Source organism: Eschscholzia californica, unplaced genomic scaffold (assembly GCF_041429995.1).
Source record: "Eschscholzia californica isolate CP2 unplaced genomic scaffold, dmEscCali1.0.p SCAF_5, whole genome shotgun sequence".
Lineage (NCBI taxonomy): Eukaryota > Viridiplantae > Streptophyta > Magnoliopsida > Ranunculales > Papaveraceae > Eschscholzia > Eschscholzia californica.
The window spans coordinates 11952414-12177252 of NW_028238472.1; the positions used below are offsets into that span (position 1 = coordinate 11952414).

The window sequence follows — 224839 nt, forward strand, 5'->3', positions numbered from 1 at the left end:
TATTATTTTGTTGAAAATAGTTATTAATTAATAAAATCAATACTTTATAATATTATTAAGTAATAAAATAAACATAGATTCTAAAGTTTAAATAAAGATCAAAACGTTTGACTTGAAAATTATTTAGTGGTTATTTTGTTACGTTTGGAAACAACTTACCCATTAGCCACGACCCGACACAGCAACGGCCGGAACCACCACGAAAACGGCACGGCAACGGCTGGGCCGTTGCCATGGGGCGTTTTTGTGCCCCGATTTTGTGGTCTGGGAACGACACGACACGGCACGGCTTAAAACCGTGTCTAGCGTGCCTGTGGCGTGTCTAACACGCCACGACTGTCGAACGGGTCGTGCCGCCACGACACGACCCATTGGCCACCACTAAGCAGAAGTCACAATTTTGTGGCTTTTTTATAGCTGCTTTTTAAAAGCTACCTATGAAATAAAATAAAATGTTTATCTTTTTTGTCAAACCATCAATAAACATCCACCGCCATCACAACCACTTCACTACCTCCATCACAACCACCCCACCACCATCACCAACACTTCACCACTTCTATACTACCTCCGGGCAACTCCATCACCACCACTCTACCACTTTCGGCGCAACTCCACCACCACCACCACCACAACTATTCTACAACTATCAATTTTTTTGTACAACCACTCCACCACCTTCGCCACCACTCTACCACCATCATCGATGCTTCACCAACTCCCTTGCAACTCCACGACCTCCGACGCAACTTCACCTTCGGCGCAACTCCATCACCACCATTCCAGTTTCACCCTAACTCCACCACCAACTACCACAACCATTTCACAACCACTTCACCATTATCGCCATAAATTGACCACTCCGCCTCCACCAACACCATTTCACTACCGTCGTTGCAACTTTGCTCCCTAACCATCAACACCCCCTCAATTCTACCACAACCATTCCACAACCACTTCACCATTATCGCCACAAATCGACCAATCCGCCTCCACCAACACCATTTCACTACCGTCGTTGCAACTTTGCTCCCTAACCACCAACACCCCCTCAATTCTACCATCGCCATCACTGCCACAACTACGCACCATTAAGCACCACTACAACCGCCACAACACGTCCACCACCATCGAGCACCATCACCACTACATAAGATTCAAATTTCTCTAATTTTTATCTTTATGTGTTTATGAAAAACTTAAAAAAAATATATTATTTTATTTTAGTTTTTAAAATTTATATATTTTTTTATTAATATAATGATATAAACATATTGTCTAATAACTACAATTGAAGATTACATTTTTTTTACCAAATGTCATGTCCTAGCTTTTTAAGATATAAAACACTTTTTATGTAGCGTACCAAATGACTCAGACAGATTTTTTAAAAAGCGCTTTTATTTATGGACTTATACAAAAGCTCATAATATAAGCTATCCGCTCCCTAACATTTCAGATCTCACCTTCATTTCCACTCAATTACTCGATTTAGGGCTCACCGGTGACCAGCCACCGCGACTAGACGAGAAGACGACTACTGCTCGTCTGCTTCAAGAGACTAACAATCTATTTTTTGGTTGAGTCTCTTCATCATTTGTTATTTTGCTTCATCTCCTTCTCTCTTTAAAATAATACTCCTCCATCTTCAAGTTCTTATCATACAAACTACTCTTATTTTTTTCCCCATTTTAGTTGCATTTAATTTGGTATGTCTCTTGTGGGTTTCTCTTGTGGGATTTTATGTTGAATGAAAACAAATACAATATAGAAACTTACTGGCCATCATTAACTTGTGATTTTTTTCTGCTTCTTCTTCTTGTTCTTCGTTATCGGGTATATTCTTCCAACATAAAAATCAGTAACTTTGATAGAAGGCCGAGAAAAAGAACCTCATTCACTGATTGACTTTGATGCATGATATGGACAAGAAACAATTGTACGTAACTAACTTACCAATATGGTTAGATACCCATTTGGTTATCCAACCAAACCAAACCGGTCCAGGAGAGTTCAGTTGGATAACCGAACCGAACCATGGCCGGTTTGGCTCGACTTGAGATTTTCGCTAACCGAAACTTGTGATTCGGTATATGGATAGGGCTGAAAAATCGGTTATCCAACCGATGTTCAGTCCTATTAGTTCAAGTGTAAAGACCAAACAACCTATTTGATAAATAAACCACATGTGTCTGAATCGATGTTTCCCTGAAAGGGCGCCTTCAACAGAAACGGGAGGCGTTTCTAACGGCATCAAATGGGAGAACTAACCCTAGTTTTAAGAATTCCCCCAAATTCTAACAGAACCTATCTCTTGACCTTCTCTCTTTCGAGTTTTCTTTCTAAAGTACTAACTAGGGGTGGGATTTTGGCCCGGAAACCCGAAATCCGCCCACGACCGCCCGAGTCCGAAGAGTCCGTGACCGGCCGATGACCGAAGCAGACCGTACCCGCCCGCCAGGAAGATCCTAACCGGACGGACGCGGGCAAAAGTCCCTGCCCGGTGGTCCGACCGAGTATGCCCGTTTCTTTTGTCCGCCCTATCATACACGCCCAATTACCCTACCCGTTATACCCGCCCGGTGATATAATTGATTTTAAGCCGTTAGATATGTAGGGTTAATTACAACCTTTAGATTTGAAGGCAGAAATATTTAACCTAGAAATTCTATTTTCTTTGCCTTTCCCTCTCTCAATCTCAGCCGACTGCCGACCTCACTAAACTCCCTCTCGTAGTCTCGTCCCTCTCCTTTGAAGAATGAAACTTGAAACCCTAGAATCTGAAAAACCTAGAATCAATAAACCCTAGAATCAGTAACCTCTCAGCCTCCTTCGTCTCTCCTCTGTTGATTCGACAACCTCTTGAGTTGAAGCTTTCTCAGTAACCCTAGAATCAGTAACCTCTTGAGTCGAAGCTTTCTTCATATCTTCTCTTTGTCGAAGCTTTCACTCTTTGAATCTCTATTTGTAAGTATGTTTAAACGCTTAACCCTAAGTCCCTAAGTGATTTTTTCTTTATCTCTCTTTGAATCGAGAGGTTTTTTTAGTATTAAATTTGATTAAACTTATCCTTCACTCTTTGTATCTGATTTCTGTTGGTCAAATGTTTGAGCTATTCCTCAAATTAAGCCTTCGTCTCCGAATCAATCTCTTAGGGTAATACTGTATGATATTTGTTTTGTGTTAGGTTTCTAACTTATTTCATATTTTGCAGGTGAAGTGGTGAACCCACTATTTCATATTATCCACTTGGTTTCTGTCTTTCTTGGCTTAGTTCTTCTTTATCTTTCATCTAAGAATTGCAAGCTCTGTAAGTATGTCTATATTTCTTGCAGTTTATATGATATCTGTGTGATGGTCAGTAGAATCTGATGGTTAGAGTTAAATCAGAATAATGAAGGTTAACTCTGATTCTGGCTGTTTCTTAGTCAAGTTGAGTTCAGCAACATGTCTGATTTATTTTTTTGACCAAATGATGACAAATTTTGTAGCTTTATTGATATGTATGTCGAATGGTTTGATGTTTCATGATTTTATATGATATATGTGTGATGGTTAGTAGAATCTGATGGTTAGAGTTAAATCAGAATAATGAAGGTTAACTCTGATTCTGCCTGTTTCTTAGTCAAGTTGAGTTCAGCAACATGTCTGATTTATTTTTTAGACCAAATGATGACAAATTTTGTAGCTTTATTGATATGTATGTCGAATGGTTTGATGTTTCATGATTTTATATGATATATGTGTGATGGTTAGTAGAATCTGATGGTTAGAGTTAAATCAGAATAATGAAGGTTAACTCTGATTCTGGCTATTTCTTGGTCAAGTTGAGTTCAGCAACATGTCTGATTTATTTTGTAGACCAAATGATGACAAATGTTTTAGAGTTTTCAATGAAAGATTGTACCACGTATGAAGCCATGAAGGTAAACTCTTGGATTAGCCTAATAACTTGATATGATTCCTTAGGCCAATTTATTGGTCAAGTTGAGTCGCTTCCTGTTTATGATGGCTGATCTAGAGTTAGCAACTTGGTTTGATATGTATGCTGATTGCTTACTTTGGTTGTTGTATTACTACAACTGAAATAGTAGTAATTGTTGTAGGTCATGGACCTTGGAGCTTCATCAGCTTCTGGTCCGAGTACCGCAAATCTGGTTTCATCTGGACCGGGTGTTGGTACAAGTACCTCAGCAGATACTGCTGTTCCAGTTATTGTGCCTTCTTCTACTGTTGATACTACAGTTCAAGATGGCTCAAAGAAAGGAAAAAAGAAAAAGAGAACATCTAATGTATGGGTTCATTGGGATCTTTTTGATGTTCCGATCCCAAATGACCCTGAGAACAAAAAAAAGAGAATGGCTAAATGCAAATATTGCGGAGACATTAAAGATGCCAAAACTGACAATGGAACAACTCACTTTCGCAGGCACAATGATAGGTGTGCTTTGCTTAAGGTTGATTTAAAACAGTCAACCTTGTCCTCTGGCCAATCGGGCCAAATGACTACTTTTAAGTATAGCCAGTCTCGAGCTCGAGACAATATGATAAAGATGACTGTAATGAATGAACTTGCATTCTCATTTGTTGAAGATAGATTTGTTGAGTACACTATCAATGACAGTTTTTGTCCAACATATGCGAGGTTCTCTCGTGGCACCCTTAGAAATAGATTGCAAGTATTTTACAAGGAAGAGAAAGAAGATCTGAAACAGATCTTAAAGGAAACCTATGAAGGTCGATGTTTCGGCAACTTACTGGCATGTCAAGATTTTAAATCTAATTATCGACACCATGTCTTTGTAATCATCGAAGTATCGGCCAAATGATGATCTTTAAAGTCCGTATTCATTTACTTTTGGGGATTATAAAGTGGGTGTTTGATCTTTAAAGTCTGTATTCATTTACTTTTTGGGATTATAAAGTGGATGCTTAGAAAGTAGTATTTAAGCTATTAAACAGATTTAGTTGGGAACAAAATTTTATTCATTTTTTCATTAGTGACCGGTGCCCGATCGACCGTTACCCGAACTGCCCGAGTTTGAAAACGGTCACGGACGGGCACTTTGTCGAGAAAAATCCGAAATGCCCGTCCGTTTTTGTCCGGATGTCCGAGTGGACACTTGATACTTGTGCCCGTTCCGCCCGGGACCGATTAAGTTAGTGTCCGTTTCCGCCCGCCCGGACCGATTCCCAACCCTAGTACTAACCCCTGAATATCTTTCTCTAACTGGTAATCTGTATCAAAAATAACTCTTAGATCTGTCGAAACTAAGAAGTATTTGGGAGAGCAATTTCAGACTTCATCTTCAAGTGAGTTTCATTTATCGAATCAACTTTGAATCACAAAACCCTAGCAAAACCCTTTGTGCTTTTTCTTACTGAGTTTCTCTAAACGATCTAGTCTAGTTTTAGCTCCAATTTTTTTGTTTTTGATTCCTCTTTGTTCAGGTATAATTGTTTTTCCTGGTAGGTTTTGGGTTGTAAATGTAATTTATTTTTTGTTTGATTTGTTCTTTGTGAGGTCATTTAGGTAAAAACAGCTAAAGGTTCTTCTGGTCTTTGTGAAATAAAATGATGTTCAAAATTCAATTATGAGTTAGGGTTTTCTTCTAAAAACTTTAGCTTTTGCAGGATCTAAAATTTCTTCTCCGACTTGACAATGACTAAGTTTCGAAAGCTCGGACGGCCCGCTGGTCATCGTATGTCTATGCTGAGGTCTTCATCATCTTCATACCTTTGATATTTTCTTGCCCAAATTATATAATCTTCTTAGTGCTTTGATTTTGCTATTTTGGGGTTATAACTTTTTTAGGGTTTTGGTTATTTGGTTAGAACAATGGTTTCTCAGCTGGTGAAGCATGAGCGAATAGAAACTACAGTAGCAAAGGTAACTGTCATTGTTTTCTTAGCTCCTCCTCAGTCAGTATATTAAGGTTTCACAAGTAGACCTAAAAATTTGGTTATTTTCAGTCAGCCATGTCACTTTAGTGTGTTCTTACTTCTAGCTAGATAAATGAAAAGGTTTTTACTTCATTTGCAGGCAAAAGAAATTCGGCGTCTTGCTGATAACATGGTGCAGCTAGGGAAAGAGGTAAACTAGATTTTATTAGTCGATATATATGTATATGATTGTGTGTGTATATATATGTTTAAATGGACACAGACACACACAAGCAAACACCCACCCACACATATATACATGCGCTCCAACACTTTAGTGATAAATGTAGAGATTGGTATAATTTCCCAACTTCCCTCCAATTCTGCATTTAATTGTTTATTGAGGGTGTTTTCTTGTTCTTGACATTTTATTTCATATGTACCATAACTATAGATATGCAATGGCGTGTTTATTTACTTGTCTTTGAGAATGCTTTTGAATATCTCTATGTTCAATTGTTATCTGACATTAATAGATGCATCAATCTCTCATCCAACTATAATGGTATATAAGATCTTGTAGAAAACAGAATTATATCTCCATTTTGTGGGTATTTTAGTTTACATGCAAGCATTGATCCAGAGTTGGGCTTCTAGTGAGCTATTAGGCACACATTAGTATGGATATTATGAAATAGACAAATCTATCAAATTTGTGATGTCTGTGTTTGTTGTCGTATTTGTATTTTGCTATACAGTTTTCATGTTTTACCATACCAGGGTACTCTCTCTGCTGCCAGACAAGCCGCTGCTTTTGTTCGAGGAGATGATGTTATTCACAAGTTATTCACAGAGTTGGCCTATCGCTACAAGTAAGATTTTGAATAATTGCCGAATGCTGCACTTAATTCGTTCATCTCCATAAACTTACATGGAGCTTATTATGTAATCAGAGATAGGGCAGGAGGATACACTAGATTGCTTAGAACTCGTATTCGAGTAGGAGATGCTGCATCCATGGCCTATATTGAGTAAGTGCCGTTTTCATTACATTGTCTTTGAATCTTATTCCCTACCTTAATGCAAATAGTTTTCCGAGCAACCTTTATAACCCCCCAAAAAATCGTGTTGTTTTTGTCCTATGGGAGGTCTAATTAGAAAATCCAGATTGGAGTTCAGTAGACTATCCCATGGCACTTGAAATTTTTTGCCATTTTTACCTTTTCACTCTTCCATTTGTGAAGTGAAGGCTGAACTCTACTTGGCTGCAGCTTTTCGCAGACTTAGTTTCCTGCCTTGTAATTGTCCAAATATCTTGTGTGTGGGTCTGTGTTAAACATTACGCGTTGTTTCTGGGCAGGTTTGTTGACCGAGAGAACGAGCTTAGGCAGGCAAAACTTCCGGCCCCTCAACCACCTCAGAGACCAGCTATGGATCCATGGACAAGGTCCCGCCTTACCAAGCAATTCGCTCCCCCTAAAGAGGATGAAAACACCCGTTCAGATATTTGAAGATACTCGAGTTTTGCCAGCAGTACTTGAACAATTTCAATATTCTGTTTGTAACCGGCTTTCAGAAGGTTTTCTTTCATTTCTCTGAACTGGTCTGACAACATATTTAGAAAATTTTGGTTTTATCAGTTTTAATAGAATAAACTTCACAGCGGTTTGTTGTGTTTGATCAGAACAATCAACCACGGGGATTATGATGACCATAAGTTATTTACAAATATGTTTCCGTTATTCTTTCCGCAAAGGCTAGTATATTGCTTTTACAGAAGATCCACAGTTAGCCAAGAACTAACCCCTTTCTTTTCAATCGAAAAGACCGTCCCAAATTGTTCAAAACTAATTCCCCTCACATTGGGGGAAATTTAAAATGTGAACATCCATTTCCACCCTACTATTGGATTATTATGACACTAGGAGAATGAAAGTTTTGAGCAGGAATAGGCGGGACTGGGCTCGAGGCCGTAGCAAGCACTAGGGTGAAACACGTATGTAGGAATCCCGACTGCGTCCCTTTTTTTTAGTAAGAACTGCAATTCTATTAATTGGAACAATTGTTGCACAAAAGCACATAGCAGGTGGAAACTAGATCTATTTGACACCAACTCTTTGAAGAGTTATGGCGTCTAGACCGTTTAGCTAAGTTCTTGGTTAGTTTGGTCTCTTTGCGATTCGCCCTTGTAACTTTGCTATGATATTCTGGGAGTCCCCCAAAACCCTACTTGCTTGATGTTTTGGGCAAGACACATCTAACAGCCATTGCCTCCCTTCATCTACTGATCAACATATGGTGGTATAAGATTTGCTGAGGATACACCTACTTCTACCATCATAGACCACAAAAATAAACAAGTATCTCCAATGATGTTTGGAAAGCGGTATTAAAATAAATCTTACTTTTTTTTTTTTTGTTGAAAAATAAATCTTAGTCGTCTTTGGAGGATATGTTTGGTTGTTTTAGTTGATTGGAACAGTTCCATATTGCTTTGCATTTGTATACTAAGACCTTCTATATCATGTTGTAACAAAAAGAAAAAGAAAAAGAAAGACCTTCTATATCATGTATAAGATGGTGTAATGAAGGTTTTAAATTTCCAAACATCTTGTTGCACCTCTTCTTCCAACTAGTCTACGTCGACTCACCATTTTCTTCAGTCAATTTACTATAAGAGCAAATGTAAGAGGACTCGGGTTGGGCTCCCAAATTCAGATATGTAGGAGCCCAACCCCATTAGTCGTTGGACAATCTACTAGTATCAGATTATTCATAGAAGTTTATCTTTTAATCATTTTAAAATCTTGTCGGAATCTTTTCAAAGTTCATTTTTCTTTTTCTCTGCTTGCAAAAATTCTAGTAGGAAAATGATTTTCGAGTTTCTACTATTTGGTTCGACAGAAAAGTGTGAAAATCACTTCTCGTGGGGAAAAAATAGGAAAAGCTAGCAAAGTTTTACCCGCAAGACTGTAAAATCATTTTCTCACTCTCTCTCATGTATCCATCCCGTACTCTCTCTCTCTCTCTCTCTCATATATCCATCGCGCACTCTGTTTCTCTCTCGAAAATGCTCTATCCCTTGCTCTCCTCACTCAGAAGTTTCTCTCTTTCTTCCATGTCTAAACCTATATGCTTCTGTTTAGGAAGGCAGATGGAAGCATGCAGGAATACAAATCTAGAAAAAAAAGAAGGTAAATCAATTTGCTCCATATGAGAAAATTTTCCTTCATTTCTCGAACACTAATAAGAACTTTTCTAGAAACAAGAGTTCGAATATAACAAAATATATGCCAGTATTAGTTCAGTCATGATACCTTAGAGGAACCAAATCTTCTAGAGAACCCCTTCAATCATGATTAAATTTGGGATCACTACTAGAACCATAATCTGGGCAAGCATAATTTTGAAAGGTGATCAGTTTACTTTATATAAACCCTCATTGCAAGATCTGAGTGAGAATTTCCCTAAAATTTTGCCTCAAACCGATCGCTAAAAAGTAAATTTCCAGTAAGAAAAACCTAGGTTTCTTTTCACAGAAAAAGATGATTTTCATACCCAAATATTTTCACACTATCAAACTTATCCTTGAGATTTTCTCCCTTGAAAGTTAGATCAAAATTTAAATTTAGAACTAATCATTCATAGTTGAAAAATGCCATTAAGTTCTCACTGCTTAGTCTCAAGTAGGTCGATAGCATATTTTGGTGTCAATTTCTAAGCCGATTATCTACCATAGCGATAGCAAGTGCACTTGGTCTCAAGTAGGTCGATAGCATATTTTCACATCAATCTACCACACCAATAGCAAGTACCCATGGTTTCAAGTAGGTTAATAGCATTTTTCGCGTCAATTTCTCAGACTAAAACTCTACCAATCCTTGTAATAAGACACTTCGCCAGTTAATGACCCCCCTATATACATAACTCTTACCCTATCTAGATTCATTTGACAACAGAAAGCTAATATCACAATGACCAATTCATCTTCTCCATCAAAAGAACTCAATTAACATAGATTAAACGAACTCAATTTGCATGAAAATTTGGATGATTAAGTAGAGAGATATCAAAGACCAGAGTTCTAACTTTCAGCATCATTAACCAAAGCCTATGGTGGAACTTCATTCATGTCCTCATCCACAAACTCAATCCATTTAAAGAAGACCAAATTACATGCAATGCCTTATTCTCCTAATTTTTTGGCATTCATTAGAAACAATCTTATATTAGAAAGTTAGCTTCACAAAATCAACTAAAAGCAAATGATAAGATTTATAGCCTCAAGAGAGAAGAATCAATAATATATTATATGCTATCACAAAAACAATGGACATGCCGATAATATAAATTAGACAGTTGGAGGGAAGATCAGCCAGCCCCGGTAACCGAATCGGCTTTGATCAGTCACCTTGCAACTTGGGTGGATCGGGCGATCTCAAGGTACCTGCCACCCGAATCTTATAAAAAGTTAATCGGGTGGTCGGGCAATATCAATTGCATATGTAACTAGTGTATCAAAAAGTTACACGGGTGGTCGGGCAATATCAATAGCATATGTTAGAACTAGTGTATCGAAAAGTCGAGCAATATCAATTGCATATGTTAGAACTACTGTGAATATTATTAACAACTCGATTAGATCCCATTAGCAAGCTACTTAAACCCCAAAACACAAAGTAATGAACTTATAGCTAAAAACCCTTACAGGATACATGAAGAAAGTTCATCCAAATCACAAGTTTCTAAGCATAGTAGATGAACTAAATCATGTCTATTGCAGTCTACTTAGCACAAGTTCATCCAAAACCCTAGTTTTCATGCATTACTTAGCACAACTATGCAGTACAATAACACAACTAGGTTTCATAATAATATCTTCCCTGCAAATTAGGGCAATACAATAACACATTCAAAAACTACCCATTCATTAAACAAGAAATAAGTTTCAAACTTGAAGTTACTTAAATAAGATTCAATCTTAACAAAACATAATCCCAAAACTAAATTCAAGATGTTCAAAAATTCAAACTTTCTCTTTCTAAAATTCAAAATGAAGATGATAAAGAAGAAGAAGAAGAAACTCATCTAATTAATCAACATTTTGCATGATATCTTCAGTAGTGAACTTAGTTCCCTTATCTTTATCAGCAGCTGCTCGTCCCTTTGCCTTTCGTTCAAGAAGATCTTTCCGATCTTTATCAAGTCTGAGTTTCGTAACGACGACTTTCGATGGATTGATTCCGACGTTAACAGTTGATCCATTAACTTTTTCTCTGGTGATTCTTTCAATATGAATCACCCATTTTCTCCGGTAAACTTGAACAACTTTGCCTTCTCTACCTTTAAAAGTTCCTCTTACGACTTGAACTTCATCGTCTTTACGAACTGGAACAGATCTGACATTGTATTTTGTTCGAAGATCAGAGGAGAGAGGTGCGCTCATAAGAACTCGACGAACGCTTGATGGTGCTGTGAAATGAGCTTTTCTGCTCTTCCTTCTGGAACTTGAAACCCTAGGATTGAACTTCATCGTCTCTAGCTTCTCTGTAAATCCACTCTCTCTCTCTCTCTCTATATGAAGAAAATGCTGCGGGCAGAGAAGTTTATAAGTGTTTAGGGTTTAGTTTTTTATAGTTTGGATTGGATTTGCATCTCTGCCTTTGGTTCTAGGGTTTGTTATTGTATGATTTTGAACCGTTGGATTGACTATATTAGTAGGGTTTTTTGGGTTTCGTTGGCGGGTTAGAATGCTCACACTAACCCTGGATACTCTTCTGCTCAATAAACCCTAGCTAACAAACAAAACCCTAGTTGTGTCTTTCGGTAACACCCCATAAGGAAATGAAGATAAAGGCACTACATTATCCATACTCCATAAGGAAGTGATATAAAGGCACCAACCAACCCGTTCTCCCCACCTCCTACTAGTCATTGAGAATATCTCCTATGGTCAATTATGTTGTCAACCACACATTATATTACAAAACTTTCCTTTGGATGGTCATTGCAGTCTCGGTAAGTTCAAATAGCCCTAAACTTCTGTGTGGGGACAGAAACCGTGAGATTCGGCCACGTTAGCTTGGACTCTAGTGTGAAGAGCGTGATTAACCCGACGGTTCCGATTAAAATTAATAATCTAGGAGTACTTTGTAGGGTTTAGTATTGGTTTTTCTGGTTCGGACATTGAAAACAAGACAGAGAAGACGAACCCTTAAACCCTAAACCTCCGATTCTCAGCAGCCGAACTCTATACTATTCTGCTCGCAGAGCTCCCGGATCCTGGTAAGTTTTCATCTTCCTTTAACCAGAAAAGGGTTTTCTTTTTCCAAATTTTCAACTTTGGATTTCAACCTCAAACCCGCAAACTTCGATTCAAATATCAGTTTCTTTTATCAGATTTTATTGTTCTACAAGTTAGATGATTTGGTTATTGTAGTTGAAACTTTGATATAATTCTCTTATAATAAAGAAAAACGTTGTCTTTTAGGGTTTAGTAACCTTCCATTACCTCCAGCCTTCATTATCTTCTTCGACGGAGTCCACCTCATTTCACTTCAATCTGTCCATCAGGTAATTATTCTTCTCCTTCAGTTTTCCCTATTCTTCTTCACTGTTCGGTTCACTATATATTGTTTGTTGTAATCATATCACATATCACTACTAATGATATGTTTATTGGTGTTTGATAATGTAAAATAAAATTTTGTGGCTTTTTTATAGCTTCTTTTTAAAAGCTACCTATGAAATAAAATAAAATGTTTATCTTTTTTGTCAAACCATCAATAAACATCCACCGCCATCACAACCACTTCACTACCTCCATCACAACCACCCCACCACCATCACCAACACTTCACCACTTCTATACTACCTCCGGGCAACTCCATCACCACCACTCTACCACTTTCGGCGCAACTCCACCACCACCACCACCACAACTATTCTACAACTATCAATTTTTTTGTACAACCACTCCACCACCTTCGCCACCACTCTACCACCATCATCGATGCTTCACCAACTCCCTTGCAACTCCACGACCTCCGACGCAACTTCACCTTCGGCGCAACTCCATCACCACCATTCCAGTTTCACCCTAACTCCACCACCAACTACCACAACCATTTCACAACCACTTCACCATTATCGCCACAAATTGACCACTCCGCCTCCACCAACACCATTTTACTACCGTCGTTGCAACTTTGCTCCCTAACCATCAACACCCCCTCAATTCTACCACAACCATTCCACAACCACTTCACCATTATCGCCACAAATCGACCAATCCGCCTCCACCAACACCATTTCACTACCGTCGTTGCAACTTTGCTCCCTAACCACCAACACCCCCTCAATTCTACCATCGCCATCACTGCCACAACTACGCACCATTAAGCACCACCACAACCGCCACAACACGTCCACCACCATCGAGCACCATCACCACTACATAAGATTCAAATTTCTCTAATTTTTATCTTTATGTGTTTATGAAAAACTTAAAAAAAATATATTATTTTATTTTAGTTTTTAAAATTTATATATATTTTTTTATTAATATAATGATATAAACATATTGTCTAATAACTACAATTGAAGATTACATTTTTTTTACCAAATGTCATGTCCTAGCTTTTTAAGATATAAAACACTTTTTATGTAGCGTACCAAATGACTCAGACAGATTTTTAAAAAGCGCTTTTATTTATGGACTTATACAAAAGCTCATAATATAAGCTATCCGCTCCCTAACATTTCAGATCTCACCTTCATTTCCACTCAATTACTCGATTTAGGGCTCACCGGTGACCAGCCACCGCGACTAGACGAGAAGACGACTACTGCTCGTCTGCTTCAAGAGACTAACAATCTATTTTTTGGTTGAGTCTCTTCATCATTTGTTATTTTGCTTCATCTCCTTCTCTCTTTAAAATAATACTCCTCCATCTTCAAGTTCTTATCATACAAACTACTCTTATTTTTTTCCCCATTTTAGTTGCATTTAATTTGGTATGTCTCTTGTGGGTTTCTCTTGTGGGATTTTATGTTGAATGAAAACAAATACAATATAGAAACTTACTGGCCATCATTAACTTGTGATTTTTTTCTGCTTCTTCTTCTTGTTCTTCGTTATCGGGTATATTCTTCCAACATAAAAATCAGTAACTTTGATAGAAGGCCGAGAAAAAGAACCTCATTCACTGATTGACTTTGATGCATGATATGGACAAGAAACAATTGTACGTAACTAACTTACCAATATGGTTAGATACCCATTTGGTTATCCAACCGAACCAAACCGGTCCAGGAGAGTTCAGTTGGATAACCGAACCGAACCATGGCCGGTTTGGCTCGACTTGAGATTTTCGCTAACCGAAACTTGTGATTCGGTATATGGATAGGGCTGAAAAATCGGTTATCCAACCGATGTTCAGTCCTATTAGTTCAAGTGTAAAGACCAAACAACCTATTTGATAAATAAACCACATGTGTCTGAATCGATGTTTCCCTGAAAGGGCGCCTTCAACAGAAACGGGAGGCGTTTCTAACGGCATCAAATGGGAGAACTAACCCTAGTTTTAAGAATTCCCCCAAATTCTAACAGAACCTATCTCTTGACCTTCTCTCTTTCGAGTTTTCTTTCTAAAGTACTAACCCCTGAATATCTTTCTCTAACTGGTAATCTGTATCAAAAATAACTCTTAGATCGGTCGAAACTAAGAAGTATTTGGGAGAGCAATTTCAGACTTCATCTTCAAGTGAGTTTCATTTATCGAATCAACTTTGAATCACAAAACCCTAGCAAAACCCTTTGTGCTTTTTCTTACTGAGTTTCTCTAAACGATCTAGTCTAGTTTTAGCTCCAATTTTTTTGTTTTTGATTCCACTTTGTTCAGGTATAATTGTTTTTCCTGGTAGGTTTTGGGTTGTAAATGTAATTTATTTTTTGTTTGATTTGTTCTTTGTGAGGTCATTTAGGTAAAAACAGCTAAAGGTTCTTCTGGTCTTTGTGAAATAAAATGATGTTCAAAATTCAATTATGAGTTAGGGTTTTCTTCTAAAAACTTTAGCTTTTGCAGGATCTAAAATTTCTTCTCCGACTTGACAATGACTAAGTTTCGAAAGCTCGGACGGCCCGCTGGTCATCGTATGTCTATGCTGAGGTCTTCATCATCTTCATACCTTTGATATTTTCTTGCCCAAATTATATAATCTTCTTAGTGCTTTGATTTTGCTATTTTGGGGTTATAACTTTTTTAGGGTTTTGGTTATTTGGTTAGAACAATGGTTTCTCAGCTGGTGAAGCATGAGCGAATAGAAACTACAGTAGCAAAGGTAACTGTCATTGTTTTCTTAGCTCCTCCTCAGTCAGTATATTAAGGTTTCACAAGTAGACCTAAAAATTTGGTTATTTTCAGTCAGCCATGTCACTTTAGTGTGTTCTTACTTCTAGCTAGATAAATGAAAAGGTTTTTACTTCATTTGCAGGCAAAAGAAATTCGGCGTCTTGCTGATAACATGGTGCAGCTAGGGAAAGAGGTAAACTAGATTTTATTAGTCGATATATATGTATATGATTGTGTGTGTATATATATGTTTAAATGGACACAGACACACACAAGCAAACACCCACCCACACATATATACATGCGCTCCAACACTTTAGTGATAAATGTAGAGATTGGTATAATTTCCCAACTTCCCTCCAATTCTGCATTTAATTGTTTATTGAGGGTGTTTTCTTGTTCTTGACATTTTATTTCATATGTACCATAACTATAGATATGCAATGGCGTGTTTATTTACTTGTCTTTGAGAATGCTTTTGAATATCTCTATGTTCAATTGTTATCTGACATTAATAGATGCATCAATCTCTCATCCAACTATAATGGTATATAAGATCTTGTAGAAAACAGAATTATATCTCCATTTTGTGGGTATTTTAGTTTACATGCAAGCATTGATCCAGAGTTGGGCTTCTAGTGAGCTATTAGGCACACATTAGTATGGATATTATGAAATAGACAAATCTATCAAATTTGTGATGTCTGTGTTTGTTGTCGTATTTGTATTTTGCTATACAGTTTTCATGTTTTACCATACCAGGGTACTCTCTCTGCTGCCAGACAAGCCGCTGCTTTTGTTCGAGGAGATGATGTTATTCACAAGTTATTCACAGAGTTGGCCTATCGCTACAAGTAAGATTTTGAATAATTGCCGAATGCTGCACTTAATTCGTTCATCTCCATAAACTTACATGGAGCTTATTATGTAATCAGAGATAGGGCAGGAGGATACACTAGATTGCTTAGAACTCGTATTCGAGTAGGAGATGCTGCATCCATGGCCTATATTGAGTAAGTGCCGTTTTCATTACATTGTCTTTGAATCTTATTCCCTACCTTAATGCAAATAGTTTTCCGAGCAACCTTTATAACCCCCCAAAAAATCGTGTTGTTTTTGTCCTATGGGAGGTCTAATTAGAAAATCCAGATTGGAGTTCAGTAGACTATCCCATGGCACTTGAAATTTTTTGCCATTTTTACCTTTTCACTCTTCCATTTGTGAAGTGAAGGCTGAACTCTACTTGGCTGCAGCTTTTCGCAGACTTAGTTTCCTGCCTTGTAATTGTCCAAATATCTTGTGTGTGGGTCTGTGTTAAACATTACGCGTTGTTTCTGGGCAGGTTTGTTGACCGAGAGAACGAGCTTAGGCAGGCAAAACTTCCGGCCCCTCAACCACCTCAGAGACCAGCTATGGATCCATGGACAAGGTCCCGCCTTACCAGGCAATTCGCTCCCCCTAAAGAGGATGAAAACACCCGTTCAGATATTTGAAGATACTCGAGTTTTGCCAGCAGTACTTGAACAATTTCAATATTCTGTTTGTAACCGGCTTTCAGAAGGTTTTCTTTCATTTCTCTGAACTGGTCTGACAACATATTTAGAAAATTTTGGTTTTATCAGTTTTAATAGAATAAACTTCACAGCGGTTTGTTGTGTTGGATCAGAACAATCAACCACAGGGATTATGATGACCATAAGTTATTTACAAATATGTTTCCGTTATTCTTTCCGCAAAGGCTAGTATATTGCTTTTACAGAAGATCCACAGTTAGCTAAGAACTAACCCCTTTCTTTTGCAATCGAAAAGACCAACCAAAATTGTTCAACACTATTGCCCCTCACATTGGGGGAAATTTAAAATGTCAACATCCATTGCCACCCTACTATTGGATTATTATGACACTAGGAGAATGGAAGTTTTGAGCAGCAATAGGCGGGCAAGCACTAGGGCGAAACACGTCTCCAGGAATCCCGACTGCGTCCCTTTTTTTAATAAGAACTGCAATTCTATTAATTGGAACAATTGTTGCACAAAAGCACATAGCAGGTGGAAACTAGACCTATTTGACACCAACTCTTTGAAGAGTTATGGCGTCAAGATGGTTTAGCTAACTTCTTGGTTAGTTTGGTCTCTTTGCGATTCGCGCTTGTAACTTTGTTATGATATTCTCGGAGTCCACCAAAGACACTACTTGCTTGATGTTTTTCTCATTTGTACACTAAGGCCTTCTATATCATGTTGTAACAAAAAAAAAGACCTATATCATGTATAAGATGGTGTAATGAAGGTTTTATATTTCCAAACATCTTGTTGCACCTCTCCTAGTCGTTGGACAATCTACTAGTATCAAATTATTTATAGAAGTTTATCTTTTAATCATTTTAAAATCTTGTCGGAATCTTTTCAAAGTTCATTTTTCTTTTTCTCTGCTTGCAAAAATTCTAGTAGGAAAACGATTTTCGAGTTTCTACTATTTGGTTCGACAGAAAAGTGTGAAAATAACTTCTCGTGGGGAAAAAATAGGAAAAGATAGCAACGTTTTATCCGCAAGACGGTAAAATCATTTTCTCACTCTCTCTCTCATGTATCCATCCCGTACTCTCTCTCTCTCTCTCTCATGTATCCCTCGCGCACTCTGTTTCTCTCTCAAAAATGCTCAATCCCTTGCTCTCCTCACTAAGAAGTTTCTCTCTTTCTTCCATGTCTAAACCTATATGCATCTGTTTAGGAAGGCAGATGGAAGCATGCAGGAATACAAATCTAGAGAAAAAAGAAGGTAAATCAATTTGCTCCATATGAGAAAATTTTCCTTCATTTCTCAAACACTAATATGAACTTTTCTAGAAACAAGAGTTCGAATAGTTCAACTATAACAAAAGATGATTTTCACACCCAAATATTTTCACAAGTATCAAACTTATCCTTGAGAATTTCTCCCTTGGAAGTTAGATCAAAATTTAAATTTATAACTAATAATTCATAGTTGAAAAATGCCATTAAGTTCTCACTGCTTAGTCTCAAGTAGGTCGATAGCATATTTTGGTGTCAATTTCTCAGCCGTTTATCTACCATAGCGATAGCAAGTACACTTGGTCTCAAGTATGTCGATAGCATATTTTCACATCAATCTACCACACCAATAGCAAGTACCCATGGTTTCAAGTAGGTTAATAGCATTTTTCGCGTCAATTTCTCAGCCTAGAACTCTACCAATCCTTGTAATAAGACACTTCGCCAGTTAATGACCCCCCTGTATACATAACTCTTACCCTATCTAGATTCATTTGAGAACAGAAAGCTGATATCACAATGACCAATTCATCTCCTCCATCAAAAGAACTCCATTAACATAGATTAAATGAACTCAATTTGCATGAAAATTGGGATGATTAAGTAGAGAGATATCAAAGAACAGAGTTCTAACTTTCAGCATCATTAACCAAAGCCTATGGTGGGGGACTTCATTCATGTCCTCATCCACAAACTCAATCCATTTAAAGAAGACCAAATCACATGCAATACCCTATTCTCCTAATTCTTTGCCATTCATTAGAAACAATCTTATATTAGAAAGTTAGCTTCACAAAATCAACTAACAAGCAAATGATAAGATTTATAGACTCAAGAGAGAAAAATCAATAATATATCATCTACCATCACAAAAACAATGGGCATGTCGATAATATAAATTAGACAGTTGGAGGGAAGATCAGCCAGCCCCGGTAACCGAATCGGCTTTGATCAGTCACCTTGCAACTTGGGTGGATCGGGCGATCTCAAGGTACCTGCCACCCGAATCTTATCGAAAAGTTACTCGGGTGGTCGGGCAATATCAATTGAGCTAAGTATGATAATGCACCAATAACACTTAGATATGGTACTTCTTGACCAAGAATATTTTGTCTTCTTCCTAAAGATGAAATTGATCTTTTAGAGTGTCTAGAGACCTAACAACTAGGGGTGGGAATCGGGACGGGCTGCCCGCGGGTATTAAAGGAGATGGTCGGGTGGGTACAGGCAACATAGCTTGATGACCGTTGGATTTTTCGGGCGGGTCGGACAGACAAAACATCACTCTTGGTCTGCCATTACCCGCCCGTGCCCGCTAATTTGTGTGGGCACATTAAACATCCTTGGAAAGAGGAAGCGTTAGCCCAATTTTAATGCTAGCCATTAAGCACAATACGAACCATTAAGCCCAGTGTTAGGCGCTAGGCCAATACTTTAGGCACCGAGCTCATACTAGTCGTTACTTGAAAGAACAATGATTGAGGTCTTTGATGGTACTTATAGAAGCTAAAGCTTCTTCAATTCCTAACAAATTTCTATATGGGGCTATACTCTTCATCTTCCAACTATGAGTGTTGCGACTTTTAATTTAGTCCCACATAGAAAGTTTGCTAGAGAATACAGGGATTTGAGCATCATATAACTCTCACGTGAACTTATGAAGGTTGCAAGGTTTTGGTCATTGTACTCGACCGATGAACAAAAACTACCACTTCATTCACCATCACCACAATCTCATGAAGCTCTTCAAACCCCATCCTTTGAACATCTAAACTAAATGTTAACTTCCATAATTTAACAACTTGGACACCACTTTATTTACCACCAATACCAATGTGAAGTGAATATATAATTATTTGACGTTTTTATGCAAGAACTATTGAATTGCTGGTTACTCGTGTTTGACATTTTGACTTTCCATTTGCTCTTAAACCATCAAATGGACTTTCAATTTCACTACTTCAACACTTATTTTGGTACATGTGCGTACTTTTGTTTAAACAAGACATGGTATAACTAAAACATGATATGATTCACTAATTCAAACCTATATATTATATATTATTATTGTCTATAATACGTTATATATGATACAATGCTTGAACCTCCGGCGAAGGAAACCCCTTCGCCGGAATGTTTCGAGAGAGAGAGAGAGGAAAGAAGTCAAAAAAAATATTTTTTTAGAGAGAGGAGAGAGAAAAAAAATGAAGTTTGAAGGTCGTCGACCAGAAATTTGGCCGGCGGGCGACCTTCGTCGGTGAAGACGAAGAGGTGGCGAGAAGATGAGTTGGCAGATAGAGGTGATGAGATGGAGGAGAGAGAGGTGATGATTGGTTAGCGGTGTAATAACGGTAAATCATAAAGGGGGTCATCTGGGTATTTTTAATAAAGTATGGGGCTAGGCAGGAAGCTGGTCACAAAGTTGGGGGCTATTTGAGAAATATCCCTTTAGTTAAATACGTAAATTTTCTCATTTACACAAATCTCATTACATAAAACTCTTTGTTATATGGTATGTGGTTGCCCATATAATCATTAGTTGTGCAAAGGGATGTGGATGCCCATAAGATTATTGGTTCAGTATATGTTTTGGGTGCCTTTAAGATTATCTTCCTCTTGCCAAACTCATATCTATTGCAGCCCACCATTCCTATAATGCCACCTTGATGTGGTGTCATCTTGTGGTAGTTCCATATGCAAAGTGTCATCTTGGTTATGACAACACATCATGCAAGTGACAACACATGAGGTTATGTGCCACCATTCTACAACTCCATATGCAAAGTGTCATCTTGGTGGTGACAACACACCATGCAAGTGACAACACATAGGGTATGTGTCAACTTCCTATTACTTCTCCCACCCTATAAATAGATGTACATGGTGTAGTTTTGGTATGAGTTTGTAAGAGATAAGTTGGTAAGAGATGGAAAAGATTAAAGCAAATAGACCGACAATTTACAACACTCTTTAAGTTTTCTTAATACTTATATTCGTTATTTAGTTACTTTTGTTTTCATCACACAACTTTTTGCATGTGTTAGTTGTCTTTCATCTTTTGTTCATATAAGAACAAATGACAAGTACTAACAAAGGTTTGTGATATGGAGACAGAGAGAGAGACCCTATCAACATTCCTTATCGCAATTCCACCTCTTACATGTGACCAATATTATAAAGTATAATATAGATAGGAAACTAAATTGGGTGTTAGTAGATGGTGGTAACTGTTTAGGTATGGTATTGTAATCTTGTATGGTGGTAGTTAATTGGTAAAAAAAATGAACACAATTATGTCCTAGGACATAACTATATGTACAGTACATGACATTTGATTATGTACTGTGCACAACCAATATCCTATACTTTCTTTCCAAAAATGTTAGAAATTTAAAAAAGTGTATACGACATAATCATACGTACAGTACAAAACGTTTGTTTATGAACCATACATAACCAAGGATCTTATACTTTCTCCCTAGAAAGTGTAATAAATTTTGAAAGTGTACAGGACATAATCATATGTGCAGTACATTTAATTATGTACAATCTATTATATAAAACAGGTTAAAAATTGCTGACTGGGACAAACATAAGAGATAAATCCAGCCGTTTGTGCTAGATCATCACTAATATCAACCGTTGGATCATTCCCATTATAATAAACGCTATAATTAGTATTAAATATCAACTTTCAAATCAATCGTTGGATCATTCGCATTATAATGAACGTTATAATTAATATTAATATATCAACCTTGAAATCAAACATTTGTTCGTTTAATATTGAATCTTAATCGTTTGATCTCTCACCTTCTTATAAAAAAATTAATTTGTTCACTCTCTACGATGATTAACACAACCTTTGCATTTACTCTAATAAAATACTATTAACTGCCCATCAGTTTTTTCAACAACAAAAAAAAATCTCCATCAGGTTTCAATTCTTTTCATCTTCCTCCCATCTATATCTTCAATTTTCATTAATTCTCATTAATCTTCTAAAGAGAACCGTTTTATTACTCTTCTTATGTTCAAATTACTCTTTTATTTTCATTACTTTTTCATCATCCTATAACTTTTTAATCTTTGGTATTTAAATTTGGATGTTTTGGCTTTCTAGATTTTCATCTTCATATACTGTGTTTGGGTTGAAATTTTGTTTTAAGTTACTTCTTAAATTAATTTTTCCTTATACATCTTTGTCTTCCAACCTAATGTTTATTTTGACTTTAATTGATAATGGACTGCTCTAAACATTAATCTTTTCTAATGCATTAATCCCTACACTGAGGCTATTGATATTGTATCGTATGGATGGTTGTTCTGAATCATGCTGGTTTTAGGTTGAATTGTTGCTTATTTTATTGGTATCAATCATTGGACTAAACGTAAAGGAAAACCAACTCCAAGAGAGAATGCACTAATTGTTGCATTGAGAGTTGAGACTTCATGATTTTCAACTGGTCAGTGGTAAAATTATCAGATTCATGCAGGTAATTTATTTATGTTTTCATGATTGTGAAATTTTGATTTTATTTTGAGATTAGGTTATAAAATTTGTTTATTTAAGTGATTTATGTGAATAGATTTGTTGCAGCATCAAGGAAGAATTTTTTTAGTGAAATAATTGTATAAAATCTCTATAATTGTGAACTAATCCTTCAATATTTGTTTAATTTGAATTGATTTTGTATCGACTATCTGATGAGTTTTTCCATAGTTGTCCGTTAATACTTGATTTAGTGGTAGCAGATATACCCAATACCCCATAGGTATTTTTGTTTATCGTTTTCATATTCAAAAGTGCGTTTACATTGATGTGGTTTATTATGCTTATATCAATCTATTTTGAGTTTTTTTTTTCTTTATACTTAGATCTTTTCTTTCCATCTTTCTCGCAACATAAATTTAAGTTCGATGAGCTAATCCATAACTGCAAGTTGTTTTTCTTAACAGTGTCAATAATTGGTATGTTTAGTAGGTACCTCAGTTCTTCTTTACTTCATTCTCCATGGTGCAAAGGTAATATTTTTTCAAGTTATTAATATTAAATCGAATTAGTGAAGTTTATACTTCTAAAGGTTGTTAAACTATTATAGTTTGGTTTTTTAATCAAATCAAATTCTTTTGTGTGTCAAATTAGTTTTCGTTGCACTTAATAAATAATTATGTTTCACAGATAAATGATGGATTAGTCTATTATAGAATATGGTTAATGACAGGGAACTTATTTTCTTTTTATTTATTTTTTAAGATGACTCGAAAAAGGTAGTTAGTTAGGGCCTCAATCTCCCATTTGGTAAGAAAGGTTTATGGTTGCACAATCAAGTTCTTACTAAAACTATGTGTCCTTGACTTCTCATATTTGATGAATTCCCTCAGGAAAGACTACTGGAAAATTTCGACTAACTAACTTGGTACCGTTCGGTTTACGAGTAAAGTCTTGCATCAATTTCAAAGGTCTCAAGGGAGTACGGAAAGAGTATAACACTATTTAAAGCATTGTTGGTGAGGCAATTTTCAAGCAAGATCTCTTATTAGCTTCGGAATTTGTCAATAATTGTTTTCATTAAAGATGCCATTAAATGAATTTTCTTATTTTATTATATTTTCGCTTGACTATCTATCACGGTTTAGTGAAATAGGTTACCAATCCAAGGTCTTTGTTATGTTCTCAATGACAAACAATCATGAATATCATATCTCATAGGTATAGTTTGTTTGTTACCTTCACTTCATTTTCGTAGACGAGGGTGGGAAACTAACTTGCATGGACTCACATAACGGGTAATTAGCATTTATCATTATTCATCCGTCTAAACTTTTGTGTTGTTCTAATGTGTAGTTTTATTCTTATTTATTTGTTTATGTAACGTTGAACACTGATTTTTAAACTTTAAAATGCTAAGAATTTGACCCAATACGACACATTCAATGTTCACGCTTTCTTACAATATCTTAGTAAATTTTAACTTTTGGTAAGAAAGGTTGTCACTTTATTGGATCGAATTCTGAGTGAACACTTACAAAAGTAAAATTAACATTAACAACAATACTAGATATCCAAAATTATGACAGTTTATAGATGTTTGATGTTATCCATTTGGAGAGGTAAAAAGTTGTCGTTGATTCTGTAAAAAAATTTCTTCGTTAGTTTTATTTTAGTTTCTAATTGTCTTTGTATTTCTAAAATATTGCAGGATAACATAGTACTGCAGACAAGAAGAACACGTTTCTAATATCCGAAGGAAATAGTACTTTTGAAAGCATTCGATTTCTATATCTGATTCGAAAGTGATGTTCATGTGTTCTAAAATTTTCAGTTTGTCTTATCACAAAAAGAATTGGTTCTCCTGCATCAAATTTTAAATTTTCTTATATCACTGTTAAAGGGCCCCTTGCGCATTAGTGTTTCTACTAATGATATCCGTGCATGAATCAACTCTTTTTTAAACTGTACCTCTTCGGTAGCTTAAAAAATTGTTTTGATTTTTGAATGTTTTTTTTATACTTACAATTTCAGATTAAGTATATGATAACAAATATCTGGGTTTTTTTCGTTGCAAGTAAATATCTGGTTATGAGTAATATACTGTTAATGAATATATCTTAAAATTTAGTTTATTTTACTCTAATGATTTGTCTCAAAACTAATTAATTTCATAAATAACTAATGTCTCTCGGATTTGCAGACAAGGTGTTAAATAATTTCAAAATTTTGGTGGTGGTTCATCAAAGTTGGATATTAGGGATCATTTGCTTCTGGATTTAAGGAGAATAAAACTTATTAATTGGGGTTTGCTCGGGGATTTCTTGCAATTGCGAGCATCTACAAATTACTTTTCCTTCAATTCATATTTCACTTCAATCCATAAGATGTACTAGTTTGTTTGCTTTTCATTTTTGTTTTTCTAAAAGTTATAGAGAAACACTACTTCTTTGTTATTGACTTCAAATTTTGTAAATGAATAATTTGATGTACAATTCTTAGTTATTACAATTTCTTTGTCATAAGTCACCATAAACAAGTTGGTGTAAAGTTGTAGGTTATGTCATCTGATTCTTCAAAAGATCAAAATGACTAGATATAGATAAATACCTTCGGTAATCCCGTAAAATACTGAAAGAATGTGACCGTGCCGAAGGCACGGATTATACCTAGTACGTAATAAAATGCCTTGCACTTTCTTCCTTGAAAGTGTAATAAATTTGAAAAGTGTATATGACATAATCATATGTACAAGGTGGGTGATTTGTATAAATAAAGAAATTATCTGGGGTACAAAGTTTTGGGTGGAAACAAAAAAAAATTTAGCTTTTTGTTTCCTCTAAACACTTAAACTAGCTTCTTCCCTCTTCTTCCTCTCCCACTTCCACCATGAACTCCGTCCACCTCCACCATAAAATCTGGCAACCTCCAAACAAATTCTGGCGACACTTTCAAGGCAATACTTTTTCCTCCTATCTTCCCTCTTTTTTTGTCTTCTCTCATTCTCTCTCTTTACTCTCTCTATATCTTTGGCAAAAAGGAGGAGCCCCTTTGCCCAGAGTTAAAGAGAGAAAAGAAAGTGAGTGCGATAAAAGAGAAAGATGGAAGGGAGTGAGAGAGGAGGGAGAAGATAGCATGATGAAAGAGGGGGGAAGAGAGAAGCAAGGAAGAGAGAGATGAGAATCTCCCACGAGTTTGTCGGTCGGTGACTATACCGGCGATATATGAAAGGGAATGTGTGTTCGGAGAATATTTTGAGTTTTACACCCTTTGATATATTATTCTCCGGAAAATTTTCTTATTTCTCCAAATCACCCACCATGTACAATATGTTTGGTTATGTACTACACATAAGGATAAAAAGTTTGAGAGAAAGAAAGTAGTTAAAAGAGGAAAAATATAGAAAGTGGAAAGAAATTATCAAATCGAATGAAAATACTTACCAAAACAAAATATAAATTTAAAAAGGTCGCGACTTTGGGGAATAAAGAAAAATCTCCGAGGAATAAGATTTAATCGATCAAGATTGACTTAAGGGACATATTTATTTGTTGGTCCAAAATTTGATTAAACTGTCTTTTACACCTTAATCTTCATCTTCACCCCACCTCATCTCAACCCCACAACTTTCGACCGACTACCACAAGTTTTCTTCTTCTTCCTTTGGCCGAAAGTCAGAAAGCAATGTTTTGATCTTCGTTTTTAGGGATTTCCGATCTGATTTCTGGGTGAACGATAAAACGCTTTTAGACGATTTGATCTTTTTCATCGAAAATTAGCAAAACTCCGACGTAATTTTCTGATAGAAAACTGAATTTCGTTGCTTCCCCTTCTTGAGGTCATTTTTATCTAACTGCATGCCCTTTTTCTCTCTCTGGTTATAACTCTGTATTGTCGTCTTCCATGGGTTTACTGCAATTAGTATTAGTTTTTCTTCCTTTGAATTGGTAGTTCTTTGCTGGATGAAAACTATACAGGGTTTTGAAATTCTTACTGATTAATCATCAAATGAATGAGTTTGATTTTGGGTAGATGATCTTTTGACCATCTATTCATGCTAAATACAAGCAAAAAAAATGATTTTAAGAGATGGGTTTGAATCATCTCTCTCTGTACCATCATGTATAATCTTGTTGTTGTTGTTGTTGTTATAGAAACCTATACACAGATCTCAGCGTGTACAGTCATGGTGACACGACATTCTTGTGCATAACTAGTGAAGAAGAGACCCTATTCTTTAGGGTTTGTGACGGGAAAAGTTTGATTGACTGCATAATTTTTTAGAGAGAGAAAGATAAAGAAGAGAAGAGAGAAGAAAAAAAGTGAGAGAGAAAGGATGAGAGAGAGATGAGGGATGAGAAATGGTGGTGGTGACAGGCGGCTGAAAGTCATGGTGGTCGGAAGTTATAGGGTTCTGGTGAAGATGAAGAATAGGGGGCAAGAAGGATAAACAATCGTAAGAAATAAACAAATTTGTTGAGATGTGGAGAAAAAATATGTGCAAAAGGATTTTAAAAAAAAAAAAAGAGAGACATAAGAGGAAGAGAGGAAAATAAGGAGAATAAAATAAAATTTAGAGAGAAAAATATCGAAAGAAATTATAAATTTGAAGAAAAACAAGAAATTGAGAAAAGGCAGGAATTTAAGAGAGGAAAAAATCAGAAATGTAATTTTAGAGAGAAAAATTATTTCTGTTTTGAGAAACAAAAACAAACAATAAAAAAAATTACGTGTCATTAGTGGATGACACATTATGTAATTTTGCTGAGAAACAATACAAATACGGGATTTTCTTCAACAGTAAATTTGTAAACATCATGTAAAGTAAACTCTAGTTTTGTAACTTCCATTAGTTTACTGCTAGGAAACTCGGTTATGGATCTGTAACTCATTCGTGTTCTATAGGGAATCCCTTCCTATTTCACTCCCACATTTTGGACGGTTGGGTCAATTTCCCAATATAAAAGGCAATATAGGAGTCAATATCTGAAGTTTCCCAAACTATGTTGATAGATGTGTATTGTGTCTTTGAGTTCAATTTATTACTTCCATTTCCTCACAATAAATATCTGATGTTTTTTAATGGGAATTTCAAATGTGAACGTATTTCCCTAAAATCAATCAAATGATAAGATTTAATTGATGATGATATTCAAATGAAGCAATAGTAGTGATTTAATCAATTGATAAGATTTGTTATCAAAAAATCAAAACGATGATTCTTACTAATGTTCTTTTTTTAGTACAAACGTTGCTATCAGATGAAAAAATAAGATACATAGAAACAAAACACGCTAACTAGAAACAATGTGACGAAATGAAAATCTTAGAGGAAAGGTAACAAAATAAACTAGAAACAAACCAACGAAATAAACATCAAAATCGCCAAAAAAGAAAGAAAAAAAAAAGAAAAAAAACTAACCATATTCAACTATATATACCAAGGGGTAGGTATAGTAATTTTAAATATAGTACAATGATGCTATTATTCTATGTAAAAAAGTGGGATGCAATATAGAAATAGTAGACATATCTTTTAGTATTTGTTTATCTTTATGTACTTTCTTCACAAACACACATTCTTTTCTCATTTCATCATCAAAATATCAAGAATTCTTCTAGTGATGATTCCAACAGGCCATAGCTCACATGGATGAGCTCTTTCTCTTTCTCTCTATCCTCTTTTTAAAAGGGGTTTTTAGAAATGAAATGTTATGACTCTCAAAGTGGGGCAATCATACATAATCAAAACATGTTCCCTTAGTTAATTTTTCCTCCCTTTTATCAAAAGCAACAATAATTATAAAGCTAATTGTTTAGAGGTAGTTGAGCTGGTCCAGACCCTTATTTACTCCTCATGTACATATCATGTAATTGGCTCTTCTACGCATTCTCGATGTCGTCGGGCAATATAGTGCTATATGCAATCTGATCGGAATTGTGACGCTAACGAAGGAATTACGATGGAACATCAATTGTCATCTAGTTCTTTTACTCATTGTTGTATAAACTATAATCTTGTTTGGGTGGGTCTCTTGATGAATGTGCGGCTGATGAACAATTAAATGTCAACTTAGTATCAGTTTTTTTCTAGAAAAAATGTTAATTTCGTCATCGTAGCACATTAATAGTTGTTTTCCAATCTGAAAGTGTTCCTCATACTCAACAAGTGTTTTTTTTTTGTTGAGGTATACAGACTAAGAGTTACTTACTAGATGATAAACGGAGCATATTCAAAATATTGAGTCCAAGAACAAAAACGTAAACATGAATGAAAGAGTACTTTCATTTTTTTCTAACAAATCGTCATAATAGCTTGTTGTAACATTTCTCTCTCTATTGAAAAGGACCCAACTTTGAAATCGTAGGTTATATAATGGCATCATTTGGCCATAATCTTTTGGGGTAGTGGTTGGACATTTCTTCTTAAATCCCTGAGATTGGTGGAAGCAATTTATCATCACAATTTATCTCATGTAATCTAAGTAATAAATAAAGGTAGGAATTGTTGGACTTTAAGACTCCATAGGGACGCTATTTATATGACCTTTAAAATCCAACATGTCTTAATTGACAGTTATAGTGTTTATCTAAACTCATGGTGTATTGGACAATATATTAATGATATATCGATGTCATTTAAATGTAAGGACTCTCCAGTCTAATCTCAAAAAAACATACTAAAACAATATAATGGTCTCATGTGAAACTCTATTCATCCCTTTATTTGGTCCCTCCCCAAGTGCTCTGTCTGATGTGGTGATATATTATTTGAGTATATATTTTCTCCGTTCTCTCTCCATTTGTTTACGCTCAAGTGATATATAGCTATATCATACGGAGAATGGGGTGAGGCGGTGAGTAGGGTTGGGAAAAAAGTTCATAAACTCGAAACCCGTCACGGGTACCCGAGTCCTTTAGAGCCCGCGAGTACCCGAAACCCGAAGGCGGGTTTGGCCTGACCGACCCGATGAAATCAACGGGTCGGGTACGGGTTTGTAAGTGCTACCCGGCATCCCGCCCGAACCCGCCTGATAATCTTTACCCGTCAAAATCCGCTTAATAATGTCCTCCATTAATAAGATAATACCTATGCACATTATATGTATGTTTGCTTGTATGTATTTATGTATGCATGTATAACATATATATAGATATATATATATATATATATATATATATATATATATAGATATATTTTTAAAGTATTTGAAGTGTATAATATAGTTACATATATTGTTGTCCAAGTGCGGAGTGCCTTTGACACAACATTGTTAAGAGAAACTTAATTAAATTTTAGTTTCGGTAGAAATTTCGGTACTATCGAAATAGAAATATTTGGTCTTCGAACGAGATATTTTGAAACTTTGGTGAAAATTCGATACTCGACCGCCGGATCCCAGAAACTCGAACAGTTTGACGGACTTGGACGGGTTTTGGACACTAAGATTTTTTAAATAACTCGCCCAATTAAACTCGAAAGTCCGGATGGACAGAGAGTTTAAAAACCCCACCGACCTGATCCGATGAATGACATGAGCCCGATCGACTCGACCGGGATCCATTCCCACCCGTAGCCGTGAGGTACCAAGTAGAGAGATGAACAAAATTTCTTGTCATGGAACATGTAAAATAGAAGAGGGTAATAGTGTGCCGTCTGCGTATGATTAGCCCCATCTCCACAAATCACGGCCTATCTTGCCCTAGTTGTCGGTCCCACACTTCTAACTTTGTCTCTAAACTATCCCAAGGCCAGCCCATATTGCGCAACATAATCGGTTGCCACCTGGCTTATATTTGATGGACCCACCATCCTTACACGTTTCTGTGACTTTCTACCTCTTATCTCCCCCGTTGGAATTCGAATTCTAATGGGCTTATATTGGACTCCTGGACCATACTATCAAGCCCAAAATCAAATTAAATTGGAAAAGCTAAGAGCGTCTCTAAGGTTAAAAAAAAGAAAAAAACAAATTGTCATCTGAGTTTCCAAAATCAAATTAAATTAGAAGAGTTTTTTTTTTTTTTTTTTTTTTTTGAACGGAAACATACCATTAAACGGAGTTACAAAGTTGTGTCCTGTAACAAACGGACTATTACAAAGGTCACAAAAGTAACCGAATTAACAATGGCAGGGGTGAAAGTCTAAAGCATCATAAACGAGGGACTAAACAGGAGGCCGCCAGATTATGTGCTACTTCGTTTTGAATTCTCGGGCAATGAGTGACTTCCACCTGTCTTCCCGCGATTGAAGCACGTAGCTCCATCATGACGGTACAGATGCGCCAGGGGATTAAGGGTTCAACGGTTGTGATCAAATCAACCAAAACCCTAGAATCTGATTCCAATATAAAAGAGGTTAGTCTGAGTTCATCTGCCAACTTTAAGCCAAGGAAAAACCCTAGCATTTCACTCTCAAGAGCTGATTTCGGCGATTCCCTCCTAGATTTTTGACCGATAATTATTCCGGTGTAGTCTCTAGCTACCGCCGCGCATGAGCCTTCTGTTCCTCTAAATGCTCCATCGCAATTTATTTTATTCTTACCAACTGGAGGTGGATTCCTATTAAATTAGAAGAGTTAAGAGCATCTCTAATACAAAAGAAAAAACTTATTGTTTTCTGCATCAAGTCTCAACTAAAATCTTCTTTCCTAGATGATACTGTTGAGATCCTCAACTCAAAAAACATCTCTAATGCAACACTTGAAAATTTAAAACTATTTAGTTGTCATTTCCTAGATGAGTAGTTTTACTTTTAATATTTTGGACAATTGAGATCTTCAAAAAAAATATCAAATATTAAATTTCTTGTCGAGACAACTTAAAATTAAATGATGACACATCATCATCTTAAGATTCAAATTGAGTTTTGCATTAGATCGAGAGAGGTTTTGTGTAAGAAACTTAAAAAATCCTAAGTCGCATTCACAGTGTTTTAATCGGAGTCTTGCATTGGAGATGCTCTAATGAGGCATTGAGGTCAGGTCAACCCATTGTCGTCCTTCTGATAATTATTGTAAAATTACTCATCTGGTGAAATCAATAGTCATTATTAAGGGCTATAGCTATTTGAGTTAAAATAGATAAAAAGAACATCAAACATTTCATATTTATTATCCAAGTTGAAATATTTATAAAGATTGAATTATTTCTTTGTGTACCTAATTCCTTAGTTGTCTCTTTAAATTTAAATTCATAACATTTTATTAGAGGCCGGATTTCGGTAAAATTTACATATTTAGAAATAATTTTTCATTTTCTTTCCCGCAAGATCCACTTATATAAGTTTTTCTACAAAAATATCTCAGATAAAACAACGTTTTTATTTCCTTTTTCATAAACTTGACTTGCAAATCTTGTAAGTTCGGTGTGTCGAAGGCAAACTCAATCTGCAAATGTTGCTACCTCGGTTTGTGGAATGCGAACCTGACATTCTGATCTTGCAAACTCTGTTTGCGTATCTCACAACCACGGTTTGCAAATGTGGAACAAAAAATAATTCTTTTTTCATTTTCTTTTTCTTCATCTACAAGTTTAACGAAGCTTCTTCCTCTTGTTTATGACCTGTGTTAATGGACAATGAAAACAGATCGAAGTCTTCATCCACAGTCAAACTATCAAATCTTCATCCATAATCAAACTGGAAAACTCAATAATAAAATCAAATTGAAGTAAGAACCTCAAAAATCCAAATATTTTTTCATCCATAATCAAAATCTAAGAGCAAACCCAATCGGGTTCCAAAATGAGGGGCTCCCAACCCAAATTTAATATTTTTTTTATACGTGTGTGGGATTTTTTTCTTCAATTTTCAACTGTGAAGTTATTGGCTCTAAATAAAAAGTTTTAATAACGAATTTTACCAAAAATTGGAGGAATTCGGAATTTTGTTGAATATCAATGATCGCAACGAATAGCTCATCTTTTACGTGTTTGAATTGGAAACTTGTTTAAGTTAAAAACGTACTAGGGTTTATTAAAAAGTGATTTTGGGAACCACTAAAATGTCAAATGATAATTAGAGAAAAACTAAAAAAAAAATTGAGAGCCCTGCCCTACCCATCCCTATTGGGTTTGTTCTAATCAAATCTACAAAGTTCAATACAATAAATAGAGAGAGGAGATGGTTCTTCATTCAAACTTTCTTTCTTTGTCTTCCTTTACTTCCATTTTCATCTTTTTATTAACTAGATTCTAACGAAGATTGGTGAAACTTCGTCTCCCTTTTCATTTTCTAAAAGATTGACGACTTCAGATTGTTGCCATCTCTAAATTCCAGAAAATTGAAACATAGAAGAAGATGAAGAAGGTCAAGAAGAGAGTAACCCAAAGAGATTCTAGAGAAAAAAAAAATCAGATTTAGTAGCAAGGGTATTTAAAATAGCCAATGATTGTTTTTGCTTATTGTGTCTAATATTTTGACCAATTAACCATTGTCTGTCATAATACAATAAGTTGTAGAGGTATCATAGAATGTCGTCGATTTGGGAAAGAAGAAAATGTTATAGAGTACATAATTTAAAGGGTTAGTTCCGTTTTGGCCCTCAATTTGTGACCAACTCACCATTTTGGCTCCCATAAGTGTGCGATAGTTCGATTTGGCCCCGAAGAGTACTCTTGCGTCAATTATTATGTTAGCAAACTATGACTTAATACTTTAGGTTCCTAATCTACCCCTCTTCCAAATCAAAACCAAATCCCAAGCTGTCAAATCAATTAACTCCATACCCTAATTATTACTCATATTTTCTTCTCCCGAGACACTTTCTTCTCCAGTCCAAATTATTTTCTGCTTCATTCATCTCTAACAAAATTTTTTGTTCAAAGAAAACAAGAACAGAAAATTATACCCAAACACAAAAATTGTTATTTCAAGTTGATTTGTATTGATTCTCATTTTTTTGATGGGAACGTGATGTAGAGGAATTGGCCGAGAAATACATGGATGAGATCGAAGCGGCCAAATACAAGGGTGACAGACTAAAACGACAAAATCGAAGCTACGGGTGTCGGAATTGGACGAAATTTTGAGGGCTGGTGTGAAATAGCGTTCCGGTCATTCGATGTTGCTTCGCCACAACGGGCCCACTTTGAGGGGCAAATTCCATCGTTTAGGGCCTCAAAACAGACTTTTACTATTTTTTTTCTATTTTTGGTAATTGTTTTCAGTTTAGGATTACTATTATTCTAGTATTTTATTTTTTAGGAGTTTCTATTGGAGTTTGACCAAGATTAGGAAAACCTAAGTCTATATAATGAGGGCTTAGAAGTTGTTTCAGTCATTCATTTAATCAATAAAATTCAGTATTTTAGTATTCTTGTTATCAATTTCGGTTCAATAGTCTTTAGACGGAGTTCTAAGGCTTTTATCAGTTTTTCCGCTGCGACAGAACGTTCAGCAGAGATAGTTAAATAACATTAATTTTGATGGATTGAATAGTCAAGGAGAGATGAACACAGAGGCAAAGGCAAAAAGGGGTTTCCCTCTCCAGTTTCTCTCTAGCATAGATCTAAAATTGAGAGAATCCGAGTCACGTCAAGGAAAGAAAAAAAGGGTTTTGAGTTTCCCCATCCTTCATTCTCTCCAATTAACCAGATGAATGATTAAAACAATAAAACTAGGTAATAGTTATGGATTTGTCCCACCCGCCCCTTTTCTCTCTAGTTAACCAGATCAATAGTTAAAACTGGGTAAAAAAATTGGGTTTGCTTATGGATTAAATAGGCAAGACGCCAGAATATCAGTAGGTTTTTTATTTTTCTCTCCTTCATTCTTCTCTGTCGTTTTGAGTTTCTTTATCTAGTTAACCATATGAGTGTAACAAATCTGAAAATAGAGAAAAAGGTGTCTTGGAGGAAGGAAATAGAGTTATTATTAGGGTGTAAAATTAGTTGATTTGATAACTCAAGATTTGTTTTTGATTTGGTCAGAAGGGTAGATTAGGAATATAAAATATTGAGACAGAGTTTGCTGACATAATGACAAACTTAAAAGTACTCTTGGGGGGCTAAATCGAACTCCTGGAGACTTATGAGGCTAAAACAGTGAGTTGGTCACAAATTGAGGGCGAAAACGGAATTAATCCAAATTTAAAAGAAAAACTGTGGGTTTTATCAAATTTTCCATGCGCGATAAAACTTCTTCTTCTTCCTCATTCCTCCCATATCAGACCACAAACTCCGACCAAAACCATCTCCTGCCACCACCATTATTTTTTGGCTTTAGGGCATCCTAAATAGCCTCAGAGGAATAAAAATTTAGTCAATTAAAATTGACTTTGAGAACATCTTGCTTTTTATTCAAAAGATTTATTTGATAGAATTGTTTCCCTGAATCTTCATCTTCACCTCACTTTCACCAACTTCCAACCACCACTCATAACCATATTTTCTTCTTTCTCTCGCCCCCAAACTACTAGTTGATCTGGTTTGAGGAAAATTCTCCAAACCAGATCGACAACTGGTGAATGGGATCCTCCCCTTCGTTTGAACAAATAAAGAAAGAAGGAGAAGGGAAGAGAGAAAAAAAAAAAGATAAATGGAGGTGGAGATGGTGGTGGTGGAAGAGAGATAGAGGAGGGAAAGAGAAGCAAGAAATTGCGGTGGTTGGAGGAAAAGAGAAGAGAGAAAGTATTCTGAAAAAAATATTTAAAATCAACAACAAGTGATAGTCTGTCGACGTAACGAAGACATAGTGGTGGTGAACGCGGTGAACAAAGGAGAAAAATTTTAGTTTAAAAGTTGTATAGCGAATTCTTTTTTCTTTTGTTGAGAGGCGAATTTTTTTATTGTTGCCTTAAAAGGATAATAATTGTGGAAGCAAAAAGAGGACATTTGTTTATAAGGACAAAAAGAGGATAGTATTTAGGGAACTTTTAAACAATTTTAAGTTCTCCTCTTAACTTAATTATAAATTTCAACCTTTATATTTTCATTTTTTTAGTATTTCAAGAACCAACTAGATGAATTAAATTGAAATCCTCCGAAAATATATGTTTGATTATTGGGACTAAGCATGTAAAAGGAATATCTAGTTTTTGACTTTTAGATTAGTCGAAAAGAATTATACTAGCTAGTAGTTCTAAGAGAGTGTTGCAGTTTTTCAAATCTCTATTCTCAAATGAGATCTGCCTAAATTGTATAGAATGTGACACGTCGTGAATGATTCACACAATATTGTGAATAATTTCTAGTTGTTTCTTGTTGATGTAAACACAACGAAAATTGAAAAGAAGAATAAAACTTGATTTAAGTAAAGGGGAAATGATAAATTCTGATTAATAATTCTCTGAAATCTCAATAACAAGGGCATACTTAGACTTCCTTTAATAGGAACTTAGACACTTCTAGATAGACTCTAACTAGGATTCCTACATATCAAAGATATTCAAACATAGAAACTTCTAAACTTAGTCTTAATAGGAAATACTCAAACATAAGAACTCCTAACTTCTAATCCTAATAGACTCAGTCGCGAGGCCCATCTTCTTGGCCGATTGGCCCAACATAATCTGCATCAGCCTCCCCTTATCTCAAGAGGTTTGCCCCGAACCATTTGTCAATGACAAGGTTGATGTACTCTTGTATGATGAATTGCGCCAAGGTGATCTTTAGTTTCCACTTTGAACGACCTTTGCATTGGAAGGAAGGATGCCAATTTGCAAGAAATCGCCAACCTCATGCTCAATCTCATATTGCAATGATTCTCGCAAAATTAACTTTAATGAATTAACAACATTCATCTCGCCATCTTCCCATGGTAGACTCAACCACTTAATAATCTTTAAGAAAGCGTGAAGTAATATGAGTAAGTGTGAAGTAAGAATAATTGTAGCTAATCCCCAAAATTCGTCATCAATAGCCACAGTATAAGCGCAACCAACTTCAATTAAGTTTTCGAGGTTGAAACGTGTAACGTTGATATGACACTCAAAAATTACTTTTCCACGTTCAACTTCATGTAGTTTATATACTCTAACTCGTCAATACTCAGAAATTGAGTTACCTTCCGAACCAATATATCACAAGAATTAATTTTGTCGGCCGAAGTTTTTCGTTTTGCAAAAGGTAATGTAGCAAAAATACCTAACTCAGTGATCTTTCTAAGGAGAATTTCATCGAACACGTCAGAGACATCAATGAACAAACTTATTAATTTGATTAATCAACATCAATATGCTCGTCAATACCGTCATTTCCAAAGCATACAAACTTGAGTAGTCCTGCTTCTTGCCCCCTTCCTTCTTTATTTAACTCAACTGATACAAATTCCGTCACTTCTGAACTCAAACCCAAACTCTCATCATCGAGCATAACACCAATCAACCTAAGTACCTCATCAAGCTTCGATGATTCACATAGAATCGTTAAGATAGCTTCATAACTAATAACTTCAAGTTTCAATCTCTCCACCATTTGATCGAACACCTTAGCTTCATCAGATTTTCCATTTTTGCTCAAAGCATCCAAAACAGAATTATAAGGTAAAACACACACTTTGACCCAAGAATTTGAACCAACAACTTCATCATAAGATTCCATTGCTTCCTTCTCCATTCCTTTTTGAAAATAGGCCTTCATCAAACTCCCAAAAACAATCCCATCAAAAACAAAACCTAATTTCTCCTTTAACTCATCATATAAACCTAAAACTCCATCTGAATCTTCCTTTTTCACAAGACCTAACATCAAATAGTTATAAACAACTGAATCAGGACCTAAACCTTTGTCAAACACTTCATCCTTTAGGGTTAAAGCTTGTTTAAATATGGAATTGTCAACTAACCTTTTAACAAGGATTTGATAAGAAGTAGATGAAGGATTAAAAGGAGTATTATTGATCAACTGTCGATAGATTTTAAGAGCATGATAAGTTTTTTTACAAGCATAGTAAGCACCAATGAGAAGTTTATAAGTAAGGATATTACGTACAACGCTAGCTTGAGTGATGAAACGATGTGGAGAGAGAAAATCTGCATAGTTAGATTGATGAGGAAGAGCAGTCGTAACACTATTACAGGTGAAAAAGATGGGGCGACGTTCAATGACTGCTTCTTGTGAGAGAAGACGAAGAGAGATGAATGAGTGAGGTTGACGACAACGAGTTTCTATATTTTCTTATTCGTCCTCTGTAATCGATTTTTTTTTTATGTTCATCGTGAACGTCTTCTTTGAAATCATCAGAATTTGGGTTATCAACATCAATATCATCGAACTCATCCTCTTCTATTTCACTGCCATGTATTTCTTGAACATGCATCTTCATTGTTGGGAGATATAATAGACGTTGAAGATGGTCGAAGTATTATTTCCTCAATCTTGTGACATATTTGTATAATCTTATTAAAAGTCAGACTTAATCAATTGAAGTGTTTCTGGAAAAGAAGACGATTGTGGTGGTGGTGGTAAAGATGGTATCAGAGGTGGTGAATACGGTGGTGGCGGTGTATAATAAGAGTACGAAGGTGGTGAAATTTCTCTTACGGGTTCTCCAGGATTCCAATGATAAACATACGAATCCCTATTCGCATAAAAACATGATGCGCATAAGCACTGATTCGTTATCCCTTGATGAGTATAATCCGATGGATTATAATTCTCTGGAGGAATATAATATGATTGATATTGATTGCACTGGTCTGGAAAAAATTTCCAGAATCATTCACCCAAAACTTTGGTGGCTCTGATACCAAATGATGTAGACGCCGCGGAAATTGAAAAGAAGAATAAAACTTGATTAAAGAACAAATAAAGTAAAGGGGGAAACGATAAACTTTGATTAATAATTCTCTAAAATCTCAATAACAAGGACAAACCTTACTTCCTTTTATAAGAAATTAGACACTTTTTTTTTTCAAAAAAAAAAAAAAAAACTTAGACACTTTTAGATAGACTCAAAATAAGATTCCTAAATATCAAAGATACTCAAACATGGAAACTTCTAAACCTAGACTTAATAGGAAAAGTCAAACATAGAAACTCCTAAATTCTAACCCTAATAGACTCATCCGCGAGGCCCATCTTCTTGGCCGTTCTGCCCAACATAATCTGCATCACCGATAATGGCATATAAGCAACTATTACTATCTTCTTGTTTTACCTCAAAAGATATCTATTCTTTTCAAAATGGTCACTAAAAGATAACAAATTCTGACCACCATATTTTAATGACAATCGACTAATAGTTTACATTCTTATATCAATATATAACTTACTCAGCTATTTTACGTTTTTTTGGTGAAGTTGGTAAGAATCTAGTCTTTACCACCAATCTACACTAAACTATTTAACTCAAACAAACTCTTTATTCTTCAACAAAAATTGAAAAACAAACTCTTCATTACCTATATTGTATCTAAACAATACATATAGTATGTAACTTGTCATTTAAATTTGAAAAAGCAATGATGCAACCATTTTTATCTACTAATTTCTTTTATTGCAAATTGCTAAGCAGTACAAAAGATAGGTCGATTTAACGTCGAAAATCGATAATAATGGCTCCCGCTATACATCTGGTGTTGAAGAAAAAACAACTCGTCTAATAGGAACCGATCACTTGAACTTTCGGAATGTGGTCGACCCATTATTCCCAACCATTTTAGCATCACATTTTTGTTCTACAAATTCTTGTTTTTAAGGGTTAGATTACTCACAAAATCTTTTTCTACTAGCTAGCTAGCTTTCACACCATTCTTATATTTTTTTTTTTTTTTTTTTGTTGAAGAGTTATAATATATTAATAGGAAATGAGAGTTCTATTACAATACATTTTACAAAGAAAATAAGGAACGTGTTTCCAAGCTTTCGATCTGTTTGACCCATTATTTCCAACCATTTTAGCATCACATTTTTGTTCTACAAATTCTTGTTTTTAAGGGTTAGATTACTCACAAAATCTTTTTCTACTAGCTAGCTAGCTTTCACACCATTCTTATATGCTATATCTCCAGCAAGGCTACTTCACTCTTTCAGGCTTTTTCTTTCACACACCCCTTTTTTATGCCTCGTGATACCTACAACTCATTCTCTCTCTCTCTAACCCACAACATTATTTTATCATCAGAACAGTGGAAACCAGAAACTAGAAGCTTTTCCCTTTCTCTCTCATGGCTTCTCGCCGTGAAACCATTTCCCTCCTCAAACCCACCAACTATACCATCTTCCTCTAACCTAAAAACCCTTTACCCATTTCCCCCCCTCTCTCTCTCTGTCTCTAATGGCATTATTTTCTCTCTCTAGATTCCTTCTTCTCTGGTTTTTTACTGTATTCTTATTATTGAAGTATGGGGAAGTAAATTCAGAGCCAACCCAAGATAAACAAGCTCTTTTAGATTTCATTAACAAAATCTCTCATGGAAATCGTCCTCAATGGAACAAATCAGATTCAGTCTGTAACTGGAGAGGAGTTGAATGTGATTCAACTCAATCTTATATTTATTCACTTCGTCTTCCTGGTAATGATCTTGTAGGTCAGATTCCACCCAATACTCTTGGTCGATTAACTCGGTTAAGAGTTCTTAGTCTCCGATCTAATCTTCTTTCTGGTCAAATTCCTTCTGATTTCTCTAACTTGACTTTTCTCAGAAGTCTTTACCTTCAAAACAATGATTTATCTGGTGATTTCCCAATGAGTTTTACTCATTTAAATCGATTAACTCGATTAGATCTTTCATTTAATAACTTCACCGGAAAAATCCCATTTTCCGTCAACAATCTTACCCGTTTAACTGGTATTTTTCTTGAAGGTAATCAATTTTCTGGGAACTTACCTAGTATTGATCTTCCTGGTTTATCAGGTTTTAATGTTTCTAATAACAATCTTAATGGTTCAATTCCTGAAACCCTAAGAAAATTCCCAGCTTCATCTTTCTCTGGTAATAAAAATCTATGTGGAGGTCCATTAAGTCAATGTTCATTATCATTCTTCCCATCCCCATCTCCTTCCCCAGATTCCCAAGAAACCCTAGTTCATCACAAGAAATCCAAAAAACTCTCAAAATCTGCAATCATTGCAATTTCTGTAATTGGGGGTTTAATTTTATTACTTCTATTAGTATGGGTTTTGATTCTTTGTTCAAAAAGAAGAAAACAAGATCCCAAACCACCAAAACCAGTATCAACAACAGTACAAAGATCTGTACCCACAGAAGCTGGAACTTCATCAGAAATTACAGGAGGTGGTGGATCAGTAGATACTGAAAGAAACAAATTAGTGTTTTTAGATGGTGGGATTTATAGTTTTGATTTAGAAGATTTGTTGAGAGCTTCAGCTGAAGTATTAGGGAAAGGAAGTGTGGGTACTTCATATAAAGCTGTATTAGAAGAAGGAACAACTGTTGTTGTTAAAAGATTGAAAGATGTTACTGTTACTAAGAAAGAATTTGAATCTCAGATGGAAATATTAGGGAAAATTAAACATGATAATGTTGTTCCATTAAGAGCTTTTTATTTCTCTAAAGATGAGAAATTGCTTGTTTCTGATTTCATGGCTGCTGGTAGCTTATCTTCACTTCTTCATGGTATGATTTCTTCTTCTTCTTCATTTTTTGGATACCCATTTTTGTTCTCAGTTTTTTGGGGGTGGAATTTCCTTAATTAATAAGGGTATAAAGGTCAATTTTGGAAAAATGAGCATGTTAGTGTTTAGGTAGCGTAAAATTCTAACATGCACACAGTGCGCTTGGTTATGAACTTAAACTACTTTATTAAATTTACGATTTTGCCACCCAACATGCCTTTTAGTCCTTTGACTCTTGTCTGTTTCTCTTATGCCCGTGGACCCACCATGAGGAAATGACATATTTACCCTCCTTCTAGTGGCACGTCTGTAATTTACCCGTAAGGGCCATAGTTGCTACAGGCGCCCCATTTTACTCGAAACCTCTCCAAATTTTGATTGTAAAGGAGCGCTTACAGGAGTTATGCTGGGTGCGTATAGAACTTCATTGATTATATCCAGTTAACCGTGGAAACCGGTGACCCGGTGATATTTTTACAGGAAGCAGAGGTTCAGGCCGTACACCATTAGACTGGGACAACCGGATGAAGATAGCATTAAGTACAGCAAGAGGATTAGCTCACCTACACGTGTCAGGAAAGATAGTCCACGGAAATATCAAATCATCAAACATTCTCCTCCGTCCAGATCTGGACGCTTCTATTTCGGATTACGGGTTGAACCCGTTATTCGGGTCAGCAAACCCGCCAAACCGGGTGGCAGGCTATCGTGCGCCGGAAGTGGTAGAAACAAGAAAAGTAACAATGAAGTCGGACGTGTACAGCTTCGGTGTTTTATTATTAGAATTATTAACAGGAAAAGCACCGAATCAAGCCTCATTAGGAGATGAAGGGATAGATTTACCTAGATGGGTTCAATCTGTAGTTAGAGAAGAATGGACGGCTGAGGTTTTTGATGTTGAATTGATGAGGTACAACAATATTGAAGAAGAAATGGTACAGCTTCTTCAGATTGCTATGGCTTGTGTATCAACAGTACCAGATCAACGGCCAGTAATTCAAGAAGTATTAAGAATGATGGAAGATATGAATAGAAATGAAACTGATGATGGTGGTGGTTTAAGACAATCTTCTGATGATCCATCTAAAGGATCTAACGGTCATACTCCTCCGGCTGAATCAAGAACTCCTCCTGCTGTTACACCTTAGTGTTTTTTCTTCTTCTCTTCTTTTATGTAAGTTTGTGTTGATTTGTTAGGTGGGTCCCTTAAAAGATTATTCCACTTGGCACAGATAATTGTTTTATAATTTTTATTGTTTGTTATTTTGGGTGGAGTGTGGTGGGCTCTCTTGGTTTAGGGCAAAAATTCCATGATCTTAATGGGAATGAACGGTTAGGATGGGATTTTTTTTAGCTTTGTTATTCTTATAATTTTATTGATTTGTGCTTCTACTTGAAAATTATTATATTTGACAAATCTCTAGTTGACCAATCAGTGCCGTTGGATTTATTATAATAATGTAAGTTTCTTTAGCTTTCATGGCCATTAGTTCATGTTTATCAAGTCGGATCCACGATGTAACAAGGCAGTCAGTGGAATTGTTTAGTGAAGTGAATTAGTGATAGCAGAAAAATAGGTTGAAATTGGAATTTACATTTGTATTGGTTAAAAACAGTACGTGAGCATTGTGTTGCTCGAAGATGATACATGAACATGTTGTCTAATTACCGGTTCGAGCAAGACATAAAAACCATCCAACTTGGGGCTATCTAGCAAACTCAGTGCGTCAAGTAAGCCTAATGCGTCTAGCAAGCCTAATATGCATAAGTCTAACGCACCTAACACGTTTACAGACCTACCGTATATAGATAGAGATGCGCTCTCCATTTGAAAGGGGTCAGAAATCTTATACGAATGTCTCCACTCTTATACGAAAGCTTAAGTACTCAATCTACAACTAACGTACCCAATTTTTTTTTTCTCCAATCACCTCACAAACAATCAAACCGAGTGGAAGAAGTCTAGCTAGAAGTTCTCTATTCAACCTAGAAGGATTTCTCTTGAAGCTCTTTTGTCCTTGTTCTTCTAACTAGTTTACTCTTTCGACGTTCCAGCGAGCTACTTCGTCGAACCTATAGACTTAAAGTAATCTCGTAGACCTACTCCTTCAATTTGATAGATTACAAGTCTATCCCGACGACCTACTCTGTATAACCGAGCTCTGGACACTCTATGAGCCGAGCCACATTCTAACGTCATTAGCATGTGATATCTTGGGTAGTCATCACCACAATGTCCAAGGACTTCTCGATTTTCCTTGTCTTCAGCAGGTCTAACCGTGCTCGTCTTCTACCTGGCTACTAGATTACCAATACCCTGCTTCTACCCCGACACACGTTTACCCAGCTACCCGTCCACCTGCCTGCTTAGAGGCCCATACCTAGGTTGCTAGTGTCCACTAAGGACTTTTTAACTGTGTAACTTGTTAGGAAAAAATAACTTAATTAACTTGTTCAAGAATATGAAGATAAAAGACGTGAATGTAAAAGCAGAGACCAAGATTATTTAACGTGGCACAAAACCCCTCTAAGATAGAAGGTAAAAAACTACGGGACCTAGTCCAGAAATCTTCCACTATAATTAAATAATGGCTTACACAATTCTTCACCAAACTTATGGTGGATAAACCAATTGTTCAATATGTGTGGAAACACTCTTGGATAACAATTCTTCCTTAAACAAATAAAGGATTAACCAATTGTTCAAGATGTGTAGAAACACTTATTCCCTAAACAAATAGAAGATTAACCAATTCTTCACCAAAACTATGGTGGATAAACCAAACAAGAAAGGGAATACAAAGATATCTTACAACCATTAGGATTTGAACAAATCCTAGATTACCGAAGGTTGAAGAAGTTCAACACAAACTAATATTCTTCTCTTTCAATCTCTCTTGAAAGAACCGCTTCAGAAATCTCTCTTTCTCTGACCTCTTTCTGTTCTCATCTCTCTGATCTCCATCTCTCTCTAATCCGAGAGGATATGATATGAAAGGATTCTCTGGTAACTCTCCCAACTGGGAGGATACTTTCTGATCTGAAAGTATGATACTCTCTAACCTGAAAGTATAATTAATTTCTTCCCTTTCATTTCCTTTTATAATGATAATCAGGGAGGTATTCTACTAGAAATAGGATTCCTTTTTAGGCTTGAAATAGAAACTTCTATTTCTCCTCAAATAAGGAATAAGGGAAATCCTATTTCAACTAGGAAACCTTTTTATATAAGGAGGGATCCCAAAAAACTCCTCCTCCCGACATATGAAAATGACCCACCATTCCAAAGTCAACAATACTATTATATAGCTCATGCTTCCCTTTGAGCAATGGTTTTGCCATCATATCTGAAGTATTGTCTTCTCTATGGATTTTCTTCATCTTCAACACTTATTTTTTCAATAACGTCTTGAAACCATTGATATCTCATATTCCAATTGCATTCAACTCTCATTCACGAATTCACTTGAATCATGTGTAAGGTACACTACTGTTTCCCTTATATATTTCTGAAGGATAAATCTAGCCTTAGCTCTATACCACTTGTTAGGAAAAAATAACCTAATTAACTTGTTCAGGAATATGAAGATAAAAGATGTGAATGTAAAAATAAAGACACCAAAATTATTTAACGTGGCAAAAAACCCCTCTAAGATAGAAGGTAAAAAACCACGGGACCTAGTCCAGAAATCTTCCACCATAATTAAATAATGGGTTACACAATTCTTCACCAAACCTATGGTGGATAAACCAATTGTTCAAAATGTGTGGAAACACTTTTGAATAACAATTCTTCCCTAAAGAAATAGAGAATTAACCAATTGTTCAAGATGTGTGGAAACACTCTTGGATAACAATTCTTCCCTAAACAAATAAAGGATTAACCAATTGTTCAAGATGTATAGAAACACTCTTTGATAACAACTCTTCCCTAAACAAATAGAGGATTAACAAATTCTTCACCAAAACTATGGTGGATAAACCAAACAAGAAAGGGGATACAAAGATTTCATACTACCATTAGGATTTAAACAAATCCTAGATTACCGAAGATTGAAGAAGTTCAACACAAACTTTCTAACTGTGTAACTTTCTAAAGTCAACAGTTTGGCGTTTATCATAGGGCTCGTTGGGCATCGTCTGATAACATCGATCCAAGACAAACTTGCACTGACAGAAGACATGATAGCCTACTGATCGATATTTCAACTTAGATAGCCATTCTCACTGCTCAAGTAAAAGAGAATACTCAAAAGTTTAAAGCCTTGGAAGAGGAAAACTCATTGGTCAAAGTAGAGAACCAACTAATCCAAGAAAAAAACACTGAGCTCTCTATACCAATTCCGTTACGGCCAAGGTTTCGAGTGCCAGTCAATGCATCCTTTAGTGACTCTTGAGCGTGGCATCTCTTCGAGCCAACCACCCATCCAATCTACTATAGTAAATGGTTCTACATACACAATAGTAGCAAGTTCCAGGGCACCCTTCTTGACGCCCATACCTTAATTCCAAAACTTAAATCGGCCTTCATCGTCCATTACTGTCCCATTTTTCTCATCCTCCATGTTTTTGTCCCACTTAACTCCACTGTACGAATTATGGTGGGAGGAATGCCTTCCGGTACACCAATTGAGATTTTTAACTTCCATTTCAATGAACCTCTTTAGAGCACGCCATGGCAAAAAATCTAGTGGAGATGAAAGTCATGAGCATTATTTCCCTTAGAGGCCCAAACTCCAATCATGAAAAGCCTATGTCAAAGCTACATTGATTCGCCTTGCGTCGAGGTTATCTTGGAAGAAATGTAAAAAGAAAAATTTCATTCCCAAACATGAACATGTATGATGATGCCACTAATAGATGACCATATATATCATCTCATTTAAACAAAGAATGTTCACTGTTGCCACAATGAGGAACCTTGGGGGGCATGCTCGTCCAAGTGTTCAGAGTAAAGCATTTTTGGCACAGAAGTAATAGGCTCTAAAAGAACTTTAAATAGTATGCCTACCCATATCACGACACCTATGAAGCCCTCGATCATTAATGGTGGGTCAGTCACCGTAGGGTGTCATTTTTTTATTATTATCTTGGACCAGTACGGGTAGACTCATGGCAAGGGTATACATGTCTAAATAGTTTATTCAACGAGATAATCAAAAAGCGCTTTAGATGTTGAGGAAAAAGGATAGCCTTCTTGATGACTTGGATTTGGGTCTACCTATTTATTTCTTGGTTGTTTTGTTGACTTCTTTACTTGGTTGACCATGACAGCAGAAAGTTCAAATAATACAGAGAGGAATTAAGGGTACTTACATTCAAAGATAATCATACCAAATAATAAGATGGTAACTAAAAAACTTTTGAATCGATTCAAAATGAATCGAAACCAGAGAAAACTGAGACGCTTTGAAGACTCAAGAGATAAAGCTTGGTTAAAGACTTGAATCGTAAATCAAAAGTTTGAATGCTTCAAGGGTTATGGTTTCGAAGTGAATAGAGATCAGAGAAATACGTACAAAAAAGGAAGTGAAAGCGAGTCAATTAGGAATTTCGAGTAAAATCTTAAAAAGGGCGCCGGTTGTTTTGATTTTGGGGGTTGTATATTATAACCTCCAAATCTTACAATTATCATTTACCTAGAGATCTAATGGACTATAGTGATTTGAAGTACGGGCGGATATGTCCGGGCGAGTATAGCTGACATGCCCTAAACACTAAACAAACGGGTACAACCAGACACCTAGGCAGAAGGGCTCGTCCGGTACCAGGTATGCACTTGTGCCCGATATATCAGACGTGCGGGTTTTGACCAACTCAATCACCTGACACCAGAAACCCTTTGAACATGGGCAGACGTGGGCCAAGTCTCGAGTGGTCGGACCACAGTCTCACACTTATACAAGGCCTAAAAGGCCTAACGTGAGACCACCCTTGAAAACACAAGCCTAAAAGTCTAACAAATTTTAATATACATCTTGTTATTTATGTCTTTGTTTCAATTTTTCATACTAGATGTGGTCATGAGGGTGAGCAACGGCCGGTTGTCGACCATTTAGTTTTAGGTTGAAGCCAAACCAATCAATGACAATTTGACTAAATCATCGCATAAGTCGAGTCGATCAAATCGTCAGTCGACTTCTTTCGACCGGGTTCGATTTGACTCGATTAAGTTCGGTTGGTTGGTCGGTCTGGCCGGCCGAACTCAATTAACGAAATCAAACATGAGAAAAAGTGAACTTATGTAAAAAGAATGAAAGTTAAAATTCAATCTCTCCTTATATTATTATAATTTGGATACCTAAGAAATCTATTTCTTAGTTTAAGATCCATATTTTCAAAAGTTGATTGTCGAAGTCAAACCAAACGATTTCAGTTGATTGTATTTTTAGTCGAGTCGAATTGTTCAATTCGGTCTAAAAACCATTCGATTCAGTCTAAAAATTATTCGATTCGGTTCGATTCGGTTCGATTCGATCGAGTTCGGTTTAGTCAGTTTAGCGGACCCTTACTCACCCCTAATACTAGATATCAGTTGTTCTCTTTCATCATTCATAAATATCATCAATTCTTAAAATTTCAAAGTTTAGATTTCAGATATTATAATTTAAATTTTTGTAAATAGTGAAAGATTTACCAATCATTTGTTGACAGGTGGTGTTAAAGGAAGGTGGTTCTTTTTGGTTTGTGGTGCTGCCCTTGGCCGGTTGTGAAAAGTGGTGGTGGTGGTGGACAGGCTGGGTGGCTGCTGGCAGCAATCTCGGGGAGGCCCCTAGGTCAGTCTATTCATTCTCTCTGACAAATAATAAGTTATTAATTTATTTATAAAACAATAAAATGTTTGAACATTTTTGACTGGTAGCTGAGGGTGTTGGAGACTTGGAGTAGACCCCACAGCAAATGGGTCCCAGCTAAAATTCATTATCTTTATAAGGGCAATCAAAATGAGTTAATAGGGGCAACCAATTCTCTTCCCTAGTCCCTACCATGGATTATTAAGTGGGAGTTAAACAAGGAGATAAAAGAGAGAAGGGAGTACCATTTTGCATTTCATTTATGGTTCCCTTTTTGAGATTTACAAAGTATTGCCATGGTACCATAACAAAAGAAAAGGTTGATAAGTCAAAAGAAGATTGATACGATGGCGAACCAATTAAAGAAACAATAGAATAGAGTTAAACACTATGATAAAAATTAAAAGTTCAAAAATTGATTGGCTAGTGGTTTCATCAACAACATAATGGTAAAGTATATCGCCTACTTCTGATCGAACAGAAAAAAATCTGAATGTGATAGTAACATGACAAAAGGTCTAATAAATCGTTTGTTACAAGTATTTTTAAGACCAAATCTTGAGACACGTAGACCTATAACTGGATTATGTTTCACTATATATAATTAATCATATTAGAAGAGAATTAAGTAATACAAACAAAAACATTTAGATAGGAGAACAAGAGAAATTGAGACAAAAGAAAAGCCCAAAGCACATGGTGAAAAGAAAGTGAGGAAGAGCCATGGGGGACCTTGTATGGGGTTCCTCCACCCAAAGTGGACTGTTTTTCTCACTTTTGGTCTGCCCCTTTAACTTGTCCACAAAATAAATAAATAATATTATCTTTTTATTATGAAATAATGACAATGAATAACGAAAATTAACTAGATTCTAAGTATAAATTCTATATGGTTTGACATAATTCTTTGCTAAGTCGTCGAAATCACTAGAACCATAAATCAGGGTATTCTACTCAGAAGTTGCCAGATTTTCTTTATTCTCTAGTATTTTTTTATTATTCAAGATTACATGCATATAAATATTATATAACTATTTTTTTTAAATTAACTTGATCGTTTGGTCAATGTAGCCTCGATATGTTGAGCGCTTCGTTGGGGTCGGTTTCATAGTTTTGAGCTTCGACACATTGGAGATGGAGACATGGATTAGGCCTCCGAATTTTCATATATTGTATTTGGCTCGAATAAAGGGTTTTCTCATTTTCAGAAACCCAGACCTTTCTTTCTAGGTTTTGTATGTGTATTTTAATCTGAATTTTATGTGACTTAACTTAAAATAACATTATTTTTGTGGTTGTGGGCATTAGAAATATTATATTTAAAAGTTCGTACACTAAAATTTATTAGTGAGATAGTTATATCAAGTACATAAATATGGATGAGTAGCACCAATTATTCCAACATGGGGAGACACTATTTCAAAGTTTTCATTATATTGAATTGAAAAAGAAACAGTGTGTGGTAGGACCTAATTTGATCATCTATCCAGCTGTTGCATATTATAAATTTCATATATTCTTATATTCTCATTCTTTTCCAAATCATTTTTATATTCTATTATTATTATCTCAGAAGAGATCCAACGGCTACAAGTCATCGAAAGGAATTGATTTCTATATTGATTATATATTTATTCTTTGTTTTCTGTCACTTGGCTAAGAAATCAAAAGAGAACCCGAAATATATAAGGGTGTTTCAAGAACAAAATATAAAAGGGTGGAGAAAGGAGATCACCCATACCTCCATACCTCCGATTATTATATAATCGTGAATTTAACACCACTGTAATTCAAAAGATTTTAAAAAATTAGAGGGGCATTGAAATTAACAAAGTTTGGTCGGAAACAAATGGAGAAGATTCAACCGTGAATTAAGAACTCTGCTGTTTGGCACGAAAAATTGGCTTGATTGGGGGGCAGGCACATCAGCTTTCGGTCTTAGATCTTATTTGCAATTTGCCTAAATTACTATTAAACTTGGTTGCAATTTGTTGATTATTTTTCAATTCATTGAGATCTTATTTTTTTATTTCTTAATATATCATTAATTGACAAATTCCATCTTAGTTATAATGTTATACATACACATAATTCCCATTTGCCCTCAAATTTTCAATAATATATGGTGGTTAAACAAGTTATGGAATTGTTGATTCATTATGGGCTTAGCAAATCTTTCTCTAGATTCTAAAACTTGTTTAATAGTTAATCAATTGCATTTGTCTATGAGTAAAAGAAAAACATAAAAATGAAGGCATGTCAAACTACTTCAAAATTTCAACAAAAAAAAAAAAAAAAAAAAAAAAACTACTTCAAAATATATTATATGGTTGGGTAAACATACTATTACAGTATAACCTTTCGATCGTAATATTTTATGAGCTAGCTCTAGTGAGTTGCGTGTAGAGTTCAAACATCAAAAAAACAAAAATATTCAGATAATCTATTACGTAGGTTTAAATTTTGATACTTCAGCATGGATATCTTACGTCTAAATTTAAATATTTTACACAAAAAGCGTTTTCTCGGTCCCAGAAAACAAATATCTTCATTCACCCAACAGAAGTTCATTGGGTTTTCTTAAACAAAGCTATGCATCCAATTTTAATCACCCTCATCACAAAATTTAGTCCATTATTTAGGGATATGGATTCAACAAGTATGGTGAGATTTTTTTTTTTTTGTTGAAAGAAGTATGGTGAGATTAGGTAGAGAAATTTATTTACAAACTTTGGTAAAGAGTCCGGCTAAAAGCAGCCGATAGAAAAGGTGTTAGCACCTGGTAGAGAAGAATGACCTTAGTCTATTTCTTATGGCCCCAAACACCTATTGGCACCATAATATAAAGGACACCGATCGACCCGTCCGAGAACCAAAGCAAGTGGTTCGGACTAGGACCCATCTGAGAGGTCTCAAACTGGCCTAGTACGAACTAGTGCTTTGGGTCTCAGACTGGCCCAGCTGGAGCCGGAGCCAGTGCTTTGGGTCTCGGATTGTCCATTCGAAGACGTTAAGCGAACCCCCGAACTAGCCAGTCCGAGGGTATTTTTTGTCAATCTTGCCTCTAACTTTGCTTTGCTATCAATCTTGCCCTAACTTTGCTTCAAGACCAACTAGTTGCTACACAGGTATAACGAATTCTAACCGAATTGAATGTTCAATATTAGATTTAAATATGATTAGTGTCGACCCTCAATGAACTGAAATTACTTGTTTTGGTTGAGATCTTCATCAATGTTTCATGGTGGTGAAGAAGGGCAGTCAAAGGGGAGGGGGTGTGCTCGGGTGCCTGGCTGGGTGCTTACCGGCACTGGGCGCTAACAACCTTTCAATTGGGTGCTTTTAGCCGGATAAAGACCTACTTAGATACTCCAACCTTTATCCTTCAGTTCTCAAATAAAATCATTACTTTTAAGACTTAAACATTACAAACCCTAACTTTACTATCTAAAAGCACTAAAGCAGTAAAGCTTTTGAAGTTTCACCAACTAAAGAATCTTTCATTGTTAATTACTTAAATAGGTTTTAGATTTGAAAACTACAACCACCAAAACCCAATTAAGTCAGACCGCATCCTTGGGAACTAGCTTGAATGAATACCCATTTCTACACACTTCGAAATTATTTTGACGTATACAAATCCAACTTCGGGCTATATAGACAGAATCGAATAACTTTCATGTTCTAGGTGTAGTGGACGATTTTCGCTGAGACCATGGGTATAGTTCACTGAGTAAGACATCCCAAAAGTCCAAAACTTCAAGAAAAGACTTCCGGTAGAGATTTTTTTTGGTTTTGGAAAGATTATCATACGTTCGTGTCCCGAACCTGAGAGTCTAAGGTGGAAATCAACTTATTAACTACTTCAGCCAAAGGTTGTTGTCTATTAAGGTATGTCCTCAGAGTCGCATATTCTCGAAGGTGGCCTTCTCGAACATCATTATCAAGCGACAATAATATTGCCGAGTTTACACACTCCACAAGTTATTTTATAAGATTAGGGGTATATCCAAGTATTTTCCATCTATGAAGATTTACTCCTTTTGTTTGTTGAAGAAGATTCACTCCTTGTTTTCTAGTTAAAGTTTCGTGTTTTACCGTTCTCGACCTAAGCCCATGTAGTGTCCCTACTAATATAAGGGGTGCCTTTAGTAAAACGAATTTATTCCCCCTAACCCTACCTCATCCTTTTCTTTTCTTTTCCTTTCTTTAGCAGTAGTAGTGAGTTGAAGAAGGGAAAGTGACTTAGAGAGAGAGAGTGATTTTTAGAGAGAAGAAGTGTGGGAAAGAGAAGAAGCTTCAAAGGGTTACTAAAGGGTTTTGATTTCTTCTTCTTTGTGCTCCATTATCAAGTAGGTTTCTTCTTCCCTAGGGTTTATATAGCCCTCTTTAATTTTTAACCTAGTTTTGGATAGTAGTACTATAATAGCTTTGAACCATTGTTGTTTACTAGGTTATCATCAACTTAGAACTAATTAGTGATACCATAGATATATATTATGATTAGGAACTAATTACAACAACAACATAGTAACCCTAGATCATTATAGTTATATTAATGGAGTATACATATACCCGGACAGCAACCTAGGTTATTTAGGTTATATAAATATGGTGTATATATACACCCGGACAGCAGCCTAGATATTAAGAATTGTTTGTGTTTATGTTATTTATGTTGATAATTGATTGTATGAGATGATGTGTATGATATTGGAGCATAAGTGCTATCAATAGTTGTGTGTGATATATTGCTTTAGGTTGTTAACCTAGAAAGCATAGGCTAGTCGGAACCAAGAATGGTTGGCTCGACATGTGGGTCGATTGCAAACACTAGTTACCATTACGATATTGGATAACTTGGTGGACCATGATCTTGAGTTTCGTTAATGGATTGAACTAAGACTGGTTGGCTCGACATGTGGGTCGATTGCAAACACGGGTTTGTCAATTTGATATTGGACAACCTAGTGGACCAGGGGCTTGGGTTCTAATATGGATTGACGGTTGTAATCCATAGGTGGTTGGCTCGACAGGATGATCGATGCAAACACAAGATCATTCTTGTGGACCACATACTTCTAGTGTGAGAAGTAATTACCAACTAGAGGTTGGCTCGCCTCCTGCTCATATGTAAAGTGCTCGTGTTGCACTGTGCTCGTGTTGCACGGATTCCCTTTTTGGGTGGTATCCTTTGTCTATTGAGAGGTTTAAGTCGATGCAAACACGAATGGTAAGTGACGCTATCTTGTGGACCTCAAAATTGGTTATGCCCCTCCAAAAGGGAAGTTGTATTGTATGAATCTCTTCAACCGTGTAACAGGTTGACTTCAATTGTGTTAGCACGAAAGGTGTAACATAATGGACTGTTATTATTGTTCTGTTGTTCGATACTTGGTTTTGTGTTGAATTGGTCTATTTAGACCTTAGGTAATTAGAAATCTACTAGCTGGGTTCTGACCCAACCTACTATTTTTCAGGTGATAGAGATCGGGGAGCGCCACCAGCTTGATCCCAGTTCGTCAGCTCAGAGCTTCTTTCTTAGTTTTCGCTTTCGAGATTAGGTAGTTATTTGGAGTTTCACTTTCTAGATAGTTATTTGTTTCATTCGTTATTGTCCGACCTACGTGTCGATGATTCAGAACCATTATTTGAGTTAAGACAGTTTAATGGATTTCTTTTAGATGATTTATTGATTCTTATGAGCTTCACATTTGATATTATTTGTCTCTTTTGATGGATATATCGACTATGTTTACTGTTCTGCGGAGAAATGCTTTGAGTTTAGGTTTTCATGGCGGCCGACGTGGAAATCTAGATTTGGGGCGTTACAGCCCAAGCCCAGGATCAAACCCAAAAATCCAATACCAAGCCCAAGACCATCGGCAAGCCCAACTTTTAATTTCTTTAGCCTTCACTGGCTTGGGTAAAAAACCATGGTGGGGAGGACTACAAAATATAAAGTAAAATACAAGATACAATAGAGTATCGATAAAAAACCATGAACACAATTGGATGAAACAATTCTTATATATAACAAATTATATTAATTCAATATCTCAACTATAACAAGTAGAAAGCAATAGTAAAAAAACAACAAAATTTTAATTATTTTAGTACAACTTGGGGAGAAGACTAATAATCTTTTTCGGCATCTCTAGAGCAAAATATTCTTATCTTCTCTGGAAGTTCAGTGTCTTAATAGAGAAAGCAAAAATGAACGCGAAGAAAACGTTGATACCAACAACAACAACAGCGACAACCGGAAGGAAAGAACTTTCGTACCCAAAATAGTCCTTAATGAATTGTTTTACTGATAGGCCCGGTTCGATTTCTTGTTCAATATCTCCAAATTGTGTTACTAACAATCCATACAAGGTCCAAGCAACAGGGCAGGCCCAATAATACCATCTCCACCATATTGGGATTCTCTGTAGTAAACCGAAAAATATATATTAATACCCACAAAGAAAAACACATGTATGAAAGGGAAGTATATTAACAATGTGTATTTTGAGATAAACTTACAGGTCTTGGGACGATAAAGCCCGAGAAGAGATTCCATAATCCATAGAAAGCAGAAGCGATAATGGCAGCGATGTTATGGTTAGGAGTAATGGCTACTGTCATCATTCCGTAGAATGTGAAGTAGCATAAAGAGAAGAACATGAAGAAGAAATACCAAAAGAACTTTGCGGCTGTCCATTCAAACCCGATCATCGAATACACAATAATCCCATAGATTGCAGATTGAATGAAGATATAGGGAATCTCAATGACAACCTGCACCAATAAGAAGGGAACTCAGTTAAGGCATACCCCAAAATCTCTTCACTTTTGTCTTTCAACTCTAAGTAGTTGGGCTTAAAACTTGGTCCTAGCCTATCTGGTTCCCCAAGCCTGAGCAGACTAAAAAATTGGGCCTAACTCATCTACTTCCCGAGCCCAAGCAAACTCAAGATTCGGGCCTCGCTCATTAAGTTCCCCAAGCCCAAGAAGACTCAAGACTCGGGCCTAGTTCACTCGAGCCCGAGCAGAATCAAGACTTGGGCCGAGGACAGCTAGTTCCCCGAACCCGAGCTAGCTCACAAGCCAACTACCGAGCTTTAACTTTCATGAATGAATCACATTCTCGAAAATAAGAAAAACGAAAATGTACCTGTCCGAAAGCATATGGCAAGGCAGAGTACATTCCAGCAGCTCTTTCTCTATAAAAGACTGTTCGTTCAACAGCGACAACTGGTTGGACGGAGGAAGTATTTTGAACACCAAGAAATAGTGTTGCAGCATACATGGAGCCCATAGCATTAAATAGATCTTGTCTCGACCTCCTGCGATTTTTTTCGAAATGATGAAAATTAGATCATGAAGATATATAGACAGGAAATGAAAAGTGGGTTATGGGTTTTTCGATACTTACATTTTGGTACCAAGATCCCAGAATATAGTTCCGAACATCAAGGCGATAAAAGTTGTGAACAAAAATCTAACTGCAGTGTAAGGAGGGTTTCGCCAATATGACCAATATTGCTTCCATAAACAAGCTATGCATTGTGTGAAGAATGATCTCGAGTACTTAGTAGGGAAGTAAAGATCTTTCGAATTAGGAGGAGGAATACTTAGTTCCTTGATAAGTTCTTTGTTTTTCCTGAAAATTTAACCATTTATCAAAATCAGTAAGAGTTAGAGGAAAAGGCTTCGTTTTACTTCAGTTAAATCCTATTGAGAGTCCAAAAGGAAAGGCAACCCACCTATATAATTCCGAGTTTCGGTATAGTTCAGTGAAGTCTACTCCTAAACCAGCTTCTTGTGCTGGTGAAGTAACTTCTAACATCCATGTTGCTGGATTATAACCATCTTTAATTTTACTTACTCCTTCAATTCCCTACACAAGATTTATACACCGTTTTGTTAGTATATGGGAGTAGATACCAAAGAGAACTTGTTTTAGTTTTCGACGTTTAAGTTTTACCTCAAAGTAGCTTATCAAATGGCATGAATGACGACCCAAAGGGCCAACGTAAATCTCTTCTCCTCCTCTCTTCATTAGGAATAGCTGCAATACAGAATAAACATTTTACAGATGTTATTGATCACATCCACAGTCCCACCCAAACCCATATATATGTAGTACAAAGTTGTTATTTCTTCGCTCTTTTATCTTTCTTACCTCGTCGAAGGCTTCAAATATGTCAATGCTGGGTTGATGAATGGTACAAACAACGGTTCTTCCTGTGTCGACAGTGTTTCTCACGGCTCTCATCACAATAGCGGCTGCTCTAGCATCAAGACCAGATGTTGGCTCGTCCATGAATATTATAGATGGGTTAGCAACAAGCTCAACAGCTATGGTTAGCCGCTTTCGTTGCTCTGTTGATAGACCATTCACTCCTGGTAGTCCAACTAGTGCTCCTCTTAATGAAGATAGCTCTACTAGCTCCATAACTTCCTCAATGAACATCTGCATTCATCAGTAACCAATTACATCAGTACTCCCTTTTTGGTTTTAAATCAATCTAGTAAACCTATTAAAGACAACCTTCTATAGCTCTAGGTAGTTGTACTCTAGCTCGGGCGGTCGAGCTTAAGTATCGAGATAGGGGAGCTGTCGTTCAGGGAACTAGTTCTTGGAGAATTTGGGGCTCGGAGAAGCCACACTTGGGGAACTTGGCTTTGGGAATTCGGGCTTGAGGATTTGGCTTGGGAAACTTACTCGAGATCCCCCACTATTTATTCGCGTACCCAGGTTTTTGGGCGTGTAACCCATGAGTCAGTCGGATGTCTCGAGGCCCAACCCTAAAACTTTAGCTCTACATGAACGAATTGTATTTCAAACAAACAAACCTTTCTTGTTGCAGCATCAACTTCACTAGGTAACCGAAGCCATGCAGAATATAATATGGACTCGTAGACAGTGACATGGGGAGAATGGATATCATTCTGTTCACAGTATCCTGCTATACGAGCGAATGTTTCTTGCTTCTTGTGGTACCCAGATATCATTATGTTTCCATCGATATATCCACCGGTTTTCCTTCCAGCCAAAACATCCATCAGAGTAGTCTTACCAGCACCACTAACACCCATTAGTGCTGTAAGAACTCCTGGCCTAAAGGCTCCACTAACACCTTTTAGAAGCTCTAATCGATCTTCGGTTACTCCTTCAACTTTCATTTCCTGAAAAAGGATTCATTGTTTAAGTTTCAAAACTTTGTGTCGTGTTCAGGAGTACTTAGATTATCAATCTTGAAGCTTGGAGTTACCTGTGGCATATCGACAGAGTACGTGATATCATCAAATGTAATAGAAAGAGGTTGAAACGGAAGAACCATTCCTCGCTTTTTGTTTTGATTAGCTTCGTTCATCGCTTCCATCCTCGTAGAAGCAGATGTCGATGAAATGCTTCTTCTAATTTCCTCTGCATTTATACCAACTTATTTCAGTTCCCACATCGAAAACAAAAAAACCAGCACAAAAGAAAGGAAGTTTTATAAACCATAAGCACCTGCAGATCTACGACTAGTGGAGGAGCTCTTTTTCCCAGACAATGACTTCATTTCTTCGCCAGTTTTCTTAGTGATTGATTCATCGGGTAAAACTGCTTGAGGTTTTCCAAATGCTGAAGAAATTTGATTAAAATATTAGACGATGTTCATATTCATTCATTTCCATAAGGAGTACTAAAAACGAATGAAAATACTCACGGTTTAGATAAGCAAGAGCCAAAGTGAAAAACAAGTTGAATAGGAGAACATATCCAAAGAGTGCTCCTATTCCAATCCAATACCAATTCGCTGTGGGAAAAAATCCACGAGATCTAATAACGGCCACTCCAAGTGAATCAAAACCCGGGAAAGGCTATAAAACAAGTAACAGTTCAAGTATTAGCTTATTTCAGTTAGAAAAGATCGTTCCTTTTTTCGGGTTTTTACTTGAAGTTGGAGGTAAGAAATACACTTACTTTGTCCCAATTCTTTCCAAGTAACTCATTTACTGCAATGGCATTCTGTCCGTACATTAAAGGTGATATCCAGTATCCCCATATCCACCATTTCTTCACATTATCTGCAGAAGAAAATGAGAGGTTTTCGAAAATCAAGAACAATGAAATCTAGCTCAAGAAAAGAAAGTATATGAGCAAATTGAGAATAAGTACCTCTTGACAAGATGAAACCACCCAAGGCCAAAAGAATGAGTAAAGCAAATGACCCAACTGTGTTAGCTACAATCATGTTTCTTCCAACAGCGGCAACGGTTCTAAACAGTGCCCCAGCCATTTGGTTGATGAATAGTAATAGAAAGTACTGTCTAAACAACCTGCAAAAGGATGGTTCAATAGTCAGTCTCATTTAGGGAAAATCTGAAAACGAAGAAGAGTACTAAACCGAAACTTCAACAAGATTTTTGTTGGTTGTCTTTACCTTTCGACGTTTGGATCGAATCCAATAACATAGTAAGTGATGAAAACCCAAACAGCAACTTCAACAAATGTGATGGGTATTTTGAGAATCCATGTTGGAATAGAGTAGGCCCATGAAGGATAAAATAGTAAGTCTCTTTGTTTATAAAATACGGGCAGTTTCATAACGGTCATAGCTAACTCCGAAAACCCATTAAACATGATCATCATAAGAGTGAAAAACATAGCACCAAGATATATTCCACCATCGACAATGTCATCTCGTTTCATTTTAGTACGAAGAAAGACTGTCATTGTTATAAGGGCCATAATTGTAAGTTGAACTAACTTAAAGATGTAAACGAACGAATTCCTTTTCATCAATAAGTATTCTCTTGAACTACAAGCTTTCAAGAGTTCCATCTTGCTAATTCCATATTGCTTAGTTGTTAAAGCAGCTGGGTGGCTCTTAGTCTTATCGAACGGAGTGGAAATTTCGTCTCCTAATCTTCGCCCAACGTGAAAGGATTGAAAAGACTCGGCAAAATCCTTGACAGTGACAAAAGAGTATGGCTCATCTTTACGAGCCCAATATTGTTTTTGGTCTTTTTTCGATGTCACCTATAACAAGATGCACAAATTCATAATAAGCTCTCAGTAAAACAACAAAATGACATGTAAACACATAAACAGCTAAAAGGTAAGATAGATAGTTACTTCTTGCAAGAAATCTGCAACTCCTTTTCTGTCAGGACATTTGAAACCCATGGACTCGAAAAACTCAAGAACGTTTTCTCGGGGACCTTGGTAAACGATTTGCCCGTCAGAGAGAAGAATAATATCATCAAATAGATCGTATGTTTCGGGTGCTGGTTGAAGAAGAGAAATCACAGCAGTTCCATTCATGATATGAATAGTCTGCCTTATTGAGTTCACTATCTGAAATGTCGTCGAACTATCTAGACCAGTAGAAATTTCATCCATGAACAATGCTTTTGCCGGTCCAACCAACATTTCACCTATAAATTTGAATCAAAAGCTTAAAATCATTATAGTTTTCGACAAAAACTATGATTCAATCTTCATTTCTAGACTTTCGATTCGAGTTATTTTATACCTGTTGTAACTCTCTTTTTTTGTCCACCAGAGATCCCCCTCAACATTTCATCACCCACCATAGTATCAGCACAGATCTCCAAACCCAAAATCTATAATTTTGAACCATAGAAAAGAACATTGGTTAGCATTTCATATCGATAAGTCTCGATGATTTCTTTCATACCCATATATAGTTTTTTTAGTGATGATACCTTCAAAACATAGTCTGTAACTACACTAGCTTCCTGCCCTTCTAATGCTGCTGCCTACACAAATCGAAAAACAGCAAGTTAAGTTCGATAAACTTCTCAAATATCTCAAAGATAGGTTTAGACTAGGGAGAAGTTTTCTACCTTCATATAGACATCGATATCGGGATCAGGCTTAACATTTGCCGCTTTTTCTCTTCTTGAGAGCTCTGACAACATATCTACAAATAACCCGAAAAAAAAAACAGTTCAAAATCATTATATGTAGAAGAAAACATCTAGTTTCAATAGACCAAAAAGGTATTCGAATCGAACATACCATAACCAGCACCAGCCCCTTGACATCTAGCCGAAAAAGCTAAAGTTTCTCTTACTGTCATTTCTCCAATATGAAGATCATATTGACTAATATATGCAGATGTTCTTTGTGGAACAAACTCTTCCATTCCATGTCCATTATAACTCACTCTACCCGAAACCTAAATTCGATTAACAAACAACCCATTTCAGTTTCCGACTCGAATTTATAATCTTTTTCAAAAACTATTTAACAAAAATTCCATCACCTTAAGATCCTTATCAAGCTTTCCAGCTAAAGCTAAAAGCAATGTAGTCTTTCCAGAGCTTGGAGGCCCTAAAAGAAGTGTTAATCTGCAAAACCCAAACAAGATGAATCTCTCCAACTACCCAAGAAAACTTCATGAATCAATAAAAAAAATGACAAAGATTTGAATAGTACTGAGTAAGGGTTTTTACCTTGAAGGTTTAATGATTCCACTAACATCATGAAGAATTGAAAATGGTTTTTTTCTACTTGGAAGAATATGAAGGTAACTCAAGAAACCCTGTAAAAATCAAAAAACAGAGTTTGGGTATTCTTATTAGTATGATTGAAGAAGATGAAGTTGATGATTTAAGGGTTTTTGAAAACTTTAGAGATTGAACTAAAAATTACCTCAATAATGTTAGCAGAAAAGTTGAAGATTGTTGGTAAAGCTCTTCCTCCTACATAAGCTTCTGCATCTATGCTTAGATGATCATATCTTACTTCAATGGTTGGTATATCAATACCCACTCTGTTTTTAGAGAGAGAAAGAGATTTGTTAGAGAGAGAAATAGATTTGTTAGAGAGAGAGAGAGAGATGAAGATAGATACCTATCAATACGATTCTTAAGCTTCAACAAGAACTTCTCATTATCTTCTTCAGCAACTCTTAATAATCTTTCAATCAATTGTTTTTTCTCTTGAATCCCAAGATTTTGAATATCAACTTCTTTAGATTCACCATCATGACTAGTAAGAATTCCTCTTCTTATACGATTATAAGTAGGAAGTTTTTCTAAAGCTGCCCATTTTAAAGCTTCTTCATCATCTTCATCTCTTGAAGATCTTGAAAATACTTCAACAGTACTATTCCTCCATATTGATGAAGAACCATTTTTTCTTAAACTAGAAACTCTATAAAGTTCTCCTTGATCCATTTTAAGATCAACAAACTGTAAAATTAAACAAAACCCAGATTGATTTCTTCCAAAGTTTCAATCTTTTAGAGAGATTAACTTAAAATGATTCAAAACCCAAGTTCTATTAATTTGCTCTGTTTCTTCTTCTTCTTCTTTCTCTCTCTAAGTGTATGAAATGGTATTGGAAGTTGAGAGAGAAAGAGATTTATAGAGATGATTTCACTGAAAAGGAGAAAAAGAGAGAGACGTGATGGTAGATTCAAAGAAACTAGATGAACCAATGCCGCCTTGGATTGACCATTGAATATGAAACTTTTGCCTCTTCAACTTTTCTTATATGGAGTATATATGATTTTAAAATGCCATCAGATGGACTTTAACTTTTATATTTTGCAAACAAGTCCATTTTTATTTGTTAATGAAAAAACAAGTCCTTTTTTTTGTAAAGTTGTTAAAGCATGGACTCCATCAGAAGAAAATTAATTTATACTATTGAATAACATAGGGTCATTTCTCAAATGGTCCCCAACTTTGTGACCAACTTCCTGCCTGGCCCCCTACTTTAGCAATAATTTCCGCATGATCCCCTTTTTTCGTTATCTTTAACATTCTGTTACTCTCTCTGCCACATCATTTGAGCACGCCACATCATCGTCTTCACCGGCAGGTCGCCGACCGGCGACCTTCAAAAGGTTTCCCTTCGCCAGAGTGTTTAGAGAGAGAGAAGAGAGAATTTAAAATTTTTTTTTAGAGAGAGAAGATAGAGAAAAAAAAAAGTTTGAAGGTCGCCGGCCGTAAATTTTGTCGGCCGTCTACCTACCGGTGAAGACGATGATGTGGCGTGCCCAAATGATGTGGCAGAGAGAGAAAATGGGATGGAGAGAGAGTAACGGAATGTTAAAGATAACGGGAAAAGGGGGCCATACGAGAATTATTGCTAAAGTAGGGGGTCAGGCAGGAAGCTGGTCACAAAGTTGGGGGCCATTTGAGAAACAACCCAATAACATATCACAACCAAATTAAAGCGGGGAAAAAAGTCTACAAACCCGACACCGTCACGGGTACCCTAGTCCGTTAGAGTCCGAGGGTACTCGAAACCCGAAGGCGGGTTTAGCCCGACCGACCCGATGAACAACGGGTCGGGTACGAGTTTTGAAGTGCTACCCGGCATCCCGCTCGATAATCTTTACCCGACATAACCCGCTTAATAATGTCATCCATTTATACGACAAAACTTATGCACATTATATGTATGCTTGCTTGTATATGTTTATGTATGCATGTATAACATATATATAGATATATTTTTGAAGTATTTGAAGTGTATAATATAGATATATACATATATTATTGTCCAAGTGCGGAGTGCCCTTGACACAACATTGTTGAGAGAAACTTAATTAAATTTTAATTTCGATAGAAATTTCGGTACCATCGAAATAGAAATATTTTGGTCATTTCGACTACGATATTTTGAAATTTTGGTGAAAACCCAATACCCGAGAAACCCGAAAAGTTTGACGGACTTGGACGGATTTTGGACACTATGATTTTTTAAATAACTCGCCGATTAAACCCGAAAGCCCGAATGGACATAGAGTTCTAAAGCCCGACCGGATCGACCCAATGAATAACATGAACCCGATCGACCCGATTCCCACCCCTGACCCAAATAAATGAGCCACAAACAAAACCTAATCGCCATGGAAGTTGATTATGTAATACGGTAATACAACCGATCCTTACCCAAGTGATAAGAAAAACATTTTAGAAAGAAAATATTTACATTTGAAATTCATAAACAACAAAATAGATATAAGATATACTGGGAAGAAGGTTCAACAAAAAAATCGAGGAAACCCTATAAACGAGTTTTAGAAAGAACTAAGTCAAGAGATATAGTTGTGTAAAAGAAAAATAAATGGGAGAAATATACGACAACTTCCAAAAGAGAAACCATTTGAGTGTTTAAATGTATTTTCAACTTTTTTTTCTACATAGGAAGTTAAACAAATGTCAAAGAGAGTTGAAAATTAAAAAAAATTAACTAATCATTTTTTGTTTTTCAGAGGGAGATTTTACGAAGGGTCCGTGGGTATATAGTCCAAAATAATGTTCAAAAAGGATTTAGGGTCCAATCTTCCCAAAAAATGGATTTTTAGTCCTTTTGCTCTTGGGACTAAAAACCCTTAATATATATTACATAATTCCTTTCATGTCCCAGTCGTTTTTCGCGGGATTTTAATATGTGGGGCCGGACAAAAATTTCAAACGGTTTAATGTACCTTGATTTTAGGATAAATTTAGGAAAAAACGGATAGATTCTCACGAAATTTTCTCTCTCTTCTATAATCTGTTTAGAAACAAAATCCAAACTTTTGCAAATCAATTTTCTCTCTCTTCTTTACAGATTTAATATGGAGATTTATTAGCCAAAAATATGGAGATTTATTAGAAACAAATGGATATAAAACAAATCATAATTTCTCTCTCCTCTAAACAGATTTGGAAATCAAATTTTCTCTTTCCTATTATCCGAATCAATCAGAAACTAAAATCCTAACCAAAACCAAAACGTCATCACCACGGATATTAATTCCAAATCAATTTTCTCTCTCTTCTTTACAGATTTGGAAACCAAATCAATTTTCTCTATCTTACTATGTAAATTTTTTTCGATTCAAAACAATTTTCTCTCACTTAACTTTCAGATTTGGAAATAGTATATAATCTAGGATCAATTTAGCGTGATTTGGGGGTTAATATACATATGTCACTTTCTCTCACTTAACTTTTAGTTTTGGAAATAATATATTTTTCTGGGAACATTAAAGCAGCATTTGTTTTCGTTTTTACTCATACATAAATACTCATCGAATACAAATTATGAAATAAATACGTAAATTATGTATTATTTATGACGAATAAACCATCATTTGTCAAGTATACAACGTAATTTATCAAATGTATTTGGGTCTTGTTCAGTAAATTACACATAATTTCTTTTACATTACACATAATTTCTTTTACATAACACATCGTTTACATTCTGTTACAAAAAAAACGTACAAAATCTTCTCTGGTTCAATAATGGTGCCCATCCATGTTGCCCTATTGCTTGGAATGCTAATGGAGGGGGCCGAATATGAGGCTTTTCCAAGGAATCATGATCAAGATCCATTCAAGTGTGCATTTGTTATGAAATATTTCGAGGAGCCAATCAAAAAGTCAAGTAACAAGAACAAGGGTATTTCAAGTTTGATTTGCTTATTTTGATTTGATGATTCTGCCTGGAACTCCATCTGTGATAACAAATGGAGAGAGATTAATACATATAAATTATATAAAAAAGTATATTATTTACAATAAATTACATGAACATTTACGTAAATTATATGTAATTTATTTCAAAGTACACGGGATTTACATATATAAGCGAAGTTGTTCTAATAATGAAACGAGTACTGTTTTTGAGATTAAAGCATAATTAATGTTCCATATAATATTCATGATATTCGTGATAAAGTATATATAATTTGTCAGAAAATACATATATCATGTTCTCATTTTGAAAAACATTGTACGGGAGATGTTTGCATAATTTACTATAAATTATGGTAATTTATGATAAAGTACATGTACTGTTAATTCTGTTATGAGGAACCGTACGAAAAAAACCACGTTTCATAAATCCGTACGGATTGAAAACCAGATCTGAAGAAAAAGTACGAATATCATTAGGTTTAAACTACATATCTAAAGATATCTGATATGATGATTGATTGCAACAATAAGTATACTCAATTTTTAGGAATTAGTAATGAAGGATTATCTCATCAATATCGAAATCATTAAAGAAACTTTTAGAGAGAGAAATACAATAATAACATACTCGATTTGAAACAGAATCATTAAAGAAGAATTTTGTTTACCTGATTAACAATTAAGAAACTGATTTTGAAAAACTCTACTGAATATGAAACAATTTCTTTGTTTTAATGGACGCTTTTTAGTAGATTAAGATGTGGAGAGAGAGAGAATCAACTACTATAAACTGAAATAGAATCACAAAAACTTATATTGATTTATGTTTTACCTGATTAACTTGATATGAAGAGACATAAATGGAAATGGAGTTCTGAGCTTGTGTATTGGATTAGAAGACGAATGTTTGAAAAACAATCTAATGAAGATGAAACAAGATTTCTGAGTTTAATGGAGGTTTTGTTATGTGAATCGGATTTAGAGAGAGAGAATAAAGAGATTTCGGTTACTGAAAATAATGAATCACGTTTTGGAGAGGGAATGTGGGAGATAAATACGGAAGAAGATCTTTATGGATTTTGAAGATAAATCAGTTATAATATATATTTCTTTGTTTAAAAACGTGATTGGAGAGAGAATGTGGGAGATAAAAATAGAAGAAGATCTTTATGGATTTTGAAGATAAATCAGTTATAATATATGAAGAAGGTTAGATTAGGAATTATGATTTATTTGGTATTATAGGGATTTGTGTTTTTTCTCTAGATGACACCAAATGGACTAGATATCCATTTATATTATTTTTTTGGTTTTGAAACCCTTTATAGGATTAGAGAGGACTAAATGTCTTATTATGGCCCGTTTTTGGACTATAAACCCAAAAATTCTTTTACGAAACTCCTCGTAATAACAATATTAAATTTCCACCAATTGTCTACAAATGTCCCTGAATGTTCGATAAAATATTTTTAAAATATCAGTAAAAGTATATTATTTCGTATAATAAGATAATAATAATAAATATCTATTAATTGTAGACCGATGTCCACACATGTCACAAATATACATAAAAGTTCAAAAAGATATTTGAAAATATTAACAAAAAAATATGTCATTTTATGTAATAATAATGATAATCTACAAACTATCCTCGAGAGTCCAACATGATAATATAATCTAATACACATCAATATGTCACAAACATTACTAGTAAAAATATGTTATGCAAAATTAAGTTATTTTATATAACAATAATATAATCTGATATACAAATTTTAAAAATAACAATAAATATCTTGAAAAATGTCTACTACATTTTGTCTATGTAACCAATGTCTTTTTATTGTCTTAAATAAATGTTTTGAAACGTCTAAATGTTTGGAAACCTTCTAGTATCTATAAAAAGTTTTATATATACTTTGTTCTTAGATGTCTACCAATGTCTTGATTTATTTTCCCTGGAATGTTTTATATATATTTTGTTGTTTAGAAACATTTTATTATTTGATGTCACTGCCTAAATCATCTTCAACCAAAATGATTGAAGGTTAGTTACAATAAATAATAAAATAATATTTCTGTGAAACAAATCTTTTGTAGGAAAGTTCTTTAGGTTAGTATTTAAATGGACAGAAAGAAGCTTTGATATTTCAATATAAGAACATACTTTGTCAAAATGTTAGAATTATAAATTTATTAAGGGACCCAGTTTTTGGACTTTTCTATTCTAATTAAAATTTAAAATATCTCCACAAAGATGATCTAACCCTTTAAAAATACAAATTTAGATATTTAGGAAACTTTATGAAATGAATGTTAATGTAAAAAAGATATATTTAGTAAAGCAATACTACTTAAATTAACTTTTGGAACAAAAGTTAATTCCTTAAAAACGACAAAAATTATTGTATTGAATAATCCACAAACTAATTTTTTGTTGAGAAGAAAATACAACAGTAAAAAACCACTAAATTATTTCGGATTGAGAAGAAAACCCGGTATAGTGTGCCATATGCGCTTTTGTTGGTGTTGTTTTTCCCATTTTGCAAGAGAGTCCGTTTGCTCATTGCTTTTCTTTGGGATGTAGGAGAAAATTATGCTGGTAAATCGCGGCTTAAGTTTTTGAATTTCTTCTATGTGACTGTTGGATTGCCATTGTATAGCTCTGCTCGGGTAATGAAGGTGATTGACAATATTGAGATTATCACTTTAAATATGAATATAGATGATTTGTAACTCCATCGCTCATCTACTTGCACACAGGATGGCTTTACGTTCACATTCTTCTGGGTTTTGCCCTCTGGTTGTATTCGTCAGAGCTGTTATGAAGTTTGTTTGATCATCATTCATTCTGCATCTTATCCCTGTTATTTTGTCAAACTTTGAAGGAAACATCTACATTGATTTGAGGACTCCATTTCTGTTGTTGTTTTTTGCCTGTTATGTTGCTTGTTGTTTATTGTCTGGTTGGCGTAGCTTTGATTCTATTTGTGACCTGAGTTGGCGACTGTAGCTGCCTATTAAAGCATTTATCACATCGTGCCTTCCATACAAACCAAATTATTTTAGCAATATTAACACCCCACTTCTGAAATTGCATATAAATGTTAAAATATTATTCATACATTAATATTGAACTAAAATTGCAACGGATACTAATCTCTAAAACAAATATTTGTCAGTTAGAAAACAATATTGCTTTAATTTTGTCGTAACATATATGTATCAAATGGTATCGTGTTTCTAGTGTTGGGTATGGAAATACAAAGTAGTTAAATCTAAGGACTACTTTCTAATTTGTAAAAGTAAATTAACAAAAGAATATGGACAAGATCTTAAATAATGTAATAAAGGGGGACAAACCAATAAATGATAATAAAATATATTAAAGCCAACTTAGATTCAATTTCAGCTTAGTTTCTAGAAGAAAAAGACACCGTTTTTACGAATTTATTGAACTCATCTTCCTTGATTTCTGGGCCTTTTAGTTCTCTCTCTCTCTCTAAAATTAAACAAATTAATTCTTTAGACTCAAAAAAAAGATGGGAGTTTCAATTTCTCTTCTTTCTCTTTAAAAAATAATGAATTGAGTGATGGAAAATGGAATTACGTGATTAGTGACATCCTTTGAACTATTTTTCTTCTAGAAGTTTGTCTTTTTATTAATCTGAGCTTTCTTTTTTATTGGTCTTTGACATCTGTGACATTCAGAGGTGAACCTTTCAACAAAGAAAAAGTTTGCATGAACCATTTCTAATGGAGTCCATTTTTGTGTGAGGGTACAGGGACTCTCAAAATTTGCCATAAGCCCGCCCCACTATTTTTTTTTGATTGAGAAAATAAACTAAAACCAAGAAACTTACAAAGCTATCCAAGTTACATTAGTAATAAAAGACGGAGCCGCATTCATATTTTCCTCTGACGATTAGTTCTTCTCCATTTTGCCAGTTTGTCAGCTTTAACATTACATTCTCTGGGAGTGTAGGTGAAGATCATTGCTGTAAAGTGTTCACAGAGATCCAATGACGATGAGATGATACGTTTCGATTGCCATAGCAGGCCATCACTCTGGTTGTTTGCAAAGTTTATCAGATTAAGATTATCACTTTCGATGTGGATGAATTTGATTTGAAGTTGTATCGCCCTTATGATACTAAAGTGGAAGGCTAAGCTTTCACATTCTTCTGCGTTTTGTCCACGAACTGTGTCTGCTGCTGCTATAACAAAGTTTGCATGCTCATCATGTATTATACATCCTAATCCCGCTGGTTCCGTAAGTTTCAGGAAAGAAGCATCTATGTTTATCTTGAGAAATGGTGTCGATGGAGGGCTCCATTGGTGTTGCTTTGGTTGTTTCCTGCATTTTTTTGTTAGTATAAACTCAATTTTTAATGGAGTGGTTGAAGTTTGCTTAATCCTTTCAATGATCTGAACAGGAGTTTGTTTAATGGTTTGAAAGCAATTTTCGCATCTAGCTTTTCAAATAAACCACAGAATTTTTGCATATAGATTCGTTTGATCCTCATCTAATAGTTTCCATTGTTGAATCCACTGAGCTATAGTGCTCAAGTTTTCTAAACGTATCTGGAAGTGAAACCAAATGGCCCTTGTGTAGTCACAGTGCAACATCACATGGTCTAAAGATACCTCAGCATTGCAATTAAGACAACTATAAATATTACCAATAAATTTTCTTATTTTCTCTCTAACTGGTAAGCTGTTGGTGCAACATTTTCATAGGAATAGTTTAATTCGAGGAATCGTGTTCATATTCCAAATGGAGAACCAGTCCGTTGCTTCATGGAATTAGTCTGGGTTTGAATTGTGCACACCCAGTACATATTAGGTTTTGTTTGAGTGGCTGCAGACTGTCCTGTTCGAGAGGTGCTAACAAAAGAGATTGCCTACAAAAAATTATGGGGGCGCCTATAGACTCTCCCTGTGTTTTTTTTTTTGGAAATTGACTACGATGTACATTACAATGGCGTTGATACATCAAAGATGTGATAAGCACGACACTGCCAAATTTAACAAGAACTTGCCTAAAGCCCAACTAAACTATGGCCTAAAGTCCAATTAATTATGACCTAAAGGCCTACTACATTGTTTATACCCTAATAATCCCAAATTCAATAACCCGAAAATTCCACCTTCTCCGGGAATCAAACCCGGGACCTCCACAGACTTTTTGGAATATATGTCAACACTTTAACCTCTTGGGCAATCAAGTGCTGACTATAGACCCTCCCTTTGAATAACATGTTTTGGAAATAGTATGATTATGCTAAACCATTAATATATGTTATACATTAAATGGTTTTGACTTTTGATATAACACAAAGATGAAATAAGTTTATAACCGTCATCCAAATGTCCTAAACATGTTTATACACTCTCAATGGCCGCATAAAACTATCCTAAAAACCAGTCGTTGTTAGCTGAGAATTTGGATGTCCAGTGCTAAATTTTTTTTAGTGCCCTTTCTCCAATAATGTAAAATTCTAAAGTAATAAATTATTACTTTTACACGTAATATAACAAAAGTCCAAAATGATCGCAGTTAGATAACTTTTTCGTTTTTAAATCTTAGAAATATGAAAATGACCTTCTTCGATTTTATTCTTTGCTCAAAGTATAAATTCATAGGCGACATTTTAGGGAGATAAAGGAATTTTTCAGGGTACAAAATTTTGGGTGGAAACAATTTTTTTTGTTTCCTCCAAACACTACCCTTTTATTTATATTTTATTTCATTTCTTCCATCTTTCCTTCCCACCACCATTAACTCTGACAACACCATTATCTCCGATGACATTCCAATACAATCTCTCTCTTCCCCTCTCTATCTCTCTTCCTACCTCTTTCCCTCTCTTTCTACTATCTTTTATTTTCAGCGAAGCGGAGGTCCCTTCGTCAGAACTCTCGTCTAGTAGAACCAGCCTGTCTTGTTTGGATCTAGAGCCGAGGTCCAGATGAAAAGAATAGTACCTTGGCTGAAACTTCGATAGAGAAAGATGGAGAAAGGGAGAGGGAAAGAGGAGAGAGATAAAACAGAGAGAGACGGGAGATAGTAGGGAAAAGAGAGAAGATGAAGCCGTTGCTCGTAATTTGTAATCGTTCGAGAAATGTAACAATCAAGGAACCAATCAGGAAAAATATTGGCAACAAAATGTTTTTGGGGGAACTCTATCCGTAAACCTCTCCCTCATAATCTTTCCATTAAACCAGTAAGGTTACGCATTCACCAATATATTTAATTGGTTGATCATCTATCTGAACCAATAATATCTTCATACATCTGTTGGTCCCACGTGGAGCCCTTAAGAGAGAGGTTTCGGTGCGACCACACCTCTTGCACTCCCTCTCCCACGCCCCTGAGTGTACATCTCGGGGTCACTCGACCACGAAGCATTTCGTAGCCGTCTGACCACGAGGCCTAAAACCTCGAGAAGGGATTCCAAAACCATCCTCGAGGTTTAGGAGTTAGCAAGGGAGAGAGAAAAGAGTGAGAGCACGACATAAAGCGAAGGCGTGCGAGAGAGAGAGAGAGAGAGAGAGGGGAGGGGGGGGAGAGAGGTGGTCGGTGGTCGATCGAAAATGGTGGCGATCGGCGGAAGTTGTGGTGGTGGAAGAGAGGTAAAGGAAGGAAGATTGAGAAAGACATGAGGAGATTGAATATTAAGAGGCAAACAACAATCAAGTTAATTTTTGACATAAAAATAAGTATCTCCACATTATTCTTGGTTGACTATCTTTACTCTCTTGAGCCTCTTTAGGATGGTTCAAAGAGAGAGTGAGAAGAGGTAAAATGAACGTCAGCAGGTGGCTTGAGACATGAGAGTGATAGCTACATATTGATGTTACATATGTTATTATGTCACAAGTACATGAACACAAGTCCTACTTGACATCTTATTCATTCTAGGAAGTTTCTCATTATATCTTACTTTAACTATCTAAATTACATATCCAACAACCTAATCAGGTTAAAATGATTAAGAATAGATATACAAATATTCTAACTCATGGATCACAAACCCTACTAGTCCACAATTATATTTTCAAAAGCTACTTGAAGGACTAAGCCTATGATTTTATATTGTTGTACTTCAACTTTGACACCCTAATTATAATGAAAATAAGATTTATATAGGTCTAATAAACCTCGAAGTTATGTAATATACTAAATTTATGTGGGATGATCTTATCGAAACGGTCAAGAACAAATGGACAACATTCTTCCAGTCGAGTAGATATAACATTTAAAAAATCTACAATAGGTAAGATACGTTACTAATGCCGATTTACCATGTGCCCTCAAGTTATTTTAAACTATACTTTTATACTATTAGTTATGAATATTTTGTGTCTAGTGTGCATTATTTTACGTGCAAAAAGGAGGATTTAAATATCAACACTTGCCACAAATTCTAATCGAATGAAACTGTTACTTTATATTAAAGAAATTAGCCTAACAAGAAAACTCACATGAAGTCACCCATTTGGCCATTTCAGCATGTTCTTTGTTTGTTCAAATAGAGTATCCATTCCTAGTAGAAGACAATTCCTTTTTTTTTTTTTTTTTTTGATGAGAAAGACAACTCCTATTGAGTAGGCAATTGTTGATTAAAATCAATAAGGAAATCAATTCTCATACTACTTTTTAGGGTATTCTCTGGCATCTTGTTGAATGTGGTGGCTGTTTTGTCTACCCTATTCCTTAATTATTTTGAGGGTTATTTCTTTTGTGGCCTTCTAGTTTGTGACCAGTTTTCTTTTTGAATTTTTGTCTCTTGTAAGTTAAAAATTGATCCCTTCCTATTTTAATCTCGTCAAGCTTGTGTCAGAGTCAATAGTTTTTTTTCCTAAAATGCCCTTGCGTACTGTAAATCTAAAAAACGGTGTTGGGTTTTGTATTGCCCAAAAACAGTGTTTGATTTTTCCTGAGTGGATATCTGTATTGGGCCTCCCTCCATGCGCCTGCCTTGATACAACAAGAGAGGCGTCCCACTTGCACCCAGCTAACCTATCATGGAAGCCCACTGAGAGCTCATCGCCTATCTGGCCCAGTAAGTCTAGTGTGCTTGCTCTAGCCCACGCTTTTGGTATGTCAATCCTAATCTGTCGTGTCAGCCTACTCGGACTCCAGCTAGTTGCATGTTCGCGTGGCAAGACCATTGAAGATTGGGTCAGACCAATCCCTAGTATTTTACTACACGTTGGGGTCATGGTAGAAGACCGAGTCTTGCACTACTTTACAGGGAGAAGTAGACTGTTTCTACTGGGAACGAGCAGACTAAGGTGACGCTTACCGTAGAGCTGAGATGCCCCCGAGAGATCAACGACCGCTAGGAATCCTAGTAGGTCCTACTATTGCGGATCTGATAATCCCACGCTCCAAGGTCAATTTCTCTCATCTAACTCTGTAAATAGAGGGAGTCTCACTGTTGGAAGGGGTTCAAAATCCCTCACTCGAAAATTACTTTCACTTACTATCTAATTATCACACAAGAAGTCACTTATTCGGATCTCCTCCTATCTAGCTACTTTCAACAGAAAGCTCCAACTAAAAGTCTCCTACTCCGACCATTTCTCCTCTAACTAGCCTAAGGAGGAGGTTCCGACTAGACGTGTTCTACTCCGCCTCATCGGATCTTACTAGAACCTCTCTGTTCCTCTTATCTATTGCTAGTCTATTGTTCCGCAACCCAAAATCTACCTCAGCGATTTACTCCTCCGACCAAGTAGGCTGGAAGCTACCCTGACTTATTACTCTGTAGAATCGAACTCCAGCCACTCTACGAGTTGCGCCACACTTCGACGCTAAAACCACACTGATATTATTTAGTAACCTTACCCTCGTTCTATTCATCTATCGCTGATATTTAACAAAGAAGAGTAAGATAGACTACCATCTCATCTCTACAATAGTAAGAGCCACTAGAGATTGGTTTTGCACACCAAATTTGTTCACTATCATATCCAACAATCTAATTGGGCTACAATTATTAAAATATAGGTATACAGATGTTCTAATCCATGGATCATGAGTAATGCATGAAAGCATTGTTAAATGTCTAGCATTATAAGGTGCCTTTGCTTTATAAAGCATGAACAAATCAACTTTTACAATGAAATGATTTATGCTTTGCAACTTATGAACGTACGCTTATTTACTCAGTTTTTCAGAACAATATAGTTATCGGATAATTGAATAATCAAATGAAATATGAGTTAAGATGGATATACGGTACCTCAATATAATCCAAATTAATTGAAAAGAGAGAAAACTATTCAAGAAATTATTTGACAAGTATGTATATTTTACATTTGTAACTGTAAAATTGTTGGTTCAAGAATAATGAGTTCTCTAATTTTTGTTTTACCTAGTATTTAGTTGTGGTGTATTATTGAAGATTTGTGATTGAACATACATACATACTAGAAGGAATAGGGTTCCAAGAAACCTCACCTACCTTTTGGAGCCACAGGACAAAGCAACTCAACCACTTGTACATGCATTCAGATTGAACTGTTTAATGATTTGTTCCCAATTTCCATCACTCTTTAATTATGTTTCTTTACAGGGTGTTTGAATTAAATACTCATAAAATCATACTACTATCCATAATTATACTGTCAAAATTAGTTGGTAATACAGTTTAATGTGGACAATCAATTCTTTTTATGTGGACAAAATAATTGGGTGTAAATATAATTAACTAGTTTTAATAGGGGATAATTTTTTTTTTTTTTGTGAACCTCATGTATTCTTCATCGACACCTTCTCCATAGTCCACCGCTCTTTCGTACACTCGTTGGACAAGTCTATAAAGTCGTAGGATTGAATCTCAGATGGGAGTAGTTTGCTATCAAAATTTATCTCATGCAATATAGACACTCAAAATATGTATTTGTGATTCGTTTAACACAATAAATTTTTTTGCTATTTGTTAATTATTAATTGAAAATGATAGATTAAATTCATTATTAATCAGTGAACACAATCAAAGATTTTACTGTAGAGAAAATTCACCAAAACTCAAATGTCCAAACCCTAAAAGAACCCATAAACCAAACATGGTAATGTATTTCATAAATAAAAGAAACAAGAAATTTGCAATTTTAATAGACATGACTGATAGTCCGATAGTAATGAAATTGGTGTTGGTGTAAAGGATGAAAAGCTTAGGATCTTTATGGTGATGGCGGTGAAGGTAAGACTTTTAGAGAGAGAAAGAGACATAGAATTGTCTTCGGCAACTGATAGATTATTTTTACACCCAAGAGGTTTGTGCCCACGTAAGAATTTCGTGTGTCCACATATTGGCAACCCAACATCAAGCTACTTTAAGGACTAAGAGCATCTCCAATGCAGAACTAAAAAAATTCTCTATTCATCCTATGTGTCAAGTTCCATTTGAGACTCTTAGAGCATCTCCAATGCAAAACTCAAAAAAATCTCTATTCGTCCTATTTGTCAAGTTCCAATAGAGATTCTCACTCCTAGGTGTCGAAAATAGAGATCCTCAATTCTTGTATGTCTCCAATGCAACACTCTAAACTCTTTTATTTTACTTACGTGTCATGGTTATTTTTGTAAAAAAAAAAATAATTAGTTATTTTGGAAATATACGAAGACTTGATTTCTATTGGTTGAAATTTAAATATTGATGAGTTGGACAATTAGAGATATCTCAAGAGGACACTCTGAAAATAGAGTGTCCTCTTGAGATATCTCTATTCCACTCTCGACACATCATCTTTGAGATCTTAGTTGAGTTTTGCATTGGAGATGATTTTTTAAGAAAAACTCAGAAAATCCTATGTGACACTCCGAGTTTCTAAGATTGAGTTTTGCATTGGAGATGCTCTTAGTCATAGGTGGCGTTAATAGAGATCCTCAATTTTTTTTGTCTCCAATGCAAAACTCTAAACTTATCTTATTTACTTATGTGGCATAATTATTTTTGTAAATAAGTAATTAGTTATTTTTAAAAATATAGAAGACTCGATTTTTATTGGTTGAAAATCAAATATTGATGAGTTGGACACTTAGAGATATCTCAAGAGGGCACTCTAGAAATAGAGTGTCCTCTTGAGATATCTCTATTCCACCCTCGGCACGTCATCTTAGAGATCCAAATAGAGTGTTGCATTGGAGAGGATTTTCAAGAAAAAACTCTAAAAATCCTAAGTGGCACTCGGAGTTTCTAGGATTGAGTGTTGCATTGGAGATGCTCTAAGCTTATGATTTTATATTGTTGTATTGCAACTTTAACACCCTAATTATAACAGAAATGAGATTTATGTCTTAATATATGCTTGATAACCCCATCTTCGAGTTTTATAATAAAAATATACTAAATTTGTGTTGAAGTCTATTATAGAAACTATTAAGAACAGACATACAATATTCTTCGGGTTAAGTAGATATAAACGAAACTAACTAGTTTAACAATGTAGGAAAAACAAAATAATTTCGAGTGCCAATTTACCATGTGTTCTCAATTTTTTTTAAACCATGCTCTTAGATTAGTCATGAATATTTCGTGTATTGTGTGCGTCATCCTACTGTGCAAAAAAAGCGATTTAAATATGAACACGTGAGTTACTGGCCTAAAGTATTTTTTTTTTGTTGAAAATACTGGCCTAAAGTTGGGAGCATATTTTCATCGAAGGAAACTAAACTGTTTCTTTATATTAAAGAAATGAGTGTAACAAGAGAACCCACGACTGTCAACAAAAAAAAAAAAAACTAGAGAACTCACGTGAGGTCGCCTATTTGGCCATTTAAGCATGTTCAATTGTTTGTTCAGATAGAGTAACCACTCTCCACTTCAACAAAAAAAAAAAAAAAAAGAGTAACCACTCTCCTAGTAGAACACAATTCTTGAGCAGGCAATTGTAGATTAATACCAATAAGAAAATCAATTCTCATACGTACTACTTTTTAGGGTATCCTCTCTCATCTTGTTGTATGTGGTGGCTGTTTTGTGTACCAAATCTTTAATTATTTTTGGGTTACTCAAATAGCACCAACTTTATGACCAGCTTCCTGTCTAATCCCCTACTTTATCAAAAATACTCAGATGACTTCTTTTTTCAGTTACCGTTATAAGTCCGCTAACTAGTCATCACCTCTCTCTCCTCCATCTCATCACATCTCTCTGCCACCTCATCTTCTCGCCACCTCATCGTCTTCACCAACGACCTTCATAATAGAGCTGAGGTTGTACCGAGGAGTTGTATAGGCTTGTGTTGTATAGGATTATGACTCATAGTGGTTGTTAAAGTTTGTTAGTCGGTTAGTTGTTATTTTGGTTAGTTACGGAGTTAGTTACTCTTTTATCTTTCCTATATAAAGCCTTGTATCAACTTAATCAATAACAAGAATCATTTGATAATTAATATGGTTTCAGAGCTTGATCCTCAAGCTTCCTCTCGTCTTCAAACCTAGAATTTTCTCTCTCTAAGATCACCATATCTTCATCATCTTCAAGCTTTAATTTTTTCTCTCTAAACTTCATGTTTCTTATTTTTCTTCTTCTAAACACGATGGATAATAGCAAAATCACGTCTCTTTCAATCAATTCCATGGGAAATGCAAATTAAGCTTCAATATAGTAATTATCTAGTCTGGAAGTCTCTATTTCATTCAATCTTGAAGAAGTATAAAGTTTTAGGTCTAATCGATGGATCAAGGTCTTGTCCTGACAAATTCATTGATCGAGATAGAGAAATCATCAATCCAGAGTATATTGAATGGATAGAAGAAGATCAAACACTGTTAATTTGGATCAATTCAACTCTTTCTGATTCTGAGGTTTCTTATGTGGTTGGAACAAATTCCCCAGCCGAGTTATGGAGAAATCTTGAAAAATCTTTTGTTGCTTCTTCTACTGCTCATGTTCTACAATTTCAGAGACAATTGAGAGATATCAAAAAGGATAATGATTCAATTCCTAATTTCCTTGCTAAGATAAAAAAGATCTGTGATAGTTTAGGTGCATCTGGAAGTCCAACTTCATCAAAAGAGATAATTGTGAAAATTTTCGGTGGTTTACCTTCTGAATTTGATTCCTTTGCTACTTCAATTCGAGTTTGAAATCCACCTGTGTTTGTTAATGAACTTCATAATCTTTTACTAAGTGAGGAGATTACTATCAATGATAAACTCAAGAAGACTTTATTTTCTTCAGACAGTAATGCATTTCTAGCTGCTCAAGCAAGCTCTAGTTTTAACTTCAGACCTAAATCTCAAGTCAATTTCTCTCAACAGTCCTTTCAAAATCATTCATATGCTAATTCCAATAAGAATTTTTCGAATTCAAGAGGTAGAGGTCGTATATACTCCAATTCTTATGGTAGAGGAGGTCAATCTATTCGATCTCCATATCCAAATTCTTCAAATCCTCCCTGTAATTTTTCTAATCGACCTACATGTCAAATTTGTGGTAAAATTGGGCATACAACCATGGAGTATTATCATCGACTTAACTTCTATTATCAAGGCAAAGCTCCACCATGTAATATACTAGCAATTATGCTTGCTTCAGCCAATATCTTTGGTCAAAATCCACGGTATGCTGATTCAGGTGCATCTCACCACATCACTCATGATCTCTCTCAACTGGCTTCTTCTTCTACCTTCAATGGTAATGAAAGGATCCCAGCTGTTAATGGTCAAGGTATGCTAATCACTCACTCTGGTAATTCATCTTTTACTAAGAATAATAGAAAGTTTCTGCTTCAAAATATGCTCAAAGTTCCTCAAGCTTCACATAACTTATTGTCTGTGCACAAATTTACCACTGACAACAATTGTTCCTTAACTTTTGATCCTTTTGGGTATTATGTGAAAGATCTCCACTCGACCAGGACTCCTTTTCAAGGGCCAACTAAGGCCGGTCTCTATCCAATATCTCTTTCCCATAATAAACCAACCCAAGCTCAAGCTCGTTCTGCTCCAAGCTCAGATGTGCATCTGTGGCATAAAAGACTTGGACATCCATCATTTCAGTCCATTCAGAGATTGAAACATGTTATTTTTCCTAATAATGTTTCTATGCAACCTATTTTCTGTAATGAGTGTCAAATGGGTTGAAGCAAGAAGCTTCCATTTAGTGTTTCTTCTTCTTTTGCTTCAAAACCTTTAGAATTGCTTCATATTGATCTATGGGGTCCATCTCCTGTTCCTTCTGTTAGTGGTTTTCGATATTATGCTAATATATATCATTGATGAATTTTCTAAGTATTGTTGGATTTTACCTCTTCATAATAAGTTTGACTTTAGAAAAGCCTTCTCTATATTCAAAACTAATGTTGAAAACCAATTTGATGTAAAGATTAAAACCTTAAGAACAGATGGAGAAGGTGAATTTCTTCATTCTTCCTTTGGAGAAATGCTCCAACTTGCAGGTATTTCGCATCAGTTGTCTTGTCCTCACACCCTTGAACAAAATGGGATAGTTGAGACCAAGCATAAACATCTTCTGAATATTAGCAGAACTCTTCTTATCCAATCTCATCTTCCTCATTCCTTTTGGTTAGAAGCTCTATTCACTGCTAATTTCCTTATCAATAGACTTCCCACACGATCAATTAGCTTTCTAAGTCCGTTTGAGAAACTTAATCATGTCTCTTTGATCTTATAAGAAAAAATCTGTTTATTATCAATAACAAGAATCATTTGATAATATGGTATCAGAGCATATTATCAAATGATTCTTGTTATTGAGTTTCCCTTTCTTGTTATTGGTTATTATCAGAGCTAATGTGCTTGAGAACCAGCCCCGATTCTTGGTATCAGGTCTGGTTCAAACATAAAAAAAAATATTCTCTTTCTAAATACTCCGATGAAGGGGTTTCCCTTTGCCGGAGGTCTGGCTCGAACAAAGCATTGAAGGTCTGTGAACAGACCAAGGTCTAGTTCACCAGATCTTCTATATCTAGTGAACCAGACCTCCGACGAATGGAAACCCCTTCGCCGAAGTGTTGAGAGAGGATTTTTTTTAGAGATAGAGAGGAGAGAGGAAATTTTTATTATTATTATTATTATTATTATTATTATTATTATTTATGTTTGAAGGTCGCCGACATTATTTATGTTTGAAGGTCGCCGACCGGAAATTGATCGGTCGACGACCTTCGCCGGTGAAGACGATGAGGTGGCAAGAAGATGAGGTGATGAGATGAAGGAGAGAGAGGTGATAACTAGTTAACGGACTTATAACGATAACTGAAAAGGGGGTCTTCTGGGCATTTTTGATAAAATAGGGAGCTAGGCAGGAAGCTGGTCATAAAGTTTGGGGCTATTTGGAAAATAACCCATTATTTTTATATTATACGTACCATACTATAGTAAATCATTATTTAACTTTTACCCGTTGTTTTGGCGCCCATAAATATCTGACAGTTTGATTTGGTCCCCACACTTAATATTTTTCTTTTATTTATTTATTTTTTCTTCTTATTTCTCTCTCTACTCTAGGGTTTGGAAAAATCCCAAATACGTGTGAAGTTCAAAAGACACCACGCATGAAGGAGTTAGCTAAAGTCGTTTGATTATAAAATAACTATTATTAATTGTAATTTTGATGTTTTAACATTTCCGAAAAGAATTTCCCGTTTAATGCTATTCCTCCAAATACTTGAACTATATGCAAATCGAGGCAAGATCAATCATGAAGTGAGACCGGTTACGGGGGATAATCTGGCGGCCCTATTATCTCTTGGGATATCTATCCTGGTTGTGGTTTGAATTTCACTATGATGTCTGCCCGAGTAAAATCTTCGAGATGACATATAACATCTGTATTCATTGACCCATAGGGTCGATATGACTATTAAAAGTCTCAATAGTATTATTCAAATAAAACATCGAAGTCTAACTTTCTTTTCTTTCAACAAAAAAAAAACTTTCTTTGATACAGTCCACTTCTATAAGTATTTTTAGTCTTCCAAAGAAAATAATCGTCCTCGCCGCCTATGAAATTTGATCTGGTCAATTGACTTGGGACAAGTTTTTTTGGTCCGCATTCACACATTCTCTATTTTGTTTCTTCGACCATCACAACTAACATTCTTTTATAAGGAATGGAGAAGAACAAAAATCATAATAAACGATAAATGTGAAATTCAACGGAGATGATATACCCTCCAAGTCTCCTAAATCATAAAAGAAGTATTCAAATTTTGACTAGTAAAACAATCAGTGTACATGGGTTCGTCTCTAATTTGTCTAATTCCATTCTCTAATAATCTGTGTTTTATGTATATCAAGACTAATCTATCTGTTTCAACAAAATAAAAGACTAATCTGTCTGACTATATTTTTCAAATGGATCGACGTAAATGTTATTAATTTGAAAAGAAAACTTGAATTTCTATTATTTTTCGAAAGTAAAACCTACCTCGCCAAGATAAAACAACCATTTCCATTAAAAGATAGAATTAGTAAGTCATTGTTAAAGGTCACTCAAGCTAGCAAAGTAGGGTTTATACGAAATGACATTTTAGATAAAACCAAAAGAGGATTCAATTCCCATGTGGTCTTTCTTGGGTGGCATGTTTGGTTTCCTTATTTTGTGGAAGATATTGTTTGGCGGCATTTTGTTCATCTTTTAGGGATTTTGTTGATGGCCGTTGTAGGGATGATAACTACTACTATTTACAAAATTATTGTGGGCACCCACGCGGTTCACGTTTCCTTCATGTACCCACCAACCGTATTGGATGACGAAAGGGATAGTTCCACATTTGGTCTCAAATTAAGGGGCAACACAAAACTAACCCTTGGAAAATTCTCTTTTCCTATACAATAGAAAAGTTCTTGTTTCACCACAATATTTTTGTTAAAGGTAGAACATTTTTGTTGCAAAGATAAACATTTGATTTGTGTTTGTTTGTTGTTAAATAATTTTTTCCATTTCCTTTAGAGAAAGAGATAAGTAGAACCTTTGTACTTTACCTATTTTTCTAACTCTCATTTTGGTATTTTACCATTTTTTAATTTTGCAGTTACAGACTTTGTGTAATATTTCAATAAACACATGTATAGTCAGAATATGATGTTGGGATTTTTCAAATGTCCATCTAAGATTGGGACCACTGTCAAACTTTATATTTTTATATGTAAAGCAAAACAGAATGAGAATACTTGTTTGAAATAACGTTTTCTTTTATACTTAAACAACTGATATCTTATCGATAAATGACAAATGTATGCATCTCTGGCAAGTTTAAAAATGTAATTATCCCAAGATGTATTAGTAAACTATATTATAGAAAATGACTTAACCAAAAATGGTTAGGGCTGTTGATAGATAAAATACAAAGTCTATCACTATTTTCGAGTTTTTTAGTTTTTTTGTATATTTATGAAAGTACACTTGGGTCTTTTCTTTTTGTTCCTCCCAACAACTGTGATTCAATGACACACCAAGATAATAAAATGAGTATTTTCTAATAACAAATTATAAAACATACAAAAAACAAAGCAATCTTGAGTACTTCAAAAAGTCGCTAGTTAATTTTCAAACGTTCCTCATAAATCTCGATTCAACGACACAACACGATAATAAAATGAGTTAATTGTTTGTTTAAAGGAAGAAAAGAAACACGAAGCAAATGTTTTATCTTTGATGCAGTCCACTTTTCTGAAATTACAAAAGAAACTAAATCAGGTGAACAAACAAACAGATATTGAAATAAGAAAGGATCTCTTTCATCTCTCGTAAAAAATTTGTCTGTAACAAAGATTTAGAGGTAATAGAGAAATTCTGACAAAAGAGAAAGAAGCAACAAAAATTATAAAAAAAATATGAAGAAAAATAGTGAGAAATTGGCAGGCTCCAAAAGGAGCATAAAGAAACAACCTCATGTGCAGAGAGAGAGAGGGGGTTCATAGAAGCCCACCCTGTGTCTGTTCTGGAAATAGAGCACGAAGATGAAGGACCTTCCTACCCTTATGGTGCAACGTCTTGCTTAAATGAAGCGAAAGATGATAAATACGCGATTGATAAAGTCACTCTGCGTTCGTTCAACATCTTGAGTGTTGAAAATTCCAAGGGAGTTCAAAGCCCTGTTTTTGAAATTTATGATTGGTCTGCCAACCCAAAAACATGAATTCATGACTATAACACTACCATGAGTCCGATAACCACAGACAAGCCTACCATGTGCCGAGTGCTCCCTACGAATTTAAAAGGAGCAAGAAGGTCTTGGATGCTAAAGAGCATCTCCAATGGGTCACTGTAACAAAAATTCTAAAATCTAGTTGTCAAGTGTCAAATAAAGATTCTCTTTCTTATGTGTCAATATTGAGACACTCTAAATTTTTTTGGTCTCCAATGGAGATCTCTAAAATCTCTCTACTTAGTATACATGTCACCCTTAAATTGGACATAGAAAAAGTAGTTGAAAAGAAAAGGTTTTTATTTGTTTAGATTTTAAAGTAACACTTAGAGAGTCTCGAAGAGACACTCTAGTTTTAGAGTTTCTCTCTCTAGACACTCTATAATAAATGTGTCCACCTCATAATAGGGTGTCTAACAAAGTGTCTCATTGGAGATGGTTTTTTAACAAAAACTCCAAAAAGTCATATGTGGCACTCTAAGTGTTAGAGATTGAGTGTCCCATTGGAGATGCTCTTATATGACGGAAGGATCTATCAAATCTTTCGAAAACTATCCATAACTTTCTGTACGATGATCTACAACAGTACTATAGGAGAAAAGGGTTTGAAAGATTAACTCGGGACTTTATGGGAGACGTTTGAAAATGCCGGAAAACTAATTCCCATGATACGGCGAACCTTTGTGAAATGGCCCAAGTAATTTCACTTGAGGTTTAAGAACATTTTGAAATTGGCAAAGTGATCTTGCTTGCAAACACCAAAAAAAAAAATATGAATTATGATTTTCTTTGTCTACAATTTCATCATATGAATCTACTTTAGAAAAACCTATGTTTATAAGAAACCAAAAGACACAATTCATGAAAAAATACGACCATTCAGTTTTAAATCTTTTCGTGAAGATGCATTTTATTCAAATAAATTTATCAAAAGATGTAACTATAAGATTTAAATTTAAAATAAAAATAAAACCTTAAAAATGTTCAAACAGACCGCCAAATTTTCAACCGAACATGAGAATCCTTTCATGGAGGACAACTGAAGTAAACAATCAAACAACTGAATTTCATGATCATGTTGTTGTCTTCGAGTTGTAAGATTTTGTTTCTCGAGGTGAGTTAGATCTCATTCCAGCATGTAATTGAATCGAAATCAGAGGATTCAAGCAAAATAGTTTGTAGAAAAATAACAATATTGTTGCTTCATGGTTAATTGTAAAACACAATTTAAAAGTTCTTCAAGTAGAAAATGGGTTTTTGAGAAAAGCGGCGGAGGAACTCCATTCAAAAATTGGGTCTGCCAAGTTCAGTTGAAAAACATGATAGAAAGAAATGTGTGATGATGAAGATTGAATTGAAGAAGATGAATATAAAATGAGAGACGAGAGAGAAAAATAATAGTAATAACTAAGAGATAAATTAAAGGGTTATTTCCCTAATGGCCCCCAACTTTGTGACCAGCTTCCCGTCTGGCCCCCTACTTTACGAAAAATATCTATATTTTTTTTATTTTTTTTTAGAGAGAGAGAAAAAAAATTTTGAAGGTCGTCGGCCAAAAATTTGGCCAGCCGGCGACCCATGTCGGAGAAGATGATGAGAGGTGGCGTAACAGATGATGTGGCGTGACTTGGCAGAGAGAGAAAACATGATGGAGGAGAGAGAGTGACGGTGTTATAACGGAAGGGGGCCATATGGGTATTTTTCGTAAAGTAGGGGGCCAGGCGGGAAGCTGGTCACAAAGTTGGGGGCCATTAGGGAAATAACCCTAAATTAAATTACTTAGAGAAAAAATGTCGAAGTCTAATAAATGTTGTTAGCTAATAGAAGGGTGAAATAAGAAAACTCGAAAACATCGAACTACAGAACTAAAGGTAACTAAAAAGGAATCAAAAGGAAAGGTTGGACGAAGCTGGAGACCAACTGGATGATTCGGTCACATTATGGGGGTCATTTAAGATTAACCCATAAATCCCATAGTCAATCCTAACCATTTAAATATCTATTGAATTATGCTCATATTTATGGCACAAATAGCTATATTTATTGCAAAAATAGCCAAAATCTTTATCATTTTTTTTATGGAAAGACATCTCCAATGCTATACTCAAATTGAAAAATTCTAATTATCACTTAAGTGTTGTAAATTGTCGGTCTATTTGCTTCAATGTCTGTATATATTTGCATGCAACTTAATGGAAATAAAGGAAGGGAATAGATAGAGGTAATGAGCTATACTAAAACAATGAGATGATCTTGAACCAAACTATATTAGAAGAATTCTTTCTAAACCTTTTCCATACACTTTCTCATTTCTCACAAACTTATCTAAACAATACACCAAGTACATCTATTTATAGGGTGGGAGAAGTAATAGGGAGTTGACACATACCCTATGTGTTGTCACTTGCATGGTGTGTTGTCACCACCAAGATGACACTTTGCATATGGAGTTGTAGAATGGTGACACATAACCTCATGTGTTGTCACTTGCATGATGTGGTGTCACTTAACCACAAACACTTGTCATATGGAGCTACCATAAGGTGACACCACATCAAGGTAGTATTGTAGAAATGGTGGGTGGCTATAGATATAAGTTGGATAAGAAAAAGGTATATTAAAGGCACCCAAGTCCCCTTGCATAGCCAATGATTATATGGGCAGCCACATACCATATAACACTCCCCCTTGGATGACCATCACTTGGAATAATTGTCTCATTAAAAACCTTGTCAGAAAAACCCAGTGGGACAAAAATCTGATGAAGGAAAAGAGTACAAATAATAGATTCCGAGTGACGCTGGATACGCTAAATACTGCCTCGTTAAAACCTTGCCATAAAAACCCATTGGGACAAAAACTGGACGAAGGAAAAAGAGTACAGAGCGTAGATAGCGATACATGAACCTGCACATGATAATAGACTCCCCCTGATGAATATCATATCTTGGAACGATGTAGTCTTACATCATCAGGCTATTCAAGCGTCGCATTCCGATGCCATCAACCAGTTTTCTGAACGTCGTAGTAGGCAGAGACTTGGTGAACAAGTCAGCATAATTCTCACACGATTGTATCTTCTGGATATCAATCTCATTATTCTTCTAGAGGTGATGTGAGTAAAACAATTTAGGGGATATGTGCTTAGTCCTATCGCCTTTGATGTATCCTTCTCTGATCTGAGAGATGCAAGCTGAATTATCTTCGTGAATGACTGTGGGAGAATTTGTGATTGAATCTAGACCACTTGAGCTTCTAATGTGTTCAATAATGGATCTAAGCCATACACATTCTCTTGTTGCTTCATGGAGAGCAATAATTTCTGCATGGTTAGATGAGGTAGCGGGCATACTTTGTTTACTAGATCGCCATGAGAAAGTTGTACCTCCACTTGTGAATACATAACCAGTCTGAGAAATCCCTTTGTGCGGATCAGAAATATAACCGGCATCTGTGTATTCTTTTACTTGAGAATCACCGGATAAGTTCTTTGAATAAAACAATCCCATGTCAGTTGTTCCTCTCAGATATCTTAGAATTTGCTTTACTCCAACCCAATGCCTTTTAGTTGGTGCAGAGCTATATCTGGCCAATAGATTTACTGCAAAAGCAATGTCCGGTCTAGTGCATTGAGCTAAGTATGATAATGCACCAATAACACTCATATATGGTACTTCTGGACCAAGGAGTGTTTCGTCTTCTTCTTTAGGTCGAAATGGATCTTTCTGCGCATCGAGAGACCTAACAACCATGGGAGTACTAAGCGGATAAGAATTCTCCATGTTAAAGCGCTTCAGGACTTTTTCAGTGTATAATGTTTGATGAACAAGTATGCCACTTGTGCTTCTTTCAATTTGTAAGCCAAGACAGAATTTTGTTTTCCCGAGATCTTTCATCTCGAATTCTTTCTTCAAATATTCTGCTGCTTTAGAGAGCTCTTCTGGAGTTCCTATAAGGTTGATATCATACACATATACTGCAAGAATCGCGAATCCAACGTCTCCTTTCTTGATAAATAAACATGGGCAAATGAGATCATTTACATAACCTTCTTTGATCAGATATTCACTAAGACGATTGTACCACATTCGTCCAGCTTGTTTCAATCCGTATAAAGCTCGATTAAGCTTTAGTGAATACATTGTACGTGGGTTGCCTCCAGGCAATTTAAATCCTTCAGGAACTTTCATATAAATGTCAGTATCTAATTTTCCATATAGATACGCAGTGACCACGTCCATTAAATTCATCTCGAGTTCTTATAGAGCTGCTAAACTGATCAAATATCGAAAGGTTATTCCATCCATAACTGGAGAGTATGTTTCCTCATAATCAATCCCTGGTTTCTGCAGGAAACCTTGTGCCACAAGTCTTGCTTTATAGCGAACAACTTCATCGTTCTCATTTCGTTTTCTAACGAATACCCATTTGAAACCTACAGGGTTTACATCATTGGGTGTCAGGACTACAGGTCCAAAAACATTACGTTTTGACAGTGAATTCAGCTCTGTCTGGATTGCTTCTTTCCATTTTACCCAATCAGTCCTTTTCCGACATTCCTCAATAGAATGTGGTTCATAATCATGATTTTCAGTGATAATATCAGTGGCTACTGAAAGCGCAAATATATCATCGATGATTATGTTATCTCGATTCAACACTTTACCATTACAAGCATAATTTATAGATATCTCTTCGTTTGGAGATAACTCATGTTCTTCAAGAGCTTCTGCCTCTTCTGGGGCTTTACCCACTTCTAGGGGTGTATTTGTCGTTTCTTCTGGAACATTACTTGCTTGTGGTAGGTTTTTCCTCTTCCGGGGAACTATATCTTTAGAACCGATTGGTCGTCCACGTTTCAGACGTGCTTTGGACGATTCATTTGCTGCAATATTTTTATCGTGTCCTTCAGGGACATCTATCCTTGCTGGAACATTTGCAGCAGGTATATGTGACTTTGTCACTCTCGCTGCGTCATTAAATGCGTCAGGCATTTTATTAGCAATCTCTTGTAGATGTATTATCCTTTGTACTTCAACTTCAGATTGATTAGTACGAGGATCAAAATGAGACAAATTTGGTGTAACCCAAGAAAGTTCCTTTTTGGTAACATTTGCTTCAGGCAAATTTACTCCCCCTAATGGCGGGAAAACTGTCTCATCAAAGTGACAATCGACGAAGCGTGCAGTGAAAGTCTCACCCGTCAGGGGTTCAAGATATCGAATAATAGATGGTGTATTAAAACCAATATATATTCCTAGTCGGCGTTGAGGCCCAAACTTTGTGCGTTGTGGGGCTGTAATAGGAACATATACAGCACATCCAAAAATACGCAAATGAGATATGTTTGGCTGCTGGCCTTGAACATATTGCAAAGGTGAGAATTGATTATTCGAAGTAGGACGTAACCTTATCAAAGTTGCAGCATGAAGAAGTGCAGGTCCCCATGCAGTAACCGGTAATTTAGTCCTCATCAACATTGGTCTCGCAATCAGTTGGATATGCTTAATGAATGATTCAGCTAGACCATTCTGAGTATGAACATGAGCTACAGGATGTTCAACATTAATTCCAACTGAGAGACAATAGGAATCAAAAGTACTCGATGTAAATTCTCCTGCTCCATCTAGACGAATTGACTTAATCGGATAATCAGGAAAGTGAGCTCGTAAACGAATTATTTGAGCTAATAACTTTGCAAACGCCTGATTCCGCGTCGAGAACAAATTTACATGAGACCATCTAGTTAATGCATCGATTAATACCATAAAATATTTAAATGGTCCACACTGCGGGTGTATAGGGCCACATATATCACCTTGAATTCTTTCCAAAAATTTGGGAGATTCGATATGTACTTTCGTCAGGGATGGGCGAGTAATAAACTTCCCCAGTGAGCAACCAGTGCAAGTAAAATCCCTATCTATCAGAAACTTCTGGTTCTGAAGAGGGTGTCCCTGAGAGTTTTGTATTATTCTACTCATCATGGTAGATCCTGGGTGTCCTAGTCGATCATGCCAAATTTTATAAGTATTTGGATTGTGCAACTTCGGGTTGACAACGACATATGATTCAACTGTTTTAATCTCTGTAAGATATAACCCAGAAGAAAGAGCTTCAAGTCTTTCAAGAACACGCTTCTGGCATGATATACTCGAGGTGATATATAAATATTCTTTATCATTCTCAGACCCAGTCTCGACGTGGTACCCATTCAGACGAATGTCTTTGAAACTCAATAGATTCTTCAGGGATCTAGTCGAGTACAAAACATCCTCAATAATTATTTTCGTACCACGGGGTAATATTATAGTAGCTCTTCCGGAGCCTTCTATAATGTTTGATGAGCCAGCGATAGTAATCGCATTTGCCTCACATAATTTTAAGGTCGAGAAATATTTTGTATTTCGAAGTATCGAATTTGTGGTCCCACTGTCTGCTAGACAGCTATCTTCATCACCTTTAGATATGTTTCTTCTGGAATCCATACCTTTCATAATATAATATAAGATTCAAACCACAACTATTTATAACATAAACAAAACTATTACAGATACATATAATATACTATCTAATATCTAACAGACAAAAGTTACTATAATATAGCATTATAATAGATTGAAAAATTAATACACTAAATATTAAACATATCATCAGTTTGATTTTCTCCTTCAGGGAGATAATCTCCAACACACAATGGTGGATCAAGTTCCATGTGGTTCATCTCTAGTGCAGCTTTAGATTTCAGAGATGCTTGGTATAGGTCCACCAAATGTCTCGCCGTACGACAGGTACGGGACCAATGACCTTCCATACCACAGCGGTAACAAGCTTCTTCACGAGATTTGGGAGGGGTATTATTTTTACCCTTTACTTTATCAGGCTTTCTCGCTGCATAATTCTTTGAATTTTCCCACTTCCGGTGGTAAGGGGTTTGCCTGTTTCTCTCCCATTTGTTCGTGCGGGATCCACGTTGGTGGTTTCTTCCGGAACCACGCTTCCCTTTGTAATTTTGTTTCCCTCCATGATCTTTTGACAATATTGCATGTGCTTCAGGCAATGGTACGGACCCAGTGGGTCGAGATTCATGGTTATGCAACAACAACTGGTTGTTCTGTTCATTGACCAAAAGACAAGTCAGTAACTGGGAGAATTTAGAGAAACGTCGCTCTCGGTATTGTGACTGCAAGACAATATCCGAGGCATGGAACGTACTCAATGTTTTATCTATCATCTGTTCATCAGTGATAATATCTCCTCCCACTTTTAGTCTGGAAACAATTTTACAAAGGCTGGAATTATAAGCAGAAATGGAAGAAAAATCTTGTAGTCGAAGATTTATAAAATCATTTCGAGCTTTTGGAAGTATGACCATCTTCAGGTGATCATATCTATCTTTTAAGATATTCCATAAAGCCAAGGGATCTTCCACATACAAATACTCTGACTTCAGGTCATCATGTATGTGACGTCTCAAAAAGCTTAAAGCATGAGCCCGTAACATTTCATCTGCATTATTCCCTTCAAGAATAGTGTTCAGGAGATTTTTGTATTTTAGAGTCAGTCTAGCTTCGACTGCCCATTCCATGTAATTCTTACCTGTTATATCTAGAGCTGCAAATTCAAGTCTAGCAAGGTTAGACATTATGAAATATGAATTAAAATATTATACCTTTCACCAGACGGAGTAGCGGCTTAGTTTGTTCGATATTTTACCGATGTTGACTTCGGCAAATGAGCAGAGTAACGACTTCTTTCAGCTGGCTAGAGACTCGTGCTGATAACGTGTTGTAAATTGTCGGTCTATTTGCTTCAATGTGTGTATATATTTGCATGCAACTTAATGGAAATAAAGGAAGGGAATAGATAGAGGTAATGAGCTATACTAAAACAATGAGATGATCTTGAACCAAACTATATTAGAAGAATTCTTTCCAAACCTTTTCCATACATTTTCTCATTTCTCACAAACTTATCTAAACAATACACCAAGTACATCTATTTATAGGGTGGGAGAAGTAATAGGGAGTTGACACATACCCTATGTGTTGTCACTTGCATGGTGTGTTGTCACCACCAAGATGACACTTTGCATATGGAGTTGTAGAATGGTGACACATAACCTCATGTGTTGTCACTTGCATGATGTGGTGTCACTTAACCACAAACACTTGTCATATGGAGCTACCATAAGGTGACACCACATCAAGGTAGTATTGTAGAAATGGTGGGTGGCTATAGATATAAGTTGGATGAGAAAAAGGTATATTAAAGACACCCAAGTCCCCTTGCATAGCCAATGATTATATAGGCAGCCACATACCATATAACATTAAGATTTTTCTTTACATTATCTCCCATGCAAAACTCAATTAGAACCAATGAATGACGTGACAACGTTTAATTCTAAAATTTCTAAAAAGAAACTTAATATTTGAAATTTCTGTTAAGGATCTAAATTTTCACGCAAAATGAAATACAAATAGATGTACCCATCTAGGAAATGATAACTACCTAATTTTTAAAATTTTAGAGTGTTACACTCTAGATGCATTTCGAAACGAGAATCTCAATAGTGTCATCTGAAAAAGACGACTTAAATAAAGGATTGACACACAAACTAATTTAAGTTTTTTTAGTTTTGTATAGAGATGCTCTAACTTTTTCTCATTTTTCAACCATACTGAGCCTTTCCTTTGGAGCTCCATTAGGAAGGAGATGCAAAAAAGGTATTCTTTTTTTCATCTTTATTTTGGGAGGAGAAAAAAAATCATTTGACACCCCAAAATCTCCCCTCACTCCCTAGAAACCTAGATATCTTGAACAAACAGCACATAAGAGTTATTATAAATGTCAAAAATGGTTTTTCCTAGCAGATAAACTTTGAACACTAAACCCTAAAATGAATCCATTAACAGAAGAAACACAACTATATCCTGTAACAATTTCCTTAAGAAACTATCATATATCAAATTTCTGTAACAAGAAATCATGAAAATGAAACCTTACATTTTTCATCGCTCTTTTAACTCGGTCTTTCATTCTTCGGTTTCTTGGCCTCTCACACGATGGCCAGTCTCGTTTGTCCCTGACACAAGTTCAGCTTCAAATGATTTAGAGGACAACCTCTCATAACCTCGAGTTGCCATCGGAATAAGTGTACCATTTCCCCTGTTAATTGTCTCTGCAATCTTCTGATAACTCCATCTCTGCTGAATATAGACAATAATAGCAAGCAAAATAGAAAAAACTGGTATAGCAATATCTCCAAACCTCGAATAGAAATCCAAACTCGGGTTAACAAACTCGTATTCCTCGGAGAAGTACGGATTGAAAACCGGAGTTCTTATATAGTCGTAAACATGAGGAAGAAGTCTCACTAGTGTTATTCCAACAAAGTAAAATTTCCTGAGTGGGTAACAGTTTATCTGCCATAAGAAGTTACCAATAACTTGAGGAAGCAAGAAGAAATCTTGAACAAGACCAACATATTCTTCGAGCTTAATTTCCCATTGTCGAAGAGGATGAGTATTTCCATTTGGATCCATATATTGGACAGTCTGAATCGGACTTTTTCCGACATTTACACTATGAAAGACAAGCACGATGATAAATCCAACTACGTGAATAGCTAAAGTAGCAAAAAAAACCCGTTTATCACTAGGGACACGACCGGGTTCTAGAGGTGTACGTGTAAGTAGTCGAATTCGAGATTTCCATACCTTCTGACAGAGTCTTAGAGTGAGAAGAAACGTTACCAATACAAGAAGCTTCACGACATAATCTAAAACGTGGTACCATTGATTCTTTTGAAGATTGAACGAACTTATTTCATTATGTTCGGTTTCATTCGCCATTTCGCCGAATAATGCCTCAGCACCCGTGATCAATGGAATACTATAACCAAGAGCTTGAACACCTAGCATGACAAGAGATATATACGAAACTTCATCGACCTTTTCTCTTATATAAAACAATTGGCTTAGTATGCAAGCAATTGCCAATGAAAGTGTCAAAATTCGAAGAATCCCCTCAACTCCTCGTCGAGACAGTATGTCTTCTCTTTGCTTTCGATACAAGATTGGAAGAGTTTGAATGTTAATTTGCTTAAAATAGAGAGGGTCATCTTCAGGTCTTCGGCTTGATATGGAGATCTTTGCTGTTGGATTTATAAGCCACCGAGCTGTTGTTGGTGGGTATTCTAGCTTGACTTCAATTAAGCAATCCAACCCATTTTCGAGGTCGGCGCTTGCGGATAATATCTTCCACGAGGCACGGACATCTCTACAACCAATTAGATACATCTTACCGACACGAGAATCATAATAACCCTCTAAAAACAACACGGAGATATTTCTGTCACGGTTTCCATCTAGGGTTAGCTGTGCAGAAACATTCACAAGGAGCTGTTTTTCCGTAGATTCAGCTTTAGCACGGAAAGGGACATCCCATGCCGAAGTAGAGATATTTCTCGATGGCCAGTAATGTCCAAACAGCGGACCAATTGATAGTATCTCCATTTCGACAGAAGTCCTCATTCGACGATAATTGGATCCTCTGTCCTCAATGGAATAAGCTTGGAGTGTTAGGTCTTCTGACAAAATAGAAAGACTTTCCATATATGTCGGTTCATCTTCTAGTGTTGGATAACTCAGAAACGATTTCTTGATAACAGTTCTAAAATCGAACGGCTCACTTCTCTCTAAAAATGCACCAGCTGACTCCAATTTTGAGTACTTATATGATAAATACGAAGTGGTAATCCTTTCCCAGAGTTCCGAAGGTCGCATTACCCTTTCTAATGATAAAGGGAAGTACGGGTTTGTACTGTTATTGATAATCGATATACTCCCAAAGACGACACTTCTCTGGCTAATAGAAAATTCGAGGGGAATGTACAAGCAAATACGAGAATTACAGCTCTCCGGGCCTTTACTCACGGGCCCAAGACAACCGATCATGCATAATTGTCCACTAGAAGAATTCCATATTCCTTCAGCACGAAGAGTCATGTTGTTAAGACCAGTCCTTTCTTGAGCTATAAATTGATACTCTAATGGAGGAACTGCTCTAAACACAGATGAAACCCTAGCAGAACTTCCATTGTTTTCCACATATTTTGGCTCACACCTCACATCCTGCATAATGAGCTTCACATTGTTAAACCCACCATCTGTGGCCTTGATTGCTCTACCAGACACAAATGGACCCAACTTACTACAATATTCATCCGTGCCACTGCATCTCCAGTTTGGCACGACCACGAACACTTCTGAGGATGCAAACCTCTCAAGAATACTGCAAAACTCAAACCCTTTAAAAAATTTGACCTCATTGTTCACCAACTTATCTCTAAATGGATATGGATTACATGCTTTCGATACAAGCTCTTTTGACCCATACTCGTAAATGACATTAGCACCAAACTGAGTAGAGATATGAAGATTATCAAAGTATTTTAGGTTTGATTTTTTGTTTAGACTTTTCATTTCCCCACGAATCTCTCGGGTAGTCAAAGTGAAGGTATTTGGGTAACGAAGAACGAGCAAAATTTGATCGTCTTGTAAAAGAGGTGGTTGGTAAGACATACTCTTCATCCATTCCCACGGATCACTTGAATCAGGTTCACGAGATGGCAACATCGTATTACCTAACAAACACATTATACGTTCTCCTCCATTTTCTTTTGACTCGACATAAAGCCCTTGGAAGAAAATAGTTAGCTCAGATTGCCCTAGCCACATCGAAAACTTAGGAGATCTATCTTGTGGTTTATAACCAAAAGAGCCATTTCTAGATATACCCAAATATAGAAGCCCACTAACACTAACCGAGTTCTTCGATTGATGTCCCGAATCAACGTCGGTAACCCAAAAAGATGCTAACTTTAATGGCAATGGGATATCTGAACCATTATTAGGCATGTCTCTATAATCAAATGGCAACAAGGGTGCCTTATCTGAATCTTGATCCCAATCCCCATTAATGAAAGAGAGTTCATTTTTAATTCTTTGAGCTCTATAATTATCAGGTTTGAATTCAGATGCTGAAGATAAAATAGACTTACATTCCTTTCTAACTTCATCAATTCTGTCATAATTATATGTCATAGAGATAGAAGGTTCATCAATGGATTGAACAGCTGGGACACTATTTGAGTATGGTAAGAATGAATAACTTGAGTTAAGGAAGAACATAAGAAACCCTAACAAAGTCCAAACATGATAAAGTAAAGGTAAAATCTTCATAGCTCTTTCTCTTTCCATAAATCTCTAGAAATACCAACTACCCACTAACTAAAATCAGAAATCCATAATACCCAGATTGATCTGATACAAATTTACACACTAAACATGAAGTTTGAAGAACTAGTTTACAACATATGAGCATAAATAAGAGAAATGGGCCTTAAAGAAACAGATTTTTGAGCTGAATAGTTCAGTAAGTAATATAGGTATGAAGTGACATCTGTGAAGAATTTGATCCTGGATTGACTAACCTGAAACTGGGGTTCTTTAGAAAAATTGATTACTTCTGAAGCTATCTTCAACTGGTTTGTGAATCAGAATTTCAGATCTTGAAGATGTTTGGTGAGGAGAAGTGAAGTTGAAGTCTTGAAGAAGTTAATGGGTCTCTTTCAAGTTTCAATTGGCAAAAGAAAAATAAATCTAAGTGACACTAGGCAATTGGTCAACTAAACCAGCTCAACAGCAACAATTTGCTAGGGGTGATTTTGGTATTTTGCTAGGAGAAACTTTGGGGAGGGGGTTTGTCTATTTGAGACATTTCAAAGTCCACTACTGTTGACATTCAATCACACATTTCAAAGTCTATGAATGTGTCTCAATAATTGAAAGAAACTACGAGAGAGGTGAGAGATAGAGTCGTAGAGATAAGACAAAAATAATTGAACAACCGAACATTCTTAGAAAAGAAATTACTTAACGGTCTGTATATGGAACTATTTGAAACATAAGTCGTGGGTTAGACAAACATAAGTCGTGGGTTAGACAAGTTAGGGGGTCATTCAAGAATTTTCCCTTGTATATTTTAACTTTAAATTTGAGTTACATACATCATGAGATACACTTGTTTATTTATCTTTCATCAATATTGTTGGAGATAAGTTGACGATAAGAGTTTCTTCACAAAGTTTGACAGCTTCATCTTGTGGAAGTGTAACAATGGCTATTCTACTTAATGGACCATCTTGATCACACTTTGATGAAGGAAGGATATATACTTGTCCTACTCCAATTACTGGTTCCAAATAATAAGAAACTCGAACAGGTTCAACCCTGGGCTCGAATTCTGTCGAATATGGTTCCAAATTCTCCCAAGTAGCACATATAAAATTAGAACCATTCAACGGAGTAAGCGATTTATCTCTTGAGTTCTCATCTAACCATTCAATTATATCCATGATCCCTTCATTGTTCATCTTACTAACAGCATTCTCCACAACATTAGCAGCATTTTGATGTAAACTCGTTAGAGATTCGTTCGCTAATCCAAACTCCTTTAGTTCTTTCCCAAACACCTTATTGAAAACCATACAATTTCCAAAGAACTCTTTACGAAGTCCTAAAACCTTTCTCATATCTAAACAAATTGACATGTCAATTAGTCCTTTCTTTCCTTTCACCTTACTCATGCATACCCAAAAAAGAGCGACAAGCACCGAAAATGGTGTAGATCTTGACACCTTTGACAATGCATCTAGTCACCATTTCATGTGAGAAAGTGAAGACAATCTTCGAATACTTTTTGTTGTTTGAGGCTGTTGTTGTTGGATTAGATTTCTCATTGAATGACTCATAGTGGTTGATCAAATCGGTAGAAAATTCATGATTTTCGGTCTTATTACCAATTTTACAAGGTGGTAAGGGGTGGAACAGTGAAGGGGGTTGTATTTTTCCAAAGAGGTTCGTATCAGCCCAAGCTTTGATCAACATGGTAGCTGATGTAGCATCTGCGAGTAAATGAGTGCAGCTTAATCCCGTTGCAAGATCACCTCCTTCAGATTCTGTGATCTGCTAGAAAAAACGAACTCGACGAGGGTTATGGCTTCGACTATGCTCTAACATGTTAATAGTTTAGGTCCGAGCAAACATAATTAATGAGCCCGAGATGGATTGGGCCCGGCTAATACCTGACACGAAACTAAGAGTACAAGAATAGACCAAGGTTACCAGATTCGTTGTACGTTCCGGTACGCGGCACGAATACGGGTACGCGGTACGTCTATTAGAGTGTATCCGGTTCGTGGGAGAGGGGGGGGGGGGGGGGGGGTATACCTCTTCGGTACGCTAATTCGGTACATAATTTGTCTAATATAAAATTTTGGTTCGTTAGTTTGATAAGATATTCCAAAGTTATTTCTTAACTAGAGACATAAATATTTCCAATGTAAGAATATCTTGTTTTTGGAAAGTCTTTAATGTAAAATTTAAAAACCCCTAAAGTATATCGATTGGAGATATTCTCTTAATGGTTGTTTAATATTTAAACCCTAAAAATCTAAATCCGACGGTTCAATTTATCAAGATTAAAATATTTAGGAAACCTAAAGTTAAACTTGCCTACAATTAGTCTTTCCATTTACCAAGAACTAAATATTTCGGAAAAATCGAGAGGCTTCAACAAATCAAATCTAAGGTATGTTATTGCTTCAGTCAACTGTTCTTCATGAGAATCGGTTCGCTAGATCTGGCGATCTACTTCGCGAACGTACCCTAAAAGGTTTCGCAACCAGATTGCCGGTTCGCAGGGAGTTCCAACTAATCTGGTAACCTTGGAATAGGACATACAAAAGTGAGAATGACTGTTGTAAGTTTGTTGTATTAATAAAATTACTCTACCTGAATATAAAAGGTAGGCCAAAAACAAGGCTTATAAAACATTTCTTCCCAATAAGTAAGACTGAGCTCTTTCTCTCTATCTAAACTCTGAAACCACTCAAGGGTTCCATTATCTCTTGCTTCAACCATTCTCACTCTTGCATCATTGAACTTGATCTTCCTAGGTCTTTCTGATGATGTATTATTCTCAGTACTCATCTTCAACCTACCAGTTACAACGGGAAACTTCGAAAGTGTTTCAGAGAGCGATATACGAAGTTTTTTTCTTAGTATCTCTAGTTTAGTCATAGAGGGAAATTGATGGTAGAAGACGATACGAAGGTTATAAGGCTCCATTATTCTGTCGAAAACAGAAGGTTCATAGAATTTTCCTTCTTGAACTTCTTGCCCTATAGAACTTACCACTGTTTTCTTGCATATAATAGAAATTTCAGACACCAATATTTTCTCTTTCTCCATCTCTCTCCCTCCTTCTTATCTCTCTATCTATTATATATAGACAGTGATTAGAGCAATCTTCCATGAAGTATTTTAAAAAGTAAGTGTTAAGGTGAGATGTAACAAATTCCTCAAATATTGGGACCCTATCAATCATGCTTCTAGTATTGAAAGCCTAGCTAGGTTAATGTTTATGTTCTCTTACATATATGTGAGACAATAAGACATGAGATAAATAAGTCTATTCAAGGATATCATTTGGTGTGTGAGCTACAAAGCTCACCATAGGCACAGAGAAGAAGGAAATCACAAAATATATACAGTGACATCCTTATCAAAATATAAACATAATTTATAGAGTGGTCTATATTCCTTAATGCAAGAGTTATCAGCAGCCATTAGTCAAAAAAAGCTTTAGATGACTCAAAAGGAGAGTATCCTAGACCATCTGCTTCGTTAACAGTCTAACAATATATATAGTTGCCATCAATTGGTGTCAACTTGAATTTGCGTCCCAGTTGCTGAAGTCACTTTAGTACATGTGCTAAAAGCCTAAAACTTGTCCAACAATATGTGAAAGCTGTGGTGATTCACTTACATGAAGAGTTGTGCCACAGTTCTTAATCGCGCGTAGTAAGACAGGCTCGAGGGGCCAAAATCTTGGTCGTGACTTGTGATTCGGATCCGTAACTAAGTAGCTCGGGTAGTTTTAACGTTGTTCTTAAACGGGTTGTGCCGTTTTCATGCCGCTCCGCTAGGCTGGAGATAATATTGTTCTTGAAGAGTTTGAAAAGTATTTTTTTTTTGTAATAGTGAGCAGGTTGAAGGGCCTGACCCTATACATAAGAGCAACAAGCTATTACACCTTCTCGGCAGGTAAATGCGTAGGGTCCAGCTCTACTTCACCTCTCGGTCTCAGCTTTGCAAGTTAGAGAGCAGTCTGGTTCACTTCCTTCACCACATGCCTGATAGAGCATTCTTCAAAAGTACCCCACAAGGTCTTTGTCCGTGTTGGCCATACTAGCCACGAGGACTGCTTTGCAGGGTCAGATAGCAGAGAAGTAGCTGTTAGGTTAATCCTACATTGGTTGTGGAAGGGGCAGGGGGTGCGTTATAATAAGTGTGGGAGAAGTCTTACCTCTTGAGCTAACTTTTGGGGTGAGAGAGACCCAAGACCACCCAACACTGGTATCAGAGCCCGGGTAATAACAAGTCTTGGCCCAATAACTATTGAAGTTAGAAGCCAATGTGTGAGGGGAAGATTGTTAGGTTAATCCCCACAATGGTTGTGGAAGGGGCAGGGGGTGCGTTAATAAGTTTGAGAGAAGCCTTACCTCTTGAGCTAGCTTTTGGGGTGAGAGAGGCCCAATACCACCCAACAGTAGCAGCCATGGAATCAGAATTTATAATATCTCGGCCACAATGGGTCTTGCCCGCAAGCCTAAGCCTGAGCTTCACTCCTTGCAACTCATGAGCCAAGGTAGAAACCTTCTATGCCGAACCAGCACCTAGTGCAAGTAAATTTCCTCCACTGCCTCTAATAATAGCACCATAGCCAACTCGAACATTAGTAAGGAGCCATCAAAGCCAATCTGTGTCCCTCCAACTCAAGGAGGCACCCATTTAAACCCCCTACGTTTTTGTTTGACAAATTTGATGCTCAAACTCTTACAAGATTTAGTAAATCATAAAATTTACATCTCCTCAGAATCGAATCTGGAACCTCCAAGATCTTAGAATTTATGTCAACATTCCAGTGAACCCACTTGTTAAAGTGGAAAAATCAAACACCTTCCAAGTGAACCCACCCCCATGGCACTAGCCGATTTATTGTTGGATAGTGGATACAGCATATCTAGCCGTTACCAATACCAACTCGCATGTCGCTGACGTGTCACCAAAATTTGAAAAGGTAGACTTTAAGATTTTCAAATGAATCGACCGTTACATCTCAACTCTTTCTTCTTCTAGTTCTTCTCCCAACTGAACTCAACTAGTATCATATTCTTTCTCTCTCTTAACTTCCTCACTGGTTTTGTTCTTTCCATCAAAGGAATCAAATTTCTGAGAAAACTGAAGACAATCATGGCAATCAAATTAACATTTACAGAAGAAGAGATGATGATAGATGAATGTCTTGGATACCCAAAAGCTTACCCTAAGCTCTGTCAAAATCCCCATCTCAATCCATACAAAAATGGCCCTCCTTTCAGTTTTACTCCCTATATTTTGCAACCTCAAGAGGTAAGATAAGCTTCAATCTTTCTACCCTTTCTTGTTTTCCTTATTTTTGTTTTAGATTGTGAAGAAATTAAAGTGTTCTTGCTGTAAAATTTGATTAATTTAGGGTTTTTCTTCAGATTTATATCTTGAGTTTTAGATGTGGGGGTTAGATGATTATTGATTTAGCTTGAAATTAGGTTTTGAGAAGTAAAGGTATTTGATTATGGTTCTGGGTTAGGTGAATTTCTTTGGGTGATCTTCATATTCTGCATTTATTACTTCAATTATCTGTTTTCTTTTGTGGGTTGATTGTATTTCCATTTTTTTGTTAGTTATCATTTTAGGGTTTGAGCAATTAGGGTTTTGGGTGGATTTCTTTTGTTTTGTAGGCTTCAAGAGCAGAAGAATTAGATCAGATTTTTCCTATTAAAGATCTGGAAGCTAAACCAACAACAAAGCCTAAAATTTATGCTAATCTTCTATGGAAGCAACTCAACCACCTAGGGTAAGAACTTCAAGTTGAATTTATGAAATCCCATAAAATGAAACTGTTAATTGAAGTGAGCTATAATTTTGAAAATTTTCAGGAATGCTGGATTTGATCCTGCGAAATTTCGGGTAGATCCATATGGAAATGTTCTATATTATCATGCTGATTCTGGTTCTCCTCTTGCTTGGGAGATTGATCATTGGTTTCCTTGCTCAAGTAATTGCTTCAAAAACCCTTAATTTGTTTAGATCACCTCAATTATACTATTTTGGGAGTTTTCTGATTTGGGTAATTAACAAAACTTGGGATTTTTTTTTTTTGTTTTGGGAAATGCAGGAGGAGGAAGAACAGTTCCTAGTAATCTAAGGTTGTTACAATGGCAAGTGTGTAAGAAGAAGCAAAACAAGCTTGAATTTCTTGTTCCATGGTGGGATTGCCAATTAGGTATCTCTGTAAATCAGTTCCTCTCTATATTCGCTTCTTCGAACTCCGATTTCAGGTGAATTTCTTTGGTTTTGTTAATTAGGAAGATAAAGAGAAATCACTAATTGTTGAAAAGTGTCTTGAATATGGGTCCATACCAAACCCCCCGAGACCAAGATTTTGGCTCAATCCGTTGACGTTATGTTTGCCCTAGTTTTGTAAAGAGGTGTAATTATGTAATTAGCTTTTGGGGGAAGGTTCGTGGAGGCGGAGAGTGCTAGGGTTATTTACAAACTCTCGAGAAATCTATATAACCTTGTTGTTCGCCCATAGTGAAAAATCATTGCGCCATTGTTAGTTGTGGAGTAGGTTTTACAAGGACCTCGTAAATCTTTATGTTCCTGTGCAATTGCTTCTTTTGGTTGTTGCTTTTCCGCTTTTATCGTTAATTTTTCATAAGACTGTTTTGGATTTTTCATAAATTTGCAGGAGTAGGGCATTCTCACTATTGTTCTCTGATGGTGAGAATGAAGAATTGAGTTCATCACAAACTGTAGAGTCCCATGTTTTCCCCCAACATTTTTTCGAGAAGAGAGAAAAAGAAGGTCTTGCTCCTGCTGCCATTGTTTCACTTCGAAAAGAATCTTCTGATTCGTTGTCGGTTTTAAGAAATGTCGATCTCAATAGATCATTGAGACCTAATTCTCCTGCAAATGGTAAGTAAAAGATCAGATTTCTCTTTTATTTTAGACCTTTTCTAGAGTTCTTTAACGATTCGTCTTTTTTTTTGTTTGATCATTACAGCTTCAAGAAAGTTCCTAGGTGACGAAAATGAGTCATATGGCAAGGCTATTCAGATTTCTAGGCCAAGTTTGTTAAAAGAAAATGAAAACCCGTATCTGACGATTGCCATGGCAAGAGATTCGTTAAGGCGAAAAGATGAGATTCAAACAGAGATTCGAAAATTGGATGACGAATTAGATGAACTGAAACAGAAGAATGAAGTCGAACGGGTTGCTCTTCAAGATTTAGAGTTGGTTCTAATTAAGCGAAGAAGAAGGACCGAGAAATGCAGGCGATTAGCAGAAGCTCAATCTTCATATAAATCATTACTCGAAAAGATGATCCGAGACTCTATGCACCAGTAAAGATCCATTAAAACTCTCTTAGAAGAAAACCCGTTAACTTCGTATTATCAATGAATCTAATTCATGAACTGTTCTTCTTTCAGGACTGTAATTTACAAGGAGCAAGCTAGACTGAACCAGGCAGCAACTAGTGCTCTAATGGCAAGGCTTGAAGCACAAAAAGCAATTTGTGATACTTCAGAGAAAGATCTTCACCAGAAGTTCAAACAAAGAGATGAGATTGAGACAAAAATTAGACCTCCCAATGAACAAGCAAGGAAAAGATCGAGGATAGACGATTTTCTTTCTGAAGATATGAACAATAACAACAATGTTTTATACTTGCCCGAAATAAAGACGAGGGGTCTACAGAAGGAACTAAGAGTGTTTTTGGAGGAAGAACAAAAGGCTTCGGAAGCTAGTTTAGCTCTCATTGAAGAGCGAGAAAGAGATGAAAACAAGGAACTAGAAAACGTTATTGCCTCAAAATATCTCGTCGAAAATAATAAGGCTCTAGTTTGTGTGGATGATTATACTCCAATTGAGGATAAACTGCAGGAGCTTGAGATTAAAGAGGAGAGAAAAATGAAGGGTATAGCGAGAGCTGTCGTCCCAAGTCTAGATAGAGAAGAAGATGAAGAATGCAGAAAGCAACGCGGGAAGGGAAATGTAGAGAAGTGGCTACAAATGCTCTTAAACAATACAAATGAAGAATATTCTATGGATTCGCCTCGTGAGAACACCGACGAAGATTATAGAACTAATGAAGTAATTGAAAAGTTGAATCTCAAGAACCCACAAGAGGATATCCAAGTGCTAAAATTTCCTGCAACAAAAGAAAAAATAATTTCTAATAAACGGGTAAGTGAGAAGATCGAGCCTGAGATAGAAGAAGAAGAAGAAGCAAGTGATGTATACAGATTTGGAACAGGAATCGGGAGAAGAAAGAGCTTTGATGGGAAGGAAAGAAGAGAAAGAAATGAAAAGGAGAGAAAAGAAGTTGCAAGGTGTGAGAGTGCAAGAGCATTTAGACCAGCTCCATATTCTCCTTCTGCAATTTTAAATATGAAAAAGCGAGTTGATTGTATGGGGAAGAAGCCCGTCGTAATTGGGTCTGACGAAGATCTCACTGACGATCGGTCTTCTGGTAACAACTTCATCAAATCATCTGTTAAATCAATCAAAAAAGCTGTGAAGAAATGAAGCTAGTAACTCATTCTATTTCTTATTTTTCTTTTCATTATGTGTCTACATGTTTGAAAAACACTTGAGAGGTGTTTTATTGATTTCAATTTGTATGTAAGATTGGTTTGATGTGAAATAAATATTTATATATATGGGTGTTCTTGGAAATGAGAGTGTCTGTGTACATTCTTCTCACAAGAGTGGGTTGTAAGCGTGCGCCTCTATTTACAAATGTACTAACAGGTTGCACGGTCTATGATTCTTTTTTGTCTTGGAAAAAATTCATACAGGGTAACCGATTCACGTGAATAGTCTCAAAATTTTAAAAATTTGTTCTCGTTGTAAAGCAATCTCATATCGGTGGTGAATCGGAGTGTGGTGCTCCTCTTAAGAAGTTAAATACCCTTCTCTAGTGAGGCTTTTTAAAACCGTGAGACCCAGATGCTCCGCACCATCCTATCTGTTCTTCTAGCCTGACAAGTACATGAAACATAGCCTGACAAGTTCAACTTAATCTTTAGATGTCATATATCCAATTCCACCCCAAATCAGTAATCAGAACCAGTAATATATGGCAACAAAACTATCAGAGCATAATCTACTTCATAGAAACCTGTTCAAAAATAGAACAATTGAGTCAAATCCATGGGTATTTGATAAAAACTTGTTTGATCCAAGATACTTTTTTGGTGAGTAGAATCATTGCATTTTTAACTGTTTCATCTACCCATTTCAACATCGATTATGGTCGTCGAGTTTTCGATCAATTAAACCATCCAAATCAGTTCATTTGGAACTCCATGATCAGAGGTTACACCCAAAATGATTCCTCAAAAGAAGCTCTTTTACTTTTCAAACAGATGATGCATAGGGGTTATCTTCCTGATAATTATACTTACCCAATCATAACTAAAGCTTGTTCTAATCTTCATAAAGTTAATAATGGTGAACTCATTCATGGGCAGATTGTGAAATGGGGGTTTGAATCAGATATGTATATAATGTCTGGTTTTGTTAATTTTTATGCTAGTTGTGGGAGAATTGAAGTTGCAAGAAAGATATTTGATGAAATGCCTGAAAGAGATGTGGTTGCATGGACAAGTATGATTTCAAGCTACGCTCAATCGAATCATTCCGAGGAATGTTTCAATTTGTTTGATCAGATGAAAATGGAAGGTATTGAGCCAAACAAAGTCACAATGGTTAGCTTACTTTCGGCTTGTGGATATCGACAAGATCATAATAGAGGGCAGAAGCTTCATTCTTATATAATGGAGAATAAGATGGAATTCGACACAACTATAAATAACGCACTCGTGAATATGTATTTTAAGTGTAAAAATATGTCAAGTGCATTAGAAGTTTTTCGTAAAATCCCCACGAAAGATGCAGTTTCTTGGAATGTATTGATTGGTGGGTTCACACAAAATGGTCACCCGGCGGAAGCCCTAAAGTGGTTTGGAGAAATGAAGAACGAAGAAGTTAGACCCAACGAAATTACAATGGTAAGCATATTATCTGCGTGTGCACAATTGGGTGATCTAGAGCAAGGGAAGCTTATGCACTTATATATAAAAGAAAACAACATAACTTATGATGTTTTTGTCGGAAATGCTCTGGTTAACATGTATTGTAAGTGTAGAGATATCGATGAAGCAATGCTTGTTTTCCGTCAGATGAAAGCCAGAGATATATTTTCATGGACGACAATGATTACCGGTTATGTTCAAGGAAGCAAGTTTATAGAAGCATTGAAACTCTCTCAAGAGATGGAGTTCTTAGGAATTGAACAAAATCAAGTTACTCTAGTTAGCTTATTATCAGCTTGTGCTCAATTAGGAGCACTAAATCAAGGCAAAATGCTTCATACTTATATAGAACAACATAATGTGAAAACTGATATTTACTTAGGAAATGCGTTAGTTGATATGTATGCTAAGTGTGGAAGTATAGCAATGGCATTAAAGATTTTCGAAGAAATGACTTGCAGAGATATATCTTCATGGAACGCTATAATTGGAGGACTTGCCATTAATGGTCACGGAAACGAAGCTATCAAACTCTTCAACCAAATGCTGATTTCTTCGACCGATTTACTACCCGATGGTGTAACTTTCATGGCTCTTCTTTGTTCATGTACCCATTCTGGCTTAGTTCATGAAGGTTATAGATACTTCTTGTCAATGTCTAGCAAATATGGAATCACACCGTGTATTGAACATTATGGTTGTGTTGTTGATATGTTTGGTAAGGCAGGTTTCTTAGAACAAGCTATTGATTTTATTGAACAAATGCCATTGAAACCAAACGAAATCATCTTAGGTTCGCTTCTTTCTGCTTGTCGATTATATCGGAACTTGAATCTCGGAGAGAAAGTAGCTCGAAAAGTTATCGAGTTGGAGGTGAATGACGAAGGTTTATATGTTCTTATCTCCAATATGTATGCTGAAGCAGGTAAGTTTGATGAAGTTAGAAGAGTGAGAGATATTATGACTTCCAGAGGAATTGAGAGGTCCCCGGGATGTAGTTCAATTGAAGTTGATGGTGTTGTTCAAGAATTCTTCGTTGGGGACATGACGTTTTCTGAATCAGATTCGATATGTATGATTCTTGATCACCTAATGCTTCAGGCAAACGAGGTTGATGTTGCATAGCAAATGGTGAATACAACGTCATTGAGGTGGTTACTTCTTGTAATTTTTTCTAACGTTTTGAATCTGACTCGTCTGACTGTAATTCTTCTTGACCCAACTCCCTCCGGGCAAGGGCAGCCCGGGCCCAAAGCAACCGCTTTGGGCCCAACGTAGTTTTTTTTTTCTTTGGAGAATTCGACTACGGTCTACGTTAGTCGTTACAAGGCATAGATGCATCATGGAAATGTAATGAGCACGATAACCGCCTAGTTTAAACTGAGAATGAAAGAGGCCTAAAGCCCGACAACGAAGAGGCCTCCCGACAAATTATTACATTATTCATAGCCTAAATTACATAGGATAAATCTTGATGGCAACTGCTTCCACCACCGAGACTCGATCTCACGACCTCATGGTGGTTGGTGGACTTGGGCCCAACGTAGTTAAGAGTCTCATATTTTGAATTTTGTATGTTTTTTTTTGTTGAAATTGAATTTTGCATGTTACTTTTAAAATAATAATTATATTTCAAATAGATTTAAGACATGAGTTATGTTACTTTCGAAATAATATTTCTTTCTAATGAGACATTAGTACATCCTTGAAAGGTCAAAATGGGGTCGCCTTCGGAAAGTGGTCCGGCCTCCCTTCTCTACTGACCATATTAAGACAAAAACAGATAGTCTCACAAACATCCATTCACAACGTTTTTCAAATTTATTTATCTCGAAACACCAAAACAGACAGTATCACTGACGGTATGAAAGATTGAACCTACACAATTGACTACAAGTTCCAAACCCTGCACAATTGACCACCAATTTACTCACAAATTCAAAGTTAAACACATTAATTATCAACAATTAGACTAAGAACAACAATGATCATAGAAAATGAAAAATCAAAATCACAATGTCAGACCAGTAGAGAGTGTAATCCCAGCCATGTTTACACCTTTCATACTTGTCTCAGGAAGTGGGACCCATTTCCATTCTTTGTTATCCAAATCATAAGATAACCAAATCAAATCCCAATTTCCTTCAAAATTAGATACCAAAATAACCCTAATTACTCTTTCTCTCTCTTCCAAACAACCCATCATCTTACTATAAACCTTTCTCACTCTACCCACAATTTCTTGGGGCACCCTTGAAATTAACTCCCATCTTCTACCATCCAAACTCATCCCCCAAATCTCTATAAATGTTATCATCATCATTCCTACACCCTCAGATCTTACGATCACCATGTATCCATCACCGTACACGTGTAATCTATCAACTACATCTCCTGTACTAAATGCAATCGCCAACCGTTCATCAATTCCACCACCATCAAATCTTGGCCGTAGGATTATTGGTTCGTCACTTCCACCTGGTCCGGCAGCAAGAACAATACTTTCAGTCCGACGGTGAACGACGTTCAAGAACACCACTTTCTGGTTGTTGCCACGTAGCTGAGTCAACTCACTCTCACTCGCTTGAATCGACCTCCACGTGTTAGTCTCTGATGTGTACTCAAATAAAGTCGGCCGGTTCTGAAACAATTCAGCGAATAAGAACTTGAATCGGTCTGAACCAGGTGGTCCAGCTAATAATTTAAAACCGGATCGTCGCCACGACGACGTCCCACGTGGACCCAACGGGCTTGGTGGAATCTTCTTAACGGAGTTTAAATTAATATTAACGGCGATTACTTCTCGACGATTATTCAAAGCGAAAAGCAAAAAATCGCCGGAAGCTACAAGAAAATAAAGATCTTCGCCGGGAGGAACAACCAGAGATAATAAATCGGTCACTGGAATTTTAAACCAACGATTAGACCGATCCGTAAACCCATGAAGAACTGAGTCACGAAGGGATCGTTTCTTATAAATGAAAAGCCAAGGATCTGATTTAGATTGAAGATTATAATAGCAGCGGAAATCATCACTGGAGATAAGGGAAGTTAGGGTTTTTGAAATGGATTTTAACCGTACGATTTCTGGTAAAGATAAACGGAAAAGGATATCGTGCATGAGTTCCGATGGAAGAAGATGAAGACCGACGGCGTTAGATGTCAAATTCCGGCTAACATCCATTTCTTGTTTGGTGTTAATAGTAGTAGTAGTAGTGGTGGTACTGTGAGGGAAGGGAGTTTTTATTGTGGGAGTTGTCTTTGTTTTTTTTTTTTTTTTCTTTAGAAGTAAACTAATTAATTGTTTATAGTTGGAGTTTATTTTAGAAAAAGATTCCAAAATTATTATTGTGGATGAGATATATATTGTATAGGTTGTTTCCAATGACATATTTGTGAATATATATATTTTTTATCAGATGTTACCTGATTTTCTCAATGATTTTAATAAGAGTACACGAATCGTGCCATCATATTTCAAAATTATATTACAAGCTCGAATTCAAATGAGTACAAATTTTATATCTTTCTCATAGGTGTCCGTGTTTAAAACTGCAAAATTTAGATTCGACATATAATATTTTTAAGTGGTGAAATGGTGGTAAAACAATGGTTATGGTCGTTATAGCACTGTTAATAAAGTAAACTAGAAAATGGTCACAAGAAATACACCAATAACAATAGCTATACAGTGTTATTTTAATTGTATGATACACCTCACTAAGAGGATATTATTATAATTGAGTCGTTTGGGAGCGTCTCTTGAGTACTTAGACCTTTGTCAAACACATTTGTCTTTGATTAACTTAGATAAAAATTTAGGTTTAAATCTATAATCCTTCCCGTATGTTTTCTTATATTTCAATTTCATCTTTACTTAGTACCATGTTCTCTGCCTTCACTTCCAGTTGTCATCGCAAAAGGAGAAGGTCTCCTCCGCCGAAATAAATCTTCTAGTTTAAGGGTTTTCCCAAACCAGAACATGGCCGAATTTGGGTATTTACCCTAAAATCAAATAATTTTTTCCTTCACTAGATTAGAGAGATAGGGCAGAGAAAATGAAGATTATGGTTGTGGCGTTCAGAGTTGGTGTTAGCTAGAGTTGGTGTTAGCTAGAGTTGGTGGCGTAGGTGAAGACGAATATTAGATAGTAGAAAACAAACAAATCAACTTCTGACTCAAAATTATATTGCTCTCTTGAAATCAAATGTGATTAACCAAAATCTACATACTCAAAATCGAAAATAGATTCCCTATAAAATTGACTTATAATCGTTATCAGAGTGGCGTATAAAAATAAAACCTTGATCACAATAATAACAAAATCATTTTTTAAACATTCTTAAGCTTAACTAAGCCAAACTAGTAATCCTAATATATCATTGCAATAATTGTAAAAGACGAATTTATTTAACAGTATTTTTGAAAGAAGTCATTCATAAACCACCCACTTGTTACACTAGCAATTTTAGAATGTTATTTTATTTCCCAAATTACTTTCCAACTTTATAGAATTATGTGAAAAAAATAGAATTATTTCTTTTTTTGGCTTCCTACAATTGTGACCAGCTTCTTTTAGGGCTCATGTTTTTCGTAAATTTAAATTTGATACTCTTTTGTAAACACTGTTAGTTAACTTTTATGGTCAATTTTTTTTTTTCATATTTGTCCTTTTTATAAAAATGATTATATAAATTCAAAATTGACTCCCTTTTAAATTTTGGGTTAATTTTCAAAATATTGTAACTACTTTAGAACAAATTAGGGGGTCAAAATGGATTACATTTAAAAAAAGGGTCCGTGGGTATATGGCCCAAAATAATATTCAAAAAGGGTTTAGGGTCCAATCTTCCCAAAAAATGGATTTTTAGTCCTTTTGATCTTGGGACTAAAAACCCTTAATATATATTACATAATTCCTTCCATGTCCCAGTCGTTTTTCACGGGATTTTAATGTGTGGGGCCGCACAAAAATTTCAAACGGTTTAATGTACCTTGATTTTAGGATAAATTTAGGAAAAAACGGTTAGATTCTCACGAAAATTTCTCTCTCTTCTATAATCTGTTTAGAAACAAAATCTAAACTTTCTCAAATCAATTTTCTCTCTCTTCTTTGCAAATTTAATATGGAGATTTATTAGCCAAAAATATGGAGATTTATTAGAAAAAAATAGATAGAAACAAATCATAATTTCTCTCTCCTCTAAACAGATTTGGAAATCAAATCTTCTCTTTCCTATTATCCGAATCAATCTAGGATCAATTTAGCGTGATTTGGGGGTTAATATACAAACCATATATATCACTTTCTCTCACTTAACTTTCAGTTTTGGAAATAGTATATTTTTCTGGGAACATTAAAGTAGCATTTGTTTTCGTTTTTACTCACACATAAATACACATCGAATACAAATTATGAAACAAATACGTAAATTATGTATTATTTATGACGAATAAACCATCATTAGTCAAGTATACAACGTAATTTATCAAATGTATTTGGGTCTTGTTCAGTAAATTACATATAATTTCTATTACATTACACATAATTTCTATTACATTACACATCGTTTACATTCTGTTACAAAAAAATCGTTTGCACTATATTGTCGAAGAGCATATGTAGTCTTGAGCAGGACAAACAACATTTACACTATATTGTCGAAAAGCATATCCAAATGATTTTGCACCACCAGGAAACAAATGACCAACTTCAGTAGGAAATTCCATAAGTAACAACAAAACTGCAAAAAGAAAACATATACATTTGTTAACAAAACATATAATTTACTAGAAACGACATGTATAATGGAATAAATTATGCATACTGTTTGTTAAACTTCATAATGTGTTAGGAGACAAACATAACGTTAATTCGAATCACAAGGTCACTGTTATGTGAAAAAATATGTATAATGTGCAATAAATTACATATAATTTTTGGAACATTTATTGTACTATAAACGGCAACTGTTTTGGGAAAAAAGTACGCGTAATGTTGAATAAATTATATTTAATTTATGCAGATTTATAAGATGTTTTTGATATTATTTATAAAGTATGATTAATTTGTAACAAAATAAATATATTTTACATTCTGTTATAAAAACATCGTACAAAAGACGTCTGCGTTATGTATGTGTTATGTTCTGTAAACATCATGTAATGTCGTGTAAATTATATATCGTTTACATTCTGTTACAACCAAATCGTACTAGATCTACTCTGGATAAAAAATGATTTGTAATTTATTGTAAACGATCCGTAATTTATGTTAAATTATATATCGTTTGCATTCAGTTATAACAAATCTTACGAGATCTTCACTGCATCAAAAATTGTACGGAAACCTTGATGAAGATTTGAAGAAATAATCTAAAAATCTGTAACCTAAAACTACTAAAAAGTAACAAAATACATAGATACAAACACTTCTTAATCGCATTATCTTCAGTAAAGACGGATTTAACATTAACATAATAAAATCGGTTATGAATCTTAGAGAGAGAAAATACTGAATAATGATGAAGATTTGATTAGATGATACAAAGAGAAATTCGATTATAATGAAATTCATGAACAAAGTTCAAGATGAAGATGAAAAATATTAAACAGAAAGGAAGAAATCAAAACCTTTAACATTACTTGAAAAGCAATATTAAATCTGATTCAGAATTTGTTCCAATGAAACGAAAAATGATTTCTGTAATGTGTCTTACCTGATAAACGATGAAGAAGATGATTTCAGCTGCTCTAATGAAGAAGAAACAAGATTTCTGAGATTAATGGATGATTATCAAACGATTCTGATTTAGAGAGAGAGAGAAGATAAACAGGTTTCGGTTACTGAAGATAATGAAGATCACGGTTACTATGTTTATAAACGTGATTGGAGAGAGAAAGGTGAGAGATAAAAATGAAAAAAGATATTTTGGATTTTAGAATGTAAATCAGATTTTATATATAAAGAAGGTTAGTATAGGTATTATAAATTAATATGTATTCTAGGGATTTGTGTTTTCTCTCTAGATGACACCAAATGGACTAGATATCCATTTGTATTATTTTTTTGGTTTTGAAACCCTTTATAGGATTAGAGAGGACTAAAATGTCCTATTAGGACCCATTTTTTGGACTATAAGCCCAAAAATTCTTAAAAAAATCAAAAACAGCTTATCTCTCCCTCTCTCTTCCATCTCATCGCCTCTCACCTCCACATCGTCTCTGCCCACATCATCATCTTCTCCGGCGAATGTCGCCGACCGGTCAAATTTTTCGGCGACCTTCAAACATTATTTTTTTTTAAATTCCTTCTTCTCCCTCTTATTTTTTGCTTAATCTCTCTCTAACCTTTTTCGATCTCTCTCTAACCTTTTTCTCTCTCTAATCCACCTCTCTCTTTAATTTCTCTATCTCTCTAACCTTTCTTTCTCTCTAACCTTTCTCTCTCTCTCTAACCTCTCTCTCTCTCTCTATACAACTCCGGCGAAGGGGAGGAGCCCCTTCGCCGGAGAAACCAGACTGAGAGTTGGCTTCAACAACCAGACCTTGAAGGTCTGGTTTTACTTTGAAACCAAGACCTTTGAGGTCTGGTTTCTCCGGCGAAGGGCTCCTCCCTTTCGTCGGAGTTGTATAAAGACAGGTTAGAGAGGGAGGTTAGAGAGAGAGAGGTTAGAGAGATTAGAGAGAGATGAAGCAAAAAAAAAAAAGAGAAGAGGAAGAGATTTGAAAAAAAAAATTATGTTGAAGGTCGCCTGAAAATTTGGTCGGTCGGCGAGATGATGATGATGTGTGCAGAGATAATGATGTTTTTAATTTTGTTTAAATGTGTTCAATTTTGGCTCCTTAGTTTTTTCTAAAATAGTTATAATATTTTAAAGATTAACCCAAATTTAAAAGGGGGTTAATTTTGTATTTATAAAACCATTTTTATAAGAAGGAAAAATATGGAAACAAAAATATTGACCGTAAAAGTTAACTGTCAGTGTTAACAAATGAGGATTAAATTTGAATTCACGAAAAACGTGAGCTTATAAGGGAAGTTGATCACAAAGTAGGGGGCCAATAAAGAAATAACTCAAAAAATATCACAAAAAAGCAAAATAAAGAAAAGAAAACAAGCAACAGATACACATACTATTATAACACAGAAAGAGTTTTATTTTCATTGTGGCTCACCTATTACAATATACATAAATAACAGGGGTGGCGCTGGCCCAAAGCGACCAAAGCAGTCGCCCCAACTTTGGGAAGGGCCCCGTAGCAATGAGCTGTTATATACAGTAGCAGGTCTAAATAAAACTCAAAGGAGCTACAGCCTAGTGGAGCGGTTTAGCACATGTCAAATGACCCTCAAGGCTCGCGTTCAAGTCTCACCTCCCACGTCTCAATTTTTCTAACACACAATCAAAGCTTTTCTTTCACACCACCTTTATGTTCTTGAAAGAGCATCCACTTAGTTTTTCCTTTTTGGTGAAAATGAACTAGTTGTCAATGGATTATTTTATCCCTGGAACGGGTTCAACTAGTATAAATTCATTGGATGTATGATTTTTTAATCTTTCCTATATATTAAGTAAATCATGCTTTGAACAATTCACTACAATGAATTGAGACTAATGATTGGGTTTTCCAACATTTACGAAATTGTTATTTTCTTACTACGATTTTCGATTGTGTTAAAATGAAACAGGATGTAAAAATTACATTAAATATATGTCAAGAAAGTACTATAATCTACTAAGTTTATTTTTTCGTCAAGTCTTAAGTAAGTCAGAGCAAAAAATGAATGAAATAAGTCTAAATCGAAGAGAACTTTCTAACTCCAAAATCCAAATGAAGGCTCGTTTTTTTTTATTTGACAGATATATTTTAATTAAATTACTGTTAGATGTTCATTTTGTAAATTTTACAATGTGAAAAAATTAGAGTTTTTTTTTTTTTTTCTAATAGGCCCCCAATTTGGCCCACCGCTTTGGGCCTCCTAACAACTAGGGCCGGCCCTGATAAATAAATACAAAATTTCAATTGTATAAGGTTTTTTTTTTCTCGAAAGTTCAATTGTATAACTTGGTAGTGCAAATACTTTTTCAAAAAACTGATTAATTTAAGTATATAGATTATCTCAGAACGGAGTCAATTTTTTAACCTTTCGAAAATGAATCTTAAAGAAATCATACCTAATCGGTATCTCAACTAGCACGATCCATTATTACAAACGTACTAGTTTAGTTTTAAGATATAGTGAATTACTAGAACTAGAAGCACACAAAGAAAATAAGAAATAAACACCAAGTAATAATATAATCAAGTTCAAGACCTTAAAGAAGTGGTTGTTGTGTATGAGGTAGTAAAGCACGCGAGCACTTATTTAATATTTCTTTAATCATATTTATTAAAGTATAGAGAGAAGTTGGGTCACGGATGGGGTAGATAAATGAAGTGGACTTGCATTAATATTTCATTTATTTTCCAATCATGAATTGCCACGTAGGCTTCTATGTGGGACATGTATAGTCCACCTCACTTGATTGAATAGCAAGGGCACATTGGCAAGGATTCATGACCTTTGTGCCAAACTAGGGGCCAATTCTAAATGGGTTAATTCCAATTTGCCCCCAATTTGTGACTAACTAGAAAATTTGGTCCACATATTTGTCTACTACCTCAATTTGGGCCAAATATCATGATATTGTTAATCAAAGTTAACAATCAACGATAATATTTTCCTTTCCCTTTCAATCATTTTCTGCATATTCTTTCTCAACGAAGGAAATTATTGTCGAAAAACATCGCGACAACGGTCAGACTGTCTTTACTAGACCTTTAAAAATTTTCTGCAATCTCTCTCTCTTCTTCATCTTGCCACCACCGCCATCACCTTCATCTCTTTTTCCCTTTCTACAGTTCTCGTTCTCTCATCACTCTCTTTGCCTCAAAATTCTCTCACTCTTTCTTTAAAGCTTTAAATTTGACGTTTCCACGGAAGGTCCTTTTGAAGTTTCAATAGATGGTTGAAGAGAGAGTATATTTCTCAAACATTTATCTCCATGAAACTTATATCTTAACTAGTTAACCAAATATTCCTTATAGTTAACTACCTCAGTAGTTAAATTTATACACATTTCAAAAAAATAATAATTTAGACTGCAAATTTCAGTACACCAAATTTAGTGTTTTGGATTGCGAAACCTCTTAAAAAAGCACAGAGAATTGGATACGAAGGAGAAGTAGAATATCATGTCACTTTGGTTCCGTACTGGCGAGCTAAGATATTTCCCAATTTCCATTTTGATTGGTAAGCTCAGATAATTTTACCTTTTTCCGCTTCCTAGTCTTTTTAGGTATCCTCGGAGTTTGAGAATAAATTTGAAAAATATAAAGCTTCAATCAAACAATTATTTATGTAGAAATATTTGATGCTAAGTATGTTTTATAGGAGTAGATTAAATGAATCAAGTTTTCTCAATAAATTTTCATTATTCAAAGTAATTCTCTTTTTCATTTTTGTTGTTGAAAAAAAAGTAAGTTTTCTGTAAGAGCTGTCTTTTCATAAGCTAATAATAATATTTTTTGAACTTTTTTAGTCATAACCCTTTAAAATTATAAATCAGATATATATTTATATTTCCGTTTGTCAAACTCAAACAACAGGAAGAGAACAACATGATGACAAAATGATTGAGGGTAGCTTGAATTGGAATTTGACAGACTTAATTATTGCTTTTGGTATTTCTTTTTTTTTTTTTTTTTTTTTTTGACATACATAAGTTGCAAGCCTTGCTTAGATATTTTCAAGTTTTGTTAGAATACACACCCTACTATATAATTAGGTCAATGTAGTTCAAGATATACAAAAACAAGGGACACCATACAACCATTGAAATATTATATTAGATGTTTATCTTTCAGTCGTAAATTGTTGTATATATCCGGAAATATCACTAGTAAACAACTTTTCGTAATTATATATTTAATAGTAAATGTGTTCCACATCTAATGTTGTTCCGTCTTATTCTTATATTACATATGCTAAAAGATTAAATACACTTTTTATATGGTATTAGAGTCGAAACAACTCATCTTTTGAACGTACAGATGTGGTGGTCCTGAATTGCTTAGGAAAACGCCTTGAACACGGGTTATATGCAATATGTGTGAGCTGAGACTTCGTAAAAATTTTGAGGTTATTTCGTGGAATTATAGTTCACTCATAACAAAATCTTACACCTATAAAACTTAGATCGCACGTATGTATATAGACATCATTATTCATTTATGTAAAAACTCACCAGTGTTTCTATTGGTGTCTATTAGATTCATCTCTGGATAAAAAAGGCATATAGCCATACAATGTATTTTATCTCCAATATGCTATCTAACAATTGAGTTCAAATATTGGTTTTTCTATCCTATTTCTCTAGCTTCCCTCAACAGAAAATATCTTTATTTCTATTCATTTCATTCACAGTTGATTATTTCATACAAATTCTATAAAAAAATATTTACTCTAATTTTCACTTTATCAATATGTGGATCACATCTATATAACAGGGGGAAGAGCAATTTTTTTTAGAATATACTTTCCTCTCCAATAGCTGAGATTACACGTCCTTAACTTATCTCTGTAACATCTCCCAAGTTTATTTTCAAAGGTAATTCCAAACTTATCTCTAATACTATCTCTAACGGATTGAGATTATAGAACTGTCTATGTCCATTGAACTCTGGTTTTACTGTCCTATATCGACAGAAAAGAAATAAAGAGTAGAACGGAAGGGGGCGGTGGAAGTTGAAAAAGAAAGATAACAGTTAGCTAACTGAAATAAGGAAAATGGCCAAATAAGTAATGGTTTAGTTGAAGGCCACCTTAGATATCCAACAACTCTCAACTTTTAGGGGACCATTTTTCATCTCCTTATCCAAACCATTCATACGTCAACCCCTTCCTTTCCATCACTTTTTTATACCTAAAAATCACATTCTTAGATTTTCCCCTTTTTCTCTCTTTTCTTTTTTTTTGGTGTGGTCGGCCTTTTGAGATGGATGGCTGCTAGGGTTTCTCTTAGCTGAACTCATCACTAGTTTTTGTCCCTACCGACATTCGCTCTACCCTCGTGCATATTTATCAACAGTTTTGACTCTTGGGTAGTTCCAAGAGAAACTAACTAGTATAACGAAACTGACTTCTATTCGAACATAATTTTGAACCTTTAATACCAATAAATCAAATAATGAAATTTCGATAGACATGAAAATGAAAATACTTCGGTCATCTCGACCAAAATATTTCGAAGTTTAATTCTTTGCAAGAAACCCATACACATTCTAAACTCAAGTAAGCAAAACCTTGAAAACATCTCCACTATGCCATGAAGTTGTTCTCCTCTCCCTACCAAGTAATATGGGGAGTTCTAGAATGAGAAACTGACTCCTCCGAATCTGAATTGCCCAACTCTAAACTCAAGTAAGCAAAACCTTGAAAACATCTCCACTATGCCATGAAGTTGTTCTCCTCTCCCTACCAAGTAATATGGGGAGTTCTAGAATGAGAAACTGACTCCTCCGAATCTGAATTGCCCAACTCAAATAGATCTCAAACCAACTACTCACACAAGTCAGACATCACAAATCAGACAAAAACAAACATTCTAAATCCTGACTCAACGACACCTAGACTAAGATTTGGATCTGAGTTAGAAATAAACAAACAATACTAGAGATTTGTTATCGGACTTTCTAATATGATTGATCAGTTAAGCAAGAACAGGTAATCTCCAAAACACTAAAATGTAAGGGAACCATGACTTTCATTACTTTTAAAACATCAAATTAAAGCAATAAAAACAAGCACATTTCAAGTTCTTTCCCTACCAAAAAGGAGTAAAGGATTTGTAAATAACCAGCTCTAACTAACCTGCTTCTACATCTGATTATTTGTATCGAAAATATCAAGTAATCAAAGAAATTTACTAGATCTTGTTGGGCTTGGAAGGTTCAGAAGAACTACTAGATACATCACCATCTGAGCTCAGCCCACTAGCAAGAGGCCCATTTCTGGCCCCATCCGAAAGATTTGTTCCTTCATGGGCCACTATTGGACTAGTCACATTTGATCTTTCCTCAATCTTCTCAAGTTCTTCCTCTTGACGTAATGCGGTGAACTGAGAGTCCAGAGACTTAGCTGCCGCTAACCAAGCAAGAACAATGACCAATAAAATTCCTCCAAGGTAAGGAGTCGAATTAGCAAGTGACCCAAATGTTAAGATCATAAATTGTTGGATCAGAGCTCCTCCCGATTTCCCCAAGGGGTTACAAACAACATCAATGGCTGCCTTCCCTTTAACCTGCAATCAAAGTCAAGTTTTAGGCAAAGGAGAGAAAAAGTTGCAGAAACCAATATATAAATGAAATATGAATTCGGGTTTTTCTTAAGTTCGGACCTTTGTGTCTTCGTCTAATGGGATGTATGCCATTTCTTTACAAGGATCGAATAAACTATATTTTGCACTCTTACTGAAAATATTCTGCAAAGCTCCAATGTAAACTGCGGCAAGAAGAGGAGTCATCCCTAGTTGCCCGATAAGAGGAGCTATTGGCCCACCAAACAAGAGCAGCGAGAAAAATCCAACTCCTGTGAGGAGAAGAACTGTGGGAGTAATCTTAGCTGCAACTCCCCATCCATATTTATTGAAAATCCATTGACTTAGCAACATCATTGAGAAAGTTGCAATCCCTGTCGCAGTTGAGAAATCGCCCATGAAAGCTGAATACTCATTCGGGCTCGGAAACTGAGGTAGTAAAGAAAAAACGAGAGAACTTTGTTAGCACAAGGCAAACTGAGATGATAGATGGAATTTGAAATCGATATATTTTATTTACCTGAGCCTTGAGCTTTGATTTCCATGTTACTTCGACAAGGTTGATGCTAATACCATAGGCAACCACCAAGGTTGCAAGGTCCCTAATATATCTTGACGATACTAGGAATTTCAGGCTCTCCATTGTGCCCATTTTCGGCTTTTCCTGCAAAACAATTAACAGCACATGAACAAAATGACTTAAGAGGGCACCAACTGGATGTGCTTCATGCTACGGCCCGTAGGGAACTTCTAGACACGTCAGCTGGAAGTCAAACCGAGATAAGAGATAAGCAATATGAGGTTTGCCGATTTACCTTCTTCTTGCTGCTACGGGCAGGAAGAGGCACGAAAGTATTGACCCACCAGTAGATAAAACAGATCGCAAGACCCATCAACACTACAATACTCATCATTCCTTTCAATGAGACAGCCCAACCATCAACTCCTGGGCCCAAGTTTTTTCTCAGGTTAGAGAAGTACTTGACAGTTCGACCCGAGAAAATGAGAGCCACATTTGCTCCGAGTCCAAATAACGGGTAGAACTTTTTCGCTTCTTCGACAGTAGTAATCTGCAACAAAGCGAACAAATAAGTTATTTACGGGCCTACGGCTCCGAAAAACTAATACTTATATATCGATGCCAGAAAAGGCTGCAATATCATAGGCTATTTGTATTTCTCAGAAACCCCGCTAAAATCACAGTTTTAGAGAAAAATACTCCGATCGTGTATCAGTAAAATCCTTATCAAGAGCAAAGGTGTTCCATATACGAGAATAAAGCTTCACAGAGAGGTAAATAAATCCAGACAAAATATTGTCTATACCTCTTTATGAAGCTTGGAATTCGGAAAAGAATAAAAACTTGTAAAAAAACATATGAAACTGTTCAATTAAGAAAGAAATGTTTCGAGGAAAATAGCTCAAAGGGGCGACCGGAGTTTCCTAGGCATGAGGATTAGTTGCACACTTTTGTGGTAGTTCGAGTGGATTCACATGTAAAAATGGATTGATCGATTTGCAAATTTATAAGTATTATGAATTCAAATGGAAATTTATCTCTAGTTTGTCATCTGACTGCATATTAGCATTGAATTGTTCCACTAATTCTCATTAAGCTTCCATAAAAGTTGACGCACTCCTTATGCAAAAAAATTAGCATAGTAAACAGAACAAGTAAAACCAACTTATCAGATAAAACATCGATATGCAAGATCCACAATCGATTCAATATCAGGGATCCGATTTGGTCGAAACTCTAGCTTCTATACCCCGAACCCAGACTCGATGCTTATGTAGCCTACAATCAAAGGGCCGACTGTTTACATCTTTCCGCATATCACGAGATGATGCTAACTATGCATGAGCCATTGGATCTTTACCCTGGTTAGATTGGTTATACTGAATGCCTTTTTTATCCAATATACAGTCTACCAAAAATCTCTCAATTCTTGGAGAACCTAAACAAGATTACTGAATGGTGATCTCTTTCATTAACTCATAGCATGTATAATAAATAATCATATTTCATCAAACCCATGACAAAATTTATTAGAAAAGCAAGAATTGTAATTGAAACAAAACATTTAAGATAGAAATGAATGGATAAGATCCCAAGTTCTAAAATCATTTTTACCTGATTAGCAAATCCCCAAAACAGAACTGAAACAACAACACTTCCCCAAAGCTCAGCCATGACATAGAACAAACAAAAGCTCCATATCCTCAAAATAGCAACTGGACCAAGAAAACTAGGACCAAGTGAAGCTAAAAGCTTATCTGCAAGTGCTGTTGGGTGAAATACATTGCTAAGAGGATAAAGAACGAAACCGAATGCCCCGAAAAAAGCTATAAAAGGAACCATAACTGTATAGAAAAGAGCTTGTTTTGATAACACATTTGAAAGCTTAGTATATAAGAGCATAAATCCAATTGCCATTGGCAAATTAACCCAAGTCTTCAAAAATGGTATAATCTCAGCACTACTTCCTTTAGCTGTCACAACTAAGACATCTTTTGTATCTCTAAGAATTGTATAGTTGAAGAGAATACAAAAAAACATCATCCCAAGTGGGATAATCTTCTTAAGAGTAGTTATCTCAATACCTAAAAACTTGGGTTTATCATCAAAATCATCAAGAAAAGCTGAACCATCAGAAGAAGCAACTGAGCAGGAAATCTGCAAGTTTCTATCTTTTTTGAAGAACCCATTGTTTTTTGGGATAAACCCTTGGAATTTTTTAAACCCATCAGTAGATTGAGAAAACCCATTGAGGGTATTATTTTTCTGGATGTTTAAGCGATTTCTTAACCCATTTTGTGGATTGAAAACTCTAGTTTTTGGGTTTGGAGGAAGAGAGAGAAGTCCTTTTGTATGTAGAACTGCTTTCATGTCTCTTCAAGAACACAAAATTCCTAACTTTTACTTCAGTAATGGAACATAGAAATGATAAAAAGAGAGATAAGGTAGTGGTGGTGGTGGAGTGGTGGTGGCGGCGGCCGGTGGTGAGAACAAAACTGTGCAAGATAAAGAAGAAGAAGAAGAAGAAGAAGAAGAAGAAAAGTGTAAAGATGGAATCTTTATCAGTTAGAGAAGGAATAGTCAATTGGAGAACACCTTGTTGGTAAACATCTGACTGTTGAAAAGTGTCAAAGAAAGAATCAAACTTTTGCTAATAGGATCCAAAATTTGATACCAAAATCAAATTCAAATTCAATTGCAACTTCTCTTCTGCAAAATCCCTAATTTTGGCCAGATAGATATTTTCTCAATTTCTTTACCCATTTGAAATATTGGTGGTGACCTTATGGCACATTTTATATGCCAAAGGGAATCTGTAAAGGCTCCACAGATTATTGGAGCAATTGGGCAACTCAAATTTTTAGTGTATCCATGTGTTAAAAACGCATATTTCAAAACAAGCACTCATTATTGTGTTTGATCCAAATCGATTTAACTCCATAGATTTCAAAGGGGCGTAAAATACTTTCTTCTTGCACACTCTCACTTTTGTGTTTGATATAAAATCGTTTCAACTGATTTCAAAGGGTCGTAAAACACTTCTCTATTTGTCTCGCTAAACTCGTCACCAAACGAATCCAGATCGAGTAATCTCGATGATTTTTCTTTAGATTTAGGTTGAAATCAGTTTATCACGATACGGTATTTTATTTTGTCAATTTTAATTTTAAAAATGATCGATCGGGACTAAAGGTAGGTTCAGACCTTTTTATTTTGGTTACCAAGTCGAACCCTTGCACCACTACTAAAGACGTGCCAATTTTGGTTTACAAAACTAGTTTAACTCCATTGGTTTCAACTCCAGAATATTATCGTTGAAATCAAATTGATTTTGAGTTCAAAGTCAAATTGACACCACCGGAGGGATGTTAATAAAGTGTCATGGTCCGAGTGAATTGTCGTAGTCATTTAGGTAGGGGAGGAATTATTAACACTATTGGGGCCGAGTAAAAGTTCCCTAAGATAAACGCAATCAAGCCTAGTATTCGTTATTTATATCGGCCCTAATCAAAGCTCATATACACTTTTACAAGGCTCGCCATTAGAAATTTAGGAATGAATTTTTTTTTTACCTGGACTCCAAGAGTCATACATGACATAGATACATCATGAATATTTCATCATTAACCTTAATAAACCTAGTTCATTAGATCATGGATTTTTTTTACTTTTGCTGGAAGCTGGAACCTCCACATTAGAGCAAATCCAATGGGGAGGAGTCCCGGGCCCTTAATTCAAATTAAGGGCCCGGGACACCCCTTCCTCCCCATTGGACTCAAGCCTGTCCCAGGAGGAGGGCGGAGGCAAATAAGGGGCGGCCCCTTATTAGGGGCCGGCCCTTTGCTCCCCAAGGGACCGTTGGGGCTCCCCAACGGTCACCTTGGGGAACAAATCTGGCCGTGGGATTTCCCCAACGGCCAGATTTTGGGTTCAACCCCTATAAATAGGGGTTGAACCCAAATCATCCTCTATCTCTCTCTCATTTCACTCTATTTCAACTCTTTCATTTTATCTCTCCAACTCTCTTAAATTTCTTCAATCTTTTTCGATGGATTCCTTCAATGATAATGAGTTATTTATGAATCTCCTTCAAAATCCCGGTTATCAATCTAGCCAATTTGAAAGTGATGAAATTTTTAATGATTCTTCACGAGTTCCCTCGGCGGTAGATGAAACTTTAGATGATTCTTGCGAGTTTGAAGGAACGACTTCAACCAAGAAATCTAATAAACGGGTTGCGTATACTACCAATGAAGATATAGTACTTACTAATTCTTATTTGAAATTCACATTTGATGCGGTTGTCGGAAATTGCCAAAAATCTACTATGTTTTGGCAAAAAGTAACTGATGAATTTAATGAACTTACAAACTCTCAACGCACGAAAAAGGGTTGTAAATCTCGTTTCGGTGACATAAATACCGAGTGTCAAAGTTTCATCTCTACTTTGAGGATAGTAAATAAAGTTCCAAAAAGCGGAGAGAACGACTATGATCGGGTAATTTTTCTTACTTGTAATCTATATATTTTTATCTTTTGATTTCATAATATCCTTTTAAATCAATTTTTATCTTTTTCAGATTCAAAGAGCACTTGATATTTATAAAAACAATTACAAAGGAAAAATGTTTAAATTCCAACATGTTTACAAAATTTTGATGTCGCATAACAAGTGGATGGCAGACATGCCAGGAGAGTCAACATCTGGGAAAAGAGATTCTAATACCAATCCATCGGAGGAAAGACCAATAGGTCGTAAACAAGCCAAAGCAAATGCAAGAGTCGGAGAAAATTCGACAAATTCTACCACTAAAGACAAAGTAGTAGTCGGTGATGCTCCGCCGGAATATTGGCAAAATATAATGGAGGAAGAGAAAGAAAAAATGGTACACATGAAAGAATCTTTAGAAATTCGAAAAAGGTTCCTTGAAAGCGATAAAAAAGCAAAAGACCGACAATATGGAATAGACTTAATGAAGATTGATGTTAATTCTCTTGACGAACATGGTGCACGGTTGCTTATGGAGGCGCGTAAAGCTTGGTTTAGCAGTAATCCACACCCCTTCTAGTTATTTTTAACTTTTTTATTGTTGTTTAGTCGTATTGTCGTAGATTTAAATTTCTAATCAAATGTTAAGTTTGTAATCGATATTGTTTAATCGAATTATTTAAGTAAATTAAGAAATTAAAACTTCAAATTTAAGGGCCCGGGACCGCTCCCCATTGGAGTCGATTTTGAGGGTCTGAGCCCGGACCCTTAAATTTGAATGAAAAGGTGAATTAAAGGCCCTGGGACCGGGACGCATTGGACTTGCTCTTAGGTGTCCTCCAACTCTTTTGTTCCAAGAGGTAGTAAACTATTGGAGTACGTATTACAAATTCACCAATACCTGAGGGGTATCTCCAAGATAACATGAAACTCGGAAGGACTGAAGTAGTTAATTTGCAAGTCTCCTTTGTTTTCTTTTAGTCCCACGTTGATAATTAGGGAGAAATCTCTCCCTCTCTCTAGACAACTAGACCTAACTCCATTTGCTGGATCCAAAAAAGAAACCCATTATTAATCTCGATCTAACAATGTCTGGGTCGATGATAGTTGGGGCATCAAGTTCATGGTCCCATGCTCTAGTTCAAATTTCACCTTACACTTTCGCTGCTGTGGGAATTGCAATCTCCATTGGTGTTTCTGTTTTGGGTGCTGCTTGGTAAGATCAAATCATCTTTATTTCTTACTGTAATTTTGTCACTTACCCTCAAATCTAATTCTCCTTTTGGTATTTGGGTTTTAATTTGTAGGGGAATTTATATAACTGGAAGTAGTTTAATTGGTGCTGCAATTAAAGCTCCTCGTATCACTTCTAAGAATCTCATCAGGTTTAAGAACCTCAATTTGACTTTAAATCAAACTGTTTTTTTTCTCTTTATCATATGAAATTTCACTTTGCTGTTTTGATTTTAGGGTTTTAAATTGTGTAAGATTACTTATCCTTTTATTGGTTAATTTATGAATAACTTGGAGATTTTGATCTTAGGAGTTATGAAGTTGACTTAGTAGTAATTTCGCACAACGTTACCCTTGAGAAAGTTTACTCCCCCCATGATTGAATTTCGATAAAATTGATGTGTTTCTTGGTATACCCTATTGGTGAGGTTTAATATAAAGCTAAAGTTGTCATTTTTTTCACAAGTTATGTTTTGAAATTTGAAGTGTAGTCTTTACTTCAATCTTATAATTTTTGTGTGTAATAGACTTATAAGTTTGGGGCTTACATTCCAAAATTATCGGTGTGAAGAGGTACTAGGATAACCGGCTAAAAGAGTATGAGTTAGAAGGAAGGACTAGCCAGAAGTACCAAACCTTTGCACAAAGACCATGAAGTTTGTAGATCGTACCCCAGTATGGGTCATGCACTTTAACACGGGGATATTGAAACGCTTATGATCAATCAGCCCTATAAAGGATTTTCTTGTGTGAGCGTACTTAAACGAGGATCTTGCATCGGCCTATGACAAAGAAGTTTGGATGGGGTAGCAGTGTACGACACACATTTGGTTCACCTTCGATGAACGATTTGTGGTAAGATGAACTGCTGATTGGTGTCACTTTCATATGGGGAAAATCCTTGGGAGGAGATTCAAATTGTTGTCGTGGATCGTGTATCTGGATTCTCGTTTTGGGACTTGAATGAAGTTCTTGACTTCTTTCTAGTTTCAAGTTAGCGTTGAAGAATAACTTATGATCTTTGTGTGGTGTTACAGAACTGTTATATTCACAATGCACATCATCTCCAAGACTCATTTTGGGTTGAGCTTCTATGCTATTACCTGATCCCAAGATTTCATTGTTGAGCATGTGCGTCAGATCCCATTACTTATTTACTTGCAAAATATAACTCTAACTAATCCTGAAGCAATGAATAAAAATTCTAGGTTTTGCACACCCTGAGTTTGATTTGGTCATAAATAGGACTACTATAGATTGATTTTGTCCATAGATTGTTTGATTGACAATTCCAAGAGAAAGGGAACCGCAGACCCACCCACCCTGAGTTTGAGATTTCTCCTTTAGGATTTCCAACGTACCAAACGTCTTTTTGGAATGCCATTCCTGGTAATCGTATACCATTCCTGCACGCCAAATTTGGCCTAAGAGGTACCTAGAAACTTCTACCTTGGTATATTTCTTTGTCTCTCTTGATGTAGTGATTCCCTGATACAGAAAAAACAAAGAAGCAAATATACCCCATTTTATCTCGGGTTCTTTAATTTCTGGCTCAAAGTTTCGTGGGATGTTGAGCTGTTTGTTCCAAATATATTCTTGATAAGCCTTATGATCGAGTTTGGGTTCTCAGATTTATAATGTTTTCTCTTGCAGTGTGATTTTCTGTGAGGCTGTTGCTATATACGGGGTCATTGTCGCCATTATCTTACAAACAAAGCTAGAAAGTGTGCCAAACTCCAAGATATATGCACCTGAATCTCTTAGAGCTGGATACGCCATCTTCGCCTCTGGCATCATTGTGGGTTTCGCGAACCTTGTGTGTGGGTAAGTACTTCCATATAATGACCTCAGATCATATACCCCTAACAAATTTTGACCACACCTGTGTTATACTTTTTTGTCGTTTTCTAGAATAACCTGTTTTCTTAGGAGAACCCCTTTAACTGTCGTTGTTTAAACTTCTTACTACAGTAACAAAAACATCAGTATGAGACTATTTTATCTTCATTCAAACATTGATTTATATTAGTTTTTTGTTCGGTGTGATACAGGCTATGTGTAGGAATAATCGGAAGCAGCTGCGCATTATCCGATGCTCAGAACTCATCTCTTTTCGTGAAGATTTTAGTGATTGAAATCTTTGGAAGTGCATTAGGATTATTCGGAGTTATAGTCGGTATAATCATGTCGGCTCAAGCGACATGGCCTTCGAAAACTGGGTAACTGATATTTGTTTAGTAGCTTATTATTAGAACAGTAATGTGCAGTATTTTGTTCAAGCCTATTGAGATGAAGAATTCTCATGTTAATCTTTTTTGTAAGATCTGTTTGTAGTTTGTACCCATCAATTGAAACACATAATAAGAGATGAACAAGTAATTGATATAAATGAATTGAAGTTGTCTGAAGAAGTTGTGTGTTTATAAAAAAAAAAAAAATGGGTTATTTCCTTTTCGACCCCTAGGTTGTGATCAACTTCATTTTTTGCCCCTTGTTTTTCGTAAATTCAAATTTGATGCATTTGTTTGAAAACCGCCGGTTATTTCTTCTTCTTCATTTTTGGCCAAAAGACGTTTTTTTAGAAACGTCAGGTAACACGACTTCACTCCCAGGACAATATGAATCAATTCCGACCATTCTGCAACAGATAGGGGAAAACTTCTGAACTCGCATCTCTCAGTGTTGCTTTAAAGATTACTTGTAAAGATCCGAATTTTTATATCGCTACAATCCTTCCTGTGAAGGAAGTCAATACTCTTGCTTCCATTCTATTATTATTAAGTGAGGCAAACATTTCCCTTCACCACTTCGAAAACTACTCTCTTTGTGAAGTTATGACGTTGGATTATGACATGGTTAATTGGAAAATTAACATTGCTTCGAATTTCTTTCTTGTGAAGTTATTCCTACTATTGATACATAAAGGTTTCATTCTTGTTATGTTTCAAAAATTCTATTTATCCCTCCATTTTGGTCTCTCCTCCAGCCCTCTGCTTATGTGGCGACATATCACTTGAGTATATTTTCTCACAATTCTCTGTCCAATTGCTCTACACTCAAGTGATATGTTGTCACATTGGCAGAAGGCTGGGAGAGGGACCAAAATGGAGGGATGAATAGAATTTCTCTTCTTGTTAACAGGGGTGTTTTCTGTCTTAATGACAAAGGATCGGCGGATCACACTTTCTTGAATTGCTTGTTTGCGAGAAACATCTATGAGGTAGTTCCAATAAAAACTACACCTCTGCGACCTCGATTGAAGAATTATTTTCTTCAGTCAAACTAGTGAAAGATATTGATAGGAAATCTTTCTTCATCAAGGTTTCCATTGGGGCTCAAATTCGGATTGGAAAAAAGACTAAAATTTTATTGAATATATGCTCAGCCATTCAACATCTTCACTACCTACACCAAAAGAACATAAACTCAAGTCCAAATAGCTCTTTTGCTAACTTGGAAACACAGATGAGAAATAATGCTCAATTGAGTAATGTTACTGGTCTCATACATAAAATCATAGACTTTTACTACCATCTTACACAAGAAGAAACATTATATGAGATAAGAGAAAGAGTATTCCACATCAATGGGAATCAGCGGCCTCCAACTTCTTTTATAAAAGGTAATTTTGGCGTTTCTTTTCAATCGATATAACAAAAAACCTGATTGGGTTTCTGTTTGTGATTCAACAGGAAAGTGTCTTGCATGAAAGGGCAAGCTCACCTAAGTAAGGTCTATAGACGACGGAGAAGCATTAGCCACATTATATGGGTTTGCAATGGGCTAATGACCAGTGATCGATACAAAAACAGAGATTCAAAGAGAGTTTTGGATATATACACTCAAGGAAAAAAAGTACTAAAGCTCAATGGTCGGCGACATCGCCTATACTAAACTACTTTAAAAAGCTTAGACCTTCTTTTGTTATATTAAGATATAATTCTATAAACAGGGATGCTAATAGTTTAGTCGAAAAACTTGTCAAACAATCGTGTGCATGATTATAATGGCTCCCATCCATATTTTATCATCATTTAAAATAGAATAGTGAGGGAGTGCTTGAACAAAATTCCATGATATCTTATCTTGGATAAACTAGTGAAGAACTTCACTTTATGGAAAGACAAGCATATTGTGTGTGCAAAATGAATAAGGATACAACAAACCACTTACCCTAAACATAGTATATTAGTATTGTATAATTGTATAAATTAGCATACAATATAGAGTAATATTTTTCTTTACTCATATCTCAATCATTGTTAATATCTACTTAATCACTTATAAACTAACACTATTCTTTCAATAACAAAAAACTTAAAAGCTATTCAATATCCCTCATATAGACAAACAAGACCTAATAGAACAACCATATATAATAACACATTAACATTAAATTACTATATTATTGATATCACCCAATCATATTCATAATGATTATATTAAACATATCCATGCTTAGGATATTCTACTCAAATAGTTGGCTTAACTTTACCTTATAGTCATTAGTTTGAATACTCTGACAGTCATTTTCGATTAGTCGAAGTATAGATAAACTAATCCTGATTAGCTAAATCATCAGAATAGAAGAAAAAATACAAAAAAAAAAAAAGGAATTGGAAACCCACTAGTTAATGCATTGCCTAATGTCTCATAACTGACTGCAAAATCTAGGGTTTATACCCCAAGGGTTAATTTGTAACCTCTTCTATAATGAATTGATATTAGACTTAGGATAGTGCCTTCCCAATATGCTCATGATTTCATGCAGCAGGAGCATAGTCATAACCACTATCATCATCATCACCATCCCCTTCCTCCATAGATGCAGCAGGTGCAACATCATAACCACCATCATCATCATCGTCATCATCATCTCCATCACTTTTCATAGATGCAGCTGGAGCATAGTCATAACCATGATCATTATCATCATCACCATCATGCACATGTCTTCTCAAGGTCACCATCCTCATCAACATTGACATGGGTATTCTAGCTTTCTTTGAATTTGTGATTAGGAGATTAGAGAGTACCAGAGAGAGTAGAGAGAGCAAAGAAAGAGAGTATGAGATAGTGAAGATAAGATGATATTTGATTTGAATGGAGAGAGGAGTAGTGTTTATATAGAAGGTAAGGAATCTAAGGATGGTGTTTAGTCACACTGTAGCACACTCTACGCACATGAGAAGTGTATGGAGTTTTGCTTAAAAGGTGTGCTTGCCACAATGTGGGCATACATGGCATGCCCACTTTTATGCCATGTGGAAAGGTAATGACACCTAAGCTTCCACATGACCTCATCACACTTTATTGGGTGAGGGTCCTTGGTGTACTGTACATAAGGGAAGATGTGATTTTAGAGAGAGGAGTGGAGAGGGCAAGTAGAAATGGATGCTACTTTTAGAATATAAGAGCATCTCCAATGCAACACTCAACAAAAACTCAATTAATCCAATGTGTCAAGTACGAATTGAGTTTCTCTTTCTTATGTGACACTATTGAGATACTCAATTCAAAATTCTTCTCCAATGCAACACTAAAAAAAACTCAACATTTACTTTAGATTTCCTCTTGTTTCTTATTTTAATATACAAAGTGATGATGTGGACCAATGGAGATACAACAATAAATGTTGAGATACTCAAAAGAAAACTCAACAATTGAGTTTTCTTTTGAGTATCTCAATATTTATTGTTGCCACATCATATTAAGATTCTAGTTGAGTGTTGCATTGGAAAGTGTTTTTTGTTAAAAACTCAAGTAATCCTATATGTCAAATTGAATTTTTCAAGTTGAGTGTTGCATTGGAGATGCTCTAAGGAAGACCAACCACCGTATTTTCAACTTTTAATTTGTTAGAACTAAAAGTCGCGGAAGCTATCGAACCTATCCTAGAAATTGATCCGATTATGAAGATTAATCGAAAAGCTAAGTCAAAATCAAATATGCGAACAGAATTTAACGAGGTTCGGCTTTAAAGCTTACGTCCTCGGGCGAACAAGAAATCTTTATTGAAGGATAGATGAAGACGACTCACACAACCCGCAAGTTCGTCCCAAGATGGTACCGTATAGAAAATTAACATTCTATACTAAATCTTCGACGACCGAGAAATTAAACACCGCTCAAAACTATGAACAAAAAATTCTCTCTTACTTGCTCTCTCTCTCTTTAGCTCTCTCTAAAGAAGAGTTGTTGTTGCTTGTGTTGGTGTGTTGATGGTACTCAAACCCCTTATTTATATATTATTATAAGCCGAAATTTAGAAACCAATTTGAAAACCGACTCCAAATTGAAACCGCCACAAGCATCTAAACTGCCAATTGCCAAAACCAATTTGAACCAAATTGCCATCTAAACCGCCTATACAATCTTTTGGAAACTGCCCATCTAAACCGCCTATACCATCTTTTGGAAACTGCCTCTTACAATTCTCCACCTCGTACACAATTTGATATACTTCAAATTTTGGACGAACACCAGGATACTCCTTGTAAGATATGTCTGCTTCTTGTAACATCATCCGACTGCACCATTTGACCATGGTTGCCTACGTACCCTTTTACAGGATCAAGCCTACCGTAGTTCTACCAACCCTTCACATAAAGATTACCTTGTCGCCATTACGCCCTTTCGGGCAACTTAACACGAGCCAATTTGTAGCAATTCCAGACAATGCTGAAACTTGCTACACGTCACCACTTTAGTCAACATGTCCGCGGGATTCTCATTTGTGTGTACCTTCATGAGAGAAACATCACCTTCCTCTATGACATCTCGTACAAAGTGATACCTGACATCGATATGCTTAGTACGAGCATGATGAACCTGATTCTTTGCCAAGTGGATCGCACTTTGACTATCACACCATACCTCTACGTACTCCTGCTTAATCCCTAGATCATCCAGAAGACCCCACAACCACAATGCTTCCTTCACACCCTCGGCCATAGCCATATACTCGGCCTCCGTGGTAGATAACGCAACTGTAGATTGTAACATCGATCGCCAACTATTTGGAGCACCATGTACCCTAAATACATAACCAGTAGTAGATCGTCTTCTATCTAGATCGCCAGCATAATCCGAGTCAACATAACCGCTTACCTGACATGTGTCTCCACCAAAGCACAAACCCGTATCAACAGTACCTTTCAAGTACCTCAAGACCCACTTCACAGCTTCCCAATGTGTCTTCCCCGGGTTTGCCATAAACCTACTAACCACACTGACTGCCTGTGAAATATCCGGACGAGTACACACCATAGCGTACATCAAACTGCCAACTGCACTAGCATACGGTACACGATCCATACGATCCTTCTCCACCGTAGTAGTAGGAGATTGTCTTCCCGAGAGCCTGAAGTGTGGTGCCAAAGGTGTTGACACCTCCTTCGCATTCTGCATCCCGAATCGAGAGACTACTCGTTCGATGTAACCTTTCTGATTCAAGTACAGTTTCTTACTTGACCGCTCTCTCTTGATCTCCATTCCCAGTATTTTCTTTGCAGCGCCCATGTCTTTCATCTCGAACTCTTGACTGAGTTGAGATTTCAACTTATCTATCTCCACCATGCTTCTAGAAGCAATAAGCATGTCATCCACATACAAAAGGAGATAAATAAAGTCACCTTCGCGAAGCTTCTTGATGTATACACAACAATCATAGTCACTTCTGCGAAAACCATGTTTTAGCATGAAAAAATCAAATCGTTTGTACCATTGGCGAGGGGATTATTTCAATCCGTAAAGAGACTTCCTCAAACGACATACTTGATTTTCTTTACCCTCAACCTTGTATCTCTCAGGTTGAGCCATATAAATTTCTTCTTCCAAATCACCGTGCAAGAAGGCAGTTTTAACATCGAGTTGTTCCAGCTCAAGATCACTGTGAGCAACAATACTCAATAGCACCCGAATAGAAGTATGTTTCACGACCGGTGAGAAAATCTCATTGTAGTCGACCCCTTCTTTCTGTGCATAACCCTTGGCCACTAGTCTTGCCTTATACCTTGTACCCTTGATTTCGGAAGAATCCTCTTTCTTCTTGTACACCCATTTACAACCAATAACAGACTTACCTTCGGGCAATGGGACAACCTCCCATGTCTTGTTCTTGTGAAGAGACTCCATCTCTTCTTGCATAGCAACCAACCAACTCTCTCTTTCCGCCGCGGTAATAGCTTGTTTGAAGGTGACCGGCTCGTCGTCTTCCACCGAGAGTGCATATTCAACCAGATTTGCCTGCTCGTAATGCCTAAGAGGTTTGTCTGACCCTAACCTCTGTACCGGCTTATATAACCGTTTCGGCCTAGTGTGTACTGAAACATCCTGCTGCTGTTGTTGTAAAACTTGTGTACCTTCCCCTTGAACCTCCTCATGATCGGGTTCATCAATTTTCTCATCCTGAGTATTATCCTGATGCTCCACCTGATCATGATTCCTAGAAACCCGTTGGTCTTCGGCTTCTACTTCCACTACTTGAGCTTTAGTAGACCCAACATCACCACAACTAGGCACCGTAGCTTTCGCCATAGCTACAATAGACGACTCATCAAACACCACATCTCTGCTGATTACAAACTTCTTGTCTTCCGTACACCATAGCCGATAACCCTTGACTCCTGTAGCATATCCTAAGAAAATTGCCTTCTTTGCTCTATTGTCAAGTTTGTTACCTTTAACATGATAATAGGTCGTACAACCGAAAACCCTAAGCCTCCCGTAATCTGCATGTTCACCTGACCACACCTCGTAAGGTATGCCGCCATCTAAAGAAGAATGTGGAGACCTGTTCACAATATAACAAGCTGTAGCAACAGATTCTGCCCACCATTCTACGCCTAATCCTGAATTGGAGCGCATACATCTAGCCTTCTCAAGTAGTGTACGGTTTAATCTCTCTACGACTCCATTCTGCTGAGGTGTGTTTACTATTGTCCAGTGCCTCAAAATGCCTTCCTGATTACAAAACTCCTTGAATGCCCCATCCGTGTATTCGGTCCCATTATCCGATCTTAACGTCTTCAGCTTTCGACCAGTTTTGTTCTCAACCATTGCTTTCCACACCAAGAATGTGTTGAATACCTCATTCTTATGCTTCAGAAAATAAAGCCAGACAAATCTCGAATGATCATCAACGAATGTAACAAAATATCTGGAACCACCCTTGGAAGCAAACTTTGCCGGTCCCCAGACATCGGTATGTACGTAGTCTAATACCTCTTTGCTCCTGTGCTTGCTTGATGAGAACGTCACCCTGTGTGCCTTCCCGAACACACTATGCTCACAAAATTCCATACCAGGCTTCTTCATGTCCTTCAACAAGCCTTTCCCGCACATCAAAGATAGACCCTTTTCTGACATATGCCCAAGGCGCATATGCCAAAGCCTCGTACTAGCCGTTGGATCCCTTCCACTGATTCCTAATGCTACATCTCCCGTAATTGTTGTCCCTAAAAGTTTGTATAAATTACCGTAACGAGTACCTCTCATTACCACCAAAGAACCCTTAACGACTTTTATGGAGCCATTCTCTATAATTATCTTACAGCCGTTCCGCTCCAACACACCAAGGGAAATTAGATTTTTCCGCAAATCGGGTATGTGTCTTACGTTCGTCAATGTTCTCACCACTCCATCGTGCATCTTGATCCGTATTGTTCCGAGTCCCACAGTTTTACATATACTATCATCACCAAGTATAACTGTACCACCATCTATACTCCTATAGGTAGTAAACCACTCCCTATTTGGGCACATATGGTGTGACGCCCCTGAATCAAGCATCCACTTATCGAAGATCTTCTCGGACACCTCTGTCACCGAGAAACATTCGTCCGCCTCTTCTGACACATATCCCGCCTCTTGCATCTCTTGTTTCTCCTTGTAGCCTTCGTTCTTTTGCTTCAACTTTCTCTTTGGACAAGCCGCTTTAAAGTGGCCAAACTCACCACAACTAAAACACGTTTTCTTGAAAGAGCCTCTAGATTTGGATCTAGATTTCCCGCCCTTTCCCTTTCCCCTTTCATTACTCCTCCCCCTCGTTACAAACAACCCTTGTGCTTGTTTCTTGTCTACTCAACCCGACGCCATACTGCTAGTAGCAACCTTACGAAGGTCATCCGCTAATAGCGAATTTCTCGTCTCTTCCATGCTTAGACTATCACCAACAAGCATCAAAGTTTAAACAAGGTTCTCATAGGATTTAGGCAATGAAAGTAACAATATGAGGGCTTGGTCCTCATCCTCAACCTTAACATCAATATCCTTCAAATCTGAGATAATCCTGTCAAACCTATTCACATATTCCTGAATAGAAGAACCCTCTTCCATTCTACATGTGAATAATTTGGATTTTAAGTAGACCCGATTCGTTAAAGTTTTCGTCATGAAACTGTTTTTTAGCTTTAACCACACACTCGCCGCCGTTGTTTCTCCGTCTACTAGGAACGCCACGTCCCTCTCAAGACACAACATAATGGTTGCCCGTGCTTCGAGATCTAACTCTTCCCAATCCTCATCTAACATATCTCCTGGTTTCTTTCCCGTTAACGTCTTGTGTAATTTCTGCGAGATTAACAGATTCTTCATCTGCATCCGCCAATAAGAAAAATCGTTTTTCCCATTGAACTTCTCTATCTCATATTTTCCTGATTTGACCGTACCACTTCTCGATCCCATCTTCTCTTCGTTCAATCTCAACAAGGCTCTGGTACCAATTGTTAGAACTAAAAGTCGCGGAAGCTATCGAACCTATCCTAGAAATTGATCCGATTATGAAGATTAATCGAAAAGCTAAGTCAAAATCAAATATGCGAACAGAATTTAACGAGGTTCGGCTTTAAAGCTTACGTCCTCGGGCGAACAAGAAATCTTTATTGAAGGATAGATGAAGACGACTCACACAACCCGCAAGTTCGTCCCAAGATGGTACCGTATAGAAAATTAACATTCTATACTAAATCTTCGACGACCGAGAAATTAAACACCGCTCAAAACTATGAACAAAAAATTCTCTCTTACTTGCTCTCTCTCTCTTTAGCTCTCTCTAAAGAAGAGTTGTTGTTGCTTGTGTTGGTGTGTTGATGGTACTCAAACCCCTTATTTATATATTATTATAAGCCGAAATTTAGAAACCAATTTGAAAACCGACTCCAAATTGAAACCGCCACAAGCATCTAAACTGCCAATTGCCAAAACCAATTTGAACCAAATTGCCATCTAAACCGCCTATACAATCTTTTGGAAACTGCCCATCTAAACCGCCTATACCATCTTTTGGAAACTGCCTCTTACATAATTATTTTGAGACCTCTATCATTGAGATGACTATGTATCAAATGCCAAATATGAGTCATATCCACTTTACTTATGAACGAGACATTCTCACATTTTGGCATGATAAAATAGAAAACATTATTTGAGGTTATTTGACAATAAAATTTGTTCTTTTATCAACAATCTCACATTCTTCGTTGTCAAAATGGAGAGAGTAATTTTTCCTCATCAGTTGCCAAACACTCAAGAGATTTTGACTTATACCAGGTACATAAAGAATATCATGAATAAATTTATTACCTTTATTTTTAGCTACCGCAATCATTCCTTTTCTTCCAGCTGGTTTTAATTTTCGCTCACCAAGCTTTACTTGAGTAGAAACATTTTTTTCAAGTTCTAGAAATAATTCTCTATTTCCTATCATGTGATGGTTGCATCCGCTATTCAAATACCAAATACCCGATGGGGATGTTTCAACATCCATGCAAGAAAATAATTGTGTTTCTTGTTTTTTTTTCAGAATGATTAAGAATTTTGCATTTTGTGCTTCTTGTTTTCTTCAGAATGAAAAACATCAAGAAAATTAGCTTCACTTTTTCCTTTTTGAAACCAATAATCTCTTCGAAAATGATTAAGAATTTTGCATTTTGTGCATTTAAACCGACACTCCTTAGATTCATGACTACTTTTTTTGCAACAGAAACGATAAGGAATGGAATTACCTTGAGAATTTATTTGTGTTGGCGAACTTCCCTTGATTGTGGTTTTTTTCTTCAGTTTGAAAAGATGTTTTTCAAAGGAACTTTTTTTTTGAAAAAATTTACTTCCTTTTCTTTGTTGTTTGAACACTTTGTTTTCTGAAATATTAATCTTGGACAAAGGGGGCCATCTGAGGTGGAGGAGAGAGAGATGATGACTAGTTAACGGTGTTATAACGGAATCTGAAAAAGGGGGACATCTGAGTAATTTTGATAAAGTAGGGGGTTATGCGGGAAGCTGTTCACAAAGTTGGGGGCTATTTGGGAAATAACGCTTAATTAAATCTTTCACTGTTTTGCCTTCTTCGGAACCTTCATCAACTAATCCTCATAAATCTTGTGATATGTAAATTGTTTTTATTTGAATGCCCCAATAATCATAGCGTTCTCCTTAAAAAAATTAGTATGAAATTAGGTGAAAGATTGAAGGTGGAATTTGGAGTAGATGTTGTCATTTCTTTATGAGATTGAAAAAGATAAAGAGGATTAGTGGTTCTAGATACCAAAATTGTTGGGTGCAAGGAGGATTTATGGATTTATATAACTTGAGAATGCTCTTTTAGTTGCTAGATAACTTAATATTTTTTTTCTAATTTTTTTAACTTCTTTTTGCTTGATCACACACATTAGAAAATAACTCTATTTATAGTAGAGGATTTAACCCAACTAGCAAAGCCTAGAGACTTCCCCATTGAAACTTACAAGCCAATCAATACATAGCCTAAGCGTGCCTCATTGTCTAAACTTATCTCTAGTTAAACTTTTCTAGACTTATCTACTTTGAAGGCTACTACAACTAATTAACTTTCATCTAGATTGTTCTAACCATTTAGCAATTACAAATTACATTTTTTTAACACAATCTTGTGGGTAACTTGGTTGGAAATAAATTCAACGAAAAGTCCAGATCAAGGGAAAACTAATCAATTTTATTAAAGGTTTTATCCTCTATTGGAGTTCAAATTGGCATTGGAAAAAAGACTACAATGTTTTTGAGTTTATTTTGTAATTGGAAAGCTTTAATCTATATGTAATATTTAATTTGTTTGGTGCTTGTAGTCCTCTTGGATGACCTTTGGTATCCTTTATCAATGAAATTGCCTTAAAAAACAGTTGAATCAAACTATTTTATGTGGAAAATAGCCCATGATACCCTTCCCTTTAGAAAGGTATTAGCTCATTATATTCCCTTAAGGCTTGAGAAATCTTAACTGTCCCCTTTGTGGTAAAGAAACTGAATCTCAAAAACATTTCCTTCAAATATGCTGAGCCATTCAACATGGGCTCTTTGCAATCCCTCTTACTTTGAGATCAACTTAACTTCCAACTAACTCCTTTTCTGAGTGGTATCAATGCTATATATATATATATATACTAGGGTATAGCCCGTGCCTCCGTCACGGCACAATTTCGTGTGAAAATAAGTAGGAAGTGGGGAGGAAAAGAATTTAGTGGGTGGTTTGTAACTAATTTTCTGAAAAAGTGGGAGGGAGAGTATAGTGGGTGAGCGGTTATTTTTTAGCAGTGAGAAACCGTGGTTTTTTGTGGTTGGTTATCAAAAAAGTGGGAGAGAATTAAGGAGGCTCTGATTTAGTGGGTTTGAAATTCAATTTTAGTCGTTAGATTAGATAATTCTTGATGAAAATCAGACGGATGTGAATATCCAAAAGATAAATCGACGGTCCACCCAGAAAAACACCATTGTGCTATATATAATATATATATATATATATATATATATATATATATATATAAATATAATATCTTCACTACCTATATCAAAAGAAGATAACCAATTACCCACATAATGGCCCTTGCCTTGCAACATAAGGCACCCCAAGGGTAAAGCTCGCCACGGAGGTGGATGGGAAGAGCCCAAATGGCTCTTTTGCTAACTTGGAAACACAAATGAGAAATAATGCTCCATTGAGTAATGTTACTGGTCTCATACATAAAATCATAGACTTTTACTAACATCTTACCCAAGAAGAAACATTATATGATATAAGAGAAGAATACTCCACTTCAATGGGAATCACCGGCCTCTAACTTCTTTTACAAAAGGTAATTTTGACGTTTCTTTTCAATCGATACAACAAACCGCTTACCCTAAACATAGTATATTAGTATTGTATAAGGACACAACAAAATGATATCTTGGATAAACTAATGAAGAACTTCACTTTATGGAAGAAAAGCATATTGTGTGTGCAAAATGAATAAGGACACAACAAACCACTTACCCTAAACATAGTATATTAGTATAATTGTATAAATTAACTTACAATATAATATTTTTCTTTACTCATATCTCAATCATTGTTAATATCTACTTAATCACTTATAAACTAACACTATTCTTTCATAAAAAAGAACATAAAAGCTATTCAATATCCCCCACATAGACAAAAAAAGACCTAATAGAAAAATCATATATAATAACACGTTAACATTAAATTACTATATTATTGATATCACCCAATCATATACATAATGCTCTTATATTAAACATATCCATGCTTAGGATATTCTACTCAAATAGTTGGCTTAACTTTACCTTGTAGTCATTAGTTTGAATACTCTCACAGTCATTTTCGATTAGTCGAAGTATCGATAATCTAATCCTGATTAGTTAAATCATCACGATAGAAGAAAAAATAGAAAAAAATTTGGAAACCCACTAGTTAATGCATTGCCTAATGTCTCATAACTGACTGCAAAATCTAGGGTTTATACCCCAAGGGTTAATTTCTAATATCTTCTATAATGAATTGATATTAGACTTAGGATAGTGCCCTCCCAATATGCCCATGATTTCATGCAGCAGGAGCATAATCATAACCACTATCATCATCATCACCATCCCCTTCCTCCATAGATGCAGCAGGAGCATAATCATAACCACCATCATCATCATCTCCATCACTTTCCATAGATGCTGCTGGAGCATAGTCATACCCATGATCATTATCATCATCACCATCACCATCATGCACATGTCTTCTCAAGCTCATCATCCTCATCAACATTGACATGGGCATCCTACGATTAGGAGATTGGAGAGTACTAGAGAGAGGGAGAAAAAGTAGAGAGTATGAGATAGTGAAGATTGGATGATATTTGATTTGAATGGGGAGAGAGAGAGAGGTAGTGTTTATATATAGAAGGTAAGGAATCTAAGGATGGTGTTTAGTCACACTGTAGCACACTCTACACACATGAGAAGTGTATGGAGTTTTGCTTAAAAGGTGTGCTTGCCACAATGTGGGCATACATGGCATGCCCACTTTTATGCCATGTGGAAAGGTCCTCACACCTAGGCTTCCACATCACCTCATCACATTTTGTTGGGGTGAGGGTCCTTGGTTTGTTTGGACTTTACCCAAGGGAAGATGTGATTGTAGTGAGAGAGGAGTGGAGGGGGCAAGTAGAAAGATTGGATGCCTTGAAAAAGCATTTTCAGGTTTAAATGCTAATATGCTGACCTTTTTTTTGGTGTGACACCATTTACTTGTGTGGTGGGATGTCTTTTTTTGGGGCTAGTGCACTCATGGGGACTAGTTTCAACAGGTGATGAGTAAACTAGTATCTTGCTGTATGGCTTAAGTTTTAAGGTTGAAATTATTGTATTTGTACAATCCGGATAAATAGTTCATTAAACATGGTAACTCTTAGTTGAATTAATAACGTAGTTGTTTCAACAAAAAAAAGAGTTGATAATGTAGTTTCTTTTTTGTTGTTGAAAAAGACGGTGTAAATGGAATGTAGCTAGGTGACAATATATGAAAATAGTATGGGTGCCCCAATTCTTGCTCAGGAAGCTTATCCACCCAATTTTGGGGGACTTGTCCACTCCCATTTGGCTTAGTGGTTGGATGTCCACTCTGTATACTGGAACTCTGAAGTAGTTTTAATTTATGTAGAAGTGGAAGTCCATTATTTATTAAATTTAGGTACAAACAAGATAGAAGTATGAATAAATTAGCTCTCACGCCCCATATGATGGTCTTAAGGGTCATATATGACCCTTAGGACCTACGATGTCTTTGAGATGATAGTTATTGAGTTTATCAAATTCATAATGTATTGTGTTCTTGATGTATCCATGTTATGTAATGATGCAATGACTCTTAACGCTATATCAAAAAATTTCATAAAAAAAAGGCTATATCAAAAAAATTTAAGGAGACCACTATGGAAAGGGGCGTCGTTGACCAGGACCAAGAATAAGAGACGCCTTAAAACTTCTCAACAAAGGAGGACGAGAACTATCACTTGTAAGTTTATGGGCACCCCCAAAAATCTTATGATTCATAAGATGTTATGAGAATATGGAACATTCATACACCGTCATGAACTTTCATACCTAACTAGAAATTTATAGAATAAGATTAAGGCAAAAATTAATCGAAAACCAACTTCAAAACAAATGATTTCATCAATATATGATGGGTGTTAATCGATTTTAGAAAGAAGATGACAAAAATGAAGGCTTAATGATCTTTTAGATCGAATACATTATAAACATTTCTAGATAAAGAAACGAGGTTCTTTACTCAAATAGAATGAAGAATATCTGATCGCGATTTCAAATGGATGATCTGGTTCAGAAATATGTGAATCAAGAAAGGGATGCAGATCAAACGTGAAAACGATGATTGATCGATCTAACGAAGAGAAGGAAATTCAATCGATATATATTAAGGCGAGAAATGCCAAAGCTTTTGTTTTTGAACTTTTAATTTTTGGCTTAAAGAGCAAAATTGATATTTTCAAAAGTATTTTGGACCGTCTAGTTAGATCAAATTTATTAAAATGGTTTGTCAACCAGAGGAATAAAGTTTTCATCAAAAAAAAACCAGAGGAATAAAGTGATTAATCACCAATTATGACGTCACTAACAAACTTTGGTCTTCGGTATACGGACGAGGCCAAATGGTATTGAGATATGGCAAAAGTATCATCTTTTTAGATTTTAAGTCTCTCGATTAGAAACAGGACATTGTTTTTCGAGATTACATTGAATAAATTAATTTTTATTGGTTTAAAAATTAAAATAATACGAGTAATGTAGTTTTTTATATTTTTACGTTCTTTTTCCTTAAATCCACAAATTCTAGCACAAAATTATACTTTTAACCTCTTATATAAAACAACCAACATTTATAAACACTATTGGTGTGTTTAATTTTTATAAACACTATTCCTGCGTTAAATTCTAGCACAACATTAAATTAATTTTTAAGTCTCTCGAGCAGATCTGGAAGGTCTGTTCCGGCAGAACTTCCAGATCTGTCGGAACAGACCATGAAGGTCTGCCGACCTCTGGCGAAGGGAAACCCCCTTCGCCCGAGTTTAGAGCGAGAGAGAGGAGATGAAAAAAAAAATTTTTTTTTTAGAGAGAGAGAGAGGAGAGATGAAATAAAAAAAATTAAATATTTTATTTTTTTTAAGTTTGAAGGTCGCCGGCCGGAAAATTGGTCGGCCGGCGACCTTCGCGCCGGAGAAGATGATGAGTTGGTTAGAAAATGAGGTGGCAGAGAGAGGTTATGAGATGTAAGAGAGAGAAATGTTGACTGGTTAACGGTGTTACAACGGAAACTCAAAAAGGGGGTCATATGGGTATTTTTGCTAATCTAGGGGGCTACGCAGGAAGCTGGTCACAAAAATTAATTCGACTCATGAATCCGTGGAATCAAGAATCCAAATGACTCGTGAATCCACGGATTCATGATTCTGTCATCCAAACGCATCATATATTATTTTGTACTCTTAAGTTCGTCCCTTCTCTTTCCTATGTAACACATTTATTATCCCTATTAATGAAAATGTTGGCGAAGATTTGTCTCAAAAAGTAGGAAATTTAGCCCACCGTGATACTGTACTTTCCTTGTCGCCAAAATTTCGCCACTTGTTATTAGTGAAGATAACTAGGCCACTGTGGTCGAAATCTTGGACATATTTCGGCTATATTGATCAAAATTTTGTGCATATTTTTATTACTTTGTCTGAAAATCTTATTTCATCATTTGTTCAGAATTTTTTGATTAGAGAGAGATATCTTCAACTATTCACAATGTTTTATCCTTTAGTGAGTTAATTTTAAATATTAACACATTTTCAACATAATCCCTTTAAAGCGAATATATAATGATTTATTTTATTTTTCATAAAAAATATCTTTTTTTTAAAAGACCGAAGTCTTTATTAATTGAGTGCCAGTACACCAGAGAAGTTTCTATAATGAAAAACTATACTTTTACCTCGCAAATTATAATGAGAATAAAAGAGACCATTACACAAGTGGCAAACATGCATAGTACATGGGTCATATCTTATGGACTTTGTTTTTGTCCACAAAATATTCCTCAAAATTTAGAATAACACTAAGGGTCCGTTTGATACGTGTGAAAATGTGAGTAAGAAAGTCGTTTTCTCGGGAAAATCAGTTTTCCGCTGTTTGGTTGGCCACTTTGGGTGAAAAAATCGATTTCCTACGAAAAAAAAAAATGTGCAAATGGTCAAATTTTTTTCCCACATTTTAGATGGGAAAGTTGATTTCTCACTCTATCCCTCCTCCCATAACTTTCTTTCACTATTTCTCTCCTACCGTAACTCTTTCTGTCCATCTCTGTCCAATTAATAAATAAAACCGAATTAATAAATAAGCTGAAATTCTAAAGACACCCCTTAAATGTGTAACATTTATATATTGGTTAAAGGCCCAATTAATAAATAAAACCTAATTAATGAACATTTATCTAAAGACACTCCTTAAATTCTAAAGGCGCCCCTTAAGTGCCTTACATTTATATATTGGTTAAAGGCCCAATTAATAAATAAAGGCCAGTGCTTTGGGGAAAGCTAAATAGTGTTCGGGGTGTAAAATTTTAAAGGGAATATGTAAAATTTTAGAAATTTTCCGGGGAAATAAAAAAAAACACTTCACCTCACCTCACTCTCTCCACCTCACCTCTCTCTCACCACCTCACCTCTCTCTCACCACCTCACCTCTCTCTCTTTTCCGACAAGGTCGCCGGCCGGAAAATTTTCCGGCCGGCGACCATGAAAAAAAAAAAAAAATATTCACTCTTTTTCCCTCCTCTCTCTCTAAAATATTTTATTTTTATTTTTTTCTTCCTTCTCTCTCTCTCTAGAACAAATCTAGAGAGAGAGATCTGGTTGAAGGTCCCGAACAGGACCTTCAACGGATCCGTTGAAGGTCCTGTACAGATCTTCAACGGATCCGTTGAAGGTCCTGTACAGATCTTCTCTCTCTAGATTTGTTCTAGAGAGAGAGAGAAGAAAAAAAAATTTAGAGAGAGAGAGAGAAGAAAAAAAAATTTTGAGAGAGAGAGAAGAAAAAAAAAAATTTAGAGAGAGAGAGAAGAAAAAAAAAATTTAGAGAGAGAGAGGAGGGAAAAAGAGTGAAATTTTTTTTTTTTTTTAATGGTCGCCGGTCGGAAAATTACCTGTCGGAGAAGAGAGAGAGTGGTGGGGAGAGAGAAGATGAGGTGGAGAAAGAGAAGTGAGGTGGAGAGAGAGGGAGCTGAGGTGGAGAAGCTATTTTGCTTTCCCCTTAAATAAAATTGTCAAACAAAATTGACCAATTTTTGACCAAGTCTTCACACCCCGGAAACTATTTTGCTTTCCCCAAAGCGCTGGCCTAAATAAAACCTAATTAATAAACATTTTTCTAAAGGCACCTCCTTAAATTCTAAAAGCACCCCTTAAATGCTTGACATTTATATATATTGGTTAAAGACTCAATTAATAAATAAAACATAATTAAGAGACATTTGTCTAAATGCACTCTTTTTCTCACTTTCTTATCAAACGCCTAAAATTTGACTTTGAGTAAGAAATCCCTTTTCTTTCTAATGGGAAAGAAAGTCACTTTCTTACCCATATATTTTATCGCGTATCAGACGAACCCTAAAAGTTATTTGCGTGAGAAAATGAATAAAAAAGCATGTAAAATTAGTAAAGTTCAATCATAATGCTCTAGCGAAATCATTACATAATTGGAACTGTATTATCGAAGGAGATGTAATGGTTGTGGCTAAAGTTTGTTCAAGATCAGATGAAGACTCTCCATGGAGGACTATGGTATCGGAGATTCAATCGAAAATTGCAATTTTAGAGAATGTACAATATAAATATCGTCTTTGCTCACTTATAAGCTAAGTTCGCTCTCAATGAGGATGTAACCCAAATTTGAGAAGTTTCTAATACCCCTAATTGTAAGTCCATTAGCGACAAATAAAACTAATATTTTGATTTAATAAATTCTAAGCGTATGTTTACTTTAATTAAAAAAAAATCCTTATTTAGTATGAAAAACAAGTCAGAATGGACAGGAAAGAAATGGCAAACATGGATTGTTTGTCACAATTTGGTGGGAAATCAATGTGTTTTTGTTTTCTCCTAGTAAACACGTATATGTGAACAGAATAAATGATGGGACCTTAGAATAAGAGAGACGTTTCAAAGTTTCTTAATTAAAATGAACACAGACTAGTTTAGATTTTTTTTCTTATTTTGAAAAGGCAAAAGGGAGGACCACTATGGCTTTCCATTTACTCATTGCTTACTAACATCTATATTTCTCCAATATGTTCTAACTCTAACAAATTGTAATCTCACACAATATTATGTCTGAAAGTTTTAAAGGTGTCTCCTTCACTTACTAAACACCTCTACAACTTCCCAATTTATAGAAGAAAGATTATTAATAAAAACAGCGAGCATACAAAAAAATAACCTAAAATAACAAATACATTTTCCTGTAAAATAAAACTAATTAGATTCATATATTAGAAAAATTATTAATATAAAATAATAAATTTTTTTAAAACAAATTTTTTTTTTCGAAACAAACAAAATAATACAGTGAAACCACACATGACACAAAGTAGTAAACAAATGTACATATTGTCAAGTTTGTACATCAAGAATTTTGTGATATATGAAATTTTGTTGAAGTTTCTCAAACATTGAAATAATATAAACTTACTAAAAATTTACCATATTGGTTGGATTTTACTAGTAAATAAACGACTGAAATATTTAGTCAAAGATTGCCGGCCCGGCCAGGCATCTCTATAAATTTCTATTTTATTGCCGGTTATATCTCTCTGGTTTTGCATAACAAAAAGAACAACTCTTTTTCTCTCTCTAAAATACAAAACGTTTTCTCTTTCTTATGGTCTCTATGGCTCTGGTTTTATCGGCTAGATTGGCGCTTACTTGAGTCATTGTGACCAGATTTGTGGATTAAGGTATGTTTATTAGTCTGCGTATCTTTTGAAATTTGATTCTTATCCAATTAATTAACTTTAATTACTTGAAATTTCTGTTTGAGTATTTGGGTTTAATCTGATTTTTTTTCCCTCTGTTTATAGCTTGGATCTCTTGATTCTAAAGAAAAAAGGGTTTTTTTTAGAGAGAGAAAGAGAGATTTGTTCTTGTTTAGTTTAGTTTAATGGTGTTTTTATGAATTTTTATTTTGTTTGCAGGGATTTCAGCTGTTTATAGAGCTGCATCTCTGAAACCCACATTGAAAAAAAACCCCTTTTTTTTCATCTCTTCAATTTCTGAAATCATACCCTTTTTGTTTATTTAATTACCCATTTCTAGAATATTGATTATGACCTAATATCTATTGAAAGATTTCATTATTTTGATCTCAAACATCATAAATCCCTAAAGTAAACCCTACCCATTTGTTTATCTCCCCTGGTCTTAAATATCTGCAAATATGACAGACCCAAAATCAGATACACCATTAATTACTCCTCAAAATTCTAGAAAGCTTCCTGATTTTAAACAATCTGTGAAACTGAAATATGTAAAACTTGGGTATCATTATGTTATCACTCATGGGATGTATTTGTTTCTCTCTCCACTTTTAGTACTTATTGCAGCTCAAATCTCTACTTTCTCCATTAATGACCTTCAAGATCTTTGGGATCATCTTAGATTCAATCTCATTTCTGTGATTCTTTGTTCAACCTTACTTGTTTTCTTATCAACCCTTTATTTCCTTACCCGACCTCGCCCCGTTTACCTTGTCGATTTTTCGTGTTATAAGCCTGAGGATGATAGAAAATGTACTAGACAGATATTCATGGAAAGATCAGGGTTAACAGGTTCATTCACTAAAGAGAATCTTGAATTTCAACGTAAAATTCTCGAAAGATCGGGGCTTGGCGAATCGACTTATCTTCCTCCAGCTGTTCTTCGAGTTCCTCCTAATCCTTCGATGGCAGAAGCTAGAAAAGAAGCTGAAATTGTTATGTTTGGTGCCCTTGATCAACTCTTTGAAAAAACATTGATTAAACCAAAAGATATTGGAATTCTTATAGTGAATTGTAGTTTGTTTAATCCAACTCCATCTTTATCAGCCATGGTTATTAACCATTACAAACTTAGAGGAAACATTATAAGTTATAATCTAGGTGGAATGGGTTGTAGTGCTGGTTTAATCTCCATTGATCTTGCCAAAGATCTTCTTCAAGTTCATCCAAATAGTTACGCTTTAGTGATTAGTATGGAGAATATCACATTGAATTGGTATTTCGGAAACGAAAGATCGATGCTTGTTTCAAATTGTTTATTCAGAATGGGAGGAGCTGCAATTTTGTTATCAAATAAGAGCTCTGAAAAGAGACGATCTAAGTATCGTTTAGTCCATACAGTTCGAACCCACAAAGGAGCAGATGATAAATGCTTCTCTTGTGTTACACAAGAAGAAGATCCAAACGGAAAGGTCGGTGTTTCTTTGTCGAAAGATTTAATGGCTGTAGCAGGAGATGCTTTAAAAACTAACATCACAACTTTGGGTCCTCTTGTTCTTCCAATGTCCGAACAATTACTTTTCTTTGCTACATTAGTTGGGAAGAAACTTTTGAAGATGAAGATCAAACCGTATATCCCAGACTTCAAATTAGCTTTCGAACATTTCTGTATTCATGCAGGAGGAAGAGCTGTTTTAGATGAATTAGAGAAGAATTTGCAGTTATCTGAATGGCATATGGAACCATCAAGAATGACGCTTTATCGATTTGGAAATACTTCAAGTAGTTCTCTTTGGTATGAGTTAGCTTATACAGAAGCTAAAGGAAGGATTAAGAAAGGAGATAGAACTTGGCAGATAGCTTTTGGGTCTGGTTTTAAGTGTAATAGTGCAGTTTGGAAAGCTTTAAGAACTATAAGTCCAGCCAAGGAGAAAAACCCATGGATGGATGAGATTGATCAATTCCCTGTCAACGTTCCAAGAATCGCGGCTATCTAATTTCACTGGTAATTGGTTCACTTGATTGAATTTTGGATCTTCTTTCTCTCTATTGATCCCAAACTAGTACTCAATATTTTTTGTTGTGAAAGATATGTAATCTGTGTAATTTTAGACCAGAATTGCTGATTATGTTGGGATTCATTGTTTAATGGTGTTTGTTTGTGGGTTTTTTTTCAAGAGAATTTCTGAGAATTTTGCGGATTAAGCAAAAACATCGATGATTTATTTTGATCTTGTTTGAATCAAGATTTAGCTCAAATGATTGAACTGGTGCTCAATATTTTGTTTGTTCAAAGATAACTTATATTACTGAAAGGTAAGAGTGCGATTACAATACATATTAGAAATAAGTTTTGGAATGTATTTCCAGAATTTACTGCCTTGAGTTTTCCTATTCCAGTTAGTTAGCTAGCTTATCAGAGGGGATATTGTGATTTCTTGCTATGTAGGAGAACTTGATACAACTTAGGAATGAGAGCTTTGACTTGCTGAATGTGAGCTGCAGAATGTCAATGTATCGTTTCCTGGAATCTTGTGGATGTTGGATTAGACTTTGGTTGTCGGGTTCAATAATGATGTGCTTGTAGTTATGAGTTGTCGCTCATCGGAATTCGGATAAAATGGCTTTGGCTTCACTTTCCTTGCTCGAACAATCTCGAAGAGTTTCTACTTTCGCTTCGATGAAGTTGGTATGGGAATCATGAACAATAAAACTAATTCCAATACAATTTTTAATGTCAGTAAACGAGACATCTGTATTAATTTCATAGTATGGGTAAACGGACGGGGTCCAACGTTGAGAACATTACCGTTTAGAGGTTTTATCTACACCAAGAGTGCGAGGGAATGATAGAACCTGATTAATAACTTGAAAGAGTCTACTAATGATATTCTCAAAACATTGACACATCGTACTTTCCAAATGCACCATAAGATAGTAGAAAAATAGATGTCATTCGAAGTACATAAGGTACTGTCTAAATCCTGCCAAGATAAAATCCAATCAGAAACCGACTTAATGTTAGTTGATATAATATTGAAATAGAACCAAATATTTTTAGCAAATTGACGATGAAGAAGTGCATGTTCAGTGGTTTCAATAATGATACAATTTGGGCAATTGAAACGACTGCGTTCGATTGCCTATATATTTTTCAATTCTTTAACGAACTGGGAACGCTCCGGAGCAACATTTCCAAAGAAAGATAGAAATACACGAAATAGTTTTTCTAGTCCATATGAATAACTAATTAATATCAGTTTGATGTTGAAAATGTTGAGCCAAGGTTAAATGATGATACATAGATCTTACGGTGAATTTTCAAGAATGAGTGAGGGTCCACCGAATTTTTTCTTGCCCGTCTTCTTTGATGCCCATGGATTTGGTGAGGTTATAATTGCGTTCGTCAAAAGTATTTTCCAGGATCTGATCATTCAACCGATTGTTATGAATAATGTTAATTTGAGAATTATTACAGTGCTTACGAATGACTTTTCAGATTCAAGAATGTCCTTGCTTCGCCGGGCTAGCTTTGTTATCTAAGTGAGGGTTGTGTATACCTAGAACTGGTGCTCAATATATCTGTCTGAAATTGCAATTACAGGAAAATATTTTAAGGAATGGACTGTCATTATGACAATGAGATAATCGAATCCATTTTGTTGAGACTAAGTGGTTTTTCCGAGACCCGTAAACCTCGAAAATGTAAGAGTCAAAACTCTGCTTTCAACAACAAAGAGATGTGAACATATTACCATCCGACTGTGTTCCACAGCACAAAAACTTTAAAGTTTTGTCTACCTACCCGTTCAAAGAAGTCTAAAGATGTATGTGTTTTGCTCATTGTTTAATTCTAATTTGTTTTAATTTGATTGTCCAAAATTAACCCAAATCAATCAAATTATACAAGTTAGACAAATCACACAGTCTCAAATCTAACATTGGTCCGATTCAGATTTCGAGAAACAATCAGGGCACCAGCTGGAAAGCGAATCTTTGGCGTTATCTGGTTTTTTTCCGTTATTGTCATTCTCTTGGATGGAGCGGAGCTTAAGGTATCGAACTTACTCTGCAGGTCAGAGCAGGGCTCAAGACCAGAGCTTGCTTGAATCCACCTCTCTACTTGCCTCTATGTTGCAGTAGAACTCAAGGTGCCGAGTAGACCTTTGCAGACCTCCCTACATTCTTTGCAGTTAAAGTAAGGTTCAAGTGCGAAGTTGATCCGAGTGCACCTCTCTGTCAAAACCTCATTCTTGTACATGCAGGTGAACTGACATGTGCCACTCAGGTCAACTCGTTGACATCTTGCCTTCGTGAAAACATACCACATATTGGCTCAGCAGGGCGTAAGCATCCTGAATCTAAGCTATAGGTGCAAACTCAAACTTATTAGGTGCGAGGCATTCGTTAATGCAGAAATTAAGAAGTTATTGAGATTAATCAAGTGTTTGTAAGGTGAAATAGTCATTACTGCATGTAACATAACTAACCACGAAAGAAAAAACAGACCGGGGGTTTGTTTAGTCTTCAAAATCTGATGAATATCAGGTTAGAACAAAAAAACGAAATGACGAACCCTAATATGCTTACAACCGAAGAAGAGAGAGAAACAGTCATTCTTGTTTTTGTGAGAAACCTAAGCATCGTGAGCATCTTCCTTCTCTTCGGGTGTCTTCTCCTTCGAAATGTTGAATCCTTCCATCTTTCTAGTTACCTCATCTGCTGTTACCTTTGTCTTTCCATTTCCTACGATTGACCCATTTGCCCCTAAGAATGGATCTTCCTCGTGGTAGATTGTCTGCCATATTCTGACTGTACCATCTTCAGATCCTGAAGCATAAGACTCTCCTCCAGGAGAGAAACGAACACAATGTACGGGACCATGATGACCCTTGTTGCAGGCTGTATCAAGTATAAACAGGATATTCGATGATGACAAAACTCAAACATGATAAATATTAATGTTCAAAAGAATGTCGACACAATTATAACAACGACGTTGGAAAAAATAGATGGTGACATTGAAGGACCCAATACTGAAAACGGTAGGTATTTCAGTTGTAACAGCCATTTTGCATAAACTACTTTTACGTCTAGAACAAGCTCAGACATGTTCAAAACCATATATATTTACAGCATCAAAGAATATTTCAGACCATGTAGTTGTGATCCAAGGTCTGATTCTGTGAAAATGGAACCCTCAATACAGGCATCGCCGCATCGTAATCAAGGAAAAAAGACCAACTCTTAACCCCTTCTGGAGTTGATTAACTTTTTAATCCTGTTGGCGTTAAAGTTCAACCAACTTTAGAAGTTGTAATTTTGGAGCAATGTTTTCTTCTGTGATATGTAAATGGAAGTCTCATGTGCAACACACTTAGTCCTACAATGCTAAGGAAGACCTTCCGGATCTGGGTTATAACATAACACCTTGTCTTACTAGGCCTTCGAATAGGTTTCGCGCCCTAGATTGGCCAACTAGGGTGGTCTAGGGTCGGCCCATGCCACGGAAAAATCTTATACCATGTGGAACTAGGCCAGTGGCTCTGAAATGAAGGACAATATGGTTGGTATTGAGACAGGTGTTGCATCAGGAGACCACCAAGAACACAAAACTTGGATCTTCATGTAAGCCGCAAAGAGTGGTGTAAGCATGTTGTAAACAAATACGAGGTACAAATGGATCCTAAGATTCCTAACTCAATTATATATGTACATAAGTCCATAACTACATAAATGTGTAAAAATGTGAAGGTGACTTGAGAATCACAACCGACGAATGATAAAAGAATAAGAATGCTTATAAGGGGAGAAATAAACTACGAGTTGTAGAATTTAGCCGTTGGTGTATATGAACTCACCAATCTCTTCACCAGTATGGAAATCAAATAGTCGAATCCACATATCTTCTCCTCCAGCGATGAATTTATTGCCAAGCTTTGGTTCGAGTGAAGCTGATTCAACAGCACATGGCATATCGAAGGTCCTTACTAGTCCAAAACTGGAAAGCAACAAAAGAAAGTTATTAGTATAGACTTGAAAGTCGAACTAATGGTATAATACTAGAATGAAAGGAAGGAGTTTGAATAAGACTTACTGATTTGCATCCCAAAACTTAACACTAGAACCATCTGCAGTTACGATGTAACGACCATCCTGAGTTACTTCGGCACTAGTCACAGATGACTTGGTCTCGAGAGTTTGTACAATATTCCCACTTCTAACATCCCATAATCTGTACAGTCACAAAAGAAGGAAACAACAAGAACCGAATGTAGAAAAGGGTTAAGGCGTTCACATAGTTAAGTGACACTCATGTAAGGCTCAATGCTCTTGTTAGAGTTATAGATGATTAAGCAACTAAAATCATCATTTAATCCAAAGCATAAAAACTTAAAAGCCCAGCACTTGAGCATCACAATTAAAATTAGACACAGTCAGAAAGAAAATGAAGAGTAAAAATGAGATAAATTTGGTGATACGAGCATACCTCACACCTCCCATGTCAGTGCATGTACTTAATATGGTCTGATCACTGTGAAGCCATGTTACAGCTCTAACAGAACCAGGTGACTTATCAACTTCTCTTGGAGCTGCATCAGGACGATTCAAATCGAATATACGAAGAACTTTTTCCATACCCCCAGTCAAAAGAAGATGTGTATCCTGTACCCAAATGACAATCTTAGGACTTCGGAAAACAACTACAAAGAAAATGTGGAAGCAAAACATAACTATTCAGATAAATGGTGCTGCAATTGTTCAGTAGTTCTGTAAATTAGTCCAGCGGATGGCACTGAAACAAGCACACCTACCACACCTCCACATATCCTCGGAAAGAAGCTTGATAACAAAGTAAAAAAAGAACCTGAAAAACTAACAGAAAAGATGGAAAGGAGAATGAAAACTGGAAAGAACGATCTCATTTGAATACGTGAAGGGTATATATTAGTTCTTCTTGATGCAAAAACATCACAAAAGATGAACCACTAGACTATTCATTATAACAACATGAGTTACCTCGGAAAAGGCACATGCGCGGACAATATGTTTGTGTTCAAACAAGTGCAGTTCATCGCCTGTCAAGGCATCCCATATTCTCCTGTAAATTAGTGGTGTTAAAAAATTGTCATTAAATTGACAAAAGTATAAATTACTAGAACTGATTAATCACCAAATTATGAAAATATAGTGTGCCCCTATTTACAGTAGATATTAAAATGCCTAGGGCAAATCTTCAGTACATTTACATGTGAAATGTTTATAGTTCTGACACTAAAACCCATGTCCGGGAGCTTACGTGTGATTCTTGGGCAAATCTCTCTCTCTCTCTCTCTCTCTCTCTCTCTCTCTCTCTCTCTCTCTCTCTCTCTACATGCTACATCTACCTTATCAGTAAATGCTAGGTTTTACCTCTTCTCTTCAGTGACAAAATTGTCCTCCTTCAAAGAATTCTAACCTATGAGCCACTGGGAGATACCAATGAGATTGCAAAGCTCCAACAATCTAACCGAAATGAAATTGTGAACCCATATATAATGGTAGTACTCTTAAGACCCTATGGTTGCATATCATAAGGGTATAGAGCTAAATGACAACATAGCCGATAATCTAACCGAACCAAAATTGCGAACCCATATATAATGATAGTACTCTTAATTAACATCCTATGATTGCATATCATAAGGGTATAGAACTAAATGACAACATAGCTCCCACAACCTAACCGAAACGAAATTGTGAACCCATATATAATGATAGTACTCTTAAGATCCGATAATCTAACCAAAACGAAATTTTGAACCGATATATAATGATTGTACTCTTAAAACCTATGGTTGCATAGCATAAGGGTATAGAGCAAAATGACAACATTTAAAATAGAGAATAACCTAAACAAGAAGGTATTACATACGCAGTAAAATCAGCCGAGCCTGATGCTGCACGTAAAGCATTTGTATCCAAGCAGCAACTCCAAACTGCACCTTTATGACCTTCAAAGGTTCCAATCCAATCTCCAGTCTCTCCATTTCTCAGCATAGGGCTAGAATCTGAGTCACCAATGATAATTGGAATTTCCAAACAAGGGATTTAGAGACTAGAAAGTATAATTCTGGATAAGTTGCATGATCATCAGCAAATCAAATTTGAACATCATAAACATTATAGCTTGAGTAAGAGAATGTGAAGATACAAATTCTAATTAAAGATGAACAATAAATAAAAAAAGACAAAACGGGGAAAAGAGGATCACTTTTCGCTCAAAAAGTAGGAAAAGGTAGGATATTTCATGTCCTTTAACATTCTAAAGTATTTCTTACCAAACATACTAAACTAATTTTGTTCATTGACACAAACATAAGCAATAGCTTTGTTTTCTAACCGATTTAAGCAATCCTACTAGAATTTACAAAAGACACCCACTGATAGCTTAGTAGGTTAGGTACCCCTCTAGAAACACCAAGAGATCATGGGTTCGATCCTTAGGGTGGTCAGTAGCTTACCGTCTTGAATAATCCAATGAAATTTACGGCGTAAATAAAGTGAAGGTAGTGCCTAGATGACCTTTAAGGTCCGTTATGTCGTAGTTAGATGCCCTTTAAGGGTCTTTCTATGGCCTCTAGGGGCCCAAATGCCAATGTCATGGCGTTGTATGTTATCATTCAATTCATGTTGTGTTCTCGTGATGTATCAATGTCATGTAATGACTATCAGAGTCCTTAGCGAAAAAAAAAATAATGTATACATCATAAAGTGATTAACAGAACAATAATGGCATAATCAATATTTTCAAGTAAAGAGAATGAAAAAATTACCCTTGCTTGCACTAATGAGAAAGAACCCATCTGGAGTAATTGGACTATAGAATAAATCAACAACAGGACGTGAATGTCCATGACAAACCAAAGGAACCGCTACCTTTTTCTTATCCATTTCTGCTTCAACAAACCCTCACTACCCCAATAACCCTAAATTTAGATCGAAATTCTTCAAATGAAAACAACTCCAAAAACCCTAACCCTAAAAAGAAAATGCAACCATTTCCCAAACCAATTCTCACAGCCTCAGTTAATGAAAGAGATGGAACCCAAGAGAGGAAGTAGTCGATCTATGTGTTTTCCCTTGATTTATACAAAAATGGCGGCAAATTGAACACAGATGAGAGACCCAATTTTCCAAAAACAATGAATTTGGATTGAATTAAAAAAACTTCTCACCTCCCAAACCTCTGTAATTGAGAATAGGTGAAAAATCTAAGGATCCATAATTAAAGAAGAAAGGAGAACAACTCTCAGAGGTAGAGGGCTTGGCGCAAGGAACTTGTGCTGGCACTGTGATACTTATATTTGGGAGCGTCTACAGCAACCTCTCCTTTTTTTACTCTTGGCCCGACCCAACGAACTGGGGCAGTCCGAGGGCACTCAGCCTATCCTTAATCTGTGCTGGATTTGAATAACACGGACACTCCAGTCCGAGGACCATGAACAATGCCAAGAGAGAGGCAGTCCAAGAGCAAAAGATGGGGACGCTTACAAAGATCCTCTCGTAATTCGATTGTGTACTGCGTCGTATGAAAATAAGATGCATACCTTTTTTCTTTTTTTCGGAGTGTGAAGAATAGGGGTGGGAAACGATGCGAGAATCCGATATCCGATCAAAAATGTTAGAGTCCGACCTATCATGGGTGCCTAACACTTGAAATTGGGTAATGCCTGCTGGGGGCCAAGGGAGGGGACAAAAATGCTCGGTTCGAAAAGAGGGACAACTTCACTTTGATGGTGGATGTGGACAACCTAGATTGGCGAAGTATCTTAAGGGAAAGATGTTTGGGCACTTTGGGCAACCATCATTTCTTGTTATATATCAACTATAAATATAAAAGTTGCAGATTTTTTGTCGCACAATAAGTGGACCTTTAATGTACGCTAGTATTAAAAATGACAGTGATAGATTTAGGAGTTTGTCACTATTAATAGGCAATACAACATTAAACTAGTAGAATAGAAAGCTAGCGAATGACATGCTCAGACAACCAAAGTAAGAGAATAAGAGGGTGTTTGATTTTTACACTTATTCAGTTATTAAGTTGAATGTTATGTATCGTTAAGTCTAACTAAATAAAAAGAGCTTCAAAGTGAAATTTACAAATCACAATAACCATTAGCTCGTCAGTAAAAAAGAGGGCACAAATACCATTAGTTCAACAACATTTCAAGAGTAGTATCTCGACACAAGAGCCAATAGATCAATGCGTGGGTCAAGTTGCGGTATGAATTCATAATGACATAACTTTTAGGCGTTGTATAGATGTAAATTTGTGGTTTCATTAGGTGGTGTCTTTTTATCAAATGTGGTCTCGCCAAAGTCTTTCAAAGTTAAAGTCATTTGAACAATTTGATTCGATTAAGAGCACAATAACCGTTTTCAAACTATTACAATTAAGGATAACAGTCAAGACACCATCAAATGGGCTTTAACTGACTCTGGAAAATTTACTGTTAAATCTATGTATCAATATTTAACTACATCACATATTAGTAACACCAAACTGAGGTTGATTGGAAGTTCATTTGGCACCTTAATACTATTCTTCGCATTAGGCTATTTTTCTGAAAATGTTGCACTGGAGTTTTAACTGTTCGAATGTGTATCGGCAAATATATTAGTAATCAATTTCGTTGTTCTTCGTGCCCACTCACTGAAACTATAGAACATGATTTGTTGCATTGCACGTTTGCCAAAAACATTTGGTTTTATTTTAACACCATTACAACTAATATTATTTCGCTCATAGATGGATACTAACTTGAAAAGATCACGAGGACTCTCAATGTACAAGTACAATATACACTTTTCTACAATTCTTGGTTTATTTAGAAAGCTAGATGCGATATATGTTTCTAATATTCTATTACAACCCGAACTGATGCTATAAAACAGATTCTCGCATTCCCTAGTTATATTAGTAAACATTTAGTTGCTAAAACTATTCCAATCAACTATAAATGGAGACCCCCTGTAGACTCGCAGCTGAAAATTAATAAGATGCGTCATTTATCAATATTAACATGACTATCGGCATAAGTTTCATCTGTCATGTCACTTGGCTCAATTTATTGTCGCAAAAACTTCTTCATCCAGAGCTCGAACCAATGAAGAAAGTGAAGCAAAAACAATTCTTATGGGCACTCAATGGGCAACAGACAATCAATACAACAACATCAATATTGAAAGTGACAACCAAAAGCTCATCTATCACCTTAATGATGAAAAAAGCAAAGTGCAATGGCAATCCCTCTATCACGTACAAAAGATAAGGAATTTACTTTCACAGTTTCATCACATTACCTTCACCTACATCAACCGATCACAAAACACTCCAGCAGACGCATTAACAAAATGAGCTAGATCTCAAGACGAAGATAGAATTTGGAATGACGTTCGATCTTTAATTTCTCAGTTTTGTTGTAATAAAACTCTGATTTATTAATGTTATTCCTAACTTTTCAACAAAAAAAAAAAAGCACAATAACATTTATAGATTATTTCAAACTAATTCACACTTAATTCTAATTTATTTCATATTTGATTCACTAACGAAAATTATACTCGAACAAACCATTCAGACAAGTCAAATACACAACGAAGTTAAAATTTGTAACATTCTAAAATCTGATTCATGTCGATTCAGATATTAGGAAGTGGGTAGAGTGAAAAAATAGAAAGAAAAGAAATTTAAAACCAAAAGCACCCACCAAGCTAACTTTATATTCAAGAAACCAAAGAAAAAGGGAGAAGAAGACTTCTTCTATCTGTCTCTGAAAACTCTATTCTCATTAACTCTCTCTCTCTCTAACTCTGTAATGGCGACAGCAGCAGTGGAGACGACGAAACAACCAGAAACAGGAAGCGACATATATAGCGCATCGAGAACGATGGTGAAACAAGGCGAAGGTCTAAAACAATACTATTCTCAACGTATTCATGATTATCAACTTCAAGTCCGTCAGAAAACTCATAACCTAAATCGTCTTGAAGCTCAACGTAACGATCTCAATTCTAGAGGTAAAAATTCCATCAGAAACTCTAAACCTAATTAGTTTTATTTGTTCATCTATGTTTTCATCCTCGTTCTTAACAATTATTAGGGGATTTGTTTGGTCTAGTGCTTTCTAGGGTTTCAATTAGAAGAATAATGTATCAGTGAGTTTCTTTTTTTTAGGTTAGTTGCATATATTGTTTGCTTGTTTTGGTTGGAATATGTCTAGTTTGGTTCCTAATTTCTTGTTTTCTTCAAATTCGATTCGAATGTTCATACATGTATCATGAATTTTGGCAGTGAGAATGCTCAGAGAAGAATTGCAGCTGCTTCAGGAGCCTGGATCTTATGTAGGAGAGGTGGTAAAAGTTATGGGGAAATCAAAGGTGTTGGTTAAGGTAAGTTTATGGAGGATTCGAGTTTCTTTTTATGCTTATGTTACTCTGAAGCAACTGTCTTTACTTGTGTTTATTTCGGTATTGTTTTAGCAAAATGCATACTTCTTAATAAAGTAGGGTCGTTGAACTTTTTCTTCCTAGAATCCAAGGTTTTCATCTATTAATCGGGTTTGGATATTTATTATATAGTGTGATTCATTGAGATATGTTGTTGAAAATGGCAGAATCAAATTTGACCTAACTTTTATATTTGCAGCTTGGTTAGTGATTTAGTATATCCAGCACCCTAATGAAAATTTGTGAATCTAACCTTCTTTTGCATATTATAGTATTTTACCATGCACATTGAGCATAATAACATTATGATAGAACGAGTATGTCTTTGTTTAGTAAGCATGGCAGTCTAGTTGAACTAATATCGGAGGAGTCATATCCATCAACGGTGAAAAACCTTATGTTCCCAACTTCGCCTCCTGCCCATTGTAGTGTAAGGCAGATGGATCAATAGATTCTTCAACCCACATCTATCCAATCTCTTTTTGGATGAATATTTCTTCCCCCATTTTTTATTCTTTATATCACTGGCAATGGGTGTTCTTCGATTCAATATGAGAGTCCACTATCGGCCCACCGGGCATGATTAAGAGTTTCGTTAGGTTGCATATCTTTTCTCACTGTTGTTGCCTTTTTCCTGGTCATGAAGTGACAGCTGTGCGGACTTCTGTATCGACATATCAATTCAATATGTATAATTGGGGTCGTTAAGTGGCCAGTTTTGATTATTCAAAAAAATGGCCAGTTTTAACAAAACTCTTATATGTTGAAATTAAGCAAATGTTATGACGGGTAGGTTATTTTTTTCATGCTTCTAGATGTCATCGCCATGGTTAATATTTAGTATCCTTTCCCGTGCAGGTTCATCCAGAAGGGAAGTATGTTGTTGATGTCGATAAAAGCATTGATATCACAAAGATTACGCCAACAACCAGAGTTGCTCTGCGTAATGATAGTTATATGCTTCACTTGATTTTGCCAAGCAAAGTAGATCCTCTGGTCAATCTCATGAAAGTTGAGAAAGTTCCTGACTCTACTTATGACATGATTGGTGGTCTTGATCAACAAATTAAAGAGATCAAAGAGGTCTGTAAATGACATTTTTGTACGTTATTTGGTTTTCCATTCAGGTTCTGATCGTAGAGCTATTTCACCAGTGTCCTTCAATTTCTTCAGTTTTATGTCAGTCTTTGAATGAGTTCACATGAGCTGGATATCTTCTAATATACAGGTTATTGAGCTGCCAATTAAACATCCCGAGTTGTTTGAGAGTCTTGGAATTGCTCAGCCAAAGGTAATTTCACAAAAGCCTGTTGTGATGTTAAATACTCATATTTGTTGATTTTCTGAAGTAACCTTGTTTCTTCTCTTTGCTTGAACTCAACTAGGGAGTTCTACTTTACGGACCACCTGGTACGGGGAAAACACTGCTTGCTAGGGCAGTAGCTCATCATACCGACTGCACCTTTATCAGAGTTTCTGGTTCTGAGTTGGTCCAGAAATACATTGGAGAAGGCTCTAGAATGGTCCGAGAACTTTTTGTTATGGCAAGGTATTTTCTAGTATTTCCTATCGTAGTACTAGTTGGAAGAAGTCATGTCTAGTGTCCACTTCGTCTAATTCTCCCCTCGATTTTAAGTTACGTTAGCTTTGGCCGTTGTGTTCTTCTTGTTCACCTTTATTGCGCAACTTGTGTGTCGATGTTTGGTGTTTCTTCAAATATATGGCTTATTGTTTATTGATCTATCACAGGGAACATGCTCCTTCAATCATTTTTATGGATGAAATTGATAGTATTGGATCTGCTAGAATGGAATCTGGATCTGGTAATGGTGACAGCGAAGTGCAAAGAACCATGCTTGAGCTTCTGAATCAGTTGGATGGGTTTGAAGCATCAAACAAGATCAAAGTATTTTCAATAGTTCTATAATGTTAAATTGGTATAGTCTAGGAAATAATAATGTGGAGACTATATAATCTTTGAAGGTTCTCACAACTCACTACTTTAAACATGTGATATATGCAGGTTCTCATGGCCACTAATCGGATTGATATTCTGGATCAAGCCCTCCTCAGGCCAGGCCGCATTGACAGGAAGATTGAGTTTCCAAACCCGAATGCAGACGTCTCTCTCTCTCTCTCTCTCTCTCTCTCCATATATATTTGTATTATTATTATATACATATATGTATTGTAGAGAAACCTAATGTGTTATCCTGATCTATCCACAATGTTTGCAGTCTCGCTGGGATATTTTGAAAATTCACTCGAGGAAAATGAACTTGATGCGTGGGATTGATTTGAAGAAGATAGCAGAGAAGATGAATGGTGCATCTGGTGCAGAACTCAAGGTTTGTCTTCCACTGCTCGAATATAACCCATTTCTTAATACCGAAAAATTGATCTCCAGTCCTAAATTCTCCTTCATTTTCAAACCTCATTAACATTTTCCCATTCATCGGTTCCAATCTGCAGGCTGTGTGCACAGAAGCAGGGATGTTTGCCTTAAGAGAGAGAAGAGTTCATGTAACTCAGGAAGATTTTGAAATGGCAGTGGGGAAAGTAATGAAGAAAGAAACAGAGAAGAACATGTCACTAAGGAAGTTATGGAAGTAGACTTCTTTTTTGCTTCTACTATTTCCTCGTTGATTTTCTACTTCGATTCAGACATCAAAGCGAAACCTAGGTCTTAGCAATCATGTTCTCGCTCTTTGTATGATTGTTATATTTGCTCGGATTGTTATTTATTATGTTGCTTTCCTCTGTTCCGTTCTGTTGATGTTATAGTTGAGAAAATCTGATTAGTTTGGTAACCTTAGTGGGATTTTAAAAGGTTTAGTTTTCCAACTACATCCTTCTGCTTCTCTTTTTTGTTTTTCCTTTCAGTCATCTTTTCTTCTTTTTCTAAGTCGGATCTTAAATCTGACTCGAGATCCGAGTTAATTTTAAAATATTTTCTGTTTTCTTGAATCGCTATGTTTGATTTCGGAATGATTGATTTGGTCGATTTAGAATGTTTGTTTTGGTTGAATCTTGATGTATAACTTGTCTGAATGATCGATTTGGATTGCTTTTAGGTCTATTTGGGTCATGATTCCAAATCAGATTCTCTACTTATGGGGCGATTTTTTTTTTGCATTATGGGGCCATCTTGCTCCAATTGAGGAATAGGCCTCTCTTTTGGTTTCTTGAGTCTTTTCTTCAACCCCCTATGACAACCTTTACCTTGCCAATCATATTTGCTGAAGTAGCAAGCTCTTCCTTCGCTATGCCATGAACCAGATGGTTGTTTCGAACTCCACTATTCGGAGTTGTTTTAGCAATGTCATCATTTAGGCAAGTGATCCGCACCTTCTTGTCTTTGAATCTCAGCTAGAAGTTTCCTTTTAGCGACTTTTCTTTGTTATAGACGAGATCCAACAGTTCTTCCGAGCTTTTCTCGGCCATTTTACTACTGTAAAAAGCTCTTCAAATGACCTTGTGATCTTTGGTACTGGAGTGTTGTAATCCAACATCTAGTTGCTTCACTTAGGATTCTGGGAAAACCCAACACATTGTTGAATTGACCGTTGCGAACCTCATGAGTGTCATGTAATGTCAGAACATTTATGGGTCTGCCAACAGCCGACTCATTATATGTTTATTGAGTTGGGTATTTATAAATCTTTTAGTCTCTCAGCATTCACCATTTTCATACTAAAAGGAGGCAGAGTGGTTTTACCTAACCCCGACAGTTCTTTCTTGAAATCTTGATTTTCATCTATGTCAGCTACTAGATCGTCAACGACCCAAATGAAAGCTTGTACTCTTCCTGGTTGAACTCTAGAACGGAGAATGGAGGAGCGTCCATGCCTTCTCTCTCTTTGCAACAGAGGCAACTTCCTCATGTTTGCTCTATAATCTTTCCATCTCTTTGTTTTGCCTCGCTTCCTTTTCTTAGCTTCCTCTTCTTCCTTATGTTGGAGCTTATCTATGGCTTCCAGATTTTATCACTGCCAATAAATAGGGTCCAAAAAACAATGTTTGACCGAAAATTGAAAATGTTAGTCAACTACAAACATATTTTCATTTTGGGAGTGCAGTCTTAAAATTGCTAAATAACTGAAGGTTAATGTCTCAGTAAACTAAAATATCCACTGAAGGATATTTTTTGTCATAAATCACACATGTGGTTGACACGTGAACTACTTAACTGATATGTAACGGGAAAATAGAGAATAGGGTGTAGTCCTAATATCACTGAATAGATTGGGGGTCTATGTCTAAACGAACTCATTCCATTCATGTTGCTGCTCTCTTCTTCAGTCGACATCGCCGATCGGTACAATCTCTTGGATACTTTCTATTAGCTACTCGACCAAGGTTAGTTATTGGGTACTGATTATTTTGGTTTTTGTTCAATGGGTATAGATTATTAGGGTTTAAGAAACATATTTCTCCTACTAGGGTTTAAGGAGTTGGCAGAAGTTTATTATCATTGGTTAGTGATGGAGGCTGAAACTTGGGAAAGTTCTGATGATGAAACACAAGATCAGAAAGTTGATTTACAAGAAATTGATGAAGACGATCACCTCTTTATGTCTGGTTCAATACCTAAATATCAGTTCAGGTTAAATTCCAATGAGAAAAAAAAATCTTTCAGCTTATTTTTCTCACAAGTCCTTTGTAGTTTCATTTGATTATTTGATTATTTGATTATTCAGGAAAGATGTGTCTAAGGCTCGCTGGAACGCGGAGATGGGGTTAGCGGAAGTTATAGAAAAAAAGGGCGGAATGTGGACTACGACTGGAATAGTTCGAAAAAGCAAGGTTTATTGCTCGATTGAGGAGACTCTGTAAGTAAATTGGAATCATTTCATTTGTTTTATAAACCCTTTATTCTTTTCGGGTTTAAAGCAAGAAATAACCCCTAAACAATGTACATAGTATTTTATACAAGTAAAATAACATTAAGACGAATGGTTAGGAAACACGAAAGATAAATTATTTTCAATTAAAAACAAGGAACTGGACTCGACGAGGTCCTGAGGCGAGCCAAGCAAAACACTCGCTTAAACGTGCTTAAGCAATCAAATTAGATAGTGGAAATCTCAACAAGCGAGGCGAGCCTCTTCTCAAAGCGAGGCGAGTGTTGCTGAAAGTATTTGTGGTTCTTGTTGTAGGTTTTTGGTTGAACGAGGGGCATTACTTCTGTATGACATGAATGATATTGTATTTCCCTTACAAGATATATACATGATGGTTGCTGAGGGCAAAAATGGATGTTCTTGGGATTCTTTTCAGGCTTATACAAATTTAAAGTCACTTGGATATATTGTTGGGAGACATGGTGTCCCTTGGACAGTGAAGAACGACAAGAGCGGCTCCACTTCTATGTGTACTCCAGCCACTAAAGAAAACAATGGAGTACTACCAACTGAAGTGAATGAGGTTTTAGCAGTTACTAATCTTATTCGAGATACATTTATTACCGACTTCAAAAATATCAGAGATTCACATAATAGTGGTGAAGTAAAGCCAGCTTTTGATGTATATCTTCCTAACAGCAAATTCAGGAAATCTTCTCCCGGCGACCCCAATTTCATGGTACATATAACCAGGTAAATCCCATATTTATTAAGATTTTTGGGGCGAAAAGTGGAGGTGGGCAGAGGAGCCTAAAATTACGGGGTCGAGGCGAGGAAGGGTAGACCCACATTATAGGTTTTACTAATTAATTTTTTTTAATGTGAAGGGGTAATCCTCCATCCAAAGAAGAAATCGAAGATGTTGAAAGAATATGCAATGGGTTTAAAGTCAAGTTTTGTCATGTAGAAGACGGCAGGGTCAGTTTCTTTGCCTTTGATAAGGTACAACTACCTATTTTACCTTAACCCTCCAGATTAATTTTATCTTAACTTCGACGATCGTGAATGAACCACACGAAGAGTAGTTTTGTGTTGCTGAAATTATCATGAACTTGCGAAAAATCATTGTTTTCTATTTTGTGAGTGAACTTGGGTTTTATAGGACTCAATAGAGGGCTCAAGTCATTGAATACAATAAAGATCCTGTATTCATTGTTGCTGTTTTGTAAAATTATGCAGTTAAGTGTGAGAGAGGGAGTGTTGTATTTTTTTTTTTTGAAATGACAAACATTCATTGGGAAGTTTTCAAGGCCCCTCCCTGTACTGTTATTAAGGCCTTGTGGTTATTGGTGTCCCCCATATTTCAGAAAATAGCTGAAAGTGCCCCTTCTCAAAACAGGTACTCTGGCATTTTTTTTTCAATTTACAACAGGTGGATTCAATCAGATTGTCTGCAAAATCTCAAAGGTGCCTAGAACTATTGAATACAATTCAAATCAGTAGACTCGGGACGAATTTTGTTATAAATTTCGGCTCAAGTCTACGGAATACAACTCTAGAACATTGGTGTTGAACTTGGGAGACCTTGAGCCGAATTTGTAATAAAATTCGGTCCGAGTCCACTGATTTCAACCCAAAACATTGGAGTTGAATTTGGTGCACCATAAGCCAAATTTTATATCAAAATTCGACCCAAGACCACCACATTAGGGCTTTCATAATCAAACAGTCAACCTATATTTATTCTAAGTCGAGGGGAATGTGGGGGCTTCATAAACCTTAAGTCATTGAGTTTTCCTTTGAGATTGTTATTTCTCTAAGCTATTAGGAGTTAGAGAGTGTTGTGGTTGACGCGGAGATTTGAGAAGAAAGCAAAAACAGATGAATATCGAAAATGACCTAAGTCATAGTCCACGATTTCAGTCCAGGTAAACCTTTATGTATCAGATTCATTTGGCTCGCTTGAATCTTATTGTTAACTCAAATGAACCTAAAGTCAATGCAAATCAGTCATTCAAACGAGTCAATTCTTACCTGCGCCCAAAATCGACTATTAGTTTAAGAGAAATATTACCACTCTAAGAGATATAATAAAAGATGGAGGGGAGAAGCAACATAGCCGTGGGCTCAAGTGAAGCCATCGTTCATAATCTTTTTTGTGAAGTTATTTCTAATATATAACGAATAAGATTTTAAATGTTCTCTGACACATTTGGTCCCTGTTAGAGCAAACATAGAATGCTTACATAGGCTTGGGTGAGCAATGACAGTGCACCGCCAAGATGATAGAGTGGTTGCGTACCGGTTTTGATGTTGGTCGCATGTTGTTTGGAGGACAATATCTGATAAGCGAGTATTTTCTGACACTGACAGATCCTCTAAAACATACCGGTTTGTGTATGTAAAGTAGATCTTTGGATCCATCTGGACTTTTATGTCACTGTTGTTCTCTTCAATCAGTTATGAACTTGGCGTATGTAAAGGGGGCCGGATTTACTTTGGCCGACCTCTTTGCTTCGGGTCCTCGACCACGGTAAAGCTTAGGCTACGAAGTTAGTTCGGATCCACTTTCCCTTTTGCCTCAAGGCTGAGGGGGCTCAAGCTGCTGAGGTCACTTTTGTAGACCTCTCTCTACTATTTCGAGGCCAAATCAAGGTTCTTGCCGGAACCAACTCGGATTCACGCCTTTACTTGCCTCTAAGTCAGTGCAATATTCTAAGACGCTCGTGCTGACCTCCTATATCAGGGTTCAAGTGGCAGAGTTGTGTTGGCTCCACCTCTGATGATCCTTATGGAACTTTGCCTCTGTTCTCAGTCAATTTGTTGATTTCTTGACTTGGTCAAAGCTTACTGATATTTGACACAACCCTATCGCCAACGATTGTGTTGGAAACATAATTACTTTGTGTGTCGTGTGAACCAATTAGTTTGGAAACTGAATCAAAACCTCACCCTCACCCTCACCGAAGTCTGAGGACTAATTCGGGTAACGCCACACAAGTAGATAAGGTTTGTTTGTTCTTCCCATTGGTTGGAATTGCTGATGCAAAAAATGACATTTCGTTATATCAGCATGAAACAGGGAGTTGATGCATGACAACCTCCGTTATGATTGTATATTCTGTTATGTTAGATGAGATTCCGTTGGGTGTTCCTGCTTCTAGCTCTGGTTCCCTGCTTCCTCGCTCCAGCTCCTTGCTCCAGCTCCCAATTTCTTGCTCTAGCTCCGGATTCCTTGCTCAAGCTCCTGATTTCAGTTCCTGTTCGTCGATTCTCGAGGGGGAAAACTTGCAAAGGGTTCGAAAATTGCTCCGACGCTCAAGACAGTCAGGGTGGTCTTTGCAGTAAAAGAATGAGTATTGATCGATCCTTTTGGGGGCGAGTTGTGAGAACTCAGAGTTAATGGTGATCTTCTAGGGTTCGGAGATCGTGTCTTGTGAAGGACGATGTGGGGGGCCTTTTATAGGCTTAAGAGGCGGCGGTGATTGCCGTGGAGGGAAGTTTTCCCTTTGTGTTTATCTTGTATCCAGAATAGATGAAAGTTCCTAAGTTAAGGATCTTCCATAGATATCCTACCGATGTGATAGATCTTCTAGGAGAAGTTTCCTCCCTTAGACGCGTGAAGTCCAAACTTGCTTAAACACTTCAAGATCTGTAACCGACTGAGATCTTTGAAGATATTTCGGGATTAAGTCGGTAGGTTGCTAGTGCGCTTCTGCCTCCCCAGTTCTGGGCGTAAGGCATCGACCGAACCTACGTAGACCCCCTTCATTCCTTTAGAAACCCCAGGGCTGATCCGTTCATGCCGAGGGCGTTACAGGGCTGGTTTCCTCTAGCCGACCTCCCAGTTAGGGGAGTATGTAGTGGATCGTCAAGGATTCAGCTGTCCTGCTACCTTAAGCCGGGTTGACTCAATAGACTTAGGTCTGATCTTGACTCTTCAGACGTCAGTCAACGTCGGGACATTTTGTGGATCATCAGGAACTACTCATTGTCTTGTTAATTTACGCGAGTTTTTCTGGAAGGACAAGGAGATCATTCTCCTTCTGCTTCCCTCTCTTGGTGCAGCTGACTTATAAACTATTCACAACGACAACTGACAAGAGTTGATGCGGTTTCACAGAAAAACTTTGGCCACTGCTTGGGAAAACAATAAATTTTCCGGACTACAAAATTTGGCCATTGCTGTAGAAAAACAAAATTCTCTTTAGAAACTATTCACAACTGACATCTGGCAAGAGTTGATGCGGTTTCACAAAAACACTTGGGCCACTACTTTGGAAAACAATAAACATTTTCGGACTACAAAATTTTGAGTGAATTTTTTTAGTTTTTCTTTTTTGTATTCCTTTTGTTTTGCCCAACTTTCACTAACATCCGATAATGGTCGCTGCTAAATGTCTAAAGCTGACAATCTTTAATTTTTTTTTTCCAAATTTTTCTCTCTTCAACTCCACCCACCACCTTTGACCACCATCACCACCATTACTTCTCTCTCTTCATCCCTCTTCCCTTCTCTCTCTCTCCTCCCTATTTATCAAGGGGTTCATCTTTAAAAGAGTATCTTTTCTGTTGCAGTTTATCTTTGTTATCTCTTAATTTTTGTCTTTCAATTGCTAGTTCAGTTATACTTGAACTTTATTTCAGGGGTTCTTCTGCTGTCCTAGGGGATAAAAAGGGAGAAAATAAGTAAAATTAGAAGAAGAAAAGCACCAGACAAGTTCATAACCAAATATTCAAAATTGTAAATTACACCAAAATTAGAGCAAACAGAGTAAATATAACCCAAATATCACACACCACTTAGCTTTACTATACAACAAAACTTGGTGCTAGAGAAATAAAGACATCTAGGAAAAACTAAAAAGAGACCTATAAATAACAATTATTAAACTTTGACACCTAAATAAAACACATAATTAGTTGCTCCAAAGATTATCTCCATCAAATATCTGCATGAGGAAGATCATTGTGAACTTGCTCTGAAAAAATCAAACTTTCTCCACCTGCAAGAAAATAATGTATACTTTCATTGCCTTCAATCATTCGGAAACTTGATCGAAAAGTAGAAAACTAAAGAAGACCTTTTGAAAATATTTCTAATAGGGAATTTCGTTCATTCCAGATAAAAATTTGAATCTAGTGTAAGATGGGGGAGTACATCTGATGGTTTTAGTTTTCACTCATTCTGAAGAATATCGAAGACGTACGTACATCAAAAAATTTCTCTTAAGAAATAAGCGAAGATCAAATACCTTGATTGCATTCAAATGTTGTTACAGAAACTGAATCCCGATTATCTCTGAATAAAATCGTCATATTTGAGATAACTCACTTTCTCGGAATGAATACAGGTCACAGTTCATCATCATCATCTTCTTCGTCTTCGTCGTTGTAGTCCTCGTCGTCATAATCATCATCGTCAGACTCTAAAGAAGAATCTTCGTCTTCACTCTGAAGCTCATAAAAAACCAGTGTTAAAATTAATGAAAACAAAAACTATTTTAAGTTTGTCAAAAACAATTTCTCACTTGGTCAAATTCCGAGACACGCTCATACTGATTCTGGTCCTCTCTGGCCCAGGAACTTTCTGCAACTACATCTTCTCCCTGCAAATAGTTTACAAGAAGGTTATCATACTGCAACGAATATGAAACGAAGTTTTCCGAAGAAAAACATTCTATCTCAAACTCGATACGAGCAAAATAACATCATAAATGTTTTACAATTCAAGTATATAGAAACATTTTGTGACAAATAAGGAGGAAGAGGAGGTAGTAGTCATATGGGATATTTAAGACAACAAGAGAGCACACTTACAATTTCCGATCTTATCTGTTGTATGTTTCTCTCCAAATCAGACATATGCTGGCTAAGTGCCTGCATTAATATAGGAATAACAGTTAAAATTTACGAGTATGACATAATCAAGTTGCATTTTTAAAGATTAAGACATGGGTAAACAGAACCTCGTGGCGTTGCATGGCAACTGAACGCTTTAAAGCTTTTGCTTTGGTAAGAAGATTTCTCGGTCTCAAGCTAATGGGTCTTTGATAGTTCTTTCCACGGTAATAAATAAGAGCATAACCCTTGGGAACTCTTTCAATTGCTACCAATATTCCTCCACTTTCATATTCTAACAATCTTGCCGTGTCTTCAACAAAAGCAAGGGTCTTTTGTTTTGATATTAGTTTCACTAATTCTCTATGTTTCCAGTGTAAGTGCATATTTTCAATAACACCATCGAAAACACCACGAATACCTGCCAAATTAATATCATAGAAAATATTAGCATATATTTTCGGAGTGATATTTCACAGTTCTAACACGACTCTTATGCAAGTAAACACAAGATGTACGTACAAAATCTCACATCATATGATTATACCCACTAAACTGACCGGGAATCTTCAATAAGAGAATCCGAGAATTTGACACTGGCTAAAAGAATAACTGAAGTGTTTCCATGGCATATAGGAAATTTTTCTTTTGATTGATTTTATTCTTTTTTACATTAAATAGCAATCGTGAGTTAACTCACCAATCGGTAGGTATGCTTTCATTCTCAAACCGACCCTTCGAAACATGAAGCGTTCTTCATCAGTTATTGTTTCCTGGTCATCCGAAGGACCGATTGGAATCATCGACGCTTCTATCTTTGACAATAGTTTTTCCGCTCGTAACATTTTGGCCTGGGCCTGCTCATGCATTAGATCACAACATCGAACTCAAAATATTGAATCGTATACAAGGTAACTAAAGAATTCGAACAAAGAAGAGTAATAGAAGATAAAAAACACTAAATGTGAACTTTTAGAAAAACTGCTGACATAATATCTTCCTCAACTGAAACATCATAAAGTTAAGAAGAGAAAAAAAGGGAACTTACCAGAGCCAGTTTATGTTCAATCTTCCTGACAACCTTGACACTTTTAGCTCTGGAAGCTTCTTCTTTCATCTTCTCATGTTCTTCTGCAGATATTTCCCGTCCCCATCTTGCTTGAGCCTCGTAAAATTCAGCCAGCGTACCAGCAAGTGCCTTCTCTTCAGTTTTTTCCATAGGAGTGACTCCAGTTGTTCCAATCTGCACTTTCTCTTCAGTTTTTTCCAGAAGAGTGGCCCCAGTTGTTCCAATCCGCACTTTCTCCTCAACATCTTGAATCTCTTTTGTTAGTTCATCTCTTTCTGTCAAAGCAGCAGCCACACTTGTGGGAAGGAAATCCTTTCCCCGATATATGACAATGTAATATTTGTTTCGGAGAAGTAAGGTTCCTCCTGTTAGTTTCTACAGAATAAATAAAAATTCGCTAAGTTATTCGCTTATCAAGATGGAAGGAAACGATATCTACTTTTTCATGTTAACATTCACAAAACAAGATAGAGTACACATGATAGATACTGTGGAAATTATTAATTCATTTTGATAATTTAGAATTTAATAACAACGAAGACATGCTTGAAACTAGTATTAAGTACTGCTAACAAATGCTTGAATATGGGGCCATGAGGCCATGTTTTTAGACTGTAACCAGAAGTCATATATATCCACCCAATGGAGCGATCTCAAATTCTTGATTCATACTGCTAACAAATGCTTGCAGTGACGCTAGTTTAATACTACAGTTGACGGATCAATAATGCTAGGTAAACATAAAAACTTAAGTCCACGAGTGATTTCACGCATATAACATGTCTGCACAAAGACACAAACTAAGATAGTTTCAGGTGCAGAAAAAAGACTTGTTCCCATTTGCTAGCAGTAACATATTATGCCCCTACTACTTTTCTTTTTGACAAGTACTCGAGATCTGTGATAAAGTTCCAGCTAGGACAACAAACATGACACGGTAACGTTATAAGGAATTCGGTGAACATGACAAAAAAACCAAAAAGAAGAAATTGAGAGAAATCGACCTTTATCTCTTCTGCCATCAACTTGTTGTTTGTATTCTGAATTCCCCTCTTAACGGCGATTTTTGCAACTAAGCTTTTGTCCCAGAGCTTCACAATAGCAGATGCCAACCCCTGGTGATTCCGGTTTCTCCCTATTCAGATAAAGTGCAAGAAATGGATTTCCATATATTTTTACAAATGGATAAAAATAAAAATGTAGAAATTGACGTTACTGGCATAAGGATGTTTAAGTGAAATATACCAAGAGCGAAGTGACATGGAAGTGACTTTGCAATCTTCCTTAAATTGGTCATCTCTGCATTTGTTAGTCGTGCTCGCATTCCAGTAGGAAGAAGTCGAAAAGGTGTTTTATAACCAGGAATAGTAGGAGGAAGTAAGTCGGCATCTACAGGTAACAACCCCATACCCCACCAATCAACAAAGCGAGGACCTAATCCATCAAGCAGGCCTTCGTACTCTGCTTCCTCTTCTGTCATACCCTTCACACCATAATTTAGATCCCTAATGGAGGATTCCTTCATATCGGGAACTGAAACAACTTTTTTGTCATTCTTAGTTGGAAGATCAGTAGAAGAAACACCCGGCACAAAAAGAACATCGCTTTCTTTGGCAATGGATCGAGAACTGGAAGGCCTTTCATAGTTACTTCCTCGATAAACAACCATTACACTTCCTGACCTCCATATGACTAAGCCTCCTGTTCGACGCTGATCAGCACAAGAAGTCAACAAAAGAATTTGTTACGTTGCGTAAACTACTCCTAATGGATCCAAATTCCAAAACAAATAACAAGCATAGCTCAGAAATCGACTAAGAATATAAAAAGAAATAGAGGGTTGATTGATCAAAATAATAGTGCAGATAACCTAAAGTTTTACAAGTAGGATCAAAATTACCTGGGCTGGAGATCAGTTACATGGTACGAAAAAAAATACACGCTAAGGTACCATGTTCATTTTGTGGCACACTAGATCTATACCTCTTCATACTCTTTTCCTAGACAATATGCACTTCCTATGGTGCATATCCATTATACAACAGATACACTTACTCTTAAACAATTCCATCTCCATATACCTCAACATTTATGATTAGTTAAACTAACAAAATATCTTATAGTTAACTACTCAACTACTTGATCTTATAGATTGTCAATTTGTTACAAAAGAATTTGGCAAAATCAAGGCTCACAATTTCTTGTATAAGATCTCTGAAGTACCCCAAAACGATATGAGAAATTAGGTACTTGGATAATCAAGGGGAAGCACGGTACTGGTAACATTGCATAGGACTAGAGACTGTCCACTTGCTTTCTGGAGGACGTGATTGTCAAGTTAACGTAATAGCATTTGTTAAAGATACAGAGTTATGCTTTGCACATACAAAAAGGACTGGTAAAGAACACAAGACAAACACTATGCCACACAATTAGTTGGCTAAACCGGAATATGGTCTGAGTTCCAGCCTATGTAAAGAAACGACTATCTGCATTAGACAATCACACGAGGTGCCGGACATAGTGCAAGGGAAAAGGCAAGGCTGATTAGTATATACAAATGTATATTTCATCTTATTCTTTTCACTTTTGGATCAATCATTGTTAAATTGTACGCCAAAAACGTTTAAGTCATGTACGTAAAAAGATCTCATATATACCTACTAAAGTGAATGGAGTACTGGAGTTCTTGACATGAGTACCCAAGTTCCTGTAACATCAAAAGAGTACAAAAAGGAATACCCATGCTACAAACATTCTAGCTACTGCTTCTATTCCGTAAAGCGGGACACGCTGAAACACCAAATAGAAGCAACATTGGTGCTATGCTACTACAAATGATCGTAAATAAATCCAAAAAACTCACTTCATAAATAGTATTTTTCACAAGCATCCAGCCGACTACGATAAATGATTAACCCATATACGACGTCCTTCGTGGCTAGTATAGATGTTGATGTTCTCACAAGCTATAGTTTCATCTAAAATCTTCAAATGCTTCTTATTAGACATTAACTTCATGACCAACACAGACACAATATATTGTGCATATCTATCTACTAAGAGTACCTCATTATATAACAACAATGTTATAGTTACTAACCAAATCAATAGGTTAAACAAGGAGCATTTCAGTTTACAAAATTCACTAACCTCAACGATTTCATGTGCAGTTCTCATATCATGAGCAAGAGTTTCATGGAATTTGAGTCTAACTAACTCTGATTTCCTCCATTTATCATGAATCTTTTCAACAATCACTTGTGTAGTTCCAGCTTTTGGTATGTTAATTCTTTCTCTAAGCATCATTCCAAGAGTCCTCAATCTTCTTAATTCTGTATCTTCAATAGTAAGTTCGGCCAATGTCGGTGCCCTCACTCTCCTCTTCTTCAATACTCCCCCTTCCCCATCTTGTTTTTCATAGACCTCACCTCTCTCCCATGGCAAAAGCATATTGTCATCATCTTCCTCATCATCATCATCATCAATAAATGAATCTGGTCGACTCCATTTCCTCTGCAATAAATCCCCTAATTTCTCCTCCCCATTATTCTTTACCCCACCCTCATCATCATGGTCATCATCGTCCTTGTCATCTTCATTATCCTCTTCATCAGAACCTAACCCTAAATTCCTTAACCGATGAACAATCCTATCAATGGCACCCTTCCCACGATCACCATCAAGATTCCGACTTTCCAATCTATCAACTAATTCTCGGTTATCTGAATCAATATTTCTCTTCTGGGTAGGAACAGGAGGTGAATTTACAGAAGATGGTGGCCATTTATTAAGCCAAGGAGCAGAAGAAGATGCTCTGTTAGATTGTTGGTGGTAATTAAATTTAGGGTTTCTGGGCCGGTGGTTGTTATGTTCCGTCGTATGAAGGGAGGAAAAGGGTTTAAGGAGAGAGAAAGAAAAAGAGGAAGAAGGTTTAGGAGAAGATAAGAAGAGATTTAGAGTAGAAGAAGAAGAAGAAGAATGAGAACGTAGAGGAATTGAATTGTGGAATGGCATTTCTGTTAGTTTAGCTGTGTAAAAACCCATTACCCTTTTGACTCTTTTTCTGTTACTAATTCAGTGAGGTTTTTCAGTGTTCATGGTGTTAGACTAGAGAGAGAAAGAGAGAAGAGAGAGAGAGAGAGAGAAAATGGCAGCTTCATCTATGAAGTGGAGGGAACACAGGATAAGATTTAAGGGTCTGTTTGATTTGATCAGAAAAGTGGGAAAATCAATTTCTCGTGGGGAAAAAAGTCACAAAATTTCACCACAAAAAAGGGTTCCCATATGTGTTGAAAGCGCATCCTTCCCTAATTGTTTTGGAGCGCCTTCCACACTTTTAAGGGTCGCCTTTAAAACTTCATATTTGTTTTTCTGTTCTACTATCAACAATTAATTCAATCTATCCCCCTTGTGTAACTGTGTGATTACATATTAACCCCCAAACTAACAGCTTTTTTTATAAATATGTTAAATTTTTCTCACTTTAGCCCCTAATAGTCATTGTAACAATGTAATGTTTACGTTTTATTGTCGATAAATACTTCAAGTTACCCCATTAAACTAATTGTGTGATTGGTTGTTATATACATTCCTAACATCTTTCTATCATTTCTGTAGTTTTGTCAAATTTCCACACAGACCGAAATGTTTCCACTTTTGGACCGACCGAAATTTCCACTGAAACCGACGTTCTATTCCTTGATTTATATACTTATTTATTTATTCTTATCTCAGAAAGCGTCGTTAATGTTTGATAGATTTTACATGTCAAAGCAAACTAAGTATTAAGTGGAAACTAACTAGGAAAAATTTAGGTGAAAATAATCATAAACATCTTGGCGAAGGAATGTCTTATTGATTGATATTGTTTGTGTCCTGTTGATTTAGTTGCCCATTTTTGAGTAATTTGTAATCCTTTTTACCATTTCCTTTGTGAGAATTGTATGTATACTAATGGTTAAAATTAGCTCCGCCATATGCAAACCTTTACTAGAGAGGAAAATAGTGTGTATATTCGTGAGAAATCTAATAGGACGATAATAGATAAGGTGGTGTTTCATGGTTAACTTTCATTAAGGTTACGTTCATGTCGGTGACTCGGTTATGCTTCAAATGTACCTACCGGATACATAATTTTTTATTTCTTCTGCAGATTATTGATAAGGATTGTGCGTATGCTGTTGATAGAGATGTTTTCTTCTCTGTCGACAAATTCCCTGAATATGGGAGACGAAAACTAGTAGATAACCGAGCTGGTGAAAGAGTTGCAGTTGATAAGAGAAAAAGAAACCATACTGACTTTGCATTGTGGAAGGTAAGGACACATCCATCTTATTTAAGGTTGTAGCGGGGTTTATTTTGATTAACCGCTTCTTTCCTCCTTTTCCCTCCATTTAGCAATCGACATCTGATTGTTGCAGGCTGAAAAGCCAGGGGAGCCCAGTTGGGAAAGTCCCTGGGGTCCTGGAAGACCAGGATGGCATATAGAGTGCAGTGCCATGAGTGCTCATTATCTGACTTTCTCATTCGATATTCATGCGGGGGAATGGATTTGATACTTCCACATCACAAAAATGAGCTTGCCCAAAGCTGTGCCGCTTGCTCTGAGATAAATGTTAAGTATTGGATGCATAACGTTAACGGTTTTGTTAATCAGAACAACGAGAAAATGGTGAAGTCACTTGGGAACTTTTTCACCATTCGCGAGGTAAAAAGAATGAGCATCATATGTTTCATACTGCAATATCATCCCTTGGCATGAAGGTATTTCTTGATGAGCACGCATTACAGATCGGCTATCAATTACTCAATCGAACAGCTAGAAATTGCTTCTGAATGGAAAAGCCCTTGCATAGTATAGATGAACAAAATTAATGGCTTCGCAAATATAGTTATATTAATCCACTTAGATATCTTTGGTGTAGATTTCATCTAACATAACTGTTTCTTGTGATTGTTAGACTTTGCGTGATTGTGAGGAGGCTTTAACTCCATTCCAAGAAAAGAATGTGGAAGGAAGAGCGCCGAACGGCAAAATCATTAGCATCACTACCGATTCTCAGGAGTCTATCAATAAGTTAAGAAGTGATTTCGAGACTAAAATGTCAGATGATCTTCATACGCCAGATTTCTTAAATGCTGCTCTCCAGGAAACCTTGAGGCTCGTCAACAGTTTATTGAACGGACTCAAGAAGGTATATCTTCTTCACTTAGTCCTATTTCTGCCTTGCCGTTGACATGGTTATAACTCTATAACTGTGTGGCACGACACGTGAAAATATCCTAGAGCTAAACTTCAGCTGCTTCATTTTAGCTTTTGATTTTTCGTGTTACACACTAGATCTTTCTTCTTGGTTTTGGACCCCTCCAACTAACATATGCCTCGCTAAGATAATATCCTAGAGCGACCTTGCGTACCATCCCCACCACCCGGAAAAGAACAAAACCCTCAATCCCAACCAGTTGCTCCTGCAGCCCAACCAGTTGCTCCTGCAGCTCAACCAGATGTTGCTCCGTCCCATCTCGATTTTAAGTGACCAAAATCCCCCTCCTACCCTGCCTATTAAAGAACCAACCGCTTGTCCAGCCCGATCAGTAGTAGTTGAACAAAACCCTCTAACTGCCCAACCTCTAACACAACAAGATCTTCCACTGGCGCCACCTACTTCAACTTGAGTTAAATATAAAAAATACTTGATCCCCGTCGTATAATGAGAATACAGGATATGGATTCACTTGTAGTCGTAGGTTTAATATTTATTTTTTTGTTCTGTTCTGTTTTGGAATAGCGCAGCTCATTAACGAAAAGTCTAAAACTAGCGTCACCTACAACCGTATTTACCGATATCTGGTCTAGATGCTGTATTAATTCGAAAACTATTTAGCTCGGGAATCAAAAAGTTCCCAGGTTTGGCATAAGTATATGGAACTACTTAAACATGAGAGTTATAGATATCTTTCCTTTTCTTGCTCTGATTTATTATTTAGTTTCTTATTTAAGTAGGTGTTGAACTCTGTGATGATGTTTCAAACAAGGTAGAAATGAGACATGTTTTCCGAGTGGGCATTTTTCATCGTATATGGCTCTAAAATTTTGATTCTTGTGTCGATATGAGAGCACTAAGCAGCAGTGCTTCAATTGTAGATTGAAAATGGTGAAGCTGACATTTACGTCTTTCTATTTGGAAGGCTATAAAATAAAAGAAAAAGCGTCTTTCTATTTTGGAAGCTGCAAAATAAAAGAAAACTACAAAAAAACGTTCGAGTAAGCCCGTCCCAGCTTGGTTCATTTGACATCCCATGACCATGTTTCTCCATAGGACCCTTTGTCAAAAGGGGAAAACCCATTGCCTTTCCGAAGGCGAAGGGTTTTCGCATAAGGGAACCATGACCATGTTTCTCCATAGATACCCTTTGTCAAAAAACAAGATTTAACTCCAAACCAATTCTTGTATTAGTAATACATCTCTCCATTACTTTTTCCCTTTGAATTCCTTTTCAACTTTCGTTGCTCTGTCTCTCTTTTAGTTAAACCACAAAAACAATAGTTAAAGAACAAAACTGAAAAATAAAATAAAATCTATACTGACCACTTACATGTCCAGCTCAACTCACTCATTGCCAACTGCACAGACACCACTGGACGTAAATTGACACGTCAGCTTCATGGCGTCGAAAAACAGTTACTATCTTTGCCTTTCATGACTTCCCCTCAAATTCCTTTAACTTTATTATTTGATGTATCAAACCAAGTATTACTAACAAGAAGAAGATGATCACCATCTCTAATCAAACCTAATTCATCAATTTCAGCTCCATTTTCCAATAAAACTTTATCTGCTAAAAACCCAAATTTTGCAGCACCAATTCTAATCACCTCTTCCAAAGATTTAGGTAGAAGAACTACCTTACCTACAATATGACCTTTTTCAGGGCAACTAATAGTTACCCTAGTAGAATAAAATTGAGAAAAATCTTCAACCAAAGTCGCAGAACTCTTCACTGATTTATCGTCGATTTTCTTACTTGCTTTGGCAGCTGACATTATCCCAAATAATGAGTTACGAAAAGTATTAGTTTCTCTTCTTCGACGATTTCCACTCCAGAAAACTTCTTCCGAACGACTTCTAATAGACTGCGAGAACGGGTGTATTGAAGGCTCGCTTTTATAACCCGTGACGAACGGATTTCGGGCAGGGTGAATTGAAATTACTGAGTGGTTTTCACTTACTTTCTTGGATTCAAAGAGTTCAATAATATCTTCATGGCATTGTTGTATTGCTAAATCTCTTGGAGTCCAATTACCTATACCATGTTTGTCAAGATCCGCTCCTTTTTCTAACAGATACTTAACTATTTCGATGTTTCCTTCACAAACGGCAGAATGAAGTGCAGTATTTCCATCCGCACGTGGGATATTTAGGTCTCCACCGTATTCAGATATTCTTTTTAGCAAATTTAGATCGTTTTGCTCCACGGCTGTACATGCGAATTGTCCCACGTCGCCAGAAGATAGTTTTCCGCCATTGTTTTTCAGTTTTTTGATAATCGATTCGTGTTTACCAACTATTGCTTCCCAAAGAGGAACATTCCCCTCCTTATCTGTAATAACCATTGAATATTAACATTTCACAGTTTCCGTATGCATAAATAAATAAATCTAGTGTTTTCTTGCGTAAAGTTGTTATTTATGTTACAAAGTAACATCGGAAATGAGGCAGGAAAGAATCATATCAGTTAGGACTTATGGGTTGGAATTGGGCCGGGTTGGGCACCCATGGGTACTTACTCCTACAAAAGGGTTCAACCGGTTAAAAAGTTTGTGTCGAATAGATCTGCTCCGGTGCCATGGGCTACCTTGAACTTAGTCGGGTGGCTAGGTATCCAGCCTTAAGGTCATACTCCTGCTGTCCTGGACCTAGTATCATACTGGTATCCACCCTAGTACACCTTCGAGTCATTCTCCTGCACCTAGTACCACTGTTGGTAGCCAACCCCGGTACTCCTCGGGGTCAATCTCCTACACCTAGTATCAGTTTTGGTATCCAACCCCGGTACGAGGTGTCAGATTCTACAAGTGCATAAAGGCCAATAACACGAATACCCGAGTAATTTCAGGCAGAGTAAAAACTAAAAATATTAAAAATTAAATGATACAAGGACAACTACAAGCTGGAAGTCTTAAATGTACCTTTACTATTAGGATTAGCTCCATAATCTAGTAACAAAGCAACACAGTTTTCACTTCCTTCTGCCACTGCTATGTGCTAGTGATGACCAAGGCAACAAATAAAAGATATCGATTTAGTGTTCTGCGTAAGAAACAAACCATAAAACCAAAGAAAGATAGATGGAGGAGAGTAACAAACCAGAGCCGTACGACCATTTTTATCGCATTCATTGGGATCTATACCTCGCCTAAGTAACTGATGCAACAGAAGATCATCTCCTCTTATTATTGCAAAACTCAGAGTTAACGGAAGGTCCACTTTGCCACGAGCTAACATGTTTTCCGTCTCCGCAAGAATTCCTTTCACCATTGGCTCATCCCTCTCTTTCAGATGCTGCTCAATCCAATGGCATCATGTGTTCAGATTGTATAAAAAAAACTATGTAACACGAACATCAGTATCGTCATGAGTCAAAATCAGTATCGTTTTAACCTTCGATGAGTACAATGAATAACTATAGGTTATAAATTCCTTAAAGAAATCAAAATTGCATAGGAACTTTCTTGACCTGAAGGAGATTATTCATAATTTTGGTCCCATCATTAACGTTTGCCTGGATAGTACTCAAGAGTGTCACACGGTTTATCCGCAACAGCTGAGTCAATCTTTTGGTTCGTACTGTGAAGAGTTGTGGCCTGTAACAAAGTACTCCAATCTCGCCAAAAAGGTCCCCTCTACTTGCCGTATTTACTACCTGAATCATCTAACAAATCGTGTTAGGATATATACTAGTATAACTATGAGTATTCATACCAAAACATATGTTATGAATAACGAAATCGAAGGACTCAGTTTTTAATAGACTTGCATGTTTTGTTCCGTTCTCGGAGTCCAAAAGTTCCTGCAAGGAAGGTAAGTATTAGAAGCAGATTATAGTTTACAAAAATACGAGAAGATAAAATGAGAAAAATACTGTAAATAGTGATGAAAAAGGAAATAAGCTTCAAAATTGGAGATCGAATGAAAAAAACAATATAGCGAACTCGATTAGAAAAGGTTCAGTGTTTACCACAACACCATTAACCAATATATAGAAATCAGTGGGTGTTTCATTCTGCAAAATGACATCTTCTCTGGGAGGGAAATACTCCGGTTTCATCTCCGGGACCTTCAAAATTATAAAATATAAGAAAATTTGTTGCGAAGAACATGTAAAGAACATAACTTATATTTCATGGTGTAATTAGTATCTTACTAGCTGCAAAAGGGTCTCACTTGACACCCCACGAAACAAGTATGTATTTTCAACTAGAGAATAAAAAAGAACACATGAAACATTTGATCGGATCCCTTTCGGGAGGGCATCTAGAGTCTCTTGTTGCAGCCCTTGCGCGTCAGCTTGATACCTCAATAAAAAATGTTCTATCATTTGATCTTTAATAGCAGTGGGGAGTTGGTTCCTCAGTGCAAATTTAGAAGCAGCTTCAATTTTATCCCTCTGAGTTACAAACAAATAGGAAGAAGCAAATAAAGTCATATATTAGAAGATAAAAGAATACATACACAAAGAACTCGAGTATAGATCTAAGTTATGTCACTAAGACATTAGATGAACATAAAATAATATCAAACAATGAATTGACGATTTATTAGCTAACAAGAAGAAGTCATCTTACATTTTATTTTATATTGATAATTAACAAACAATATGCATGTTATTCATGAAAGAACAAACTAAAAGAACTGCGTATTGTGGGAAAAAAATATGAAAAGAAACGAATTCCATTTGAAATACGAGCAGAGTTCGTGACTCGAGAGAGATTTGATGAATATATGCGAAATTCAATGATCTGAGTGAGTGCATTACATTCTCCATGAACCATGACAACAAGAAGAGCAATTGAAGCTTGAGTGTACTTCATACCAAATAAACTAACCATTTAGTTCATACGACCAACAAGCAAAGAGGAAAATAACTTACAAAATCTCTTGTTCGTCTGGTTTGCTGAACGGCAAGATGAGTCATATTTCCTATTATGTATGACGTAAAAGCAAGGTTGAAAAGCATGAAAAGGATGTCAGCGACCATTTCAATTTGATTTACAGGATGGAGATCACCATATCCAACAGTAGTAAGAGTACTTATGGCCCAATAAACTGATGTAACATACTGCATCCACAGATTTTGTTCCTTAAAACTGCTATTAGGTGAACCGAGCCATGACTTTGACGGGTGTCTTCTAAGTGAGGCAAGATGAAACATTAAACAGCCAGCCAGATGAACCACTAAAAAAGTCACCTGCACAAGAATATCCGACCTTAGTAAGATGGCTAAATAAGCCTCTCCTCTATTTCATGAAACAATATCGACATTTCTCAAAGAAACTCACAAATAGCAGCTTCACGCACCGAACTGTAATGTAGTCATACCTCGTATCTTTCTCGAAACTGTAACAAGAAACAATAAGAATATATATATGTCACTCCTCTAGAAAAAGAACAAGTTACCACACCAATAAATAAAATTACAAGAAAAAATTGTGTACAAAATTATATTTTTTGTAAAACTTTTATAATTTTGTTGTATCACTAAATTATTTTGTTTCAAAACTACATTTTCGACCGGGTGATTTAACCTAAGTGCTCATAATCTACCTTGAAAAGAGTTTATTGACTCTATGGAGGCGCCAGAGGCGAAGAACATTGGTGTATCCATAGGGCCTAATACATGCAGGCTCTAGCTTAATCGCTAGTTCGGAGGGGATTGACGACAGGACATCCAATATGAACCCGCCTTTAACATAATTCATAGCAATTTTCCTTCGTTCATCAATAAGGTTGAAAGTCACTTTGTCGACATAGGCGACAAAAAAGGTGAGGATAATATCTATAGCAAAGAAGCCATTAACAATGTTATCTGCAATTGCTAAACCTCCTTTCGGTCTCCCAAGGAATCCAAATTCGAATGGACATACCCCAGCTGTATAACCAACTAGAAAGACCAGAAAATATCCCCATAATCTGCGAAAAAGAACATTTCATCTATATTAGGATTAGACGTCACAAACATTTTAAAAAAAAATTCAATGGACTATCAAGTTCCTTAATATTTTTAAGATATACTACTATACTAAGATGATTTTACTTTTATATATAAAATCAGGTAGAAGCCATGGAAATCGTGAAACTCGGCGAAATGTTAGATGATATTTGCTTCTAAGATTAAAGGCTCATGAGTTAAGTTATGAGATGGATTCTCCCAAAATATTCTCATCCTTGAGCCTTCCCCTTATACTAAAAGGAGAGAGAACTTATTTTTTGGAGAAGATAAAATAGTTATCATGATTAATCAAAAACAATACAAAGAAATGGCAGACGTCTCGATGGCTAACCATCTATTACACCTGACATAAACCTAGATGGCTAACTAGGCATTGGGTTGTAACCCAGTTTGTGCATCTATGCACCAAAATCGAGGAGGTCGTGTTGTCTTGGATTAGTTATAAAATAAAGTTGCCAGTTGTTAAATGACCTTTACGGTTTGTTCGTAAATGTCTCATAAAGTTTATATAGAAATTTGTGTGGTTATTCCGTCTAATCGATCCATCTATGTCACATGATGTAACTAATCTCATTAAATGCGAAATAATGATCTTAAAATAAGAAAAAGAAATGGCTTAAATCTAGGAGGTCGTGTTATCTTGAATTATTTCATGTAATTTATAAGTAAAAAATAAAGTAACCAGTAGTTAAATGACCTTTAGGGTTTGTTCGTCAGTGTCTCATATAGTTTGTATAGCAATTTGTGTGGTTATTCCATCTAATCAATTTATGGTGTAAGTAATCTCATTAAATATGAAACAATGATCTTAAAATAAGAAAAAAAAAATGGCTTAAAATCTCTTAGGTTAATAGAATTAAGGAATAAGACAAACAAAAAAAGGCAAATAAGATTCAATATATCAAGATTTAGAAGAAAAAGAGTGGAATAGAGAGAAAAAGAGAGAGAGAGAGATACATACTTATAGAGCTTATCATGAGGAGAGATAATGAATGGACGTAGCTTTATTCTTCGATTACTTCTAGCACCAAGGGAAGGTAAAAGTATTGTAGAAAGATTGAATTGGCTTTCACCATCTATCGACATTATTTCATTATTATTATTGTTATTCTTATGACCACATATTAATGCCCTAAAAATTCCTACATCCTCCATTGAAGCTAAGAACTAGTTTCTAGGTTTTGCTTTTTTTTTCTCTCTCTCGAATAGTTTGTCTAGGTCTTTATTACCGTCTTCTTCTTCTACTACTACTACTTCAATTTTGAGCTCGAATATATCGTCTACTATTGAGACTTTTTGGTTGCTTTCTCTCTCCATAGTATCACTTTCTTCATGCAGAAGCAGAAATATTATGTTTAATAAGTTTCTTATTATATATATGGGATGGGATATGGGATTTTCACCCAAACTAGTTTACCTTTTACCCCGACTTGTAAGAGTTTCTTCTTTATATTTCTCTTTGGGCCTTCCGTCTGTAGGCGCACCCCGAACAGCCCAATGGGCGCCGATTGGGGCGCCCCTCAAGAACCCCCCCTCTCTTCTTCTTCTTCTTCTTTCGCTCTTTACTTTATCTCTGTTCAAAGATATTGCAAGAAAAAAGATAGGGTTTAGGTTTATCATTACGGATTCCCAGATTTCGACACCTCTCTCACTTGTTTGTTTCCCCGACTATTGTTCCTCCGATTCTTCTCTCGAATCTCTCTCGCCCGTTTATTTAGATTATTTAGCTAGTTTTGCTTATTTTATTCTTTTGTTGATTATTCATCTCAAACCTCCCGTTTACTTTGTTCTTTCCGTTTTAGTCTAAGTTAGCTAGTGATATCTAGACCGGTGAACAAAATCTTTCGATATTTGAGTTACCCTCCTCTCCTTGGATCGACCCCGGCTTTGTCGGGTTACTACTTGACAAGGGCGGAGTTAGGATTTTATGTTAACCCGGACTAGCCTAAAATTACTAAGAGAGCAAAATTTTCATTTCCGATGTATATGCACTAATAAGTAGTATTTCAAAAGCAAAAAATTTGTCACATACAAGATTTTCGTCAACTATTATTCTCATATCTATTATATAAAATAGGATGTTGAGTGCTGACTGGGACAAACTCAAAGACAAATCAAAGACAAACTAAAGATAAATCTATCCATTCGTTATCCCATGATAAATCTTAACCCTCCATCGTTAAATCTCAACTAATTGACACTTATCCTCAAATTATAACCTCCATCATAAAATTAATGATAATTTAATTTTATCATCTATATAATATTCACAATTAATTATCTCCATTAACTTTTAAAAATTGATTGTGTTTAAGTTATGAAAATGTAACCGTTAGATCTCAACCCCTAGAATCTCCTTAAATCATAACCCTTGATCTCAGTCACGTAACCTCTCTATTTCCATAACTTCTCAAAAATTAATAGTTTTTCAGTTATAAAAGAAGAAGATTAATGGATTTTATCCCTTCTCTTCTATATATATTTTACTCCTACAACCTTCTTTCTTACACCTCTTTCTCCCCCTATCTTTCTAATTTCTCATTTGTTTTTTTTTTGTTGAAAGACTGATCCTGTTTCTGAGGAGTTTCATGAGAAGAAAATCATGTTTCTTATTTGTTGAAAGACTGATCATATTTTAGTAGAAGAAATTTATGTCGACAACAAAATTGTTCAATATTATGTTTTTAATGGATAGTTTTTCTTAGTTCAATTAGTATTATATTTTCTTAATTTTGTTATTAGTATGTAATTAGTAATGTATGATTAACTTGATGTTGTGTATTCTCTTTAAGTTTAGTGAAATACTTAATTGTAAATACAAGATAAATCTATCACTTTCTTTATTAAACTATGTTATTTTTGTTTTCTATCTTCCTCTTTCTGAAGTGAAAAATCATTTTTTTGGAGTTTTGATTTTCAATCTGTTTGTATCGATTCTACTAGATTTAGAAGACCATCTCTTTTGGAGAGTGAATTATTATTTTTTTATTTTTGTAATGATATTACGATTTGAATCTATTTTTTTTTTTACTTTCAATTTCTTCTTGAGATGAGTAAAAGTCAATTAGCTGGTAGATTTATGATCTTTTAACTAGACTTTTTGAACTATGTAAACCGGTAGGGACACATCTCCCTTTGTCGTTAATTCTTTTATAGGGTTTTCTTTGTTATAAACTTTTTCTTGATTTTCTTCTTTAAATTTCACCAACAACTTATCTTTGATCGATTCTTTGATATAAATTACCTCTTATAAAAGTAAAATAAAATTTTCTTCTTCCTCTAAACGACTTGAAAACCTATAGGAACCTCTTATGTAGCTTTCAACACCTATAATTGATTTCAAATTTATTTATTTTTAAACTATTAACTTGTTTTTAATTTTTTTTTAATGTCTTTTTGTTTCTTATTGTTTGTAAATGTGATGTACTTACTATTCATATTTATCGACCAAAACCACTAAACTTTTATAATTTACCAAATACAACTGTCCGTGCCCTGAGGGCACGTATATATATATATATATATATATATATATATATATATATAATTTTCGATAAAATACAAGTGATTGCAAAACTTCACATTAGAAGAAATAAGAAAAATGAACAATCAAGAGTTTATAATGTATGTGATCATTGATAATTTGGGGAAATAAATTATTAGAACATAAGATTTAAAGAAATGGGTAAAACTTGACTTCGCGAAAAAAAAAAGGTCAAAACAGAATGTGGTTCAGAAATAAGGGTCATAAATTGAGACCAAAAGCGAAAAAGACATAACATAAGGGGCTAATACAAAATTAATTCAAAAAATAAGAAAAACCTAAAATATAAGGGAAAAGGGATTCGAACCCGTGACTGGTAGTGTCGGAGGCAAGGACAAAACCACCCGGGCTAGCACTGTCTTTTGTTGTAAAATTGCATTGGCCAGCACTAGCTCGATAAATTCGGCCCCTGGCTGCAGCCAGGGGCTGCCTCCACATAGTTTTGACCTTGCTACTTGATACCTTTACTTGAGTTTGCAACTTTTTCGGGCGCATCAAACAAATGTGTTTATGTGTACTAGAGTGAGAAAGAGGAAAAAAATGAGATATGTTTATGTGTACTAGTATTTTGAAAACTTAGTTTGGAAAATGTAAAGATTTGACGAATAGTGCACTAAGCAAATGTGTTGAAAGAACAAAAAAATACAATATTTTGTTTCTTGGTTTCGTTGAGCATTTAAGTAGATGATAAGAACATAACTACTTGTGTTACAAAAATAAGAATTTGTGTTGAAAGAACAAAAAACAATGTTTCTTGAATCTGGGTTCGTGATGGGTTTATGACGAAAACGTAGAAAACTAAAAAAAAAAGAAAAGGAGAGAGAAACATGAAATATAGATCAAAAGGAGTACCAAATTTTGTTCTAAAAAAACAGATTTGTCAAACACAAATGAATAAGAGATGAGAAAACATGAAACAAAGTAAATGGAAAATCGAAAGTAAAGAATGGTGATGATGAATATTAAAGCTTGGAGAAAGTAAATGAAAGATATGAGAAAATATACAACATGCCTGTAGTTGGTTATAGAACCCGAGTAAAATAGAAAATTAATTAACTAATGCAAATACCTCATATTTAGAATTGATTACATGGATGGATTCGAAAACCCTAGGTTCCCCTTTTCTGAATATCCACTTAATTGTTATTTAAAGTTTATTTGTTATTTTTATTTGAATCATCTTACCATCAATGCTCTTTCGAAATCCTAATAATTTTAAGGTTACAAATTGGATTTGACTAAGTCTCTGTGGATCGATCCCGTCTTGAATTCTCTCTCTAACTTTCTGTAATCTCTCTCTCTCTCATATAATCCTTCCTTTCTATCTTTCTATCTAATATAACTGAGAAGAATGAAGTTATAATAATGAAATCAATAAAAAGAAACTACTTCTATAACATGAACTCAATATGAATCTCTCTCTGTAATCTCTCTCTCTCTCCAAGGGCGGAGCCAGGATTTGAAACTACACCGGACTAGCCTAAATTTTTTATAACTAAAATTTTTTCTGACGGTAAATATATAGTCGCCGAAAGTAACATGTAAATGCAATTTTTGATATCAAAGTACAATTTTGCAGCATTATTGACACAAACCATACATGAAAAGTAAGAGCATACCTATTAAGAATGCGAAGTTCGTTCGTTACAATTATATTCGTAATTTTGTCCAAAAGACTACCTATACAATACGATATTTGGGAACCCATTACAGCTAACATATAGTGAGAGTATCTCAGCTGGCACTATCATCCATTCCTAAGTCACATAACTTAGTCACCTTCATAAAACAAAATAATGCAGGATTTAGAACTAAGATCTAACGCCAAAGCAAGAATTCATGGAGAAGAACAACATCACAAAAGGTTTGATAATCAACTATAAATACAACAGTATACACCGAAATCGAAATTTTTCCAATAGCAACCTTACTACTACAAGCATTCCATAGATAAACACAATTACCCAACCCCACAACTAACACATTATTTGCAGACCAATCAACAAGATTTAGATAAAACTCATCTTCTAGTGCAGGAGCATCTAATACCTCAAAAAAACAAAAACAACCTCACATTTAAAATCAAAACTTGTTAAAGAGTAAGCAAAAGAAACCCCACATTTAAAAATCAAAACTTGTTAAAGATTAAGTAAAAGAAATCCCACATTTTGCCCTAGTATTCGATCCCCATGAAATCACAACCAGGATTGACACTTCTGTAGTATCAAATCTAGGTTCGGATAATTACTCTAGAACATGAAAGATTGAATAATTTGATGGTCTTAGTTCCTATATTACTGGTTATTTGAATTCCAAGAGAGGAATCTTTGTAGCTACTGATGTTTATGCTAAATACCCACCTTATTCTTGTCTAGTTCACTGATTTATGGTACTAACTTACAGTTTTGTGGTTCTTTACTAGTTCTTCTAATGATTTTGATTGTGGGCAAAATGAACAAATTGACAAGTATAAGAACAAACAAACAAGTATAAGAACAAATTGTACAAAATTATTAGGGCAAAATGAACAAATTGTACACAATTATTAGGGCAAAATTAAAATATATGCATAATAATGCTTAAAGAACATTACTTACTTTAGTTACCTAGACAGTAGATAACTAAGCATAAACCCCTTGATTAGTTGATTAGTTGATTATTTTATGAAGAACCCTAGATTTCACTTGAAGTTTGAATCTTCGATTTATATATGCATTAGAGAGAGATGATGATGGTAGGGAAGATGAGAAGGAGAAAATGATTAAGACCTCTGATCAATTCATGGTTTGATCTCTCTCTCTCTCTCTCGAATTCTCTCGGTTGAAGACTTGAAGTCCAAAACGCTCTTTCTCTCTCTAGTTCTTCCGTTCTCCTGGTTCAAAGTAGAAAATAAAAAAGAGAAAAGAAGACCCCTCACCCCTGGCTGCTTTTACTAAATTAACCCTACCCAAGTGTGATATTGACAGAATTATCCCTGGCTGCAGCCAGGGATAGTCTGCTCGTGCCTCCGCCCTTGTCTCTCTCTCACAAAGAAGGAGAATACAAGAAAAATAAGAAAAATAAAAAATAAAACAGACGAGCAATTTAAGTGTCTCTGTTCCTCCTCTCCTCTTTTCTGTTCTAAAACCGAAAATAATATGATGATAAAAAATGGTTCCTTTCTCTGTTTGATTTAGTCGTCTGGAGCTCTAAACCGTGATGTGATCCCCCTCAGCCGAGAGCTTTTCTCCCCTGTTATATAGAAGCCGAGAGGGTCTCTTCATAAAAATCTCGCCCGAGATAAACTCGCCAGATCTCTCTCTATCCCTTCCAACTGCATCCGTCCTCTTACTCTATTTTTCGAACTCTTTCTCTTTCTCTCTGTATAATAGATAGAGATGGATTAGAGAAAGAGTCCTCTAATTTGGGAAGGGGTTATACCCGTTTCCAATTTCGTTGGATGGCAATAAGGAGCTGATTTGGTGCTTCGCGGGAGGGTAACCCTTATGTAGCGCGCCTCTTCGGATTAAACCACGTATGCAGAAGTTACACTGTTCGTTCGATCTTAACAAAACACGGTAGGTTGCACGGTGGGTTCTTGTGTTAGGTTGCAACGAATCAATTCCAGAGTAAATCCCGAATAATAACCACATGTAACCGAAATAAGCCCAATAGTGTACCGAAAGTCTAATGCTACCTTCCTGGATATGGGCCACGTGTCCTTCATCTACTGTTTGGTCAACTCTCTTTGACCCACTCTTTGACCTAATCTATCTTGCTCGCCCGGACTCCGATTTAACCTCTGTTTTCACCAACGGACTCGTCATGGACTCCACTCTCATCTGAGCACCAACATTGGATAAGATTTCCAGGACCAGCAAATGACCATAATATCCCTAGCATGTCTTTCTCGCAATTTTAGCTATTTTTCTCACAGAACTCCGTAAAGACACCTGAGAAGAAAATCAAACAAATCATCAGAGTAACCGCTCGAACTGGACTAACTAACCCGAGTTAAGAGATTTAGATGGGACATTTTCATGGCTCATCATTTGTAATCAGTACTACTCATAACCGGCAAGTTTCGACAACGAGTGAAGAAGAAAGCCATCCAAATAGAGAAAAGGAACCAAGTTCGGGTTGAAGTTAGAGAGAGAAAGAAAGGGAACCAAATTTCTATTGAGGTTAGAAAGAAAGGGAAAGAAAAGAATTGTTTAGCGGAAGATGATTTAAGGGAAATAGTGGATATATATAAAAGGGTATAAGAGGAATTAGTAGGAAATAGGGGTGCATCGAGATGGGAAAACTGACATAAGGATCCGTATTTGGACTTGATCTTAGGTACTTATGAAAAGTGGGCTTCTTAAAAAAAGAAAATTAGTGGGCCTTATTTCCTATTTAGGCCCCTTTTTAGGAGTTTTCACTAAAAAAAAATTCCATACGATAATTGGCACAAAATTTGATAATCCAGATTATTGAAGAGAAATCTAAAGTATGAGCTATAAATGCAGAGTCTAATTACTTTTTTTGTTGAAATACAGAGTCTAATTATAGTATGGAGGTGTTGGGGCCGGTTGCTGGAGCTGGAAGGAAATCATATACTTGTTTGGATTTATGTATTCGATGTCTTTAACAAATCTTTAGACTAAATAAATCAATCCATAGAGACAGAGACACACGGTATTGATTCTAGGAATGGTTTATATCATGGTCTTCGGCATACAACACCTCCGTGCAAACTACACAGTCTCATCGTGTAGGCATCCCGCAGGATTACTTCAGTCTTCTGCTTTGCATCCACTGATGCGTTAGGATAATGGTCTTCCGTACCATTCATCCATGCTCGATGTTGCCCACTTTGGCCTCAAATGTAGGCTCCCCCACTGGTTCGCCCGACTACTCCTCCGTGTTATCTTAAAGATCATTTATGTATGTTCATTTTCATGATATATAAAAGTCATTGTGTATTCTAGATGAAAAATTATTTCTAACAATTTTTAGTGAGATATTAAGTCCCATTAGGATATTCAATGTGAGAAAAAATAACATAGGATTTAAAAGACTCCTCCTTGAAACTGCATATGGTGTAAAAAATAGTATTATTATTCTTGACATCACCATTCTAATCTATGTAGATTTCCACCTGTTAGTCAGGTCTATCATATCTATATTCTTTAAATTTTTGTGCATCCCCACGAGAATTTAGACTAAATTTTGAAATCGAGAAAGAAAGTGGAAACATTAGACAATAAGAATCACTACAATAATTGATCTCTCTATCTAATAAATTACTTCTATTTATGTCATTGTAGGATTTTGCAGAACTTGTTATAAGGGGGGTGGGTTGGAAGGAAGTTGTGGTCAATCATTAAGAACACAAGATATGTCTCTTGTTTGTGTTGCGAATAGACAAAGAATTTCGTATATACATACATACTTCTCAAAGAGAGGGTTCCAACTTCCAAACGGAAAGTCCTTTTTGGGCTTTGTCGACCCGATGCAAGCCTACAACTCTTTTATGTCAAAGGTCTACCCACTATTTAGGTTGGTCTCAATGTGACATACAACCTAAATAGTGCCATTTGGATTTTTCTTATTTCTCAAGTGTTTTTTACTTAAGCATTTATATGTAACGTGGGAAAATGGATTAAGAAAATCGACTTTTACGGTAGAATCGATTTTTTACTGCTTGGTTGAACCATAAAAGTGTGAGAACAAATTTTCTGTTGCCACAATGTAGGAACAAATGATGATTTATTTTAGGGGTTTTTGAGCTTACCCCCTCAAAATTAATTGGTAATTGAGTTTACCCCCTTCAATAATAGGTAATTGAGCTTACCCCCTTGAATTTAGATTTTTTGTCAAAACTACTAAGGATATGTTTGGTATGTGATAATAAAATCAGAAAGTAAATAATATATAAACAAAATCAATCTTTACTAATCATATTCCTGACCAAATCAAACAATAAAATGAAGTAGAATCCCTAATATGAATCATATTGAAGAATAGGTGTTCTTGGTAGTGGCAATTATTTCACGTACGCCAAACATAGCTTTTGTGTTTTTGTCACTAATAGTAATTCCAAGGGGGTAAGCTCAATTATCCATTATTGAGGGGGGTAAACTCAATTACCAATTAGTGGCGAGGGGGTAAGCCCAAAAAACCCTTTATTTTACCATAAAAAATGTGATAAAATCCTTTTCCATCATCTCCTTTGGGCTTTGTCGACCCGCTGCAAGCCTACAATCCTTTTATGTTGAACGTCTACCCACTTCATATTTACATGTAGCACTACGTCTAAAGAAAGAACCTCAATTCTGATAGAACATAGGAACTCATGCATATAAGTGTTGGCCAAAATTTGAATTCCACAATTTTTAAGTATACGTGTTTATGTCATCGGATCTATTTCAATTACTACTGGTGGTCTCAATGTGACATACAACCTAAATAGTGCCATTTGGATTTTTCTTATTTCTCGAGTGTTTTTTACTTAAGCATTTATATGTAACGTGGGAAAATAGATGGGGAATTTGGCCAAAACTCCCTAAGAAATTATGATTTTGGTTAAAAAGGATTCATCAAAGTATTTTAGGCTTCACCTCCCTGATGGCCATTATGTAATTTTCAATTTCAGTAAAATGACCAACCTAACCCTAGTCTAAGAAAATACCTTGCAAACACTTTGCACTGCCTTGCAAACACCTTGCACTGCCTTGCAAAGCCTTACAAACACCTTGCAGAGCCTTGCAAACACCTTACATGGTTTTTGCAAACACCTTAGATAGCCTTGCAAACAAATTGCAAAGCCTTGCGAACACCTTGCAGAGCCTTGCAAAAACTTTGCAGAGCCTTGCGAACACCTTGCATGACTTTTGCAAATACCTTGCACAACCTTGCAAACACCTTGCAGAGCTTTGCAAAGCTTTGCAAATACCTTGCACAACCTTGCGAACACCTTGCAGAGCTTTGCAAAGCTTTGCAAATACTTTGCAGAGCCTTGCAAACACCTTGCAGAGCCTTGCAAAGCTTTGCAAATACCTTGCAGAGCCTTGCAAACACCTTGCAGTGCCATGCAAATGGTTTGCAAATTAGTTTTTGAATTAATTTAACATGAAATTTGTTACAAATTATTATATTTTGTCTAATAGAACGTTGTATCGAAAAACTAGCTAAAACCCCTACAAATTCATAATAGTCATTTTATAAGCTCTAGCACCATCATTTTACATTTCTTCGAAAAACTTCCAAAGCTTTCATGAAATTCTCAATTTGAACATAAATACCAATTATGATTGTCCAAGAAAAAATATTTCTCATAGGCATTTCATCTAACAACTTTATAGCTATTTCAACCAATCTAAGTCTTGTATAACCAACTAACGTTGCATTCCAAGCAACAACATCTCTTTCAAGCATTTTATCAAACACATTGCTTGCATCAACTATACTTTCACAACTTCCATATAAATCCAACAAATAAGTTTGAACATAAACATCAAAACTAACAAATTGTCATCCATCATTCATAACTCAATGAAAATAAAGCAATGAAGAAGTTGAATTATACCTTGAAACACTATCAATTTCTCCTTCCATTGAAAGTATATAAAACTTTCTCTCTCTAGAATTTAGAACCAAAAACTAAATCAAACCCCTTAAAAGCCTCTTCAAACAACAAGCAAATAGATTAAATCACCAAAACCTAAAAACATCAACCTATCTTATAGCCAAAATCGATTCAAACCCCAGAAATTCTAATCGGCGTCGACAATCCAACTCGGTTCGGTCATGAGAAAAGCTCAAATTTTTGATTTATTAGTTAGATTATTACTAGGTATTTCTAATTGAATGAAGGGTATTTTTGACTCTTAAACAGTTGGTGCCTTTAAAAATGTCCTTCAAGCCTATTTTTATAACTTACTTGGGGCCTAGCTAGTTAAAAAGATGGGTTGTCTTTTTGACAAAAAAATACTAGAAATTGGGCCTTCGGCCCAATTTCCTGAAAATAGATTAAGAAAATGGACTTTTACGGCAGAATCGATTTTTTACTGTTTGGTTGAACCATAAGTGAGAACAAATTTTTCGTTGCCACATTGTGAGAATCAATTTATTTTATCATAAAAAATGTGGTAAAATCATTTTCCATCATCCCCCCCTCCCCACACCCACACCACAATGAACGTGTTTTTTCTCCCTTCTCACTCTCCCATTGAACTCGCGGGCACTCAAAACTCTTCTCTCACTGCTCCTCTCATCACAGCTCTCAAGCTCTTTACCCTAGTGTGATGATGATTTTGAATCAGATGAGGACAACCATGAAGGAAATTCTAAGTAAGAGACATTTACATCATTATCATCATCAATAAATTCTTCCAGTCAAGAATCTCAAGATGTGATGCCAAGAGATTTTCTCATCACGAGAATATCTCCTTCCCACACTTTCTCTCTCTCTACTAATACATTATGGATTCAATTTGTAATGTGTTGTCCACGGGTTTTAGGTCCAAAATGAAATTCAAAAAGAGATTAAGATTCAATCTTCCCAGAAAGAGGGATTTTAGTCATTTTCCCTTTTGAAAGAAACATTGTTAACACATAATGTGTTATATATGACACATATAAAAAAAATGAAATAAAGTATGAAACTTTAACAATAATCAATAAACAGAAAAACACTGTAACTTTGACATCTAGACATACTTTAACTATACTAAATGTGTTTTGGTGTAGAAATATACGTAATTGATAATAAATAACGTGTATATTGCGAAACAGATAGTAAGTTTGAAATCAATCAAAAAAATCTAACAAGAAAAACGAAGAGAATTTTGGGGATTGGTTTTCAAAAGTGGGGTTTTTCTTATAAAAATGTTATAATGGGTATTATGATTAAATAGAAATGATATGGATCTGTTTTTTCTATAGAGATGGGTCAATTTGGACTAAACATCCGTTATAATTATTATTTTGGCTTAAAATCTTATATTAATATCATGTTGGACTAAATGTGTGTTTAGGTATAGATTTTTGGACTAGAAACCCAAAAATTAAATAGAAAATACTAAAAAATAAGGTCGCTATCTCAAGGGGAAATAAGAATTTTATCCGGGGTGAAAATTTTTAAACGGAATACGTGAAATTTAAAAAGATTATCCGGAAAAACAAATTTTAAGGGGAAATATAATATTTCTTCTTCTTCAACTTCGACCACCACCTCCGCCCACCTCTCCCTTTCTTTTCACTAGCTATCTTTTTCTCTCAGACAATCTATCTCTCTATCTTTTACAGTCTCTCTCACAATCTCTCTCTCTTTATATACCCGCCGCACACACACACACACACACACACACACACACATATATATATATATATATATGTATATCCAGTCCATCTCTCTTTCACAGTTTCTCTCTATCTCTAAGTGAAGTCCAATTAGGGTTTTACTAGTTTTGACTTCATACTAAACTCTCTATTGAATCTGAACTCTTTCAATAATCTTATGAGCGTTTGTGACTTCTGTTGGATTTGGATGAGGTCATGGCCCTATCAAGATCCCGTGTCGACCAACTACGACACGGCTACTGCTACTATGGTCGATTGAAGAATGGGATTTGTGAAAAGATAGGGTTTCATCATTGGCGGTGGTGGTCGAGATGGGGTTTGTAAGAATTGGAGCCAAATTGAAATCGATCGTAGTGGAAATGAGAAGATAAATAAGAAGAAGATGAGAAAATCAAAACCCTAAAGCAAGACTAATTAAACAACAAAAACAGTGGAATACTAACCAGAAAAGGGTGGACAAATATTTAGAATTTGGATCAAGAGAAGAAGAATCTAAAGGGTTTCTGAAACTAATACTAGCTGCGACAATTGTTATTAGTATGTTGTTGTTTTAAAAGAGAGAGAGAGAGAGAGAGAGAGAGAGGGGGGGGGGAGAGAGAGAGAGAGAAAGAGAGAGAGAAATAATGATGGTGGTGTTTGGGGGTGGTGGTGGCCGAATTTGGTGATTGGAAAATGAAAGATAAGAGAGAAGGATTTGAAAAAAGAAAACATTTAAGGTTACCGGCAATGACAGTTTACCGGCGACCCTTGCCAGCATGGAGAAGAAATGATGAACACAATTTTATTCCCCATAACAATTAGAAAATATATTGGTCAAATAAGTTGACCAGTTTCTTATAAAGTCTTTGCACCCAGGATAATTTTCTTATTTTTTTCAAATCCAGCAGTCAAAACACAAACTTCTGATAGAAAACCCTTTTTCTTCACAAAAATCGATTTTTACATTTAAATGTTTTCCCACGTAAAGAACGGGCCCCAGGGGCGGAACTACAACCAGACCAAGAGGGGCCATGGCCCCCCTTGACTGGCTGCAAGTTCCGTTAAATAGCTACTAATGGCACACTCAGTTAATGTAAAGAGAATTAAAGTCAAAACCAAAGAATTAAATGGCATGGGTGGGATGGAAGAGAGATGTTAATGCCGTATTAGAGTACTAGAGGTATTGGGTTCAAATCTTTGGATGGTCTTTTACTATTAAGTTTTTTTGAGGGTTTTGGTTTTTCTTCTTTAATCAACACCCATCAAAAAGCAAATCTTGTTAATACTTTTTTTTTTTGATAAATGTTTGAATTAAATACCTTACTAATCAATGACATCAAGTTAAATTTATCTCATAAATCAATTCTTATACTTTATGGCCTTAATTAATTTTCTCATAGATCAATTCTAAACAAACTTTTCATATTTCATTTATGTTTTCCTTTGTTCAAGTAAAAATTCGAACTCCAAATTTTTCTTTCGAAGTCTTTTGAAAGGACAATTTAAATGAAACAATTCTTTTTAATATTTTAGTTTATTATAACGGTCACACTTCTTACGCCCGACTAGTTGTAAGTATGAATTAAATTGCGCTGTAAAATTTAAATAATCAATTTTGTTATATAATTTTATAAATATTAAAAGATATTATTCACACTACTTTCTAGGACTAGGACCGAAAGTACCACGGACCCCTCCCCTAAGATCTAAAACTAGAACTATTATGAGAAAAGCCGGACACAAGCAATACTTGGGCACCTTAGGCATCATGGATGAAGGAACACCAGGCATGATTCCAAGTGTTTATAATATTGGCCCCCCTCATTTTCTAATCCTGGTTCCGTCCCTGACGGGCCCTATGTTAAAACCTTACCCGTTTGAATTTTTTTTGTTAAGGACTACCCGTTTGAATTTGATAATTTTAAATTGAACTTTTCGCATGTCTTGCACTGATAATTTTAAAGTAAAATAATAATTTAAAATTGAAATTATGAGAATTCAAATTTAAGGCAGCAATAATTAAGAAATTGATCCTTGTTTTAGGCTAGATATAACAGCCTTGCAACCGATACAAAATGGGGTGCCTCACGTGTACAGTAGAGTAGGTGAGAACTGGAGTAGGTTGAGATTGGGGAAGGGTCCATCTTAAATTTCAATGGTTAACTACTTTGTAACCAACTCCAAAATTGACTTCTAAGTCCGTTCAAAATTCTGGCTCTTATATTTCTTCCATATATACGGTTCTCTCTCTCTCCTCTTTAAACACACGGTTATTTCTCTCCCCTGCAATCCTTTCTCTTCTATTGATTTTGGAATATGATTTACAAATTAAGGGAAGTTAATGTAATTTATGTTGTAATTTAAATTTATTTTTCTGTTCCTCGAAGGCGTTAGCCAAGAGGGATCTTCCCCTTCCGTAGGACGAGGAGAAAACCTAGTCAAACATAACAGTCAATCTTTTCATTTTCTTTTTACTTTTATTTCAAACGTATCTCTTCTGTGGGGAAGTTTAAAGGCGCCCACACAAGTGTTAAAGACATCTCCTTCACTCACAAACTCCTGCTTAAATATGCTTTGAGGGAGGTGCTTTTAACACTTACTAGAGGCGCCTTTAAAGCTCCTCTGTTGTATTTTTTCTTCCTTTTGACTCGTTGGAATAAGGTTGTCTGACCGATCATCTACCAATGACTTTTAATTAAAAAAAAAGTCATTTTTGCTTCTTCCTTTCTCTCTCCTTCACCACTACCACGTTATTTTTTCTCTCGCTCTCTCTATAAACCCCACCCCATATTAGGGTCTAGAGAGAGAGAGAGAGAGAGGGAGGAAAAGATAATGTTGGTGGTGGTGAATGGTCAGAGAGGAAGAAAGGGAAGATTTTTCTTTTTAAAGTTCGAGGTCAGATGATCGACCACTTGTCTAGTGACTATCCATTGTAGCGAGGCAAAAACAGATATAAGACATAGAGTCATAGAGCGGAATATTTTTGAAATAAGTACAAAAAGAAAATATTGATGGTCAGGTTTGAGTAACAAAAAATATAAATTCGGGAACTAAACTAGAACGCCAAAAAAAAATATAGAAACCACTATTTTCAATTGGTCACAAATTAGTGAATAAATTAGAATTAACCTAATTTTTATTTGTAAGGTTCCCCGGGTTGGGCCTCTATCCTCCCCGACCCAATCTAAAGGGCCTGACAAAAAATTATCCGGACAATCAACCAGAGACAGAGTTGTCTGCCAGCAGAATTTGCAAGAATCCTGGGCGAGGTGATAATCACTTTTAAATAATAAACCTAGTCCCTAATCACTTTCTAGGAAGCAACAAATCAAAGCGATTAAAACTAAACTTTTGAATACCGAATTAATTATTATATGTTGAGGGACACAATTAAATGTAGATATTATGATATCTCCATTCACATGTCTCGAAAAGGAAGTGTAGCCCGGTTCGTATTTCTCTTGTTGTTTAAGGACAATGAGAATGTAACTTATCTGATATCATAGATAGATCTGAGATCTTGACCCAAAATCAAATAATCTGGCTTTCGTCCGAGGGATTAGAACACTAATTTTAACTAAAACTATTACACAATACAATATAGTCCTTCTATAAATGAGGTCGGAAATGGAGTGATCATTTCCTATGTTCGTGTTATGATATATAGTTATATATGTATCAATGTCATACGGAATAATAATGTTTAAATTTTAATACACCGAAATACTCAATTCGAAGACAACTAATATTGATCACACTTAGAGAATCCATGTGAGATTAAGAGGTATTTAATGGTTTCAAATTATAAGTCATCATTCCCAATAAAATTCTGCAGTTTGACTTTTTTTCTTAGAAAATGAATAAATTTAGATTCTTCTTCTGTTTGCATGATTTTGCATTGGTAATAAAAACCCAATCAAACTCACATAGATTTCAGTCATTCATACTGTTTCTATCACCACTTTCTCTATCTCTTCCCTCTCTCTACAGAGAATGACAACTATGGTTATGGTGGTTGCCACTGTTTTTGCAGTGCTTTTGTGCACCAATTGCTACACTGCTTGGGCCTTCACTGATGGTAAGCTCTCATTTTTCCACTTCTTTTTGGTTCTTTTTCATTTTGACTGGTTATAGGGTTGTTTTCATTTTGCACCCAATGGGGAGTCTAGATTTTTATTTTGGTGAGAGAGAATAAGACAGATCGTAGATATGTTGGAGAAGGAAAAAAGTTCGACCGACATAAAAGATAGAGGAGAAACAACAGAGCGGTAGGGAAACTAAAGAGAAAATAAGAGACCCTAGTAGGCCAAAGAATTAACAATGGATTAGAGGCGACAAGCCAATCTTCTATTTTTCACAATGATCCACAACCCGCCTAATGGTCTTTCGATCTAAGAAAAGGTTAAATGAGTTAGATAGTCCAATATTTAGAAATTTATTTTCATATTCAAAATCCTCAAATAAGTGAATCTAGAGTTGCATTATCGAAACAAAATGATTTTCAACCTCATATGTGAACTTCTACAAAATTTAAGTAATTTAATTTTGTATTATGTTATTAGGATAAAAAGGTGACATGAATACATGGTCTATATGTTTTAATAAAATGCAGGGTTCTTGCCAAATGGTGGATTCGAACAAGGTCCAAAGCCTTCAGATTTGGACGGAACAATAGTGATTGGCCGCAAGGCCATACCTAATTGGGAGATATCTGGCTACGTCGAATACATAAAGTCTGGACAACAACAAGACAACATGTTATTACTCGTACCAGAAGGAAAATTTGCTATTAGACTAGGAAACGAAGCATCAATCAAGCAAACAGTGAAAAATGTTACTATAGGAATGCATTACTCGTTATCATTTAGTGTCTCGCGAACATGTGCACAAGAAGAACGCCTCAACATTTCTATAGGATCCGATTTCGGGGTACTTCCTATGGGAACTATGTATAGTAGCAATGGGTGGGACTCGTATTCATGGGCATCTCTAGCCAAAAAGGACGAAGTTGAAGTCATCATTCATAACCCCATGGGTGAAAAAGAAGCAACTTGTGGGCCGCTCATCGACTCTATTGCCATGAGGTCATTGCACCCTCCTAGGCCCTCGAATCGTAAGTTTATGCCTTAAATCTGCATCATATAAATGAAAAATTGTCAACTACATACCCGAAAATGGATTAGTAACTTATACAAAACAACCAATCAGTTAGTGTTAACTCTAAACATGACTAAATTACAAAACCCGAAAAATATAGTTTACTATGTCTTTCAACCAAAGTATTCATTTAATGTACTGTAAAATTTTCCGTTAATAACTTTTTGTATATGTTTTATCGTGAATGCAGAGAACGTCTTGAAAAATGGCGATTTTGAAGAAGGCCCATATATTATACCTAATACAACTTGGGGTGTAGTAATTCCTCCAAACATTGACGATGAAAATTCTCCTTTGCCCGGTTGGATAATTGAGTCTCTTAAAGCGGTAAGATACATCGATTCAAAACATTTTTCAGTTCCTGAAGGAAGAAGAGCAGTCGAACTCATAGCAGGAAAAGAAAGTGTTCTTACTCAATATGTTCGAACATTCCCTAATAAAGAATACGTTCTCACTTTCGCGGTAGGAGATGGAGGAAACGCTTGTAGTGGATCACTACAAGTCGAGGCATTTGCAGGAAGTGAAACTGTTGAGGTAAAATATGAATCGAAAGGAAAAGGAGGATTTATTCGTGGAACTCTACGTTTCACAGCTGCTTCAAAACGAACACGAATTATGTTTTTAAGCTCATTTTACACTATGAGAAGTGACGATCTTTCTTCACTATGTGGTCCAATAATCGATGATGTCAAATTGATCAGTGTACGTTGGCCTGCATTTTCCAAACACGCCTAGAAAATTTGCTACTCGCAAAAGAAGTAATAATAGTAATAAAAATTTGTAGTATTTTCTTTCTCAAGAATTTGTTATTTTCAAGTAAGGTTATATGTAGAGAGCAAAATCTGATACGGGTGAAGTAGAAAAAGAAAAATGTGCTTGTTAATGGCAAGAATTTGTAATGACCTTGGATGTAAACCATTTTCTCATAGGTCTAGATTTTGCAATTCTAGTACACTTAGAGAGTTGTTCATTGATACTATGTACTTCTCTTTGACTATGGAGAAATATCACAATAAAATTATTTCTAATAATATATATTACTGATCCTAATAAATAACAACTATTTTTATCTCTTAAAGGGATTCACCCACGTCGGTTATATCTTTGATCTCATAAAGGAATTTTACAGAGAGACTATGTTCTCACGAGCGAAAGTACAACTTTCTCATGGCGATCTTGTAAACATAGTGTCTCTGCAAACACTTCCAATCATGCACAAATTAGTGCCCTCTAAGAAGCCACAACAAAATGTGTATTGCTCAAATCAATTATTGAACACATTAGAAGCTCATTTATAAAGAAATTTATAAAGAAAACTTAGTTTGCATTGTCTAGATTAAAGAAGGATATACATAGGCGATAGAACTAAACTTATTTTATTCAAATCACCTCTGGAGAGTCATAAGAATATTGATATCTAGAAGATACAATCACGGAGAATTTTACTTACTTATTTACCAAGTCATTGTCTATTAAAATCTTCAGAAAATTTGTCCATGAGATCGAGATATGAAGCATGAGAATACAGAGTTATTGTTTCCAGGAGACCTTTAAATAAGTGAAGTCTCCTGCATCAACTGAAGTATTTGTAATTTTTTTTCCTTCGTTCAGTATTTGCCCCATAAGATTTTCCTAGTAAGGTTTTAACAATGTATCAAAAGCGTATTACATACGTCTCCCAATCTTTTAGATTGAACTCATTTTCCGTTGTCAGATTTTCTTCCCACTCTTTTAACAAAAAATCATTTTCTTCCCACTGGATTTATAACAAAGTTTTAATGAGACAATCATAATGGAGATAGTAATGTCCATTCAAGATATAATGTTATAAATCGTGATGTGGTTGCTTATATAGCACTCCCATGTACATGGAGCCATTTGTCAACATAAAAGAATGTACATGGAGCCATGATAAGGCATGTGGTACAATAGAGAAAAGATGTGGGGGTTTATGTGCACTCTACCTCCCACGTTCAAATACCTTATGTGTTGTCATCTTAGAATTTGGGAATCACATATGGACTGAAGATCTCAATAGTTATAATAGTTTTTTTTTTTTTTTGTTAAGAAATACATTCAATAACACTTAAATAAGTACACTATTACTTCATCAAAAAAAAAAAATAAGTACACTATTACAATACTTATGAATTAAAAAAGATGGAACAACTTTCCACAACTTTGACCTATTCTTCTTCCTCGCCCATTTAGCCAGCTTGTCTGCATGATCGTTCAGCTGTCTATTTGTGTAGTTGAAGTGGACACTATCCAATTTTCTTGTCGCTTCCCTGATCTTCTTGATATGTATATTAGAGTACCAGTGGATGGTATGCCTCTGATTTTTGAGATGATTGATAAGGTTGATATTATCACTTTCGATAATTATACTCTTATAGTTATTCTGTTCAACCCAGATGAGACCATGTAAAATGGCTACAGCTTCACCTTCTTCACTGTTCCTCGCTTTCTCAGAGGATGCGAATGCTCCAATAAAAGTGGATTGCGCATTATGAGCAATAAGACCAATCCCAATATGCTCTGTAACTGAGATGAAAGAGGCATCTACATTAATCTTGATGTAGGGGTCTGTAGGGGGTTGCCATTTAGTAGTTTTTGCAATGTTCTTTCTATTTTTTTTCCACCGTTTTTTCTGGGAAGCTATTGATATTCGTTATGACTGTTTTAATCTCAGTAATGGTATTTTGGAAGCAATTATCACATCTCATTTTCCATAAATACCATAGGATCGTCGCAAAGTGGGTGCCATTAGCGGTAGTGGTTCTCTGAGAAGAGTTCTGCCAAGAGAAGATCCATTCTATTATCGAACTAATGTTCTCCGAGATAACATTAAAGTAGAACCATATGTTCTTTGCCATTGGGCAATGTAATTGTGCATGTTCCATAGTTTTCAGTGTCGGACATTTTGTACGTATAAGATCATTACCTATATATGTATTTACCAATACGACTTTTAACCGGTAATGCTTTAGTGCATATTTTCCAGATGAAGAGTTGGATACGTGGAATGGTGGGGATCGACCAAATGAAATTCCAGTGATAGCTGGTAGAAGGGGTAGTGATAATGCTATTTCTCAGATGATTATACATGGACTTCACTGTGAATTTTCCTGACTCTGTAAGTTGCCATCTAATATGATCATTCCCGTTACTATCTATGGGGATAGTTTTAATCAGGTTTCTAGTAGTCATACCAAACGTTTCCATAAGGATGTTCTCATTCCAATTATTATTCGTAATAAGTTGTGAGACCTTGACAAGGCTCGAGTTATTATGGTTATGAGGAGGAGAGTGAAGATTTGGAATCCATTTGTCCTTCCAGATGTTGACCTCTGTACCCGACTGAATTTCCCAACATGCCAGATCTTGAACTTGATTGTAAACTTTATTGATATTCTTCCAAATCCAGGAATGGTGATTTTTACTACGACCTGGAGTATCTGTATTAGGAAAATATTTGGCCTTTAACAGTTGGACCCATGCAGCTTTAGGCTCCGTGCGTAATCTCCATGCGAGTTTACTGAGAAAAGCTTTATTATCTAGATCCGGAAGGTGAATACCCAGGCCTCCTTCTTTTTTAGGCCGACAAATAGAGGTCCAGGCCTTAGTACAAATACTCTTAGACTTACCCCACCAAAATGACTTTTCAACAGTCATAATGCGTTTACTTACACATTTGTGTAGGCGTTTACTTACACATTTGTGTAGCCTCAATATTGTCTTTTAGTTATTACATAGTTTAGACACATTTGTGTAGCCTCATTATTGTCTCTATAGATCTCCAACCTAATATCCGTGAGTCCAGATACAAAATTATAACATATTTATCATTTATTGTAATATTTATGTGTAACTTCTAAGATTATTTAGAGCTTGGTAGTAAAGTAAATAAAATGGGGGTTAGGATAACTTCTAAAACTATTATAAAGTAAGCAACTATAAACTAACTATCTCTCACCTATTATTTGCAGATGACTGCATTATATTTGGTCGTAACTCAATAGACAACATTCCGATCTCAAACATATATTAAACATCTTCTGCTCCTCATCAGGACCAACTATTAACTATACTAAATCTAACATCTTCTTCTCCAAAAGCTCTCACCCAAAGTTTAAAAGAATCATCATGCGCACACTTAAAGTTAAATATGCTTCCACTTCTGAAAAATAACTTGGAGCCCAACTCTTCATCGGCGCTCACAAAACCAAAATCTTTCTCCACATTCTGGAGCAAATCAAAGCCAACTCTCCAAGTGAAATCATTCCTTCCTTTCCCAAGCTGGCCGCACAGTTGTAATCGCAGTTGTAGCCTCGGTCGTTCCCCGATATCAGATGCAATGCTTCACAATCCCAAAAAGCGTTAGCAAAAGCATATCGACTTTACAAAAGTCCTTCTGGTGGGGAAAGTCCAAAGGCATATGTACCAAAGCATGGTCACATATTTGACTCCCTAAGCAACATGGGGGACTAGGTATCCATGACCCTCATCTGGATAACACATCCCTTCTTAATAAACTGGCCTGGCTTCTTAAAACTGAACCCGACTCTCTTTGGACCCAATTTCTGAAAGCCAAATACTTCCCCAGAACTAATACTCCTGGGCCAGTCAAAGCTCACCATTCGTGGAACTGGAAAAAACCAAAAAACACTACGACCAACTTGACACTTTCACGGGTCAAAATATCAATATCTGGACTGACAACTGGATCCCTAACACTAACAATCTCATCCAAAACTCTAACAATTCCCCTCTCACCAAAGTCTCTGAACTCATCACGAACAACCAATGGAATGATGACACCCTCAATGCTACTTTTGATGAACCTACAAAAAACCTCATTAAAACCATTCCCCTACACTCTGAAGGTCAAGATGAAATCAAATGGACTCTTACTCAATCAGGAAATTTCACTGTCAAATCCATGTACCAACACCTAATAAGTCTTACTAACCAACCACTGCCTGATACCCCAGTCAATTGGAACTTTATATGGTCTCTCCCCACCATACCTCGTATCAAACTGTTCATTTGGAAGATCTGCACGAAAGCACTTCCTGTGCGTCACCGAATAGGTAAGTATATAGGTAACATATACAACTGTCCACATTGCGCGGAAAACGAAACTATCAAACATGCATTATTACACTGTCCCTTAGTGAAAAACATTTGATTTTACTTTAATATTGTTTCTGAAAGTATTGTCTCCTTAACATATTGGATTTTCTCTTGGTAGGATAAAACCCAAAGTTGTTATACTCAGAATGATATACATTTTGTCACAATCTTATGACACATATGGAAAACTAGATGCGATCACTGCTTCCAACACACCATTAATGATACTAGTTCGGTGATTAATACAATTAAGGGTTTTCCAAGAACTCCCATAACCCAGGCAAAACAGGTGTTATATAGCCAAGATAAATGGCAACCCCCAAATACTCCATTCTTGAAAATTAACGTGGATGCATCTTTTATTGATATTAACTCTAATATAGGTATTAGTCTTATTGCACACAATGCTCAGTCACAGTTTGTTGGAGCTCAAGTTACTTCAACCCGTGCACGGAACAGTGAAGAAAGTGAAGCTATAGCTATCTTAAACGACATCCAATGGGCAGAGAATAATAATCACCAATCCATCATCCTAGAAAGTGATAATATCAACCTCATAAAACATCTGAAGAACCCAAGGCACACCATCCAATGGCAATCGAAGATACACATCAGGAAAATTAAGGAAATCATAAGGCGTATGACTAACGTCAAACTCAATCACACAAAAAGGGCTCAGAATACCCAAGTTGATAAACTAGCAAAATGGGCGCGGAAGAAAAATAGATCGAAGACCTGGAAGAATGTTCCGTACTTTTAGTTCAAATGTATTGTAATAATAATCTGGTTCTTTAATGAAATTTAATAGTTTCAACAAAATAAAAACTATAAACTAACTAAAAACTAGACCTTGTATCTAACAGTTTATACATAAAAAACATTGCCTAATCAACTAGGTATATTTGGCAAACTAAATATTTGAACTATACACTAGAGTAAGACGTTTTGCGTAGTTTATGTGTAGTTCATTCAGTTTAGCCGGTCGTACAGACATACAATCTCGAATTTCTGCTAACATGTTTTCGTAAGAGTAATTTTAGGGAACAAGAAAAATTAGAGATATTGTGGCCATAAATTCTATGTGACTTGTTGTAATTCGCAGTTCAATGGATCAGAAAAATCGAAAATACAATTTAGCGTTAACCACATATTATTACTATCTAAAATTTATCTGATTTTCTTGTTCCCTAACATTTTTTTTCGTAATGTTTAGACTTTTTCATATGATTATGCTCTATACACTTTTTAAATTTCTTACACTTTCTAGAGAGAAAGTATAAAACATTTTGTTATATACAGTATATAATGAAATGTCATGTACTATACGTATGATGACACCTTATATACTTTCCAAATTTCTTAAACTTTATAGGGGGGGGGGGGAAGTATAGGAAATTTTGTTATGTACAGTATATAATCAAATGTCATATACTGTGAATATGATTATGTCCTCTACACTTTTCAAAATTCTTCCACTTTATGGGAAGAAAGTACAAAATATTTTGTTATGTAAAGTAAATAATCTAATGTCTTGTATTGTAATTATGATTATGCCCTACACACTTTCAAATTTGATATACTTTCTATCATTTGTAGATATAGGATATCTTACTACGCACAATACATAATCAAATGTATTATACATATGATTTTTCCTATACACTTTCCACATTTCTTACGTGGGTGCTTCTAAAGGCACGGGGTCAAAAGACTGGTAGCATCCATCTCTATTAGCACCAGACGCAACTGCTCCTTTCTCTGTTAGCACTGTACAACTATGTAGGCACCGGTCAAAGCCAACTTAACCCTAACCCCTCCATCCATCACTCACAAAATCTGAATCAAATTGGGAATTTCAAATTCTTCTTAAAGAAGACATCTTAACGATCTTTAGTTTCATCTAAACTTTTACAAACTTTTCCATCTTGTAAACAACTTTTAATCCTATTCCAATTCTTATTATTATTAACCCTATTTTGTAACCAATTTGAATAATCCCCTAATCTATATTCTTTATACCCTCTTCCTGAAACAACTTCACCAACATCTTTATTTGTAACAACAAAAGCAAATATGGTGAAAGAGAAAAGAAAGAACAATGAGGATGAACATAACAAGTAGATAAACCCAAAGAAGCCATGAAACACGACAACAAGCACCAACCAAACCAGCAAGTGAGATTAACAAAAGAAATACACCTAAAGCAATAATGGGTTTTTCTAAAAACTTCTCACAATCTGTATTTGCTTTTGTACTTGACCAAATTCCTCCACCCAAGATGGGAATCGAAAGAAGAAATGTCAAAAAGTTTAAAACACCAACTAAGTTGTTGCTTATACGAAACATCTTGATCAAAATGAGTTTGATTTCAGAGAAAGAATAGACTATGAAAATTGAAGAGAGGGTGAGAACTTTTCTTTCTAGAGAGAGAAAGTAGATAGCGAGAGAAAGAATGGGGAGTCACTCATTGTGTTATATTGACTCTTAAACCTTTGGGGGATAGTATCTTGAATACATATCGTTTTGATCTCTTGTGAGGATAGTATCTTGAAGATGGAAGAAGCAAACGAAGGTGAACGTTACCTACATTAAAAACCGGTGCTTATAGAGAACTCGGGTCAATAGTCATTGACCCGAGTCACTAAAATTTTCGGATGCTAACAGCCTTTTGATCTGGTGCCTTTAGAAGCACCCTTCTTACGTTCTCTGGAGATAAATATTGACCCGAGTCACTAAAATTTTCGGATGCTAACAACCTTTTGATCCGGTGCCTTTAGAAGCACCCTTCTTACGTTCTCTGGAGATAAAGTATGTGACATTTTTTAGTACATAATCAAATATAATTTACATACGATTATGTCATATACACTTTTCAAAATTCTTATATTTTCTGGGAAGAAAGTATAGTACATTTTGTTATGTACATCTAATGTCCCCTACTATACATATGACTATGTCCTATAAACTTTTTCTTAAAGATCTTAACAAGATTAATATCAAATTTAAAAACATCAACAAATGAATTACAAACCAATCCCTCTTTATCATCATCATCTTCTTCATCATCAACATCACACTAGAAAAAATAGACAATCATTCCTCATATCATCAACATCCTCATACACACAAAAAAATATATATAATTTATCTTCAAGCCTTTAAAAACCGAAATAAAAAATAACGAAATCTTCTGAATCTGATTCTTCAACTCCCATGGTCTTGAATCTGCTGGTTTAAGGTGTTGTATGTGTTGTCGTAATAAGACATTCAACAAAATTTGGGTCTTGAATTTAGATCTTCACCCTAAAGAAGAATTTCGGTAACCCTTATGTTGATTTTAAGCTTGTTGTACTAGTGGAGAGATAAAAAAAATCAGATCCCAACTTGGTGATAAATCTCTCTCTTAAACTAACGAATCCCTCTCTTAAACTAATGAACCTCTCTCCAAAATCATAATCTAAACTGGTCGGTGATCAATATCTCTATAAAAAAACGAATCCAATTTAAACAGTTAAATGTTTTGAAGATATTTCGTGACGGGAGCATTTGGATTCTTGAAGAAAAACCCAACACGCAAAAAATCTAGAGGGTGAAAATTGAGAGAATTAGGGGATACAAAGGCACAGAGAGAGAGAAACAAAAAGTTTAAAAAGAGAAGAGGGTTGAGGTATTAGAAAAAAATTTGCTCTCATCTTGGGCCTAACAATTTTGGCAATTTGGATCCGCCTCTAATTTTTTTTTTTTAGAATTCGACTACGATCTTCGTTAATCGTCACAAGGCATTGATACATCATAAAGATGTAATTGTTGGAATCGGAGCCTATTTTGGCTCGAGCCGACTCGTCAAACTCAGAAACGGAACGCGCCATTGCGTTCGTCTCGTCGAGCTCTACAATTTAGAGCCAAGAATCACTCGAATCCGATTCCGGATGAATGAGAAATTCAAGTTTAAAGTTTGGACGAAGAACGGTTAAATAAGGACTAAATCGCCAAAGAGGACAAGTCAAGTTGAGGGGCATTTGCGCGAAGAGGACGCGCTCAAATCTGAACGGCCAGCGTTCATCGCGCGGGTTTGCGCCAGATCCGACATCTGGCGTTCACTCCGTGTTCGGGCACGCGTAAGGCTACATCTAACGGTCGGTTATTCATCTGTGGGACAGATTCGGTATGATCTGACGGATCAGATTCTGGCCGAGTTTTTTAGCTGAATCTGATGGCCTAAAATCCACCCGAAAATCCCAGTTATATAACCAACTTTTCTCAAAGAGTTGTGTCCCTAAAAACCAAGAGTTTTGTCCCTAAAAACCAAGAGTTTTGTCCCAAAACTCTAGAGATGTGTCCCCAAAACACTAGAGATGTGTCCCAAACTAATGTGACCACTCAATTCCTATAAATACCACCCAAACTCACTTCATTTATCATCAATTCAATTCATTCTCTTCTTCTCTTCCCTTCTAACAATTAGAGGTTCTGGTTAGCCTAGAATATCTAATTAAAGAAGTATTTTCTAGAGGTTCTGGTTAGACTAGAATATCTGGAAAAGGAAGAAAGAAGTCTCGAGTGAAATTTGAATTTCAGAAGCATCTAGAAGATCATCCGCATTAGTCCAAGAGCTCATAATACTGACAAAGGTTCGTCCGCTTTCAGAATATAGAAGTACCATCTTAAAATTCTGAAAGGTTAGTCGTTGTATCCCGAAGGCATTCACCCTAACGTTTGGTACTGTTACGGGGGTGTAAAATGTCTTAAAGAAAGAGAATTTATTCTTGCCTCGACTACATTACCACCTATCTCGGTTAGCCCGAAAGAAGGAATATTGATTAATCATTATTCCTTATTAGTTTATCTCTCTATAAGTTAGAGAAAGGAAACTCTGTCTAAATTAAGCCAAGACAGAGATAAATCGACTTATCGATTAATAACCAGAGAACAACAATCTTAAGACATTTTACAGCGATTATTTCTCTGGTTATAAGATATTAATTTGGTATACTTTCTGTGTGTTTCAGAAAAGGAAATGGCACGAACAAGAACCACTCTACGAGTTATTCCGCCTAACACAAACAATGGGGAAAAACCAGAGAAGTTCAAGGGAACTGACTTCAACCGATGGAAGTTGAAGATGATGTTCTACCTAACGACATTGGGTCTGGTTAAATACTTAACCGAAGAGAGACCCACCCATGCAGAAATAGAGGATGAGGCACAACGTACTGCTGAAATAGATGCATGGAAACAAGAAGACTTCTTGTGCAAGAACTATATCCTGAACAGTTTAGATGACGGACTCTATAATCTATATTCGGTTATAGAAACATCTAAACAACTGTGGGACACCCTTATCAATAAATATAAGACTGAAAAGGCGGGTGTCAAAAAGTTCATCGTAGGACGATTCTTGGACTACAAGATGACTGATTCAAAACCAGTTATGACCCAAGTCCAGGAACTGCAGAGTCTCCTACAGGAACTACAGGCAGAGAACATGATAACGAATGAACCTTTCCAGGTCCGAGCTCTGATTGAAAAATTACCCACGGGGTGGAAAGACTTCAAAAATTATCTCCGCCACAAGAATAAGGATATGAGCCTTGAAGAACTCATCCTAAAGCTTCGAATCGAAGAGGACAGTCGCACTGCCGAGAAGAACTCTGAAAGACTCTCGAATGTGAACGTCGTAGAGACTGGTCCAAGTAAGAAGCGTAAGCATCTGTCTAAAGACGGAGGAAAGCCGAAGAAAAAGACGAGGTTCGGCCAATGCTACAACTGTGGCAAACGAGGCCATATGGCAAAGGATTGTCGTTCCAAAACCGGCAAAAGACATAAGAAGCCGAATGACCAAGCCTCGCTGATAGAAGATACCGAAACTCAGAATCTATGTGCTAGGGTTACTGAAGCCGAAGAAGTGACTGAGAAACTTCAGAACTTGAACCTCTGTGCAGTGGTATCTGAAGTCAACCTGGTTAACAACCAGAGAGAATGGTGGGTCGACACCGGAGCAACTCGTCACATTTGTGGTGACAAAGGCCTCTTCTCCTCTTATAACGAAATAAGTGAAGGAGAAACCCTGTTCATGGGAAACGACTCAACCACCCTGGTCAGAGGAAAAGGGAAGATCATACTAAAGTTCACTTCAGGAAAGGAAGTAACTTTGAACGATGTACTTCATGCTCCAGATATCCGAAAGAATCTGGTTTCTGGTTCTCTTCTAAGTAAGAATGGGTTCAAACTAGTCTTTGAGTCAAACAACTTCGTCTTGTCTAAGAATGGGATGTATGTTGGGAAGGGCTACTTATGTGGGAGGTTATTTAAACTAAATGTAACCTCTGTAACGCCAAAGGCGTCTATTATTAATAAAATTAATAATTTCGTTTATATTGCTGAGTCTTTTAATATTTGGCATGAAAGACTAGGACATGTGAATAACAAGTCATTAAAGAAATTAATGAACTTAGAGTTAATTCCGAAAGTCAAAATTGATTCAAAACGAACATGTCAAACATGTGTAGAATCAAAGATGACTAAGACATCGTTCAAATCAATAGAACGAGACACAGAACCTCTAGACTTAATTCACAGTGATCTCTGTGACTTAAAGATGGTTCAAACCAAAGGTGGTAAAAAGTACTTCATCACCTTTATCGATGACTCCACTTGGTTTTGTTATGTTTACTTACTAAGGAGTAAGGATGAAGCAATCGATAAGTTCGAGCTTTATAAAACCGAAGTGGAAACTCAACTTAATAAAAAGATTAAGACTTTGAGGAGCGATCGAGGTGGAGAGTATGAATCTCCTTTCGCCGAGATATGTGCGAAGAATGGCATAGTTCATCAAACGACGGCTCCTTATACACCTCAACAAAATGGTGTAGCAGAACGGAAAAACAGAACGTTAAAAGAAATGATGAACGCTTTCTTAATAAGTTCTGGTTTACCTCAGAACTTGTGGGGGGAGGCGATATTATCGGCGAATCACTTATTAAATAAGTTACCCCATAGAAAAACCGGTAAAATTCCATATGAATTATGGAAAGGGAGGATGCCATCTTTTAAATACACGAAAGTGTGGGGGTGCCTAGCAAAGGTATTAGTTCCTCCTACTAAACAGGTCAAGATAGGACCTAAAACTGTGGACTGTGTATACATAGGGCCCGCAATAAATAGTGGCGCCTATAGATTTCTAGTACAGAAGTCTGAAATCGAAGATATACACGTAAACACCATTCTGGAATCGAGAGATGCTAAGTTCTTTGAACACATCTTTCCTTTCAAACAGAATTCAGAAGTCTCATCTGAAAGTAGAAAACGTGTAAGAGATGAGGAAGAGGAAAATCTAGAAACATCTAAAGAAGATGATATGGAAATCGAGGAAACAACACTCGAACCTCGAAGAGGCAAAAGGACAAAGAAAGCTAAGACATTTGGTCCTGATTTTCTAACCTATATGATAGAAAATGAACCTCAAACCTTCACAGAAGCAATGACTACTCCAGAAGCTCCATTCTGGAAAGAAGCTGTTAATAGTGAAATAGAATCCATCATGCAAAATCATACATGGGAGCTAGTAGACCTCCCACCGGGTTGCAAGCCTCTGGGCTGCAAATGGATTTTCAAAAGAAAATTGAAAACGGATGGATCTATAGACAAGTATAAAGCAAGACTTGTCGCACAGGGATTCCGACAAAAAGAAGGGTTAGATTATTTCGACACCTATTCTCCAGTTAGTCGAATCACCTCAATAAGAGTGTTAGTAGCTATAGCATCCTTATATAATCTAGAAATTCATCAGATGGATGTGAAAACCGCTTTCTTAAACGGACAACTCGAAGAAGAAATTTATATGAACCAACCAGAAGGGTTCATAGCTCCGGGACAAGAAAAGAAAGTGTGTAGATTAGTGAAATCACTATATGGGCTAAAGCAAGCTCCAAAGCAGTGGCACTTAAAGTTTGATGACACATTATTATCAAACGGTTTCAAGATCAACGAATGTGATAAATGTGTCTATACAAAGGTAACTGCGAAAGGATGTGTTATTCTATGTTTGTATGTAGATGACATGCTAATTATGGGAAATAATTTAGATGTCATTAATACAACTAAAAAGATGCTTTCAAAAACTTTCGACATGAAAGATTTAGGGAAAGCGGAGGTCATTCTTGGAATTAAGGTTTCCAAGACTGCTGAAGGGATAAGTTTATCTCAAACACATTACGTTGAGAAAATCTTAGAAAAATTCAGCAAAAATGACCTAAAAATGGCGAATACTCCGATAGATCCAAGTATTCATTTAATGAAGAATACGGGGAACGCAGTAAGACAATTAGAGTACTCTCGGATTATTGGAAGTCTGATGTACCTAATGAACTGTACTCGACCCGACATAGCCTACTCAGTCAGTAAGCTAAGTAGATTTACGAGTAACCCGAATAACACACATTGGAACGCCATAACGAGAGTGTTACGGTATCTAAGAAAGACGAAGGAGTACGGACTCCATTATACCACATATCCCGCAGTCTTAGAGGGATATGCAGATGCAAATTGGATATCAGATACCGACGACACTAAGTCAACCAGTGGATATGTGTTTACACTGGGAGGGGCTGCCATATCTTGGAAATCTTCGAAGCAAACGTGCATTGCTCGATCGACAATGGATTCAGAATTCATAGCTCTAGATAAAGCAGGGGAAGAAGCAGAATGGCTGCGACAATTCCTTGAAGATATTCCAATATGGCCAAAGCCGGTGCCTGCAATCAACATACACTGCGATAACCAAGCAGCGATTGCACTGGCACAAAGCAAGATGTACAACGGTAAGTCTCGACACATTCGTCGGAGACATAATACCGTTAAGCAACTTCTCTCTGAAGGGATCATAACTATAAATTATATAAGATCCAAAGATAACCTAGCGGATCCATTTAAAAAAGGGTTATCTAGAGAGTTAGTAGTTGCATCATCAAGGGGAATGGGGCTAACGCCTAAAGTAAATGAGTAAAGGCATGGTGAAACCCTACCTAGATGACTGGAGATCCCACGATCTAGGTTCAAAGGGCAACTGAAGCTATATCCTGACTCGACAGTAACACTGTAAGAGATCTCTATCTCTTACCCATTCCTAGGATGACAACAGTGTTACCTGCATTGAGAGGTTAAACATTAAGCTTTTAATGAATCCGAAAACTTAGAACTTGATTCTAACGTGAGGTATAGCAGGATACCTTATTACGGATAACCTATATGTGTGTGAATTGATGCCGGTTCTATGGGAAGGTCGTCTAGGCCGACTTCTCTAAAGCACACACGAAATCGGGAATGTTCAGGGCCGAAATGAACACAACCGAGAACCTAAGTAAGTAAGGGATTAGCTGTGTGATAGCTATTTTGGATTACAATTCCCAGGACTCAGTTCAAGACGTAAAGTTCACTGCCGTCCTTGTAGACCTTGTAGTTATTCACTAGGAAAGGTTCAAAGTCGAAAGACTACCTTCTTCCGATGCAGCGAAGTTCCGCTTATGAGCTCTGTCAGTGTCAGTCTGTCAGTATAGTATGTCTGCATATATCATAGCATAAAACCTCAAATTTTCATTCATGTGGGGGATTGTTGGAATCGGAGTCTATTTTGGCTCGAGCCGACTCGTCAAACTCAGAAACGGAACGCGCCATTGCGTTCGTCTCGTCGAGCTCTACAATTTAGAGCCAAGAATCACTCGAATCCGATTCCGGATGAATGAGAAATTCAAGTTTAAAGTTTGGACGAAGAACGGTTAAATAAGGACTAAATCGCCAAAGAGGACAAGTCAAGTTGAGGGGCATTTGCGCGAAGAGGACGCGCTCAAATCTGAACGGCCAGCGTTCATCGCGCGGGTTTGCGCCAGATCCGACATCTGGCGTTCACTCCGTGTTCGGGCACGCGTAAGGCTACATCTAACGGTCGGTTATTCATCTGTGGGACAGATTCGGTATGATCTGACGGATCAGATTCTGGCCGAGTTTTTTAGCTGAATCTGATGGCCTAAAATCCACCCGAAAATCCCAGTTATATAACCAACTTTTCTCAAAGAGTTGTGTCCCTAAAAACCAAGAGTTTTGGGAAAACTCTAGAGATGTGTCCCCAAAACACTAGAGATGTGTCCCAAACTAATGTGACCACTCAATTCCTATAAATACCACCCAAACTCACTTCATTTATCATCAATTCAATTCATTCTCTTCTTCTCTTCCCTTCTAACAATTAGAGGTTCTGGTTAGCCTAGAATATCTAATTAAAGAAGTATTTTCTAGAGGTTCTGGTTAGACTAGAATATCTGAAAAAGGAAGAAAGAAGTCTCGAGTGAAATTTGAATTTCAGAAGCATCTAGAAGATCATCCGCATTAGTCCAAGAGCTCATAATACTGACAAAGGTTCGTCCGCTTTCAGAATATAGAAGTACCATCTTAAAATTCTGAAAGGTTAGTCGTTGTATCCCGAAGGCATTCACCCTAACGTTTGGTACTGTTACGGGGGTGTAAAATGTCTTAAGGAAAGAGAATTTATTCTTGCCTCGACTACATTACCACCTATCTCGGTTAGCCCGAAAGAAGGAATATTGATTAATCATTATTCCTTATTAGTTTATCTCTCTATAAGTTAGAGAAAGGAAACTCTGTCTAAATTAAGCCAAGACAGAGATAAATCGACTTATCGATTAATAACCAGAGAACAACAGTAATAAGCATGATAACCGCCTACTTTTAAACCATGAATGAAAGGGACCTAAAGTCTAACAATAAAGAGGCCTAAAAACCGACAAATTATTACATTATTTATAACCTAAACTACATGGGATAAATCTGATGGCAAACTGCTTCCACCGCGACTCGATCTCACGACTTCATGACCTTAAGAGGGGTGTCCAACCACTACATTAAAGACTGGTGGACGCCTCTAATTTCTTCTTGACTTAATGGTTAGCCCATGAAAGGGGCTGATTTTGGTAGTCGTTGACTCATTTTGAGTATTGGACTCCGAAGTCTCAAAGCTATCCCGTCCTCGATGTGGAAAGAAAAGTTGTACTTGGTTGAAACGGACAGTCTCGATTAAAGTGACGGTTTAAAGGAGAATACAATCCAACGGTGACAAATATCGCGTCAAAAGAAAGCGAGATGCTGTTTCTAGATCCCTTTCTTTCTGTCTTTATAAACCCTCAAAAACCCTTCTTTTAGTCATGACATTCAAATTTCACACAAGAACCAGCAAACAAGAGGCGGCGAAAATATGGTACTTGGATTTTCTTCATCTCTTTCATTTTCTTTCTTAAATTAGGGTTTTGATTTTCTTCTAAAAGTTAGGGTTTTTATTTTCTTCATGATCTTCCCTACTAATGTATGTAAATCTTTTTTTTTATTATTATTCTAGGCGCTTCCAAACCAACAAACTGTTTCATACCCTAGTTTTAAGCTTGTGATCGTCGGTGATGGTGGAACTGGTAATCAATCTTTTCATTTTTTCGCTAGGTTTTCATCTTAATGATGTTGTTTAGTTTCTGTGTTAATAATCCTGAGAGATCTGTTTTGATTTATTCAGGAAAGACTACCTTTGTGAAGAGACATCTTACTGGTGAATTTGAGAAGAAATATGAACGTGAGTATTATTAGATCGTTTTGAATTGGATTGATAGTTATAATAATGTTTTGATTGTTGAAATTTTGATTAGAAATACTGAAAGTTTTGATATTTTTGTAGCTACGATTGGTGTTGAAGTTCATCCATTGGATTTCCACACAAACTGTGGACCGATCAGATTCTACTGCTGGGATACAGCTGGTCAGGAGAAATTTGGTGGACTTAGAGATGGATATTAGTAAGTTTCCCAGTTTTTTTGATGGAAAACTATTTTCCATTCTGTCACAACCCCAAAGGTTGTGTTTTTTTATCATTTGATTAGGTTAATAGCAAGTAGTTGTACATAATCTGAATACCTATTTAACAGAAACACACAAGATACTTTTTTGGGGAATTTTTAGACCAATGCTTTAAAGTTTCAATCTTTTTGTGTTTCAACTGCCCTAGAAGTTTTTAGTTGTTGATTCCCAAAAGGCCAACTAGTTTCCTTGTATCTATTTCTATTTTGCCTTTCTGTGTTTGATTTAGATTTGTGACTTTGATAGATTAGTTCTCGACGAGTGTACATTATGTTCCTTGCTCTTGGTAGAGCTTAATTTTTTTGGCTGTTCACTGTGTTATAGTGTGGATTGTATTGTTAGAAAGAGTACCCGTATTTTAAGTCGAACCCTAGGAATCATGGCAAACTGTTACGGAGTATTTATTTTACTCTTAACACATAGTTCTCATTTTCTTGCAGTATTCATGGGCAATGTGCAATCATTATGTTCGATGTTACTGCTCGCTTGACATATAAGAATGTCCCAACATGGCACAGGGATCTCTGCAGGTATGATTGATAATTTCATTTATTCGCCTATTAGGGCTTTGCTGATTATTTAAAGACATCCTTTTGCTTAATCATCACATTTGAGCATGTTTGAATTTGGTATTTGTTAGGGTATGCGAGAACATCCCAATTGTTCTTTGTGGAAACAAGGTTGATGTTAAGAACAGGCAAGTAAAAGCAAAACAAGTCACCTTCCACAGGAAGAAAAATCTCCAGTACTACGAGATATCTGCAAAGAGTAACTACAACTTCGAGAAGCCTTTCTTGTATCTAGCCAGAAAGCTTGCAGGGTACTGTTAAAAATGACTTGTTTTATCTGATGATGCTCATATTTGTTGGTAATCTTGTACTTACTTTTCCTATATGTCGTGTTATACAGTGATGCGACCCTACACTTTGTCGAATCACCGGCTCTTGCTCCTCCTGAAGTTCAAATTGACATGGCAGCACAAGAGAAGTATGTTTTTATTCTTCTTCATGTTCTTTGCACTGCCTAAACATTTTTTTCTTGCATTTCTTCCATGGTACTCTGTTAAAATGGTGTACTAGGAAGAACCTTAGTGATATTTGTCACTGAAACTGGATCCCTAGGACACAAATTATAGCCCAAGTTTAACATTTTTATTTTGCTTGTTTTGTGCTTGCTTTCTTCGGTTATGTTTATTACAATTTAAGGCAACATATTGTATTCCTTAGCTTATCTCCTTAGCAGATTCTACTTCTAGGTGGTCTTAGGATTTGGTACCAATATACAAGGTCTTCCTTGGCAAAAGCTTGCCCTCACCCGACCAATGTCTCTCCTCTTAGAGGCCAAAAAGCACTCGGAAAACCTAGGAAAGCTTAGCTAGTACCTAAGATGAGATATTACGAACCAGGTCTGAAGGATCGTCCTTGACAATGTGGGATTGATTGTTTCGGTTGCCTATCCTTGAGAGCAATAGGCTTGTTATATTAGCTGCCGTTTGCTGAATTCAAGTATATAAATCTAGTTCAATTGGAAAGGTGAAAAGGAGAGAAAGTAGAAGGTCGGAATATTCAACTCAAGCTCTTCTGTTTTTATTTATTCTGCAGGCATGAACAAGAACTATTGCAAGCAGCTGCACAGCCACTTCCTGATGACGATGATGATGCCTTCGATTAAATTGTTGATTAATGTTTTCTAGATTCTACTCAGACGATGGGATTTTTATTATAATCGGAATTTGAGTGTTGAGACAATGCTGCTTTTTCTTATTTCAGCATTTACATGGATGGGTAATTGTTTTCTTAAGAAGATTTTGCTGCTTCTCTTTTTTATGGTTGTGTTTTTTGATATTTTCATCTTTCTAATGATATATCGAATATTTTACTATGTGAGAAAGTACTTGAATTGTTAGATGACATTTCTATCTCCCTTCACCGTAACAAGTAATTGAATTTTTGTGACCTACCAAGAACGGGATTCTATATACAAGACAATTTTAGGGCTTGTTTTGCTTTAGATTTTCAAGGTTCCTTGGGAGTGTCATCACACAAAATATTGAAAAATGCTTTTGTCAAGTAAAGTGTGCGACATCATTGTTGCTGATTATGATTGTTTTTGCCAAGTCGGTCTCTTATTTAGAGTACAAAATGTAAGGCTCGAACATATGAAGTCTCCCGTGCAACTAGTACAAATATGTGTTTTCGGAGGATTGGTCCCAACACGCCTGACACCTCTTGTGCAAGTGCACCTAGTACTCGCCGGAAGCAGTCTTTATAGATTCGGCCTGTACGGTCTCACAGCTTTGGTGTACATTAGGAGTGCCTGCTAGCCCGATAGGACTCTGGTAGACCGCTGATCTGAGTCTGAGATACAAAAACTTAACAAAAAATAAATAGAGCGAATTTTTTATCATTTTAATATTCATTTAGGACAAAAATAAAAGAAAAGAAATACATCAAAATATGGATTGCATAAAAAGTTATACGTAAAAAAGGGCAACATAAACAAAAAAAAAATTAATTAATCAAGAGACGAATTTGAGACGGACGGTTCATGAAAATTGATTTGGGAAATCTGTTGTTTAAAGGGTCAAACTGCATCATACTAACATTAAGTTGGCATTCCTACCAATATTTGAGACAAATACAATACTCCAACATTTTCGGAGTAAGATTGCTCTTCTGATCACCTAAAATTTTCTTATCCAACATTTTCAACGTAAGACTGCTCTTCTAATCAGCATCATACTAACAATAAGTTGGTATATCAGATAACCATTCCAATAACTTGCCATTCCAATATAAACCAAATACTAAAGATAGAATTTGAAGTAACATATTCAACCCCATGAAAGCAATTAGTTCCATTAAAGAAAGACTTCTAATCAACATGTTGCATTTTTCAACATAAGATGTGTCGAATTCCATCGATGTTTCACATCTTACTGCAATTTCTTAGGCACAACATTAGATACTACACAATGAATTCGAATTTGAGCATTTCGGATTTCAGAGACAATAATATATTCCAAGTTTCCTTTCAAACGTGTAAGCATATTTTTGAAATGAGGAACCCTCAATCCATCTTGAATCATAAGATTAAAAATGTGACAACAAAATCTAACATGAAATAGTTCGTTCCTCAAAGGAAAACAGGGTTCCAGTTACTAACTATTTTCGAAGTGATCATAGAGAACAGAGGGATGCGAGATACCCAGAGAGTCTGAAGATTGGAAGATGAAGAGAACTAGAAAAAAAATTTCATATAAAGAGTGACGTAGTAGGAAACAACTGAAGGGGTTATGAGGCCCTATAAGAAGGGGATGAAGGGGCGTCTTAAGGTTTTAATCTGGCGCCTCTTCCGATCCAACGGCTGGGGTCTCTCTTGAAGAGACATGATACCTCAGGCGTTAGCCCTATACACTCTAGTTATCGGGCGGCCCATTAACGGGCGGTAATCGGAGGAATCTAAAGGGGAGGGTCCTCGGGCAGTTTCACCGCGTCATTATTGGTCGGGTAGAACAGGTCGGGACTCGAGTAGAAGGCCTTACCCTGAGTCTCGATAGCTTGAACCCGTTTTGACTCGCCAGGTAAGCTCGACTTGGGCATTTTCTACACACGTACCCTTCATAATCTGGCGAGTCAAAAGGCCCAATTCATGTAGTTTATAATAAAAAAAGGGTTATTGTCCTACTCCTAACGGTTCCAATTCATGTAGTATTAAATCAGTTAATAAACTAGGTGAATACGTAAGAAGTGAAAGATTGCTATATTCATAAGTAAATGAGAAAAGTTATACTCCTAAAGTATTACTAATTAAGAATAACAGATTTTAGAGTGCTCAAAGTAAGTCCGATGCCCTAAATACTTGGGAATTGAGATATGAGCGAGAGTTGATAATAGACAAACTGGAAAGAGATTGAACAACTTCAAGTTGAGAATAGACAGATATAGAGAGACCTTCTGGTTGATAATCAAAAGAAGGTGGTTTTTGCCCTACTCTTAACTGTTCCAATTCATGTAGTATTAAATGAGTTATCAAATTGGATGAATGGGTAAGAAGTGAAAGTTGGATGTATTGATAAGTAAATGAGAAAAGTTATACTCCTAGAGTATTAATTATGACTAATAGATGTTAGAGTACTCAAAATAAGCCCAAGCCCTCGATACCTAAAAGTTAAGATACAAGTGAGAGTTAAGAATAGAACAATTCAGCAAGAGAATTAACAACTTTAACTTCAGAATAAAGAGATATAGAAATATAGAGACCTTCTGGTTTATAATCAAAAGGGGGTTTTGCCTTACTCTTAACGGTTCTAATTCATGTGGTATTAAATGAGTTATTAAATTAGGTGAATGGGTAAGAAGTGAAAGATGATTTTATTGATAAATAAATGAGAAAAGTTATACTCCAAAAGTATGAATAATAGATGTTAGAGTACTCAAAGTATGCCCCAAGTCCTGGATACCTAGAAGTTAAGATATAAGCGAGAGTTGAGAATAGCACAATCCGGCAAGAGATTGAACAATTTCAAGTTGCGAATAGAGAAAGATAGAGAGGTCATTTGGTTTATAATCAAATGAAGGGGGATTTTAACTTACTCCTAACCGTTCCATGTAGTATTAAATGAGTTATTAAATTAGGTGAACGGGTAAGAAGTAAAAGATAGTTATATTGATAAGTAAATACCAAAAGAAATACTTTAACAGTATTAATTATGAATAATAGATGTAATAGTGTTCACATTAAGTGAATGAAACCTTCGGAATCCCAATATTGAATGATACAATTGGAGTTTTGAAGGAATCAAAAGAGAATGAAACCTTGTTAAAGTCATTATTATGGCATAGTTTGATTAAGAATGAAACAATCTGCTTTATATGTTATTTAAACGAATCAAATTAGTATCAAACATTAAGGAAGACTAATTTTAAATTATAAGAACCATAGAAGATTAATAAGATAGTTTGAGAAAGAGAGAGAGGAGATCAATATTGACACCAAAAGCATTCTGTAATCCAAGGGTTCTTTTGGTTTCTTCCACTGAAACTAGTTCTTGATTCCGTTAATATTGTGATGGATAAATGCAAGGGTTGTGGAAAATCGGGAAGAATAATGTCGACAGTTGCATTTGTTAGTGGATATTGTTTTTCTCTTTTACTTTCTCATGTCGTTTCGTATTGGGATTGCATCATTAGGAAGATTAGATATTCATTCCGACCAGAGTTGGTGTAGTAGTAAACGCTTGTGTTTGTCTAGATCTTTTATTTGGTTCCGTCTTTATTTTCATTTTTAGAATAATCAAATGTTAGTTAGAGTTCCATACAAACAGAAAACCGTTATAGAGAAAATGTTCTGTTTTTAGTTGAGTTCGAAGTCTAAGCGAAAAAGGATTTGTTCAATTAAGTTGTGTCAATGGATAACACTGGATTTGTTCAAGTTTCACCTGATGTTAGGAAAGGGAAGAAGAAACAGGACAAGGATGAGTTAGATCCTATTAAACAAGCTAAGAAGAAAAAGAGGCGGCTTGAAAAGGCACTTGCTACTTCTGCTGCCATCAGGTTTGAGCTTGAAAAGAAAAATTCCCAATTTTCAGATTTTGTGAGAGATGAATGGAGGGGTTAGGGTTAACTCCACTTTGACCGGTGCCTACATAATTGGGCGGTGCTAACAGAGAAATGAGCAGTTGGGTCTGATGCTAATAGAGTTGGATGCTAACAGCCTTTTGTCCCGGTGCCTTTAGGAGTACCCCAACTAAAATAACTAGATTTTCAGATATCCCAGATACTTGGAATATCTCATGAAAATCTCCCTGCATCAGTCTCCTCCACTTCAAAGAAACTCGCCTCGAGTTTACTGATTGATTGGAAGGTTATCTTGAATAGTACACACCTGAGAATACTTTGTCGTGAATTGTGCACGGGAATCACCAAACTATCAGATTGGACCGAAGACTTTATTAAGTCATAAGAAAATTGCTCTCTATAATCGTAATGTGACTCAATCTCCCTTTTCACCCCACAAATAAACTTGTACAGATCATGATAGTGATTGAAAATTATGAACTTCGATGAAGACTTTTGAATAATATTACTTGTCAATCCATGTAAAACAATTTGAGATTCGCAAAATTCTGAGAATGGATCTTCGTATGAAGGAAATTAATTGGACTAAAGTTTAACTTGCGAAATTTCTCACTTTCTTTTTAATCAACTTCCTTTGACTCAATTTTCTGAACCACTTCAATTACCTGAACAATGTTCTTTGTCTCTCAATTTCCTGAACAACTCCCTTTAACTCAATTTTCTTAACAAGTCTCTTTGACTCAATTTCTTGAACAACTTCTTTTATCTCAATTTCCTTAACCAATAATTCAGAAACAATTTCCTCATTGTGTAAATTGATATTAGAAGACTTATCCTTGAACACGATAACGTCGGATTTTGCTTCATGAATAATATTGTTTGAATCGTCTATTGCGGGAATTCGTGGCGGTTCAACATTCTCTAAGGGAGCTTCTTTTACATTTCTTGTATTAACTCGGGGTTGTTCTTCCCTCTGAAATCCAAAGTTTCTATAGTCCCGCTCCCAAGCTTCAGCTTTTAAGACCAAGTTGTATGCATCTTGAATAGTCCATAAATTAACTAACCTCACCTTTTCTCTCAAAATACATCTCAAGCTAAATTTTAAATCCGTTAGGAAATCGATCTATTAGAACATTATCAAATTTTGTAATGTTTTCCATATTGTTTCTTTGAGCCAATTTTGACAACTTCTCATAATATTCACCCACTGAACGCAACCCTTGTCTACAGTTCTGGTATATCCTGAACAACTGTTGTTCATAATCAGGAGGTAAGAACCACTCCCTCAAGTTCTCTTTCATAGACGACCAACTCTGAATTAGAGCCTTTCCTTGTCTCATCCTTAGGAGTTGTAATTGATTCCACTAATCTGCGGCAGTCCCTGTAAGTCTATAAGCAATGATTTTAACTATCTACTCATTAAGAATAGTAGCCCACATATTGACTTGTCATTCAACCTTATCTAGTCAATTGAAGAACTCTTCTATAGTTAAATACCTATCGAAAGATGATATTTCTTCATTGATCTTGTACTCATTATAATCTCTACGTGGGTGCACTTGAACTGAAAAGTTGTTACTGTAATAACATTTCTCCATATTGATTTTGATTGATCGATAACAAAATAGAAAAAATAATAATAACTGTATGATTTTTTTAAGAACCAACTTTGGATGCATCTTTAGCAAATCGATCGATGTGTTCTAAAGTGATCTTTGCGTAGATGATACCGAACCAGGCAAATCCTCGCTCTTGATGCCAACTGACGTAGCGAAAAACTCCGAAAAGAATTAGATCTTCGTCTAAAACTTATAGAACCTAGAAAAAGTCTTTAGATCTTCGTATAAAGACTATAGAACCGAAACTAAGAAGATTTACTACTAAAACACTAAACTTTATTGATAAACTTGAATGAACAAAATAGCTACTGAATCTCTTTTATATTGGCAATAGAGTTTTGCTAAACCTAAACAGACTCTAATTAACAATTTTTACATAAACCTAATCAAATTCTAATAACAATTTCTAAATAAATAAAATACTAAAATCTAAAACCCATAAGGCTTCCTAAAAATATAAAACTGCTAAAACTATCAAT

The 224839-nt window shown here is 36.0% G+C and overlaps 20 protein-coding genes, 2 long non-coding RNA genes and 4 pseudogenes across 27 annotated transcripts; 12 read left to right on the forward strand and 14 right to left on the reverse strand.

Annotated features, from left to right (window-relative positions):
* Window positions 1-2662: 2662 nt before the first annotated feature.
* Window positions 2663-7638, forward strand: LOC147537098 (uncharacterized). 3 transcript variants are annotated; one of them, XM_086642476.1, is made up of 8 exons: window positions 2663-2967; window positions 3215-3310; window positions 5635-5718; window positions 5836-5890; window positions 6044-6094; window positions 6664-6755; window positions 6837-6914; window positions 7244-7638. In XM_086642476.1, the coding sequence occupies exons 3-8, from the start codon at window positions 5663-5665 to the stop codon at window positions 7392-7394; spliced, it is 483 nt and encodes a 160-aa protein (XP_086498602.1). In that variant the 5' UTR covers window positions 2663-2967; window positions 3215-3310; window positions 5635-5662; the 3' UTR covers window positions 7395-7638. The 3 variants fall into 3 exon arrangements, with proteins under 3 accessions (XP_086498602.1, XP_086498604.1, XP_086498603.1); XM_086642478.1 differs by having other exon boundaries at window positions 2680-2971; XM_086642477.1 differs by having other exon boundaries at window positions 2686-2967; window positions 3215-3314.
* Window positions 7639-10794: 3156 nt separating this feature from the next.
* Window positions 10795-11487, reverse strand: LOC147537099 (large ribosomal subunit protein uL24z). The gene has a single exon (XM_086642457.1). It carries the CDS (start codon window positions 11414-11416, stop codon window positions 10976-10978), a length of 441 nt encoding a protein of 146 aa, XP_086498583.1. The 5' UTR covers window positions 11417-11487; the 3' UTR covers window positions 10795-10975.
* A 3455-nt stretch (window positions 11488-14942) lies between these two features.
* Window positions 14943-16881, forward strand: LOC147537100 (uncharacterized). The gene is made up of 6 exons (XM_086644679.1): window positions 14943-15053; window positions 15171-15225; window positions 15379-15429; window positions 15999-16090; window positions 16172-16249; window positions 16579-16881. Exons 1-6 carry the CDS (start codon window positions 14998-15000, stop codon window positions 16727-16729), a joined length of 483 nt encoding a protein of 160 aa, XP_086500805.1. The 5' UTR covers window positions 14943-14997; the 3' UTR covers window positions 16730-16881.
* A 19762-nt stretch (window positions 16882-36643) lies between these two features.
* Window positions 36644-37786, reverse strand: LOC147537101 (pentatricopeptide repeat-containing protein At3g49240, mitochondrial-like). Its single transcript, XM_086642734.1, has 2 exons — window positions 37685-37786; window positions 36644-37365 (listed from the first exon to the last, which is right to left on the reverse strand). Exons 1-2 carry the CDS (start codon window positions 37784-37786, stop codon window positions 36682-36684), a joined length of 786 nt encoding a protein of 261 aa, XP_086498860.1. The 3' UTR covers window positions 36644-36681.
* A 1037-nt stretch (window positions 37787-38823) lies between these two features.
* Window positions 38824-42182, reverse strand: LOC147537102 (uncharacterized). Its single transcript, XR_015224973.1, has 2 exons — window positions 39430-42182; window positions 38824-39190 (listed from the first exon to the last, which is right to left on the reverse strand). It is a non-coding gene; the product is annotated as an uncharacterized LOC147537102 (long non-coding RNA).
* LOC147537103 (Leucine-rich repeat protein kinase family protein) lies at window positions 39347-42473 on the forward strand. The gene is made up of 2 exons (XM_086639486.1): window positions 39347-41042; window positions 41522-42473. Exons 1-2 carry the CDS (start codon window positions 39740-39742, stop codon window positions 42187-42189), a joined length of 1971 nt encoding a protein of 656 aa, XP_086495612.1. The 5' UTR covers window positions 39347-39739; the 3' UTR covers window positions 42190-42473.
* An 11373-nt stretch (window positions 42474-53846) lies between these two features.
* Window positions 53847-61337, reverse strand: LOC147537104 (pleiotropic drug resistance protein 1-like). The gene is made up of 23 exons (XM_086639704.1): window positions 60698-61337; window positions 60497-60617; window positions 60298-60386; window positions 60108-60192; window positions 59861-60020; window positions 59686-59762; window positions 59545-59598; window positions 59352-59442; window positions 58952-59253; window positions 58257-58855; window positions 57992-58152; window positions 57797-57900; window positions 57540-57693; window positions 57341-57454; window positions 57099-57253; window positions 56680-57012; window positions 56006-56296; window positions 55808-55891; window positions 55587-55720; window positions 55256-55483; window positions 54995-55166; window positions 54364-54618; window positions 53847-54266 (listed from the first exon to the last, which is right to left on the reverse strand). The coding sequence occupies exons 1-23, from the start codon at window positions 61021-61023 to the stop codon at window positions 54009-54011; spliced, it is 4347 nt and encodes a 1448-aa protein (XP_086495830.1). The 5' UTR covers window positions 61024-61337; the 3' UTR covers window positions 53847-54008.
* Window positions 61338-88978: 27641 nt separating this feature from the next.
* On the reverse strand, window positions 88979-90086 carry LOC147537105 (uncharacterized). Its single transcript, XM_086642735.1, has 2 exons — window positions 89478-90086; window positions 88979-88985 (listed from the first exon to the last, which is right to left on the reverse strand). The coding sequence occupies exons 1-2, from the start codon at window positions 90050-90052 to the stop codon at window positions 88979-88981; spliced, it is 582 nt and encodes a 193-aa protein (XP_086498861.1). The 5' UTR covers window positions 90053-90086.
* A 1255-nt stretch (window positions 90087-91341) lies between these two features.
* LOC147537106 (PII, uridylyltransferase (DUF2921)) lies at window positions 91342-95107 on the reverse strand. Its single transcript, XM_086642162.1, has one exon. The coding sequence runs from the start codon at window positions 94671-94673 to the stop codon at window positions 91446-91448; it is 3228 nt and encodes a 1075-aa protein (XP_086498288.1). The 5' UTR covers window positions 94674-95107; the 3' UTR covers window positions 91342-91445.
* A 323-nt stretch (window positions 95108-95430) lies between these two features.
* Window positions 95431-97817, reverse strand: LOC147537107 (protein ECERIFERUM 2-like; annotated as a pseudogene). Its single transcript, XR_015225713.1, has 2 exons — window positions 97269-97817; window positions 95431-96440 (listed from the first exon to the last, which is right to left on the reverse strand). The product of XR_015225713.1 is annotated as a protein ECERIFERUM 2-like (transcript).
* A 1657-nt stretch (window positions 97818-99474) lies between these two features.
* LOC147537108 (trichohyalin) lies at window positions 99475-103322 on the forward strand. Its single transcript, XM_086641181.1, has 7 exons — window positions 99475-99950; window positions 100319-100434; window positions 100517-100635; window positions 100756-100918; window positions 101332-101558; window positions 101647-101986; window positions 102074-103322. The coding sequence occupies exons 1-7, from the start codon at window positions 99792-99794 to the stop codon at window positions 103170-103172; spliced, it is 2223 nt and encodes a 740-aa protein (XP_086497307.1). The 5' UTR covers window positions 99475-99791; the 3' UTR covers window positions 103173-103322.
* A 277-nt stretch (window positions 103323-103599) lies between these two features.
* On the forward strand, window positions 103600-106330 carry LOC147537109 (putative pentatricopeptide repeat-containing protein At3g05240 pseudogene; annotated as a pseudogene). The gene is made up of 2 exons (XR_015225417.1): window positions 103600-105957; window positions 106069-106330. The product of XR_015225417.1 is annotated as a putative pentatricopeptide repeat-containing protein At3g05240 pseudogene (transcript).
* A 158-nt stretch (window positions 106331-106488) lies between these two features.
* LOC147537110 (GRAS family transcription factor family protein) lies at window positions 106489-108086 on the reverse strand. The gene has a single exon (XM_086641182.1). It carries the CDS (start codon window positions 108072-108074, stop codon window positions 106695-106697), a length of 1380 nt encoding a protein of 459 aa, XP_086497308.1. The 5' UTR covers window positions 108075-108086; the 3' UTR covers window positions 106489-106694.
* A 9389-nt stretch (window positions 108087-117475) lies between these two features.
* On the reverse strand, window positions 117476-121477 carry LOC147537111 (plastidic ATP/ADP-transporter-like). Its single transcript, XM_086644125.1, has 5 exons — window positions 120179-121477; window positions 118860-119114; window positions 118565-118708; window positions 118126-118473; window positions 117476-118029 (listed from the first exon to the last, which is right to left on the reverse strand). Exons 1-5 carry the CDS (start codon window positions 120932-120934, stop codon window positions 117655-117657), a joined length of 1878 nt encoding a protein of 625 aa, XP_086500251.1. The 5' UTR covers window positions 120935-121477; the 3' UTR covers window positions 117476-117654.
* Window positions 121478-124032: 2555 nt separating this feature from the next.
* On the forward strand, window positions 124033-126662 carry LOC147537112 (V-type proton ATPase subunit c''1). The gene is made up of 4 exons (XM_086644007.1): window positions 124033-124269; window positions 124361-124438; window positions 125940-126110; window positions 126338-126662. Exons 1-4 carry the CDS (start codon window positions 124142-124144, stop codon window positions 126507-126509), a joined length of 549 nt encoding a protein of 182 aa, XP_086500133.1. The 5' UTR covers window positions 124033-124141; the 3' UTR covers window positions 126510-126662.
* Window positions 126663-145425: 18763 nt separating this feature from the next.
* Window positions 145426-147893, forward strand: LOC147537113 (3-ketoacyl-CoA synthase 11-like). The gene is made up of 2 exons (XM_086642163.1): window positions 145426-145608; window positions 145846-147893. The coding sequence occupies exon 2, from the start codon at window positions 146088-146090 to the stop codon at window positions 147621-147623; it is 1536 nt and encodes a 511-aa protein (XP_086498289.1). The 5' UTR covers window positions 145426-145608; window positions 145846-146087; the 3' UTR covers window positions 147624-147893.
* Window positions 147894-150033: 2140 nt separating this feature from the next.
* LOC147537114 (Transducin/WD40 repeat-like superfamily protein) lies at window positions 150034-155130 on the reverse strand. Its single transcript, XM_086641167.1, has 7 exons — window positions 154443-155130; window positions 153542-153677; window positions 152647-152728; window positions 152117-152292; window positions 151724-151861; window positions 151488-151627; window positions 150034-150528 (listed from the first exon to the last, which is right to left on the reverse strand). Exons 1-7 carry the CDS (start codon window positions 154558-154560, stop codon window positions 150263-150265), a joined length of 1056 nt encoding a protein of 351 aa, XP_086497293.1. The 5' UTR covers window positions 154561-155130; the 3' UTR covers window positions 150034-150262.
* A 2010-nt stretch (window positions 155131-157140) lies between these two features.
* LOC147537115 (26S proteasome regulatory subunit 8 homolog A-like) lies at window positions 157141-160968 on the forward strand. Its single transcript, XM_086639387.1, has 9 exons — window positions 157141-157692; window positions 157967-158064; window positions 158980-159204; window positions 159350-159412; window positions 159507-159670; window positions 159871-160027; window positions 160145-160243; window positions 160359-160469; window positions 160594-160968. Exons 1-9 carry the CDS (start codon window positions 157491-157493, stop codon window positions 160732-160734), a joined length of 1260 nt encoding a protein of 419 aa, XP_086495513.1. The 5' UTR covers window positions 157141-157490; the 3' UTR covers window positions 160735-160968.
* Window positions 160969-162339: 1371 nt separating this feature from the next.
* On the forward strand, window positions 162340-164164 carry LOC147537116 (tRNA-splicing endonuclease subunit SEN54-like). 2 transcript variants are annotated; one of them, XM_086639388.1, is made up of 5 exons: window positions 162340-162480; window positions 162529-162727; window positions 162822-162953; window positions 163281-163718; window positions 163853-164164. In XM_086639388.1, the coding sequence occupies exons 2-5, from the start codon at window positions 162606-162608 to the stop codon at window positions 163989-163991; spliced, it is 831 nt and encodes a 276-aa protein (XP_086495514.1). In that variant the 5' UTR covers window positions 162340-162480; window positions 162529-162605; the 3' UTR covers window positions 163992-164164. The 2 variants fall into 2 exon arrangements, with proteins under 2 accessions (XP_086495514.1, XP_086495515.1); XM_086639389.1 differs by having other exon boundaries at window positions 162565-162727.
* A 3526-nt stretch (window positions 164165-167690) lies between these two features.
* On the reverse strand, window positions 167691-174187 carry EMB1865 (CRS1 / YhbY (CRM) domain-containing protein). The gene is made up of 10 exons (XM_086644840.1): window positions 173029-174187; window positions 171121-171586; window positions 170880-171010; window positions 169855-170250; window positions 169507-169663; window positions 168935-169227; window positions 168786-168845; window positions 168497-168574; window positions 168221-168419; window positions 167691-167971 (listed from the first exon to the last, which is right to left on the reverse strand). Exons 1-9 carry the CDS (start codon window positions 173920-173922, stop codon window positions 168321-168323), a joined length of 2574 nt encoding a protein of 857 aa, XP_086500966.1. The 5' UTR covers window positions 173923-174187; the 3' UTR covers window positions 167691-167971; window positions 168221-168320.
* Window positions 174188-174964: 777 nt separating this feature from the next.
* LOC147537118 (cysteine--tRNA ligase CPS1 homolog, chloroplastic/mitochondrial-like) lies at window positions 174965-177257 on the forward strand (annotated as a pseudogene).
* A 33-nt stretch (window positions 177258-177290) lies between these two features.
* Window positions 177291-183536, reverse strand: LOC147537119 (potassium channel AKT1-like). Its single transcript, XM_086639390.1, has 11 exons — window positions 183071-183536; window positions 181704-182069; window positions 181439-181496; window positions 181030-181347; window positions 180304-180546; window positions 180118-180216; window positions 179917-179949; window positions 179617-179802; window positions 179247-179441; window positions 179069-179144; window positions 177291-178479 (listed from the first exon to the last, which is right to left on the reverse strand). Exons 1-11 carry the CDS (start codon window positions 183262-183264, stop codon window positions 177590-177592), a joined length of 2658 nt encoding a protein of 885 aa, XP_086495516.1. The 5' UTR covers window positions 183265-183536; the 3' UTR covers window positions 177291-177589.
* A 3652-nt stretch (window positions 183537-187188) lies between these two features.
* Window positions 187189-188527, reverse strand: LOC147537120 (uncharacterized). Its single transcript, XR_015225955.1, has 3 exons — window positions 188251-188527; window positions 187580-187702; window positions 187189-187432 (listed from the first exon to the last, which is right to left on the reverse strand). It is a non-coding gene; the product is annotated as an uncharacterized LOC147537120 (long non-coding RNA).
* Window positions 188528-198848: 10321 nt separating this feature from the next.
* Window positions 198849-201147, forward strand: LOC147537121 (BIIDXI-like protein At5g11420). The gene is made up of 3 exons (XM_086641386.1): window positions 198849-199037; window positions 199572-200072; window positions 200307-201147. The coding sequence occupies exons 1-3, from the start codon at window positions 198953-198955 to the stop codon at window positions 200849-200851; spliced, it is 1131 nt and encodes a 376-aa protein (XP_086497512.1). The 5' UTR covers window positions 198849-198952; the 3' UTR covers window positions 200852-201147.
* A 5985-nt stretch (window positions 201148-207132) lies between these two features.
* Window positions 207133-207598, reverse strand: LOC147537122 (tetraspanin-8 pseudogene; annotated as a pseudogene).
* An 8741-nt stretch (window positions 207599-216339) lies between these two features.
* LOC147537123 (GTP-binding nuclear protein Ran-B1-like) lies at window positions 216340-219043 on the forward strand. The gene is made up of 8 exons (XM_086639753.1): window positions 216340-216518; window positions 216657-216726; window positions 216825-216881; window positions 216984-217101; window positions 217603-217692; window positions 217803-217982; window positions 218072-218149; window positions 218764-219043. The coding sequence occupies exons 1-8, from the start codon at window positions 216516-216518 to the stop codon at window positions 218831-218833; spliced, it is 666 nt and encodes a 221-aa protein (XP_086495879.1). The 5' UTR covers window positions 216340-216515; the 3' UTR covers window positions 218834-219043.
* Window positions 219044-224839: the final 5796 nt, after the last annotated feature.

Bases quoted from the DNA above. Each gene is read 5' to 3' on its own strand.
- LOC147537098 (XM_086642476.1), top strand. From the start codon at position 5,663: ATGACTAAGTTTCGAAAGCTCGGACGGCCCGCTGGTCATCGTATGTCT. The intron at 5,891-6,043 runs GTAACTGTCATT...CTTCATTTGCAG, and splicing joins TAGAAACTACAGTAGCAAAG to GCAAAAGAAATTCGGCGTCT. The intron at 6,095-6,663 runs GTAAACTAGATT...TTACCATACCAG, and splicing joins TGGTGCAGCTAGGGAAAGAG to GGTACTCTCTCTGCTGCCAG.
- LOC147537099 (XM_086642457.1), bottom strand. From the start codon at position 11,416: ATGAAGTTCAATCCTAGGGTTTCAAGTTCCAGAAGGAAGAGCAGAAAA.
- LOC147537100 (XM_086644679.1), top strand. From the start codon at position 14,998: ATGACTAAGTTTCGAAAGCTCGGACGGCCCGCTGGTCATCGTATGTCT. The intron at 15,054-15,170 runs GTCTTCATCATC...TTATTTGGTTAG, and splicing joins CATCGTATGTCTATGCTGAG to AACAATGGTTTCTCAGCTGG. The intron at 15,430-15,998 runs GTAAACTAGATT...TTACCATACCAG, and splicing joins TGGTGCAGCTAGGGAAAGAG to GGTACTCTCTCTGCTGCCAG.
- LOC147537101 (XM_086642734.1), bottom strand. From the start codon at position 37,786: ATGAAGATGCATGTTCAAGAAATACATGGCAGTGAAATAGAAGAGGAT. The intron at 37,366-37,684 runs GTTCACGATGAA...ATCTATCGACAG, and splicing joins CTGATGATTTCAAAGAAGAC to TTGATCAATAATACTCCTTT.
- LOC147537103 (XM_086639486.1), top strand. From the start codon at position 39,740: ATGGCATTATTTTCTCTCTCTAGATTCCTTCTTCTCTGGTTTTTTACT. The intron at 41,043-41,521 runs GTATGATTTCTT...ATATTTTTACAG, and splicing joins CTTATCTTCACTTCTTCATG to GAAGCAGAGGTTCAGGCCGT.
- LOC147537104 (XM_086639704.1), bottom strand. From the start codon at position 61,023: ATGGATCAAGGAGAACTTTATAGAGTTTCTAGTTTAAGAAAAAATGGT. The intron at 58,153-58,256 runs GTAAAGACAACC...ATCCTTTTGCAG, and splicing joins TTCGATCCAAACGTCGAAAG to GTTGTTTAGACAGTACTTTC. The intron at 56,297-56,679 runs GTTTGTTTGTTT...TGATGAATGCAG, and splicing joins TTGATGCTGCAACAAGAAAG to ATGTTCATTGAGGAAGTTAT.
- LOC147537105 (XM_086642735.1), bottom strand. From the start codon at position 90,052: ATGTCTAACCTTGCTAGACTTGAATTTGCAGCTCTAGATATAACAGGT.
- LOC147537106 (XM_086642162.1), bottom strand. From the start codon at position 94,673: ATGGAAAGAGAAAGAGCTATGAAGATTTTACCTTTACTTTATCATGTT.
- LOC147537108 (XM_086641181.1), top strand. From the start codon at position 99,792: ATGGCAATCAAATTAACATTTACAGAAGAAGAGATGATGATAGATGAA. The intron at 101,559-101,646 runs GTAAGTAAAAGA...TGATCATTACAG, and splicing joins ACCTAATTCTCCTGCAAATG to CTTCAAGAAAGTTCCTAGGT. The intron at 101,987-102,073 runs GTAAAGATCCAT...TTCTTCTTTCAG, and splicing joins ATCCGAGACTCTATGCACCA to GACTGTAATTTACAAGGAGC.
- LOC147537110 (XM_086641182.1), bottom strand. From the start codon at position 108,074: ATGTCATTGGAAACAACCTATACAATATATATCTCATCCACAATAATA.
- LOC147537111 (XM_086644125.1), bottom strand. From the start codon at position 120,934: ATGAAAGCAGTTCTACATACAAAAGGACTTCTCTCTCTTCCTCCAAAC. The intron at 118,709-118,859 runs GTAAATCGGCAA...ATTGTTTTGCAG, and splicing joins CCCGTAGCAGCAAGAAGAAG to GAAAAGCCGAAAATGGGCAC. The intron at 118,474-118,564 runs GTAAATAAAATA...TTACTACCTCAG, and splicing joins AATCAAAGCTCAAGGCTCAG to TTTCCGAGCCCGAATGAGTA.
- LOC147537112 (XM_086644007.1), top strand. From the start codon at position 124,142: ATGTCTGGGTCGATGATAGTTGGGGCATCAAGTTCATGGTCCCATGCT. The intron at 124,270-124,360 runs GTAAGATCAAAT...TTTAATTTGTAG, and splicing joins TCTGTTTTGGGTGCTGCTTG to GGGAATTTATATAACTGGAA. The intron at 126,111-126,337 runs GTAAGTACTTCC...GGTGTGATACAG, and splicing joins TTCGCGAACCTTGTGTGTGG to GCTATGTGTAGGAATAATCG.
- LOC147537113 (XM_086642163.1), top strand. From the start codon at position 146,088: ATGACAGACCCAAAATCAGATACACCATTAATTACTCCTCAAAATTCT.
- LOC147537114 (XM_086641167.1), bottom strand. From the start codon at position 154,560: ATGGATAAGAAAAAGGTAGCGGTTCCTTTGGTTTGTCATGGACATTCA. The intron at 152,293-152,646 runs GTAACTCATGTT...ATTTGGGTACAG, and splicing joins GCGCATGTGCCTTTTCCGAG to GATACACATCTTCTTTTGAC. The intron at 151,862-152,116 runs GTATGCTCGTAT...GTGACTGTACAG, and splicing joins ACTGACATGGGAGGTGTGAG to ATTATGGGATGTTAGAAGTG.
- LOC147537115 (XM_086639387.1), top strand. From the start codon at position 157,491: ATGGCGACAGCAGCAGTGGAGACGACGAAACAACCAGAAACAGGAAGC. The intron at 159,205-159,349 runs GTCTGTAAATGA...TCTAATATACAG, and splicing joins AAATTAAAGAGATCAAAGAG to GTTATTGAGCTGCCAATTAA. The intron at 160,244-160,358 runs GTCTCTCTCTCT...CAATGTTTGCAG, and splicing joins TTCCAAACCCGAATGCAGAC to TCTCGCTGGGATATTTTGAA.
- LOC147537116 (XM_086639388.1), top strand. From the start codon at position 162,606: ATGGAGGCTGAAACTTGGGAAAGTTCTGATGATGAAACACAAGATCAG. The intron at 162,728-162,821 runs GTTAAATTCCAA...TTGATTATTCAG, and splicing joins ATACCTAAATATCAGTTCAG to GAAAGATGTGTCTAAGGCTC. The intron at 162,954-163,280 runs GTAAGTAAATTG...TTCTTGTTGTAG, and splicing joins TGCTCGATTGAGGAGACTCT to GTTTTTGGTTGAACGAGGGG.
- EMB1865 (XM_086644840.1), bottom strand. From the start codon at position 173,922: ATGGGTTTTTACACAGCTAAACTAACAGAAATGCCATTCCACAATTCA. The intron at 171,587-173,028 runs GTTAGTGAATTT...TGTGCTGATCAG, and splicing joins CTGCACATGAAATCGTTGAG to CGTCGAACAGGAGGCTTAGT. The intron at 170,251-170,879 runs GTCGATTTCTCT...TTTATTCTGTAG, and splicing joins TGATGGCAGAAGAGATAAAG to AAACTAACAGGAGGAACCTT.
- LOC147537119 (XM_086639390.1), bottom strand. From the start codon at position 183,264: ATGGAGGATGTAGGAATTTTTAGGGCATTAATATGTGGTCATAAGAAT. The intron at 179,803-179,916 runs GCAAGTCTATTA...TAGATGATTCAG, and splicing joins CCGAGAACGGAACAAAACAT to GTAGTAAATACGGCAAGTAG. The intron at 178,480-179,068 runs GTACATTTAAGA...TGGTTATTACAG, and splicing joins AGCTAATCCTAATAGTAAAG to ATAAGGAGGGGAATGTTCCT.
- LOC147537121 (XM_086641386.1), top strand. From the start codon at position 198,953: ATGACAACTATGGTTATGGTGGTTGCCACTGTTTTTGCAGTGCTTTTG. The intron at 199,038-199,571 runs GTAAGCTCTCAT...AATAAAATGCAG, and splicing joins TGCTTGGGCCTTCACTGATG to GGTTCTTGCCAAATGGTGGA. The intron at 200,073-200,306 runs GTAAGTTTATGC...TCGTGAATGCAG, and splicing joins CCCTCCTAGGCCCTCGAATC to AGAACGTCTTGAAAAATGGC.
- LOC147537123 (XM_086639753.1), top strand. The intron at 216,882-216,983 runs GTGAGTATTATT...ATATTTTTGTAG, and splicing joins ATTTGAGAAGAAATATGAAC to CTACGATTGGTGTTGAAGTT. The intron at 217,693-217,802 runs GTATGATTGATA...GGTATTTGTTAG, and splicing joins TGGCACAGGGATCTCTGCAG to GGTATGCGAGAACATCCCAA.